The following is a 243,793-nucleotide window of genomic DNA, read 5'->3' on the forward strand; positions in this document are numbered from 1 at the left end:
CTGACCAGATTTAGAACACTTGACTGGGGAAATTGGTCTCTGAAACTCTCTACCTTGTACGTGAGAGGGGATCATTCATTCACTTGTTCAACCATTTCTTGAGCAACTCCTTTGTGCCAGTTTGTACCATCCCTTCTAGTGTTGGAGGGTCTCCTGCAGAGGCAGGGGGTGGCTCTGTCTCACCGTGAAGACAAGGACACGCGCAGCAGAAGTTCTGGGAAGTACTCCTTGGCATGAGCCCTCCTAGAGTCCACCATTAGCCCCATCAAAGAGCCAGGGTAGGCTCCAGTGTTGGGTCACCTCAGGCCAAACAACCTAATATATTCTATATCTTGATTGTGGTGATGGATACATGATGTACATTTGTCAAAAGTCATCAAGCTGCACACTTTTAAAAAGGTAGATTTTACGGTATTTAAATTATAAATCAATAATCTTGACTTTTAAAAAAGTAACATGAAGCCATCCAAGCTTTCAGGTCATTTTCAAACAGAGTACAATAAATCCATGTTAAACCAACTGCATTTTTCTAGGACAAATGCAAATACTCTTCAGTATGGAACAAAGAGAAGAAATCAGGCTATAAAAACATCAGAATTTACTCTGAATAAACAAATGCATGTACAAGTCACACTACTTCAGAGAAGCTTATAGAACTGGATATCATTATAATATATATGCTCAGGAAGAAAACTTAATGAGCTATTATAGGCAAAAATCTCTTTATTAAATGATCCTGTATATCATAGAAGGCAATGCAAGAAGCAATTATTATCGTCAGCTGGTGCTTTTAAATAGTTTGCTTCATAGATGGATGAAAGGATTGATATACAGAGAACTGATATCAACTGTTGGCATACTTGCAGTACATATTTGAAAAGGCTTAACCACTTTTTGTTCTTTTTCCTTACAGTTTTATTGAAATATAATTGATATACCCACTATATAAGTTTAAGGTGTACAGCATAATGATTTGACTTACACGCATCATGAAATGATTACTGCAATAAGTTTAGTGAACATCCATCATATTATAGATATAAAATTAGAGAAATAGAAAAAATATTTTTTCTTGTGATCATAATATTTACCCTCAACAACTTTCATATATAACATAAAGCAGTGTTGATTTATCATGTTGTATATCACAGCCCTAGTATTTATTTGTCTTGTACCTGGAAGTTTGTACCTTTGATTGCCTTCATCCAATTCTCCCTCCCCCCACATCCCGCTTCTGCTAACCACAAATCTGATTGCTTTTTCCATGAGTTTGTTTGTTTTTGAAGTATAATTGACCTATAACACTTTGTTACTTCCTGTTACACAACATAATGATTCAATACTTCTGTACATTTCAAAATGATCACAATAAGTCTAGTCACGATCTGTCAACATAGAAAGATACTACATAGTTATTTGCTATATTACTCACCCTGTACATTTCATACCCCTGACGCATTTATTTTACAACTGGAAATCTGTACTTCTTATCTCCCTCACCTATTTCTTTCCTCCCACCACCCTCATCCCCTCTGGCAACCACCTGAATGTATCTCTAATTCTGTTTCTGTTTTGTTTGTTCATTTGTGGTTTTTTTAGAGTCCACATATAAGTGAAATCAGATATTATTTGTCTTTCTCTGTCTGACTCAATCATTTAGCATAATATACTCTAGGTACATCCATGTTGTCACAACTGGCAAGATATTATTCTTTTTTATGGCTGAGAAATATTCCATTGTGTGTATATATACCACATCTTCTTTATCCATTCATTTATCAGTGGGCACTTAGGTTGCTTCCATATCTTGTCTATTGTAAATAATGCTACAGTGAACATAAGGGTACCTATATCTTTTCAAATTAGTGTTTTTGTTTTCTTCAGATAAATACCCAGAAGTAGAATTGCTGGATCCTATGGTAGTTCTACTTGTGATTTTTTTAATTTAATTTTTTTTTTTTTTTTGTCATGCCACATGTGGGCATGCCACATGGCATGTGGGATCTTAGTTCCCCAATCAGGGATTGAACCCATGCCCCCTGCAGTGGAAGCACAGAGTCTTAACCACTGGACCCTCCAGGGAAGTCCCCTACTTTAAATTTTTTGAGGACTGTCCATACTGTTATCCACAGTTGCTACACCAATTTACATTTCCACCATCAGAGGACCAGGGATCTCTTTTCTGTACATGCTCACCAACACTTATTATTTTTTGTATTTTTTATCATAGCCATTCTGACAGGTATGAGGTGATACTTCATTGTAGTTTTGGTTTGCTTTATCCTGATCATTAGTGATGTTGAGCATCTTTTCATGTGCCTGTTGACCATCTCTATGTCTTCTTTGGGAAGATGTCTACTCAGGTCCTCTGCCCATTTTTTAATCAGATACTTTGTTTGTTTGTTTGATGTTGAGTTGTATGAGTTCTTTGTATATTTTGGATATTAACCCCTTGTCAAATATATGGCTTGCAAATCTCTTCCCCTGGTCAGCAGGCAGCCTTTTCATTTTGTTAATAATTTCCTTTGCTGTGCAAAAGCTTTTTAGTTGGATGTAGTCACATTTGTTTATTTTTGCTTCTGTTTCCCTTGCCTGAGGAGACAGATCCCAAAAAATATTACTAAGACCAGTGTCAAAGAGCTTAGTGTCTGTGTTTTCTTCTAGAATTTTTATGATTTCGGGTTTTACCTGTAAGTCTTTAATCCATTTTGAGTTTATTTTTGGGCATGGTGTGAGAGAGTAGTCCAGTTTGATTCTTTTGCATGGAGATGTCCAATTTTTCCTAACACCATTTATTGAAGAAGCTGTCTTTTCTCCATTGTATATTCTTGCCTTCTTTGTCATAGATTAGTTGCCGATAAAAGTGTGAATTCACTTCTGGGCTCTCTATTCTGTTCCATTGATCTATGTGTCTGTTTTTGTGCTGGTACCATACTGTTTTGATTACCGTAGCTTTGTAGTATAGTGTGAAATCAGGGAGCATGAGACCTCTGAAGCTTTGTTCTTCTTTCTCAAGGTTGTTTTGACTATTCAAGGTCTTTTCTGTTTCCAAAACATTTTAGAATTATTTGTTCTTGTTCTGTGAAAAATGTCATTGGTATTTTGAAAGAGATTGCATTGAATCTGTAGATTGCCTTGAATTGTATGGTCATTTTAATAATATTAATTCTTCCAATTCGTGAACACAGTATATCTTTCCATTTGTTTGTGTCATCTTCAGTTTCTTTCATCAGTGCCTTATAGTTTCCAAGTCGAGATCTTTTACCTCTTTAGTTAGATTTACTCCTAGGTATTTTATTCTTTTTGATACAGTGGGATTGTTTTCTTAATTTTCTTTGTGATAGTTCATTGTTAGTATGTAGAAACCCAACAGATTTCTGTGTATTAATTTTGTATCCTGCAACATTACCAAATTCATTCATGAGTTGTAGTAGTTTTTTGGTGGCATCTTTAGGATTTCCTGTGTATAGTATCATCTTATCTTCAAAAAATGACACTTTAACTTTTTCCTTTCAAATTTAGATTCCTTTTATTTTTTTTTCTTGTATGATTGCTATGGCTAGGACTTCCAATAGTATGTTGTAAAAGTGGCAAGAGTGGATATCCTTGTCTTGTTCCTAATCTTAAAGGAAAAGCTTTCAGATTTTCACTATTCAGTATGACGTTAGCTGTGGGTTTGTCATATATGGCCTGTGTTATGTCGAGAAACATTCCCTCCATAACCACTTTGTTGAGAGTCTTTATCATAAATAGATCTTGAAATCTGTCAAAAAGTTTTTCTGTATCGAGATGATTATATGATTTTTATTCTTCCACTTGTTAATGTGGTGTATCACATTGATCGATTTGTGGGTATTGAATTATCCTTGCATCCCTTGGAAAATCCCACTTGATCATGGTGTATGATCTATCCTTTTAATGTATTGTTGAATTTGTTTTGCAATTACTTTGTTAAGGATTTTTGCTTGTATGTTCACTAGTGATATTGTCCTGTCATTTGGTGATGTCTTTCCGTGGTATTGGTATCAGGGTGATGCTGGCCTCATAAAATGAGTTCAGAAGCATTTCTTCCTCTGCAATTTTTTGGAATATTTTGAGAAGGATAAGCATTAACTCTTCTCAAAATATTTGATAGAATTCACCTGTGAAGCCATCTAATTCTACACTTTTGTTTATTGGGAGTATTTTTATTACTGTTACAATTTCATTATTGCTAATTGGTCTGTTCATGTATTCTATTTCTTCCTGATTCAGTCTTAAAAGATTATACATTTCTAGGAATTTGTCCATTTCTTCTAGGTTGTCCATTTTATTGGTGTATAATTGTTCATAGTAATCTCTTATAATCCTTTGTATTTCTGTGATATTGGTTGTAACTTTTCCTTTTTCATTTCTTATTTTATTGATTCGGGCCCTCTTTCTTTCTTTCTTTCTTTTTTTTTTTTTTTTGATGAGTCTGGCTGAAGGTTTGTCAATTTTGTTTATCTTTTCAAAGGACCAGCTCTATGGTTTTTTTTTTTTAATATCTTTATTGGAGTATAATTGCTTTACAATGGTGTGTTAGTTTCTGCTTTATAACAAAGTGAATCAGCTATACATATACATATATCCCCAAATCTCCTCCCTCTTGCATCTCCCTCCCACCCTCCCTATCCCACCCCTCTAGGTGTTTCTGTGTTTTTTTACATCTCTATTTCATTTATGATTTTATTTATGATTTCTTTCCTTGTACTAACTTTGGGTTTTATTTGATTTTTTTCTACAGTAAGTCCCCTACATACGAACCTTCAAATTGCAGACTTTCAAAGATGCGAACGTGCGTTCACATGTCCAATCACGTAAGTTAGTTCGTGTGTCTGGTGTACATTGTCACATGCATGCATCCTCTATAAGTGGTTGTGCTTTTGTGTACTTTAGTGTACAGTACTTTATAGAGTACAGTAGTACAGTATCTTTATTTCAAGCCCAGGATGTCTGGAAGCAAGAGTAAAAGCAGCGATGATGTAGCTGGTACTGTACTGTACTTTTCACGGTACTGTACTGTAAGATTAAAGTTTTTTTTTATTTTTTGAGTTCGTTTGTTATGTGTTATTTGTGTGAAAAGTATTATAAACCTATTACAGTACAGTACTATATAGCCTATTGTGTTAGTTGGGTACCTAGGCTAATTTTGTTGGACTTACAAACAAATTAGACTCACGAATGCACTCTCGGAACGGAACTCGTTCGTGTCTAGGGGACTTACTGTAGTTCCTTTAAGTGTAGGGTTAGGTTGTTTATTTGAGATTTCTCTTGTTTCCTGAGGTAGACTTGTATCACTATAAACTTCTCTCTTAGAACTGCTCTTGCTGCATCCCATAGATTAGGATCATTGTGTTTTCATTTTCATTTATCTCCAGGTATTTGTTTACTTCTTCTTTGATTTTTTTCAGTAATCTATTGGTTGTTTAGTAGCATATCATTTAGTCTCTACATGTTAGTGTTTTTTCTTTTTCTTTCTTTCTTTTTTTTTTTTTTGGCTGCGCGGCTTGTGGGATATTAGTTCCCCAACCAGGGATCAAACCCGGGCCCTCAGCAGTGAGAGCGCAGAGTCCTAACCATTTGACTGCCAGGGAATTCCCTACAGTTTTTTTCTTGTATTTGCATTGTGTCTGGAAAAGATGCTTGATATGATTTCAGCCTTCTTAAAGTTTACTGAGACTTGTTTTGTGGCTTAGCATATGATTTATCCTGGAGAATGTTCCATGTATGCTTTAAAAGAATGCATATACTACTGCTTTTGGACAGAATGTTCTATACATATCCATTAAGTTCATCTCATCTAATATGTCATTTAAGGACAGTATTTCCTTACTGATTTTCTGTCTAGATGATATGTCCATTCATGTAAGTGGGGTGTTAAAGTCCCCTACTATTATTGTGTTACTGTCAATTTCTCCCTTTATGTCTGTTAATATTTGCATTATGTATTTAAGTGCTCTGATGTTGGGTGCGTATATATTTACAATTTTTTTTTTGAAAGACTAAAATTGTCACTTGGAAATAAAGTGGGGGAGGGCACACAGAAATAGGTTGAGAACACAATGGTTGGAGAGGGAGGAGCTGTAAATACAGCAACCTACACACCACACATCTCAGAGGAACAGGCTCCGGCACACATGGACTTCATAATACCAGATGGTCTATTTGTTCACAATATTAAAGGGCATCTAGAATTAGCTACAGTAAAGGATAAAAATTTGTCTGAAGAATGGGCACAGAAAGGCTATGTCCGAAGATGGCCTGTCACTTGGGAGGGTGGAGCTGCTGGGCCTTCCTTTTGACCACTGTCTTGCAAAAAGTGCAGAAGGAGGAGGGGTGGCTTTAGTCATCTGCCATCATTCCTTTCACTGGGTCCTTTTGCCTTGTCTCATCCAGGTATCTCTTCATCTCTTCTTCCATCCTTTGAATGTTGTCCATAGTCAGGTCAACCCACTTATCAAACCAACAGAACAGCTGCCTGTGGAAGTTTGTAAACAGACACCTCTCTGACTTATGTATAAAGTTTTCCACTTTGTTCTGCAGGCCCCACCACTTGAACTTGACAGTAACCATTTTGTATGTATGAATGTATGGGTAGTCCTTCTGATTTACAAGTTCTTGCTTCCAGTTGGGGCCCAAGGGTTCTCAGCCTGTTTTGATAGATTTAAATTTTGCTGGGTCTTCCTCTACCTTGAAATCCTTGCTAAGTACTTGGTTTTGATCTGCAGTGTCTATATATATGGCTTCCACATGTTTCCGTGCCTCAGGTTCCAGTTTATGCACATTCTCCTGGGTGCCAAGATATGGTTTGTGCCAGGTTTCAATTTTAATCAGAAAGTCTGCTTTCTTGTACTCATTTGTAATAACAGTTCAGCAATAAGGGTAGGAGGGTAGGCATTCCATGCTTTTTCATGTATATTCATGGCTCCCTCTGGAGCCAGCATTTGAACAAACGTGGGCATTTTGCTCTGTAAGTGGTAGCTCTTGTGTGTTTACTGGCCTTTCTCACTGTCCTTCTCATAAGGCTCATTCACCAGTACCTCTATGCCTTTACCACCACCGGTTTCACTTTTGTTGACCTCAGCCACAGAATACAGCTACCCCACTTGATACTCTTCCACAGCCACAGGTAAGATGACTTGATACTCCTTGAGCAGCACCATGTCGCTTCACGGCTAGGCAGCTGCCCACCCAGCCTCCTGCCTGCTTCCCAGTGGCCACTCTCCCCATGTCCTGGCCCAGTCTGGCTGCCTGTGCGCCTTCCTTGTGGTCTGCTCTGTCCCTGCCACTCTTGCTGCAGTCACTGGTTGGCTTCTGCCATCCCAGCCTCGCTGCCTCCTATGCCACTGCTGGTGCTGCCCAGAGCTCCAGTTCTGCCTACAATTATTATATCTTCTTCTTGGACTGACACTTGATCATTATGTGGTATCCTTCTTTGTCTCTTGTCACAGTCTCTTTAAAACAGACTTTAAGTTTATTTTGTCTGATATAAATATCACTACCCCAGCTTTCTTTTCATTTCCATTTACGTGGAGAGCCTTTTCCCAATCTCTCACTTCCAGTCTGTGTATGTTTTAGATCTGAAATGAGTCTCTTGTAAGGAGCATATATATGGGCCTTGTTTTTGTATCATTCAGCCACTCTATATCTTTTGATTGGAGCACTTAGTTCCTTTACACTTAAAGTAATTGTTGATAGCTTTGTACTTATTGCCACTCTGTTAATTGTTTGGGGGTTGTTTTTGTACTTCTTTTTTGTTCCTTTCTTCTTCTTTTGTTCTCTTCCCTTGTGATTTGATGACTATTTTTAGTGTTATGTTTGGAATCCTTTCTTTTTGGTGTATCTATATAGATTTTTAGTTTGTACTTACCATAAGGTTTATATATAGAAATATATGTGAGTGTATGATTATTTTAAGTTGCTGATCTCTTAAGTCTGAACACATTTTAACAAGCCTGCATTTTTACTCTCCCCACCTTTACTGTTTTTGACATCATATTTTGCATCTTTTTGTTTTGTGTACCCCTTGACTACTTATTGAGAATGTAGATGATTTTACTACTTCTGTCTTTTGACCTTCCTACTAGCTTTATACATGGTTGATTTACTATCTTTATTGTATATTTGCTTTTATCGATGAGATTTTTCCTTCTGTAATTTTCATGTTCTAGTTGTGGCCTGTTTTTTTGTTTTGTTTTGTTTTGTTTTTTGCTTAGAGAGTTCCCTTTAACATTTCTTGTAAAGCTGGCTTGGTGGTGCTGAACTCTTTTAGCGTTTGCTTGTCTGTAAAACTTTTTATCTCTCCATCAAATCTGAATGAAAGCCTTGCTGGGTAGAGTATTTCTGATTGGAGGTTTTTCCTTTCATCACTTTAAAGTGGGTGGTTGTGCAGCTGGGGGTCCTGGATCTAGTGTCCACCTGCTGGTAGGCAGGACAGGTTCCTGACATGGCTGGCTGCAGGGTCTTGGGTGTCCCAAAGCTGGCGTTGGCCCGCTGATGAGTGGGGCTCAATCCCAAGGGTGGCTGGCTGAGGGGTCCAAGGTGTCTCAGAGCTGGTGTAAACCTGCTGGAGGGCAGGGCCAGGGCCCTTGGGGTCCCAGGGCTAGTGCTGGCCCACTGGTGGGTTGAGCCAGTTCCCAGGGATTCTGGCTGCAGAGCCCTGGGGGACCAGAGCTGGTGTCAGCCACTGGTGTGTGGGGCCAGATCTTGAGCAGCTGGTTCAGGGCTCCAGGGTTTCCCAGAGCTGGATTTGTCCTGCTGGTGGGTAGGGCCAGGGCCCAAGCGTCTCAGGGCTGGTGCTGGGTGCTTGTAGGTGGGCTGTGTCCTGACACAGCAAGGTGCAGGACTGCAGTGGTCCTGGGGCTCGTGTCTACCCACTGCTGGGAAGGGCTGGGTCCTGAGGCCTCTGGCTATAGGGCCCTGGGGGTCATGAAGCTGGTGCTGGCCTGCTGGTGGGTAGGCTGGGTTCTAACATGGCAAATTGTGGTACTTTAGTGGTCCTGGGGCTGATAGCCTGTTAGTGGGCAGGGCTAGGGTCTCTGGCTGCAGGGTCCTGGGGGGTCCCAGGGCTGGTGCCAGCCCTCTGGCAGGTGGAGTCTGGGCCCAGGCTGTCCTGGAGCTATTGCCTGCCCACTGGTGTGTAGAGTCGGGTCCTAAGGTCTCTGGCTGCAAGGCCCTGGGGGTACCAGAGTTGATGTTATGCCCACTGCTGAGCAAAGCCAGGTCTCAACAACTGGCTTTTGGGCCTTGGGGTTCCGAGGTTAGTTCTGGCGCACTGATGGGTGGGACCAGATCCTGGGCCCTCTGGTGGGCAGGGTCAGGTACCAGGGCAGCTGGGGGTTCAGGGGTTCCTAAGGCAGCCAATCTGCTGGTGGGTGAGGCTGTGCCCCTGCCTGGCTAACTGCTTGGCCTCAGGCATCCCAGTACTTGTGCCAACATGCTGGTGATAAGGGCTGGGTCCTGGCACTAATAAGCTAGGAGGACTCCAAAATGGCACTTGTCAGCACCAGTGTCCTCGTGGTAGAACACATTCCCCACAATGGCTGCTACCAGTGTCTGTGTCCCCAGAGTGAGCTCCAGTTGCTTCCTGTCTCTCTGGGAGGCTCTCCAAGATCAGCAGGTGGGTCTGACCCAGGCACCTTTCAAATTACTGCCTCTGCTCTGGGTCTTGGAGCATGTGAGATTTTGTGTGTACCCTTAAAGAGTGGACTCTCTATTTCCTACAGCCCTTTGGCTCTTCCAAAAGTAAGCACCACTGGCTTTCAAAGCCAAACATTCTGGGGGCTTATCTTCCTGGTGCAGGACCCCCAGGACCGAAGCTGGGGAGCCCAATGTGGGGTGGACCTCTCGCTCCTTGGGGAGAACCTCTGCAATTGTAATTATGCTCCCATTTGTGGGTCATAAGAGTATGAGTTTTGTATGTATGAGTTTTGACTATACTGCATTTCTGCCCCTCCTACCCATTTCACTGTGGTTCCTTCTTTATATCTTTAGTTGCAGAAGATCTTTTCTGCTAGTCTCCAGGTCTTTCTCATCAATAATTGCTCTGTAAATAGCTGTCATTTTGGTGTGCCTGTGAGAGGAGGTGAGCTCAGGGTCTTCCTACTCTGCCATCTGGGCCACTCTCCCCGCTTTTTGTTCTTTTTAACTAAAATTCATGCCATAATTTTTAAATTTTAGTTACTTATTATTTTGTAAGTCATAATATGAGTAGAAAAGATATGTTGTAGTCAGTGTAATAGGACCCTAGAAATGAGTGCAGTAAGAAAGGAGCTTTGACATGTATACACTGATGGGGATAAAATTGATGACTAATAAGAACCTGCTGTATAAAAAAATAAATAAAATTAAATTAAAAAATTTAAAAAAAAAAAAGGAGCTCTACCTGGAATTAAAATGGCACCCACTACTATTTTCTTTTAATTTTTATTGGAGTATAATTGATTTACAATGTGTTACTTTCAAGTGTAGAGCAAAGTGAATCAGTTATACATATACATATATCCCCTCTTTTTTAGCTTCTTTTCCCATATAGGCCATTACAGAGTATTGAGTAGAGTTCCCTGTGCTATACAGTAGGTCCTTATTAGTTATCTATTCTGTATATCGTAGTGTGTATGTGTCGATCCCAATCTTCCAATTTATCCCTCCCCCTCCTTACCCCCCAGTAACCATAAGTTTATATTTTACATCTGTAACTCTATTATTGTTTTGTAGATAAGTTCATTTGTAGCCTTTTTTTATATTCCATATATAAGCGGTGTCATATGATATTTGTCGTTCTCTGTCTGACTTACTTCACTCAGTATGACAATCTCTAGGTCCATCCATGTTGCTGCAAATGGCATTATTTTGTTCTTTTTTTATGGCCAAGTAATATTCCATCGTATATATATATACCACATCTTCTTTCTCCATTCCTCTATTGATAGACACTTAGGTTAGGTCCATGTCCTGGCTGTTGTGAATAGTGCTGCAGTGAACATTGTGGTACATGACTCTTTTTGAATTATGGTTTTCTCAGGGTATATGCCCAGTAGTGGGATTGCTGGGTCATATGGTAGTTCTATTTTTGGTTTTTTAAGGATCCTCCATACTATTCTCCATAGTGGCTGTATCAATTTACATCCCCACCAACAGTGTAGGAGGGTTCCCTTTTCTCCACACCCTCTCTAGCATTTATTGTTTGTAGATTTTTTGATGATGGCCATTCTGACTGGTGTGAGGTGATACCTCACTGTAGTTTTGATTTGCATTTCTCTAATAATTAGTGATGTTGAGCATCTCTTCATGTGCCTCTTGGCCATCTGCATGTCTTCCTTGGTGAAATGTCTATTTAGGTCTTCCACCCATTTTTTAACTGGATTGTTTGTTTTTCTGATATTGAGCTCCATGAGCTGTTTGTATATTTAGGAGATTAATCCTTTGTCTGTTGTTTCATTTGCAAATATTTTCTCCCATTCTGAGGGTTGTCTTTTTGTCTTGTTTAGGGTTTCCTTTGCTGTGCAAAAGCTTTTAAGTTTAATTAAGTCCCATTTGTTTATTTTTGTTTTTATTTCTGTTACTCTAGGAGGTGGGTCAAAAAAGATCTTGCTGTGATTTATGTCAGAGTGTTTTTCCTATGTTTTCCTCTAAAAGTTTTATAGTGTCTGGTCTTACATTTAAGTCCTTAATCCATTTGGAGTTTATTTTTGTGCATGGTGTTAGGGAGTGTTCTAATTTCATTCTTTTACATGTAGCTGTCCAGTTGTCCGAGCACCACTTATTGAAGAGGCTGTCTTTTCTCCATTGTATATTCTTGCCTCCTTTATCAAAAATAAGGTGACCATATGTGTGTGGGTTTATCTCTGGGCTTTCTATCCTGTTCCATTGATCTATATTTCGGTTTTTGTGCCAGTACCATACTGTATTGATTACTGTAGCTCTGTAGTATAGTCTGAAGTCTGGGAGCCTGATTCCTCCAGCTCCGTTTTTCTTTCTCAAGATTGCTTTGGCTATTCGGGGTCTTCTGTGTTTCCATACGAATTGTAAGATTTTTTTGTTCTAATTCTGTGAAGAATGCCATGGGTAGTTTGATAGGGATTGCATTGAATGTGTAGATTGCTTTGGGTAGTATAGTCATTTTCACAATATTGATTCTACCAATCCAAGAACATAGTGTATTTCTCCATCTGTTTATGTCATCTTTGATTTCTTTCATCAGTGTTTTATAGTTTTCTGAGTACAAGTCTTTCTCCTCCTTAGGCAGATTTATTCCTACGTATTTTATTCTTTTTGTTGCAGTAGTAAATGGGAGTGTTCCCTTAAGTTCTCTTTCTGATATTTCGTTGTTGGTGTATAGGAATGCCAGAGATTTCTGTGCATTAATTTTGTATCCTGCAACCTTACCAAATTCATTGATTGGTTCTAGTAGTTTTCTGGTGGCATCTTTAGGATTTTCTATGTATAGTATCATGTCATTGGCAAATAGTGACAGTTTTACTTCTTCTTTTCCAATTTGTATTCCTTTTATTTCTTTTTCTTCTCTGATTGCTGTGGCTAGGACTTCCAAATCTATGTTGAATAAGAGTGGCGAGAGTGAACATCCTTGTCTTGCTCCTGATCTTAGTGGAAATGCTTTCAGTTTTTCACTATTGAGTATGATGCTTTCTGTGGGTTTGTCATATATGGCCTTTATTATGTTGATGTAGGTTCCCTCTATGCCCATTTTCTGGAGAGTTTTTATCATAAATGGGTGTTGAATTTTGTCAAAAGCTTTTTCTGCATCTATTGAAATGATCATATGGTTTTCATTCCTTAATTTGTTAATGCGGTGTATCACATTGAGAAAAATAACATTTTTTAAAATGAAGGATAAAGGCCACTTTGATTTTCTTAGTAGCTTACTCAAGCAAATTATCTCAGTGATAAATTAAGACCCTTGAATGGTCTGAATCTATCACTTTTGGTCTAAACTTACAACATTTAATGTTAAAGGTAGGAGTCATTTCCCATTTAGCCTCCCTCTCAGTTCAGTTCTATCAAGCTGTGCTACAGAAACTGGCTTACACTCTGCTTATGAGCCCGACTGTTAACTCCAAGTTCTAACCCTGCTTACCCTGGCAGTCTCACCCTCCTAGGTAATGCAAAGGGCAGAACAATCAAATAGGCTGCTATGATAGTTAAAAACCCAAGCCACCTTATGCAGACAAGTAAGTTCCACCACTCCTGAATCATAGACCTTGTATTAATTATGGTAAATATTCCTAGCTGCTGTTTCCTAATCCCTGAAATCTCAGTGGCTTTGAAACCGTGTAACTCAGATTGGGACTTGAACGCAGCCAAAATCCAGATTGGGACTTGAACCCATGGGCCGGGACTAGAACCCAGCCAAAAACCGGATTGGGACTCAAACCCAGGGTCTTTTAACTGAGATCACACACCTGGTCTCAGGACTTAATGAAGCTCGGGTTCTTTTTTTTTTTTTTAATTTATTTATTTTGGGCTGCGTTGGATCTTCGTTGCTGCGCACGGGCTTTCTCTAGCTGTGGCGAGCAGGGGCTACTCTTCGTTGTGGTGCGCGGGCTTCTCATTGTGGTGGCTTCTCTTGTTGAGGAGCACGGGCTCTAGGCATGTGGGCTTCAGTAGTTGTGGCTCGTGGGCTCTAGAGTGCAGGCTCAGTAATTGTGGCGCATGGGCTTAGTTGCTCCGCGGCATGTGGGATCTTCCTGGACCAGGAATCGAACCTGTTTGCCCTGCATTGGCAGGCAGATTCTTATGCACTGTGCCACCAGGGAAGCCCAAAGCTTGGGTTCTTGTTGTCTCGTCACAGAAAGAATTCAGTGAGAGACAAAGTGATAGGTAAGAAGTGGATTTATTTAGAGAGAAACACACTCCACAGACAGAGCGTGGGCCATCTCAGAAGGCAAAAGTGGCCTCAGGGTATGGGGTTGTCAGTTTTTATAGGGGTGGGTAATTTCATAGGCTAATGAGTGGGAGGAGTATTCCAGCTATTTTGGAGAAGGGGTGGGGATTTCCAAAAATTAGGCCAGCACCTACTTTTTGACCTTTATGGTCAGCCTTGGAACTGTCATGGCACCTGTGAGTGTGTCATTTAGCTTGCTGATGTGTTACAATGAGCGTATCCTGAGGCTTAAGGTCTAGTGGACTTGTCCGCCTTCTTGGACCTATTGGTTCTAATCAGTTTATGTCGTGTCCTCGGGCTATGTCATTCTTTTAAAAGTTGTGCCCTGCCCCCTTCCCTGCTGTTTCAGCTTAACAAATTCTGATGTGGGTCAGGAATAATGAGAACTCTGCCCCATTCATTCAGGGATTCAAGCTCCTTCCATCAAACAGCTCATTGTCCTCTGCTGGATCCTTTCTGCATTTTGCCAAGACAAAGGAAAAAAGAAAGCATGGGGGATAGATAGCATGGGAGATTTTTCTGGGGCTTGAAATGGCATACATCAGTTCCTCACACATCTCACTGACCAGACTACAGGCACATGCCCCCACATAGCTGAAGGGATGCAGGGAAATGTAGTTTAGCTATATGCTAAGGAAAAGAGGATGTTTGTTATCTATTGCTATGTAACAAATTATCCCCAAACTTAGTGGCTTAAAACAATCCTTTGTTATCTCTTAATTTCTGTGGGGTAGGAATTTGGGAGATTAGTCAGGTGGTTCTGCCTTGGAGTCTCTCATGAGGTTGTGGTCATCTGAAGGCTTGACTGGAGCTGGAGGATCTACTTCCAGGGTGGTTTATTCATAGCTGACATGTTAATGCTGGCTGCTGGCAGGAGGCCTCAGTTCCTCCCAACATAGGCTTTCCCACTGGGCTGCTTGCGTGTCCTTGGCCATAGCAGCTGGCTTCCCCCAAAGTGAGCAATCCAAGAGAACAAGGTATATAAGCCACAAGCCCTTTGTGACCCACTACACGAGGGTGTGGATGCTAGGAGAAGATGTCTGTGGGCTATCTTGGAAACTGGCTACCACATGAGGTTTGGTGAATATCTGACACAAGTCTGTTTCAGGCAGTTTGATACTATGATTTATGGTAAGAAATACGTATTTGGTCTTCATCTCCCTTTCTGGCACAGAGCTCCTAAAACCCTTGTAATTATCCTAAGTGATAAGAGGGATAAAGGTATCTTTTGTTATGTTAATGAGGTGACTTTTGGACCACCCTTAGGTAACCTAAGGGAATCAACCCCTTGATTGGAACTTTCAGCCCTACCCAACAACCTCAGGGAGGGGGAAAAGGGCTGGAAGTTGAATTCATTACCAATGGCCAATGATTTAATCAATCGTGCCTAGGCAGTGAAGCCTCCATAAAACCCAAAAGAGCATTTTTCAGAGATTCCAGGTTGGTGAATACATGGAGATTTGGGGAGAGTGGTGCACTGAAAGAAAGCATGGAAGCTCCTGGCCCTTCCCCATACTTTGTGCTATGTATCTCTTATCTGGCTGCTTCTGAATTATATCCTTTTATAATAAATCACTGATCTAGTAAGTAAAATGTTTGAGCTCGGTGAGCCACTCTAGCAAATTAATTGAAGTCGAGGAAGAGTCTTGAGAACCTGTGATTTATAGCCAGCTGGTCAGTCAGAAGTACAGGTAACAACCCGAGCTTGTGAATGGCATCTGAAGTTGGAGGGATAGGGGGATGGCAGTCGTGTAGGGCTGAACCCTTAACCTGTGGAATCTGATGTTATGTCTGGGTAGTGTTAGAATTGAATTGAACTGTAGGACGCCCAGCTGGTATCTGGAGAATTACCTGGTGCTGTGTGGGATACTCACCCCCCCCACCGCCCCCCACCGCCCCCCACCCCCCTGCACACACTGAAAATTGAGTCTCAGAACGATTTTAGGCAGAAAGGTCGGACACAATCAGCAAGACAACTTAGCGGTTATCTACCTGATTTATTAGCACTAGTTTGATGAAATCAATGGGAAAGTTAATATGCCTAAGGAACTAGACTCAACCCTCTTATATATAATACAAATGCTTCTCTCATTATTACATTTTATACAGTGGCACAAATCCCTCCAAAACTCATCCCCCGCCCCAGAACTTCCCTCATAAAAAAGTCATAAAAATACGTAAAGCCATAAAGTATTAGGGGAATAATTTCTTTTATAAATCCTCCTAGGGTGGGAAAGGCTCTTAAAAATATGAACTAAATTAAAAATTGATACATTAACTATATAAATATTTTAAACAAACACCATAAACAAAGTAAAAAAATGACAGTTGGAAAAAACTCACTTGTAGGACATATACAGCCAATTTCCCTAATCCACCCCCTCTAAATTTTTTAAGTCACTAATAAAATTAAAAATTTAGAAGAAAAACAATTTGCAATAAAATGTGTCAAAATCTACTAAAATGGTCTTAGGGATTAAAAATGGAAGGAACCCATAAACACAAAGAGAATGAGAGAAGAGACAAAGCAGGCAAGAAGTATTAAATTTTAGAAGCTGGAAATGCCTACATGAAGGAAAGCAAAGAAGCAAACCTGTTTGCCCTGCACAAACTTAGAAAGGCTAGGGTGCATGGCAAGACCAAAAAAAAAAAAGTTTTGTTGTCAGCCTACATAAGAACTCAAACCCTGAGATTTCCCCCCAACTCTATATAGCCAGAGTCATGCATAACCTAAAAATTTTTGCTAGTGTGCACATACACATTCACAACAATGAGTTTTCAATTTGGAGAGTTAATTCTAAATAATATATTTTCAAGTCTTTATAATAAATAGCATTAGGTAACAAGGAAACATCATTGTATGGCTTCACATGGTCATCAAAGATTCTGTGACAAATCTACTTTCACCCCTTCCACACTACCCCAGTAGTCCAGGAGAAACACGTGAGCTGGACAAAAAGCATCTTTGCTAGACCCACAACTGTCATTTTCTGGATCAATCATATCACATACTCCTTTTTTCTTAGAAAATAAGAGAATTGGATTAGAAAATCTTCTCCTGGACTAATATTTTACCCTAAAAGGATATTTCAAAGCTAAAGCTAATTTTATGAAATTTTTAAATTTGTCTTCAAAGATCACTCACACCATTATAGCCATGTACATATGCTGAGTCCTCCGTGGGGAGAAAAAACAAAAACCTCCCAAATTATGAACTCTACCTTCAAACATTCCAACAAATATGTTTTTTAAAATAAGTCAAATACAGAATTCAGACCATGCAACAATGTCTTTTATTACGTATGGGTTTTTTAAATTATTTCTGCAATCTCTCCATACACAGGCAAAAAAAAGTATTGTTTTGCATATTGGAACTTGCAGACCTGATCACTGCATAGAGAAGGGAAAATGATCCCTACAACACACTTAACCAGGAGGCCAATTCATCTGCCGACCTCCAAGAACATGGAGATGAACATGATAGACAGACTGTCCCCCATCTGAACCTTCATTCACCACCATTCGATAACCCTTCTTCAGGCCCAGATCAGCAGCACATTTCTTGCCAACAATCATTAAATGTCCAAGAAGCTGGAAAAAAAAAAAAAGTTTCTTAAGCAATGGTAATTTACAACTTCTTGTCATCATGTAACAAACTACCAAGCTGAAATATTAAATTAAAAAACTGCCAAACTGAAACAGACTTTGGGCAAATATTTGGAAACACTTTTAATCCTAATATAATATAATCTACAATTAAAAACCCAGTAAGATTAGGTATTTATTAATTACTAATTTCAATAAACGAATTAGAGACAAAAATCTGCTCAATTAAAACAATTTTTAAATCATATTCCAAGTGGTACTTAAGTTTTCTTAATAAGGCAAGATACCTTGCTTGCTTGTTATGGGGGAGTGTATCAGTCGGGATAGAATTGGTTATGCTGTGGTTAACAAACCACCCCCAAATCTGGTTTACAACAAACATACATTTCTTGTGTTTACTACATCTTCATCACAAGTTGACCAGGCTCTATATTCTACATCTTTTTCACTTTGAAACCCAGGCTGATAGAACAGTCTCTGTATGATCACAGTGGCAGAGGCAAGAGAGAACATGGCAAACTGGGTGCTAGCTCTTAAAGTTTCTATTCAAAAGACATGTATCACTTCTGTTTGTACTCATTGGCCAAGTTAAGTCATACGACCAGGCCCAACATCAGTGAGGTCAGAAATATAATGTACCCCTAAATAAAATAGTATTTATGAACAATTATATAATCTACTACAAAGAGCACCAGGAAAAATTTTAATTGAGGCCAGTACCTCCTAGCAAAATCAAGTAATTATTTTTCTTTAACGGCATTAACAGAAGAGCCAATGAACCCTCTCCTGTACGATAACACTATTTCTTACTTAAGGAAAAATGAGTCTCACCAACTAATCCTTGCTTAGAACCCTTTTTTGTTTAAGAATTTGTGGTGATGACTTCTTTTGGGCATCATTCTGGGATTGTTGGTGGGAGTGTAGTTTTGACCCCAGAAGGCTAGGAAATGGGTAAGAAAATACACTCATCAGTCAACACTAAAGATACTCCATTTCAAAGGCTGAAAATTAATTTCCTATTTTCCATGCCAAACTATGTCCAATTACATTGCTCAACATAGCATATCAGAGGTTCTGCATAAGACAATGAAAATAGTAAGGTTCTCTAATTAAAAAAACTAAAAGCATGGAACTACATCTAATGTGAATATACATCTTTTCTCTTTATCAAATTCTCAGGGAGAAATGAAAGTCTAAAGATGAAATTTGTTTTGTAAATTTAAGCCCAGAGATCATTTGAATAAAGGAATTAAAATCCAAAAAAAAAAAGAATTTGTGGTGATGGATGTAAACAAGACTTACTGTGATCATTTTCTTTTTGAAAAAAAAAAAATTTATTTATTTATTTGGCTACGCCAGGTCTTGGTTGCAGCACTCGGGATCTTCGCTGAGGCATGTGGGATCTAGTTCCCTGACTGGGGATTGAACCCAGGCCCCCTGCATTGGGAGCGCAGAGTCTTACCCACTGGACCACCAGGGAAGTCCCACTGTGATCATTTTGTAGTATATGCATATATCAAATCATTATGTTATATACTTAAATCTAATATGTTATATGTCAGTTACATCTCATTAAAAAATCAAACTACTTATACATTGCATTGAACCCCTGATGATTTTCTGATTTTTCTCAGTAATGCCCTCAGGAAAATGAAAATGTGACATCACTTTAAAGTCAAAATTTAGTCTCCCAATTTAAAAAACAAGAAAATTAATGTTAGTAAATGTACTTACACCTTCATCGTCATCTTCTGCTGCAGAAATCTGGGATATATGTTTCTTGGGTATCACCAGAAAATGTGTTGGTGCTTGAGGGGAAACGTCATGGAAAGCAAGACACTGGAATAAGAGGGGGGAAAAATCAAGGTTTTCATATATAATCTTACAGCCTAAACTTATCATTCTTTCACACTAACCCCATGGGAAACACTGTAATAAATGCTAGGAAATCAGAATTGGACACAGTACGTGTGGTCCTCTGGTCCTTTTCATGGAACTACAGTCTAATGGTATCTTTTTGAATTATAGTTTTGTCCAGGTATATGCCCAGGAGTGAGATTGCTGGATCATATGGTAACTCTATTTTTAGTTTTCTGAGGAACGTCCATACTGTTCTCCATAGTGGCTGCACCAATTTACATTCCCACCAACAGTGTTGGAGGTTCCCTTTTCTCCACACCCTCTCCAGCATTTATTTGTAGACTTTTTTTTTTAAACTTTGGGTGGGTGGGTGGGTTTGTTTGTTTGTTTGTTTGTTTATTTATGGCTGTGTTGGGTCTTCGTTTCTGTGCGAGGGCTTTCTCTAGTTGCGGCAAAAGGGGGGCCACTCTTCATCGCGGTGCGCGGGCCTCTCATTATCGCGGCCTCTCTTGTTGCGGAGCACAGGCTCCAGACGCGCAGGCTCAGTAATTGTGGCTCATGGGCCTAGTTGCTCCGCGGCATGTGGGATCTTCCCAGACCAGGGCTCGAACCCGTGTCCCCTGCATTGGCAGGCAGATTCTCAACCACTGCGCCACCAGGGAAGCCCTGTAGACTTTTTAATGATGGCCATTCTGACCGGTGTGAGGTGGTATCTCATTGTAGTTTTGATTTGCATTTCTCTAATAATTAGTGATGTTGAGCATCTTTTCATGTGCCTGTGGCCATCTGTATGTCTTCTTTGGAGAAATGTCTCTTCTGCCCATTTTTCCATTGGGTTGTTTGTTTTTTTGTTGTTGAGTTGTATGAGCTGTTTGTATATTTTGGAAATTAAGCCCTTGTGGGTCATATCATTTGCAACTATTTTCTCCCATTCCGTATGTTGTCTTTTCGGTTTTCGTTTTTTTTTTTTTTATGGTTTCCTTTGCTGTGCAAAAGCCTGTAAGTTTGATTAGGTCCCATTTGTTTATTTTTGCTTTTATTTCTATTGCCTTGGGAGAATGACCTAAGAAAACATTGGTACAATTTATGTCAGAGAATGTTTTGCCTGTGTTCTCTTCTAGGAGTTTTATGGTGTCATGTCTTATGTTTAAGTCTTTAAACATAAGCCATTTAAGCCATTTTGAGTTTATTTTTGTGCATGGTGTGAGGGTGTGTTCTAACTTAATTGATTTATATGCAGCTATCCAACTTTCCCAGCGCCACTTAAAGGAAATCTTTTGATTCACGTCCCCACCTTCCCTAGGTCAGGAGTCCTGGTTGTGCAATTTGGGTTTTTTCCTTTATGGCGGTGATCACTTTTGTAATGAGAAATTTGCTGATATTTGACCAACACCGACTTCTTCCAACTTTACTCAATTACTTAATAAATATATCTATTCTCTTTTGTAGAAATGAAGAGCATAAGTAACATTTAGACAAATTCCATACCACTTGAATGGTTTTGAATCTCTTGTTCTCTACTGAAGGTGGAAGCTGTTTAATAGAACCTATCCCAGCTTAACTGTCTCAGGAGTTATTCTACTTGGTACTCTGTACAAAAATGCTGTATCATTTAGATTGCTTCATGCTGTTACACCTTGGAACTTTGATGGCTCAAAAGTCAGTATTTCAACGATCATTTATTAAAAGAAACTTAAAATGTTTTTAAAGAAATACACATTACCTACAACAAAAGAACTCCCCTAACGGACAAATAAAGATATTTAAATAAATTCACCTCGAGGAATTAAATCTTAGGTGTTCTGAATCTAAAAACGCTACTAGTAGCATAAAATGTTTCCTTATATTCCATATTTCATACAGCTAATTTATTAAAGTTCACAAACCTTGTATCTAAATCAGCCAACCTGTCCAGCTTTATGTGAGATCCATAAATATAACCGCCCACTAAATATTTTATACAAGATGTCTCGAAGTCAAATAAACTCGGCCTTTCTAAAACAGTTTCACCTAGAGTGAAGTCAACAAAAACGACATTCTTAATCCCTTGGTATAAAATTGCTTCCTGTAAAATATAAAAGGAACCATTCTTCCCGGGAGGGGCCAAAGGAAAGCAAATCCTAGATGCAGGCCCACTCTCATCTCAGGAGTCCTAGGCCCGAGAATGGGCGGCGGGGGTGGGTCCGGGTGGCGTTGGCGAGCGGCCCTCGCCCAGGCCCAGCGCGTCTGTGCCGCCCCCAGGCCGTTCGCCCCCGGCCCTCTAGCGCAAGGCGGCGGGGACAGGCGCCCGGGAGCTCCCGGGCAGGCCGGCTGTGCGCGGGAGATCGCGGAGATTGGGCCCGAGTTCAGGGTGCGATCGGGTTTCTGCCTGTCAGGCAGAGCGCGGGCGAGATTGTCAGATTCCTGACACAGGAGAGGTCTGAGGCAGTCGGGGAGCAGGCGGGCGCTCAGGCCGAGGACCCGGCGCGCGCACAACAAGCGCCCAGACCCCGCAGCGCGGGCCCGCGGGCGCCCGGCGGCCTGGCCAGCGCTCCGGGCTGATAACGCGTAACCGGAGCGCAGACACGCGCCGGCCGGCCGCCTCGGAGCGGCCGCGGCCCAGCCCGCTGGCTGCGGGCCCGAGGCAGAGGCCGCGCGAGGCGGCCCGCTGCCTTCCCTTCTCCGCGGCGCACCCTCACCCCGACTCTTCCCTTCCCTTCCCTTCCCACCACGGGAAACCCGCGTGTCCACAGGCGGCTGCCCCGCCTCAGCCCACGAGCGAGGCGGCGCCCGGTGCCTACCTGGTCATCCTCATAAATGATTTTGGCTGGGATTTCCTTGCGAATGATCTTCCCGAAGATCGTGTCGCCACCAGGCCGAGCGGCCTGAGCCTTAGAGATCTCATCTGCCATCTCAGCCTCCCTCCCGCGCGGCCGTCCGAGGAGAAGGTCGGGAGGAGGGAGGAACCGTGGGAGCTGGCAGAGGGCGGGAGCTGGTGGCCAAGCCTGCGGGGGGACCGCTGCTCTCTTTCCCGGCAGCTCGTGCGCGTGCGCACTGGCGAAGTGCGCTGGGCTGCTGCGGGCGCGCGGCAGCTGTAGGGGAATCGTTCGGCGCGACTAAGCTGGAGGGCGGTTCCTGATTGGAGGCCCGAGGGTTCCGCACCAAGGTCGTTTTTCTTTCTTTCTTGTCTCTCGGGGAGCGTTGTTACTGCAGTAAGCCCTTTACTTAACTTATGGACGCTTGTAGGAAAAATCGGATACTGTAACTGAAAAGATTTGATAACCTAAGCAGTACTGGCCGTTTTTGCTGGCAGAGACACCATGATAACTTCATTTGTCAGCTACATAGGTCTTAGCTCCAGCAAGTAAGCCCTCCTGCATCCGTTTTTTTTTCTCTAGCAGTGGTTCGCAACCTTGACTGCACGTTAAAATCACTTGGGGAGCATGTAAAAAGTCCCCGGGAACTTGGCCACACCCCAGGTCAGTTAAATCACTCTCTGGGGGTGAGAGACCCAGGCATCAGTAGTTTGTAAACCTCCCTAGACTGTTCTGCAAAGAATTATTCCCAGCATTAATCAGCATAATGTAAGATGCCCCACCTTAAAAGAACAACACCTTTCCTAACCCCACATACCCCTCCATGTCTTTGCTCCTTTTTAAGAGTTTTCTATACATTGTGTCCACTTTATCTTTCTTTTTTGAAACCATTTGCCTCTTGTCAAGGTCACTAAGGACCTCCACTTACAAAATCCTATAGGCAATTCCAGTTCTCATTATACTTGACCCCTTGGCAACATTTGCCACTGTTGACCATGCCCTCTTTTCAGCAAAAGCCTTCACTCTCCTACCTCTCTGGATGCTATTTCTCCTTCATAGTGAGCCTTCTGTTCCAGGCCTCTCAATGCATTCTATTCTTCACCCTCTTCTCTAGCTAACACTTAATCTCCAAGTGTCCTTATTATGAAAAATTATACCTTTACCACTTTGCCTTGGCAAAATTATTGATAGTGGTCCCCTTTAATCACAAAAGTGTCCCATTTAGTACTTTTAGTATTAAAGACCTTCCTGAGACAATTGGTGAAATCTAAATAATGCATACAAATTAGGAAATAGTTTTGAAAGTCTTGTTAATTTCCCCACATACATACAGCAAAATTATCAAAATCAGTTGATCTGGGGTGGGGCCCTATAATTTAGGTTTCTAACAGTTTCCAGGTGATGCAGTTGCTGCTAGCCTGGGAACTACACTTTGAGAACCACTGATGTAAGAGAATTTTTTTGTAGGAAAAAAACCTACTGAAGTGTTTAGGAGTATAGCGGTATTGTGTCTGCAACTCACTTTCAAACAGTAAAGAGATCCCCAAAAAAGAAAAGGATAAAGCAACTGTAGTAAAATGTTAACAGTAGGGGAAACTGAGTGAAAGGTATTTGCAAATTCTATCTATCATTCTTGCAACTTTTCTGTAAGACTGAAATTGTCAAAATTAAAAAATGAATATATACTGGGTTGGGTAGTAAATAATATGGTCATCTTTCACTAAGAGGCTTTGCTATCTACAGAGTAATGACTCCAGTATTTATCTCCCGACCCCTTAATTCCAGATTGGTGTATGATACATATTTCTGCCTACTCACCAGCTTCAGTAGGATGTCTACCAGGCACTTCAAATTTATTTTTACTCCCTCACAACAAACAATCTAAAAACCTCTTCCTGCAGCATTTTACATCTACTATAATGTCATTCACCAAATTGCACAAGCCAAAAGCCTTGCAATCATCAACTCTTCTTTGTGGATTTTCAACACATATGAATCTAATCACTTCTCACCTCCTCTACTCCACCACCCTAATCCAAGTCTCTATCATATCTTGCCTGGAGTACTTCAAGAGCCTCCTAGTTTGCCTATCTGCTTCTACTATAGTCCATTTGCTATACAGTAGCCAAGATGATTTTTATAAAATGTAAATCATGATGTCACTCTCCTGATGGTAAGGCATTTCATCATAGAATTAAATATAAAATCCTAAACTTGGCTTATAAGCTCTTAAGTGATCAGGCCCATGGCTGCTTCTCCTACTTCATTTCCTTCCATTTCATCCTTATTGACCAGCTTCACCCAAAGTGGGTATGATAGGCAGAAGATTTCCATCTCCTAATCCCTGGAGCCTGTGAATATGTTACTTTACATGGTAAAGGGGATGTGCAGATATGATTAAGTTAAGGGTCTTCAGGTGGGGAGATTCCTCAATTATCCAGGTGGGCCCAGTGTAGTCACATGGACCCCTTTAAATGAAAGAGGGATATGGGAGAGTGAGACTCAGACAAGGAGATATGATGATGGAAGCAGGGGTGAGAGTCAAAGACTGAAGATGCTCCACTGTTGACTTAGAAGATGGAAGGGGCCACAAGCAGATGACATTCTGGAAGTCAGAAGTCCAAATTGGGTTTCACTGGGCTAAAATCATGGTGTCAGCAGGGCTGCATTCCTTCTAAAGGCTCTAGGGGAGAACGGTTCCCTTGCCTTTTCTGTCTTCTAGAGGCCACCTGAGCCCCTGGGCTTCTGGCCCTTCCTCCATCTTCAAAGACCACAGAAGAGCATCTGCAAACCTCTCCCTGACTCTGCTTCCTTCTTCCACTTATAAAGATCCTTGTGTTGGGACTTCCCTGGTGGTCCAGTGGTAAAGCATCCGCCTTCCAATGCAGGGGATGCGGGTTCGATCCCTGGTCGGGGAACTAGGATCCCACGTGCTGCGGGGCAGCTAGGCCGGCGTGCCACAACTACTGAGCTCAAGCACCTCAACTAGAGAGCCCGCATGCCGCAAACTACAGAGCCCACTTGTTCTGGATCCTGTGTGCCACAACTACAGAGCCCACCCGCCCTGGAGCCTGAGTGCCACAACTAGAGAAGAGGAAAACCGCACGCCACAACTAGAGAGAAGCCCGCGTGCTGTAACGAAAGATCCCGCGTGCCTCAACGAAGATCCCGGGTGCCACAACTAAGACCCAACGCAGCCAAAAATAAATATAAATAAATAAATAATAAATAAATCTTAAAAAGAAAAAGATCCTGTGTTTACATTGGGCCCATCAGACAACCCAGGATAATCTTCCCATCTTAAAATCCTTAATTTAATCACATCTGCAAAGCCCCTTTTGTCATAAATGGTAATAATATATTCAAAAGTTCCTAGGATTTAAATAGGGACATGTTTTGTAAGCCATTAGTCAGCCTACCACATACTCCATGACCTTACATGATGAACATGTAGGAATTTCCTGTTCAGTTCTGGGTCCCACACTTTGAGATGCCAACAAACCAAGACATATTCCCAGAACAACCAGAATAGTCACCTCTTTTATGGAACAGCTCAAGGAACCATACAGATTTACTCAAGAGAAGAGAAGCTTCAGGACTGAATTGATTTTTGGGCACTATGGAAACTATACTTTGAAATATTGGCAGATAAGTGGCTTTGATTAACTGAATACAGGACCCTAATTAGCCAGAAATTATAAAAATAAATTATGAATGTTCAGGAGATTGGGCTGTGATTCTAAACTGAAAATGAAAATAGGCATCTTTGAATCATTCATTAGCAATCAGAAGGCACTACTATACAATGTCACAAGATCATCTAATTTATTGTTTCCTGGATAAAAGACAGTATCCAGTATATTTGGTTTAATTGCTTATGTTAAACATTCTTTTGCAAATCCAATGCATTTTAATTTTTAAAAAGTCGACTATTATCTTGCTATTCTCATGATGACTTGCAATATTCTTTAAAATGACATAAATCACAGAGAAGGAAAAGGGTCTTGGATATCCATTGGTCTAAATCTTTCATTCCTAATGAAAAGTCCATTTTACCTAAAAGTTAACCTGAGGGGTGGGTAGGGAAGACAAAACATGATTATGCGATGGGAGCCAGGTTGAGATTTTTTTCTTGATGCTTGCAAGGTCATAAGTTAAATGTACTTAAATGCTTTATGATTGTTTATGATCATGATGCTGCTAATAAACTATCTGTTTCCAACTTCTTGACCAGCAAAACCAAGGAGTAGGGCAAGTTGAGTAGGCAGGATGAGTAGAGGGTAAGACTGAGCTTTCAGGTTAATCATAGGCATTTATATCCCAGACCTCCATTTGCTAATCGTGTGGTCTTGAGCAAGTAACTCAACCTCACCTTCTAGAGGAATTTAGTGGGATAATGTACCAATAGCGCTTTTGGGAGTTAGCGTTCCAGTCAACGCCTACTATAGTTGTTAGGGCTTGGCTCTTATTTATGCACTTTTGCAAGGACACATTTGCAACCCGGAAACGTTAAAATAATGGTTCCTTAACAGAAAACCCCAACCCCCAAACAGGAGGAAAGGACATAAAGGTGCCGAAGCCATCAGTTAAGTGTCAATCCACACTCAGCCACCGGCGGTTGCCTCAGAAATGGCCGGAAGTGCCGCTGCCCTTAACTAACATGGCGTCCAGGTGATTTCCGTTCCCCTCTCGGCTGTAATTGAGCTCGGCTGCTCCTCGCGGTTTTCCCAGAGGGTACCGGCTTAGCAAACACCTCTCGCCTGTCCCTTCACGGGGGGCGGGGCTACGAAGGAGCTGCTGCGTGGTGATTGGCTGCGGCTCGTTAAGAACGTGGCTACGGGGTGTTGGACCGTCCACACCAGGCGGTGACTGGTTGCCGAGAGGCGGGGCGGCTCGACCGCTGGGGAAGTAGGCGCAGCTGTGAGGCGAGCCATGGGTCAGGCGGCCAAGGTGACTGGGTCCGGGGAGGGGTTGGGTACGATGCCGGCGGGGTGGGTAAGAGCGCGGCCTTGCGAACGTAGTCTGGAATCTCTGTAGCTGGGGTTCAGGACCCTCCACGGAGTATGTGGCCTTTACAGCTGAGGAGCCGGAGACCGACCCTGCAGGGCAGTCGAAGGTTTGTGCAGGTGCGGAGGAGAGAGGGCGACACAGGTGGTCCTGCTTCTTCGTCTACTGGGTACGGAATGTTTGTCCGTGATGCATGCCGGCGACTTGAGTTCTGCCCCCTTGCCATCTCCACACCGAGTGTTTGTGTGAGGGGCCCATTTCACATCGTTGGGAATTGTACGAGACCCCAAAGTCAGTCCTGCGCTGAAACCATCCGATGAGGTGAAAGGTTTTGTCAGTTAACCAGAAGGTGCACAGACGTCTAGGAACCAAGGAAACCGATTCCAGACAAAACCGTTTGCCAAAAGTAGCACTTAGCGAGACAGAGCAGAAACCTGTGATTCCTGAGTATTCTGAACGAGCTTGGGAAGTGATGGCCCTGCCGGGGTCGGGGGGTCACATCCCCGAGGACCTGGTCTCGGATTCATTTCTTGTCAAACTGATGCGCATTCCTGGCCAGTGTACAATTCTCTGGGACCAGCCATCCCTAACTTTAAGTATTATCAGCATGGCCGGCTGAGACCAGTCCCTGTCACTGGTTGAGATATGGAAAAGGGGAAACGGCCTGCTATAGTCTAGGGAGGAAAAGCAGTGCTTATAATGGTTGGTCAATAACAGGGAGCCACCAAGAGTGCCTCGTGTACTACTGAACTCTGTTCTTAGTACATTTCGATATACGTCACAGGACCAAGAGAAACAGAATTGTAAACGGTTATTCATTCAAAAAACTTACTGAGTGTCCATAATAGTTACTAGTAGCACCTAACAGCCAGCATTTAGCCTATACCGTCTAGGCATAGTGGAAGCAACAATAACTTCATACAGAAATCTGGCAGGTAGGGAGAGTTTAAACAATTACTTAATTACAAGTGTAGTAAGTGCTTTGAATTGAAAATAGAGGTTTTTTTTTTGTCATACAGCAGGTTCTTTTTGGTTATCTATTTTATACATATTAGTGTATACATGTCAATCCCAATCTCCCAGTTCATCTCCCCCCCCACCCCCCGCTTTCCCCCCTTGGTGTCCATACGTTTGTTCTCTACATCTGTGTCTCTATTTCTGCCCTGCAAACCGGTTCATCTGTACCATTTTTCTAGGTTCCACATATATGTGTTAATATACGATATTTGTTTTTCTCTTTCTGACTTACTTCACTCTGTAAGACAGTCTCTAGGTCCATCTGTGTCTCTACAAATGACCCAATTTCGTTCCTTTTTATGGTTGAGTAATATTCCATTGTATATATGTACCACATCTTCTCTTTCCATTCATCTGTCAGTGGACACTTAGGTTGCTTCCATGACCTGGCTGTTGTAAATAGTGCTGGAATGAACACTGGGGTGCATGTGTCTTTTTGAATTATGGTTTTCTCTGGGTATATGCCCAGTAGTGGGATTGCTGGGTCATATGGTAATTCTATTTTTAGTATTTTAAGGAACCTCCATACTGTTCTCCATAGTGGCTGTATCAATTTACATTCCCACTAACAGTGCAAGAGGGTTCCCTTTTCTCCATACCCTCTCCAGCATTTGTTGTTTGTAGATTTTCTGATGATGCCCATTCTGACTGGTGTGAGGTGATACCTCACTGTAGTTTTGATTTGCATTTCTCTAATAATTAGTGATGTTGAGCAGCTTTTCATGTGCCTCTTGGCCATCTGTATGTCTTCTTTGGAGAAATGTCTGTTTAGGTCTTCTGCCCATTTATTGACTGGGTTGTTTGTTTTTTTAATATTGAGCTGCATGAGCTGTTTATATATTTTGGAGATTAATCCTTTGTCTGTTGATTCATTTGCAAATATTTTCTCCCATTCTGAGGGTTGTCTTTTTGTCTTGTTTATGGTTTCCTTTGCTGTGCAAAAGCTTTAAAGTTTCATTAGGTCCCATTTGTTTATTTTTGTTTTTATTTCCATTACTCTAGGAGGTGAATCAAAAAAGATCTTGCTGTGATTTATGTCAAAGAGTGTTCTGCCTATGTTTTCCTCTAAGAGTTTTATAGTGTCTGGTCTTACATTTAGGTCTTTAATCCATTTTGAGTTTATTTTTGTGTATGGTGTTAGGTAGTGTTCTAATTTCACTCTTTTACATGTAGCTGTCCAGTTTTCCCAGCACCATTTATTGAAGAGACTGTGTTTTCTCCATTGTATATCCTTGCCTCCTTTGTCATAGATTAGTTGACCATAAGTATGTGGGTTTATCTCTGGGCTTTCTATCCTGTTCCATTGATCTATATTTCTTTTTTTTTTTTTTAATTTATTTATCTTTTATTTTCTTTATTTTTGGCTGCATTGGGTCTTCGTTGCTGCACGCGGGGTTTCTCTAGTTGTGGCGAGCGGGGGCTACTCTTCGTTACGGTGCGCGGGCTTCTCATTGCAGTGGCTTCTCTTGTTGCGGAGCACGGGCTCTAGAGCGCACCGGCTTCAGTAGTTTTGGCGTACGGGTATAGTTGCTCCGTGGCATGTGGGATCTTCCTGGACCAGGGCTCGAACCCATGTCCCCTGCATTGGCAGGTGGATTCTTAACCACTGCGCCACTAGGGAAGTTCCCTGATATATATTTCTGTTGAAAATACAGTGTGTTTTATGAGCACATAACTCAGATTTAACCTGTGTGGAGGGATGCAAAGAAAAAAAAAAAATCCCTCATAAAAGTATAAGTTGAGACCTGAAGTTTTGTTAGAACCTAGCTAGGAGAATAGAGAAAAGAGTATTCTATGAAGAAGAAATATCATATGGACCATCCTCGAAGTGGGAAGTTGCTTGGAAAACTTGAATACAAATGAAATTAAATAGAATTCATTCCAAAAACACTTTTGGTGAGAACTGCCGTGTGTAGAAGACACCTGTGCCATGTGGAAGATACAAAGATGACCGAGAAGCCTTTCAGGAAGTAGAGGACACAGCAAGTAATTGTAGTAAGTGCCCACTGCTGTGGATGTACTCAAGAGGGGCATATAACCCAGACTTAGAAGAGACAGATAAGTACTAACCAGCTAAAGTGAAACCTAGTACAGAAATTATATCATCCACCCTTAAAATTAGCCCATTATTCAAGAAAATTGAGGCAAAAAGGCTAAGTAATTTGACTTTCCATATATACTGCCAGAATTTGTCCAATCAATATAAGTAAATTAGAAAGAGAAGACAGTCTGTGACCTAGCTGTCTACATTTTAATGAAAGTTTATTAACTCCAAGGTGATATTAGCTCTAAGGCAGTAATGATGACATTTTCTTTTTCTTAATACTAATTCTTAAAGTAGGGATACTGGTTGTTGTACTAACGGAATCACTTTGTTTTTTCCCTGAATAGCATGTAAAACGATTAGGCTTACTTACTTCTCACTTTTTTCTTAATCCCATGCAACCTCTTCCACCGCTCTTGTAATATTAAACTCCCTGGGTTTCTATGATGTTCTACCACCTTTAATGTCCCTATTTCTACCAGCGATCTTTTCAAGACAATCTCGGCTTTTACTATCAAACATCTCACAATTTTTCTAGTCTCTACACATTACTCAATTCCAAAGCCAATTTCACATTTTTAGATGTTTGTTACAGCAGCATCCCACTTCCCAGTAGTAAAATCTGCATTAGTTTCCTATGGCTGCTCTAACAAATTACCACAAATTGGGTGGCTTAAAACAACAGAAATTTATTGTCTCACAGTTCTGGAGGCTAGAAGTCTGAAATCAAGGTGACAGCAGAGCCATGCTCCCTCTGAAACTCTGGGCAGAATCTTTACTTCTTCCTAAATTCTGATGGTGGCCATCAATCCTTAGTGTTCCTTGGCTTGCTGTTGCATCACTCCAATCTCTGCCTTCATCTTCACATGGTGGTCTTACACCTTTGTGTTTCTTTCTTCACCTGGCATTATCCTCTGCTTTTAAGGATACTAGTCATATTGGATTAGGGCCTACTCTAATGATTCATTTTAACTCAGTTATAGCTGTGAAGACCCTACTTCCAAACTAAGGTCACGTTTACATGTACTGAGGATTAGGACTTAAACATGTCTTTTGAGGGGACACACAATTCAAGCCATAACAATATAGATACACCACGTTTTATTTATCCATTCATGAGTTGGTAGACATTTGGGTTATTTCTACTTTTTGACTGTTTTGTATAATGCTAGTATGCACAGTCATGTACAAGTTTTTATATGAACATATGTTTTCATCTTGGTTGTATACGTAGGCATGGAATTGCTGGGTCATATGATAGATAACTCTATGTTTAATTTTTTGAACAACTGCTAAACTTTTCCAAAGCAGCTGCAGGATTTTACATTCCCACCAACAATGTATAAGAGTTTCCGTTTTTCCACATCTTACACATGTTATTGACTGTCTTTTTTTTTTGACTGTAGCCATACTATTGGGATGAAGTGGTACCTCACTGAAATTTAGATTTGTATTTCCCAGATGGCAAATTATGTTGAGCATCTTTTCATGGCCTTAATAGCCATTTGTTTGTCTTCTTTTGAGAAATGTCTATTCAAATCCTTTGCCTATTTTTAAATTAGTTTTTTATTTGAATTGTAGAAGTTCTTTATACATTCTAGATACTAGCCCATTATCAGGTATACGATTTATAAATATTTTCTTTCCTTCTGTGGGTTGTCTTTTCTCTTTCTTGATAGTGTCCTTTCCCTTTATCTTTTTAAACAATTTTTTTAGTTTTTATAAAGGGGATAAATGTGTAAAATTTAAGAAGTCAAATAGTGTTACACAGAAACCAGTAGGTGTCTACTTCCTTCTACATACTCCCAATTCCTGATCCCCAGATATAAGCACTTTTAATCATTTTACTTATTTTTTCTGATATTTACCTCCATGTTTCTAAATAACATGTTTAAACTACTATTGATTTTTTTTTTCCTCTTTGGGGATATTTATTGACCTTTGTCTATGAAAGTTGAGGACTAAGTTCCCCCTTACACCCTATTCCTCTCAATATACAGATTTTGGTGAAGCAGTTTTTCATCTTTGATATTAATATGACTATACAGAACTTGTCCACAGCTGAGCCCTCTAATATAAATATATGATTATGTTGCCTTTCTTTTCTAAGTCTTAGTTTTTCTTTCTTTCTGTCTTTTTTTTTTAATATGTATTTACTTAGCTGCACCAAGTCTTAGTTTCATCATGCAGGCTCTTAGTTGCGGCATGCGGGATCTAGTTCCCCGCCCGGCCAGGGATTGAACCCAGGCCCCCTGCATTGGGAGCATGGAGTCTTAACCACTGGACCACCAGGGAAGTCCCAGTTTTTCTTGAAGTTAATAACTGTCTTGTTTTTATTATCATTTTCCTACATAGCTATTTCCAAACTCTGAGCAAAACTGATGTCTACTAGTATCGTTTTTTCCTAGCAGCATCTTTTGTAGAGCAATATAGCCTTTTGCTATAGTCCAGACTAGTTGCTTTCTATGCTGGCTGCACAAATGCTGACCTATATTTGTCCTTCACCATCATCTCTGCCTCTCCTATGTTGGATCACCTGTGTCCCTCATTCCCATTTTTTTTCTTTTGTGATTCATCCCCTTATTTTGGTGGAGCACAATCTTCTATAGCTTTCCAAGAAAGGGCGTATGGCAAATAAGAGACTTTGCATTTCTGAAAATGTTTATTTGCCATTGAAGTTAGGTGATAGTTTGGATATGTATGGTGTTCTAAGCTGGACATTTTATACAAAACTTGAAGATTTTATACCATTGTCTTCTCACAGTGATGTTATTTAGAAATCACGTACCATTCTGATTTTCTATTTTTTATACGTGAACTGTTTTTTTCCCTCCAAGATTATTCATGGGTGTTGTGTTGAGCACTTGATGGAGGCTGTTTTCTTTGTTCTGTCTTGTTGGAGATCTGTGAATATAACTGTTGGGCCATCTAGACTACTCCTTTAATTTTCTTATCCTTTCTCTCCTTATTTTGTATCTCTGAATTCTTATTCAACTTTCGGGGTAGTTTTTCTCAACTTAATCTTTGCTGTCACTCTTTTGATACCCAAGAGTTTGGGGGCATTTTCTGAATGTTCCTTTTTAAATTTACTGTAACTTCTTTTTGTTGTTATTCCATGTTTGTAATAATTTATGTTTCTGAGAAGGTTCTTTGTGGTTGGTCAGTCTTTGTTTTGTTTTATTTTTATGTTTTCTGCTCCCTGTTTTCTGTTTCTGTTTTGGTATCTGCCTTTGATGTTTTAGGTTTTCTAGTATATGTAAAATGCTTAAAATAGTGCCTAGCGCACAGGATACACTTAGTAAAGTTTAGGTATTGTTATCTGGTGAATGGACTGGGGGAAAGGAGGGAATGGTGGCAGAGTGACAAATCTTTGTCAGTAGTCTAAGCAAGAGATAGGGAGAGGTCTGAACTTAAATTGTTTTGGGTGATGGAGAATATACAAAAGATTAGAGAAACATCCCTACAGTTTCTACATGAGGAGTAAGGTAGATTTAAAGAATGACCTAGAGATTTCTGGCTTGAGAAATCCATTGTTTTCCATAACTGAAATTGAGAAGACAGAAGAAAGAGCAATATTGGGGGGACAATATTGAATACCTTTTGGTTTGGTTTTTTTTAGCACAGTCTTAGAATATTCAGAAGTCTCAGCATTCCACTTCTTTTTTGAGAAAGCACAATTAAACCTGCCTAAATTATCTGAAACATCTTCCTCTGGGCTCTTCTAAGATGTAGTATATTCACGAGTTTGTGTGCATGTGTGTATGACTTTAAGAGCAGGTGAAGTTCTCAGGTTAAGCAAAATAAGAAGAAATACCAGACTGGTAAAGTTGGTTACCTTAGCAAACTAGTTTTGGCAGGGGGAATCATGAACTTTTTAACCATTCTCGTATTGTTTTGTTTCAAAGAATTTTGTATTGTTTTTGTAAATACATAAGGCTAATTTTTTTTTAATTTAAAGATAAATAATCAAGGGAAAGTTATTTTGGCCAACCTTTGTTTTCACCAGCTATTTCGAAAAATAGTCTAAAAAACAAACAGAAAATAAATACTGTTTAATCCATGTAATTATGTAAAATGTGAAATTTTTTCTTTTGAGGTCTGAATTCTAATTTTCTTTATAGGTTTTACAGCTCTTTAAAACACTGCACAGGACCAGACAACAAGTTTTTAAAAATGATGCTAGGGCACTAGAAGGTAAGTTTATATTTTGCCCCTGTGGAGCAAGTCCGTTCTTCAGGTGGCTGCTAATAATACAAGAGACCCTGTATGGTGGTCAAGACCTATCTTGGGGAATGACCTTCATGATCTCTCCCCTAATGTTTTTTTAAATAAAGATGAGTTTACCTTACACTTCTTTGAGAAGTATCTACAAAGAAAAAATTTTAAAGATCGAGTTTTCATAAAAAATCAGGAAAAAAAAAGGATCAGAATTTCAATGTGCTCCATTACTTGCCTTATGTTCAAGCCGTGAAACTCATTTATCTGCTATATAATCAAATTTTCACATCCTCTAGGACCAGATACTGCCATATTGTTAATGCCTTGTGTCTTTCTAGAAGTGACAGCAGCTATGAAAGAGAATCTATCACAAATGATTCCAAATTCAGTATTTCACTGTTTAAAGTGGTTTCTGTCTCTTATCCGGAACTCAGAGCTCTAAAGCTTAGGTTCTGTGTTGGTCATACTCAGTTTCTAAACCTCTTTAAGAGGGCACCTTGGGGGAGAGGTGGAGGGATAAATTGGGATATTGGGATTGACATATACACACTGCTATATATAAAATAGATAACTAATAAGGACCTACTGTATAGCACAGGGAACTCTTCTTAATACTCTGTAATGACCTATATGGGAAAAGAATCTAAAAAAGAGTGGATATATGTATAGGTATAACTGATTCACTTTGCTGTATAACAGAAACTAACACAACATTATAAATCAACTATACCCCAATAAAAATTAAAAAAAAAAAAAATTCAACCTCCATTTAAAAAAAAGAGGCCACCTACATAAAGTGTCCCCACTGTCCCTAGGAATTCAAGTTTTTGTAATTTACCGAAAAAAATTTCTTGAATATTAAAGTATATGCCTCATATTATATGTACTTTACACAAATTCCTCATTTAATTCTTATCACAGCCCTGTGAGGTAGTTACTATCATAATTTCTATTTTTTCAGATGAGAAAACTGACAAAATATGAAAGGATTTACCCCACATCATACTTAGTAAGAGATGGAGCTGGGGTTTAGCCTAAACATTCTGGCTCCAAAGCCTAAACTCTTACCCACCTTACATATTGAAATGTATCGAGCATAGAAGGAAGGTTTTATGGCTAATCTCCACCAGCATAACATAGTTTTAAATGTTTTAAATGTTTTTAAGTGAAATAATTATAAGAATAGCTAATACTGCATATTTACTAAGCACTGTACATGAATTGTTCCATTAAATGCTCACAGCACACTCTAAGGCAATTTATCAGTTATATTGAATTACGCTGCTGTAGTGATGCCAAAGTCTCAGTGGTATATGAACAAAAGTTTTATTTATCAGTCACTTTACTTGTCAGTCAAGGCACCCAAAATTATTTGTATATCCCCTTTGCTGCTATATCTTCATTTTAAGTGTGTGTTTGGCGGGGGGGTAGGGTTAACATGCTTGTATGTATTGAGTTTTGCCATTTTAAAAAAAAGCATGTTAATTCAAATCCTTAGATTTACAGAAACAAAGTATTAACTTGAATTTATTAGGATCTCATAGCTAGAGGTTCAAAATGAAATTAGAAATAAAAAGCAGGAAACAAAAGTATTAGAGTGCTAAAAATATGTATTAGGTTTAATTACAAATTTGCCAGCCTGTCAAAAGCTCTCCAAGGACTTTTTAAATAAATTTCTTATTTTTATGCTTTGTTTTACATGGAGCAAAATTATTTTTTCTACTAGAGAAGTAGTAGATATATGTATATAGTATATAGTATCATAGTATAATGGATAATATGTAAATTATTGGGACAGGAATTATAAATTAGAAAAGCAGCGACTTCACTGGTTGTCCAGTGGGTAAGACTCCATGCTCCCAATGCAGGGGCCCCCAGTTTGATCCCTGGTCGGGGGAACTAGATCCCACATGCATGCCACAACTAAGAGTCCGTATGCTGCAACTAAGAATTCCACATGCCGCAACTAAAGATCCCACATGCCGCAACAAAGGATCCCACATGCCGCAGTGAAGATCCTGCATGCTACAACTAAGACCTGGTGCAGCCAAAATAAATAAATAAATATTAAAAAAGAAAAAAGAAAAAAGAGAAAAGCAAATAACTATATACATGTTTTTTCTTTTTCTAGCAGCCAGAATAAAGATAAACGAAGAATTCAAATGTAATAAAAGTGAAACTTCTCCTAAGAAAATAGAAGAGGTACAGTAATTAAGTTTTTCAATTACAATAAAACTCAAATTTTAGCAACTAGAGGAAATGATAAAAATAGAGGGATTATATGAAATAAAAATCATTACTTGATAGTTAAAGCCATCACAACTATAGATAACCTTCACTTGTTTGGTTTGACTCACCTTCTCAGGGTCATCTGCCTACACCCTTAAGATAGCAAGTTGCCTGGTGAAAAGAACATGAGTGTAGCCATGATCAAAGCAAGAGCAGCTGAACCAACCCAGAAATTCACAGAAATGCTATCTTCATCTAAGGCAAGTGACTGAAACTAAGGAGAGTGAGTGTTGTGGTAACTCACTCAGAGTTACACAGAGGGAACGTCTACTCATTTAGCTCAACTAGACAGATTTCTTTTTTTAATTCATATCCTGGCTGTGGAAGTTAACCAGCCAGACTTTATGAACTATTCTTGCTTTGCTTTCTGTATTTGCATTTTAGTCACTTGCCGTAGTTGAAGACAATCTACTAACACTAGTCGGTGAGCTCCCTAGTATTCCCAGTACATGTTCATTGAAAAAGTGCACAATGATTCTTTTCCTGTATAAAATCATATGCATATATATACATTGTCTCTGTCTTAGGAAGGAACACTGCTTCCTAGGTGTTCCTGTATCTAACTTTGTATAAATGTAGGGAAAGGACCATTAGGAAGAAAATGAAAAATGGAAAATTATTTGCTGGGATAATTAAGATTCCAAGAATTGGTTTGATAAAGAGGAAGGTACAAATTAGAGAAATTCTTCCATGTTTAATAGAATTTCCACATGGTGAAAAAAAATTTTTTTATACAAATACTTTTCTACTTAGTAGAGAAAATGCTATTTTTGAAATAGTAAATATCTGTGATAAACTAATGAGACAAAATGAGATAGCCTAAGGATTTCTTTCCCTATAACATAAAGAAAAAAGGGGGAGATTTCACTTAAACGTATGATAGGGCAAACAGGGACTATGTAATTTTTATTCATGAAAGAAGTTAAAATTACATTCTAATCAGGTCATGACTTGAAGAGAAGTTAAAATGTATATACTGAAGTTTGTACTATTTTGCTATTTGGTAGACTGATTAATAACAATATGGTACAGGTATATCTCATTTTATTGTGCTTCGCTTTATTGCACTTCACAGAATCTGTGTTTTTTACGAATTGAAGGTTTGGGGCAACCCTGCATTGTCAGATGCTGGTTAGCATTTTTTAGTAATAAGGTGTTTTTAATTAAGGTACGAACATTGTTTTTTTAGACATAATGCTGTTGCACACTTAATAGACTACTGTATATTGTAAACATAACTTTTATATGCAGTTGGAAACCAAAAAATTCGTATGACTCACTTTATTATGATATTTGTTGTATTGTGGTGGTCTGGAACTGAACCCACAATATCTCTGAGGTATGCCTGTAAGTGTTTTTAAATTTTGAAGTCATGATTTAAAAAATTTTTAATTGAGGTCTGTTTATATTAACTAAACTGGAAAAATGAACTACCATCTCCCAAATTAATTTCACTTGTAGAGCACTAACATTAAGCACTCTTTTTTTTATATATATAAATTTATTTATTTTATTTATTTATTTTTGGTTGCGCGCGGGCTTTCTCTAGTTGTGGCGAGCGGGGGCTACTCTTCGTTGTGGTGCGTGGGCTTCTCATTGTGGTGGCTTCTCATGTTGCGGAGCATGAGCTGTAGGCACACAGGCTTCAGTAGTTGTGGCTCGTGGGCGCTAGAGCACAGGCTCAGTAGTTGTGGCGCACGGGCTTAGTTGCTCCGCGGCATGTGGGATCTTCCTGGACCAGAGCTCAAACGCATGTCCCCTGCATTGGCAGGCAGAGTCTTAATTAACTACTGCACCACCAGGGAAGCCCACATTAAGCACTCTTGAAATTAGATATTTGTTATATACAAGTATATATTTTGTACTTTCTGTAACTCTGCATATATTAAATACTTAGTAGATTTTAGATAATTACATGGTCATGTATTGTCATGAAGTCTTGGCACCAAAAGGAATCGTAGGCATCCTCTTGACCAGCAGTTCTCAAACTTTTTGGTTTCAAGACCACTTTACCTTCTGAAAAACTGAAGACCCCAAAAAGTGCTATTTATATGTTATACCTATCAATATTTACCATATTAGGATTTAAAACTGAGAAATTTTAAAAATATATGTTGATTAAATAATTTAAAAATAATAAGCTCATTACCTATTAAATACAATATTTATGAAAAATAACTATATTTTCAGAAAAATTTAGTAAGAAGAAAGGCATTATTTTATATTTTTGCAAATCTCTTTAATGTCTGGCTTAACAGGAGTCAGCTAAATTCTCATACCTGCTTCCTCATTCAGTCTGGCAATGTATGTTTTTTTAGATTGAATTATATGAAGAAAATTCAGCCTTATACAGATAGGTAGTTGGAAGAGGGTAGGTGTATATATTAGCCTTTTCAAATAATTGTGAATATTCTTTGATACCATACCTCAACAAGTGGTAAATTTCTTTAAAGGCTAGATGCAATGCGGAACTCTGTTATCTGTTAGACCAATGGATGTGTGTGGGTGTGTGTATTTATCCTTTGCGGGGGTGGTTCCTAGGACTCATACATACTACATCCTGCTCATCCCCTTTGATCTCCCATAATCCCTTGTTTCTCATCTAGCCTTGTTTCCAGCCTTAAACCTAAGACTCAGCTCAGTTTATGCACCTCCAGTGGGTGAGGAGGCGCATTGTTTTTCTTTCTCTCCCCTTCTAAGCCCCTTCTCAGCTCTGTTGGGAGGTGAGGCTTTGCTCTCCTACAGCCTTCTCCATGTCAATTAATGGCAGCTTCCTCCTTTTGATGCTCAGACCAAAACCCTCGGTGCACTCTTTTTCGACTGCTTTCCTTCTCTCACATTTACGTCCAATCTGGAAGCAAATCCTATTGACTTAACCTTCAGAATATACCCAGAATTCAACCACTTCTTATTCGCCCCATTATTATTTCCTGGTTCAAGCCATCATTATTTCTCACTGGGTTGTTACAACAGCCTCCTAGTGGGTCTTGTTGCTTCTGCCCTAACTCCCTGCAGCCTATTCTCAATACTTATAAAGGCAGTGAGCCTTTTAAAAAAAGGCATATCCCATCACTCCTCTACTCACAATCCCCATGGCTCCTCATCCCATTCAAATTAAAATCTAAAGTCTCTACCCACCATGACCTATAACACTGTATCATCTGACCCCTGTTAACTTCCTGCCTCAATTCACCACATACTTCTCACTCTTCCAATCTCAGTGCCTTCTTTGAGGGTGCTTCAGTTTACCAAGAACTTTCCTATCTCAGGCCATTTATGCTGTTGCTTCTTCCTAGGATATTCTTCTCCAATATGCCCTTCTCTAATATGGTAAATATTGATAGGTATAACATATAAATCTGTTGGTCATTTAGTAGACCAACAGATTTTAATCTATCTTTCCCTTTGAATGGATCTTTTAGTCATGCATGTTTTGTAACATCATGCACTGATGATTTGGAAAAAGTAGATTCACCAAGTAATGCAGATCTTCCAAATGTTGACATAGTTCAATATGTAATATTTTAAAATTACATCTTAATATCCATCTCATCAGAACAATCTTTAAGTATTGGGAAGCTGTCAAGCTTACAGTGACAGATACAGCTTCTCCAGAATTCTGATTTTTGCTTGAAAGCTTGAATTTTATCATTGCCATTAAATACTGTCAGTTGTTTTCTTAAAGTGACATACTCATTTCACCTATCTGCCAGTTACCCAAATCTGAATAAACAGAGTTTGTCTATAAAAGTAAAAATGGTATTCCAAAGAGAAAACTCTACTTGTGCTCACAACTCAAACAATGCAGACAGCTCTAGTATTATGAAAATAATTTTGACTTTATGGGTCCCCTCAAAGGGTCTCAATGTCCACAGCTTTGAGACTCACTGTTTTAGTTCAGTTCTTCATTTTGCAATGATGAGTTCTGAAACTTAGTGAGTAGGTATTAACCCAAGGCCATACACTTGATGACAGAGCCAGAGTTGGGAGTCCCAGTATTCTGCCTCCTGATCCAGTACTCTTTCTAGTGTTCAGAACATCCAACTCTACAGTGAAAGAAAGATTCAGCCACTCTCAAAAAAACAAAATGCACATTTTAAACACATTGTAGAATATATATTACAACAAAACATACTCCAAATCTGTTTTGGAACAAAATATGGAATGGATAGATAAAAGGTAAAAGTATACGCATGTCTGAGCTTTCTGTATGCTTGGAATGGTTACAAAAAGTTAAAGGCAAGGGAATTCCCTGGTGGTCCAGTGGTTAGGAATCTACGCTTCCACTGCTGAGAGCACGGGTTTGTTCCCTGGTTGGGAACTAAGATCCCGCATGCCGTGCAGTGCGGCCGAAAACAAAAATAAAAGTTAAAGGCAAGGGGCTTCCCTGGTGGCACGGTGGTTAAGAATCCGCCTGCCAATGCAGGGGACACGGGTTCGAGCCCTGGTCCAGGAAGGTTCCACATGCCACGGAGCAACTAAGCCCATGCACCACAACTACTGAGCCTGCGCTCTAGAGCCTGCCAGCCACAACTACTGAAGCCCACACTCCTAGAGCCCGTGCTCCGCAACAAGAGAAGCCACCGCAGTGAGAAGCCTGTGCGCTTGCCGCAACTAGAGAAAGCCCGTGCGCAGCAACGAAGACCCAATGCAGCCAATAAATAAATAAATATATTCTTTAAAAAAAAAAAAAGTTAAAGGCAAGTATCACCTAAAAAGAATTGTAGTAAACCTTTAGTTTTCAAAAACAGTACATTCATGTGAACCATTGAAAAAACAGAGGATTTAGTCTATTTATTTATTTTTTTTTTGGTTTTCTTAACAGCTAATAAAAATAGGTTCTGATGTTGAATTGATACTCAGAACATCTGTTATACAAGGTATTCACACAGACCACAATACGCTGAGTAAGTAATATTAAAGAAAAATGTTGCTTGCAATGTATTTTAAACTATTGAGCAATTACAGTGCTTTTAATGCTGATTACTAAACAACTTGATTTTGCCAGACAATGTGGTATATATTGTACACATTTATAAGGCTGTATTTAAAAATGCTGAATTATGAAAGTTTGTTTACCAGACTTTTTTTTCTTTTTTTTATTTTTTCTTCTTAATCTTAACCACTGGTTATACTGCAAAACTACAGTTACAAAGGCAGTATATGCATACCGCAATTTATTGCACTTTCCAGATAATGCATTTTTCACAAACTGAAGGTTTGTGGCAACCCTGCGTCAAGCAAGTCTATCGGTGCCATTTTTCTTACAGCATTTGCTCACTTGGTGTCTCGGTGCAACATTTTGGTAATTCTTGGAGTATTTCAAACTTTTTCATTATTACTATATTTGTTATAGTGATCTGTGGTCAGTGATCTTTGATGTTACTGCTACAACTTGCTGAAGGCTCAGATAATGGTTAGCATATTATAGCAATGAAGTATTTTTAAATTAATGTAAGTACATTTTTTTTTAGACATAATGCTGTTAGACATTAATAGACTATAGTATAGTGTAAACATAACTCTTATATGCTCTAGGAAACCAAAAATTGGTGTGATTTGCTGTATTGAGATACTCACTTTATTGTAGTGGTCTGGAACCGAACCTGCAATATCTCAGAAGTTTGCCTCCTGTGTGACTGTTTTTATAAAATTTATCTGGCATTCTTAATTTTCCTAGTATAATTTGTCACCTACCTAGACTATGTCTAGGTAGACTATGTCTAGAAATAGACTATGTCTATTTCTTTATCTTTTCTCCTATGATTCTACTATTTTAATTCAGAAGAATTGGGATTATACAAAATGGTTATATAGTTGAGAATCCTCCATTATACCTCCAAACTCCTGGTGGGGCTTCAGCAGACTCTCATTTCACATAATATTTGGTTTTCATTCCCTGAAGTATTTTGGGGGACAGAAACAACAGCAAAGATACAAACAACATACAAACAGAAAAGTACACAATTTATAATAGTATAGCCCAGTGAATTTTCACCAAGTGAAATATCATGTAACCAACATCCACATCAAGTTATATAATGTTACCACTTTCCCAAAAGCCCCCTCATGCCCTGATGTCCCTTCCCGTCAACCCCTCCCCATAAGTATAACCACTGTCCTTTTAACACTATCAATTTTAACCTAATATAATAAAGTGTTTGAACTTTATGTAAATGGAATCATACAGGATTTCTGTTTTGTCTGGCTTCTTTCTCTCAATATTATATTTGTGAGATTCATCTTTATCATTGTGTGTAGCAACATTTCTGTGAATATTGTATGAGTGAGACTTCTGTGTCATATGGTATGTGTTTACTCAGTTTTAATAGGTACTGCTAACCAGCTTTCCAAAGTAGTTAGACTGAGTTACACTTGGCAGCAGTGGTATCTGAGAACTCCAGTTGCTTTATATCCGCACCAGCTCTTTGATACTGTGCATCTCTTAATTTTAGAGTTTCTGGTGGTTATGTAATGGTATCACATTGTGATTTTAATTTGCATTTCTCTGGTAATTAATGAAGGACTAGCACCTTTTCAGTTGTTTAATGGCCATTTGGATATTCTCTTTTATGAAGTGGCTGTTCAAGTCTTTTGCCCATTTTTCTAAGAGGTTATCTGCCTTTTTATTATTGATTTGAAGAAATTCTTTGTATGTTCTGAATATAAATCCTTTGTTGGATATATGTATTATAAGAATCGTCTACTTTTTGTCTTGCTTTTTCGTTTTGGTGTTTTTATCTTTTGATGAGAAGGTCTTAATTTTAATGTAGTCCAGTTAATCCCTTTTTTCCTTTACGGTTAATATTTTTCTGAGTCTTGTTTAAGAAATCTTTTCCTGTCTCAAGCAAGGTCATGAAGAGATTATCCTATGCTTCTTCCAAAAGCTTTATTGTTTGGTCTTTTTCATTTGGTTGTTTATATGAACTAGAGTTGATTTTTGTATATGGTATGAGATAGGAGTCAAGATTTATTTTTTTACATCTGAATATTCAGTTGATCCAGCATCATTTATTGAAAAGACCACTCTTTCCCCGCTGCACTGTAGGGTCACCTTTATCATAAAATCAAATAACTGTATATGTGTGCATCTGTTTCTGGACTTTATAATCTCTTCAATTAGTTTGTTTTTCTGTCCTTGCATCACAAACCATAATGTCTTGATTACTACAGCCTTACAGTAAATCTGAATATCTAGTAGTATATGTCCTATAGGGCTTTTAAAGTTATTTTTAGTTCATGAGTATTTATCGGAAATTATCAGATCCAGTTATATTTCTAAGGGCAATAAACATGGTTAATCCTAAATTGAAAATTTGTAGTCATTGTCTTTAATCTTAATAATAATCTTTAGAGCTTCTGTGTACTATAGCCAAAATTTTATATGGGTAATCACAGCAAAATATTATCTTTATTATATGAATAAAAATTTAGGTTATTTCAGATAACTAAATTTGATAGCTACATTTCAGAAGCCTGGTTTTAAATATGATAATATTGGTTTAAATTTCTTTTTTTCTTTTGGTTTTCTGTATAGTTTAATTTTCCCACAAGATTGAAAATTTTGACTCTTACTTGATTATTAGTATCTGATGCTATATTGCCTTAATAAAGGCCTCATTCTTTCTGTTAAGTTATATATGGGTCTCTTTTTTCCTACTTTATTCCTATGGGTTTAAGATAGAACAAATTTGAGTCTTTAATCTCTGTTTTAAGAAGTTACTTTAAGTAAAATTCCTCCACATATTTTAGCAATGTCTGTACTGGCATACAGAAGTGAGAGGAATTAAAATTCTTCTTGGCTAGAAAATAGAGTTGTGACTGTGTATCTCTAAAAAAGATCAGATAAAGTCCCAACATGAAAAATAATAGAAACTGAAAATAATGAAATGAAACTTCATCTACAAAAGTAATTACCTGTATGCCTAAATTCTAAATCCATCTCTTTTTTTCTCCCTTCTAAATAATATCTGCAGTGGAAATTAAATACCGACTAGCAGAAAGAACTCTTTATCCTAAATAATTTCTCATTTTTTCCTTTTAAAAAAGAGTGCTTTCCTTATCCTTGAAGATAATTTCACTATTCTTTATTATAGATATAATAATTTCATCATTTGAGAAAAACTCCTTATTTTTAAAATCTTAAAAATATTGGGAAAACTATTTTCTTTCCAACTATTCCCTACTTTTTTTGTATTTTTATTTTTGGTATGATCACAGGTACATGAATTTGGATTAATCATAATTTTTAATTCATATCAGTCTCATCATTGGTCCATTCTAGCCTTCCTAGGTTTTCTGTAGAAAAGTAAAAACTAACTATGACTTAGAACAATGAGTTAATTTCAGTATTTTTCTATACTTGCTTTGTCATTGACTATTGACATTTTCAAAGCCCTCTTTCTAATATGGATATTGGTCAACTGGTTTCAGTGTTGGCCTTTATCAAACATATATTCTATAGACAGTAACCAAATATATGATTATAGATGGTACTAAGAAAACTCAAGACTTTAGGGCTATATATTTACTTAGTTTCTGAGTAGCATTATCCATGTTTTTTTAACTTCCTCTCTGGCATATATGTAAGACAAACAAAATAGGAACATGCTTCTGAACATGTGTGATACATTTTTTTTTAAAAAAGCATATACCCTTTCATATGCTCTCATGGTACCTTGTAATCTCCCTTCAGAGTATTTACCCAGCTTGCCATTGGGTATTATCTTTGTGATGTGTGTATGTGCTTTATTTCTCTCTCTGGTGCTAGATATTAGACTCCCTGAGGGCTGGAACTGTCTCACTCATTATTTTATCTATAGTTATTCATGAATATTTGTTAATTGTAGGAAAAAATACCCTTTCTGATCCAGAGTTTGCCTTTATTGTTCCATCATCATTTTTCTCCCTAGTGGTTCAATATACTTTGGACCTTTGGACAGTTGCTTTTCTTCCTTTTCTCTTATCCTTTTATAAGATTTTATGCAGCACACCATTTAGATAGGGTTTAGAGAACACGTAGCATGCTGTTTTTTGTTTGTTTTAAATTGATGAATAATCTCATACCATGGATTTGATGTACCACAATGCAACCATTTTAGCATTCATGCCACCTACAAAGGATCTCAAAGTCACCAGAGAGCAATATTATATTGCTGAGAATTAAAACAAACATGGGTGAGATGAATGATGAACTAGTAAAGATGGAGGATGATGGATAAACATTTCTGCCTATGGATGGAAGAAGTTTTTTGAGATATGTGCTTTAAGGTCAGAGGCTTTAAGAAGACGTATTTTCTGGCTAGTGTGCTTGTGCAGAAAAGCAGAGGATATCTGCATATTTAACAAGCTCCCCAGAATTTGAGCTCTTTGAGATCAGAGGCCTATATTGTGAGTCTTCTCCATATTTCACAGAGTGGATATTGCTGAAGAAAAAAAGGTTAAATATATTCTTTGTCTGCATTGTGTTACCTAAGTGATTGTAAAATAAGGTGTTTTTTGTTTTTGTTTTAATTGGAAAATAATAAAGAACAGTACTGAAAGAGAAAAAAAAAAGCTCTAGGAAGCTATTCTTTATTTCAGATGTGTTTTTAAACTTCTGTCCTTTGGTTTTTTATATTCATCTTTGCCCTAAACTATCTTTATAGTTTGTATTCTAAGGCAGGTAAATGTGATTCAACCACCATTTATTCAATACCTGTTGTGCTAGGCACTAAGAATAGAACAGTGGTCAGTCCTTAGGGAACTTAGAGCACCGTATTAGAAGATAAACAAAGTGTTCAGTCACAGTCCTTTGGCTGCCATATCAGGAGAGGTAGAGGGGCTGTTCAGACACATAGGCAGAGCTCCAAATCCCAAACTTGGTGGGTCAGGAAGAGGTTCTTAAAGAAAACAATTTTGAGCAACCTAAATGTCCATCAACAGAGGAACGGATAAAGAAGAACGTGATACCTATATACAACGGAATATTACTCAGCCATAAAAAGGAACAAAATTGGGTCATTTGTAGAGACGTGGATGGACCTAGAGACTGTCATACAGAGTGAAGTTGAAGTAAGTCAGAAAGAGAAAAACAAATATTGCATATTAACGCATATATGTGGAATCTAGAAAAAATGGTATAGATCATCTTATTTTCAAAACAGAAGTAGAGACACAGACATAGAGAACAAATGTATGGACACCAAGGGGGGATGGGGGAGGGTGGGATGAATTGGGAGATTGGGATTGACATATATACACTATTGATACTATGTATAAAATAGATAACTAATGAGAACCTGCCTTATAGCTCAGGGAACTCTACTCAGTGCTCTGCGGTGACCTAAATGGGAAGGAAATCCAAAAGGGGGGGATATATATATATACACACATATAGCTGATTCACTTTGCTGTACAGTAGAAACTAACAACATTGTAAAGCAACTATACTCCAATAAAAAATTAATTATAAAAAAAAATTTTGTATGCAAGTTCTCTATTTAAACTCATTTGTATTTGTGTGTTTTATATATTTAGAGACTTTTTATAACTGCAGAGTTAAATATTTTAATGTCCTATAAATTATTTATATCCTAAATGCCTCTATGATTTCCACACGCTTACAAACCATGCCATTGAAAGATTTTTTTAATTGACAAATAGTTAACATACAACATTGTATTAGTTTTAGGTGTACAACATAATGGTTATATATAATCATTTCACTATGTATACAACATATATGTGTATATAGTGAAATGGTTACCACAATAAGTTTTTAGTTAATATCCATGACCATACACAGTGACAGATATTTTTCTTGTGATGAGAACTTTTAAGATTTACTGTTAGCATCTTTCAAATATATAATACAGTATTTTTTTTAATAATTTTTTTTATTTTTTATTTTTCACACACACACGCACACACACTGTATTTTATTTTTACAAGAGATAAATAGACTGACACCAAGCATTGTACATGGATGACCACAACAAAAGCAACAATGATTGCAATTACCAAACATGAAACACACTCATACTATCTCATAATATTGACATTCAGTCCAGTAATCCTCCACTGTATATAATACAGTATTTTTAAAATTTATTTTATTGAAGTAGTTGATTTACAATGTTATGTTAATTTCTGCTATACAGCAAAGTGATTCAGTTATACATATATACATTCCTTTTTCATATTCTTTTCCATTATGGTTTATTACAGGATATTGAATACAGTTCCCTGTGCTATACAGTAGGACTTTGTTGTTTATCCAATAGAATTATTTATAATAGTTTGCATCTGCTAATCCCAAACTCCCAATCCATCCCTCCCATACCGGCCCTCCCCTTTGGCAACCACAAGTCTGTTCTCTATGTCCGTGAGTCTGTTTCTGTTTCTAGATAAGTTTATTTATGTCATATTTTAGATTCCACATGTAAGTGATATCATATGGTATTTGTCTTTCTCTTTCTGACTTACTTCACTTAGTATGATAATCTCTAGATCCATCTATGTTGCTGCAAATGGCATTATTTTATTCTTTTTTGTGTTTGAGTAGTATTCCACTGTGTATTTATACCACATCTTCTTTATGCATTCATCTGTTGATGAACATTTAGGTTGCTTCTATGTCTTGGTTATTGTGAATAGTGCTGCTATGAACATAGGGGTGCATGTATCTTTTCATATTATAGTTCCAAATATATGCCCAGGAGTAGGATTGCTGGATCATATGGCAACTCTATTTTTAGCTCCCCCCCCCGCATCTATATATACATTTATTTCCCTTTCCTGAAAAAACCTTAGTACAAACTAGTAGCATATGCTCCCTTTCAACTTTGAGTTATGTGCGTTTCCTTTGTTGTTTGGCTTGGTTTGGGGAAGAGAGAGGGTTAACCAAAGCATCTCAAAGCGCAGGGCGACCACCTCCCGGGACTGCCTGGGGCCACCACCAGCCATGCTCTCCACACGCCCATGGGCAAAGGCCACACCCGAGCCACGGGACTTCACAGAGCGCTCAGTAGTCAGTCAGTGGAGGGAAGCTACTCAGGGTCAGAGTTCTAAGGACATTCCAACCTTGCGGTGACTTCACAGTACAGCTGAATTATCAACCTGAGCGCAGGGACAGGTGACAACGGTGTCCCCACCTGCGTGCACTGTGGGACGGGGTGTGCCAGCTTGTGTGGGAACACTCCCAGAGGAAGGAGCCTGCTGGGTCCTCAGGGGTGGAGGCAGCACCAGCAGCCTCCCTTAAAGGTCCAGGCGGTGACTGCTGTAGTTTTCGTGGGCCATGGCATCTGTGACTTATCTTCTCCCTGCCACCGGCGTAGCCACAGAAGCAGCCACAGGCGTTGCGCAGTGCATGGTGGGGCTGTGTGCCGTTAAAACTTGATTCACGACAGCCAGTGGCTGAGCAGGTCCAGGCTTTGGGTGTGTGAGCCTCTGTCCACTTGGTGCTTCAGAGGGACGCTGCGGCCTGCGCTGAGCTCTCGGCCACTGGGGCGTGGACGTAGAGCAGCTTAGACAGGAGGCGATGCCGCTGGAGCTCCGCGTGCCTCTTCCTGACTGTAATTTTCATCGGCCTCAAACCTTAAGACTGAGGATATTCGAGGTGTAAAAATACTCCAGTATAAATATAGATCTCTTCCTATAATATTTTAAACTTAGGTAATTTGAATGTCAGTTTTGGTGAACTGACCACCACCTAGTTGCTTATCCTAGAGCATTAAATAGAAATAAATAAGTACTGTGGCGCGATCAGTGTTCTCAAACGCTCGCTCTGCTGTCCCGGCGCTCGGCGCAGTCAGCATGGTGCGCCCTGACCACGGGTCCCTGCTTCCTGGCGGGCTTGCTGTGCAGTTTCCTTCGTTCACAGAGAGACATGTAGTTTCTAGTTAACCGCAGTTGGTAGAAGCGAATGGGTATTGCATAGAACATGCAGTGAAGATGCACACCTGCCTGTGTGTCCACAGCGTCCGGAGCCTGAGGGAGGCACGTGTGTCTGTGCAGAGCTTGGAGCCCGAGCAATGTGCTGTGTTTGGGCTACACACAGATGCCGTGATAGAGCCGACGGGGAGGGGGCCACTGCTTCCTCCTGCCCTGAGCGGGAGATGTGCCCCCAGAGCTACACTTCGGGAAAGAAGCCTCAGGCGGGCTGGGGACACCTGAGACCCACCCAGACACCTCGGCCTCGGCAGCTCGGGAGCCCGCAAGTGCGGGGCTGAGGCAGGGATGGCCACGGGGGCAGCTGTGTGCACTTGACTTTCCTTAACCCAAGGAGGAGGTGCTGCTGTAACCATCGGGAAGATGGTTTCCTGCAGCGGGTGGTGTCGGCCCCGCAGGCCGGCCCCGGAGTGGGGGGCAGCGTGAGGAAGCGTCCCAGGACGCCACTGGCGTGGTTTCTTCTGCTCAGACCACCTCCCGTGTGCTCCCGGGCAGGCCAGCCCCTGACCGGCTGGGAGGGCTGGACTCCAGGGTCCTGCTGCGGGACGGCTGGGTGGGGGGGTGGGGTGCCGGGCTGTCGGGCAGGCAGAGACCTGCAGCGTCTGGGTAGAGGATGGGTCTGGGGAGGAGTCCTGTCCCGAGTCCACGGAGGGGAACCGGCCGGCCCTGGAACACGGGCTTTCCCATCTGTGATCAACTTAGCGCTCAGAAACACTCTGCACGTTCAGAGTTCTCTGCAGACGCGATTCCCCAGGTGACTCTTGCCTCTGGAGGGAGGAGAGGAGCCCAGGGCGGGGGTCGGTGTCCTGCCTGCTTTCCCCCAGCCCTCGGTCCTCAGTTTCCTGGTGGTGGATTGCGGGCCTGGCCGGGCAGCTTCGGATCCCCAAGTTTTAGGAACTTTCTAGACAGCAGCGATTCACATCCTTGCAGTGACCCCGGACACCTGTGCTCCATCACTTCCTGGGTGATAGTGTGGTGAGGTGCCAAGGTCTCAGGATGAAGCTGCCCGCAGAGGCCACTACCATCCCAGGGGGAGCCCCGTGCGAGTGGCCGTGTTGGCTGGGAGCGCTGGCCTGAGCCCCTTCGTGTGGGTGGGCGGGGTCTCCCAAGTCCAGCCGTGACCAACGTGCCTGCCATGGCAGTGCTGGCCTTTCTCACAGCCACCTGTGCCGTGGGCCAGGCCGTGTGTCCATGGAGGGGTGCCCCTAACCGGCCTGCTGCCCTGGACACAGGACAGATAGCGGCAGGGCAGTTGGATTCCTGGGGAGCATTCCCCAGGGGCTGCCATGGGCTTCCCCCAGGACCGAAACCAGGACCACAGAGCCCAGAAGGTTACCCGCCAGGCTGTGGCCATGTCCATGCAAAGGGACACATTGCCAAGGGCCCACTGTGACAGCAGGAGGCCCCACCTCTGGTCTCTCAGAGAAACCAAACCCCGCAGATGCTGCTGGCCTCTGGCCCTCCCCTGGCCTGGCCCTGCCCTGCGGTTTCTGCACTCCAGGGCGGGGAGGACAGGGAAGGCCGCTCACGGAGGCTCCAGAGAGGCCAGAGGAACCACAGCGGCCGGGGGAGCAAGGAGAGAGCCAGCGGGCCACCCGCAGCCTCTAGTCCAGGGCCCCCGGGGGTCTTCCCCGCTCGGGGCCGGGAGACAGGGGCCGCTGGGAGGGAGTCACAGAGACAGAATATTCTGAGCCTTCCCTGAGCCGTTCTGAGAATAAACATGCATCACTGTTTCCTATTTTTTCTCAGAGAAGCGAAATGAATTGCCCTTAGTTTCCATTTTGAAATCTTGTGACGTCACACTTCGAGTCACTTCGACAGAGGCTTCTTCCCTTGCACAGCAACCCTCAGCTCGGCGCCCGCCACCAGCGCAGACCTGGTCCTCGGTTTGTGTGCCTGAGCGCGTGTGGGTGCGTGCGTGGGTGCGTGCGTAGCTGCGTGTGTGCGTGTGCGTGCGTCGTGGGTGCTTAGTGCGTGTGGGTGCGTCTGTGCGTAGGTGCAGGCATGGGTGCATGTGTGTGCGTGCATGTGTGCGTGGGTGTGCAAGCGTGCACTGTGTGCCCTGCCTCTCATACCTGCGTGGTGCTCTCCGGGCACTGCGGCGCCGTGTCCGGGACTCTGCCTTATCGGTGCTGCTGGTTGGTGCCTTGGCGTTTGCGGGTCAGCACTCCCCAGACTGTGTCTGCCCACCAGCTCCTTTAAAACACTCCATTTGCTGCAAACCAGTGGCCGGTATGGTCTGGCCCTGGGAGACACTTTGGAAAGGGTCATCTGCCCACTTCCTGCAGGGACGAGGCAGTTGTGTTAGGAAAGGTGAGTCGGGGCCAAAGCTGGGGTCGAGGGGAGTGCGGGCCCGCGGGGGAGGGAGGCCTGGTGCCTCCGCGGCCGCCCAGGCCTGGGTCCGAGTTCTGCCTGCAAGCACAGGAATGTAACGAAGTGTGAGGCGGTGGGGGGGGGGGGGGGGCAGGGACCGGGCGACAGGAGAAGGCCCCGCCGGCTACTTGCCCCCCTGCACCTTCTGGTCGTAGGTGCCCACGTGCTTGTAGCCCGGCACGTAGCCCGACTCGTCCACCAGGTCCACGCGGCCCGCCCTGCCCTTGCCCCTTCCGGACGGGTCGAAGCGCTCCTTGTGGGAGCCCGTGAACTTGGTGGTGTCCGTGAGCCGCGACACGGTGAGCAAGGAGATGGCTTTTGTCACCCCCGAGATGATGGGGGCCTTGCCCTCAGTGAGCCTGTGCACCTCTCGGGCAGCCTCCTCACCGCTCTTGTCTTTGAATCTCTTCTTGGCCAGCTCCTCCAGAGCTTCCTTGAACTGGTCAAATGTGATGGTCCTGCAGGACTTGCCCTTGATCTTGCTGAAGACGATGTCTGTGTCGGTGACGGTCATGTTCCTGCCATCGATCACCTGGCAGTCCCTGCACAGCTTGGACCAGTTCTTGCCATGCATCTCCTTACAGGTGGCCCTGGTGTACCAGTGCACCGTAAACCTCCGGAAGGCCTCCTCCAGGGCGCTGGGCTCTGGGCCCGTAGTGGCTGCCCCTTCACTGGCGCCCTCCGACTCTAGTGACAGCCTCTTCTCTGCCTTGTCCTTCGTGGGGTCCCCTGGGGACTTGGGGGGCGTCTTGTTGGCGGGCTTGGGGGGCTTGGGCCTGCCGTCAGCCATGCTCAGAGATGCGGCGACTGCAGCAGGTGCCGCCGCAACTCTCAGGCGAGCGACCCAGTCTATTTTTAGTTTTTTGAGGCACCTTCATACTGTTTTCTGTAGTGGCTGCACCAATTTACATTCCTACCAACAAGTAGGAGGGTTCCCTTTTTTCCACACCCTCTCCAGCATTTGTTATTTGTAAATTTTTTCATGATGGCTCTTCTGACTGGTGTGAGGTGGTACCTCACTGTAGTTTTGATTTGCATTTCTCTAATAATTAGTGATGTTGAGTATCTTTTCATGTGCCTATTGGTCATCTGTATGTCTTCTTTGGAGAAATGTCTATTTAGGTCTTCTGCCCATTTTTCAATTGGGTTGTTTTTTTATTGTTGAGTTTTATGAACTGTTGGTATATTTTGGAAATTAAGCCCTTGTCAGTCATATCATTTGCAGATATTTTCTCCCGGTCTGTAGATTGTCTTTTCATTTTGTTTATGGTTTCCTTTGCTGTACAAAAGCTTGTAACTTTGATTAGGTCCCATTTGTTTATTTTTGCTTTTATTTCTATTGCCTTAGGAGGCTGACCTAAGAAAACATTGATATGATCTATGTCAGAGAATGTTTTGCCTCTGTTCTCTTTCAGGAGTTTTATGGTGTCATGTCTTATGTCTAAGTCTTTAAGACATTTGAAGTTTATTTTTTGTGTGTGGTGTGAGGGTGTGTTCTAACTTCATTGATTTACATGCACCTGTCCAACTTTCCCAGCACCACTTTCTGAAGAGACTGTTTTCCATTGTATATTCTTGCTTCTTTTGTCAAAGATTTGACCATAGATATATGGGTTTATTTCTGGGCTCTCTATTCTGTTCCATGGATCCATGTTTGTTTTTGTGCCAATACCACACTGTTTTGATTACTGTAGCTTTGTAGTGTACAATACAGTATTTTTAACTATAGTTACCATGCTGTACATTGCATCACCAGAGCTTATCTGTCTTATAACTGGAAGTTTGTACCTTTTGACCAGCCTCACCCGTTTCACACACACACCCCCATCCTACCTCTGACAACCACAAATCTTTTCTCTGTGTCTATGTGTTCCATTTTTGGTGGTTGTTGTGTGTTGTTTTTCTTTTATGCCAATACCATACTGTTTTGATTGTTATAGATTTGTAGTATAGTTTGAAATGAGGAAGTGTGATGTTGCCAGCCTTGTTCTTCTTTTTCAAGATTGTTTTGGCTATTCAGGGTCTTTCATGTTACAAATTTTAGGATTGTTTGTTCTGTTTCTGTGAAAAACGCCATTGAAATGTTGATAAGAATTGCATTGAATGTGTAGATTGCTTTTGGTAGTATGGACATTTTAATGATAATATTAATTCTTCCAATCCATGAGGACACAATATCTTTCCATTTATTTGTGTTTTCAGTTTCTTTCATCAGTGTCTTATAGTTTTCAGGGTACCAGTCTCTCCCTCCTTGGTTAAATATATTCCTAGATATTTTATTCATTTGTATGCAATTGTTAATAGGATTTTTTTCTTAATTTCTCTTTCTGATGTTTATTCCATTCATTATTAGTGTATAGAAATGCAACAGATTTTTTTGTATTGCTTTTGTATCCTACAACTTTACTGAATTTTTTTATTAGTTCTAACAGTTTCTTGGTGGAATCTTTAGGATTTTCTTTATATAATGTCATGTCATGTTCAAACAGTGACAGTTTTACTTCTTTCCAATTTGGATGCCTGTATTTCTTTTTCTTGCCTGGTTGCTCTGGCTAGGACTTGCAAAATTATATTGAATGAAAGTAGTGGGTAGGCATCCTTGTCTTGTTCCTGATCTTAGAGGGAAAGCTTTCAGGTTTTCACCATTGAGTATGATGTTAGCTGTAGGCTTCTCATATATGGCCTTCATTATGTTGAGGTATATTCCCTCTGTACTCACTTTGTTGAGAGGTTTTTGTCATAAACAGATGTTGAATTTTGTCAAATGCTTTTTTGGCATTTATTACATGATCATATGATTTTTATCCTTCATTTTATTGATGTGGTGTATCACATTTATTTGCTGATATTGAAAAATCCTTGCATCTCTGGAATAAATGCCACTTGATCATGGTATATGATCCTTCTAATGTATTGTTGAATTCAGTTTGCTACCATTTTGTTGAGGGTTTTTGCATCTATGTTCAACTGGGACATTGGCCTGTAATTTTCTTATAGTGTGCTTGTTTGGTTTTAGTATTAGGCTAATGCTAGACTCATAAAATGAGTTTGGACGTGTACCTTCCTCTTCTGTTCTTTTATTTATTTTTTTAAATCTTGACCTAAATTTTGATTTGGGGCCATAATTGAGTTAAAACATGTTTATTTTAAGAAATTAATTTTTAAATGATACATTTAATATGACCATAAGAGATCAGCTTTTTCAGGGGCCTAAAATACAGGAAATAAATCACGATCTTAGTATGGTTCCTTGTTGAGATTTGACAACTTCCTAAACTAATGTTGTTTTGGTACTTTGATATCTAATATAGAGAGCAAGGTTAGGAATTTTATAATCAATAAAATAATCACAGTGAAAAATAGTATACTGCATGTAAATATACCTGTAATATGTTTGGCGTAATTAAAGTATTAGCAATTAATGAATATAGAAAAATTCAATTGTAGGATGCCTTCTGATTTCAAAGATTGCATAATAAGATAAATTGTGTGAAGGGATAGAGTAATGAATATCTGACAGTTTTTCTGGTTATTTACCACTTTTTGAATGTCCTTGTCTTACTTCAGGAATTTCCATCTCTATGAGTTCTAAATTCCCAGGATAGGATCTAGAATATTCATTTCCTCAGTTTCCTTTGCAGCTCAGGCACATGTATTTAACATAGGTGCAGCACACTACCTGTACTGTATTCAGAAGTGAGCTTGAGAAAAGAGGCTTGGCACAGAACTCATTTTGCTGGCAAGAGTTAGCATCAGTGGTTGCAGAGTCAAGTTACTGATCCAGAAGTGTCATTGGTGTGGTAGCAGGAACAGATGTAGTAAAGTTGAGTTTCTGGCAACATCCGAAGTATAGCATGTTGTGCTCCATGAGGGTAGAAATAGTGATAGTTATTTCTAGTGCTCCATAGGCAGCAGCAGTTTTCGTCATCAGGCCAGTTCTATGGTATGTCTTTGGACATTGTTCCTGGAAGCTTAGCCTCAAGCCTGCCTGATTCTTAAGCCTTCACAATAATTCCTTGAGTTAGACCAATAAACTGTTAATGAATACCTTTTCTGCCTCATTAGCCAGAGTCAGCTTCTGTTACTTATAACTAAGAACAACAGAAGTTGTTGTCAGAAGTGAGATACTGAAAATTACACAACCTAGAATGTGAAATTAGTTGAATGGAAGACAGGGGTAGAGGGGAGTGTTGTTAACATGGACCTGACCATTACAGGCCTTAAGCTGGTGGCTCTTGTTATGTAGTAGTGAACGTAAGGTTAGTGCCACTTACTGTTTTTTGGGAGTACAGCTACAGCAATAAGGGATATAATTCGAATGTCAGTGTGTGCTCGTTATTTCTTCCTGCTTTCAGCAAAATATTGAAAAAGAGGATTAATGCAGGTTAAGCTAGTCAGTCTTCAAAGCAAAGATGGAAAGAAGTACTACTTTGTGAAGGGACACTTCTTGCTACAACCTGGAATCTGATTGAGGGTCCTATAATTTAGAGCCTTGCAGACCTAAAAATGCCAGCTGCTCCTATCCACTAAAACTAAAGCCAATACAAGCAGGGGGTCTCTTAGCTCTAATATAAGATCAGTGCCCCAAGCTTTCCCATTTGCCAGACAAAGAACAGATATATGATGCATTTACTCACTGGAGCCTATGGTTTTTCATTGTGTTAAGAAGTGTCCATTAAGCTAAGAGTTAAGGAGATGGGACAGCATAGAGACCATAACCAGAGAATGAAAATCTTCATGCTTAGTAACTGTGTCAAGATGTTTGCCTGTGGCTACTTGCACATGGAAATGACTGGAAAAGAATAGATTTGAAGTTATAAAATTTTTGAATAAATTGTATTGCCAAGAAACCCCAAGTTTGGCTAGCTCTCTTCCACTCTTAGGGCCATCCCTGGGTCCCTTAACTCGTATCAAGAGGAAGTGGATTATGAAAGCTTCAGAGCCTCAAAGAAGGGCATTTTTTGTAATATCCCCACATCTGGATCCCCCAGAGGACAGACCAGAAGCCTTGAAGGACAGTGGACAATAGAGGGTCTTTGGGTCTCCCAGAAAACAGGATTAGGTGTTGCCAGTTTGGCTGACTAGAGTTTATTACTCTGCCAAAAGCAAGGAGCTTTTGCTCCTCTGTCCAGAAGGATTTAGAATTTAGGATTTGCTGCAGAGCAGTAACTGCCATGTGTTTTCCATTCCAGGTTTTTATTGCTGTATCCTGTTTATTCTTTACTATGCTCCAGTAGGTATCTACCATGTGAGCCACAGCTGGACCTAATGGAAAGGCTAGCACATCAGCTAGAGATCCTTGATTTGAACATGGATGAGATCTTAGGGGTCAAGTAGTAAATGGATGTAGTATTCTATATATCGGAAGAAGGGTGCATATTCATGTTGTGTAGCTAAAAGGGTGGATGGGTTGTTACCTCTCCAATATCCTTTCTTTCTCACTAACTGAAAAATTGTGTTCAGAGTACAGTGTGATAGGGGAGACAAAAAAGTGATATCTCAGACCATGTGACACCTTTCTGGTCAGTGTAAGCAGCTGTCTACTGAATGTTGCTTCCAGTAAAGCTATTGTTTTCCTGTTAAAAGGCATAGACGGAGCTAGCACTCTCCTTTTCGCCCTTTTCCCCTCTTCCTGCCTGGAATGCAGATGTGATGTGACAGCAGCAGTGAAGACAGAAACCATACATGAAGAGTAGCAGAACAGGAAAAAAAAGAAGAGCCTGGGTCCTTGGTGGTACTAAGGACCTGCAGTAGCCTAGGGTTGCCTTAATCTATATTTCTTGATATGTGAGAAAATTAAATCTCTTACTTAAACCATTATTTGTTGGACTTTTGGTTAATCTGTCTTTTCCACTAGCTTGTGAACTGTTTGAAGCTGAGGAGACTTTTTTTTTAATTGAGGTATAGTTGACATATAACACTATACTAGTTTCAAGTATACAACATAATGATTCTATATTTATTTATATATATATATTTTTTGATCCTTTTAACTTGTTGTTGGATTCTGTTTGCTAGTATTTTGTTGAGGATTTTTGCATCTATATTCATCAGTGATATTGGTCAGTAATTTTCTTTTTTTTGTAGTATTTTTGTCTGGTTTTGGTGTCAGGGTGATGATGGCCTCATAGAATGAGTTTGGGAGTGTTCCTTCCTCTGCAATTTTTTGGAAGAGTTTGAGAAGAATGGGTGTTAGCTCTTCTCTAAATGTTTGATAGAATTCACCTGTGAAGCCATCTGGTCCTGGACTTTTGTTTGTTGGAAGATTTTTAATCACAGTTTCCATTTCATTACCTGTGATTGGTCTGTTCATATTTTCTATTTCTTCCTGGTTCAGTCTTGGAAGGTTATACCTTTCTAAGAATTTGTCCATTTCTTCCAGGTTGTCCATTTTATTGGCATAGAGTTGCTTGTAGTAGTCTCTTAGGATGCTTTGTATTTCTGCCGTGTCTGTTGTAACTTCTTCTTTTTCATTTCTAATTTTATTGATTTGAGTCCTATCCCTCTTTTTCTTGATGAGTCTGGCTAATGGTTTATCAATTTTGCTTACCTTCTCAGAACCAGTTTTTAGTTTTATTGATCTTTGCTATTGTTTTCTTTGTTTCTATTTCATTTATTTCTGCTCTGATCTTTATGATTTCTTTCCTTCTACTAACTGTGGGTTTTGTTTGTTTTCTTTCTCTAGTTCCTTTAGGTGTAAGGTTAGATGGTTTATTTGAGATTTTTCTTGTTTCTTGAGGTAGGCTTTATACTGCTATAAACTTCCCTCTTAGAACTGCTTTTGCTGCATCCCATAGGTTTTGAATCGTCGTGTTTTTGTTGTCATTTGTCTCTAAGTATTTTTTGATTTCCTGTGATTTCTTCAATGATCTCTTGGTTATTTAGTAACGTATTGTTTAGCCTCTATGTGTTTGTGTTTTTAACGTTTTTTTCCCTGTAATTGATTTCTGATCTCATAGTGTTGTGGTCAGAAAAGATGCTCGGTATGATTTCAGTTTTCTTAAATTTACTGAGGCTTGATTTGTGACCCAAGATGTGATCTGTCCTGGAGAATGTTCCATGTGCACTTGAGAAAAAAAGTGTAATCTGCTGTTTCTGGATGGAATGTCCTATAAATATCAATTAAATCTATCTGGTCTATTGTGTCATTTAAAGCTTGTGTTTCCTTACTAATTTTCTGTTTGGAGGATCTGTCCATTGGTGTAAGTGAGGTGTTAAAGTCCCCCACTATTACTGTGTTACTGTTGATTTCCCCTTTTATAGCTGTTAGCAGTTGCCTTATGTATTGAGGTGCTCCCATGTTGGGTGCATATATATTTATAATTGTTATATCTTCTTGGCTTGATCCCTTGATCACTACGTAGTGTCCTTCTTTGTCTCTTGTAACATTCTTTATTTTAAAGTCTATTTTATCTGGTATGAGTATTGCTACTCCAGCTTTCTTTTGATTTCCATTTGCATTGACTATCTTTTTCCATCCACTCACTTTCAGTGTGTATGTGTCCTTAGGTGTGAAGTGGGTCTCTTGTAGACAGCATATATATGGGTCTTGTTTTTGTATCCATTCAGCAAGCCTGTGTCTTTTGGTTGGAGCATTTAATCCATTCACATTTAAGGTAATTATCGATATGTGTGTTCCTATTACCATTTTCTTAATTGTTATGGGTTTGTTTTTGTAAGTCCTTTTCTTCTCTTGTGTTTCCCACTTAGAGTAGTTCCTTTAGCATTTGTTGTAAAGCTGGTTTGGTGGTGCTGAATTCTCTTAGCTTTTGCTTGTCTGTAAAGCTTTTGATTTCTCCATCGAATCTGAATGAGATCCTTGCCGGGTAGACTAATCTTGTTTGTAGGTTTTTCCCTTTCATCACTTTAAGTATATCATGCCACTCCCTTCTAGCTTGTAGAGTTTCTGCTGAGAAATCAGCTATTAACCTTATGGGAGTTCCCTTGTATGTTATTTGTCATTTTTCCCTTGTTGCTTTCAATACTTTGTCTTTAATTTTTGTCAGTTTGATTACTATGTGTCTTGGCATGTTTCTCCTTGGGTTTATCCTGCCTGGGACTGTCTGTGCTTCCTGGACTTGGGTGGCTATTTCCTTTCCCATGTTATGGAAGTTTTCGACTACAATCTATTCAAATATTTTCTCAGGTCCTTTCTCTCTCTCTTCCCCTTCTGGGACCCCTATAATGTGAATGTTGTTGTGTTTAACGTTGTCCCAGAGGTCTCTTAGGCTGTCTTCATTTCTTTTCATTCTTTTTTCTTTATTCTGTTCTGCAGCAGTGAATCCCACCATTCTGTCTTCCAGGTCACTTATCTGTTCTTCTGCCTCAGTTATCCTGCTGTTGATTTCTTCCAGTGTATTTTTCATTTCAGTTATTGTATTGTTCATCTCTGTTTGTTTGTTCTTTAATTCTTCTACATGTTTGTTCTTTAATTCTTGTATGTCTTTGTTAAACATTTCTTGAATCTTCTCAATCTTTGCCTCCATTCTTTTTCCAAGGTCCTGGATCATCTTTACTATCATTATTCTGAATTCCTTTTCTGGAAGGTTTCCTATCTCTACTTCATTTAGTTGTTTTTCTGGGGTTTTATCTTGTTCCTTCATCTGGTACATAGCCCTCTGCCTTTTCATCTTGTGTGTCTTTCTGTGAATGTGGTTTTTGTTCCACCGGCTGCAGGATTGTAGTTACTCTTGCTTCTGCTGTCTGTCCTCTCTATTTATATATATTTTTAAATGATCACCACAGTAAGTCTAGTTAATCTGTCCCCATACATAGTTAAAAAAATTTTTTTTCTTGTGATGAGGACTTTTAAGATTCTATTAGCAACTTTCAAGTATGCAGTACAGTATTATTAACTAAAGTCACCGTGCTGTACTTAAGAGACTATTATATATTTATCTCTGTAACTTCATTTCTTGATGTAATGTCTAGCAAAAAATAAGCACATGTATGTTTGATAAGTGAAACAATTTACTGCCATTGTTAATAAGTTAAAACCTAAACTATAATTTGCTCTCTGGTGAAACCTCCAAAGATTTGGTAACAGCAAGTGAGATATAAAAAATGGTTAAATAATACTTATTTAACTGGTTTTCATTTCAGTAAGCCAGATTTACCATGTGGCTCATAAGAGCATTATCTTTAGTCAGGTCACTTATTTTTTTGTTAGAAGTTCAGTTTTCCTTTTGAATTCGTTTTAGTAATATCTCTAAAACATTTTTTAATGATTCAAATTTACAGAAAAGGTGCAAGAAAAGTTGAAGAATATGCGAATTTCCTTTATCCAGATTCTACAAATGCTAACATTTTACCACATTTGCTTTATTATCTCTCCCTCATTTTTTTCTTGAACTTTCTGAAGGTAAATGCAGGCATAATGTACTTTTTCCCCCAAATGAGCATTTTTCAGATCATAACAGCCCACTTGGGTTTAGATCTGGAGAAATACTTCAGTGTGTATTTCTTAAAAATACTATATGGTGTATTTCCTAAATTTGCAAAGACCTTCTCTTATATAACAACAGTATAATTATCAAAATCAGTATATTAACATTGATTCAATTCTGTTATTCAAATTTTTCCGTTTGTCCTAAGAGTGCCCTTTATAGCAGAAGAAAAAAAAAATGGATTGGATCTCTGGTCTAGGGTCCAGTTGAGGGTCACACAGATCGCATTTGATCATCATGTTTTTGTGTGTGTGTGTGTGTGTGTGTTTGTGTTTCCAGCATCGTGATTTAATTAAGGGAACATATTCATTGTAGAGAATATATTGATGATTGTAAATGTGACTCCTCATTACAGCCTTAAAATTTTTGAAACACCAAAGCACAAAGATGTCAATTATATATCCAAACTACAGGTACAAAACAAGTACATGTATTTTCCACACTCCAAAATTGAGTACACACTGTACTGTCATAGGGAAGGGGTTTACCAATGATGACCTGACAATAAAGTACTCAAGATTGATATACCCAAATAAAATATAAAATAGGAGTTTATAAAAACAAGTTTGACAATAGCAGAGAGGACCCTTTTCATTTCTGAGCAAAAATGCATTTCATTATACATACTCTCTCCTAAAATGAATAAACCAGTCACTTGAGAATGTTCTATTTATTTCTTCTATTATACAACAACATTCTCCATGTCTTTTGAAAAAAAATATTGTGCGGGAACTGTGGGATAAGCAAGCACGTGGATGGAACAGCACAATTGCAGTGGTTCTTACAACTCACTTCTAGATAAGGAGAAAGTGTTATTCATTAGTATGGCCCAGTCTTAGCCAATATTCAGTTTGGAAAGACACTGGGTTAAGATCAGAATGATCTGAAATTCCAAGTTCTAGAATTGATGATTATATATGCCATTGTATTAGGCTTCTTTTTCTCCTTTTTATTGAAGTATAGTTCATCTACAATGTTGTGTTAGTTTCCACTGTACAGCAAAGTGAATTGGCCACACATACATATATATCCGCTCTTCTTTACATTCCCCTCCCATACATGTCATTATAGAGTATTGAGAAGAGCTCCCCGAGCTACACAGCAGGTCCCTATGAGCCATCTACCGTTACATGTAGTAGTATGTATATGTTTTTAGTCTTCCTTAATCTGGAGCAGTTCCTTAGTCTTTCTTTGTCTTTCATGACCTTGTTCTTTTTGAAGAATATAGGCAAGTTATTTCATAGAATTTGGTGTGAGCATTTTTTGATCAAGACAGTTCACCTGGATTCTGCTCTTCTAAAAACTTTGTTTTAAGAGCTTTACCTCAGTTGACTCCAGCAGGATGTCTTCCCTAGGACTCAGCATTTGTTGTTGTTGTTCTTGTTGTTGAACAGTGTTTCTCAGTGGGGCCCTATTGTCATTTTGAACAGATAGTCTGCACTACACAGACTATCCCACACATCCCTGGCTCCTCCTCTCTAAATTCCAGTAGCATTCTTAAGTTGGTGTGACCACCCAGAACACCTCCAGTTGAGAACCACTGTTCTGTAAAATTTGAAATCGCATGCAGGATCTTAGTTCCCCAACCAGGGATCGAACCCAGGCGCCCTGCAGTGGAAGCGCGGAGTCCTAACCACTGGACCGCCAGGGAAGTCACTGAAATCTTTAAATTAGGAAAGTGGTCTTGCTTTTTATATAGTTGGTAGCATGAACTAATTTTCCAGTTGATGGTTTTAATTAATTAATTAATTTATTTATTTATTTATTTTTGGCTCTGTTGGGTCTTTGTTGCTGTGCTCAGGCTTCCTCTAGTTGCGGAGAAGGGGGGCTGCTCTTCGTTGCAGTGCACAGGCTTCTCACTGCGGTGGCTTTTCTTGTTGCAGAGCACGGGCTCTAGGCGGGTGGGCTCAGTAGTTGTGGCTCGTGGGTTCTAGAACGAGCGCAGGCTCAGTAGTTGCGGTGCACGGACTTAATTGCTCCACGGCATGTGAGATCTTCCTGGACCAGGGCTCAAAGCCGTGTCCCCTGCATTGGCAGGCAGATTCTTAACCACTGCGCCACCAGGGAAGTCCCCAGTTGATGGTTTTAATTATCATTAATCTGTAATCTGCTACTGACAGTGTGCTTTAGCTGAATTCTAGTCAGTTATTTAGTTATATTTAATAAATCAATGGTAAATGGTTAAGTTGGTCATGTATGTTTTTGTATAATCTGAAATGAGAGTCCTATTAACTATCTCCATTTAAAATCAGGAATGCCACCTTAGAAGTTAACCGAAATAAAATATCACTGGGAAGATTTATTTTAAAACTAGATAATTTACTGTTACAAATTTTAGGGGGAAATGAGTGTATTTGCATTTAATTTTAATTTTAATGATGTTAAATATTCTTCTTGTTTTTCTTTCAGAATTGGTCCCTAGGAAAGACCTTCTTATAGAAAATGTGCCATATTGTGATGCACCAACTCAGAAGCAATGAATTTTTCTAGAATAAAATTGTCTTTATCATTTTTAATTTTAAAATATATAACTCTGGCTAAACTCCTGGAAATGCAAGTATTTTTCTCTGAAATGGCATATTGAAATTGAGTGCATTAAAGTATAGTTTCATAATTAAGTTTCACGTTGAAAGAACATTGCTGAAAACTGCAGAACATAGTTAAGTATTTCTAAAGAACATTAGGTAAGAAGACGTTTCATTTTCACTGAAAATCAAACTGTATAAAGTGAAATAAATGCTTAGGGAGGTATATCATATTCACTTCTGTTTGACCTTAATGAGTATTTTGGTTTTATCATAGCTATTTGAGAATGAAGTGTTTTAACAGGTTGGTGGGTTTTCTTCCCATGTGAAATGAAACTATTAGATTAAAATTATTAGATTAAGTTAACGTTTAGTCCCGAAAAGATTAAATTGGTCTAAAAATCACAGTGTGTGCCAGCTTTCCACAGAAGGCAGCCTTTGTTCCTAAAGCACTGAAATTATTCCTGTAGCTAACAAATAATTATACAGTTTCCTTTTAGAGATAGAGTATATCTCTGTTCCTAAAAGAAAATTTTTAATCGGTCTTCTGAAGATAGATGAATAAAATGTCAAAATCACGTAAGATAACTGTGGAATAAAGAAATTCTAATTTTTTAAGGAAATAGTGGCCCTTGATCAAACTATATAATATAGGCTTAGTAGAATTAGCTGTACTTAGACCACAGCTAGACCTTATTGTGAAAATGTAATATATGGCTGCATCCTCTTCATTTTAATCAGTAAGATCTAAATGGCTTTTTTTTTTTTTTTCCTCCAACATTTTTCATCCCTGACAAGATTGACAGTATCACAGAACAGCTTGGCATTCTACCATCTAATGGTAGGAACTATAAAACTGTGTTTAATATTCTTCTTGTTTCTCTTTTATCTGTGCATCTTTACCATTCTATTTTCTCCGTGAGCAGTGTGTTCTCTTCCATTCACTGGTCAGTTCTCCCATTTGATGATGACACAGGGTTTTTAATTTTTACAAGATTCTCAATGCAAGCTTTGTTTGTTGGCAAACATACTGGTATTGCCATGCTCAATATAAAATGTCATGTTTTAAAATAATTTAATTTTAGTAGATAAAAAAATTATCAAAATTGCTTAGACATAGTATACTTAACAGTAAACCAGAGACTACCCTTAATGCCTCCTAATACTTTGGAGATTAGTAGTCTGTGAAATGGATTACATAGGTCAAAAGATTTGCTACATAATTTTTTTTTTATCTCTCATGCCTGTTTCTTATTGTGTGTATGGAAATTATACCTACATAAGCGTTGTTTCAGATTTGAAATTTGCCCTTGTAAGAAAATGCTAAAGGTCGTCATGACACAATCACTGGTAAATAATCTGACTTACTATTATTTCAGTAAGTGTCTATATTATATCTTTTGAGGAAAGTTGGCTAAAATAGTTTAAATTTAATATATATTTTAATTGTTTTAATATTATTTAACATTTTTAGAAGTTTCTGGTTTTTTTTCTTTAACCTGAATTCCCTTGTTCCATTCTTCACTCATGTTAATTTAAATATCTCATCAAAAAATAGTTCTTTTTTTTTTACAATCTAGTTATCATTAGGAGCAATAGAGATTAATAACTAACATGTTACATAAAATAAAAAATAATCATTCAGATGTTTATTTTATTGAAGCTAGTACGTTAGACATTTTAAGATATATACTATATATGTATATGTATTACATATGTGTATATATATATAAGTATATATATATAGTGATTTTGTGCCTTAAGACTATGCAATACAGTTCCTATGTAATACACCAGGATATCAACAATAGGTTTCACTGTCATAAAATTTTGAAAGATTTGGCACCCTATCCTTAAAGAGCATATATTTATATTTCAAATTAATTTTAACAGTATTTAATAGTTTTATTAGATCAGTTAAAACAATTTATGAGTTCTTGGCCTGTTGTGAAACAAAGATTGTCAGTATTCTAGAGAGTAAATTTTGAGAATGATGATTATCTAAGTGCCTGACTTCTCTGTGGTACAATGTCAAATTTAATTAAATCTTTTTTAGTTAGTTAAAAAAAAGCTTCCCATGTTCCCAGAGGGAATTACCCACATCTAACATTTCACTTTGACTATTGAAACCCAGTGAAAGTGGGTGGGTGCAAATTCTAATTGCAGATATCTAGGCTCAGAGGCCCAGCAGGACTTTGTAAAACAGTCTTTTGGCAGAAGTCAGAAAGGGTGTATGCCAGGAGACTTAGATTTGGTAAGCATATGTGGGGAAGAATCCTTCACTAAAGATTTGAAGCTAAAGGAAATATGAGAGATAGTTTGCATAACATCTAATTCAGAACATTGAAATTAAGATTTGAGTATAATTGTATTTAAGTTGGTCCTCATTTTGCCTTCAGTTGCATATTTTTAATTAATTAATTAATTAATTTATTTTTGGTTGTGTTGGGTCTTTGTTTCTGTGCGAGGGCTTTCTCTAGTTGTGGCAAGCGGGGGCCACTCTTCATCACGGTGCACGGGCCTCTCACTATCGTGGCCTCTCTTGTTGCGGAGCACAGGCTCCAGACGCGCAGGCTCAGGAGTTGTGGCTCACGGGCCTAGTTGCTCCGCGGCATGTGGGATCTTCCCAGACCAGGGCTCGAACCCATGTCCCCTGCATTAGCAGGCAGATTCTCAACCACTGCACCACCAGGGAAGCCCGCCTTCAGTTGCATATTTTAACATCAGTACAATGTCCAAAAAGCACACAATAATAAGAATAGGTAGAATTTCTACACTCATTGACAAAACCAATCATTTCACTGTAAACACAAAGCCATAGGTCAACAAAGAAGTGAAAATTCCAGTCCTTAAGCAGAATTTTCTAAAGTGAAAGTAGATGAATACAAAATTAATGTAACTTTACTATATATCAGGAGTAACCTATCAAAAATGAAATGGAGAAAAGATCCTGTGTATAATAGCAAACGAAACTGTAAAATAGGAAGCAACTTTTTAAAAAAACTGTAAAACTTAAAAATGAAAGACATACTGTGTTCCTAGATGGGACAGTTGAAAATTGTAGAGATGACAGTTCTTTAAAATGTAATCTATCAAGATCCCAACAGATTCACAGATATGTGTACATAAAAATATAAAACTTCTGTATTCTGTGAAAGCTACTATAAATAAAGTTTAGAAAAATTTGCCACTGATGTAATAATTAAAATAGTTACGATATAAGATGTTCCTGTGACTCAGCAAAAGGCAACTCAATGGGAAAATGGGCAAATGATATAAATAAGAAATTCATAAAAGAAGAAATACTAACCCATTTAGTGATCAAAGAAATGTAGATTAAAACAAAGGAAACATTTTTCTTCATCAAAGTTGCAAAAGTTAAAGAAACTGGTCATATCCAGTATATGTAAAGGTGATACACATGTGAGAAAATGGGCACTCTCATATATTTCAGGAAGGAATGTAAGTTATAGGGCCTTTTTGAAAGGGAAATTGACATCAAAATTTAAAATAAACATACTATTCAGTCTGTATCCCAGTGGCTCACAAGAATAGTAATAAATGTACACCTCAGGTATATGTACAGAAATTTCTACAGTATTGTTTAAACAGCCTAAATTTCCAAATTTAGGGGAACAATGAAAGAAGATATGGCTCATTCATACTCTGGGATATTATGCAGAAGATGAAAAGTATGATGTAGAATATATATATATGTATATATATACATGTCAAGTGAAAGAAGCACGTCACAGAATATATATACTCTTTGAATCCACTTAGATACAAAACAACTATTTTTGTACACATATATGCATATGTGTATATAAATACATAGAAGTAATGCATGCTAAATGTTAATAATTAGTCTGGGAGAAAAATGAGATTTGGGGAAGGGGACTAGTAACTTGAGGACTTTTATTCTGATAACTCCTGCATGTTTAAATGTTTTATAATTTTTAAAGGACAATAATACCTAAGCTACTAGTGATTTTTATGTAAAATTTTAAATTATAAAATGTTTCAAATATCAGCAACTGGTACATCAGACACTCGTAAACCTAATTCCCACATTTGACAGATGTTACATTTTGCCATATTTGTTTAACAAAAATCTCCTTCCTTTTAAGTCATAAAATCCTGTAAAGCTGAAGTCCTACCTCCCTTTTTATTTTCTTGTCTCATTTCAGGGATAATCACTATTTTATAGTCAGTGGATATCACTCCCGTACTTGTTTTTATACTTTTATCAAACGTGTATGTGTTCCAAACAATATATTGTATTGTTCTGTGGCTTTAAAATGCAAGTGAATGGTGTTATGCTCCATATATTCTGCAACTTACTTTTCATCACACATTAGGTTCTGAGGTTTATCTATACTGTTGGATAAATATCTAGGTCTTTCACTTTTATGTCTTATTCCATTGTAAGAATAAGGTAGTTTATTTATCCATGTCTCTTGATAAATAATAGTATTGTTTCATTTTTTTGATATTGCACACGAATTTACTGAAAACACTAGCACATGGATTCTTGCACCCATGTAAAAGTTTATCTAGGTATATACCAAGAAGCAGAACTGTTGAGGCATAGGGTATGTACATATTCTAGTTTTCCAGGAATTTTTTACTTGTTCTTTAAAGTAACTGTACCAATTTATACCCCAATCAACCCTGTGTGAGAGGTCCCTTTTCACCATATCCTCACTGTTATTGTTATGTATAACTTTTCTCATTTTTGTCAAACTCATGGATATGAAAAGGTATCACATTGTTTTAATTTGCATTTCTGGATTACTGGTGAGGTAGATCATCTTGTCATGCTTATGGTCATTACAGTTTTCCATTATGAATGTGTATTGATATCCTTTGTTCACTTTTCTCTATTGGGTTGTCTGGTTTTTTCTTACTGATCCTTTATATACTCTTGATATTAATCCTGTGTTGGTTATCTGTGGTACAATTGCCTTTTTCCAATATGTGACTTGTCTTTCAATTCTGTTTATGATAAACCTGTAGTTTGGGACTTTATTTTTATCATATTCATTAAAAAAAACTTTTCCTTTATTAATTTTGCCTTTATAGCTTTTTAAGAAATTCTTTCTACTCCAAATCATAAAGATACTCTAGTACATTTTCCTCTGAATGTTGAAGTTTTGCTTTTTATGTTTGGGCCTTTACATAATCTAGAATTTATTTTTATTTATGACATGAGAGAGGGATCTAATTTTATTTTTTTTAATGAGTTAACAGTTTGCTTCACCATCATTTATTGAATGGCCCGTTCTTTTCCTGATAACATGTAAAGCTACTTTGATCATATCCCAAGTTACTATATATTGGAAGCAGTCTAACCCTCTTAGCTATTCAAAGACTTTGCTCCTACAGTTGTCCCCCTCCTCTGCCAAATATCTTTTTCCCTCTCTCCACTAGATTGTTCTCAACAGCATTCAACATTCTGAAATATTTCCCATCAAAAAAAAAAACTTTCTTGAACCCCAGCTCCCCCCCTTGAGCTTCAGCACCATTTTTCTGCTCTTCTTTGTTCTAAGAGGTTTCTATATTTACTGTCTCCACTTCTGTCCCCATTCTCTCTTATACAGACCCCAATCAGAATTTAATCCCAACCACTCCACTAAAACCCTTCTTGTCCCAGTTACTATTGACCTTTACTTGGTAAGTCCCAAGGTCAATTCTCATTTCTTACTTTATTCACCCTATCAGTAGCAATTGCATAATTGGTCATTCCCTCTTTTTTGAACAAAGACCTAGACACATGTTTATTATAGACCTACTACAAGTAGGATACAGCCATGAACCAAAGTAACAAAAATGCCTGCCTCATCTTCTGCTTGTGATTTTAGATACACTCTCAGCCCTTCTTGATGCTGCTCTCAGCCTTCTGTGGGAAGACTAACCTATATGAATCAGCTCAAGTGGCTCTTGTACCCTCTGACTTTTGGTTGGTTCGGCCAGTGGGGGACCCTGGCCGGAGATCAGAAGGAGGGAAGAGAGTGAAGGCAGGTATTTTTTTTCCTGGCTCTATCCCTGAGAGATTGCCTCATGCTGGCATTGTCCCTCAAAGTATCTCTCACGGTGACCTCTGTACAGTTCTTTCCTTCCAGTTTGGATAAGAGCTTCCCTCCCATCTTCAGATCTGGGGCAGCAACATCTCATCTGCTACTATCCATGTGAGTTCCTTTACATGCACAGTTTTGTAAAGAGACTCTTTATAAATAAATCTTCCTCAAACATGTATTTTAAGTACATCATCTATTTCCTTTTAGGATTCTCACTAATTCACTGCCCTGGGGGAACTTAACTTTCTGTAGGTGAGAGACAGATAATAAACAAAATTAAAAAGTAAATAAGAAGGTGATAAGTAATGTGGAGAAAGATAAGGTAGAAAAGGGAAATAGGAAAGCTAGGAAGAACAGGGTGTTGCAATTTTAAGTCCTGCGATCAGGGAAGGTCTCACTAAGGAAGTGATAGTTGAGCAAAGACGAAGGATCTGAGGGATCTAGCCATGCAGATACCTAAGGGAAGAGCTTTCCAAGCAGAGCAAACTGCTAATGCAGTGTTCCTGAGACAGGTTCTTGTCTGCTATGTTTGAGGAGAACCAAGTGACAGGAGCAAAGTGATTTTAGGGGGAGAGTAGTAGGAGACAGAGTCATAGAAATGAGGGATTTCCCTGGTGGCTTAGTGGATAAGGCTCCGCGCTCCCAAAGTAGGGGACCTGGATTTGATCCCTGCTCAGGGAACTAGATCCCACATGCATGCCACAACTAAGAGTTCACATGCCACAACTAAGGAGCCCGCCTGCTGCAACTAAGACTTGGTGCAACCAAATAAATAAATTTTTTTTTAAAAAAAGTCATGGAAATGATATGGTAGAAGGAGGCAGAGAGTAGATGCCAGGTTACGTAGGCTATTATAAGGACTGTGGTTTTTACTCTTAATAAAATGCAGAACCATTAGATGGTTTTGGGAAGAGGAGTGATATGATCTGATTTTAAGTTTTAAAGACATCATTCTGGCTGTTGTGTTGAGAATAGACCATGGTGGCAAGGATGAATGCAAGGATACTAACTAGAAGTTTCTTGCGTTATTCTAGGTAAGAGATGATAGTGGCTTATACCAGAGTGGCAGCAGTGATGGTGGTGAGAAGTGGCAAAATTATGGGTATATTTTGATACAGCTCCTGGGTTTCCTGATGGATTGAATCTGAGGTGAGAGGAAAAGAAAAGAGTCAGGGATGATTCCCAAGGGTTTTGGCCTATGCAGGTGGAAGGATATTGTTGCCATCAATTGTAATGGTGAAAACAGACTAGATTTGTGAAAAAAGATCAGGCATTTCGTTTTGGGCATGTATTAATTGAAATATCTAGAAGGTATCCAAGTGGAGATGTTAATAAGACACTGGACTAAGATCTGAAGTTCAGGAAGTGGTCTGGGCTGGAGATGTAAATTTGGGAGCCATTAATATAGATAAAATACTTATAGTCATGACATTGGATGAAATCACTAAGAAATTGACATAGAGAAGAAGAAAAGTCCATGATTGAGTCTTTTGTGGCACTCCAATGTTAAAAGTTAAAGAGATAAGAAACAACAAGCACAAGAGACAAAGAAGTTTCCGATAAGATAGAATGAAAACAAGGAGAATGTAGAACAGAAGTTGGCAAACTATGGCTCACAGGGGCCAAATCTGACCCACTGTCTTTTTTTGTAAATAAACTATTATTGGAACACTACCACACTTATTCATTTACATATTCTCTATGGCTGCTTTCATACTACAGTGGCATAGTTGAGTAATTTCAGCAGAAACTGTATGATCCACAAAGCCCAAAATTGCTATCTGGCCCCCTTGCAGAAAAAGCTTGTTGACCCCTGGTGTGTAGAGTCTTAGAAGCCAAGTAAAAAAAGTGTTTCGTTGAGAGGGAGTGACTGCATTGCGATCATAATTAAAATTCCACTAGGAAGGGCAACGTGGAGCTGACTTTGGTGACTTTGGCAAGACAGTTTCAGTGAAATAATTGGAGAAACATACTCTTGTTGATTATTCCCAGATCTTTAAATTTGTTGTAATCACAGTTAAAATTGCAGTAGGATTTTTATAAGGAACTGATAAAACTTACTCAAAAATTTATGAGGAATAATAAAGGTCCTTAAATAGCTAAATCAGCTATGACAAAAGAATAAAATTAGATATCCATATGCAAAAAAATGGAACTTTGGTCCATGCTTGACACCATATACAAAAATTATCTCAAAATCAATCATAGATCTAAATACAAAGCCTCAAACTGTAAAACTTCTTGAAGTAACAGGAGAAAATCTTTGTGACTTTGGGTTAGACAAAGATTTCTAAGATATGACACCAAAAGCACAATACATACAAGAAAAAATTAATAAACTGGACTTTGTCAAAATTAAAAACCTTTGCTCTTCTATAAAAGATAATTGTTAAGAGAATGAGAGGATGAGCCACAGACCGGGAGAATATATTAAAAATCATAAACTGATATTAAAAAAAAACTTGTTATCCAGAAAATATAAAGAACTTTTAATCATAAGAAAACAAAAAACAATTTTTTAATATTTGAGTAGATACTTTTTCAAAAAATATATAAATGGAAAAACTATATATGTACAAATGGAAAATAAGCACATAAAAAGATCTCAGCATCATTAGTCATTACAAATTAAAATCATAATGAGATACTACTACATACCTATTATAATAGCTAAGATTAGAATGACTGAACATACCAAGTCTTGGCAAGGATGTAAAGGAACTGAAATCCTCATTCATTACTGAGAGAAATGTAAAATGACAGAACAACTTTGGAAGACTATTCAGCCATTTCTTACAAAGTTAAACATATACTTCCTTTATAATCCAGACTTCCCACTCCTAGGTATTTACCTAAGGGAAGTGAAAGCACAAAGACTTACATGTTTATATTACACAGCAAAGGAAATCATCAACAAAATGAAAAGGCAACTTCCAGAAAGAGAGAAAATATTTGCAAATAATATATCTGATAAAGAGTTAATATCCAAGGTATATAAAGAACTCATATAACTGAATAGCAAAAAAAATCTAATTTTAAAAGGGGCAGAGGATCTGAATAGACATTTTTCCAAAGAAGACATTCAGATGGCCAACAGGTACATGAAAAGATGTTTTTTTTTTTTGGCCACGCCACACAGCTTGTGGGATCATAGTTCCTCAACCAGGGATCAAACCCGGGCCCTCAGCTGTGAAAGTGCGTTGTCCTAACGATTGGACCGCCAGGGAATTACCGAAAAGACGTTCAGCATCACTAATCATCAGGGTAATGCAAATCAAAACCACAGTGAGCTATCATCTCACACCTGTTAGAATGGCTGTTAGCAAAAAGACAAGAAATAGCAAGTGTTGGCTAGCATGTGGAGAAAAGGGAGCTCTTGTTCACTGTTAGTGGGAATGTAAATTGGTGGAACCACTATGGAAAACAGTATGGAGGATCCTCAAAAAATTAAAAATAGTACAACTGTATGACCCAACTACTCCACTTCTGGGTATTTATCTGAAGAACATGGGAACACTAATTTGAAAAGGTATATGCACCCCTATATTCACTGCACCATTATTTATAATAGCCAAGATATGGAAACAACCTAAGTGTCCATCAGTGGGTGAATGGATAAAGATGTGACATATATACACAATGGAATACTAAGCCATAGAAAAGTATGAAATCCTGCCATTTGAACAACATGGAAGGACCTTGAAGGTATTATGCTAATTGAAATAAGTCAGATGGAGAAAGACAAAACGCTTATAATTTCACTCATATGTGGAACCTTAAAAAAACAAAGAAAATAAAGCAAAATCAAATTCATAGATACAGAGATTAGATTAGTGGTTGCCAGAGGGGGAGGGGTTGCCAGTGGGTGAAATGGTGAACGGGCCAACTGTATGGTGATGGATGGTAACTAAATTTGTGGTAGTGCTCACTTTGTAGTGTATACAGATACAGCATTGAAGTATAATGCTGTATAATGTTGAAATGTATATAATTTTTTAAAAATCGGCCTAGCATGTCATCCAGCAATTCTTCTGGGTGTTTATCTGAAGGAAATGAAAATGCTAACTGGAAAAAATATATGCACCCCTATGTTCATTGCAGCATTATTTACCATAGCCAAGACATGGAAGCAACCAAAGTGTCTTTTAATGAATGACTGGATAAGGAAAATGTTGTATGTGTCTGTATATATGTATTTGTGTGTGTATGCATATAATACAATGCAATATCATTCAGCCATAAAAAAAGGAAATCTTGCCGTTTATGACAACATAGGTGGACCTTGTCTGCTAAGTCAAACGGAGAAAGACAAATAACAGATGCTCTCACTTAGACGTGGAATCTAAGAAGAAAACAAAACAAACAAAAAACCCAAACTCATAGTAATGGGTGTTTGCTGAAGGCAGGGTTTGAGGGGTGGGAGAAATGGGTGAAGGGAATCAAAAGGTACAAACTTCCAGTTGTAAAATAAATAAACCATGGGTTTGTAACGTACAGCATGGTGACTATAGTTAATAATATTGTATTATATATTTGAAAGTTGCTAAGAGAATATATCTTAAAAGTTCTCATCACAAGAAAAAAAGATTTGCAACTGTGTGTAGACTTAATATGGTGATCATTTGGCAATATATACAAACATCAAATCATTATGTTGTGTGCGTGATACTGGTATAATGTTGAATGTCAATTACATCTCAATTTTTGAAAAAAGACTTAGTTATAGCAGCTTTATTTGTAATGGCCGCAAACTGGAAACAACCCAAATATCCATCAGCAGATGAAGGAATAACCAAATTGGTATGTCTGTACAATGGAATACTTCTCATGAATAAAAAGAAATGAACTGTTGCTGCAAACAACAACATAGATGCATCTCAAGATACTTATCCTGAGTGAAAGAAACCAGACAAAGACAAGTACATATTTTATGATTCCTTTTCTATAAAGTTCTATAAAATACAAATTAATTCATAGTGACTGAAAGCAGATCAGTGGTTGCCAGGGGATGAGAGCAGGGAGATGGGTGGAGGGAGGGACTGAAAATGTGCATGAGGAAATTTTAAAGGGTGATGGATATTTTCATTATCTTGATTGTGGTGATGGTTTCATGGGTGTATGTATGTTTGTAATGTGTGTAGTTTACTATATTTCAATCATAACTCAATAAAGCTGTTTAAAAAATACTACAAAGCCATAATGATTTTTTTTAAAGTGTAGTATTGGTGAAAGAACTGAAGAATGGTTAGCAACTGACCAGAAGAGAGAGCTCAGGGCTAGAGGGGTAGACCCATATTCTCTCTCTCTGTCTCTCTGTCTCTCTCGTTCTCTCTCTGTTCCTTTTTCACAGTTTTGTGTTCTTTATATCTTTTATATCTTTCATCATTTAAAGTTAATTTTATACTCTTTCAGAATATTCTATTTGTTCATGACGTAGTCTTTCCTCATGTGTTCTGTAGTTTTTTATTGTAAGTATATCTTGAAGAGCAATTGTTAATTCACTGAGGATCCCATATGGAGTTGTGGATTGTGATATAGGTGCTAGAGAATCAAAGACAAGACAGTCTAGCAGGAAAGACTCTCAGAAAGTAGGCAATTATAGTGTAATTAGTGCTACACAGGAATTAGAGCTTTAAGAACATAAAGTAGGGCTTCCCTGGTGGTGCAGTGGTTGAGAATCTGCCTGCTAATGCAGGGGACACGGGTTCGAGCCCTGGTCTGGGAGGATCCCGCATGCCGCGGAGCGGCTAGGCCCGTGAGCCACAACTCCTGAGCCTGCGCGTCTGGAGCCTGTGCTCCGCAACAAGAGAGGCCACGATAGTGAGAGGCCCGCGCACCGCGATGAAGAGTGGCCCCCGCTTGCCGCAACTAGAGGAAGCCCTCGCACAGAGGCGAAGACCCAACACAGCCAAAATAAATAAATAAATAAATAAATAAATAAATAAGGTGCTAATAATTAAAAAAATATATATATAATTTATGAGAAAGTGGTTTGTAAAATATAATAAATATATAAGATAATGTGCTTTTAATCTCTTGAAAGAAGTAAACATATAAAATAACTCATACCTAACATCATTTAAAATATATAAATTGGAATAAAAAAGGATTTTGTGAGGCAGGAGAAGTTTGGGGAAATCTTAAGCTTTCTGCCACAAACTCCTTTTGTAGCATTTTTCTCTCCTGTTATCTTTTACTCTGGCAACAGAGTGAAAGGGTTACTGTTTTAGGTAAGATTTCCAGAGAAACGGACTTGGAGACAGAGATATGGTTGCAGGAGTGCAGTCAGGAATAACCTCTGTGAGGGAGTGAGAAGCGAGATTGGGCAGAGGGAGTTGTTGAACTGTGATGCAGCTGCAGAGGAGGCCTGGAGCTGAAATGGCTTTCAGAATTATTCTGAACTGCGGGAAGGGGACTGGACTTTTGTTCATTGATATCAACAGTCATTGAAGGTGGGGCAACCCCAGGGAAGAGACAAAACCTTAGTGAGGCAGCTTCCTTCAGTGCGACAACTCCTAGAAAGAACAGTAGCTGTGCACAGCCCCAGGAGCTAGGGAAATGAATGCCTCCTGAAGGGGACGTCTGGGTAGTTGCACAGAACCCACTACACCAAATAAGGCTCTTCTGTAATTAGCTCAAACTGCTTGAGCAAGAGAGGCAGAATTGTAAAGCTGGGTGTTTCTCTTCTGGGAAGTAAGTACCCCAGGGACAATTTGTTACCTATTCAGACCAAAAGAAGATAGCAAGTCCATTAGAAAAGAGCTAATTATGAGTTGAGATTTAAAGTGAGTTAATGTGTGGGGTCATTATTCATTCAATAAATGTCTAATGTCACCTGGAGATAAGGCTACCAAAGAGGGAACAGGGTCCTGGGTTCTAGTCATAGCTCTGTCAGTGAAAATTGGGCCTTTGAGCAAATCATTTATCATCCCTGGATTTTAGTTTTTGGAGGAATCTCCATACTATTTTTCATAGATGCTGTGCCAATTTACATCCTACCAACAGTGTATAAGGGTTCCCTTTTCTCCACATCCATGCGAACATGTTATTTGTCATCTTTTTGATGATAGCCATTTTTTTTTCCTTTTTTAAAAAAATATTTATTTATTTTATTTATTTGACTGCACCGGGTCTTAGTTTTGGTACACGGGATCTCCGTTGCTGCCTGCAGGATCTTCGTTGCAGCATGTGGGATCTTTAGTTGTGGCATGCGGGATCTTTTTAGTTGCAGCATGCAGGATCTTTAGTTGCGGCACGTGGGATCTCGTTCCCTGACCAGGGATCAAACCCTGGCCCCCTGCATTGGGAGTGTGGAGTGTTAGCCACTGGACCACCAGGGAAGTCCCTTGATGATAGCCATTCTGACAGGTGTGAAGTGATACCTCAATGTGGTTTTGATTTGCATTTCTCTGATGATTAATTATGTCAAGCACCTTTTCATGTGCCTGTTGGCCATTTGTATGTCTTCTTTGAAAAAAATCTATTCAGATCTTCTGCCCATTTTTTATTCCAGTTGTTTGTTTTTTTGATGTTGAGTTATATGAGCTGTTTCTATATTTTGGATATTAATTCCTTATAGGTCATATCATTTGCAAATATTTTCTCCCATTCAGTAGGTTGTCTTTTCGTTTTGTCGATGGTTTCCTTTGCTGTGCAAAAACTTTTAAATTTAATTAGGTCCCATTGGTTTATTTTTGCTTTTATTTCTTTTTCCTTAGGAGACAGATCCAAAAACATCTTGCTACAATTTATGTCAGTGTTCCACCTATGTTTTCTTCTATGAGTTTTATGGGTTTTGGTCTTACATATAAGTGTTTAATCCATTTTGAGTTTATTTTTGTATATGGTGTGAGAAAATGTCCTAATTTCATTATACTACATGTAGCTGTCCAGTTTTCCCAGCACTTCTTATTAAAGTGACTGTATTTTCTTCATTGTATATTCTTATCTCCTTTGCTGTAGATTAATTGACCATAAGTGCACGGGTTGATTTCTGAGCTCTCTATTCTGACCATTGATCTGTGTGTCTGTTTTTGTGTCAGTACCACACTGTTTTGATTATTGTAGCTTTGTAGTATAGTCTGAAGTCAATGGCTTGTAATTTTCTTTTTGTGATATCTTTGTCTAGTTTTGGTATCAGGGTGATGCTGGCCTTGTAGAATGAATTTGGAACTGTTCCTTCCTCTGCAATTTTTTGGAATAGTTTGAGAAGAATAGGTGTTAATACTAAATGTTTGGTAGAATTCACCTGTGAAGCCTTCTGGTTCTGAACTTTTGTTGATTGGGAGTTTTTCAATTACTGATTCAGTTTCATTACTGGTAATTGGTCTGTTCATATTTTCTATATCTTCCTGGTTCAGTCTTACAAGGTTGTACATTTCTAGGAATTTGTCCTAGGTTGTCCATTTTATTTATTTACTAACCTCTCACGATCCTTTGTATTTCTGTGGTGTCAATGTAACTTTTCCTTTTACATTTCTTATTCTATTGATTTGGGCCCTCTTTTTTTCTTAATGAGGCTGGCTAAAAGTTTATCAATTTTGTTTATCTTTTCAAAGAACCAACTTTTAGTTTCATTGATCTTTTCTATGTTTCTTTTTTTAGTCTCTTTCATTTATTTCTGCTCTGATCTTTATTATCTTTTTCCTTCTCTAACTTTGGGTTTTGTTTGTTCTTCTAGTTCCTTTAGGTATAAGGTTAGGTTGTTTATTTGAGATTTTTCTTGTTTCCTGAGGTGGGCTTGTGTCACTATAAACTTCCCTTTTAGAACTACACAAAACATAAACAAGTAGAAATGCATGAGACACTAAAAGGCCCATGGAGTTCTGGGGCTAGTGCTGGCTCAGTGGTGGGTGGACCCAGGCCCCTGGATCTCTGGCTTCAGGGTCCTGGGGGTCCTAGAGCTGGTTTTGGCCCACTGGTGGGCTGGGCAAGTTCCTGACACAGTTGGCTGCAGGGTCCAGGGTGTCCTGAAGTTTGTGTCACCGGCTGGTGAGTGATACCAGATCTTGGGGCAGCTGGGTGAGGGGCCCAAGGTGTCTCAGAGCTGATGTTGGCCTCTTGAGGGTGGGCTGGGTCCTGCCACAGAAGGCTGTGGGGCTGTGGCGTTCCTGGGGCTAGTGTCTGCCTGCTGGTGGATGGGGCCTGAGTCCAGGAAATCCTGGGGCTGGTGCCTGCCAGTAGTGGGTGGAGCTGGGTCCATGGCTGTCTGACTTCAGGGCCCACTGGTGGATGGAGCCGAGGCCCGGGGTTCCAGGGCTAATGCCCTGGTAGGCAGAGCTGGGCCCCAAGGTCTCTGGCTGCAGGGCCCTGGGGTTCCTGGGGCTTGTGCCTGTCCACTGGTGTGTAAGGCCAGGTCGTGGGCCCTCTGGTGGACAGGGCTGTGTCCCAGGCTTGTTGTGGGCTCAGGGAGTCTTAAAGCAACCTGCCTCATGGTGGGTGGGCCTGTGTCTAGTTGCTTGGCCTGAGGTGTTCCCATATGGTGTCCAGAGGCTGGTGGGCAGGGCCAGGTCCTGAAGCTAATAAGCTAGAGGGAAGATTCTAAAATGGCACTCACCAGCACCAGTGTCCACGTGGTAGAACAAGCTCCCCAAAATGGCTGCCACCAGTGTCTGTGACCTCAGGGTGAGCTCCAGTTGCCTCCTTGTCTCTCCGGGAGACTCTCCAAGATCAGCAGGTCAATCTGACCCAGTCTCCTTTCGAATTACTGCTTCTGCCCTGGCTCCCGGAGCTTGTGAGATTTTGTGTGCATCCTTTAAGAGTGCAGTCTCTAATCCCTGCAGCCCCTTGGGTGTCCTGAATGTAAGCCCCATTGACCTTCAAAGCCAAACGTTCTGGGGATCTGTCTTCCTGGTGCAGGACCTCTGGGCTGGGGAGCCCTATGTGTTTCTTGGACCACTCAATCCTTGAGGGAAACCTCTGCAATTGTAATTATCCTCCTATTTGTTGGTTGGCCACTCAGGGAATGGGTCTTGACTATACTGCATCTCTGCCCACCCCCGCCACATCTTGTTATGGTTCCTTCTTTATAACTTTAGATGTAGAAGATCTTTTCTGCTAGATTCCAGTCTTTCTCATCAATAGTTGCTCTGTGAATAGTTGTAATTTTGGTATGCCCATGAGAGGAGGTGAGCTCAGGGTCTTCCTACTCCACCATCTTGGCCAATGAAAGTTTTTATTTAAAAAAAAAATACAATATATGTTACATTGTTAGCCCTTGTGATCTTGGCATAGTGACTTGAACATAACATATTTGAAAAATAAAAGAAATTGTTGATATTAATAATGGTATACATTATACCAGTAAGTGGTAAGCTCATAATCCTGTTATATTTCAAGATTGTAAAATAATCCAATTACCATTTAATTCAGTCTGGTACCAGGAAGCTCCCTGATTGATAGCAGCTTATATTTGTTGCTAATTCTGAATGTACCTCAGTATCCCTTTCTGAAGAATGAAATTCTGACCCTTTACACTAAAAATAAAGTCTGACCATTTTTTCCAGGAACTGTAGAGCTTTATTACTTCCCTCCACAATAGTGAACCAATAAGGCTGAAAAATAGAATTCTTTGAGATGGGTCATTAACTACTGTATACAGAACTTGAGCTGCTGTAAATGTCATTTGCAAACACATCATGTTGTGGCTTTGATACACACACAATGCAGGAAAAGAAAAGTTGTGGGTGGCCACAGCAAATGTGATGTAGTTGTTTATTGGAATAAGGTCTTGATTAATTCTGTTTATGATCACTCTAATTTCTCTGCATTTTATATCAATATGGCTGAGTAATGGTTGGTACAGGAATTACTTTAAAGTATTGAATTTCTATAAATGTTATCTGTCAGCACATAATGCTCTGATCACACACTTGCACTTAATTATGTCATTTGTTTTAGGAATAACCTGTTTAAAAAATACTTTTGACTTTCAGAATATATTTCCAAGCAAGCAGCATGTAACACTTCATCTGCAATAGCACATTTAGCTAATGTGACTTTATGGCACCTTGATAGGACATCTTATTATAGATGTAGAAAATGAGGTAGAATGACAGAAGATAATAAATTATTTAAGATCACACAGTAAATCAGGACAGAACTGTTATTGATATTTTGCTCAGGACAAGCCATTCTTGAAGTGGCATTTTGTGAAACATGTGCTATGCCTGATTGCTAGAGCACAGTTCTACATTATCAGTGCCTATGTGTACTTGACTTTAATCTCCAAGTTATACACACTTGTTTGTGTGTCTCCAAGGTTGAAATGTTTCCAGGAGTACCTCACCTGAGACTAAATGTTTTGCTTATCTATTCTGTGTAAATTAGTTAGGGTATTCTGGAGAAACAGACCAATATCTATAAATCTTTATACTTAATATAGGAATTGGCTCGTGCCAGTTATGGAGGCCAAGTCCCACGATCTGCCATCTCCAAGCTGGAGAACCAGGAAAGCTGGTGACATGGAGTCAGTCCCAGTCCAAAGTCCTAAGAATAGGAGTGGGAGTGGCAGAGCCATGTGGTGTCAGCCCTGATCTGAGTCTGACAGCCTGAGGACCAGGAGCGCCCATGTCTGAGAGCAGGAGAAGATGGATGTCTCAGCTCAAACAGAGCAAATTCGTCATTCCTCCACTTTTTGTTCTGTTCATGCCCACCACATTGGTAAGGAAGATCTTCTTTACTCACTCTACTGATTCAAATGCTAATCTCTTCTGGAGACACCCTCACAGAAACACCCAGAAATAAGGTCTTACCAACTATCTGGGCATCCTTTTTTTAAAAAATTAATTTATTAATTTATTTATTTTTGGCTGCGTTGGGTCTTCGTTGCTGCACGCAGGCTTTTCTCTAGTTGTGGCGAGCGGGGGCTACTTTTCTTTGCGGTGCGCGGGTTTCTCATTGCGGTGGCTTCTCTTGTTGTGGAGCAGGGGCTCTAGGCACACGGGCTTCAGTAGTTGTGGCACGCAGGCTCTAGAGCGCAGGCTCAGTAGTTGTGGCACACGGCCTTAGTTGCTCCGCGGCATGTGGGATCTTCCCGGACCAGGGCTTGAAGCCGTGTTCCCTGCATTGGCAGGCGGGTTCTCAACCACTGCACCACCAGGGAAGCCCTGGGCATCCTTTAGCCAATCAGGTTGACACATAAAATTAATCATCATACCCAGCCAAATCAATATTTATTAATAACACCCTTTCCTATGCAAAGCACCGGATACTATGCAAATATACAGGAAGTGAGAAATGTGACCGTACCCTCAGAATTTACAGTGTAATATTCCCTTGTGTGAGCACACTATCTGTGGGAAAAACAACAACAAGAAGCAGTCCCAGAATACCCACTCTTTCTCCAGAGGATGAAGCTTTCATGAACTACTTCTGTTACAGGGTGGAAGAGCTTCATGCCTAACAGAATATCCTCTGACTTCTTTGTTTCATTTTTCCACCTCTACAATTTATAAAATAAAGAGGAAAATGTTTTTACTTACTTGCAAAAATGAACTATTCTTTCTCATTTTTTTCTCTACTAGCCCTCTTTTTTCCCACTTGCCATCAGCTGTTTTCCATAGGTGAATTGTGTAAATTTTAATATTTTATTAATTGGTAAATACGGGTACTGAAAAGAACATGGCAAGTTAGCATTGATTCATATGTATACATAAAGTCAGAAATAATTTGAATAACTAAACTGCACCTGAAGAATATTCACAATAAACATTGTGCAAATTCATAATTTTAGTGTGATAATTAGCAGTATAAATAATGTATCACTCCCCAAACCTTTCAAACAGCTCTGACTCATCATTACATAATGCTCACATGGATGAGTGCTCCCAGAAATTGTTTGGATTCATAAGAAAGAGGAGCTAAGTTTTTCTACTTTAAAATCTCTGTGAAGACAAGAAATTTCCACTCAATCAAATTTTAATATTGAAATAGATTCTCATAATGCAAAGATAAAACAGATTTTTTCACAAACACCCAAAGTCAGTAAGAAGTTCTTAGCAATCCAGAAGTCCCCAAGTCCTGAGATGAGACTATTCCAGAGTAGGTAGGAACATTGGCTTTTGTCACTAGACTGCCTGGATTGTCTCCCAACTTAGCCACTAGCTTTGTGTGCAGAGTCAGGTTATCTAACCTCTCTGTGCGTCAGCTTCCTCATTTGTAAAGGGAGAATAATAGTCCCTGCTTGAAATTAATTAAATACGTTTTTAAAAAATATTTATTTATTTATTTGGCTGCACCAGGTCTTTGTTGCAGCATGCGGGATCTTTAGTTGCGGCATGCAAACTCTTAGTTGTGGCATGTGGGATCTAGTTCCCTGACCAGGGATTGAACCCAGGCCCCCTGCATTGGGAGCGAGGAGTTTTAGCCACTGGACCACCAGGGGAGTCCCTAAATAAATACATTTTAACTACTTAGAACAGTGCCTGGCACATTGTAAGTTCTTAATATGTTAGCTATTATTGGCATTATTTGATAGCGACAGTGAATCAAAGAAAACAGAGCTACTGCTAAATGAAATTTTAAACAAAACGAATGCAGGTGAAGACTCACACATCACTGCACTTGTATTTGCATTTCTACTATTTGTTGTAGATGAGTACTCTGCAATCCTGTTTTGGTCTCAGATGATACACTATCTGCTTCTTGTCCAGATCTTGTACTTCAGCAGACTTCTTTAACAGAGTGACAAGTGACTGGCGTGGAAGCAGAGGAGGACATGAGTGTGGGACATGGCACCCTTAACTTCTCCATACCATTCTCAGCAGTTCCCTCAGAAAGACAAATCCAGATTGCAATGTCATTTTCTACCTTCATCCTACTGCTTATCCAGTCTTGGCTTCTTACTCTGCTTGCTGCCAAGCTTCTAGATTTGTCCAAGATTCAAGTCTTCAGGCCTCTCCCCCTGAAACGTACAATGAGCGCTGACTGGTTTCTTAGCTAATGTAATGAAATCATTGTCACTCCATCCATTTTCTTAAAATAGCAGATTATTTTCTCTCCTTCCTAGCACTGTTTCTTAGCTAATTTATTGACTCATCATCACCCTATCCGTTTACTTAAAATAGAAAACTGTTTCTTTTTTCTTCCTTTCTAGTCCTAAATGGAATTCAATTGACGGTAAAACATAAGTGTTTCTTTCCTCTATTCCCACCTGATGTTTTAATCAAATCAGGAGCATCTTCAAACCAGAATTGAATGTCAGTGACCACCATAAAGACCCCTTTCTTTGGCCTTCCCTAAATATGCCTGGGGCCTGGACCACCCCTTGGGATTGGGCATGTGTGTGCCGGATGACTACTGGGGGAGGATGTGTAGGGGCACAGCTGCCAACTTGGAAAGCTGACTTTCCATTGATCTGACAAACCCTCTGCTCTCTTATGACCAATATTATAAACCAGATTTTAAAATGCCATTTTCTACATAAAGCAAAATCTCCCCCACAGCGGCTTGTTACCATAGATGAGCTATTCGTGCTCTGTTTAAAGCCAGTCCCTCAACTTAGACACTGAGGTCCTATTCCCTCTCACCCAATAAAAGACATTGCTCCAGTAGTTCCTGTTCCCTAGGCCCTGTAATCAACTTTTCTAAACTCTCTACTAAATCATTTCCATCAGCCTACAAGGGCGCTATTATTTTTACTGTCTTTAATAAAATGAACAAAAAACTCCTTTTGACCTACTTTTCCCTCCCTCTACTGTCCAATTTCTTTACAGTTAAACTCCTTAATAGCCATTTGTAGATTCTAATTTTTCCCTTTCCACCTCTGTTGAACCAAATTCAGTGAAGCTTTTGCCTACACTACTCTACCAAAATTGTTCTTGTCAAGGCCATCAAGTGACCTCATATTGATCATTCCATTGGTCAATTTTCAGTCCTCATCTTGCCTGACCAGCAGCATTTTATGACATTGATCACTCCCTCCTCTTTGATGTACTTTTTAAAAAAATTAATTAATTAATTAATTAATTTATTTATGGCTGTGTTGGGTTTCTGTGTTTCTGTGCAAGGGCTTTCTCTAGTTGCAGAGAGCGGGGGCCACTCTTCATCGCGGTGCGCAGGCCTCTCGTTATCGCAGGCTCTCGTTGCGGAGCACAGGCTCCAGACGCGCAGGCTCAGTAATTGTGGCTCACGGGCCCAGCTGCTCCGCGGCATGTGGGATCTTCCCAGACCAGGGCTCGAACCCGCGTCCCCTGCATTGGCAGGCAGATTCTCAACCACTGCGCCACCAGGGAAGCCTGTACTTTCTTTTGACTTCCAGGATACCACACTCTTTTAGTTTTCCTCCTGTCTCCCTGGCTATTTCTTCTCAGTCTTTGACTGACTTGATGTCTTCTCTTTAACTTTTAATGTTGGAGTGCCCCAGGCTCAGCCTTGGGCCCTTTCTTCTCTATCCAAACTCACTACCTTGATGATCTCATCTGGTCTCTGGGCTGTAAATGTAAACCTCTTTTCTGACAACTCCCAAATGTCTCTCTTCAGCCCAGTTCTCCCTCTTGAATCCTGAGTTGAATATCCAACTGCCTATTGAACATCTCCTTGAATGTCTAATAGGCATCTCATACTTTACAGGTCTCCAGCAGAACTCCGGACCTTACTCTTTAAACTTGGCCCACCTGCAGTGTTCCCTATCTTGGCATCTTGAAAGTTCGTAACAGCTCCTTCCTTCCATCTGCTCAGGTAAAAAATCTTAGAGTTAGCTTTGACTCCTCTCTATCTCTCACATCCAATTTCTTGGGAAATCCTATGTGACTCTCCCTTCAAATATTACCAGAATCTGAGTACTCATCACCCCTTCAGTTACTACCTTGGTCTGAGCCACCATCCTCTCTCATTTGGACTAACCTCATAACCTCTTCACTGTCCCTCTTCCTCTAACCTAAACCTCATAGTTAGAAGCCAGAGCTTTAAAAAATGTAAGACAGGTCATATAATTTGTCTGCTCAAAGTCCTCCAAAAACTTCCCATTTTAGTCAGAGTTAAAGTGAAAACCTTTACAACAGGTTCAAGGTCCAACTTAACCTGGTATCCCATTATCTCTCTGACCTTGTCTCTTTTTACTCTCCCTTTCACTCAGCTTCAGTCCCCTTCAACAGCTTCCTTGCTGTTACTCCATTACACCATGCACACTCTTGGGTTAGGACTTTGCCCTGGCTGTGCCCTCTCCCTGAAATGTTCTTCTCCTTAGCTAACTTTCTTCCCTTCTTGTCTTCCCTCAGTGAGGGAACCTTCTCAATGAGACTTGCCCTAACCATCTGGTTTACTACTACAACTGTGCCCATGCATGCAGGCACACACTCACACACGTGCACACACATACCACTGACACTTCAGATTATCCTTACCCTGTTCTATTGTTACATTTTTTCTGCAGTCATCAGCTACTAGCACATATTATATTTGTTTATTGTATTTGTTATTTTTTTTCTGTCTTCCCACTAAATGTAAGCACTTTGAAGACAAAGGTCTTTGTTTTGCTCATAGATATACTTGGAGCATCTGTCACAATATATGTATCTGACAGATAATTGTTGATACATGTACACACAAACATACACACATATCCATGTATGAAATGAAGTTATTTCCCTCTGATAAAGCCAAATGAGAGTTTTTAAATCCTACAGTGGAGTGACTATCCTTTATATTCTAATGTGTAGTGAGGCCTTCACACATCACTGGATCTGTTTGTGTTCACTGGCATCTTCTAGGACAAGCATTTGAACTGTGTTCGTGATTGGAATTCAAACTGAGTAGAAAACTGGGTAAAAGAGAAGTAGATTATGCAGCTCCTGTAAGAAACCTGGCACAATCTCAAGGAAAGAAGCCTAGCACAATAAACTAAACTCAGTAATAAGACCTGAGATTTCAAGAGGATTTCTGGGTGTAGTGCAGTGCCTCTGACTCAACCTCCCCACAAGCTCTACTGCTGTCCTAATTGCCAGCATGAACCTATGAGGACAGGAGCATGTGTGGATAATACTGAAGACTCCTTAAACTATGTAACAGCTCAGGCCCCAAGCAGCTCTGAGGTGGAATTCTATAAGAGGACAGAACACAGAGAAGAGGAAACTGTTTCTCTACCCATTTTATAAAAGGTGAATGCTAGCAGCCTAAGGCAGATTGGTGATGACAGTGAGGGATGTTGACTGGCTGCAAAGGATAGGGTGACCACAGCAGAAGCAGGAGGCAAAGCAGAAGGTCTGGCAATGGAGTAGGACAGAGCAGCAAGGCACCCAGAAGTAGCATCCAGGTAGAGTGACAGCAGCTGAGCCAGCAGCAGCCCATGTGGAAAGGCCAAGAGAGTTACCTTGGGCAGCAGCGCCAGCATAAACAGCAGGCCTGAGGGAGAGGGAATGGGGGTCCAGGTGAAGCAGCTATGACAGGCATGGCAGGCACAGAGTGTAAAGTAGCAGCCCCTGTGTCAACAGTGGCTTAGGTGGAGCACAGAGCGGCAATTCAGAGTAGGGCTGTGGTGCCAGCTCCAGCAACAGTCTGCTGGGAGTATGGAGTGGTGGCCCAGAGCCAAGTGAAAGCAGTGCCACGCACAGTGGCCATGCATGCTTTGTGACACTATGTGACAACCTCCAAAAACACCAGAGATATGTCTGTAAGAGAGAAACCTCAAAAGAGGCCCAAGGTTTTAGTTATGTATGTGAGAGCTTTCAAACTAGTGGAATTCAGTCTTCAATATTAAGGTGACTTTATTTGTTTCCACAAGCCAGGGAATTCTAGGGACGTTCAGAATTACAAACTTGTTTATGACTGCCGTAAAAGAAACTCTATCTCATGCAGTAGCAAAGTTTCTGAAATTTTTCTGAAAAACAAACAAAAGGCTAATCCTGCGGGTGATTGAATTACAAGGCAAATTGAATTTACCATTCCATAAGGTCTTTTTTGTTCAAGTTAGGGCATTGATTGGGAAGAAGAGGGACTTTGAAAATTGATATGGGGACTTTATGGGCAGATGTGAATGAAGCTTGGCCCATGACCTTTAAATTTTGCTATTCCTTCTATTCCAGTAGAAGTAGCCCTTCTTTCTGCATGAGAAGGTCAGTCTCCCCTTGCCTGAAGAACCTGAGAGAGTGGCTTTGCAGGAGACAAAGCCTCTTCAGGACCTATCCCCACCATCCCTCATCGTTTCTCAAACTTGAAATAGACTTAAATCCTGGCAGGCCTCGGGAGGTCAGTTACAAAATGACCTACAAGAAGGAACCAAATGCACCAAAAGAATAGTGAGATTTTGCTAATTTTGACTGATAAAATATGTTTGGGATCCTAAGAGTGTTGGATCAGGGTGGAAAGAATGTAAAGTAGGATCAGGCTAAATGTATTGATTTGGGTGTACAAAGCAGAAATTCTGGATCTGATATGTTAGGCCAAGAAACTAAGAGTGGCTTTCCACTCTTGGAGTTGGCTTGGTTGTTCACTAAACCCTGGAACCAAAGGATCATAGGCTCCTGTGGTGAAAAGGACAAAATGGCAATGCTTAATTGCCAAAGACAAGGTGGGTTCGGTTAATGTAACAGACAGCAAAGCCAAAGTGGTAATCAGAACGAGTTGACCCATAGAGATCTTTGGTGTTGGCTAATTGCTTGTGGCCGTCCCTAGGTCAGAATTAGATAAGCAATGTACTGAAATCTTACTTTAGCATAGTAAGTTAGTATCATTTATATTTAATATGATTTGCATAAGCAGGAAACGCTAGGTCTGATGAGCCGAAGTCTGACTTGAATCACAGAATACAAAACTCTTGGCTCCTGAACCAATTACCAGACTTGAGCCAATTCACAGACCCAGAGCCTTTTAAATAAAGGGGAGACCAGGTTCCCCTGAGGAACAACCCTAATACACAGCCCAAAATATATACTGTAAATCTTGCTCCTAAACTTATGCTAAGTGACCTGCAGTCATTTACTAGGGTGGTATGCATTGAGGAAGGTGGAAAAACCAAACTCTGTGGAAATTGTGGGACGTTGGCTCTGAACTGGCACTAATTCCTAGAGAACCAAAGCACCATTATGGTCCATCAGTCAGAGTAGGGGCTTACAAAGGTCAGGTGTTTATTGGAATTTTGGCTCCAGTCCACTTCACTGCAAGTTCAGTAGGCTCTTGAATTCACCCGATGGTTATTTCTCCAGTTCTGGCTTGCACAGTTGGAATAGCCCCCACATTGGTTGCTTTACTCTTGGAAAAAAAACTATTGTAGTAGGAAAGGCCAAATGGAAGTCACCACAAGCTCACCTCTACCTACCAAATAGATATTCTTACTGGTTTGCTTGTCTAATCAAACCCTGACTGATACAGTTACGCAAACCACTTTAAAGCTACCTGGGATACTAACACTATTCTGGCTGCAAATAGAAAATCAGTCAGTTCAGGAGCTGGCCAATCGTAAGGGACACCATTACCATCAGTAACATTCATGGTATTTTTTTTTTTTTTTTTTAATTTTTGGCTGCGTTGGGTCTTCGTTGCTGCGCGTGGGCTGTCTCTAGTTACGGCAAGCGGGGGCTATTCTTCGTTGCGGTGCGCAGGCTTCTCATTGCGGTGGCTTCTCTTATTGCAGAGAAGAGGCTCTAGGCACACGGGCTTAGCTGCTCCGCAGCATGTGGGATCTTCCCGGGCCAGGGCTCGAACCCATGTCCCCTGCATTGGCAGGCGGATTCTTAACCACTGCGCCACCAGGGAAGCCCCATAGTATTTTTAAAGAAGATCCCTTTACAAGATGTGGTCTTAAAAAGAAGTAAGCCTTTATAGTTATGATATCTAACTTCTTTATTTGGTAGCTCATGACTCGTTGTCAGGTTGAATACATTTGCTTTGTAAAAACTAAAATTGAACATAAATTTATAGAATTTGATATTATTTTGTACTTTCGTATTTGTCTCCATTGGCAACTTTTCTTACCAAGTTTAAAAGTGAAAAATTCTGTTTATTTGGGTTATTAAAATCTCGTGTCTTTCAAATATGGTATAGTTCGCCAATTTCTAGAATCCTAGAATTAAAGGTGCTACAAAGAAGTTTGGAAAAGGAAATTTTAGAATTAACAATAGCAACCACTATTTTACTAATATAGTAAACGTATGGACGAGTGGAATATTTGTTAGAGGTACATAACCAACCTCATGGTTAATAACCATATTAGACATATCTTTTATTGTCTGCCTGACCTACAGCACCATATAAAGAATCTGCCCCATAGACTGTAAACATAGAGTGGCCTTGGTCCCTGGTGGCTTTCTAGTTCCCATGAAGTCCATTGGAATTTTGGCTTTGGTCTTTGGTTTCTGTGAGACTTACATCCTTTATCTGAGTTAATCAAAGGCTCTATTCCCTGCAATAAAGGACACTTGGCTCTAAAGGTAATTAAGAATACCTCAGATTTAGAGTGCAAACACAAACAGCCTAGCTCCTTGCCCTTTTTCAGGGTATATATCGTTGTTATGGACAGAATGTTTGTGTCCCCCCCTCAAATTCATATTGAGGCCCTAACCCCTGGTGTGGCTGTATTTAGAGAGGACCGTCTAAGGAAGTTATTGAGGTTGAATGAAGTTATAAGGGCGGGTCCCTGATCCTGTAAGATCAGTTTCCCATATAGGAAGAGACACCAGAGAGCGCTCACGCTCCCCCTCCTCCATCTCCCTCTCTCCTTCTTCCCTAATCATCACTGATAATGGTATTTGTTGCAGAGTCTGGTGGATACCTATATCAGTTACTAACCAGTTTGAAAAACACAAACCAATTAGGTATGTCAGAGGGAAGCTAACATAGGGAACTAATTACAAAATTGTTGGAAAGGTTAAGGAGCAAAAAGGTGAAAGTGCTGTTAACTCAGAGCCCAAGAATGCTGTGCTTCGGGGCAGCTGGGGTACAGCTGCTACAGCTGCTCCTGCTACTAGAGCCAGAAACAGAAGGAAACAAATGGCTTCTCTCCCTTTGCCACCTTTTAAATCCTCACCATTGTCTCCCATTGGCAGAATCTAACCAAACCACAGCAAGGGAGCACGGGAAATACAGTTGTCAGGCTTCCAGCCCCCTGTGATAGAGAAGAGAAAACGCAAGTGCAGGAATGAAGCTGACAGCTAAAAGTCAAAAAGCTGCACAATGTCCTTATTCAGATTAGGAAAGTTTCTGTCCATTTATATAGTCTTCTAAGAGTTTTCTTTTTCTGTACCTAATAAGATGATAAAATGGCTTTTCTTTTTTGAATCTTTTAATGAGGACAGTAATGAATTAATTAGGTTCAAGATTTTCTCATTGTTGAATCTGCTTTGCATTCTTGCTGTAATATCTACTTTGTCATGATAGTTTTATATGTGTATATATGTTATCTGTATATATATGCTAGATTTTATTTGATAATATTTTGTGTAGGACTTTTTCATCCATGTTTATCAGCAGGATTGACCTTTAATTTTTCTTTCTCCATACTCTTCTTGTATAATTTTATAGCAAAGTTACACCAGTTATACCAGGTTGTATCTTTTCCCTACTTTTTAATTCTCTGGAAATTAACTGTTACTGAAGTTTGGTTTTTTAAAAATCTAACGTAAACTCTAAACCTAGTGCTTTAAATGAGGGTATATTTTAGATTAATGGTTTATGTTTGTTCATAGTTTCACTCTCTTTTTGAATCTGTTTCTGGAGTTAATCTTTTTCAAAAAAGTTGTCTTTTTTACAGGTTTTCAAAATTTAATAGCATAAAACTGTTGCAAGTATTTTATTATAATTTTTGAAGTCCCAACTCTACCAATTAACTTTTGCTGCAAAACATAGTGGCTCAACATATATTATTGTTTTGATTCTGTGGGTTAGCTGGATGGTCTATTCTGGTCTGGGCTAATTTGGCTGGGATTGAATGATCTTAACATGACCTTTCTCACATCTTTGGTGATTGGCAGGCTGCTCAATCTAAAGGAGCCTATCTGAAGTTACCTTGTCCTTTTGCTTGTGAGTTTCATCAGCTCACACTCATTGTGATTTCTGATATATTTGAGTTCATTACTGCCAGTCCTATTTTGTGCCTTTTATTTGTTTCTTCCTTTTTGCCTTCTGCTGAATTAATTTTTTCTTTACCCTTATTCTATTTTAGAATTGTACATTTTATATCCATTCTTAGCAGTTACCTTAGAATTTTATCCTGCATACATGTCTTTAAATTATCTCAGGTTTAAAAAGGTGTCTACCCTCTTCCTGATTCATTCTCATAACTACCTTTCTTCCTAACTCCCATGATCTTTCATATTATTATTCTCTGATATTTTGGTATATTTTTAAGTATTTTATGTTTTGACTAGGTTGTACATAGTGAAAAAAAATTTTTTTGAAAGCTACAAAAAGCTGTACAGTGTAAGATTTATTCCCATCTCTGTCCGTTGTCTTCAAGGCCCCCTCCCCAGAGGCAACCATTAGTATCAGTTTATTGTATATCTGTCCAGAAGCAGTATATGCATATACAAGCATATAAGGTATGTACATATTTTTTCTTTCTCATGTAAATGGTAGCATATGACCCACACTGTTCTACATGTTGTTTTTTTAATCTAAAAGTATTTCTTTGAAATTACTTCATATCAGTACATATAGAGCTCCCTCACTCCTTGTAATAATTTATATAATTATAATATAAATATATATTTTATACTACATATATAAGTATATAATAGTATAATGGCTTTGTAATTCTTATAATAGCCATTAGATGCACGTATCATAATGTATTTAACCAATCACCTACTTTGGAAGTTTAGGTTGTTTAATGTTTTTGCTACTAAAAACAATATTGTGGTGAGCATATTTGTATAGACCTCATTTTGCACATGTGTATATCTGTAGTATAAATTCCTCAAAGGGCATGCAACAACAGGCATGTGTATTTTAATTTCAATAAATTCGTCTCCAAAGGCGTTTCATTGTCTTCCTATGATGCCCCATTAAAACGTCCTATTATGAACTGAATGTTTGTAAACACCCAAGATTCATATGTTGAAACCCTAGTCTCAATGCAGTGGTATTTGGAGGTGGAGCCTTTGGGAGGTGACTAGGTCATGAGGGTGGAGCCCTCATGAATGAGATTAATGCCCTTACAACAAGAGGCCAGAGAGCTAGCTCCTTCTTTTTCTGCCATACCAGAAGTAAGCCATTTGGAATCCAGAAGAGGGCTCTCATCAGAGCCCAACCATGTTGGCATCATCTTGATCTCAGACTTCCCAGCTTCTAGAACTATGAGAAAAAAAATTTTGCCGCCAAAGTCACCCAGTCTATAGTATTTTGTTAGAGTAGCACAAGTTGGCTGAGACATTTCCCATGCACTCTTCTCCATGTTCTTTCTGCTTTTTTTGGCTGGATGTCAGTACTCAGGGCAATTTGGAAAGCCACTTGCTGAAGAAACAGAATTACTGTCAACCTAGGTCCCTCAGTGACTTCATGGATTAGACCTCCATCCCTACACCTCCCTTTCTCCTCCCTTGCTCCCATCACTAGGAAATTCTGCACTGGACTATTTCATGTACAAAAATTACACTTCTGTGTGTTAAGTAAATGAAATTATGGGGTCTATTTGAAGCAGCAATCAACATTTCCTCATCAAATCACCTTCAGGTTCATTAAGTACATTTTAACCAGAAATAAATAAAGGAATGAATGAATGAATAAAATTTAAAAAAACATTTCTCTATGCCCTTGTTAACAATGTGTTAGAAACTCTTTTGTTGTTTACCAATCAAAAGGTAAACAATCCATCTTATTGGAGTTTCAAGTTGCATTTCTTTTATTATGACTCAAGTCAAAAGTCTTTTTGTATCTTTTCATATATTAAGATCCATTGGTATTTCCTTCTGTGTGAACTGTCAGTTCACATCCTATGCCCATTTTCCTGTAGAATTGTTGGGTTTTCTTTTGTTTATGATATGAATTGCAAGTATTTTTTCCCAGATCATCATTTGTCTTTTAACTTTGTTTAGGTTTTTTTTTTTTTTTAAAGAGCTATGGTCCCTGTACATTCACAGTAATTATTTTGGAATCTAGTCTTTGTTTTCAGATTCCTGGGGGATATTTTTCTTTTTTTTTTTTTTAATTTTTATTTATTTATTTATTTATGGCTGCATTGGGTCTTCGTTTCTGTGCGAGGGCTTTCTCTTGTTGCGGCAAGTGGGGGCCACTCTTCATCATGGTGCGCGGGCCTCTCACTATCGTGGCCTCTCTTGTTGTGGAGCACAGGCTCCAGACGCGCAGGCTCAATAATTGTGGCTCACGGGCCTAGTTGCTCCGCGGCATGTGGGATCTTCCCAGACCAGGGCTCGAACCCGTGTCCCCTGCATTGGCAGACAGATTCTCAACCACTGCGCCACCAGGGAAGCCCTAGGTATTTTTTTAAATCAGTATTTTCTTTTACAGTTTCTGGGTTTTTTGTCACTTAGAAAAGTCTCGTCTACTTCAAGATTTTTAATAAGTATTCTTCCATATTTTCGTATAGCATTTTTATAGTTTATTTATTTACATTTAAATCTTTGATTCAATTAAGTTTTATTTTTCTGTGGGGTTTTAGGTAGATAGATATTAAATTTATTTTTTTCCCCAATAGCTACCAGTTATTCTAACACACTAATTGCTTAATCTAGCTTTTCCACAAGACTTGAAGTGCTACCTTTGTCATGTACTAAAATCCAACATATGATACAATAGTTTCTGTGCTTTCTGTTCTGCTCCACTGACTTGTCAGTATCACATTATTCTGCTATCTCTATAACAACGTTTGAATGTCTTGTAGAGCGAGTTCCCACTCATTACTTTTCTATTTCATAATTTTACCAACTATTTTGGCTTATTTTTCCATATACACTTTCAAATAGGTTTATCTAGTTCTCAAAAAAATAACACCAGTTTTTTTTTGGGGGGGAGGGAGGGGTAATCACCTTATTTTAAACACCCAAATTAGTCATTTTTGTTGTTTTCTTAGGTCAGCATTTTCCAGTCCTGTGATAACTGTTATTTCTTGCATGTCACTCTTCCTTAGTTCAATTTTCTTTTTGTTAAGAAAGTTCTTTCTCTGAGGGTCTGTGAGAGGCACATTTCCTTAACTGGCTTGTCTAAAATGTCTTTATTTCTCTTTCATTTGTGAATAATAGTTTCACTTGATGTAGAATTCTCTTCTGACAGTTATTTATCTTCAAGACTTTGAAAGTATTATTCTTTGCTTTCTGGTTTCTGTAGTTGCTCCTGATATATCTTTTGTCAATGATACTGTTCTTCCATTGCCTTTCAGATTTTCTTTTTATCTGAGATATTTTGTAGTAACCATTTCTTCTCAAGATTGCCATAAAAGTTTCCTTTTAATGTATATGTTTTGTAATATCACTGTTATGTGTCTAGATATGGATTTACTTTTATTATTCTTCACCAGTCTCCTCTGATTTGGAAATTTATTTATTTCATCATTTCTGGAAAATCTCATCCACTATGTTTTCATGTATAGCCTCTCCTGTATTCCTTCTATTCTATCTAAAACACTTGTCAGACTATATTGGGCCTTTCAGTCTATCCTTCATGTGTCTTAATCTCCCATTCTTATTTTGCATTCTTTTATCACTGAATAATATATTTTGAATAATTTTCTCCATCATCCATTTTGCTATTTTGGTTCAGCTGTGTGTAATCTGTAATTTAATAACAGCAGTAATAGTAAATTGATTGAATTTTTCAATTCAAATGACTGTTTTTCATTTCTAGAAATTGTATTTTTTTAAATCAAAATTACCCATTCTTTTTCATATGTATTATCCTGTAATTTTGGTTCCTGTTTTTTCTTTAATCTTTATTCTTTAAAAATTCTTTACTATTATTATTAATTCTTTAAAAATTAATTTTATTTAATTTAAAAATACTTTGAAAGATAATTTTGCAGAAATATTTTTCTATAACTAAGTTCTTGAGGTTGCTTATCCTCCTGTTTATTATGTTTTTGTGAACTGTAATCTAACTGCATGTTTTTTGTCATTTTTTATTGTGAACGTTGAGTGCAAAATTCATGTGACCATTGTTGCAGAAGCATCCCTTAGAGTGGTTTGGGGTTTGCTACTGCCAGGCACCCTAGGTGTTTTTCACTGGGGTCCAGCTCCAGTGTTAATATTAATGTCTCAGCAGGGAGTTCCCTAACTATAAGGGTAGAATAAATTCAGATTCCATATCCAAGAGAGAGGCTTAGCTTTGTTTTGTTTTCTCAGCTGGGGAGTGGGATCTTTATCCCAGAGTCCTGCTCAGAGTAAACTTCCTTGACTCTTCTCTGATTTGACAGTGTTTCTGCTCAGAGGGGAAATCCTTCCACAGGTCATTGCTTTAGTTACAGATTTTAAACATTTCTCTACGTTTTATACAACATTTTTCTGAATTTCAAAATCCATGTTATGGATTTTTATTATGTCCTGTCTTCGCTCAGAATCTAAACTACTTTTTAATTTTATCCTTTCACTCATTCATTCATTCTTTCATAAACACAGCAGTAAAAGCGCCGAATCCTAACTACTAGGCCACCAGGGAACTCTCTGTTTTTCTTAAGATTATAAAATTATGGTCTTATTTTGCATGATGCTTCCTTTATAAGCTGTGATGTTAATAATTCATTAAACACTGTCTTTGCCTTTATTATCCTAAATAAGCTCATTTTTCCTTATTCTATACTTCAGCTCTCAAATTATATTCTTACATTTCTATCTTATGCACTTTCTTTTCTCTACTAATATCACCACTATTTCCTTGACCTTTGTCTTATGTCTCATAGGATTAAGGTTGATAATATCACCTTAACTCTGTACAAAAGTCAATAATTTACAATTCCCTTTTACTCTGAATTCATTTTTAGGTCACTTTCTCTGATCTCAGAAAATGAATTGTCTTTCCCTTTTCAGGGCCAATCCCTTAACCTATGTCCCTTGATCCCACCGCCTTATCACCTCCCAGACCATCTTCCATCATTTATCTCTTCTCCTTTATCTTCAGTCTCTTCATATCCACAAACACACTCAAAATTCTCATAATACCTGCATCTACTTCAAACATTTCCTCAAATGTCATCTTCCCAGTAAAATCTGCCTTGACCATCACCCCTTTAAAAATTCAACCCCTCTTTGCTTCCTATTCCTTTTAACCACTTTTTTTTTCTTATTATACTAATATCTGATACATACATTTACATACCTACATGTATATATGTATATATATATACAGTGTTTTTTTTTTTACTATTCTCTACTTGACATGTAGTAGGCACTCATTAAACAATTGTTGAATGAATGAATATACTATTGCTGTTCATTTTTCCAACCTAATGAAAGCATGATATCTTATTAGATATCCATATTGCAATGTAGCTTAATACCCTTCCATGTGTATATCACACAACTATTATTAACTCACTGGTATATACTTGTTTTCATCTAAGTTATTATTTCCACAGTGAAATCTAAAGGATGGGTGGTAGCTATGGGAAAATGTTTAGAAAACAGAATTGAATTCCGGAATATTTTTTCCTTCTGCCTCAGTACTACCTTCTACTAAGTGGTAATAGTTGTAGTAAATGAGCAAAAATGAGTCTCTTCACTTCTTTGACATTTCTGCTTGTTTATTATAATTAGAGTAAGTTGTCTTCTGAAAGCAATAGCTGAGAATTGTAAGAATTCACTTGTGTATTCTTTCTAGAGAAGTCTATGTATGTTTGCAAGAAGGTTATTGATTGCTCTCTAAAGTTTTATGACTCATTTCTTTCGATCAGCTTTCTTCTTTGAATTTCACTCAAGTCCAAATGGCACACATGGCTCCATTTGTGCAGAAAAGTAATAGATCAGCTCAACAAGCAGAGTCTATCTCACACAGTACCAGTTTCATGGGTGTGCAGCCTGTGCAGTCACACAGGCCCCGTGTTCAGAAGGACCCTAAACTTGGTTTAGTGTCCTGCTACCACTGTCTTGATGGTCTTAATAATTTTGGGGGAATTCCCTGGCAGTCCAGTGGTTAGGACTCTGTGCTTCCACTGAAGAGGTTCGATACCTCATTGAGGAATTAAGATCCCGCAAGCCGTGCAGCGTGTCCCAAATAAATAAATAAATGAAATAAATTTTTTAAATAATTTTTTAACAAAAAGTCCTGCATTTTCATTTTGCACAGAGCTGCACAAATTATGTGCCGATTCTGATCTCAGAACTTAGTCATTTCTACCATATTTGTTTTTCTGGTTTAGCTCAGCAGGCTTATAATTTCAGCCCATGAGAAAGTGGATTTTGATCTAGGAACAGTTGTTCTGAATTGTCTGCTGCCAAAGTTCACACCTGAAGTGTATAACCTTTACAGGAGCCACAGTTGGATCCCAACAACAACGGAAGTCAGAAAACAATGGAATGATGGATTCAATGTACTGACCCAAATAGCTATTAAATTAGAATTCAGTAGACTCCCATTGTTTTGAGCAGAGATCTTGTAGTTGAAAGCAAAAGAATGGGGAAAGTTAGATCATACAAATACTAACCAAATGAAAGCTGATGTAGCTTTAATATCAGGCTTTAAAACAAAAAGTACTACTAGAGATAGGGAAACACTGCATAATGATAAAAAGTCCAGGTCCAGTACACCAGGGAGTGGACCACGACATGATAAGGGACAGCCGGAGTTGTTCCTATAATACACAAAGAAAATGTAAAAGAAATTGACTACCGATGGCTCCAAATTGCAGCCAGCCTGATAGGCTGATACAAATATCTGGAATGGATTTTGCTACTTCTGTGGAGCAAAACCACAGACAAGCAAATAAGCTGATGGGAAAACCCGGAACGGAGTAAGAAAATTATGGGAACAGGAAAGAAAGGACAAGGATTAGTTAGTCCCCAACTCCTCTTCCTGCAAGAGGAGACCCCAAAGGCATTCTTAAATTTGCTGGATACCAGAGCTTACAGGTGGTTATCTCTGGGTTTTTGTTTGTTTGTTTTCTAATTTATTTTTTGGTCCTTACTGTGCTTACTATTCTTTTGTCAGTCTCCATGATTGATATGGATGTGCCAGGTACAGGGCATACTGATTGGATTTATTCATTGTAACTCTTGTTGGTGACTTCTATAACAATTGGCCAGATTCGTAGTCAAGAACAGCCTGTTCTTGCCAAGATTGTATACTAAAATAACATCTCACACCAAGAAGGAAAACAAAATAGTTTTCTCATACGAGATTTAATATACGGATTGTTACACACTGCTGTCTCCTTGTTCAGCAGCCCTGAGACTGGTAGAAATCAAGAGTGTTTGGTGTACTTACTGTGGACAATTGAGACTTGAAAAGGAGAGTAACTATCATTATTCCCATAGTACATAGTGGTTCCTAAATTTAGCTGCCTGTTAGAATCATCTGGATACATTTTTTAAAAAACCCCAATGCTAGATGAATTTTCTTAAATATATTGCTTGAGTCTTTACCTTTTTTCCTTCCTGTCCCAACTTTTGTTAGAAGTAGTATTCCTTTAACATCAGAATTTATGACATTTACATTTTGTTCTTTAACCACAAAGCTTTTATGTTCTATTCTCACCGTCAAATGAATTCAGTATTGCATACTTTGTCCTTTTGCCATGGTTTCATTTACTTCTCAGGTGACTGAAAGTAAATCCTCAAGTAGTTTGTTCAAGAAGAACATGGGTATTATATTCTCTAAATTCTTCCATATTCAGAATTGTACTTCTATTGCTTTTATACCTGAAAAGCAATTTACTGGGCATAAAATTCTTGACTCACACTTTCTTTCCATGAGGACTTTGAGTTCTTGAGGACATTATTTTACTGACTTGTAATCAGGGCTGTGGGGAAATCTGAGACACAGTTATTGTGCCTTAAACTTTTATCTGGCAAACCAAAGTTTTCTTTCTTTTTCTTTGATTCTCAATAACTTTTTTGCTAGGATATGTCTCATATTATTTGATTCATAATAGTCAAGTTAACTTTTATCTGGAGAAAAAGTTTTCTTGATTTATGTTTTTAAATAGTTAGGATGGTCATTTTGTGGGGGAAGGGTTTGTATCTTTGAGGATACCAATTATATATATGTTGGATCTACTTTCTCATCTTCCTTAACTTGATTAGAATACTATAGATAACCTAAAGCAAACATCATTCTAAGTGGGAAAATATTAGAAGCATTCCCTTTAAAAACAAGAATAAGACAAAGATTCCCCTATCATTTTTTCTATAAAACCTTACACTGGTGGTCCTCAGTAGCATGGAGGCATATGGATTGGCAAAGAGGAAACAAAACGGTCAATATTTGCAGTTGATATGATTGTTTACGTAGACAACCCAAAATAACCTAAAATTAACAAAATGTCCTATGTAAGACAAAAGTGAGTTGCATTCCTATATATCAATACTACTAGCAGCAAACAACTGGAAATATAATTAAAGAGAAGAAACTATTTATAGTAATATTAGAGAATATCAAGTGTCTAGGAGTAAATCTAACATAAGACATCCAAGAACTCTTTGGAGGAAAGTTTAAAACTTTGTTGAAAAAAATATCATTCATAACAATTATGCCACACTAATGCAAGTTGTTAATAATGGGGAAACTGGGGGGTGGGGGATGAGGGCTACATGGGAACTCTGTACTTTCCAGTCAATTTTTCTATAAACCTAAAACTACTAAAAAAAAGTCTGTTAATTTTAGAAATGCACTTTTAAAGAATATGTAGAGATGCCTAAAACTATGTAAAAACAAAGTGAAAAAATAATATTATAGCTGCTTATCAGAATTCTTAACAAATAGATGACTTATTTTAATATTCTGTATATCTTTCTTTTTTTTTAATAAATATATTTATTTATTTATTTATTTTTGGCTGTGTTGGGTCTTTGTTGCTGTGTGCAGGCTCTCTCTAGTTGCAGTGAGAGGGCGCTACTCTTCATTGTGCTGCGCGGGCTTCTCATTGTCGTGGCTTCTCTTGTTGTGGAGCATAGGCTCTAGGCGCATAGGCTTCAGTAGTTGTGGCACGTGAGCTCAGTAGTTGTGGCTTGCGGGCTCTAGAGCTCAGGCTCAGTAGTTGTGGCGCATGGGCTTAGTTTCTCCACGGCATGTGGGATCTTCCCAGGCCAGGGCTCGAACCTGTGTCCCTTCTTGCATTGGCAGGCACATTCTTAACCACTGCTGCACTAGGGAAGCCCTGTATATCTTTCTTATTGATTTAAAATTTATCAGTTAATGGAATATAAAAATAGAACTGAATAATTTTGGTGAGCAAAAGAATATGTTGGGCAGGTCTTGCCTGGAGCAGGAAGCTGTAATTAACCCCTTTGAGTTTCTTTCACTTTTCTAAACCAAGAAATCACAGCGGAGATCACTCTTTTTATTAAAGGTAACTATTTTTTTAAAAAAACTTACGGGACTTCCCTGGTGGCTCAGTGGATAAGACTCCGTACTCCCAATGCAGGGGGCCCAGGTTCAATCCCTGGTCAAGGAACCAGATCCCACATGCATGCCACAACTGAGAGTTTGCATGCCACAACTAAAGAGCCCATGTGCTGCAACTAAGGAGCCCTGGAGCCACAACTAAGGAGCCCTGGAGCCACAACTAAGACCCAGTGCAACCAAATAATAAAAAAAAAAAATTAGAAAAACTTTTAAAAAATTAAAAAAAAAACTTTCATGTTTCCCCCATTTAGGAAATTCCCATGAACTTGACAAATGGCTAAGAAGTTAACATTTCCCCCCACCCAAATAGGTTAATTTCCTTTCTCTTTCAAGGTACCATTCTCTTTTAAGAGATTCTCATACTTTTTCTATTTGTATTTAACCTACTTTTTAGTGGAATAGAATATGCAATTCTATATTGTGATAGAAGAGAAAAAAGAAAAAAACGTCTAGGAGATAATACACGAATAGCAGAGTGACTCATGGAATTGACATTGACCACTGAATTTCATGTGTGTGCAATTATTATTCATAAGGAGAGAAACATAGTTAATAGTAAAAGCTGTTCAGATTAATGGAAAATTAACCAGAAAGTAATCAACCTCCACAATACTGATGATTTATTATTAAAAGCAAACAGATAAGCTTGAAATAATCATGTAGGTACGGTAATTCCATTTCAGGTTTTCACATACTACCCTTTATGAGTGAATGCTACATGGAGCTTATCAAGGAAGTTACCAAAACAAGAATATCTTTTTTTTTTTTTAATTTTTATTTATTTATTTATTTATTTATGGCTGTGTTGGGTCTTCGTTTCTGTGCGAGGGCTTTCTCTAGTTGCAGCAGGCGGGGGCCACTCTTCATCGCGGTGCGCGGGCCTCTCTCACTATCACGGCCTCTCTTGTTGCGGAGCACAGGCTCCAGATGCGCAGGCTCAGTAATCGTGGCTCACGGGCCTAGCTGCTCTGCGGCATGTGGGATCTTCCCAAACCAGGGCTCGAACCCGTGTCCCCTGCATTAGCAGGCAGATTCTCAACCACTGCGCCACCAGGGAAGCCCAAAACAAGAATATCTTTAAGTTCAAAAGTTATGTATGATACATTGATGATATGTCCACATATATAAACTTTATTCTTTTAAAGCATCATCATTAATGCATTTTGTCTTTCTGCTCTACTTTTTATCATCTTCTAAATAAATCCAAACTCCTTAACATGATGTAGTCTCTTTCTGCAGGTCCAGAATCATTTCCTCTCCCTGCCCACAGGACCCTTCTCTGACTGGCACTCATTCTCTAGTTCCCTAAGAGCATCACACTCTCACCTCTTCCTGATTTCATACATGTGGTTCTTCTATGCCAAAAAATCTCATCCTTCCTTTCATTCTTGGATAATTCCTCTCAAGCATCTGCTCTTTTTGGAATCCTTTCTGGATCTTCACAGGCTGGGTCAAATGTTCTCCACTAGAACTATCTCTATGATAATACTTAGTAAACTGTGCCCAACTTCCTCTTTATACCAGAGTAATGCTGGAGCCTGAAGCTGTGGTGGCAGCTTCTTGATTCTGTAGCTTCCTGACTAAAGCTAGAGCTGGAACAGGGGGTGGGCAGAGTGTGCATGTGGCTGCAGGGTAGGGGTCAAAGAATGAAACCCTGATCCTACAACCAGGCTGATCTGAGAACGAGGTAAGACCAAGAGTCATATTCTAGATGAAAGGTCAGAAACAGAGAAGAGATAAGAAGTCATTTGTGGGTACAAGAGGCAGACCCTCAGAAGACTTCAGAGGCAGAGGGATGTCAGAGGTAACGTAAGGTGGAAAAAGTGGTTGGAATCCAGAAAGAGCTGTATTGCTGGTTTTACTTGTCTTTCACCATTCTTCACCCCCATCCACAGCTTAAGCGCAGACTTCCATTACTGAATCCCCACTGCCTACAATGGGGCCTGCTGCACAGTAGGTAGAAAACAAATATCTGTTGAATTGAGCCCTATTAACCATCATTTAAAGAACATTCTTTAAAACCTCTCACAAAGGATACTTTTCTAGGAAACCCTCCCTAATCCCCACCGAAACGAATTCTGTTCTTACAAATACTTGTGGTATGCTTTTTGGTATCTCTCATTCTCTTTCAGTGTTCTGCCTTGTGTTATACATGTTTGGATGTCTCCTATATTTTTCTGTATATCCACTCTATGGACAAGATCACTGTCTGAATCATCTTTGAAGATCCTAGTAGAAGTGTCACACATTTTGTGTGAGTCCTTAGTGGCTGCTGTGCATTGCTCCTATTTTCTATAGTTCTGATTTGCTTTAGCCCTCATTCTCACATAATGGAGATAATGACTTAGAAAGAGAAAAAACAAGCTTTTGTAGAATCCAAAAGTCTACTCCAATGTCTTCAAAGAGCAAGCAAAGGAAATAAATATATAATCTTTTCCTAAAGTTACTTTAAAAATCAATGAGTATTCTTTTGTGCGAGATAGGTTTTTGTTCTAACCTAGCTATCATGATTGTCCGGTATTACTTTAGTTTGACTGTGTAGCTCTGATGTGTGGTATGTTTTCGAATTTAAAATTAGAAACCCACGTACCACTTACACCCTGCTCCTCTGATTCAAGTGTGACTCATTGTAACTAAGAACTGATGGTAAAATAACAACAAAAACAAAACCCCAAATCATCTGGGTTTGGTATGTGCCAGAGGGTAATGTGTGTGCATGTGTGTTCTCATACATCTATAATTATATACTGATCACCTGTTTATTTTAGAATTAACGAAGAGTAAAGGAGAATTGATTGAAGTATTTATTTAGATAGAGGTCTAGTACTGAGCCATCTAACACTATAGTCACTAGCTACATGTTGCTATTGAGCACTTGAAACATGGTATACTGAATTGAAATGTGCTATTAGTTTCATATTTTTACTTCTTTTCATGTGACTACTAGAAAATTTTAAAGTACAAGTGTGGCATGCATTATATTTCTGTAGGATAGCATTGGTTTGCTATATGCTATAATTTAGTTACTTTTACCATAGAAACATTGCAAAGGTGTTGTGAAAAAATATTCCACTCTAGTAATGGAGATAAACTATCGATAGTCTACTGTGCTGCAGGCACTGAGATTTTACATGAACTATTTCATTTAATTCTCCCAAAATCTTATTAGATAGTTATTTTCCCTATTTTAAGACAGGTAGTCTGGCATTCATAAAGGATAAGAAAATTTCCTACAAGTCCATGATCAGACAGCTAGCAATCTGCAAAACACACTCATATCCACTTGTCACTAGAGATCATTCTCTTTTTGCTGAAGAACACTTTCTTTCCTCTGTCTTTCCTTTGCCTTATGCTACCTGAAATTTTTAAATTTTTATATCTATTTATTTGATTGTGTTGGGTCTTAGTTGTGGCAGGCAGGCTCCTTAGTTGTGGCATGTGAACTCTTAGTTGCGGCATGCATGTGGGATCTAGTTCCCAGACCAGGGATCGAACCCGGGCCCCCTGCATTTGGAGCGCGGAGTCTTCACCACTGTGCCACCAGAGAAGTCCCTGAAATTCTAATAACACCCACGATCATGAAGTCTCACCAGCCTGTTACTTCAAAATAGGCTCATATTTCCTTTTTTACCCAAATGAAAATAACGTAAGTCCCTCACAAGCCAAATTAACAGGAATTCCAATCTTTTCCCATGATTCCCCTCCTCCTATAATCATAAATGACCCAGACTTATTTACTAATGCCTGAGAATTGATCCATTTGTCTGTGGATTGACAATAGAGTGGCAGCTCATACACTCTTGAGGCTAGAGGCCTATCTAGAGAAGGGTTAATTCAGTGACAGGGTTGTGTTAGTTTTCTATTGCCTTGTAACAAATTACCATTGGTGGCTTAAAACAACACCCATTAACATATACCGTATGCTAACACATATATATGGAATCTAAAAAAAAAAAAGGTTCTGAAGAACCTAGGGGTAGGACAAGAATAAAGACGCAGACGTAGAGAATGGACTTGAGGACACGGGGAGGAGGAAGGATAAGCTGGGACGAAGTGAGAGAGTGGCATGGACATATATACACTACCAAATGTAAAATAGATAGCTAGTGGGAAGCAGCCACATAGCACAGGGAGATCAGCTCAGTGCTTTGTGACCACCTAGCGGGGTGGGAGGGAGACGCAAGCGGGAGGGGTATGGGGATATATGTATATGTATAGCTGATTCACTTTGTTGTACAGCAGAAACTAACACACCATTGTAAAGCAATTATACTCCAATAGAGATGTTAAAACAACAACAACAACAACACCCATTTATTAGCTCATATTATCCGTAGGTCAGAAGTCCAGCATGGCTTTGCTGAATTCTCTGCTCACAGTATCACATGGCTGAAATCAAGATGCCTGCAAGTTTGAGTTCTCATCTCGATACTTTGGGGGGGAAAAATCTGTTTCAAAGCACATTTTTGTTGTTGGCAGAATTCAGTTCCTTATGGGTATAGGACTTAGGTTTCTGCTTCCTTGCTGACTGACAGCCAGGGGCTACTCTCTGCTTCTAGAACCTGGATGTATTCCTTGTCACGTGCCCCATTTCCCATCTTCATGCCAGCAATGGCAAATTGAATCTGTTTCGTGCTTTGAATCTCTCTGGCTTCTCTTTCTGCCCCCATTTATAGAAAACTCTCTGCTTTTAAGGGCTCAGGTAATGGGATCAGGGGCACCCAGATAATCTTATTTTAAGGTCAGTTATGACATAACATAATTGTGGGAATGATATCTCATTCTGTTTACAGGTTCCAGGGTTTAGGGAATGGGATATTGGGGAGTGGGTGGTGCATTTTCAGCTCTCTGCCTGCTACAGTCCTGGGGATTATACAGGGCATGTACACCACCACAGAGACAGTGGCAGAAAGCAAGCTATCAGAGTCTTCCCAGCTGCTTAGCTTAGCTAGTCATAGGGACAAAAGCAAGAGCTGAATCATGATTAGACAGTAACACTTACTGGAGGAGAAGTGGAGGATGGATGTGAAGGTTCCTGACTTGCCACCTTCCCTTCAACTTTACCCCCCAATTTTAATCATCATATACTTTCTTTCTGAAAGCCATATGTAGATCTCTGTGCTAGGAGGAGGTGTAACGTATCTGTCCCACCTGTTTTAAGGGAAGCGATGTCCAGGCACTTTGAGGTATGTTGGAGCCTCCATGTCCTGTATTGCTGGAGCCCTGATAAACCATAGAGATGGGGGTCCCCCTGAATGGCTTCCTAACAGGCCACTGGGGCCAGTTCTGCTGGCTCCTCTGGGCCAAGGAGCTTCCTCAGTGTGCAAGAGCAGCGCCCTCCCCTGCCTGTAGCAGACTTCACTGCCTCTAGGTTACCTGCCTTTTGAACCCTTTCTTTCCCCACACTTGCATGCCAGTCTCCCAATACTCAGCTCAAAATCCATTGTGGCTCTTGCTCTCCCTGGGAATACACCTTTAATGTGCCAATTACCGAACCTTTGCTCACCAAGCTTTGTGTTCCCTAAAGTGCCACATCCCCTTTCTCTTTATTGCCTCTGTTGTTTACTTGAGAGATTTCTTTTAGCTGAATCATATTTTTAACCTTAACAAATGTATAAAGGAAACTTCTATCAATATCATATGTGGAAAATCTGAATTACCTGCCATATATAGGTGTTAACTGTAAAAGACAAAAAAAAAAAGGAAAGAAAAATTCTTAGTCACTTGTGGTCTCTAACCTGACATAGCAGAGTGATTCTCAGAAGGCTCCTTTCTTCCTCTCTGATTGTCCCCAGGGGCATTTTTATTACAATTCCTAACTCTTTTTCTGTTTGTTTTTGTGTATTGTGTTTTGAGCTAAGGGGCTACAATGCAATTATATTACAGGCCACGTGTTGAAGCTCGGCGAGCTGCATGTACCCCAAACTACTTTGCCTCTTCCTTCCCATCCCCACCCCTCTTCAGTGTGCTACCTAAAGTCATCCCCCATACCACCAGAGATGTGCAAGCCACAGTTCAGAAAACACAGACCCCACTTTCTTCTTCCCAGAGACCCACCTCAAATTCCTCTCCCTCTAAGAAACCAATACAGACCTCAGTGATCCCCTCAACTGCACTCATAAGGCTACTGTGTCTAATTATTTGAATGTTGCTGTGTGACATTTCATTAAGGACAAAGACCATGCTTTATACTAAGTTTTCCCACAGCATTTGGTATGCTACCTGGCAAACAGCAGGCATTCAATGAATATTTGTGGTTTGATGAGCAGCAAGGGTCAGCTCTGGGTAAGAGTGTAAAGCAGAGTTTGACTTAGGTTCCTCTCCTACCTTGGGCTGCTTCAGTCACAGAAGGGCCATGGACTGTGGTTCTCCTCTGAGGCATTTTCTCCTTTCTCAATAAGTTCCCTGTGTTTCCTGATTTTTCTCAGTCTCCCCAAATCACACTTTGTGTGCTGTGTCTGATTATCTTGTTGACTAATTAGCTAAGACATTTGTTGTTTGCTACTAGATCTTGCGTTGCTTAATTCTGTCTTGTAAATTTTTTTTGTATTCTCTATCACACCGAAGACAGACCACATATACATAGTAGATGCTCAATAGATATTTGTTGTATAAATAAATGAATTCATGTTGTATTGTTTGTGTCTTGGAGTGTCCCTGATATATCTTCAGGAAAAAATACAAAGTCCTCAAACTAATTCATATAACATTGGTCAAGGGGATTTACTAAGTTTGTTAACAAGTATGGAAAAGCTTTGTAGTTTTGACTCAGAACAGTAAAAATGAAATCTTCCCTCTGCCTTTCCTCCCTCTTTTGGTCCACTAGGCCAATTTAGATGTTCCTTTCAAAGAGCAATTTAAGTCTCTTTAGCTTTACACGAAGCTTAGTGTTCCTTCTCTGAACCCCAAGCAATTTACACATACTTATCATCCAAACCTGGACATACTGAGAACGAAAGTGGGCACAAATAACTATTAAGCCAGGACAAGAAGTGTCCCTGACAAACAAGGAAGTACGGTCATTCTACTTTGAGAGCAGCTATTTGCTAACTGTATGTCACTTTTCATTTAACTGTAAAGGCATTCTAGGTCTGGGCCTTATTTCTCTTAGCTTCCTTTGTTGCCTAGAACTGTGCCTGGCACATAGTGGTGGTAGAAGAAATGTTAGTGCTGTTTTAAAAATGTTCATTTAATTGCATATAATACTATCTTGATGTAGAATTCAAACAATCCCATTTGGGGCCTATTATGAGCCATTTTCTCAGTATTACAAATATAGGGCAATGAGCTTAATTATATGCTTGTGTAATGATAATAGCTAGCATTTACCAGCACTGAGCATGTGCCAGGCCCAGGGCTAAGAACTCTGCTTGAGTTCTCTCATTGATTTCTTCCAACAACTCTTGGAGATAAGTACTGCTATGGTCCCATTAAATGAAAAGAAAAGACAGATTTAGAAAGATTAAGAACCTTGGTCAGGGTCACCCAGCTAATTCTGCATCAGAGTTTGAACTCCAGACTCTGACCCTATACACCATCTCCCCTATATGTGATATGTAGCTGGTACTGAATTTTGGAAAGTAGTTAAAAAAATAATAGTATACTTTTAGGAAAAATCCATTTGCTGTAAACATTTTAAAGGAAAACTTAACTAAGTAAGAGATTGCATAATCAGGCAAGTGTGATAGCTGTGTGGGCTCATGAGTAGTGATAGCAGTTGGTTAGACCAACACATTGTTTGCTGTTGTCCTTGGTGTTAGTTAATGTTTCCATTTGTTAAGTTACAAATATACCATGTTAGTTTTGTTGAGATCGTTCTCTTGTTTATGGGCTAGTAAGGTGCAAGACATTTTATTTTGTACTGTAACAGTTGCATTTAACTTTAGCAGTATGTGGTTGAATTATGAACAGTGACTATTTTCTACTCTGTCCTTTTGAGATAAGTTTTTACTTGGTAACAATTTTAAGGACAGTACGGACACATCATAATATTGACTCCAGAAAAATTATTATGTGGTATTATTACAATTATTGTAATTATTAATTACAAACCGTATTTTTTATTCCTTTTTTTAGTTGTTAAATTTATTTATTTTTGGCTGTGTTGGGTCTTTGTTGCTGCGCGCGGGCTTTCTCTAGTTGTGGCGAGCGAGGGCTACTCTTTGTTGTGGTGCATGGGCTTTTCTCAATGCGGTGGCTTGTGTTGCTGCGGAGCACAGGCTCTAGGCGCACGGGCTTCAGTAGTTGTGGGATACGGGCTCAGTGGTTGTGGCTCGCAGGCTCTAGAGTGCAGGCTCAGTAGTTGTGGCGCACGGGCTTAGTTGCTCCGCGGCATGTGGGATCTTCCTGGACCAGGGCTCGAACCCATGTCCACTGCATTGGCAGGTGGATTCTTAACCACTGCACCACCAGGGAAGTCCCACAAACCATATTTTTACATTAATGAAATATATAGTTAATAGTTTTAAGAAATAAAAGCAGTCTATTGAATTTTATATAAAAATAATTTTATATAAAATTAAATAAAAGCAGTCTATTGAATTTTATATAAAAATAATCCAGATTGTAAGGGATCATCTGTAACCTTAAATAGTTTTAAATCAGAAAGGATAAATTAAGTATGTAAAGAGACTATGCTATAAATATTATACTGAACAAATAATTATATGCACACAGACTTTCATACAAAACGTATCATTGATTGAATGGAATTGTCTTCTTAATTGACTTTTTTTTTCCTACTGGCAAGAGGTATGTAGGAATAGCTATAGCAACTGAAATTAGATATTATTAAGGTATTCAATCACGTGATGTGTTATAAACAAAATATGAAAAATCTGGAAATAAATGTTTACGTAATGAATACTTTTATGAATAAATGATAGGAAATGTTATTACTTAAGGCATTCACACAAGATGACTACATTTGTAATTCAAAGGAAGGATTACAAATATATTTATCAAGTTCAGAAATTTTCTGGGGTTTTTTTGTCATAGGACTTTAAAAAAATTTTTTTTTCTTTTTATTGAAGTAGAGTTGATTTACAATGCTGTGCCAATCTTGACTGTGCAGCAAAGTGACTCAGTTATAGATATAGAGACATTCTTTTTTTTATATTCTTCCATTGTGGTTTATCATAGGATATGGACATTTTTAGCATTAAAATGCTTTTGAGTTTTACACCAGAAAGTTTTCTCTAATTTATCATGTTTGTCTTCTTCGGTGAAATAGAATACCATGATAGCAATGGTTAGAAAAACTGCAGTGAATGTCAAGTTATCACTATACTCAGAGTAACCAGAAAATCAAAATGCTTATGTTATGATGTAGATAGGGATCTTATGGTTAACTGATAGAAATTGGAACCAAGAGGAAGTTTAAAATAAAAAATTGGTCATTTTTTGTTGCTTTGCACTTTTTATTACCTAGGAGACTTAAAATTTTTTTCATTTACTCTAGGCAGTTGGGATACATCAGTTGAACAAAACACAAAATCCCATCTTCTATTGGGGAAGACAGACATTAAAAGATAAATATACAACAGATAAATTATAAAGATTTTTGCAAGGTTTTAAGTGTCATGGGAAGAAAAGAAAAAGCAAGTTAGGAAGGACTGAGAGTTGGGTTTGGGGTGGTTACAATTTTAAATAGCGTGGTCAGGCTGAGCATCATTGTCAAGGTAAGATTTGATCAAGGAGTTAAAAGAGGTGAAGGTGGACACCAGGGAAGAATGTTACCGGCAGAGAAAAAACTCTGACAAAGTCCCTGTCTGGAGTATACAAGCAACTGGAGTCAGGGAGTAAAGCAAAAGGCAAATCCAAGGGCTTTGTAGAAACTGTAAAGACCTTTTTTTTTTTTTTTAACATCTTTATTGGAGTATAATTGCTTTACAATGGTGTGTTAGTTTCTGCTGTATAACAAAGTGAATCAGCTATACGTATACATACATCCCCATATCTCCTCCCTCTTGTGTCTCCCTCCCACCCTCCCTATCCCACCCCTCTAGGTGGTCACAAAGCACCGAGCTGATCTCCCTGTGCTATGCGGCTGCTTCCCACTGGCTATCTATTTTACAACTGGTAGTGTATATATGTCCATGCCACTCTCTCACTTCGTCCCAGCTTGTCCTTCCCCCTCCCCATGTCCTCAAGTCCATTCTCTATGTCTGCGTCTTTATTCCTGTCCTGCCCCTAGGTTCTTCAGAACCACTTTTTTTTTTTTTTTTTAGATTCCATATATATGTGTTAGCATAAGGTATTTGTTTTTCTCTTTCTGACTTCCTTCATTCCGTATGACAGACTCTAAGGACCTTAGCTTTTACAGTTTAGGAAATGGGGAGGCAATGGAAGATTTTGACCGGATGAGACAGGAGCTGACTTTTTTTGTAGGAGGATATTCTGATTGTTGTTTTGATAATAGACTGCCTTAATGGTGGGCAGCTAGACCATTTAGTAGGCCACCGAAGTATACTCGAGGCCAGAGCAGATGAAAGTGATGCAGGTGAGAAGTGGTCTGATTCTGGTTTATTTTGAGGGCACAACCAACCGACGTGCTTGACAGATTGGAGGTGCAGAGGAGAGAATGAGAGCAGCCAAGGATGACTCCAAAGTTTTTGACCTGAGTAACTAACTAGAAGGACTGTGGCATGGTTTTGAGTTGCTTTTTGAGCAAGGGAGACCTAACTCTAAATTTAGGGGGAAAAGAAAGCTAATGTTGCACTAATATAATCAATCAAGACGGGGAAGACGTACTATATTATATTCCAAGTATTGTAGGCATTTTGGTGGAGGGTCGACTGCTAGATAAGGGCACTTTTAAGTGTTTCTGATTTCTGGGATATATAAAATATACAGGTAAGGGCTCAGAGATCCAGTAGACGAGTAATTTCACACATTTCAAATGCCAGGTGGGTGTTCTCAGCCTTAAGCCAGGTAATGACGGATTCAACAATTCTGATGTTTCCATTTAAAAAAAGGGGGAGGGTGGTTTGGTGATTTCAGGGCATCTATCTCTCAACTACTACTGAGAGACAGCCGGTCCCAGGGCTCAGCCACGACCCTCGCCCGCCTGGGAGCGTTCCCACTTCCAGCGCAGGCGCCGTCTGGGGAGGGGGCGCGAGCTTTTGCTGCCGGCTGCCGGGCTGAGAGTGGGGAGGGGCTCCCGAACGTTCCCACCCAGCCCCGATCGCCATCTTCCGGCGCGTTCTTTCCCGCGCGGACTCCAACCCCAGCTCTCTGCCTTCTTCTCGCCGGGGAAGGGGTTTCTAGCCCGCGGAGCTCGCGGGCAGTGCGCGTCGCTGAGGTGCGGGGCAGAGTCCATCCCCAAGGCAGGGTACGGGGCGGGGCCGGCGTGGCGGCAGCTGTGCGGCGGCGCGGCCCTCCCGCTGCTCCCGGAGCGCGCGCCGCCTCTTGCCCCGCCTGCGCGCGAGCCAGGGCGTGGAGGGAGGGGCCAGGAAGCGGCGAGCGCGCCGGGGAGCGCAGCTGCGGGCGTTGGGGGACAGCAGCCGCGGAGCCGGCCCCGAGAGCGGCCGCGGCTGCAGCGAGCGGCGGAGACAAAGACTATGGTGAGTGCATCTCCCGCCGGGGTCGCGCTCCAGGCCTCCCACCTTGCTCTCGGGGCCCCTTGGGCGGGGGCCCGAAGCCCCTAAACCCCGCCACCTAGGGCTTCGGGGCGAGTGCGGCCCTGCCCTGCCCGCTGCGCGCTGCGGTCTGTGGGCTGAGCCTGCGGCTCCATTTTCAGGTCTGGGCGAGGTCCTCATGCGGACCCTGCCTTTGGTTTTCCTTCCATTCCTTCTGGAAAATGGTTACATACTCTGTTCCGGATTCAAGACAGGCGGGCGGCTGAGAGAGCCCACCGCCCCCCCGTTGTAAAATGGAAATGAAGAGCCCCCTCCCCCCCAACTTTGCCCGTCTGGAAGTCGGGAGGGTGGCGCTAGGGGCAGGCGGAGAGGGCCCGGGTCCTCCAGGTGAGTTTCGGAGGGGCGGGGACCGCCGGCTCGGGAGCCGGACTCTTGCCTGGGGCGTCCGGCGCGTTCCGCACGCGGGTCTCGCCGCGGTACTTTGGGCCCCGGAGAGAAAGCCCTGACCACCTCGGAGGAGGAACTCGTCCTACTCTTACAGGTTGTTTTACCCAGCGCTTGCTGCTTTAGTTGTGATTTTTGGTAACGGGTGTGGTAGTTAGCGGCTCGCTGATGCCGCATTAATAGGTGAAAAGGAGCCTCGATGGGCTGACTTCATGTGTACATGAAACAACACTGAGATTCCTCTTTAGCTGCTCTTATTTTGAGTGATAAGCTTTTGAAGGGGAATTTGATGCTAATGTTCAGTTTGCAAAATTAACGTTTTGTTAAAGGGCCTGACGTATAGTAGATGCTCAATAAAATACTTGAATGAAAAAATGAATCTTGAAACGTCAGAGAAAGCTGATCTCATATCTAGTACAATTTAGGCACGTACCCTCTCGATTCAAGTTAAAGAAAAAATTGGCAAACACGTTATTTTGGCTTATATGCTTGATTTTTGTTTTCACACAACATACACATACTGTTGAAAAATCAGTTATTTTCAATATTAGGAGCATAGAAAATGCATTTGGAATTTCTCATTTTGAGGAAAGTTGGTAGACATTTTGATGTTTCTTAAAAATCAACCATATTGATCTAATTTTCTTTTGAAAGAATGGAGAAGATAAAGAAGAGGTGCTTGTATTCTGTTTGGTTCTTTTGAGACCCTGCTTTCCATTTCATTATGAATAAAGAAGTTTATGTGCTTTTGAGGGACTCTGGCATGGTCTTGAGTTGCTTTTTGAGCAAGGGGGAACTTTAAGGGAAAAAGGAAAGCTAATGTTGCAGTGATATAATTAAACCTCACCACTTACTCAGCAGATATTCATTAAGCACCTATTATATGCTGGCACTTGTGCTGGCTGCTGATTTCCTAGGGGCAAACAAAACCCACAATTATCTTTTTCTTAACCTGAGCGTGAGGTTCTTTCCTCATTATGGATGTTGCAAGGACAGACTGTCTTATACCCCTAGTGCCTATTTAAAATTGGGAAAGATGGCAGGTGAACAGCAGGAAGTGTAGATCCATAACAGTCTATTTAAAGGTTAATAAGTAACTTTATAGGGCTAAGATCATTGGGTTACATTTTCATATTGTCGGTTTAATAAAATCTTTTATTTTTAATGAAGAGAGGAAGAAGTTTAACAAACTAGTATTTTTATTCTCTCTCCCATATTAGATGTTTTTGGTACAGTGTATTTATTCAAAAGTAATGTACTTCTGGTTCTGTTTTCTGTAAATAATCTTTGCTGTACAACATGTTCTGTTGTTAAAAATCTAGGAGAAACAGTGGATTCCTTTTCTATAAGAAGTGTTTTTAAATAAAGCACCTTTTCAGAAATTTTATTTTGGCCTTTTATTCATCATTTACAAATAGAATATTGACTTGATAGTACTGAGAAGTGAAGAACTGTTAGTAATGATTTGTAGTTCCATATTTGAATTTTACCTCTAGTATTAAAACTGTGGTAAAACTGCTTACTAAAAAGAGGATGATTTGTAGTATTGCACTTATTAATTCTGAACCTAAGGTTGTGTTGTCTGTTTTTATCTTATTTACATATGATAAAAAGTACTTATTTGGATTCTTCAGAAGTCCAAATTAATGCGCTCCAAAGTCAGTCTTGATCATTACAGAATAATGTATTGTTAGATTAATAATTTTTGTACAGATAACTTTTGAATGTATAAATTTATTTATTTAATTTATTTTTGGCTGCATTGGGTCTTTGTTGCTGCGCACGGGCTTTCTCTAGTTGTGGCGAGTGGGGGCTACTCTTCATTGCAGTGCGCGGGCTTCTCATTGTCGTGGCTTCTCTTGTTGCGGAGCACGGACTCCAGGCACGCGGGCTTCAGTAGTTGTAGCACGCAGGCTCAGTAGTTGTGGCGCACAGGCTTAGTTGCTCCATGGCATGTGGGATCTTCCCGGACCAGGGCTTGAACCTGTGTCCCCTGCATTGGCAGGTGGATTCCTAACCACTGTGTAACCAGGGAAGCCCCTAACTTTTGAATTTAGGTGGACACTTTTGACCTGTTAACAGCTTATGCATTGTTGAAGATGATGTGTGCATTCAAATAGAACTTTAAGATTTTTAGGGCTTCCTGGGTGGTGCAGTGGTTAAGAATCTGTCTGCCAATTCAGGAGACACGGGTTTGAGCCATGGTCCGGGAAGATCCCACATGCCGCGGGCAACTAAGCCCGTGCGCCACAACTACTGAGCCTGCACTCTAGAGCCCGGGAGCCACAACTACTGAGCCCACGTGCCGCAGCGACTGAAGCCCGTGCCCTAGATCCCGGGCTCCGCAGCAAAAGAAGCCGCTGCATTGAGAAGCCCGCGCACCACAACGAAGAGTAGCCCCCCACCCCCCGGCTCCTCGCAACTAGAGAAAGCCTGCGTGCAGCAACGAAGACCCAACACAGCCAAAGATAAATAAATAAAATAAAAATAAACTGCAAAATGTCATTAAAAAAAGAAAGATTTTTACACTTACTGGCTAATAGTTTTTTATGGTTCCTATGAATAAGGAAAGTAATCCCTTAAATTTTAGTAGTAGAGAGTTGTGATAGTTTTTCTTTAAATATATATTTCTTGTAGGAAGAGTGATTTGATAGTGTACACCTGTGTGTTCCTTGTAGTCTGTTGTTGATGAGAAAGCTAATAACATGTAATAGTGATGATTAGAACAATGTAAGCCTTATATGTTGAATAAAAAGTGCTTGGCATATTTTATTTGGGTAAGAATTTCATCAGGGTTTTTGACAGTCAACAGCGTCAAGACATGTTAAAGTAATTTTTCCAAGAAATTAGAACCTGTAATGACTTTTTTTTTTTTGTACTTTAAAAAAATACCGTGTTTTTAAGGCATTATTCCTACCTTGGAGTAGTTCATAATGTTTTAAGGCTGAATAAATTCGAGGATCATTCCATTTTATAATTGTGGGAATATTCGAAGTGTGTTTATGCTTTCTTCATCAGGGTATGTGTGTTTATTGTTGGGGCTGGTTGTCTTTTTTTGTTGTAATATCCTTTAGAATAATTTAGAAAGTGTGTCCTTTATCAGATGTAATTAATAAAGTGATTAAGAATGATACTGGTATGACATATTGTAGCTGTGCCCATATTGCCTGTATAGATTGTGAAAGACTGTTAATTAACATTTGTAAAATGCTTTAAACTGATTTCTCACATTTACTCAGTAAGATAGGTTTCTATTATGTTTTTATGTCCCAGTTATCTCTCTTTATCATGAAAGTGTTTAGATTTCTCATCTGCTTTAGGATGAGTCTGGGATATTTTGTTAAGGCTTCATAAGACTTTTCTCTCAGTTGCAAATGCATATTAGTTTTCATCTATTTCAGTGTTCTTAATCTGAGTTCTCATGAAAGTAATATTTTAACATTTATTGAATGTTAAATGTTAATAAATAAAGTTTTAGATCTGTCTCAGAGGGAGACGTGTACTTACCCTTAATAGTTAGGTGAGGGCATTTATTCTGATTTTTTTTTCATACTACCTGGAAAAACTTGGAATTTAGCTTATTAATTATTAACTTTATGCATTCTGCTACCTCAGTTCAAAGCTTAAGTATACTTGAACCTTTCTATAATACTAACAAATAATGAATAGAGGAAGACTTAGCTGAAACTGCTCTGGGACCCCATCCAAAGGGAGTTTTTGAACTGAAAGCCAAAAAATTTGGTAATGAGTTTTCTTTATCATGACACTGTAAAATACCTGCAAACCTATTTTAGTCAAAATGGATTATAGTAAAACAAACTCCCTCTTTTTCCTAGAAAGCATTAGATAACTCTATGTTAAATTTAGGTGTGTTTGAAAATGACGGAATGATGAGCACTATTTCCATTTTGTAGCTTACTCACTTAGAAGTTCATGATAAGACTTTTTATTTAGTCTTATAATTTATTAACAAATAAGTATTGATTTTAAATGTGTTTAAGCTTGTAATTCACAAAGTTAGAAAAATACGAAAACAATTCCAAGAAAAGGAGAAAACTAAGATTTCTTATTAAATCTTTAGGATTGAATTTTTGTAAGCATCTCGTACTAAACCAAAATCATTTTGTTTCATTCGACTTAATCTACTTTCACTTTTTTGCTCAATAAAGCAAAAATGAATTTTTTGTATATTCAGCATTGTGTATATTTAGCACCTAATAGATAGTGGGAGCCCATGGATGTTTGTGGAACTGAAATGGATGGGACTTGATAAGGGTTTAAGGGGAAGACAGCTTGCTTTCTCTCAGTGTACCTTCAAAGCCTCCCTGTAGATTGTCTTTCCCTGACTTTCCAGCTCTTAGGAAGACCAGATAACTTTTCTAGGGGTAAAAAGTCTTCTGCTCTTTTGTCAGTAATAGTCTTATTTTAGTCATTAGAAGGTGCAGTTCAGAATAATAATGTGTTCAAACTCGTACACAATATAGAACTTTTTTTTCGTAGCTCAGAACTGCTTCAGAGCAAGAAGCCTACTTTGGAGGAAGAGTCCTGAGAGGCTTTCTTTTTACTTTGCCAGCTCCTCTTTAGTATGCTGTCAGATTCACCTGTCCAGGGTCCAGTTCAGTGGGGAAAGAGGATTGGGGGAAAAGGTATGGTTTTAATGTGGCTCCTCCTATTGTGATCTGGCAGCTGTGCCTTCTGAGTTGGACAGGTTGTTTAAAGCTGACTCTGGAGGAACGCTGGAAATGGTTTTCTTGGGGATTCCATGTCTGGGAACCTCCAGCTGTAATTCCTGTGATATAATTCTTCTCCAGTCCCTTAGCCTTCTAGTTGCCCTCATGTGCAGGCTCAGTGTGCCTGGCAGAGGTTTTGCTTTACTCTTTAAGGTAGTTCTGTTACATTTTAACCAGACCTGCCTGTACTTTATTAAGATTATTTCACAGAACACAGTTTCAAGCATTCCATCAGGGTTTCAGTTTCCTATCTTTCCAGTTCCTTCTGTCAGGCACCCCACCTGAACTGTACTTCTGTGTCTGGGACCTGTTGTACTATCCGTTGCTGCTACTCCCTTTTTTAGCGTCCCAACACCCCCTTCCTCCATTTCCTCGCTTGATTATCCTGCTTTGAATCCATAGTCCACTGTTAAAATTTCTCCCTTTTATAAAGCCTCAGTTTAGCACCTCTCCCTTCATGTACTTACTTGGTAACCACCAACCCCCCGAATCCAGTTCTTCATCCAATCTAGCCAATACCTGGCAGTTGAGCGTGAATTGAGGAAGACACACCTGTGCTGACCTGTTCTCCTTTCGTGTCGGCCAAGGAGGGTCCTTCGTGCTGTCCACAGTCCTTTAATCATAGTATCAATCAGTCCCTGGTTGAATCACTCTGCCAGTCCCCTAAATGACAATTTTACACCTCTCCTCAAACTTCTAGTGCCTCTTCTCTTTTCTTCATTTTCAGCTGATGACCTTGTTTCCTGTATATTAAAAATGAAAGCAATCAGGAGAAAACTTCTGTATGTCTCCTCGCATCTGTACCCAGACTCTATGCATTTCCTACTGTGCTATGACCATCACCTCTCTCACCCTTGGTTCTGTCCCCCTCCTGTCAGGGACTTTGCTTTGCCTCAGGATTCATCCCATTCTCCTGCCTTCCAATGAACTGCCTCATCAGTGTTTCCCATTTGTATTGGATTATTCCTATCAGCATATAGATATGCTGAAATATCTTCCATCTTTTTTTTTTTTAATATTTATTTATTTTATTTATTTTTTGGCTGCATCAGGTCTTAGTTGCGGCCTGCGGGATCTTTCGTTGTGGCGCGTGGGCTCATCATTGTGACACGCGGGCTTCTCTCTGGTTGTGGCGTGTGGGTTTTCTCTTCTCTAGTCGTGATGCGCAGGCTCCAGGGCACGTGGGCTCTAGTGGGTGTAGTTTGCGGCAAGAGGGCTCTAGTTGAGGCGCGCGAGCTCAGTAGTTGTGGTGCGTGGGCTTATTTGCCCTGCGGCAGGTGGGATCTTAGTTCCCTGACCAGGGATCGAACCCGCGTCCCCTGCATTGGAAGGTGGGTTCTTTACCACTGCACTGAAGCTGCACTTCAGCTACTGTTCTTCATGAGTTGTTATTTGTGGTCACCAGTACTCCCTCTCTGCCTTGGATCCACTGCAATTGGTTTCTTTTCTCCTCCATGCTACATTAACAGCTCTTGTGAGATTGCTTACTAGTGACCTCCTTGGTGACAAATTCCCCAGCCAGTTCTCAATCCTCATCTCACTGGATGTAGCAGCAGAAGCATTTGAAGTGGTTGGTAATTTTCTTTTCTTTGAAACCTTTCTTTCCTTTGTTTCTGGGGCACTTCTGCTTATTTTCAGTTTCTTTTGCTGGTTCCTTTTTGTTGCCCCAGCTTCTGAAAAGTAAGGCAGTGTCCTGAGCTCTATGTTTAGACCTCTTCTGTATTTATACATAGTCTCCTGTGATCTCATCCTATTCTCTAGCTAGAATTATCATATATTTCAAACTAAAAATGTTATCTCTCTCCTGGATCTCTTTCCTAACCTTCAGACTTATATACCCAGCTGCCTAGTCAACATTTTCAATTAGACATCCCAAATTTAACCTGCCAGCACTGAACTCCTCATCTTCCTTCCTCCTTCCCCCACCCCAAGGATTGTTCCTATTCCAGTTTGCCTCATTTTATTAAATGTCAACTCCATCTTTGTTTCTCTGACTGTAACTTTTTAGACACTCTTGATTCCTCTTTCTCACACATTCACATGTAATTCAAAATAATGTATCATGAAAGTATGTCCTTTATTTACCTTAAAATCTACTTTAAGAATAAATATGACCACAGCTTGCTGTCTTCAACTGCTGCCCCCCCGCCCCCGCTGTGCAGCCATCCTCTCTTGCCTGTTGTTATTTTAGTCATCTCCTTTCTGGTCTCCGTCTTGCTTCTGCTCTTCTCTGTTCTCAGCACAGGAACCAGGGCAGTCCTTTTGAAATGAAAGTCCGATTATTTTACTCCTGTGTTCAAAACTCTTTGGTGGTTTTTCGTATCATTTTGAGTAAATGCCAGAATATAACAGTGCCTACCAGGCCCTCCATCATCTGTGTGGCTGGCCTCTCTGATTACATGTCCTACTCGTTTCTCCTTGGCTTATCCCATACCAGGCACGTACCTTGTACCTGCTGGGTACAGTCTTGCTTTAATGTCCCTAGGGAAAGAGCTTTGTTGTTTTCACTTCAAAATCCCCAGTATTCTGCACATGGTGAGTGCTCACATTTGCTAAATAAATGGCTGCTTGTTATTCATGTCTTTGATAACAGCTTATGTGTATGTTTTTGTAACTAAAAGTATTTCAGTTAAAAGTATTTCACCTAAAACCATATAGTCCCATAAGAAGTAAAAACAAATTTAGATACAAGAGAAAATGGTAAGTTTGAAATCAATTTTTGTGTATAGAAAGTGAGAATACACAGAAAAATGGTAAAGGACAGAGGAGGTGAGAAAGGAATGAAGAGAGGTAAGGTAAATGGAATAAAGAAAAGGAAAGCCTGATTTGGAAGTAGGGTGCCACTTAAAAAAATTTTTTTTTTTGTCTTGCCCCATATTTCTCTTTAGGCTTTGTTTCTTGAGTTCTAAGTCTTGTTGATTTACATGGGTGTAGACACTGCAAGTTGGACTGCACTTACCTTTTTTTATCAGGGGTGTGGGTTCAAATGAGATTCAAAACCAAAACTTAATTGCTTTTCAATTGCCAAACTCCTTTCATTAAAGAAAGGCAGTTGCCATTACCAAGAAAGTAGTGTACCTGGCGATATTCTTAGCATTTTTTGTTTTTTTGTAGAACGCTCAAACAGAAATCTCATAGTTTGAGGGAGGGATGTTTAGGGTACAAAAATTTGTTACTGTACCTTGTCCTTTCAGTACTGCACTGCCTGTTTATTCCTCCCTCAAAAGAGAGGGGGGCCTATATCAGCACAATTATTGTAGTTCTGTGGTAAAGTAGCAGCTAGCTACATTAATGTATACAAGTCTATTGAGTAATATTTATTATATGCATATTTGTGCTCTTAAATGAAAAAAATGGAATATATTTGAACTTCAGCTTAACTGGTATTTAGGTAGGAAATGAAAGTGCAAGAGAAATTAATAATATGCAGACTTTAAGTATTTCATTCTGCTGAGACAAGATTTAAAAAAAAATTTTTTTTTTTCTGAGTTATAGGTCTCATTTCGTGTTGGTTGAAAGATATCCTTTAAATAAATTATTGAAATAGGTGGCTTAGAAGTTCCTGAATGAATAATTTTTTATGTGCAAGCATAAATTATTCTCCATAAACCAGTCTAAACATTTCCCTGTTTTTTTTTTTCAAATGACATTAAAAATTTTTTTTCTTTGTGTTTTTTTTTTTTTTTTTGGCTGCGTCAGGTCTTAGTTGCAGCATGCGGAATCTTTCATTGTGGCAAGCAGGCTTCTCTCTAGTTGTGGCATGCGGATTTTTCTCTCTGTAGCTGTGGCGCAGGCTCCAGAGTGTGTGTGCTCGTGTAGGCACGCTGGCTCTCCTGTTGAGGTGTGCAAGCTCAGTAGTTGTGGCGCATGGGCTTAGTTGTCCCACGGCGTGTGGGATCTTAGTTCCCCAACCAGGGATTGAACCTGCGTACCCTGCATTGGAAGGCGGATTCTTCACCACTGGACCACCAGGGAAGTCCCTTCCCTGTTTTTGTGTAATATGTAGTAATTTTTTTTTAAAATTTATTTATTTATGGCTGTGTTGGGTCTTCGTTTCTGTGCGAGGGCTTTCTCTAGTTGCGGCAAGTGGGGGCCACACTTCGTCGCGGTGCGCGGGCCTCTCACTATCGCAGCCTCTCTTGTTGCGGAGCACAGGCTCCAGACGCGCAGGCTCAGTAATTGTGGCTCACGGGCCTAGTTGCTCCGCGGCATGTGGGATCCTCCCAGACCAGGGCTCGAACCTGTGTCCCCTGCATTGGCAGGCAGATTCTCAACCACTGCGCCACCAGGGAAGCCCCAATATGTAGTAATTTATATCTTGATTGTCTTGTCTGATGGACCTTTATGTGGCCATAATGTGGGCTTAATTTTCATGATCACAGAGGTGTGGACATGTATGTGTTTGTATGTATCTTCTCAGTTTTTGTAATATGTAAATATAAGTTAACTTGTATATGCTTGTTACTATAACTCCTAAACAATAATATCTATAAATCAGACTTGATATTTTATTTTTCTTTCACGTTAAAGTATGAAATTAAAATATAATTTTTAATATGAAAACAGATGGCTATTATAATTTTTTAAAAGTTTACTTACATACTATGTAGTGTCGTTTCAGATGACATGCAAGCAAATGTTTTCCTACAGTATTGAATTTATCATTCTACACTTTGTAGACTAATTAGGTCATCTTCATTAGAATTTGACATTGACCTACCTGAATTCATATGTTAGCATTTCATGTATGAAATAACCATCTTGGATTAATAAGATAATATTTCTGAACTGATGTGTGGTCCTGCCACTACATTTATTTCCGCTATATTCATAGTTTGAGACCTATCATACTTACTCTTCCTTAATTTCATAATGTTCTACATAGATTGTGAAGTAACCAGAGCGATTATATTGAGAAAAGTTAATAAAATTAATAGGCTTTGACTTAAGTCTCATAAGGGGTCATTAAAATAATGCTTTAAAGTATGCATTCATTCATTTAACATTTATCAGACTACTATATGAAATTGTTTCCAATCCACTCAGAGTAAAATACAGACTAAGTCCACTCAGTAAAATACAAACTGTACTCATCCAGAAAATACAGTCTCACACTCTGTGTATATGATATGGCCCTGACAGCCTCTCAGGAGTATTTCATCTTTGCTCACTAAGTTCTAGCCACATTAGCATTCATTTTCTCAAACATGCCATGCTTGTTCTTGCCCTGTTAAGGCTTTTACACTCGTTGTTTCCTCTGTCTGAAATAGTCTTCCCCAAATCTTAGCAAGGTTGGCCTCTTATCTTTCAGATCTCAGCTTAAATATCGACTCATTTCTTTACTGCTCAGTTTAAAATAGCCCCCGCCCCCCACTGCTGTTTTGCTTTCTTAGCAGCATAAGTAGGAAACTGGATAATTCGGGCGAAAGCTTGTTTTAGAAAGGATGAGATCAGACTATTAGGTGGAACCAGTGGTGTGTTGGAGCTGGTGAACTGATTGTGTGCATCTCTCCAGCTCCACGTTCAGTGATGGTGTGTTGACAGCTTGAAACTGGCTACAATGGGCCTATTTACAACATGGGAATTGGCAAAAGCTACAAACCAGGGCCTTTTTTCCAGAGAGGTGGTTGTTAAATATTGATCATCAGACCACAGAGTGGGACCATATGAAGTTGCTGCTTTTATAGATTAAAAAATGCTTGAATATTGGCAATTTCTTATGGTTTAACTTAGTGGAGTTACTTATTTTGGTTTAAAGATAATTTCTTCGTGGGAGTCCATAAAATTACCTCAGTGCTTTTTTACCTTGTGTGTTTTTCTAGATTGATTTAATATGTAAAGATTGTCTATTTATATGTTTGTATATTAATTGCTTAGCGATATACCGAATTTTTAACTAGTTCATTTCAAAGCAGACACATCTGCTTGAGACATCTTTAAGGGTGTTCTTGGCTCTGCAATTAAGTGCTAAGCCCATTGAAAGATGTTCTTTTTCTGGTGAAGAAACCAGAGCTGATTGAATTTGAGTTATAAATTGTTAGATAATTTTTTTTGATATGCTTTTCAGAATGATTTACATAGATACATGTGTGTTCAGTTTTTTCTTGGCTTTTTCTTTTTTTCCTTTGGCCATTTATCATCCTTTAAGTGTTTACTTACTATCTGATTATTTACTTGCTGCTCCGTGATTTCTTCTATAAATCAGTATCTCCAAATCAATGAAATGATTTGTCTTGTTTCTCAGGTGTTAGTATCATTAGTTTTTCCCTATGGTCTTCCCTATCTATGGTCACCTGGGCATTCCAAGCCATTTTCCACCCTTACACCTCAGTTTTAAAAACAGACATGAAGTTACTTCTTTCTTAGAAGCACCATTTTCCTGTCTGAGGGAATTTATTGTTTAAAAACTGAACCTTGTTGGCTGAGGAGATTTCACTAACATTTCTTGAGCAACATTTGCATCATGTTAACTCTGAATATGTGAATTTGAATTGGTAATATTGAATAAAATATGGCACACAGGTTTCTTTAACTCAGATTGTCCTGTGTCTTATGCACAAGCACTAAAAAATGAATAAGTTGTGTTTAATTCAGAACATCAGAATACACATATAAGCTAAAGAAAAAAGCACTTCCATAATCCTAAGATAACCACTAGTAATTTTTGATGTGTCCTTCCAGATAAATCTGAACATTTTTCCACAAAAGCAAGATCTTAGTACACATACTATTCTACAACATCTCACTTTACCAAATACTGTGATCATAAAAGCATTATTTTATTATTTCAGTTTGAAAGGATCTTACAAAGTGGAAATTTTGTTGATACATTGTAAAGCTGTAAGCAAAGTTGTGATTAAAAACAGTGGTGTTTATGGAGAGTAGAATGTGGAAAGTTACCTCGACAAGAATTACTTCAGCAGTAATTTTTTTCTTAAGAACACTCTTACTATTGTACAATAGCCTGATTGTATTATACCTGCTAAGGAAAACAGTACATGATTCTGTGTACAGTAGAATTATTTTAATAATAGCCCTAGAGTAAATTAGGGGGCTGTAGGTAAGTTCCTATTTTTTGGTCTGCCCCAAGTCCTATTGATGCTTTAATATTAAAATAATTTTAAAAGAAAAATGTATTTTATTGAAGGGCTCCATCTATCTAAATTATGTTAGTTTTATTAGATAATGCTGCCCTTTTTATATGAAAAGTGTGGGAGTTCTTGGAAAAAGAAAATTTTAGTATAAGTATTCTTGTTTTAATATTTGAGTTTTTTTTTGTTTCATGAATTTGAAAATCCTTGTGGAATTGTTACTGGTGTATAGTATCCTTTGGAAATCAGTCCCAATCTTGTCAACTAGATGTTTGGGTCTTAAAGTAGCAGTTTTTTAAGCTAATCAAGGGTCCTGTAAGAGTTGTGTAATTTAACTGACTTTTCCTTGACCACAGTGGTATCCGTTACCTAGGGTAAACGATTTCTTGCTTTGTTTTTATTCTTCTTGACCTTGTCCTGTTCTGTGTTGTATTACTGCTTGCTCACCAGGTCCTGCAGTCATTATCTCTTAGGTAGGTAGCGAAAGTAGCCATTTCTGTTACCCCGCAGTGCTACTTCCTGGATGGTGCATATATTGCCGAAAACATTTCTCATGTGGTACAGGAGAATAAAAAGCAGTGTAGTTGATGTGGCTTTTTTCTACTGAGAAATGATGCATTCGTTTGGCTAAAGTGGAGACTGGCAGTCAGCCCCTAAAAAATGTTTTTCACCGAGTGATCACATGTTTGTAAATGGATATGCAAGAGCTTCTGCTTGTTGGAAGGTGTAGTGAATCTTGATATAAATTCAAGAAAAGTGTTTAGAATTATTCCATACATCTTGCTCTTTAAAAAACTGGTATTTTAAAGAACAGTTTCATTTTACAGTGAATTTTTAAGCCTCCCATTTGTATATTTATTTTTTGAATAATGACTCTGTTTTTGTAAAAATGGTACATACACACTAAAGAAGCTTAGAAATAGTCACATCATAAATGGCAGAACTAGTGTTCAAAGTCTTGTCTGACATTCAGAGTCAGTGAGCTTCGGAAGCACTGTAAAGTGGTGGAAAGAATGTGGACTTTAGAATTAGGTGTACCTTAGTTGATCCCTAATTTTGCTGTGTATCTGCTGTATGGCAGGATCTTACCCTTGATGACTTTTATTTTCTTTTTAGATTAACTGAGGGTAATAGGTTTGTTATGAAGCACACATTAAGTACTTGGCCTGTAGAAGGTGTTAATAACTGTTTTTCCTTTTTACTGCGCCATATTGTTTGAAAATATCTCTGCAAGTCATTTGGGGCAATTAGCTTAAAAGTGAATTGCAGTCAGGAAACTGGAAATATATGTAACCCAGGTGGACTAATATTGTAGTGTCCTTTTAATCTGCCTGTTTGAGGGGGAGAGTGGTTATTGCAGCTTTTTAAAAAAGTATTTTGACCTCAAGGAAAGTTTTAAAGTTAAAAGTTGAAGTAGAACTCAGGATGAGTTCATTACTGCTGGCCAGAATGGTAAGAAAGTAGTTTCTCTGTTTAATGAGAAATAGAAGCATTTGTGTGTTAACAACTGCAGGCATAAAGATGTTTATGTTAAAGGCTAACAGCTGACCAGCTGGCCCTTTGCAAAAGAAAAATATGACTAGAATAGGGAAAAAGTGTTCAACTTTAATAATAATCAATAGCAAGTTTCTCTTATCAGATTTAAGATTTAGGAAATGGTGCTCTTTCACCTGAGTACAGCGACATAGGTACTAAATATCAATACATTACTGGAGAGAGTATAACTCTGTAGAACCCTTTGTGAAAGCAGTTTGGCATATATCAAAGAGTAGTATTTCTGCCTGCAGGAGTATTCCTTAAAGAAGTAACCTTCCCCCCCAACCCCCCACTTTATTTTTTTTTTTGAGGGAGGATGTTATTTTCCTTTTTTTGTAACAGCTTTATTGAGATAGTGTGACTTGTAATAAGAAATATTTATTTGGTTTTAGTCCCTGTTTCTGGCACAGAGCTCCCAAAACCCTTGGGATTTTATCAGTGAGAGCAGTAAAGGTGTCTTTTGTTATGTTAATGAACGACTTTGGAAAGCTTGTATGGTTGGGGGCTGGTTGCCAGGAAACCAAAAGAGTGGTTAGAGGGTTAGAACTTTCAGCCTCACCCCTCTGACCTGAAGAGGAAAGATGGGCTGGAGGTTGAATCACCAACGCCATGATTTAATCAATCAATTCCCATGTAATGAAACCTCCACAAAAACCTAAAAAGATAGGGTTTGGAGAGCATCTTGGGTGGTGAACATGTGGAGGTGCTGGGTGAGTGGAGTGCTCAGAGCATGGAAACCCTGTGTCCCTTTCCCCATTACTTGCCCTGTGCATCACGTGACTGTTCTTGAATTATGTCCTTTTATAAATAAACTAGTAGTCTAGTAAGTGAAATGTTTCTCAGAATTTTGTGAGTCGATCTGGCAAATTAATCGAACCTGAGAAGAGCTTCGTGGGACCCTCAGAAGCACAGGTGACAACCTGGGTTTATGATTGACTTCTGAAAGGGGTAGGGGAGAAGTCTTGTAGGACTGAGCCCTTAACTTATGGGATGTGATGTTATCTCTAGGTACATATTGTCAGAATTGAGTTGAATTATAAGACCCCCAGTTGGTGTTGGAGAATTGCTTGGTGTTGGTGTGTTCTGCATGTCACAGTTGGTGTCAGAATTGTAATTCATAAATCATAATTCACCTTTTTAAAGCATATAATCAGTTCTGTGCAAGTATCACCACTATTTAATTTTAGAATATTTTCATCATCCCCAAAAGAAATTAGCAGTCATTCCCCATTCCTCCTTTCCTCCCAGTGCCTGGCAACCACTAATCAGTTTTCTGTCTTTCTGGGTTTGCCTCATTTGGACATTTTATATAAATGAGATCATACAATATGTGGCCTTTTGTGAGTGGCTTTTTTCACTTAGCATAATGTTTCCAGGTTCATCTCTTGTACCATTTATCAGGACTTCATTTTCTGTTACGGCTGAATGTTATTCATTTGTCTGGATATATACCACATTTTGTTAATCCATTCATCAATTAATGGATATTTGGGTTGTTTCCACATTTTGGCTATTATGAATAATGGCGCCATGAACATTTATATACAACTTTGTGTCGATGTATGTTTTGATTTAGGTATATACTTAGGAGTAGAATTGCTGGGTTACAAGATAACTTGATGTTTAACATTTTGAGGTATTGCTAAACTGTTTTTCAAAGTGATTGCACCATTTTACATTTCCACCAACAGTATAGGAAATATGTAGCCTTTTATAACTGGCTTCTTTCATTTAGTGTGTCAAGGTTCAGCCATGTTTTAACATGTGTAAGTACTCCTTCCTTTTTGTAGCTGAATAGTATTCCTTTGTATGGATTGACCATGTATCTTTTCTCGTGAAAAAAAGCTTTCTATCCAAAAATGTTCACTGAAGCATTATTTATATTGAAGAAAAATTGAAAATTACTTAATTTTTTAGTAAAGAGGAAGGGTTAAATTAAGTACATCTCATGTACTATCTATTAGTAATTTATTTTGGAGAGTTTCAGGGGGAAGTGATTGTCAGAGTGCTAAAGTAGGTACAAGGTTGTACATGTACAGCTGTTATTCAGTGTATGTAGCTTTGGGAGATGGTGATTATCAAATTTTTAAAAATTTTCTGTATTTTTCATACTTTTCACAAGCGTATATTTCTTTTATTATCAGAGTAAAAGAAACATTAGAAAAAATGACCATAGCTATAGCTGTGTATGTTAACTGATGTAAGTTTATTCAGCCAAGAAAATCAATGTCATTCACTGTTAGGAATGTTGCTATTTTATGTTGAGCCAATAATTATGTTATAAATAGCATTTCCGACTACTGTTACAAGAACTTTTAATGCTTCATAATTACATCAAATTTTTAATTCATAACTGTAGTGTGGAATAACTCTGATTCTTGTGAATTTTACTTCTAAAATGGAGAGGGGAAAGATAATTATAGGCACTGCATTAAAAATTATTTTCTGTTGGAGTATAGTTGATTCACATTGTGTTAGTTTTTTCTGTGCAGCAAAGTGAATCAGTTATACACATATCCACTCTTTTTTAAATTCTTTTTCTATATTGGTCATTACAGGGTATTGAGAAGAGTTCCCTGTGCTATACAGTAGGTCCTTATTAGCTATCCATTTTATATATAGTAGTGTGTATATGTCAATCCCAATCTCCCAATTTATCCCCCACCCCCCACTTCCCCCCCCCCCCCCGGTAATCATAAGTTTGTTTTCTACATCTGCGACTCGATTTCCATTTTGTAAATAAGTTCATTTGTACCATTTTTTAAGATTCCACATACAAGCACTATTATACGGTATTTGTCCTTCTCTGTCTGACTTAGTTCACTCATTATGACAATCTCTGGGTTCATCCATGTTGCTGGAAATGACATTATTTCATTCTTTTTTATGGCTGAGTAATATTCCATTGTGTATATATACCACATCTTCTTTGTTCCTCTGTGAAAGGACATTTAGCTTGCTTTCATTTCCTGGATATTGTAAATAGTGCTGCAAGGAACATTGGGGTGCACGTGTCTTTTTGAATTATGGTTTTCTCTGGGTATATGCCCAGTAGTGGGATTGCTAGATCATATGGTAATTCTATTTTTAGTTTTTTAAGGAACCTCCATACTGTTCTCCATAGTGGCTATATCAATTTACATTCCCACCAACAGTGCAAGAGGGTTCCCTTTTCTCCACACCCTCTCCAGCATTTGTTGTTTGTGGATTTTCTGATGATGCCCATTCTAACTGGTGTGAGGTGATAGATACCTCATTGTAGTTTTGATTTGCATTTCTCTAATAGTGATGTTGAGCAGCTTTTCATGTGCTCCTTGGCCATCTGTATGTCTTCTTTGGAGAAATGTATGTTTAGGTCTTCTGCCCATTTCTGGATTGGGTTGTTTCTTTAATATTGAGCTGAATGAGCTGTTTATATATTTTGGAGATTAATCCTTTGTCCGTTGATTCGTTTGCAAATATTTTCACCCATTCGCAGGGTTGTCTTTTCGTCTTGTTTATGGTTTCCTTTGCTGTGCAAAAGCTTTGAAGTTTCATTAGGTCCCATTTGTTTATTTTTGTTTTTATTTCCATTACTCTAGGAAGTGGATCAAAAAAGATCTTGCTGTGATTTATGTCAAAGAGTGTTCTTCCTATGTTTTCCTCCAAGAGTTTTATAGTGTCCAGTCTTACATTTAGGTCTCTAATCCATTTTGAGTTTATTTTTGTGTATGGTGTTAGGGAGTGTTCGAATTTCATTCTTTTACATGTAGCTGTCCAGTTTTCACAGCACCGCTTATTGAAGAGACTGTGTTTTCTCCATTGTATATCCTTGCCTCCTTTGTCCTAGATTAGTTGACCATAGGTGCGTGGGTTTATCTCTGGGCTTTCTATCTTGTTCCATTGATCTGTGCTTCTGTTTTTGTGCCAGTACCATATTGTCTTGATTACTGTAGCTTTGTAGTAGAGTCTGAAGTCAGGGAGTCTAATTCCTCCAGCTCTGTTTTTTTCCCTCAAGACTGCTTTGGCTATTCGGGGTCTTTTGTGTCTCCATACAAATTTTAAGATTTTCCGTAAAAAATGCCATTGGTAATTTGAAAGGGATTGCATTGAATCTGTACATTGCTTTGGGTAGTACAGTCATTTTCACAGTATTGATTCTTCCAATCCAAGAACATGGTATATCTCTGCATCTGTTGGTATCATCTTTAATTTCTTTCATCAGTGTCTTACAGTTTTTTGCATACAGGTCTTTTGTCTCCCTAGGTATTTTATTCTTTTTGTTGCAATGGTAAATGGGAGTGTTTCCTTAATTTCTCTTTTGGATTTTTCATCATTAGTGTATAGGAAAGCAAGAGATTTCTGTGCATTAATTTGTATCCTGCAACTTTACCAAATTCATTGATTAGCTCTAGTAGTTTTCTGGTGGCATTTTTAGGGTTCTCTATGTATAGTATCATGTCGTCTGCAGTGACAGTTTTACTTCTTTTCCAATTTGTATTCCTTTTGTTTCTTTTTGTTCTCTGATTGCCATGGCTAGGACTTCCAAAACTATGTTGAATAATAGTGGTGAGAGTGGACATCCTTGTCTTGTTCCTGATCTTAGAGGAAATGCTTTCAGTTTTTCACCATTGAGAATGATCTTTGCTGTGGGTTTGTTGTATATGGCCTTTATTATATTGAGATAGGTTCCCTCTATGCCCACTCTCTGAAGTGTTTTTTTTTTTTTTTTTAGGGATTTTAATTATTTATTTATTTTTAGCTGTGTTGGGTCTTCGTTTCTGTGCGAGGGCCCTCTCCAGCCGCGGCAAGCGGGGGCCACTCTTCATCGCGGTGCGCAGGCCTCTCACTATCGCGGCCTCCCGTTGCGGAGCACAGGCTCCAGACGCGCAGGCTCAGCAGTTGTGGCTCACGGGCCCAGTTGCTCCGCGGCATGTGGGATCCTCCCAGACCAGGGCTCGAACCCGTGTCCCCTGCATTGGCAGGCAGATTCTCAACCACTGCGCCACCAGGGAAGCCCTGAAGTGTTTTTATCAGAAATGAGTGCTGAATTTTGTCAAAAGCTTTTTCTGCATCTATTGAGATGATCATATGGTTTTTTTTCTTCAATTTGTTAATATGGTGTATCACATTGATTGATTTGCGTATATTGAAGAATCCTTGCATCCCTGGGATAAATCCCACTTGATCGTGGTTTATGATCCTTTTAATGTGTTGTTGGATTCTGTTTGCTAGTATTTTGTTGAGGATTTTTGCATCTATATTCATCAGTGATATTGGTCTGTAATTTTCTTTTTTTGTAGTATCTTTGGTTTTGGTATCAGGGTGATGGTGGCCTCACAGAATGAGTTTGGGAGTGTTCCTTCCTCTGCAATTTTTTGGAAGAGTTTGAGAAGGATGGGTGTTAGCTATTCTCTAACTGTTTGATAGAATTCACCTGTGAAGCCATCTGGTCCTGGACTTCTGTTTGTTGGAAGATTTTTAATCACAGTTTCAATTTCATTACTTGTGATTGGTCTGTTCATATTTTCTTTTTCTTCCTGCCTCAGTCTTGGAAGGTTGTACCTTTCTAAGAATTTGTCCATTTGTTCCAGGTTGTCCATTTTATTGGCATAGGGTTGCTTGTAGTAGTCTCTTAGGATGCTTTGTATTTCTCCGGTGTCTGTTGTAACTTCTCCTTTTTCATTTCTAATTTTATTGATTTGAGTCCTAACCCTCTTTTTCTTGATGAGTCTGGCTAATGGTTTATCAATTTTGTTTATGTTCTCAAAGAACCAGCTTTTAGTTTTATTGATCTTTGCTATTGTTTTCTTTGTTTCTATTTCATTTATTTCTGCTGTGATCTTTATGGTTTCTTTCCTACTACTAACTTTGGGTTTTGTTTGTTCTTCTTTCTCTAGTTCCTTTAGGTGTAAGGTTAGATTGTTTATTTGAGATTTTTCTTGTTTCTTTAGGTAGGCTTGTATAGCTATAAACTTTCCTCTTAAAACTTCTTTTGCTGCATTCCATAGGTTTTGGATCTTCGTGTTTTCATTGTCATTTGTCTCTAGGTATTTTTTGATTTCCTCTTTGATTTCTTCAGTGATCTCTTGGTTATTTAGCAACGTATTGTTTAGCCTCCATGTGTTTGTGTTTTTTACGTTTTTTTCCCTGCAGTTCATTTCTAATCTCATAGTGTTGTGGTCAGAAAAGATGCTTGATATGATTTCAATTTTCTTAAATTTACTGAGGCTTGATTTGTGACCTAAGATATGATCTATCCTGGAGAATGTTCCGTTTGCATTTGAGAAGAAAGTGTAATCTGCTGTTTTTGGATGGAATGTCCTATAAATATCAACTAAATTTATCTGGTCTTTTGTGTCATTTAAAGCTTCTGTTTCCTTATTTATTTTCATTTTGGAGGATTTGTCCATTGGTGTAAGTGAGGTGTTAAAGGCCCCCACTATTATTGTGTTACTGTCGGTTTCCTCTTTTATAGCTGTTAGCAGTTGCCTTTTGTATTGAGGCGCTCCTATGTTGGGTGCATATATATTTATAATTGTTATATCTTTTTTTTGGATTGATCCCTTGATCATTATGTAGTGTCCTTCCTTGTCTCTTGTAACATTCTTTATTTTAAAGTCTATTTTATCTGATATTAGTATTGCTACTCCAGCTTTCTTTTGATTTCCATTTGCACGGAATATCTTTTTCCATCCACTCACTTTCAGTGTGTATGTGTCCCTAGGTGTGAAGTGGGTTTTTTGTAGATAGCATATATATGGATCTTGTTTTTGTATCCATTCAGTGAGCTGGTGTCTTTTGGTTGGAGCATTTAATCCATTCACATTTAAGATAATTATCGATATGTATGTTCCTATGACCATTTTCTTAATTGTTTTGGGTTTGTCTTTGTAAGTCCTTTTCTTCTCTTGTGTTTCCCACTTAGAGAAGTTCCTTTAGCATTTGTTGTAGAGCTGGTTTGGTGGTGCTGAGTTCTCTTAGCTTTTGCTTGTCTGTAAAGCTTTTGATTTCTCCATCGAATCTGAATGAGATCTTTGCCGGGTAGAGTAATCTTGGTTGTAGGTTCTTCCCTTTCATCTCTTTAAATATATCGTGCCACTGCTTTCTGGCTTGTAGAGTTTCTGCTGGTAAATCAGCTGTTAACCTTTTGGGAGTTCCCTTGTATGTTATTTGTCATTTTTCCTTTGTTGCTTTTAATAATTTTTCTTTGTCTTTATTTTTGTTAATTTGATTACTATGTGTCTCGGCGTGTTTCTCCTTGGGTTTATCCTGCCTGGGACTCTCTGCGCTTCCTGGACTTCGGTTGCTATTTCCTTTCCCATGTTAGGGAAGTTTTTGACTGCAATCTCTTCAAATATTTTCTCAGGTCCTTTCTCTCTCTTTTCTCCTTCTGGGACCCCTGTAATGCGAATTTTGTTGCGTTTAACGTTGTCCCACCGGTCTCTTAGGTTGTCTTCATGTCTTTTCATTCTTTTTTCTTTATTCTGTTCCGCAGCAGTGAATTCCGCCATTCTGTTTTCCAGGTCACTTATCCATTCTTCTGCCTCAGTTATTCTGCTGTTGATTCCTTCTAGTGTAGTTTTCATTTCAGTTATCGTTCGTCTCTTTTTTTGTTTTTTAATAATAAATTTATTTATTTATTTTTGGCTGTGTTGGGTCTTCATTTCTGAGTGTGGGCTTTCTCTAGTTGTGGCGAGTGGGGGCTATTCTTCGTTGCGGTGCACAGGCTTCTTATTGCGGTGGCTTCTCTTTGTTGCGGAGTACGGGCTCTAGGCGCGCAGGCTTCAGTAGTTGTGGCATGTGGGCTCAGTAGTTGTGGCTCACGGGCTCTAGAGCGCAGGCTCAGTAGTTGTGGCACACGGCTTATTTGCTCCACAGCATGTGGGATCTTCCCGGACTAGGGCTTGAACCCATGTGCCCTGCATTGGCAGGCGGATTCTTAACCACTATGCCACCAGGGAAGTCCCCATCTCCGTTTGTTTGTTCTTTAATTCTTTAGGTCTTTGTTAAACATTTCTTGCATCTTCTTGATCTTTGCCTCCATTCTTTTTCCGAGGTCCTGGATCATCTTCACTATCATTATTCTGAATTCTTTTTCTGGAAGGTTGCCTATCTCCACTTCATTTAGTTGTTTTTCTGGGGTTTTATCTTATTCCTTCATCTGGTACATAGTCCTCTGCCTTTTCATCTTGTCTATCTGTGAATGTGGTTTTTGTTCCACAGGCTGCAAGATTGTAGTTCTTCTTGCTTCTGCTGTCTGCTCTCTATTTTTAGTTTTTTAAGAAATCTCCATACTGTTCTCTATAGTGGCTATACTAATTTACATTCCCACCAACAGTGTAGGAGGGTTCCCTTTTCTCCACACCCTCTCCAGCACTTGTTGTTTGTAGATATTTTGATGAGGGCCATTCTGACCTGTGTGAGGTGGTACCTCATTGTAGTTTTGATTTGCATTTCTTTAATAATTAGTGATGTTGAACATCTTTTCATGTGCTTTTTGGCCATCTGTATGTCTTCTATGGAGGAATGTCTATTTAGATCTTCTGCCATTTTGTTTGTTTGTTTGTTTATTCTCAAAGCTTTCCCTGCATCCCATCCTTATCTTTTTTTTTTTTTTAATATTTTTTGGAGTATAGTTGCTTTACAATGTTGTGTTAGTTTCTGTTGAGTATCTTTTCATGTGCTTTTTGGCCATCTCTATGTCTTCTTTGGAGAAATGTCTGTTTAGATCTTCTGCCTCTTTTTTTGTTTGTTCATTTGTTTATTCTCAAAGCCTTCCCTGCATCCCATCCTTATTTTCTTTTTTAATCTTTTTTGAAGTATAATTGCTTTACAACGTCATGTTAGTTTCTGGTGTACAGCACAGTGAATCGGTATAAGTATACATATATCCCCATATTCTCTCCTCCTTTTTTTAGAAATTTATTTATTTATTTATTTATTTTTGGTTGCATTGCGTCTTTGTTGCTGTGCGCGAGCTTTCTCTAGTTGCAGTGAGCGGGGGCTACTCTTTGCTGCGGTGTGTGGGCTTCTCATTTTGGTGGCTTCTCTTGTTGTGGAGCACGGGCTCTAGGTGCGCAGGCTTCAGTGGTTATGGCATGCAGGCTCAGTAGTTGCAGCTCACGGGCTCTAGAGCACAGGCTCAGTAGTTGTGGCGCATGGGCTTAGTTGCTCCGTGGCATGTGGGATCTTCCTGGACCAGGGCCTGAACCCATGTCCCCTGCATTGGTAGGTGGATTCTTAACCACTGTGCCACCAGGGAAGTTGCCCCCTCCCTCTTGAGCCTTCCTCCCATCCTCCCTATCCCACCCCTCTAGGTGGTCACAAAGCACTGAGCTGATCTCCTTGTGCTATGCACCAACTTCCCACTAGCCATCCATTTTACATCTGGTAGTTATGTATGTGAATGCTACTCTCTCAGTTCGTCCCAACTTCCCCTTCCCCCACTGTGTCCTCAAGTCTGTGGTCTACATCTGCGTCTTTATTCCTGCCTTCCCACTAGGTTCATCAGTACTGGTTTTTTAGATTCCATATATGTGTGTTAGTATTCGGTATTTGTTTTTCTGTTTCTGATTCACTTCACTCTGTATGACAGATTCTAGGTCCATCCACCTCACTGCAAATAACTCAATTTCGTTCCTTTTTATGGTTGAGTAATATTCCGTTATATATATATGTGCTGCATCTTCTTTATGCATTTATCTTTGGACATTTCTGCCCATTTTTTGATTGGGTTGTTTGTTTTTTTCATATTGAGCTGCATGAGCTCTTTGTATATTTTGGAGATTAATCCCTTATCGGTTACTTCATTTGCAAATATTTTCTCCCATTCTGTGGGTTGTCTTTTTGTTTTGTTTATGGTTTCCTTTGCTGTGCAAAAGCTTTTAAGTTTAATTAGGTCCCATTTGTTTATTTTTGTTTTTATTTTCATTACTTTAGGAGATGGATCAAAAAAGATCTTGCTGTGGTTTATGTCAGAGTATTCTGCGTATGTTTTCCTCTCAACAGGTTCATAGTATCCGGCCTTATATTTAGGTCTTTAATCCACTTCGAGTTTATTTTTGTGTACGGTATTAAGGAGTGTTGTAATTTCATTCTTTTACATGTAGCTGTCCAGTTTTCCCAGCACCACTTATTGAAGAGACTTTCTTTTCTCCATTGTGTATTCTTGCCTCCTTTGTCGTAGATTAGGTGACCATAGGTGCTTGGGCTTATTTCTGGAGTTTCTATCCTGTTCTGTTGATCTATATTTTGTCTTTATACTGGTACCATACTGTTTTGATTTCTGTAGCTTTGTAGTATAGTCTGAAGTCAGGGAGCCTGATTCCTCCAGCGCCGTTTTTCTTTCTCAAGATTGTTTTGGCTACTTGGGGTCTTTTGTGTTTCCATACAAATTGTAAAAATTTTTGTTCCAATTCTGTGAAGAAATTAGGCAGTGCATATTTTGAACTTGAAATACTGTATGTGTCAGAGTTCATTGCAAGAAATAAACACTACTTGCCAAAAACCCTGACCCTGTGGGTTCTGCTTATTCACTTTACAGGAAAATGTTGCTATAGAACTTGTTAGTTCTCATTGTCAACCAGCTAGATTCGGTATGTTTTCTTGTCAGAAATGATCTTTCTTCTTTTTCAGGTTTTTCTTTTTTTTTTTTTTTTTTTTGTGGCTGCGTTGGGTCTTCGTTGCTGCGCGTGGGCTTTCTCTAGCTGTGGCGAGGGGGGGCTACTCTTTTTTGTGGTGCGTGGGCTTTTCGTGGCTTCTCTTGTTGCGGAGCACAGGCTTTAGTAGTTTTGGTGCACGGGCTCAGTAGTTGTGGCGCACAGGTGTAGTTGCTCTGAGGCATGTGGGATCTTCCTGAACCAGGGATCAAACCCATGTCCCCTGCATTGGTAGGCGGATTCTTAATCACCGCACCACCAGGCAAGTCCCTTTTTTTTTAATTCTAAAATGACAACGTCTGCATTGAACAACCACTGGACTAACTACTTTCACTTCGGAATTCAAACATTAATTGGTTCATTAGGTAAGGAGTCTTGCCATGAGTTAGTTTCAGTATTTCGTGCTTTGCTTACATGAGATTCCTCCTCATCCTCCCAGTTATCCCTTTGGTGCACTGGAGATTTCTTGAAGCCAAGTACCTTACTAAGCTTTGAGATGAGTTAGAAGTATGACTTTCTTCTATAATGTATAAGAGCTATTGTGAAAGGGAAGGTAGAAAAAGAGAATGAATGATGCCCATCAGTTTTAGAAAAGAGTACAGGAGGAAGTTAGAGATCTGGAAGTTGATTTCCTGAAACTGTCCAGACCCAAGTACCTCCTGCAAAATATCAAACCTTACACTGGGTTGAAGACCCTTGAGTTAGGGGAGCAGCATATCTTCTGCTTTAATTGGTATTGTGCATTTATCCTTCAAAGTAAATTATGTCATTTACTTTTTTTTTTTTTAAATAAATTTATTTATTTATTTTTGGCTGCATTGGGTCTTCATTGCTGTGCGCGGGCTTTCTCTAGTTGCGGCGAGCGGGGGCTACTCTTCGTTGTGGTGCGCGGGCTTCTCATTGCGGTGGCTTCTCTTGTTGTGGAGCACGGGCTCTAGGCACACGGGCTCAGTAGTTGTGGCACACGGGCTTAGTTGCTCCGCAGCATGTGGGATCTTCCCAGACCAGGGCTCGAACCCATGTCCCTTGCATCGGCAGGCGGATTCTTAACCACAGCACCACCAGGGAAGTCCCTATCTCATTTACTTTTAAATTTTGCCTTGAAAGCTTTGTTTGACAAATTTATAACTGACTTTATGATGAAACAGAGTGGTTTTTACAGTAGTCCATGAACCAGTGAACGTAGTAATCAGAGCCTTATGGAAGTGATTATTAAAATAGAAGAATTAGAAAAAAAAGGAAAATGATCTTTACCTCATACTTGACACCAAGATGAATTTTTGGTTTTCCAGAGTCGAGTATAATAAAGAAAACCTTAAACATGTTAGAAGGAAACATGGATCAATATAAAGACTTTTGGGTGTGGGGAAAGCCTTCATAAGCAGTCCAGCACACTTATTTTTTCATTTAAAAAGTCTCCAAATTATTGTTATATGCCCATAACTGTTTTAAAAAAATGTGAAGTATTATCTTTTTCAGTAATCCAATTTCGAAATGCATGTAAGATCAAGATTGTCATTTACATCTAAGTTATCTTGCAGTTTCTTTTTTAACAGAATTTAACATTTTTAAAAATTATTTTTTTATCTATGTATCTGTGTACCTATCTATCTATCTATCTATGCCGGGTCTTATTTGTGGCATGCAGGATCTTCATTGCTGTGTGCGGGATCTTTAGTTGCGGCATGTTTTAGTTATGGCATGTTTTAGTTGTGGCATGCAAACCCTTAGTTGGGACATGTGGGATCTAGTTCCCTGACCAGGGATTGAACCTGGGCGCCCTGCATTGGGAGTGCAGAGTCCTAGCCACTGGGCCACCAGGGAAGTCCCATCTTGCAGTTTCACATATCATCTTTTCCCTTCTGCTCTTAAGCACAAAGAACCCTACAAAGTGCTCTTGTAATAAACATGACCTAGTACCCATGAATCTTGCTAATGATTCCTTTGCTAAGTTTAGGGGTTATTTGGCTTTTGGTCGCAGACATGGTTGGTTGTACTTGTGCAGAAATGGGTAGAATTAAAGTTGTTAGGAAATCAGTCTGCCATGTTCTCTTGGAACAAACTATTGACTATCAAGCTTCTTTAAAATGGAGATCTTCATACTGAATAATAATAATATATATACTTATAAATTTGAATGTTGAATAGTTGAACACATAGAGATTTTTATAGTACAAGTTGCAGACTTGTCAGTTTCTTTTTTTTAAGTATTTATTTTTTTGGCTGTATTGGGTCTCAGTTGCGGCACGCGGATCTTTCGTTGCGGTGTGCGGGCTCTTCGTTGTGGCACGCAGGCTTCTCTGTAGTTGTGGTGCGGACTTCAGAGCGTGTGGGCTCTGTAGTTGCGGCACGTGGGCTCCAGAGTACGTGGGCTCTGTAGTTGCGGCACGTGGGCTCCAGAGTACGTGGGCTCTGTGGTTGCGGCATGCGGGCTTAGTTGCCCCGCGGTACGTGGAATCCCAGTTCCCCGACCAGGGATTGAACCCATGTCTCCCGCATCGGAAGGCAGATTCTTAACCGCTGGACCACCAGGGAAGTCCCCAGACTTGTCAGATTTTAATAATCTAAAAATGAGTAAGAACCTATTTTCCTTTTCTTATTTTTCTTTAAAGTATTCCCACCTGCCCATCCCCAATGAACAATTTGTCAGTGACTGTTTTACTTTTAGGCCCTAGTGTGCCAGGGCCCAGTTGAAATGCAGACTGATTTCTCTGCAAGAGAATTACACAATTTACCACATCTTAATTCCTTATGAAGGCAGTTGGGACAAATGAAACATGTACTTTCTCAAGGTAAGTTGAAATTTCAGCCCCCTCTGTATTTATCAGAAATAATACCATACTGAGTCACTCTCTCATGACTGAAAAAGCACAGCTGGTAGGAGAAATTGCATGTTAATGACATTGTCAGTGTAGGAGGGCCACTACGTATAAGGAAGCAGAGACTCAGTTAAGTACCTGCTATTTGGGTTAATATTCTGAAGGACCAGGAAACATTATCCTTGGTCAAATAGGCTAAATTAAATTGAGGCACTCGAGGGTTCACAGGGTATATCAAATCTGGATCAAACTAAAATGTAACAATCTCATTTGACACAATATAGAAAATTAATACAAAATAAAAAGGACAAATTACTGATCAGTTTGGGAAATATGGCTTATGTTGCCTTGAAGGGGAAGATGTATTGTACTTTTTAGTTATCATGTATATTTTTCTTTTGTGGGATTAAATAAAGGCGTTGAGTTATTCAATAAATACTTAACTGCTCTCACTATATGCCAGGCACTCAGGAATTAGGCGTTCGGCTGCAAACGAAAACAAAAATCTGTCTCTTCATAAAACCCTATGTTCTTACTGGTGAAGAAAAGTAATAAGTGAGTAATGTATATATAGAATGCCAAAAAAATTTAAAGCACTGTGAGGAAAAATAAAGCATGGGAGCAAGATGGGGACTGCCAGGCTAGGGAACAGGGGATTGCAGTTTTAAATAGGATGGCAAAGAAAGGACTCAATGAAGACGATAAAAAGCCGTTACAGCATCATTTGTGATAAAGATAAATACTGGCAGCAACCTAGATATCCATCTCTGTGAGATTGGTTGAATATATTATGCATCTATATAGTGAAATGCTGTACAACAAATAAGTCCTACATATACAGAATGATCTCCAAAGATTGGTGAAGTGATAGAAACAAGGTGCAGAATGATACACAGAATATGTTACCATTGATGTCTATCACATATATGATATATTTTCCTAAATGCATGGAATCTCAGTGGAAAGATACATTAAAAAAACTGTTAATAATGGTTGTCTTCGGAGTGAAGGGTGATTTGTGGACAGGGAGTGAGGATGAAACACTTTATATCCCATTTTACTATGTGTTACGACATAGTCAAAATAAGTAAGTAAGATGTAAAATAACGTGGAAAACTGTCCAATTAGAAAATGATGGAAAAGCACATACATTTATAAAACCTAGTGGCCTAGATAGCCGTCTAGCCTAGGTAGTGAATAAATGGGATAGTTAATAGAAACATGGACTCACTTCTGATGAGCTGGAGACCTTGTTGACAGTGACTGTTCCAGAGCAAGGCCAAAATCCTGTTTTGTTTGGGTAGTGGGTTGTAGTGATCATGACTGTAGCATTTAGATTTGTCTGACTTTTTTCACTCTTCTAATCAAATGGAAGCTGTATTCATTTCGTAGGGCTTCTATAATGAAGTACCACAGAAACTTGCCTCATAGTTCTGGAGGCTAGAAGTCCAAAATCAGGGTGTCAGCAGGGCCATGTTCCTCCTGAAACCTGTAGCAGAATCCTTCCTTGCCTCTCCCTAGCTTCTGGTGGTTTGCTGGCAATCCTCGGCATTCCTAGGCTTGCAGGTGCATAATCCAATCTCTGATTTGTCATAATGTGGTTTTCTCTGTTTGTCTCTCTGTCTTCTTCACAATGCCAGCTTCTCATAACGACACTGATCATATTGGATTTAGGGGCCCACCCTACTCCAGTATGACCTCATTTTAACTAATAAATGCAACAACCCTATTTCCAAATAAGGTCACATTCAGATGTCCTGGGGGGTTAGGACTTCAACATATCTTTTCTTGGGGGGTGGGAGAGAGAATGGGACACAATTCAACCCATAACAGGCTTTCCAGTTTAAGCTGCTTCCCTGTTACAGCGTTTCATATATGTAGAAGTGTTTTGGAAAGTTGTATAGAAAGATACAAGTTTAGTTTATTTTTAAAAACTCTTACTATAAAAGTTTTTCTTATGGGGAGAAAAAACCATCCCATCTCCCTGAATAAAATCATACTGAAGAGTGCAACATATTTATTAAAGCGGATGTTTTAGTGAAAATAATTTTTTTTCTCTCTAAATATTGTAAAATGGGAGTATGGGCATTGTAAGTAGTAATGAGTTAAACATGACAGTGAGTTACTAATTTAGACATTTTATGTGCTTTTTAAAAAATAAGAATACCTTATATTCTTTTTGCAGTTTTATTCTCACTCCTGAGAAAATAGCTTCCTTTCCAGATCAGTTTAACCTCAAGGTACAGCAGAGAGGACAGTCTTTTTTTTCACCCCATTGTTCTCAGTAGTTTTTCTTCTTGTACTCATAGCCATTACAATTCTGTGAAACATTAGGAAACTTTAAAACTTTAAAATTCTCCCTTGCCTTTCCCTTTTCCTTATGTATAAATCAGAAACCAAATATTTGTTAGTCTTCAAAGTCGTTTTAAAAGTTATTATATCCTAAACTTTTTCGTTGCAGCGCGCGGGCTTCCCTTTAGTTGTGGCATGTGGGTTTTCTCTTCTCTAGTTGTGGCGCACGGGTTTTCTCTTCTCCAGTTGTGACGCACAGGCTCCAGGGCACGTGGGCTCTGTAGTTGAGGCACGTGGGCTCTGTAGTTGGTGGCACTTGGGCTCTCTAGTTGAGGTGCGTGAGCTCAGTAGTTGTGGCATGCGGGCTTAGTTGCCCCGTGGCATGTGGGATATTAGTTCCCTGACCAGGGATTGAACCCGCATCCCCTGCATTGTAAGGTGGATTCTTTACCACTGGACCATCAGGGAAGTCCCTGTATATGTATTTTAAAATGTCCTCTGACTTGCTGAGAAAATTAGTCTCATAATGTTATATCGTATTTTAAACCCCATTCCCCTTCTGATGTTCACACTCCTGATGGCTTACTCTGTGCCAGACCATGTTTCAGGCATTTTACATGTATTAACCTAATTTAAACCTCAAAATAGCCTTAGGAATTATACCCATTTTACAGCTTAGGAAAGTGAAGCATGGTGAATAAGTTGCCTAAAGTCAACACATCTAACAAGTGGCAGAGCCAGTATTCAAACTTAGACAGTTTGATTCCAGAGCCTATTTTCTTTCTTGCTTGCTTTCTTGCTTGCTTCCTTCCTTCACTTAACCTAAGAGAATGGTCATATGCATTTGTTTACAGTGTACTTACAGAGGAAATAAATGGCAGTGATTTATTGCAGTGCTAATAGGCATTATACTGATCAGTTATGAGATTTGGGGCAAATTTCTTTACCTTTCTGAGTCTGTAAAATGAGGACATTGAACTAGATTTCTTACAGATCTTTATCCCTGTTAGATGTATATTTCTTTGGGAAGAAAAAGGAATTGGTATTTGACATTAAATGAGCAAGGAAATGGGACACGTATTTAGCACATTTTTCTTTCTAAATTAGAGTAATAAAAAGTTTAAAAAAATTAGAGTAATTTAGCTTCTTATTAGTTTGATCAGCTTAAACTGCAGACTTTCGAATTGCAGTGGATTTGGGCATTTAAGAATAGATTTTACTTTTAAGTTCATAAGGTGATCTGAGGATTGGAAGAAATCATAAACTTGAACTAAAGCAACTGTCCGTGGGACTTTTTTTTTAAGCGTTTAAAACTTTATTTTATTTATTTTATTTTATTGTCTTTGGGACTTTTGAATCACTGTCTTAATATCCCAGCCTCTGATGATAGGTATCCCAAGGCAGGACATTCCACCTTTAGGCAGCAGTGCCTCAGATAGAACATATAGCCCCTACTCATTCACTCTAGTTCTGCCATTTGGGATGATGCAGAACTAATATGATTTTTCTCTGTGACAGCCGTTAAAGGTATTGAAAGGTAGCACTGTTAACTCATTTCTTTGAAGATTCAGCCTTTTTTTTCATAGCAGTACAGTGGAACTGAGACTGGTTAACTTGGAGAATAGAAATCTCTGGGTGGAGATGGGAGTACGCAGTTTTGATGCTGTCTGAAATTTAATGGTTAAGTTCAGCTCAGGAAGTAATGCAGTTTGCTCTGTCTCTTCAATACAAATAACGGGTGGATGGGGTTAGAGGTGGCATTTAATATGGTACAAAAGCACCAAGCCATGCCAGCATTTAACAAGTAAATTGAATCTTATTTCATGACTTCATTAATTCTAAGCAGAATCTGAAGTACATTTTAGTAGTGATACCCAGATGAATGCCAATATATCAAATGATATATTAAAATGTCTTTTGGGTTGACAGTGAAATGCCTTGATATCTTTTAATCTAATTGCTACCAATGTGATGAAAGACTGACGTGCTTTGTGGACTACAATTGAATGAATAACGTTGAAATTTACCACTTTTCCTTTTTGCCCATGCCATATTATACTAGGTTAGTTAGAGTGCTATTTTTGACGCATATTTTCTTTGTGATCAGTAATTATGTTTTTGATCTTTAGCATTGAGATATTATACTTTTAAACAAAAATTTAGTGAAGTATAGTTGATTTATAATGTGTTAATTTCTACTGTACAGTAGTGATTTAGTTACACACATATATCTATTCTTTTTCATATTCTTTTCCATTATGGTTTATCACAGGATATTGACTACAGTTCCCTGTGCTGTACAGTAGGACCTTGTTGTTTATCCATCCTATGTATAATAGTTTGCATCTGCTAATCCCAAACTCCCAGTATTTCCCTCCCCCACCCTCCCGCCCCATTGGCAACCACAAGTCTGTTCTCTGTATCTGCGAGTCTCTTTCTTTTTTGTAGATATGTTCATTTGTGTTGTATTTTAGATTGCACATATAAGTGATATCATGGTATTTGTCTTTCTCGTTCTGACTTTGTTTAGTATGGTAATCTCTGGGTCCATCCATGTTGCTGCAAATGGCATTATTTCATTCTTTTTTATGGCTAATATCCCATTATATATATACATACACCACATCTTCTTTTAACCATTCATTCATTCATTCATTCATTCATTTATTTATTTATGGCTGTGTTGGGTCTTCGTTTCTGTGCGAGGGCTTTCTCTAGTTGTGGCAAGCGGGGGCTACTCTTCATTGCAGTGCACGGGCCTCTCACTATCGCGGCCTCTCTTGTTGCAGAGCACAGGCTCCAGACGCGCAGGCTCAGTAATTGTGGCTCATGGGCCCAGCTGCTCCGCGGCATGTGGCATCTTCCCAGACCAGGGCTCGAACCTGTGTCCCCTGCATTGGCAGGCAGATTCTCAACCACTGCGCCACCAGGGAAGCCCCACCACATCTTCTTTATCCATTGATCTGTTGATGGACATTTAGGTTGTTTCCATGTCTTGACTATTGTAAATAGTGCTGCTATGAACATAGGGGTGCATGTATCTTTTCGCATTATAGTTTTGTCTGGGTATATGCCCAGGAGTGGGATTGCTGGATCATGTGGCAGCTCTATTTTTAGTTTTTTGAGGCACCTTCATACTCTTTTCCATAGTGGCTGCACCAATTTATATTCCCACCAACAGTGTAGGAGGGCTCCCTTTTCTCCAAACGCTTTCCAGCATTTGTTATTTGTAGACTTTTTAATGATGGCCATTCTGACCTGTGTGAGGTGGTACCTCGTTGTAGTTTTGATTTGCATTTCTCTAATAATGAGCGATGTTGAGCATCTTTTCATGTGCTTTTTGCCCATCTGTATGTCTTCTTTGGAGAAATGTCTATTTAGGTCTTCTACCCATTTTTCGATTGGGTTGCTTTTTTGTTATTGAGTTGTATGAGCTGTTGGTATATTTTGGAAATTAAGCCCTTATTACTCACATCATTTGCAAATATTTTCTCCCAGTCTGCAGGTTGTCTTTTTGTTTTGTTTATGGTTTCCTTTGCTGTGCAAAAGCTTATAAGCTTGGTTAGGTCCCATTTGTTTATTTTTGCTTTTATTTCTATTGCCTTGGGAGCCTGACCTAAGAACACCTTGGTATGATTTATGTCAGAATGTTTTGCCTATGTTCTCTTCTAGGAGTTTTTGGTGTCTTGTCTTATATTTAAGTCTTTAAGCCATTTTGAGTTTATTTTTGTTTATAGTGTGAGGATGTGTTCTAACTTAATTGATTTACACGCATGAGACATACTTTTGAAAGAGTTATTTTCTGAAGAGAGAAAGATTGTGGCCATAATTTTCTTTCTTTTTTTTAAAATCTTCTTTTAAAGAATTTAAATTTTATACTGGAGAATAGCTGATTAACAATGTTATGTTAGTTTTAGGTGTACATGTGGCCATGATTTTCAAAACTTAACGCATTAAAGGGGTTCTGCTTTTCATATTAATCAGTCTTGCTACCAGTTATTAATATGCAGTGAATTACTTTGTTTTAAACTTAAAATTAACTGCACATACTGAAAGTGAGTAGGTTGATAAATTGTGACATATATATGCCTGTGATACTATCACCACATTTAATGTAATGAAAATATCTGTCACCCCCAGAAGTTGCTTTTTAGCCATTTATAGGCTCTTCCTCTTCTCTTGGCCACTTACCCTGTTCCCAGGCAATCAGCTGAACTGCTTTCCATCACTCAAGATTCTAGAATTTAAGTAAATGGATTCTACAGTGTATACTCTTGATATGGCTTCTCAGCATAATGATTTTGAGATTCATCCATGTTAATGAGTGTATAATATTATTATTTTTTAAAAATGTGTATTTATTTTTGCTGCCCCGGGTCTTGGTTGTGGCATGTGGGCTTGTAGTTGCAGCATGTGGACTTCTTAGTTGTGGCTTGCATGCAGGATCTAGTTCCCCGACCAGGGATTGAACCCGGCCCCCTGCATTGGGAGCGTGGAGTCTTACCCACTGGACCACCAAGGAAGTCCCAGTATTATTTTTTGTTGCAAGTAGTAATGCATTGAATGGCTTTACCACATTTTGTGTATCCACTCATCTGTTGGTGGACAGTTGAGTTGTTTCTAGTTTTTGGCTCTTACAAAAATAAAGCTGCTTTTGTGGACATAAACTTTCATTTTTCTTAGGTAAACACCTAGGAATGGAATGGCTGGGTTGTAGGGTAAGTGAACAAGTGTTCTATAGAAAAAGAATTGATTTTTGAGTATTGATTTTTGTATCCTGCAACCTTCCTAAACTCACTCATTAGTTTTGGTCATCCTTCAGTTTTCTTAATTACATTTTCGGATTAAGCATAACGTCCTAGTTCATTGTCAGCTTAGATGTGAAGAAATGTGTAAGCTTACAAAATGTAATGCATCACTTTGATATGTGGCATCCCCAATGTTTTCTTTTTATGAAATACTAGTATTCCTTCTAATATGGAACTTTGAAATTTCAAACTGTCATTATTTAAATAGTTGAATTTATAGGCAGTTTCAGGAAGGTAATTCTGAGGGAGGAATTGCTGTTTGTTTTTATGGTTTTTATGGGATTCTAAGAATCAGTTCACATTATATATTTAGAGAATCAACCACTTCGGTGATGTTTTCGGGAGGATGAGGGAGCGTGTATGATAAGGACTTAGAGGTTTCAGCACAAACTGCATGGATCCCAGTCCAATTTACTGAAATGAGGAAGACTGAGAAAGCAATGGATTTGGGATCATCAGTTCAGCCTTGACATGTTGGGTTTTAGGCCTGTTGTTTGTTGGCTTTGTTAAGTGCTTATATGTTTATTCGAAGGATTGTAAGTGAAGAAATACATCTTAGGTTAAAAATAGGCCTAAGATCACACAACTAGTTATTTGCAGAATTAGATCTCAAACCTAGGGCCCTGTGACTCCAAAGCCAGTGTGGTTATTCCTATGCTATATTATATCCATAAGGCAGAAAAACAGGCTTGGCTTTGACAGTAATAAATGTTTCCCATGAGCTATTATAAATATATAGCAGAGTTTGCAAGCTGAGATGCAAACAGACTCCAGACAGATAACTGCGAGTTGGGTTTATAATGTAAGAGAGTGATGACATCTGTGGAGAACTGCAAAGCCCATATCCCATCTGAAGGATTAGCTGCTGGTCAATCCAACAGATTGTTACCAGGTGGGAAGGTGGGTCCAGTATTGCCAGATCTTCTGTTTTTTTTTAAGAGAGGTCAGATATTTTGATTTTTATGTTAAGTCTTCTAATTTGTAACTGTAGGCAGCTCTCCTTTAACACGCTGTGCAGACCAGTCCTGTGTGCTGCCACCAAACATAAATGTGTGTTGGATTTTGCTCGGTGCGTAAGAGTTGCACCTGGTATACTGTGGACACGACAATAAATTTACATGCTGGGAAACGGGTGGTGACTGTGTAATGAGCACATTACAACCTTTGAAATGCGAGTTGCTTAGTTTGAACATGGGGCTTGGTGAATCTGGTGTTTTAAGTTCAGTTTTCATGCGGATCAGTTAATTATAGGTGGGTGGGGGAGGAAGGAATTGCTCCCTGCAGCATTTTGCCTCCTAATTGCATGCTTTCATTTGCAGATAGGGCCAGTTGTGAGTGTGTGGATTTTTGAGTAAAACCTCGGACCCAAATGAGAAGAAACCTTCAAGGAACAACTTATACTGACAGTGAGTCTACAGGCATCTGTATTATGGAATGTTCTCAACCCAGAGATAGCTCTATAGACAAGGAGTGAGTGGTGAGTCTGACTATCCCCACTGGTAATTATCCTAAATCCTTCCCTTAAAGAGAGGACAGCAACTCCTGCATGCTTAGCATTTACCGACTGTTGAATAGTAAGTTAATTTTTGTGTTAACAGAAGATGACTCCAGCACAGTTTAAAAGAATTCTTTATCCCTAAAAGTGTGTTTAATGTGTGATTGCAGTTCGACTTTCTTCAGTTAGACACATCCCTTCCTTTGCCTATGTGTTTCTATCTTTTTTTTTACCCTAGTCCAAGTAATACCATCCTCCAAGGCCTGTCTTCCTTGATATATTCAACCATCACTAAAGTGATGGTCATGATAGTTACTAGCATCCATTCTAATCTTGGTTATGGTAGGTCTCATTGCCATTGGAAGTGATTGTTTTAGGAATGGGCATGAGATCCAGTTTCGGCCAATGGGAAATAAAAGGAAAGTCTGCAAGAGGCTCTTGGGAAAAGTTTTCTTGCTTTTGAGAAAGAAGAAAAGAGATGGTCCTTCCCGTAGAGCTTGTTTTATCTGGATGTGACATCTGGAACTGCTATAGCTATCTTGCTACCAGCCTGAAGGTGATTCCCTTACCTAAAGGTGGGCAGAGGGAAGAGAATTCCAGAGAAGTAGAACTGGAGCCACATTCACTATTCCTAGAACCACCTTCACTGTAGATTCCTTATTATGTGAGATAATAAATTTTCTTATTGTTTAGGCAGTTTTGCCTTTAGATTTTCTGTTACTTGTTGTGGAAATCATCCCAGTTCACTTGATCCTCCTCTCTCTGATTACCCACTGGCATTTGTACTTCATTATGTTTTGAGCTGTCCAGTAATGTTTGTGTATATTGCCTTTGTAGCCCATTATAAACTTTGTGATGTCAAGGGCTATGTTTATATCCCTGCTATGTCTACTAGTTCTGTCTTCTTAAAAAGCCATCATTGCCCATTTAGTGAATTGAATTATTTGAACAGTAGAGGATTTGAAAAATCAATTCATAGATTTGAAAAATTATAGAGATTCTTTTAATGCACATTCCTTTCTTTGACCACACTGCTTTCCTCTAGGATTATGAATGAAGTTTGGCTTTTGATTTAAGATGACTTGTGTGTAACACATTTTCAATTGGTTAATTCTACGATTTGCTATTTGTTTTTATTCAACTTTACCATGAAAATCAGCTCCTCTCCTGTATATTTGAGTATTGGCTTTTAATCTCATAGATTTTGTTGCCTTCTCTGTTATAAAAATGGAATCATTTACCTTCTCTTTTTTGTGCTAGTTATAGGAATGAGGGACATGGATAGTAGGAACATAATAATCGAGAAATAATTTGTATTTGGCTTTGGAATGCACACTGACAAAAAGACTCCCTAAAGTGTGCATCTCTGTTTTGTTCTTAGGACCTAGTGTTGTGTACGGGGGTAGGGGAGAGAGGGTTGGTGATGAATCTAATGTCTTTGAGGAGTCTTGAGTCGCAGGATGGATTATTTAGTTGATTCTATTTTAAAGCTCTGTAACACCACCCTTCCCCACCCCCCCAACTCAAGACGTCCATGTACTTGTCCATCTTTTCTTTAGATTCTGCTATTATAATCTTGAAAAAGTGGGATAAGAACTTTGTTTTCTTCCTGAAAATTTATAATGTTGCTTTCAGTTTTGTTAAGGAATATCATAAACCTTTATTGTAATCTGGTAATACATTCTGAATCCTTCAAAATGATTTACATTCAGGGAAGAATTTACTTTTTTATTTTTTCATGTTGGGTTGTGATTAAATGGGGGGAATAACTTTTTAAGAAGATAGGGAAAGTTGTATGATTTGCTTGATCCATTAGTTTGAATTCAATAATGCCGTTATTTAGTAATATAAGAAGTTCAAATCACCAAGGTCAGCTTTAATGTATTTTATTTCATGTATATTATGAAGAGTTTGTAGGAATGAAGCATGTGTCTTAACCTAAGACAGCCATGGCAGACATATGATCTAAGCCAAATCAATCAGAATGATCTTAGGACATTACTAGAAATGCCAGGATAAAGGTACTTTTTTTTCTGCTGAATTTCAACCTGGCAGCCATCTTCCGACCATGAAAGGAAAGTCAGTTGAGTAAGAAGCCAACAGGGAAGGAGTAGAGCAGAGCAAAAACACACCCTGATCACCTCTTGAGATGCTGGATCACGTCTTCCCTGAAGATAGTATACCTGGACTTTTCAGTTACCTGAGCCAGTAAATTCCAAAACATCATAACTGATACATCCTTATCATCACCCATTCTATACCATGTAATGATAACTGAAGGGACTTGCTAAGACTAGAATTGCGAATTAGGCAAGTATGTCTCTGATACAGGTGTGCAAGGTGGCAGATAATGCAGTCCTTTCATTGATTTATTTAAGGTTCAGGTATTAAGTACAAGAGTTAAGGTGGTAAACAAATACGTAGTCTGTGCCATTACTAATGGAGCTTAATGTTAATTGGAAGAGGGTAACAGTACGTGAACAACCCTAATGAATAGGTTTGTATTAACTGAGGTTTGGTTCTAGAAGAAAAGGAGTATCTGTCATCGATACTGATTTGACTCTTTGGTGGAGATGCCTACTGAACCCTTGGCACCCTGGAACTGTAAAACAAATAGTTGTGCGGAACCTGGGTTCTGGCTGACTTTCTAAAAAAGTAGTATAAGTTATTATTGTTTTTTCCGTAAGAAGCCATTAGAAAGGTACAGGACCACAATCCCTTGTTCCAAATCTTGGGGCCAGATATATTTTGGAATTTCACCCTTCTCTGGATTTCAGAAAGGTTTACATGGTATGTGTATGCTTAACGTAATACCTCTTTTTACTTAGGGAAGGGACGAGAGGCTTTCTATTATTAATAATGCAAATAATAATGCCTTATATTAGTTCAATTACTAAATGGCAGGCTCTGTATACTTTTCAGCATCATCTTAACTGTTTAATAAATTATATTCATTTTTACACTTGAGAAAATTAAAGACATTAGGTGACTTTATCAAGGTTCATACAGCTAGGAAGTAGTAGAAATTGAGATTTCAACCCATATCTGTTTGAATCTGAGGTCAGTGCCCTTAACCACTGCTCTGCTGCCTCTTCATTGTGCTCTTACAGCTTAAACTCCTGTTTATTGCTAACATTAGGAAGGTTATTACTTTCTGTTAAGTTTAATCAGTTAACTTAATTAAATTCACTTAGTATTTCTTATAGTCTTGCATTTGATTCACTTAGCTTTTCTGGGAATGCAGTCCTTATTTGTAACTAAATGTAATTTTGCTTTATCCTTTCCAGATTTTATACCTTGTATTGGTTCACTTACCAGCTGCATTGGCTAGAGCTTGTAGAACATTGTGATTACAATGAGCATCTTGTCTTGTTCATTAATTTAATGCCTCTAATGTTTCACAAAATGCTTACATAATTGGAGTGGGTATAATGTTTTACCACTGAGCATGAAGCCAGCCTTTTGGTTTTTCTTAAAATCAAATGTAAAAGAGATCAGGACTTCCCTGGTGGCGCACTGGTTAAGAATCTGCCTGCCAGTGCACGGGACACAGGTTCGATCCCTAGTCCAGGAAGATCCGACATGTTGCAGAGCAACTAAGCCCATGCACCACAACTACTGAGCCTGCGCTCTAAAGCCTGCGAGCCACAACTACTGAGCCCCTGAGCCTCAACTACTGAAGCCCGCATGCTCTAGGGCCCGCGTGCTGCAACTGCTGAGCCTGTGTGCGGCAACTACTGAGCCTGTGTGCGGCAACTACTGAAGCCTGTGCGCGGCAACTACTGAAGCCTGTGCACCGCAACTACTGAAGCTTGTGCACCTAGAGCAAGCCACCACAATGAGAAGCCCATGCACCACAACGAAGAGTAGCCCCCACATGCCACAACTAGAGGAAGCCCGCGTGCAGCAACGAAGACCCAACGCAGCTGAAAAAAACAAAAGGCAAGCTCACTAAAAAAAAATAAAAGAGATCAATTTACTTGTTTTATTAAGAATTTTTTAAAATTCTGTTTTAACATGTGAGGACCAGATTTTAAAGTGTTAATTGTTGCCATGTCATAACTGCTCAGAATTAAAAATTGATCAATTAGTTCTATCTACTTATACTGTATTACAATTTAAAAAAAAATTATTTATTTATTGGCTGCGTTGGGTGTTAGTTGTGGCACGCAGTATCTTCGTTGAGGTGCGCAGGCTTCTCTTTAGTTGTGTGTGGGCTCAGAGCGCATGGGCTCTGTAGCTGTGGCATGCAGGCTCTCTAGTTGTGGCACTTGGGCTTAGTTTCCCCACAGCATGTGGGATCTTAGTTCCCCGACCAGCGATCGAACTGGTGTCCCCTGCATTGCAAGATGGATTCTTAACCACTGGACCACCAGGGAAGTCCCTGTATTTCAATTTTAATCTCTGGTAGTCTTTAAACTTCTTACATCTTTGGTAAATTCATTTTTATACCTTTAAAAATATGTTTATTTTACTTCATAATTCGCTGACTTACATTTATATACTATTTTTTAGATGTTTAATTTATGTGGGCCTAGCATATAATAGGAGCTCAATGAATATATGTTGAATAAGTTAATTTTTATGATTATCTGATTAGTGAGGCATCTTGATAGCATATGTTTTGACTAGTGATAGGAAAATGTTATATCAATTTTATGGAGGGAAAAAAATCCAGAAAATATATGTTCAGTATTAAAAAGTTGTAGTTTCCTGATTTTTTGTTCATGTGGCTGATTGCTAATCCTACCATTTTCATTCTGATTTGATAGCATCTTGCTGTAGGTACCAGCCTACTTAAAACTGTCAGGTGGGTTTAGGTATTAAACACATACACACACACACACACACACACACTCATGAGGAATAATTTGTTCATCAAATGTGAAAGAAAGAGGAAATGTGCACATTATAGAAAATTATTAAACTGCAGAGGTTGAATGGAATAGTCATTTAAACGATGACCCTGAATGGCTCTGAGTTTCTCCTATTCTAACTTGTAAATATTGATAAAGAGGGAGCTTGGGTGATTTTGAGGGATTAGATTAATAGCATTAGCTCTTCAGTTTTGGCAATAGGATCCAAAAGATTTGTCTTTATCGATAGCTAGAAAATATTGTTGAAAGTCTGATTAATTTTTTTAGTGTAAGGGAATGGAACTTGATATTAAATCTCCAGTTTTTTGGTTGCTGGTGGCCTTAATGTTGGGCCATTTAGCTGCTAGTATAGTATAATAAGTCTTGCCACAGCAGCTGGAATTTATTGTAGCTGTTGCTCTGTGTCCTTACTATAAAGGCCATGATTTCCATGAGGAAATTATAAAAGCAGCCATCCTTTGGTTTTGATTAAGAAGTATTTTCTGGCAGCATGGGAAAATGCACTATTTGTTTTGTGCTTTATGAACAGAAGACATCCTTTTATAAAAGAAGCCATTTCTTCTTTGAAAAGTAGTCACATGCAGGATGCCTATTTTCATTTATTATTACTGTCTATTAATATCTGTGAATGCCTTTAGTACACATGTTCGCTGAAAAATGCTTATAGGAAATGATATTAAATTAAATGAAATGTGTTGATCTTAAGGTAGATATAGACATTTTCTGTCCAAGACCATATTCCTGTGGTTCTCTATTTCTGTAGTTCTCTTAAAAAACGGTTGACCTAAAAAAAAAGTTGATCTGTACAACTCACTAAAAAAGTTCAGTGCTGTCTATATTGTCATTGGGTTTTAATGCCCGATAGGGAAGAGTAAATACTACTTCTTAAATATTGACCAACACTTTCATGCCTAATTATTTAACATCCTTAGACATTCTAACTTAAAGTTACTTTTCTCTGATTCCCGCAAATACTTCAAGCAGTTAACAAGGCAGATTACCAGTAGAGCAAACAAATCTTTCTAAAACTTAAATAATTCTTAAAAGTTTAATAAATTAAACTTATAAATTTAGTATATTAAATTTTCTTGTCTTTCAAATATCTTAGTAGAGCATAGAGTACCATAATGTTATTATAAATATATTAAATAGCACATAAGTATTAATACTGATTGATTTCTATACTTTCCCAGAATTAGAGATTTATCCACCTAAATGGAAACAATTACTGTCTCAGGCCAGTTAAGGTAATTTGGTTAAAAATCGTAACTGTGGTGCTGATATGAGTAAAGCTATTTGGGTCAAAAACTATAGAATAAGAATGGGTTTCTGGGCAAAGAAATTTGAGACTGGTAGAGGCCTAGGTCCATAGTGCGCCTGCCAAGACTGAGCTGGCCATTGCTAGGATGAGTGCTTTTCTTAGGCTACAGTTCATTTCTTGCAGCTGGGACTTACTCAAACTCGTAGGTTTTAATTTTATGCAACTCAGTATATTTACATGAAATGGTGGGGTTTTTTAATGCTCTACTTCAGGGAAGGAAGATAGTTTTTTTTCCCTTTAAATTTCTGGAGTTAGGGAAGCTTTTTAGGATTGGTAATACAGATATTCTAGTGCGTTGTTAGTGGGAGTGTAAGTGTGTACATTCTCTTAGAAGAAGATTTGGAAAATACCTGTCGAAACTTAAAATGCCTACCAAAAATTAAAATGTATAAACCCTTTGATCCATCAGTTTCACTTCTTGGAATTTATCCTACAGATAAATCCTGCTTCATCATATCCCACATTTGTGAATTTACAAGATTATTCCTTGTGGCATGTTTGTAGTAGTAAAAGATTACAAGCAACCCAACTTCCCACTTATTGGTGATGAGTTATACCCATATGGTAAAATACAGCCTTTCAAATTGAGGGAAGTAGTTTTTAAAAAGTTACTGATAGTGCCTGATTTCCAAGATAAAGTGTTAAGTGAAAAAGCAAGGTGCCAAAACATGTATGTGGTCACGTGAAAATATTTTAAAAAGAAAAAAATACATACTTACATTCTCATATATTATTAGAATTCCTGTGAAAGGCTATACCAGAAGCTAATATTGGTGGCTGTGTCTTCGGAGGAGAATTGGGTGGCTAAGGATAATGATGACAAGAAGATTTACTTGTGATTTACTCTTGTTTCTTTTGAGTTTTACACCATGGTGGTATATTACCTACCTGTCTGAGCAAAACAAACAAATAAAAAACCCAAATTAATATGTGGTACTTGGAGATGGAGAGATATACCATGTTCTTGGATTGGAAGAATCAACATTGTGAAAATGACTATACTACCCAAAGCAATCTACAGATTCAATGCAATCCCTATCAAATTACCAATGGCATTTTTTACGGAGCTAGAAAAAATCATCTTAAAATTTGTATGGAGACACAAAAGACCCCGAATAGCCAAAGCAGTCTTGAGGGAAAAAAACGGAGCTGGAGGAATCAGACTCCCTGACTTCAGACTATACTACAAAGCTACAGTAATCAAGACAATATGGTACTGGCACAAAAACAGAAACATAGATCAATGGAACAAGATAGAAAGCCCAGAGATAAACCCACGCACCTATGGTCAACTAATCTATGACAAAGGAGGCAAAGATATACGATGGAGAAAAGACAGTCTCTTCAATAAGTGGTGCTGGGAAAACTGGACAGCTACATGTAAAAGAATGAAATTAGAATACTCCCTAACACCATACACAAAAATAAACTCAAAATGGATTACAGACCTAAATGTAAGACTGGACACTATAAAACTCTTAGAGGAAAACATAGGAAGAACACTCTTTGACATAAATCACAGCAAGATCTTTTTTGATCCACCTCCTACAGTAATGGAAATAAAAACAAAAATAAACAAATGGGACCTAATGAAACTTCAAAGCTTTTGCACAGCAAAGGAAACCATAAACAAGACGAAAAGACAACCCTCAGAATGGGAGAAAATATTTGCAAACGAATCAACGGACAAAGGATTAATCTCCAAAATATATAAACAGCTCATTCAGCTCAATATTAAAGAAACAAACACCCCAATCCAAAAATGGGCAGAAGACCTAAATAGACATTTCTCCAAAGAAGACATACAGACGGCCAAGAAGCACATGAAAAGATGCTCAACATCACTAATTATTAGAGAAATGCAAATCAAAACTACAATGAGGTATCACCTCACACCAATTAGAATGGGCATCATCAGAAAATCTACAAACAACAAATGCTGGAGAGGGTGTGGAGAAAAGGGAACCCTCTTGCACTGTTGGTGGGAATGTAAATTGATACAGCCACTATGGAGAACAATATGGAGGTTCCTTAAAAAACTAAAAATAGAATTACCATATGACCCAGCAATCCTACTACTGGGCATATACCCAGAGAAAACCGTAATTCAAAAAGACACATGCACCCGAATGTTCATTGCAGCACTATTTACAATAGCCAGGTCATGGAAGCAACCTAAATGCCCATCAACAGACGAATGGATAAAGAAGAAGTGGTACATATATACAATGGAATATTACTCAGCCATAAAAAGGAACGAAATTGAGTCATTTGTTGAGACGTGGATGAATCTAGAGACTGTCATACAGAGTGAAGTAAGTCAGAAAGAGAAAAACAAATATTGTATATTAACGCATGTATGTGGAACCTAGAAAAATGGTACAGATGAGCCGGTTTGCAGGGCAGAAGTTGAGACACAGATGTAGAGAACAGACATGTGGACACCAAGGGGGGAAAACTGCGGTGGGGTGGGGATAGTGGTGTGCTGAATTGGGCAATTGGGATTGACATGTATACACTGATGTGTATAAAATTGATGACTAATAAGAACCTGCAGTATAAACAAACAAACAAAACAACTAATACTAAACTTTCATTCGGTTATTTGTATGGAAATATGTTAATATAAATGTTTCAGACATTACATGAAATTTCTAAAAATCTTATATGTTCTGGTATAATGTTATAAGTCATAATCCTAGTTATTACTTTAAAATGTATATCTCAGAAATAACTAATTTTCTTGTCAACTGCATTATTATGAACTTTCATCAAATCTTTAACCGTGGTCATTTTTAAGTCTTTTGTCATTTACAGACAGTTCTGGGTGTACTCTGATGCTTTTGTTAATATGTTCCTATAAAAGGGTTTCATCTTCAGGAAATTCATCGAAAAGACTCTGACAAGTACAGGTTTCTGGTACCTGACTGTACTGCTGAACTGAATGAATAAGCATTTTCAGAACTCTAATGAAAAACTGATGAACTCATAAAAGTGCTAACAAAAGATCAAGATGAAAAAAAAAAATTAATTACATGGGACTGAGTGAACTGATGAGGATGAGTATAATTTTTGTGACTTTCTGGTTGAATTTAAAAAAAGAAAAAATCCCACAAGAACTCAGAGGCAAAGAATATACAAATCAATTTTCACTGCAAAGTAAAGGAGCTGTTGCAGTGGAGGATTACTGGACTGAATGTCAATATTATGACATAGTATGAGTGTGTTTCATGTTTGGTAATTGCAATCATTGTTGCTTTTGTTGTGGTCATCCATGTACAATGCTTGGTGTCAGTCTATTTATCTCTTGTAAAAATAAAATACAGTGTGTGTGAAAAAAAAAAATATGTGGTACTTGGTTTAAAAAAAAACAAAAACAGATTCATTCTGTTTTTCATCTTTACTAACTCATGGAATCTCTAAGGATGAGACCTCTAATTACATTTAAAAATTTTTTTTTATTGTAGTAAACATGTAACATAGAACTTGCCATCTTAACCAGTTTTAAGTATGTAGTTCAGTAGTGCTAAGTATATTCACATTGTTGTGAAACAGATCTCCATAACTTTTTCATCTTGCAAAACTGAAAACTCTATACCCATTAAAGAACAACTCCCTTTTTTCTCCTATTGCCAGCCCCTGGTAACTACCATTCTACTTTGTTTCCTGTGAATTTGACTACTTTAGGTTGGGACTCCACGCTTTCACTGCTGAGGGCCCGGGTTCAATTCCTGGTCTGAGAACTAAGATCCTGCAAGCCACGTGGTGTGTCCAAAAAAAAAAAAAAAAATAGACTTTGACTACTTTACACTTCTTATAAGTGGAATCATACAGTATTTGTCTTTCTGTGACTGGTTTATTTTACCTAGCATAATGTCCTCAAGGTTCATCTATGTTAATAGCATGTGATAGGATTTCCTTCCTTTGAGAGACTCCATCGTACATATATATCACAATAATACTGCTTTGTATGTGTATATCACATTTTGTTTATCTGCTCATTGCCTCATGGACATTTGGCTTGATCTACCTCTTGGCTTATGTGAATAGTGCTGCTAGCAACATGGGTGTACAAATATTCTTCCAGACCCTGCCTTCAATTCTACTGGATATATGGCCAGAAGTGAGAGTGCTAGATCATATGATAGAATTATTTTTAAATTTTTGAGGAACCTCCATGTTGTTTACCATAGGAGTTGCACTATTTTACAGTTTTACCAACAGTGCACAAGGGTTCCAATTTCTTCACATCCTCATCAACATTGTTACTGTTTTGTTTTAAATTAATTAATTAATTAATTTATATTTTTGGCTGTGTTGGGTCTTCGTTTCTGTGCGAGGGCTTTCTCTAGTTGCGGCAAGTGAGGGCCACACTTAATCGCGGTGCACGGGCCTCTCACTATCGCGGCCTCGCTTGTTGCGGAGCACAGGCTCCAGACGCGCAGGCTCAGTAGTTGTGGCTCACGGGCCTAGTTGCTCTGCGGCATGTGGGATCTTCCCAGACCAGGGCTCGAACCCGTGTCCCCTGCATTAGCAGGCAGATTCTCAACCACTGTGCCACCAGGGAAGCCCCTGTTTTATTTTTTTGGTAGTAGCTATGATAACTGATGTGAGGTGATCTCAATCGACATTTTTAACAAGCTTTATAATCATTATAATGTACTTCTTGTATACTTAAAAAAGTTTATCTGGTACATTTAACTTAATTATTTCAGTTCAATCATTAAAAATGCAACAAGTGGTCACTTTTTAGAACTATTTATCAGTATGATTTGTTGCTATAACTTCAGGTGTGTGTGGTATAATGAGATCCTCAAGGGTTAGTATCCTTCACTCTGCCTCCCCTATTTTTTTCTTCTATTTAACCATGAATGAATCACCCAGGGAACAGACTAGGCTATACTTAATTAACCCCAGTGAATTTTACTAACTTTAATTCTTTTCTCTAACATAGTTAAAATTTGAAGATTCTGCATGTTACAAGAATTCCAATGATGTATCAGCATTAAAAATACTACGTTTTAATAAAAAAAAAACTTGTCATTTTTACTTTGCAACAGACTATTTGACCACTCTTTATTCTTTTAATTGAAAATAGTTTTACCTTCATGATCTTGACAGTTTTGTGTTAACTTTTCTCCTAAGATGAATTCAGTCATAGAGTACAGTCAAGCAATGTTTAAGCAGGGGATTTTGTCCAGAGAACGAAAGTACATGAGATTCTAGTAAGAAATGGAAAAGGAGTGTAAACTGTCCTTCAGTTTTTTTCTCCTTTTACAAGAAAATTTTAGAGGTATGAGTAGTTGTACAACAAAATTAATAGCTTGTAAAGTATTTTACATTTTGAGTAAATTACTTACAGTTTTTTTCTTAACTTGAAATTTCTGAAATTATCACATAAGTGTGTATTGTCTTGCAAATGTTTATTCTTTAGAAGTATTTAGTAGTAGTGCTTAGAAGTGTTATTACTCTCATTGTATGAGTGTCCGCCTATGATTACATCATATGCACTAGAAGTCATTTTGAAATAATTACATCATAGGTATTAGAAGTCATTCTAAAATAATTTTTGCTAGACATTATGTTGGTTATTATGCAGTTTTACTCCTTTATGACTTGTTATTTGAGTATTTAAGACGGAGCTGCTGCATTTATTATATGTGGTGTGTGAGTTGATGGAGAAGGGTGCTAAGTGGTGGTGTGCCTGGGGAAGGGTGGGGGTATAATCCTCATTGTGAGTTTTGAGAAAAGATAACGAAATCCTTTATGTCCCTTTCCATAGACCTGCATTTCAAAGACTTATATTTTAGTAAGAATTGGTTGTGCAGCTGCAACCCTGGCAACAGGGCCTGGGAGAGAAGAATTGGGGCAGCCTTCCAGAAATCAAGGGAGACAGTGGTCTCATGTGGAGCTGAGCTAATGAAAATGATAAAAATATAAAGCACTTAGTAGAAATAAGACCAGTACTTTCTTTGGCATAGTGGATGCTGAAATTTTCCATACCATATTTTATTATTTATAAAGTCCGAAAGCTGCCATAAGCTGCTCACTCAATAAAGAGTAGCTACGTTATATTTTCCTTTAGTATAAAAATACCATAAATACTCTTGGAAGCTAATGTTTCTGTAAATTATATCTAAAACATAATTGTCGTTGGCTATTTCTTGATGAAGTCTAGACTTACAAAAACACAAGCTACCGAGTTTGTCAGATTTTTAAAAACAAACTTTTAAGTTTTAATAATTAAAAAATTAAATGCTCGTAGGAGTTTTAGTGTAAATTTCTCATGTTGGTTGGATTTTTTTAGATCCCCTCAAATCATAAAATTTGTTAAACATACTCTCTTTTCAACACTATGTCAATGGCTCTATAATAATAATATTAAACCGTTAATTATTACTTGGTTGTTAGATATTTAGGTTGTGTCTGGGGTTTTCCCTCTTACCATAATAAGTATTGCAATAAAACATTTTTGCGCATATAGGTATTTTGTTTTCTTCTGGATTACTCAGGATTACTTTCGATTTCCAAAAGTGATACTACTGCATTACATGTAAAAATTTTGAAAACTTTCTAAAAGTAGTATCAATTTACACAGTATTCTTAATATTTCTAGGAATGAGGTTTTTTTCTTATATGTTTGGCTCTTGGAGCACTTAAATCTTGATTTCTTCCCTCTGTAATTCTGGGAAATTTATTCTCATTATTAATATGTTTATTTTTTCTTGAAATGTTTTATTATTTTTTTCCCTCTTCTTTTTATACTCAGTATTTCCACTTGATTCTTTTTCACAGTTTCTTGTTGTGATTTTGTAGTACTAATATCTCCCCTTGGTCCCTGGGTGTACATTCTTGGATCATCTAATTCACTAATTCTGTATCAGACGGCGTGGGTTGTTTGATGTGTTGCCTGTCTTTTATAGTAGTTTTATGCTCCAGATGTTTCTTTATTTTAGCTAACGAGCTAATGATTCTTTGAGAGGGGGTATTAATCCACTTAGTCTAATAATGTGGATTAGGGAATGGCCAACAGCCAGATCTTAGTTTGTGTGGGTCCAGGTGAGTTTAAGAGAGGGAGGGCTTGAGTCTCAGGTCAAACAGCTCCCTGGCACTGAATTGCTGTTATGTTCTTCTGTTGGCTTCTACTGCATCAGGCAACTTCTGATCAGGGTTTGTTTTTTTAAACTCTTAGAAATAAGTAATACTAATTTTAAGAGGTAGTTTCCTTGTATTATAATTTACCACCAGCTCTGTAGGTTTATTTTGAGGGGAGAAGGACTGGGAAGAGTAAATGACCACAGGGTAGTCAGTTTGTACCTGTTTTCATGAACTTTCCCCTCCCAGGCCTTTTGTGCTGTCCTGATTTTATCCTGCTGACAAAGATCTGAGCTGTTCTGCTAATTTCTGATAAAGGGGTAGTCAAGGGAAAGATAAGGGCAGACTAAAAAAAGCTTTTAGGCAATCTGTCTTTTGACTCCTGCCGCCCTTTGCTCCTGACTGAAGGTTACCAGTGTCTATTCACACAAATTCAGTGCAGATTTATCCCCATCAGTTTTTGATTCTTTTTGTTGTTCCTGGAATCTAGACTTACTTCTTTTTTCCTCAGGGCTTTATTTTGGTGGATGGGACCAGTAGCCCATGATAGTTTATCACTTGATAGGAATTAGATGACCTCATTTGAGCCAATAAAGATAGTTATACAAAGATTTTCATTAAAACACATGAAAATCTTTAATCGAAAAGTGTATGCATACAAATTATGTGAAAACAAACTACCTAAAACCTTAGTGGTTTAAAATGACAACTATTTTAATTAAATCTCTCAATTTTGAGGATCAGGAATTTGAGCAGGTCTTGGCAAGTTTTCTCTTACATGAGGCATGGACAAAGGTCATTGTTTAGTCTTAGCTAGCAGGTGGTCTGGACTGGAGAATCCTAGGCAGCTTTATTCGCATGTCTGTCGCTCTGGTTAAGGAGGCTGGAAGGCCAGGCTCAGCTGGGACTGTTAACCTGTGTGCCTACACTTGTGGTCTTTCCAGCATGGCAGTCTTGGGTAGTTGGGCTTCTGAGCACAAGGTACAGGGGTTTTTGTCACCTCATCAGTTCCAGATCATGACTTCAGCTTCATTCTTTTGGTTAAAGAAGTCATCAAAGTCATCTGAATTTAAGGTAGAGGATTTCTTTCTCATTTGGAGGAATAACGAAGAATTTGTGGCCATCTTTACTAGACCACGTAAGGTTATTAGAATTTTGTGCTGCTGATTGTTGCTTTTAGGAGTATTATCATTAGAGGCTTGGCTCAGGAAATCTTGCCCTTCTTCCATCTCAAGGGGATTTTCTAGAGTAGAGGAAATGACATAGTTCTTTTTCAATTCATTCTTATAATGCTCTTACCTAGAGCAGTGGTTCTTGTATACCCTGATCTCCAGGAGTATTTGACACATCATTTTGACAGGAGACACTTCTGGTTGTCACAGCTGGTGGGGAGGGGTGCTACTGGCATTTACTAGATAGCAGCTAGAGATGTTGCTAAATATCCTACAGTGCACAGGACAGTATCCATCCCCCCCCGCACCCCCCCCCAAAAAGAATTACCTGGCCCAAAAAGACAGTAGTGTGGAGGTAGAGAAACCAACCGTACCTTACAGTAATCCTGCAATGTTGGTAAAATCCTTATAAGAGAAAACTTTAATTCAGAAAGGTTATAGACTAATGCCACTTAGCTAATAAATGGTAGAATCTAGTTTTAATTCATTGTTTTCTTTTTCTTTCTTTTTTTTTTTTTTTTTTTTTTGCAAATACTGGGACAAGTTACCATGTTAAGTGCTATAAGAGATATAATAATTTGGATGGAGTCTGCCTTGATGGAGCTTACAAGAAACAGTATGTCATAAATAATTGTAATTTAAGGTAACATTGAACTAGACCTTAAAAAAAGAATATAGAGAAAATGGTCTGCCGTTAAGTTATTAATATGTCTGAGCTGTGGTTTCTTTATTTCCAAAGTAAGGATAGTGCTTACCTCTTAGGATTGTAGAAATCAGATAGTATTTGTCAAAGTATGTAGAGTAATATGTGACTAGTGCTCAAATTTTTTTTTCCCTTATCAGGGGTTTACAATTTAGGGAAGTTTTCTGTCATCACTGATTTTTTTTTTAATATATAAAACAAAAATAGACTGGAAAATCCAAAATACTGAATTTCTCATGTGACCTGCTATGATTTAAGTTTATGCACCAGAAATAGTCCATGTTCTTTTATTTTTTAAAAAATTGAAGTACAGTTGATTGACGATCTTTTTTTTTTTTGGCCGAGCCGCACAGCTTGTGGGATCTCAGTTCCCCGACCAGGGATTAAACCTGGGCCATGGCAGTGAAAGCCCGGAATCATATCCACTAGGGCACCAGGGAACTCCCTCTTAATTAACAATATTATGTTAGTTTCCGGTGTACAAAATAGTGATTCAGTATTTTTATAGCTTATACTTCATTTAAAGTTATTACAAAATAAAGTTGTATTTCCCTGTGCTGTACAGTATATCCTTGTTGCTTGTCTAGTTCACGTTCTTTGTTGAGTGGTTAGTATTTTCTGTTTCTGTTAGTATTTTCATCATCATAACATCATTATCAAAATTTTCCATTATTACAAGCTTTCCTTTGAATATGAAAATGAAGATCCTGTTTTAAACCACATTTAAAAACTTTTTCCCCCATTATTGTTTAAGATTCTTACTTTATAAGGTGATTCAAAAAGGTTTGAACATTTAAAAAATCTATTATTTAGTTACCTACATTATACTTAAATAAGTAGTCACATTTGTACTAAAGAACAACCATAGTTATTTCTGTAATGCCTGGTAGGTACCTCCTGTGTAATACAGCACATGGCTATCTTATGGTCTGATTCATCTCAGGCGTTTTGTAGGTGGCACACAATCTTGGATGGTTGAAATGGTAGCCAGGTTGAATGCCTTCAGTTCCTCAAGTCTGTAAGGAATATGTGGTCCCAACTCTAGTTTTCTTTTTACATATCCCTGCTAAAAATAGCATGGTGTAACAGTTGTGATTTGGGTGGCTACTATTTCAGAGGCAGTCCAAATTTTGGAACATAATGGCCTGTCTAGCATGGTGATGGGTATTCATAAAAGAGCATCTGGACTGTGTGATAGAAGTGAGGCAGAGCCCCATCCTGTTGGAAGATGAAGTTGTGGAGACTTACACAGTTGTAGGAAAAAATGTTCCATCAGCGTGTCCAAATAGGAGATTTTTGTCACTGTATTTTTCTCTGTAAAGAATTACTGAAAACCCAGTGTGTGATACAGCACAAAAATGTTAACTTTTTGGTGAATTCCTGTGTTCAATTGCATTCTATTTGCTTTCATTGCCACATATGCAGGCATTCTGGTGATTCACTTTTCCTCTTAAATAGAGCTTAGCTTTCTCATTGAACCTTGAGCAATCTACAGTTAATCATCTGTATAACTGAGATTTTTTTAATCTTATCTGACTCCATCAGGGGCTGAAACATACGGGAATAGTAAGATTTCTACATCAGGACCTTAGTGAATATGCCCCAACTGTGGACTACTTGGATGCCTAGCTCTCCTTGTCAGAGTCCTGGGACTTAACTGAATGAAATCCAAAAGTGAATTACCTCTTGAAGTAGAAGGTGACCCTGCATTTTGGTGCTTATTACATATTTATATTTAGCCTAGTTAGTGAGTAATAAATTTTTTAAAGCGTTCAGTTTTGTTTGAACCACTCTCTCTTGATCATTATCATATTCACAGGGCCTAGTGCATAGTGATTGCTCAACAATATCTGTCAAATACATACATGTGTACAGTTGACCCTTGAACATCATGGGTTTAAATAGCTTGGGTCCACTTATATGCGGATATTTTTTCCCAATAAATATGTCCTACACAATCCATGGTTGATTGAATCTGTAAATGTGGAACTGTGTATACAGAGGGCCGACTCTAAGGTTATACCCGGATATTCTACCATAGGAAGGGTCTCAACCCCCTAACCCACTGCACTGTTCAGTGGTCAGCTGTATATAATACATGTATCCCTGTATGGTGAAATCTTGCATTCAGGTATATGCTGAAGTTTGTTCCTTTTATCCAGTTAAGAGGTAGTATCAGAAAGGATTATTGATTTCCTGATTTAATTTGAGGAAAGAAATACCAAAAAGGAAGCTAAATGTGGATGTACTTTTTAATTTCCTAATTGATACACTGCACTTAAAGTTTAATATAGCAATAGAAGACTCTTTTTCAATAGATAAGACACAAGTATTATATATTTTCTTTGTGTTGAGGTGTTGTGTTGTCCCCAAGTTGAATTTATTTGACTGTTATCTTTGAGATTAGCATACTATAAGATAACCTATTTTAAAACATTGCTGTATTTATGTTTACATGTAAATTGTTAACACTTTTTATAGAAATACATTAAATTTCATTCTGGAGCTGGAAGATAAAAGATGATAGAGAAGTATTTTTTCCTTACATTATTTTCTCTAAGCAACCAAAAAAGCTATTTAAACCACCAACTGGAATCCCACGTAGATACATTTTTTAACTTTTTCTTTAACAGTTGTCACAGCACTAACTGGTCCATAGTCAAGTCTATGAATGCTTTCAAGGCCTTTCAAGTCTTATTTATATAATCTGGATACTCTGTATTGGTTCATTTAAATTCTAAGTCAATTTTTAAAATTTTAGTTAAAAATACATCTTATTCTTTAAAAGTTTATGTGTGGGCTAAGCAAGGAGAATCGCAGATTTATTTAAATAATTTTCTCAAGATATTTTGAAGATCATTTAAAATATGAAACTACCTCATTTTATTTTATTTTTTAATTTTTTAATAGATCTTTATTGGAGTATAATTACTTCATGATACCATGTTAGTTTCTGTTGCATAACAAAGCAAATCAGCCATGTGCATACATACGTCCCCATATCCCCTCCCTCTTGAGCCTCCCTCCCATCCTCCCTATCCCACCCCTCTAGGTCATCGCAAAGCACTGAACCGATCTCCCTGTGCTATGCTGCTGCTTCCCACCAGCCAACTATTTTACATTCAGTAGTGTATATATGTCGATGCTACTCTCAACGTCGCCCCAGCTTCGCCCTCCCACCCCATGTCATCAAGTCCATTCTCTATGTCTACCTCTTTATTTCTGCCCTGCAGCTAGGTTCGTCAGTACCATTTGTTTTTGTTTTTGTTTTTGTTTTTAGATTCCATATATATGCGTTAGCATACGGTATTTGTTTTTCTTTTACTGACTTCACTCTGTAGGACAGACTCTAGGTCCGTCTACCTCACTACAAATAACTCAGTTTCGTTTCTTTTTATGGCTGAGTAATATTCCATTGTATGTATGTGCCACATCTTCTTTATCCATTCATCTGTCGATGACACTTAGGTTGCTTCCATGTCCTGGCTATTGTAAGTAGTGCTGTACTGAACATTGTAGTGCATGTCTCTTTTTGAATTATGGTTTTCTCAGGGTATATGCCCAGTAGTGGGATTGCTGGGTCATACGGTAGTTCTATTTTTAGTTTTCTAAGGAACCTCCATACTGTTCTCCATAGAGGCTGTATCAATTTACATTCCCACCAGCAGTGCAGGAGGGTTCCCTTTTCACCACACCCTCTCCAGCATTTATTGTTTCTAGCTTTTTTCATAATGGCCATTCTGAGTGGTGTGAGGTGATACCTCATTGTGGTTTTGATTTGCATTTAGTGATGTTGAGCATCTTTTCATGTCCCTCTTGGCCATCTGTATGTCTTCCTTTGTGAAATGTCTATTTAGGTCTTCCGCCCATTTTTTAACTGGATTGTTTGTTTTTTTGATATTGAGCTCCATGAGCTGTTTGTATATTTTAGAGATTAATCCTTTGTCTGTTGTTTCATTTGCAAATATTTTCTCCCATTCTGAGTGTTGTCTTTTTGTCTTGTTTATGGTTTCCTTTGCTGTCAAAAACTTTAAAGTTTAAGTCCCATTTGTTTATTTTTGTTTTTATTTCTGTTACTCTAGGAAGTGGGTCAAAAAAGATCTTGCTGTGGTTTATGTCAAGGAGTGTTTTTCCTGTGTTTTCCTCTAAAAGTTTTATAGTGTCTGGTCTTACATTTAAGTCTTTAATCCAGTTGGAGTTTATTTTTGTGTATGGTGTTAGGGAGTGTTCTAATTTCATTCTTTTACACGTAGCTGTCCAGTTTTCCCAGCAGCACTTACTGAAGAGGCTGTCTTTTCTCCATTGTATGTTCTTGCCTCCTTTGTCGCAAATTAGGTGCCCGTATGTGTGTGGGTTTATCTCTGTGCATTGTATCCTGTACCATTGATCTATATTTCTGTTTTTGTGCCAGTACCATACTGTCTTGATTACTGTAGCTTTGTGGTATAATAGTTAGAAGTCAGGGAGCCTGATTCCTCCAACTCCATTTTTCTTTCTCAAGATTGTTTTGACTATTCGGGGTCTTTTGTGTTTCCATATGAGTTGTAAGATATTTTGTTCTAATTCTGTGAAGAATGCCACTGGTAGTTTGATAGGGATTGCATCGAATCTCTAGGTTGCTTTGGGTAGTATAGTCATTTTCACAATATTGATTCTTCCAATCCAAAAACATGGTATATTTCTCCATCTGTTTATGTTATGTTTGATTTCTTTCATCAGTGTTTTATAGTTTTCTGAGTACAAGTTTTTCACCTCCTTAGGCAGGTTTATTCCTAGGTATTTTATTCTTTTTGTTGCGGTGGTAAATGGGAGTGTTTCCTTAATTTCTCTTTCTGATTTTTCATTGTTGGTGAATAGGAATGCCAGAGATTTCAGTGTATTAATTTTGTATCCTGAAACCTTACCAAATTCATTGATTAGTTTTAGTAGTTTTCTGGTGGCATCTTTAGGATAGTATCATGTCATTGACAAATAGTGACAGTTTTACTTCTTCTTTTCCAATTTGTATTCCTTTTATTTCTTTTTATTGTCTGCTGTGGCTAGGACTTCCAAAACTATGTTGAATAAGATTGGAGAGAGTGGACATCCTTGTCTTGTTCCTGATCCTACTGGAAATGCTTTCAGCTTTTCACCATTGGGTGTGCCCATTTTCTGGAGAGTTTTTATCATAAATGGGTGTTGAATTTTGTCAAAAGCTTTTTCTGCATCTATTGAGATGATCATATGGTTTTTATTCCTTAATTTGTTAATGTTGTGTATCACATTGATTGATTTGCATATATTGAAGAATCCTTGCAACCCTGGGGTAAATCCCACTTGATCATGGTGTATGACCCTTTTAATGTGCTGTTAGATTCTGTTTGCTAGTATTTTGTTCAGGATTTTTGCGTCTGTGTTCAGCAGTGATATTGGTCTATAATTTTCCTTTTTGTGAAATCTTTTTCTGGTTTTGGTATCAGGGTGACGGTGGCCTCGTAGAATGAATTTGGGAGTGTTTCTCCTTCTGCAGTTTTTTGGAAGAGTTTGAGAACGTTGGGTGTTAGCTCTTCTCTAAATGTTTGATAGAATTCACCTGTGAAGCCATCTGGTCCTGGACTTTTGTTTGTTGGAAGATTTTTAATCACAGTTTCAATTTCATTACTTGTGATAGGTCTGTTCATATTTTCTGTTTCTTCCTGGTTCAGTCTTGGAAGGTTGTACCTTTGTCCATTTCTTCCAGGTTGTCCATTTTATTGGCATAGAGTTGCTTGTAGTAGTCTCTTAGGATGCTTTGTATTTCTGCCGTGTCTGTTGTAACTTCTCCTTTTTCATTTCTAGTTTTATTGATTTGAGTCCTCTCCCTGTTTTTCTTGATGAGTCTGGCTAATGGTTTATCAATTTTGTTCATCCTCTCAAAGAACCAGCTTTTAGTTTTATTGATCTTTGCTTCTTTGTTTCTATTTTATTTTTTTCTGCTCTGATCTTTATGATTTCTTTCCTTCTGCTAACTTTGGGTTTTGTTTGTTCTTCTTTCTCTAGTTCCTTTAGGTGTAAGGTTAGATTGTTTACTTGAGATTTTTCTTGTTTCTTGAGGTAGGCTTGTACTGCTATCAACTTCCCTCTTAGAACTGCTTTTGCTGCATCCCATAGGTTTTGGATCTTCGTATTTTCATTGTCATTTGTCTCTAGGTATTTTTTGATTTCCTCTTTGATTTCTTCAGTGATCTTTTGGTTATTTAGTAACGTATTGTTTAGCCTCCATGTGTTTGTGTTTTTTACGGTTTTTTCCCTGTAATTGATTTCCAGTCTCATAGCGTTGTGGTCAGAAGAGATGCTTGATATGATTTCAATTTTCTTAAATTTACTGAGGCTTGATTTGTGACCCAAGATGTGATATATCCTGGAGAATGTTCCATGCGCACTTGAGAAGAAAGTGTAATCTGCTGTTTTTGGATGGAATGTCCTATAAATATCAAATCTATCTGGTCTATTGTGTTATTTAAAGCTTCTGTTTCCTTATTTATTTTCATTTTGGATGATCTGTCCATTGGTGTAAGTGAGGTGTTAAAGTCCCCCACTGTTATTGTGTTAGTGTCGATTTCCTCTTTTATAGCTGTTAGCAGTTGCCTTATGTATTGAGGTGCTCCTATGTTGGGAGCATATATATTTATAATTGTTATGTCTTATTCTTGGATTGATCCCTTGATCATTATGTAGTGTCCTTTCTTGTCTCTTGTAACATTCTTTATTTTAAAGTCTATTTTATCTGATATGAGTATAGCTACTCCAGCTTTCTTTTGATTTCCATTTGCATTGACTATCTTTTTCCATCCCCTCACTTTCAGTCTGTATGTGTCCTAGGTCTGAAGTGGGTCTCTTGTAGACAGTATATATATGGGTCTTGTTTTTGTATCCATTCAGCAAGCCTGCGTCTTTTGGTTGGAGCATTTAATCCATTCACGTTTAAGGTAATTATCAATATGTATGTTCCTATGACCATTTTCTTACTTGTTTTGGGTTTGTTTTTGTGGGTCCTTTTCTTTTGTGTTTCCCACTTAGAGAAGTTCCTTTAGCATTTGTTGTACAGCTGGTTTGGTGGTGCTGAATTCTCTTGGCTTTTGCTTGTCTGTAAAGCTTTTGATTTCTCCATCGAATCTGAATGAGATCCTTGCCGGGTAGAGTAATCTTGGTTATAGGTTCTTCCCTTTCATCACTTTAAGTATATCATGCCACTCCCTTCTGGCTTGTAGAGTTTCTGCTGAGAAATCAGCTGTTAACCTTATGGGAGTTCCCTTGTATGTTGTTGGTCGTTTTTCCCTTGCTGCTTTCAATAATTTTTCTTTGTCTTTAATTTTTACCAGTTTGATTACTATGTGTCTCGGCGTGTTTCTCCTTGGGTTTATCCTGTATGGGACGTGCTGCGCTTCCTGGACTTGGGTGGCTATTTCCTTTCCCATGTTAGGGAAGTTTTCAACTATAATCTCTTCAAATATTTTCTCGGGTCCTTTCTCTCTCTCTTCTCCTTCTGGGACCGCTATAAAGCAAATGTTGTAGCATTTAATATTGTCCCCGAGGTCTCTTAGGCTGTCTTCATTTCTTTTCATTCTTTTTTCTTTGTTCTGTTCCGCAGCAGTGAATTCCACCATTCTGTCTTCCAGGTCACTTACTGTTCTTCTTCCTCAGTTATTCTGCTATTGATTCCTTCTAGTGTAGTTTTCATTTCAGTTATTGTATTGTTCATCTCTGTTTGTTTGTTCTTTAATTCTTCCAGGCCTTTGTTAAACATTTCTTGCATCTTCTCGATCTTTGCCTCCATTGTTTTTCCGAGGTCCTGGATCATCTTCACTATCATTATTATGAATTGTTTTTCTGGAAGGTTGCCTGTCTCCACTTCATTTAGTTGTTTTTCTGGGGTTTTATCGTGTTTCTTCATCTAGTACATAGCCCTCTGCCTTTTCATCTTGTCTGTCTTTCTGTGAATGTGGTTTTTGTCCCACAGGCTGCAGGATTGTAGTTCTTCTTGCTTATGCTCTCTGCCCTCTGGTGGATGAGGCTATCTAATAGGCTTGATGGGAGGGACTGGTGGTGGGTAGAGCTGACTGTTGCTCTGGTGTGCCGAGTTCAGTAAAACTGTAATCCGCTTGACTGTTGATGGGTGGGGCTGGGTTCCCTCCCTGTTGGTTGTTTGGCCTGAGGCAACCCAACACTGGAGCCTACCTGGGCTCTTTGGTGGGGCTAATGACAGAGTCTGGGAGGGCTCATGCCAAGGAGTACCTCCCAGAACTTCTGCTGCCAGTGTCCTTGTCCCCACGGTGAGCCACACACCCACCTGGCTCCCCACCCCCCCCAGCCTCTGCAGGAGACCCTCCAACACTAGCAGGTAGGTCTGGTTAGGTCTCCCCTGGGGTCACTGGTCCTTCCCCTGAGTCCCGATGCTCACACTACATTGTGTGTGCCCTCCCAAGAGTGGAGGCTCTGTTTCCCCCAGTCCCGTCGAAATCCTGCAATCAATTCCCACTAGGTTTCAAAGTCTGATTCTCTAGGAATTCCTCCTCCTGTTGCCGGACCCCCAGGTTGGGAAGCCTGACGTGGAGCTCAGAACCTTCACTTCAGTGGGTGGACTTCTCTGGTATAAGTGTTCTCCAGTCTGTGAGTCACCCACCCAGCAGTTATGGGATTTGATTTTACTGTGATTGCGCCCCTCCTACCGTCTCATCGTGGCTTTTCCTTTGTCTTTGGATGTGGGGTATCTTTTTTGGTGAGTTCCAGTGTCTTCCTATCGATTATTGTCCAGCAGCTAGTTGTGATTCTGGTGTTCTCCCAAGAGGGAGTGAGAGCACGTTCTTCTACTCCGTGGTTCCTCCTCCTGTTGGAAGATTTTTAATTATGGTTTCAATTTCATTACTTGTGATAGGTCTGTTTATATTTTCTAATTCTTCCTGGTTCAGTCTTGGAAAATTGTACCTTTTGAAGAATTTGTCCATTTCCTCCAGGTTGTCCATTTTATTGGCATATAATTGCTTGAGGTAGTCTCTTATAATCCGTTGTATTTCTGCAGCGTCAGTTGTGATTTCTCCTTTTTCATTTCTAATTTTATTGTTTTGCGTCCTCTCCCTTTTTTTCTTGATGAGTCTGGCTAAGAGTTTATCAATTTTGTTTATCTTCTCAAAGAACCAGCTTTTAGTTTTATTGATCTTTGCTATTGTTTTCTTCATTTCTATTTCATTTATTTCTGCTCTGATCTTTATGATTTCTTTCCTTCTAGTGACTTTGGGTTTTCTTTGTTCTTCTTTCTCTAGTTGTTTTAAGTGTAGGGTTAGTTTGTTTACTTGAGATTTTTCTTGTTTCTTCAGGTGGGATTGAATTGCTATAAACTTCATTCTTAGAACTGCTTTTGCTGTGTCTCATAGGTTTTGGGTCGTCGTGTTTTCATTGTCATTTGTTTCTGTGTATTTTTTTATTTCTTCTTGATTTCTTCAGTCATCTCTTGGTTATTTAGTAGTGCACTGTTTAGCCTCCATGTTTTTGTGTTTTTTACCGTTTTTTTCCTGTAATTGATTTCCAGTCTCACAGCGTTGTGGTTCAGAAAAGATGCTTGATACGATTTCAGTTTTCTTAAATTTTCTGAGGCTTGATTTGTGACCCAAGATGTGATCTTATCCTGGAGAATGTTCCTTGTGCACTTGAGAAGAAAGTGTATTCTGCCACGTTTGGGTGGCATGTTCTATAAATATCAATTAAATCTATCTGGTCTATTGTTTCATGTAAAGCTTGTGTTTCCTTTTTTATTTTCTGTTTGGATGATCTGTCCATTGGTGTAAGTGTGGTGTTAAAGTCCCCTACTATTATTGTGTTACTGTCAATTTCTCCTTTCATGGTTGTTAGCATTTACCTTATATATTGAGGTGCTCCTATGTTGGGTGCATAAACATTTATAATTGTTATATCTTTTTCTTGGATTGATCTTCTGATCATTATGTAGTATCCCTCCTTATCTCTTGTAACAATCTTTATTTTAAAGTCTGTTTTATCTGATACGAGTATTGCTACACCAGCTTTCTTTTGATTTCCATTTGTATGGAATATCTTTTTCCATCCCTTCGCTTTCAGTCTGTATGTGTCCCTAGGTCTGAAGTGGGTGTCTTGTAGACAGCATATATATGGGTCTTGACTTTGTATCCATTTATCCAGTCTCTGTCTTTTGGTTGGGGCATTTAATCCATTTACATTCAAAGTATTATTGATATGTATATTCCTATTACCATTTTCTTAATTGTTTTGGGTTTGTTTTTGCGTGTCTTTTTCTTCTCTTGTGTTTTCCGCTTAGACAAGTTTCTTTAGCATTTGTTGTAAAGCTGGTTTTGTGGTGCTGAATTCTCTTAGCTTTTGTTTGTCTGAAAAGCTTTGGACTTCCCCATCGAATCTGAATGAGATCCTTGCTGGATAGAGTAATCTTGGTTGTAGGTGTTTCTCTTTCATCACTGTAAGTATATCCTGCCATTCTTTTCTGGCCTGCAGAGATTCCAATGTAAAATCAGCTGATAACCTTAGGGGATTCCTTTGTATGTTATTTTTTGTTTTTCCCTTGCTGCTTTTAATATTTTTTGTTTGAATTTAATTTTTGTTAGTTTGATTAATATGTGTCTTGGTGTGTTTTTCGTAGGGTTTATCCTGTATGGGACTCTGTGCTTCCTGAACTTGGGTGACTGTTTCCTTTCCCATATTAGGGAAGTTTTCCACTATAATCTCTTCAAATATTTTCTCAGATCCTTTCTTTTTCTCTTCTTCTTCTGGGACCCGTATAATTCGAATGTTGGTGCGTTTAGTGTTGTCCCAGAGGTCTCTGAGATTGTCTTCAATTCTTTTCATTCTTTTTTCTTTATTCTGATTCTCGGCAGTTATTTCCACCATTTTGTCTTCCAGCTCACTTATTTGTTCTTCTGCCTCCATTATTCTGTTATTGATTCCTTCTAGTGTGTTTTTCATTTCAGTTATTGTGTTGTTCATATCTGTTTGTTTGATCTTTAGTTCTTCTAGATGTTTGTTAAACATTTCTTGTATTTTCTCAATCCGCGCTTCCATTCTATTTGCAAGATTCTGGATTATCTTTACTGTCATTACTCTGAATTCTTTTTCAGGTAGATTCCCTATTTACTCTTCATTTTCTGGTCTTGTAGGTTTTTACCTTGCTCCTTCATGTGTGACATATTTTTTTGCCCTCTCGTTTTTTTTTTTTCTTTATGAGTGGGATTGTGTTCCTGTTTTTTTTACTGGTTTTTTGGCCTGAGGCTTCCAACACTGGAGTTTGTAAGCTATTGGGTATAGCTGGGTCTTGGTGCTAAGATGAGGAACTCTGTGAGACCTCACTCCAATGAATATTCCCTGGGGTCTGAGGTTCTCTGTTAGTCCAGTGGTTCGGACTCGGAGCTCCCACCGCAGGAGCTTCCGCCTGACCCTGGGCTTGCAAATCAAGATCCTGCAAAGTAAAAAATACAGTAAGACTAGGAAACTAACAGATATGTTAGAAAGAATGTAAAAATAAAAATATAGATGAATTAACAACTGGAAGGTACATCAATACCACAATAGTAAAAAAAGAGGAAGGAAAAGGAAAAAAAAAACTTGGAGGGGAAGACCTTGACTGTGGAGGGCGGGGCCTAAGCAAGGGCTAAGTTTGGGCGCTGGGCGGGCCCAGTGCTCATGACCCACAGGGCTGGAAAAGGCCCTGAGGGCTGTGGGGAATGGGGCTTAGGCTCAAGGAACAGAAGGCGCCCAGGCGTGACCCCCACCCCTGGTCTCAGAGGGAAGGGGACCTCACCTGGGAGCCCAGAAGGTTTCCTGGGCTCGAGTGGGCAGGGCAGATGCCCTCCTCTCCTCTCCTGCTCTCTGGTCTGGGGTCTGGCAGGGCCCCTGCCGCCTGCCTCTCTTGATCTCCCTGGCCTCCCTCCTATGCCCCCAAGACTAATGTGCGCAGGGTGGGGTGAACGGGGTGAGGGGGCAGCGGGGGGATCCTTGGAGGGCAGGGCATCGGCCTTGGAGCTCAGCCAGCTCCCTGGGCCTGGGTGGACAGGGAAGTTGCCCTCTGTTCCTCTCCTGCTCCTCGTGGAGGGCCCCTCTCGCCTGCTTCTCCTGGTCTCCCTGGCCTCAGGGGCGCCGATCTTGCCTGGCCTCCACTTCTCCTCCACCTTGGTCCACTTACATCCTACCGGTTCACTCTGGGGTTCCTCCCATCTCCTTGGAGGTTAGAGTTCCTCACCAGCGGCCGGCAGGCGCCCTAGTTGTGGGGAGACGCTAACTCTGCCTCTTCCCACACCACCATCTTGACTCCTAAAGTCAGTATCCAAAATACCTCATTTTAACTTTTTGGAATGTCATTGTACCCTGTTTTTAAAAATAATTATAGAGGGGCTTCCCTGGTGGCGCAGTGGTTGAGAATCTGCCTGCCAATGCAGGGGACACGGGTTCAAGCCCTGATCTGGGAAGATCCCACATGCCGCGGAGCAACTAGGCCCGTGAGCCACAATTACTGAGCCTGCGCGTCTGGAGCCTGTGCTCCGCAACGAGAGGCCGCGACAGTGAGAGGCCCGTGCACCGCGATGAAGAGTGGCCCCCGCTCGCCGCAACTAGAGAAAGCCTTCGCACAGAAACGAGGACCCAACACAGCCATAAATAAATAAATAAATAAATAAAATTAAAAAAAAAAAAGATTAAAAAAAATAATAATAATTATAGAACTGCACTTAAGGTATTCCTAAGGACACTGTTTTAAAATATAAAATAACAGCAAGTTTTCCCGTTTGACACTTGCATTTTTCTATTATTTTAAGAGTCCATGAGTTCAATCTGCCTGTAGTATGTTTCACTAAAGAGCTTAGTGATTCTTCTTTTGGAGAAACACAGACTCATTCTGACTAAGGGCAGCATATTTCTCCTGTGTGCGCCTTAGAACACAGGTCAAAATATCATGTACCTATTTGTAATTGATAGCATTGATGTAATTTTGTTCTTGTTTTCTCTGAAAAATTCTCAAAGGTTTTCAGTATGATATTTTCTAGAATTTTTTTTTAAACCTGTGGAAACAGTTTTGTACGTCTGTAGATTTTTTTTTTAAATCTTTTTGGCTCTTTTAAAATGTAAATTTTATCTTAGTACCTGAAGCAATAGTCCAGTTACCATTATTGATTTTCTTAGGGTTCCAGTGGTTTGTATTTGTAATGAGTTTGATTTAGTTTGATAGGTTTTATTTGTAGTAAATTTAATGACAGTGTATTTGTTGAAATCTTTCAGAATTTTTCCAACTTGTCACTCCACTCTCATGTAACTTTATTTAGGGTTTGTTTTTTCTGCGTTAGTTTCCTTTACTCCTCTACCCTAAGAATAGGGAAACCTGTTTAGTCTTAAGGATAAGCATACGGACACCAAAACAGCTGTGGAAAGAAACAATAATTTACGGTAAGTTTGAGAGCTCCAAAGCTGTACATAAATTGGTACTCTGACTAGTCTTTAGTGGTGGACGTACATTTGTCACAGGTATTGTATTGTCATTGCTCATTTTTAATTTGCCAATGGTAATAAATATATAAGTATTATGCATTGTATGTGGCTTTTTTGTTTGTGCTAGGTGTTTGGCTTGAGAAAAAACTTGATAACCTAATAACGTAAGTCATCTCTTGTGAAGGTATGATAGACACTTGGATAACACAATTTGATGTTAATTTTTGTGGCAGTGTTGGGGCGGAGGAATTTGAAACAACTAAGAGAACTCTTTTTTTTTTTTAATTTGTTTATTTTATTTATTTTTGGCTGCGTTGGGTCTTCGTTGCTGGGTGTGGGCTTTCTGTAGTTGTGGCGAGCGGGGGCTACTCTTTGTTGTGGTGCACGGGCTTCTCATTGCGGTGGCTTCTCTTGTTGCGGAGCACAGGCTCTAGGCACGCGAGCTTCAGTAGTTGTGGCTCCCGGGCTCTAGAGCGCAGGCTCAGTAGTTGTGGTGCACGGGCTTAGTTGCTCCGCAGCATGTGGGATCTTCCCGGACCAGGGCTCGAACCCGTGTCCCCTGCATTGGCAGGCGGATTCTTAACCACTGCGCCACCAGGGAAGCTCCTAAAAGAACTCTTTGGCATGACATAGTTCTGTTGCCATAGCAAATTAATCTTGTAAAAGTTTCTCCCAGCCAAAAAAATCATTGGCTGCCGAAAATATATCATTTTTTTCCGAGGAAAATATCAAGTTAACAAAAAGTCCTAAGGCAATAGTCACAAAGCAAGTAGCAATCAAATGTAAATCACTGTCATATTCTTCCTCTTGGGGGATGAATCTGAAACACAGTATCAAAGCTTGTTCTCCTCCTCACCTTGTTCCACACCCAGATTGTACTTTGTACTAATCAACTGTCATATTCCCAGGTGATGGTTTGGGATTCCATGCTGGACCAGGAAGCATGGATTACACATACTTCTCATTCTTTAAGCCTTTTAGTTACCTCCCCTCCTCCTTTTGCAAAACAGACCAGGCAGCCTGTTCAGGCAGTAAATAGGTATGGTACGCATTCCCTTCTAAAAGTTTAATCCTTTGATATACATAGCCTTCTATATACTAAGAGAAAAACCTGACTACAGTTTATTATATGAATGTATTTTTTCTTTTACAATTAATAAGTAAGCTAGAATTACTTTTCCAACTATCTACTGAAAACCCTCTGTTGTTAGTCTTACCGTGTGTCATAGACTACCTTATACTGCTCCTGCTTCACTTGCCCTCTTAAATAAATATACATTATAATAAACAGACTCATGTGGTTTTGTATGTGTGCTACTTCGTTTAAGAAAGGAAGACTGACTAGAAGAATCTTTGTCCACCTGCCTAGGTAAGCATCAAGGAGACTTGTCTCTGCTCAGTTCTCTGGGTGGAGAGAAAAAAAAAATTGATGTAATAGTGAAGATGATGATGATGATGATACTAACAAGAAAAACTTATTTATTTATTTATATTTTTAAACTTACTGTGTACTAAGCACTATTCTAAGCAATTTAAGTTTACTCATTTAATCCTCACATACACCTTTGAGGTAGATAGTTATAAACTCCATTTTATAGAATTGCAATCTGAGACACACAGAGGTTAAGTAATTTGCTCAAGGTCATCCATCCAGTGAGTGGAGGAATGCAGGTTTCGAACTTAGGCTCTCTAGTTTCAGAGTCTAGGTTCTAAATCACTGCATTATTACTGTCTTTCCAAGCTTGCATCTAGATACCAGGGTGTATTATGAATGTGTACTATCCATGTGATATAAGAATCCCAAGCCAAGAAAATAAATTAAAACATATACTTGAACTTGTATACTTCATCTTATGGGTTTCTAAGCACTAGAAAGTGCATACTGCTCTTCAGGGATTGCTCCTCAACCAGGGAGCACTGGGCTTTACCAGAATAGTCAGAAAAACACTATAAAATAAGTCTATTTGAAGTGTCTAAATGAAAAACTAAGACACTGAAGTAAATAAATTTTGAAAAGAACCAAATAAAATTAATTAAAAGGAAAATTGTGATTATTGAAATGAAAGTCATCATTTGGGGGAAAATATTAATAGCAAAAGTTAAATAGTAGAAACAGGTGAAAGAATCATACGTAAATAAAAACGAATCTGAAGCTAGAGAGTCAGTGAAATTGGAGGCAAATGCAAAGACAGTCTTCAAAGCATCCATAGAGAAAAAACAAATTTACATTCAAAGGACCGAAAATTAGATTGACAGTTGACTTCTCATCAGCAGCAGTAGTGGTCAGAATAACATCTGTAAAGGAGTGAAGGAGGGACTTCCCTGGGAGTCCAGTGGTTAAGACTTCGCCTTCCGCCCTGGTCAAGGAGCTAAGATCCCACATGCCTCGTCGGGCCAAAAAAACCAGAAACATAAAACAGAAGCAATATTGTAACAAATTCAATAAAAACTTTAAAAAATGGTCCACATCAAAAAAAAAAAAAGGACTGAAGGAAAACACTGTCAACCAAGAATTCTGTACTTAGCTAAACTGTCATGCAAAGCAACTATATCCCAATAAAAATTAATTTAAAAAAAGAAGAAAAACCTGTCATGCAAGACTAAGGGCAAAATACAGACCTTGTGTTAATAGTTAGTGTATCTGAGTGAAGGGTACATGGGACATTTCTATTCTGTTTTACCAACTCTTCTATAAGTTATTTCAAAATTAAATTGAAAAAAACCCCCACAATTTTAGAGAAACAACTGTGAAGCTAACTACTTGTAGCTCAATATTAAAAAGGATGTACTATTAAGAAAAACTCTTAAAGTAAGCACTTTATGAAGAAGGAAACGGAACTTTAAAGGAAGAATTGAGAGGCAAGAAAAAATGGTGATCAAAGGAATTGGTAAATGTGAGTAAATATTAGTAATCATCAACATTATTTACACTTACATATGCTAAGTATAAGTATTTTGTGTAATTCTCACAACAACCATGTGGTATAGGTACTAATATTTTTCTTCAGTTTGAAAGAGCTCATCCAGTCCCCAGCACAATGAATGAAAAAGGACCAAACCAAGTTATGTCTCTGTGAAATTTGAGAATTCCAAAAGTAAAGAGAAAAATCTTTAAACCTTTCAGAGAAGGGAGAAATACATCACCAGAAAGGAAACAAAAATAAAATGCCACCAGACTTCTCAGCAGCAACTCTTGAAGGTAGTAAACAGTGAAACAATGCCTTTAAAATCCTGAGGAAAAGATCTTTAACTTGGTATTCTATATTTAACCAAATGGTCAATCAAATGTCAAATGCAAGCATTTAAAACATTTTTCTTCCGTGTACCCTTTCTTAATAAGCTAGTGGAATGTGTGATTTTACAAAATAAGCTGAGGAGGATGAAAAAAGGAAGAGGTGATCCTCAGAAACAGGACATCAATGTAGGAAAGGAACCGAAGGAGCATGCCTTGAGAGCAGCTAGTAAAGATTGAAGTAAGAGGCTAGGAAGTTCTGTGAAGAAACCAAAAGAAAATTTGAGTCAGTACATTTACTGACATGTTCGGGTATTTGGAAATTACAGGTCTTTTACAGGTCTAATTAAAGTGTTTTGCAGTTCTGGTATAGGTACATAGAAAAACTAAGCAAACACAAATTCTCGGGTGCTATTAACCTCAGGAAAACAAAAGATTATTCAAGAAAGGATAGCTAATTCAAATAGGTTACTTGTTTCATCAGTGGCAATTATAATAACAAACATTGAGTATTGATCCAACCAAAAATTAATTATCACTGATGACGATAGTGAAAGGGAGTTTGAGGGTAGGCAGTGATTAAAAAAAAGACGTATCCTTATCTGTTTTAACAGAACATCAGTTTAAATTATCTAAAAATAACAAGAAATAGCAATTGTCATTTTACTCATAAATATCAAAAGAAATACCTTGATAAGTTAAAAATGACTGCCACTAACAGATGGAGAGGGATAGGTGTGATTTGCCATTTTAAATAGCTTTTTATTATGTATCAATTTTTAAAAATCTTTGTGCTTGTATTAATTTTTGAATAACAGTAAAGGCTCGTTTACATATAAGAAAACATTTTACAGTATGGTTTTATTCACAGAACTGCAGGTAGTGGGTTAGAATTTGAGTATGTGTTGCTTGGTAAACATTGCATGGTGGTGCCACCCACCAAGAAAGGTAACGCAGACACAGATATGTAAATTTAGTGTTAAAAATAATGTGTTTAAATGAACAAGGAGACCACATGAGATGTTCATTAGCAGGTGGGTGTAAATATCTACCTAGAAGCAGGAGAAAAGTTCAGAGTATTAAGATAACTTTCAATCCATGAACTAATAAATTGAGAATCTACTATGTGTCACAAAATTGTTTCTAACTCTACATAACTAACAAAGGGTTTAAGGAGAGTGGATGAAGACATGGAAAAGGGAGAAAGAAAAAGGGAGAGAGAGAAACTGGAAAAAAGAAAGAAGGAAAGTAGCAGGAAAGGAAAAGGAGGATTTATTGTTAAAGAGAGGAAATATGGTATTCAGTCTCATACAGGGGGGAGAAGTGTGGGCATTAGAGAAGGGGACAGTAGTTTTCTTATGTTATTACTTTGCTCCGTGTTGCAAACTCTTTCAGGTTTGAGCCAATATAAGAATCTCTCCCCTACATATGTATATGTTTGGCATTAAGTACTTGAGTTTTTAATTAAGGCGAAAAGGAGGATGTTAGAAAGAAAAAGCCTGAGTAGACCGTGAAAATGTTACCTAACTATACCCATAAAATAGTAATGTCCAAGTTAATTTATAAAGTAAACCTAAATGAAACTATGTGGGATGATAGGTTTATAATCCTGGGATAAGTAAAAGAAACCCCCGGTCCATGATGAAAATTTGTCCAAAGTAAGATAAACCACCTAATCTGTAATGGAAATTGATGTTTGACTACATAAGACTTTAAAGCTTTCATATGGGAAGTTCCCTGGCAGTCTAGTGGGTAGGACTCGGCGCTTTCACTGCCATAGCCCCAGGTTCCATCCCTGGTCGGGGAACTGAGATCCTGCAAGCCACGCAGCACAGCCAAAAAAAAAAAAAAAAAGCTTTCATATGAAAGCTGTAAACAAAGTTAAAAAACAAAAACGATGCAACAAAATACATAGAAAACCTGTACACTGAGAACTACAGACTATTGGATGTGCCATGTTAATGGGTTAGATACTCTATTGTTAAAATGTAAATCTCCAAATAATTGTCAAAATAAATGGAATCCTAATCAGATTCAGAGGAGGCTTTTTTGTAGAAACTGACAAATTGATTCTCAAATGCATATGGAAATGCAAAGCATCTAGACAATCCAAAGTAACCTTGGAAAAGAATAATTTGGAAGACTTATCACTACCTGACTTCAAGTCTTAGTATAAAAGTATAGCAGTCAAGGGACTTCCCTGGTGGTCCAGTGGTTAAGAATCCGCCTTCCAGTGTAGGAGACGCGGGTTTGATCCCTGGTCTGGGAACTAAGATCCCACATGCTGCGCAGGGCAGCTAAGCCCGCACGCCGCAACTACTGAGCCTGCACGCTCTGGAGCCCATGCACCACAACTAGAGAGAAGCCTGCATGCCACGACAAAGAGCCCGTGCACCCCAATGAAAGATCCCGCATGCCGCAACGAAGATCCCCGCATGCCACAACTAAGACCCAACACAGCCAAAAAAAAAAGTAAAATAGTAATAATAAAAAAAGTATAGCAGTCAAGATAGTCTGGTTCTAGTATAGGCATAAACCAGTGTAATAATCAGCCCAGAAATGGACACAAACCTACAGTTACATGATTTTCAGTGAAAAGTGCCAAATCAAGTCAATAGGCAAAGAGATATCCTTCAGCAGATGAGCTGGAACAATGGGCTATCCATGTAAAAAAGGAATCTTTGACCTTTACTTTATACCACCAGAAATAACTAAAAATTGATTATAGACTGAAAAGTAAAAACTAAAAGTTCTAGAAGAAAAAATAATCCAAGGAAAGCTATGTTTGGAGGATATGCAGAAATTTCTTAGAACACAAAACACAAATCATAAAAGATGAAATAGATAAACTAGATTTTGTTAAATTAAAAAACTTAAACTCTTTGAAAGATGCTATTTTTTAAAATAGTTATTTATTTGGCTGTGTCGGGTCTTAGTTGCCGCACGAAGGATCTTCGTTGAGGCATGTGGGATCTTTTGTTCCAGTGCGCAGGCATCTTTCTAGTTGTGGCACACGGGTTTTCTCTCTAGTTGTGACACGCAGACTCCAGGGCGTGTGGGCTCTGTAGTTGTAGTGCACGGGCTTAGTTGCCCTGTGGCATGTGGGGTCTTAGTTCCCTGACCAGGGATCAAACCCACGTCCCCTGCATTGAAAGGCGGATTCTCTACCAATGGACCACCAGGGAAGTTCCGAAAGGTGCTATTTTTTAAAAAATGGAAAGACAAAGACCAGGAAAAAATCTTCACAATACACTTACAAGACAAAGGGCCTGCTCCAGAATATGTAAGGAACACAACTGAATAAGGCAACTAAATTAAAAAATGGGCAAAAGATGTGAATATACTTAACCAAAGAAGATAATACGAATGGCTAGCAAGCACATGAAAAGACTAAATACCATTAGTTATCAGGAAAGTGCAAATTAAAACCACAGCAAGGTAGTACTTCATACCCACTAGAATGACTAAAAGTAACAAGATTGACGATACAAAGTGTTGGTAGGATGTGGAACAGCTGGAACTCTCATACATTGCTGGTACAAATGCAAAATGGCACAACTGATTTGGAAAACTGGTAAACAGTTTCTTATAAAGTTAAAATTATACTTAAAATATGACTCAGCATTTCTCTTTCTAAATATTTACTCAGGAGAAATGAAAATTTCTGTTTACATGGATATTTGTATACACTAATTCATAGCAGCATTATTTTTAACAGCCAAAAACTGGAAATACTAAATATGAAGTTAAATTGTGCTGTGTCTACACAATGGAAATCTATGTGAATTAGCTAATAGAGGCATCATGGTAAATCTCAAAAACATGCTGAATTTAAAAAGCCAGATCTTAAAAAAAAAAGTACCATGTGATTACATTAACACGAAACTGTGGGAAAGACTAACACATAAGCAGTCATTCTAAGAAAAAAAACTAACCCTCTTATTTCAGTAGTTGCATGTGCCCCTGTCTGTGCCTTTTATAACTGAGTTCAGGGAACAGTGGCTTGACTGAACTTTGATTAGCCACAGAAAAGTAGGTCTGTGATAAGTATGTAGTTTGAAAGCTCTTTTCAGAATGGGTTGGTTTTTGTATTTTTGTTTTTTCTTTTCCAATAGGATCTTGTACCACAAGTCAATATCAAAGAATGATTTTAACTAGGTTGGGACAGATTTAGTGCTGGTGCAGCTATGAATAAGCTTTACTGAGAATTCAGACTTGGTCATTGATTAGTAATTTTTGCATTTCTGTTGGAAATCTCTTTGGCATCTTGTAGAACTTCAGACCTCATCACCCCTTTCCCCACTCAAACCTCCCAAATTTTACCAGGTCTTTCAAAGTCTCTAGCAAAGGGTGTTCATTTTTACTTGACATTGTATTTTGCATTTCCATCACTCTGTTACAAACAACTTGAAATTGTTAGTATTTGCTTCTTTTACTTATATATTATTTAAATTGTTATTATTTAAAGATATATAAAAAATTGCATAGACCATAAATGTACTATTTAATACAAAATTATAAAGCAAGTACCTGTGTAACTAACTACCACTTAAGTCAAGAGGCAGAATATTGTCAGTGTTCCAGGAGCTCTTACGCATCTCTTCCTAATTCTTAATTCCTGCCCTCAGCCCTAACAACTTTCCTGACTTCTGTTATAATTTTCTTGCTTTACTTTTATACTTCTATATGCATCTCTAAACAAAATAGTTTAGTTGAACTTGTTTTTGAAATTCGTATAAAGGAAATCATTCCATGTATATTGTTTTGTGCCTTCTTTCCCTCAATAACATGGCACTGAGAATTGTCCAGTGTGTTGGATGAAACTACCATTCATTTTCATTTTGTATAGTGTTCTTTTGTATGAATGGAGCACCATTCATTTTTTTTCAGTTTAAAATGCTATCTGTTTACTCTTTTTTTTATATATATATATATTTATTTGGTTGTGCCGGGTCTTAGTTGCGGCACGTGTGCTCCTTAGTTGTGGCGTGCGAACTCTTAGTTGCAACATGCATGTGGGATCTAGTTCCCTGCATTGGGAGTGTGGAGTCTTAACCACTGCACCACCAGGGAAGTCCCTATTTGTTTATTCTTTTTTTTAAAAAAATTTTTAATTGAAGTATGGTTGATTTATAATGTGTTAATTTCTGCTGTATAGCGAAGTGACTCAGTTACAGACATACACATTCGTTTTCATATTCTTTTCCATTATGGTTTATCATAGGATATTGAATATAGTTCTCTGTGCTATACAGTAGGACCTTGTTGTTTATCCATTCTATATGTAATAGTTTGCATCTACTAACCCCAAATACCAGTTCATCCCCCTCCTGCCCCCCACCCCCTTGGCAACCACAGTCTATTCTCTATGTCCATGATTCTGTTTCATAGGTAAGTTCATTTGTGTCATATGTTAGATTCCACATATAAATGATATCATATGGTATTTGTCTTGCTCTTTCTGACTTACTTCACTTACTATGATAATCGTTACTTGCATCCATGTTGTTGCAGATGGCATTATTTTGTTCTTTTTTATGGCTGAGTAGTATTCCATTGTATATATATACCACATCTTCTTTATCCATTCATTTGTTGATGGACATTTAGGTTGTTTCCAAGTGTTGGCTATTGTAAATAGTGCTGCTATGAACATAGGGGTGCATGTATCTTTTTGAATTATAGTTTTGTCTGGGTATATGCCCAGGAGTCGGATTGCTGGATCATACGGTAATTGTATTTTTAGTTTTCTGAGGACCCTCCATACTGTTTTCCATAGTGTCTGTACCAATTTACATTCCCACCCACAGTGTAGGAGGGTTCCCTTTTCTCCACACCCTCTCCAGCCTTTGTTCTTTGTAGACTTTTTAGTTCTTTGTAGACCATTCTGACCCGTGTGAGGTGGTACCTCATTGTAGTTTTGATTTGCATTTCTCTAATAATGAGCGATGTTGAGCATCTTTTCATGTGCTTATTGACCACCTGTATTTCTTCTTTGGAGAAATGTCTCTTTAGGTCCTCTGCCCATTTTTCAATTGAGTTGTTTGTTTTTTTTTTGTTGTTGAGTTGTATGAGCTGTTTGTATATTTTGGCAATTAAGCCCTTGTGGGTTGCAGTGTTTGCAAATATTTTCTCCCATTCCGTAGGTTGTCTCAGTTCATTTTTAAAAATTTTTATTCTTTTTTTTTTTTTTTTTTTTTGAATAGACTTTTAGGCTGTTTCCTAAAAATTTACAGCTATTACAAATTAATTATTTTTGCTACTTCATTCTGCTATTAGCTACTTTAATTTTGATAACAAATAAAAGAGCATCTTGTATCAGTATAGCTCTTTATGATATATGCAGTGCCCTTATGTATATCCTAATTTAGCCCTCATTTCAGACCTGTGACATTGGCAGTGAAGCATTCCATTTTTTATAACTAATGATAGAGCTTGTCACTTGCCCAAGTTAACATTGCTAAAAATTAGTGTAGTACTAACAACTGCCACACATCTCTTATATCAAAGTCTAAATTCTAAACATCTGATTCTGTTTCACACAAACTGAGCATGCTCAATACCTCAACTGAGTTAAAGTATTCCACATTAAAAAAAAAAAGGGAAGAAATTATTTGTCTTAAAAGGTATGCCTCATTGCCTTGTTTTTCAAATCATGGCTTTATTGTTGTTTCTTTGGAAGTTGACCTAAACAAGTTTATTAATTTGTGGGTACGATGTTGGGACATAAATTTTTCATATTGTCAGCAGCAAAACTGTTCCCACAAGTATAAAGCTTATATCTGCAGCATTTGTAGGTGTGGGAAGTGAGGAGGAGGGGAGGGGACTGAGGAGGTTATACTTTTGACCAGAGAATACTACTACACTTTTTTACTCATGCCAATCTCTTTAAAAGTCAAGAGACTGAACTTTTAATGCAAGGAATCTCTGCCAGTCACTAAGTGGCCTGACAGTTCACTTAAGCTTTTCTAAAATCTTATGTCTAATGAAACTATGAGTTCGTGAAATACTCTCTGGTGCTGTAGCCCAGTTTGACCCCTCATTTATGTGTGGAATGTGCTGAGCTGTGTTTAAAGCCAAGTTTAGTTGTTGATGTTGTTGCAAAGTGACACTTCTTTTGTTATCTTAAGATTTTTTTTTTTAAAGTAAGGTTTTCAAAATGGACATGATTTAAGCAACTTTGAGCTCAAGAAGTGAAAGTACCTGTTAATATATTTATTATTAGTGGTAGTGTTGAAACTTTTTGTGACAGATTCAGTACTTCTCTATAACGTGTTTATGTATAAATGTGTTTTAAGTATATATACATTTGAAAAAAATTCTAAAAAGGAATTTTGTTTAGAAAAGCAAGAAAATGGAAAAAGTGTATTGGTATGATATTCCAAGGCATGTTTGAAACATTTTTAGATTTATATGTTTACTTAACAAATAAAAACCTGTGGAGTTGCAAACATCCCCTTGGTTTGAAAATGTATTTCATCATATCTATTACCTAGGTCGATATTCTTAAGTATCCTTTCTGTCTTATCTCCACAAATAGAAGCACAAATTATTGTACTTTAAAGAGTCATTCTTCAACTAAATATTAAGAAAGAGGAAATATTGTGAATGTCATTTTCAGAGTAGTACATGGGAATGGGAAAATGTATATTTTGAAATTTGTAAAATAAGGAACAGCTTTACTCTAAATAGGAAGGAAATTTGAATCTGCAAAAATGTTGATTGTAAATACGGAAGTCATCTACTGCTTTTAAGTGTTAAACAGAAGGAATGTATACTCAGTTAAAAATAGAAGAAAATAAAACACTTTAGCATGTAAAATTAGTATTTGAAGGTGGTTTCTGGCAAAGGTAAATTACAAATAAAAAGGAAATTGCCTAGCTCTATATGTAGATGAGAAAATATGATGATGGAGTAAATCAAATAATAGATTTTAAAACCTCAGATTTCAAATCCAGTAGATTTGAAACAGAGTAATTCACGTTTGTATGTGCTGCATCAGCAGTGATGAGCATAAGGAATTTTCAGTTTCAAACAAAGGCATATTTGTTTTCATAAAATTGGTTAAAAGAGATTTCACAATGATATTTTAATGGCCATGGTCTTTGATTCAGGGAGGAATTAAGCTTGTTAAGTAAATAGCCCTGAAATAATATTCATGATGTTGTGAATTTAACCCTTTGCTCTTACATTCTCGCTAAGGAAGTAAATGAAACATACAATTCTTTTGAGCTTACAAACCTTCATAGTATTTACCCAATTCATTGGACAGAGCCAATTGCAAGACTGCTACTTCTTTGTTTAAGAGTTTGGGTGACATAAGAAATGTTCACCTCTCCTTGAAAATAAGCATTCCAGGTTCTGAATTTTACTGTGGCAAGAATGTACATTTTCTTCCTTCTTATCTTCCTCTTTGAACATATGTTTAGATCTTAACATGTCATTGTCCTCTAGTATGTTGGAGGACATGTCCTCTGGACTGTGTAGAATCAGGGTCCTAAATTCATGCCTTATTACCCATATTTGTGACATTGAACATATATGCATTAATCTTCACTGAAGATCTTCTATACAAATATAAAAATAACTGTCATTTATGTCTTACAAGGTTTAGAGTCATGGCTTTGGGGAAAGCTTTTACAGTCATAAAATAGAGTGCTCTATGAAGGCAAGGATTACTGTCTCCTTTCAACTGCTGTATTCCTAATACCTGACACTGAGAAAGTACTCAAATATTTTTTTATTGAATGAATATCAGTTTATTAAAATCTTGTTTTTTTTTTTTCAGTGTTTACTTTTTGGGGAAATAGTCTTAATTTTATCACAGATTTAAGAAATAAAAGCTTCTAAGGGTAAGATAAGTAAAGTAACTTCTTTTCTTTTCTTCTTTTTTTCTAGACTACCTGTTAAGGTCCTGAGTCAAGACAACAATTTTTATACCTTTCCTGGTGGTTCAGAAACGAGTCTCTGTAGAATCAGAAGCAAAGAAAGGAAACAGTCTGACCTTTTCTTTGTTAGATTGACTATATAAGATACTTGACTTCCAGGAACAAAAACACAGAGAAGTAATAAAGTTATTATTTTGGCATCTTTGGACATTTATCATATTGAGAAGCCTGCTTTGTGAAGCTTCCTGAGTTGAGATTTGGAAACTTCATTGGTGCTCATTTATAACTTGGACTGTAAGCATGAGTGAATTCTGGTTGTGTTTCAACTGCTGTATTGCAGAACAGCCTCAACCTGTAAGTATGAAGTAATACATGTACAGAGTGGGTGGGGTGCTTATTAAACATAATGCTGGTTCTCAAGTTGAGAATCAGGACCCCAGCAGTGATTGCAGGGCAGTTCTAAGGCCTGTCAGTGGAATTCTGAACATCTGGTTAAAGAAAGGAGGAAGAAAAAAAAAAAAGTAAATGTGTTTTGAGTAAATGCCATGTGTGAGGAACTGTGCTAGACCATTGTATATGATTGAGAAGGTTATGCTCTTCTACCAAGTAGACCAGCTTCTGGAGGAGCCATGAGAGGAGAGGGAGACAATCTGAGGTAGAACAGCCAAGTCAGCTTTGGAAATCAGTGGTGGAAGATGTCATAGCTAGGTTGCCTCACATCCTTCTCGATTTACCATCTCATTTGCCTCACAGCAGCTCTCTGAGGAAGATACCGTTATCCTTATTTTTCAGTTGAAATAGGTTCAGTTTTTTGCCCAAAGTCATATGCATAGTAAGTAGTCTTGGCTGACTTCTTCTTGGTACCTGCCCCACTTTTATCCCTTCTAACCTGTGCACATTTTGTTACCTCTGTGAAAATTCTGCCCTCCACGTCCAATTTTCTCTTCATCCTTTAAGATGCCTAGATCAAATGTCAACTCTATGAAATCTTCGCCAGCTTTCCCCTGACTTAGATAATACCTCATGTGTATTTCCACCGGCTCTTTTAGTTCATTTTTCTGTGATAGGATGGAACTTCTTGCATAGTAACTTAACTGTACTATAGTCTTTCCCACCATGTTTTGAATTCTTTAGGGGCCCTGAGTATATTTACTTTGTATCTTCAGGATCAAATCTAATACCTTGGAGAATGTAGCTATACATGCTAGCTGGTTTGCTGTCTGACTGGCAGAATAAATGAATTTCTATTTTATTCTGTTTTGCTTACATTTGTAACAACATAAAAGGAAGAATGAGGTGTAATCCTAAGGTCTCTTCAGATCTTTTCTGAGCCTTTCCCTGGTCATACATGGTCACTTTGTAATTGCCCTTGTTGTATATGCAATTGTTTTTGAATGTCCTAGTCTTTAATGTCTGGCTCTGGAAAGGGGAAAAAATGAAAAATTGGGGCGGGGAGGAAAAGCAAGGGCGTGGCTTTTTAAATCCTCTGGAAGTCACTTCAGCCAGAGAGGGAGGAGCTTGCAACAGTCGCTGCCCACCTCCTTGTCCATTGCTCCTCTGTGATCAGAAGCAGAGATATTTGGAGGACATGGTCCTTTTTGCTCATCGTGGCTCCCACAAGCTGTGTATAGTATATGCGAAGAACACAGCTACGGGGCTGGGCAGGTAGTTACTACTGTGCTAAGAGCTAATGCTGACTGAAATTAACTGCAGTTTACCTTCCACATTTTCCCCTGGAAGTTGCAATCCTTGAATAGACTCTAGTTTCAGAATAGATAACAGCAGACAGATTCTGCCAGTACAATTGTTGTGGTGGGGATACAGATTCCTGCTGATATCTGCTCCACCATCTTCCCTTTTACTACTTTTATAATATTGTTTTTTACATTTAGCTCTTTGATCTGTGAGGCATGAGGTAGGAGTCTAACTTTTCTTTCATGTTAATCAGCTATTTAAAAACAGTTTATTAAATAGCCAGTCTTTTTATTAGTGATATGAAATGTCACCTTTATTATATACTACATTTTCATATATTTAAAGAGACTGTTCCTGAAATCTGTCCTGTTCTTTTGGTTACATATGTTTACACCTGTGCAGTTACTGTACTGTTTTAATTGCTGCAGTTACTTAGTACATAGTTCTTCTTTTTAAACTGTATTGGTAATGTCTTATTTTTAAGCTGGATTGTTGTAACATGGGTCTTTATTATGTTATTTTTTATATTTTTTCTTTGAGATATTTCATAATGCATCTTTTAAATCCTGTAGGTGTTTACTTTAGGATTGCATTGAATCTAGAATGTAATTGGATGAGAATTGACATCTATAAAATTTTGAGTAATGCCATTGAGAAACATGGCATACATCTTCATTTATACAGACCTTTTCATGTTCTTTTAGTAAGCTTAAAATTTTCATCATGTAGGTTCTGCACATTTTTTGCTAGGTTTTTTCTAGATTTTTTATGGATTTTTGTTGCTATTCTGAATTATATTGTTTTGCTGTTACATTTCCTAGTTCGATTTTTTTTTTAACTAGCGTATAGGCAACTAATAATTTTTATATACTAATTTTTATCCAGACACCATACTGAACATTTTATATTTCCTAAATTTCTCCATATAGTGACATTTTTTTTCAGTCTTAATTCTGATACATATACTTTTTTCCCTATTAATATCTTACTGCACTGACTAAGACCTCCAGTATAATGCTGAATAGTGTCAGTGATGGCTAAACATTCTTGCTTCTCCTGACTTTAATGGGAAAGGTTCAAATTTACTTAAGCATAAAATGAATGTTTATTTTAGTGAACACGTTTACCTGTGCATTTAAGTTATTGTGTATAATTTATCATCTATGATATATATTATCAATGATTACATTTTCAACAGTTTTTAAAGATTATAGAATACTTGAATCCTGTCGCCATATTGTTTTTAGTATGCCTTGTAATTTTTGTTGAAAGTCATATGTGATAATACTCTGGGTAAAAGGAACTGAGGGAAATAGGCCTGTAGTATGAATTTTTATGTTTATCTGAGTGGGGGTTAGGCTTTATTTACTGTTTGCTGTAGTTGTAGGTGTCACAGGATAAAATTTCCTTTGGTGTCCTTGTTTTTGTGCCCTGTTGTCTTTGGTTTCCCTAGAGACTTCTCCTTAAGTAAGGTCTGAGATGTCCAGTTCTTTCAGTTATATTTCCCTGTTGCACAGGAGCCCTGTTGATGTATTGGTAAGATGTTGGGCGTGGGGAAGCATTATATACTGCTGTGGTTAGGTTTCAGTCTTTCAGTGAGCCTGTGCCCCTGGGCTGTGACCTATATAAGTGCTTCTCAGTTTTGGTTTTTACTCCTCAGTTGAGACAGAAAGGCTAGAGGAGGCTGGAGTTGGATATTTCCCTTCCCCAAAGTTGGTTAGTTTCTGGTAAAACCCTAGTCAGTTAGGCTCTGGTAAAATAGTTTCTTTTGAGGGTAGGCTTTGTTAAGAAGAACAGGCCAGGCAAATTTCCATACCGCCAAATTGCAGAAAGGCATTGTAAATCACCGAGAGAACCCCAACCAGGGCCTAGCTTCTGGTCTGTTCTGAGTCTCAAGAGTTCAGGCAAGGTATCAAACCTCTCCTGATTTCCATTAGCTCACTGAGAATACAGAGATTGGATTGGATGAAGTATTAGTTACCTAAGATGATGCAAGTTCATCTAAGTCATAGTGGCTTAAAACAGATTTTTATTATCTCACAGATTCTGTGGTCAGGAATCCAAGCACTGACTTAGGATCTTTCTAAGGCTACAGTTAAGATGTCAGCTGGGGCTGTAATTATCTCGGGGTTCAATACGGAGAGGACCAGCTTTCTATCTCACTAAAGTGGTTGTTGGAAGGGTTCAGTTCCTCTCTGAATCCTAACAAGAGTCTTAGTTGGAAAAAGTGCCTCAGTTCCTTGCTGGCTGTTGGCTGGAGGCCTCCCTGTTTCTTGCTCCACAGGTCTCTCCATAGCACAGCTCACAATGTGGCGACTGGCTTTCATTAGTATGAGCAAGAGGGCAAGCAGGATGGAAGTCAGAATCTTTGTGATATCCCATCACTTTTGCTATGTTCCGTCCTGTGGAATTAACTGACTAAATCTAGTTCACACCTTCCTAAGACTGGGCACCCCTGGAGTTTTTTAACTCTCCAGCTGTCTACACTCATCCTCCAGCAATTCACCAATTACAGTTTGTTTTCCTACATTGGTCCTGCACTGACTGGAGGTTTCTGCTCTAGGACATTGTGATTTTCTGTATTTGCCTATGTCTCCAATCCTGGAGGCAACAGTTTGCTCTGTGATCTCAGTTCTCTAAAGGATCTAAGAACAGTTGTTGGTTTTCAGTTTGTTCAACTTTTTGATTGTGTGGATGGGCATGACATCTTCTAAGCTCCTTACGTGTCAGACAGGAAACCAGAAGTCATATTTCCATATTTTTTAAGGTGGATTTGTTTATTGCCAGCATGCATAATGTTTGTAATAAAAATGTATCCTGTTCCAGTATGTGATACAGGTATACTCAAACTAGAATGGCAGAGGTTAGGAATTTAAAGAGTGGGAGCATAAGGCTTTAGAATTATGAGACGTTAGAACTACATTTTCTGATACACAAAGGATTTGCAGTTTGAGTTTTTTGTGCACATATAACATGTCTGTATGGTGTTATTGTTTAATAATACATAATTGTATGAAATATTCCACAAGAATAGCATTTTGACTTGCTGAGAAAAATGACACAAAACTTAACAGGGCTGTGTGGTTACTATCGTAGAAGAACAGCTTGCTTGTTGGCATGAGGAAAAAACATTTAAAGGATGCACTAATAATTGTATGTGTGTTTACAGTCTACAAAAACATATCCTTGCAGCTCTATTAGACAGTATCAAGAGTGTCTTATTTGAAAGCTGCTTGGTCATCTCTAAAGTTTTCTAAAAGTATGTACCAAAATTGAGTGCTGTGTGCCAACTCTCCCACTCTTTCTTTACCACCCCCTGCTCTTGCACATTCCATGTGTGGAAAAGGAACAACCCAATATTGGGAAGAACTTAGAATGCATTTTTCTGAGTAGTAGCATAAGAATCATATTTTTTCTTCCTACTCTTTCGTTTTAGCACAGTATATAATACAGAGTAAAATAGAGTCCCAATTTTTGGAGCCATAGTAATCTAAACCTTTTAAGTTGACTGTAGTGTAAATGCTGCGGTTGTTGTTGCTAGGTAGTGCTAAGGTTGGAATTTTTAAATTGGATTGTAGCTGTCTTGCAACTTAATTTTTTAAAAAATGAAAAGATTTATCAGCTGTTTACAGGACTGTAGTGAATTCTTTACCTACTTAACTGTTGTGCATTAGCGTGCTGGTGGACATTTTTTCCCCCAGCTTTATTGAGTTATAATTGGTATACCAAAAAATTGAACATAATTAATGTATACAAACTGGTGAGTTTGGACATACATATACAATCTGGCGAGTTTGGACATACGTATACACTCGTTGCCATCACCACAATTAAGGTAAGAAACTTCTAAGGTATCCTCAAAAACAATGCATATTGATTTACAACCTCCCCCTTTTCTAGTCATATTACATACTTTCCCCATATAGTGTTTCCCCACATGGTACTGATGTTTTGTAATGCTGTTTGTCTCTGAAATGTGTTATTTTAATTAGACACCTATGCCCAGTTGTCATGTATTAACACTCTGGTATTTCCACAGTGAGCCAGGTACTGATGAAATAACAGTGAGCAAAACAGACACTGTTTCTGCTTCATGGCTCTCATTCTAGTGGAGGAGATATTTAGTGAATAAATAGGTGTCTGTGATATCAGGTGATGGTAACTGCTCTAAGGAAAAAGAAAGTAGAAAAAAGAGGAGGAGAAATGGGAATATGAAGGGTGTACAGGAAACGCCTCTCTGATGAAGTGATATTTAAGCTAAGATTTAAGGAAGTAAGGCACATGCTTATGTAGAAGGACTTGCGAGTAGAAGAGTTCTGGAAGTGCAAAGGTTGTATGTGTACGAGGAATGTCAAAGAGGGCAGAGTGGCTGTGAGCCAGGGCTACAGTGGTGGGAAATGAGGTCAGACATAGTTAAGGTCCAGGTCATGTATGGCCTTCCAGGCTGGGGAAAGACTGATTTTTACACTTTGTGAAATGGGAAATCATTGAATGGTTTTGTTCTTTCAAGTGAAGAACATATCCTTTTCCCAGTAGTTTGAATGTTGAATGTTACTGTATGCCCAGACTGAGAGTTAGCACTGCCTCACCAGACTGCATCCTGTAGGCCAGTGAGTTACCTTCTCCTTCCTACACTCCCAGCCAGTGAGTCCTCCTCAGCAGTCTGCAATCATGTGTGTAGTGTGTTCTGCAATAAGATTGTTGATTTCCTGCAGTGACTTTTCTTCATTTTTGTTGTTGTTCTGATGTGCAGTTCTAATCCATAATAGTAGGGGTGTGTGTCTTTAAGTGATGATGTGGTAACTGCCATATAAAAAAAACAAAGGAAGGGCACTGTGCTCCATGTTTTAGAGAGTCTAAGGTTTCTTCGAGGGAAATGGGTGAAGAATTGGAAGGGGATGGAATGGGTCAGTAGACAGGGGTTGCTAGAAGACCTTAGACCTTAGACATGAAAAGCATGAAAGCTATTACTGCAGCCTGAGAGTATGAACCAACAGTTCTATGAAAGGTGGCTAGAGGAAACTCTAGGTGAGGGCATTCTATAATTTCAGGGGATTTATGTCAAACAAGAGTGTTTGCTCAAGTGTGGTGCATTTCCATCAGTACCATGCGATAAGGACCTCAGATGGCATAGATTCATGTAGAACTTCCTTTTTTTAGGAATCACATTTCCACACACCCTAAATGAGGTGTGAGTATGATAGATACGTTGTCATTTTTCCTTTTTCTGGAAACGTAAATGTGCATGCTCTTGATTTGTTTAATTACACAGAAAAACACATTATGTAACCACAATCATCTCAAAACATTTAGTAGATGAATTTATGTAATAGAAATAGAAAATTACCCTTATCAGTGGAGAAATGAAAAATATCCCTACTTTGTAGAAAGGCAGTGTAGAGGACTGATTCAAATGTCTTAACTGTATTGCTAAACCTAGAAATTACCAAGATTATCTTATTCACTGGAACTGCCTGTCCTGCCTCAGGAGTGGCTACTGGATTTCTTCATAGAGACAGTAAGCTGCTTATACCTGAGGAGAAAGTTTCAATTTGTATACATGAGCTTGAAGACAAACTAGAAAGGCTCTTGGCATAAGGATTTTGGTGTTCCTACCCTGTTTTGTGCTGATAGCACAGTCAGGAAGTGCTGGTAAGTTAGTGTCCATAGCATTCTGTATGAGTTCAAGCTGGGGGAGGGGGTGAGATGGCAGTAGAAAGCCATTTATCTTCAGAAACTAGAATGCTTTTATAAGTTTGTAAATGTCAGAGAGGAAATTGTTTTCTTTAATGCTTTTATTAAATTGATCTTTATTCAGTTTAGATTGGAGTTTTTAAATATATACGTCAAAATAAAACAAGCTATTTCTTAGCAAGCCATGTGGTGGCTGCCATTTATAGCTACTTAAAAAGTGACATCAGCAAAAATAATAATTCAAAAGTAGACAGTTGTATACTGAACCTCATACACTCAGCTTCAACAATATCAGTTCTTATCTGATCTTGTTCATCTCAGTGCATCTACTTTGCTCTTTTCTGTATTATTTTGAAGCCAAATTCCAAGCATTATTTCATTTTATACATAAATATGGCAGTATTTATCTCTAAGAGATAATGATTCATGTTTAACATAACCACAATACCATTATCATACCAAAAAAGTACTTTAAAAGTTTGTTTTATATATAAATGTACTATATGATAAATAGTTATGAAACATATTATGAAGCAAATATTACCCAAGTTAAGACATGGAGCATTGCCAACACCCCAGAAGCCCCCTAGCATTCTTTACATTTACATCCCTGCTCCAACACCTGGAGGAGCCACTGCCCTGCTTTTTTATGGTGATCACTTCCTTATTGTGTTTTATGATTTTGCCATTTGTATATGCCCTGAGCAGTATAGGTTAATTTACCTGTTTTAACTTTGAGTGGAGTTCCAGTGGATATAATTGTGTTTTCTTCTTTAATTCAATGCTAAATTTATAAGATTAATCCGTATTGAGGCAGGTAACTGAACTTCATTTCCACTTTTCTTGAACGTTTTGTTGTATGACTACACCATGTACATCCATATAGTCCTTTTGAAATTCTGAGTTGTTCCCAGTATGGGACTATTACGAATGATGCTCTTTCGTGCCTTTGTGTATGTGTTGCCTGGTGAACACATGCTTGAGGTTCTCTAGGGTATATACCTAGGAGTGAAATGATTGGTTCTAAAGGCTAAGGACATTAGCTTTTACCATGCAAGACAACATTGTTTTAAATTTGGTGTTACCAGTTTGTGTTCCTACCAGCAGTTTGAGTTACCAACCGTTGTTACATAGCCTCATCAAATGCATGATGTTTTCAGACTCAGTTTTTATCAGTCCGAGAGGAAATGTTTACCCTTGCATTTTAATTTAATGAGAGTGAAAAGTAACCTGATTTTTTTAAACTTCCAGGTTGTGAGCTTCAGGATTGTACACAAGTCAGAGATTTCTTGAAATAAAATTCTCCAATTCAGCTCCTCCACACTTTTGTTCATCAGCGCATTCCGTTTGTATTATACCATAAGACGAGTTCTTTGAGAGTACAGAAAAACACATTTAGATAAATTGAAGCCCATGAAGTTAAGACATTATACTATAGCAGCTTTCATTCTTGTATTTAGTTTCAAGTATGATTAAGCATTAATCTAATTCAGTGCTTTTTGTTTACTCTGTTTCTGGTAACTATTATAGAAATAAATGCATTCAGAAGCCACCAGGCATCTATGTCATCCTATACACAAAGTATTAGTAGAACTTAATTTAAGAAAAGATGAAAAGTAAAAATAGAAGGTCTAGTATTTTCCTCTCACATTCCAGCAGATCATTTTGAACACCCCCCAGGTGAGCATTTCCCACATTGGAGACCATTGAATACAGAACAAGTCAGAGCATGGAGCTCTGGAGTTGAGAAACAGGATTATCTTATCTTTATTGTGATAAAAATAATTACCACTGGGAAAAAAAGGGACAGAAACGCAGGGAAAATTGTTTTTGATGAGCAGGAAGAGAAAAAAACATTGTGGTCAAATAGTTTTTAAAAATATATATTTATATGGCAGATAAGTCCTAACTTAATTTTTTTTCTATATGCTCATTAGAAAATACTGTCTATATCTTCCTAAAGAAAATGTTCCTCATTTATGAGGTCATGTTAAGTAGCCAGTGTGAGCTCCTATTAACTGACAGCTTACATGAATCCTGAAACATTTCTTAAAAGAGCTTTTGTTTTCAAGTCATCTCACCTATGCATCTGGGAGATTGTCATGTTTATTTAGAAAACACTTTCTTCATTTACATGTTCTGTTATTTGTGTAAATGATGTGAAAGTCTGCATCTTTTCATAAGGCATTGAATTCTTAAAATGGCTAAAATTAAGGTGCTTCTGAAATACCAATAGCATGAACCTTTGCATTGTTTTGTTTTACTGATTCTTGGGTTTTATAAACATAGAAACAGCAAGGATAAAGAGGATTAAGCCTTTATTTGTCCAGAGTTAGTGGTTTGGGTCCTGATTCTCACATGGCCTTGGTATATACAAATAGGAGGGAAAGTTAAGGATCTCAATTTTATTATTTTAAAAATCAGAAGGCAAAAGAAAGAAAGGAAATCAGTACCAGGCAGGTAAAGTCTAGTTAATAAACTATTCACGGTTGTAGAAGAATAAAATGTTTATGTAAACTTTATGTAATCTGTGATTAAAGAGCAGTTAGAATTTAGATAATTTCTGGGACCTAATACTATAGTAGTATTTTAATAATTATGAAGTCAATACTATATAGGACATTTTTAGAGGCACTTCAGAGTCTGTTCATCTGTGATATAAACACATGATAAAAACCATTCTGTTCTTCCATCTTTCTCTGCCTTAAACATGTTTATAATGGGTAGAAAATATTACAGATCAATTTTGTTAGCTTGCATATGCAAGACAGATTCTAAGATCTCAGCTCTATCTCCTTTAAGTACTGAGTAAAGCTTGGTCTCTTATCACATCTGTACATAGTAAAAATTCTTCTGATTTTTTAGATATTTCTAGTGCTCATGTTCCAATTACTTTTGTAGATTGACCTTTCTTTTAGTTCCTTGAAGAGCTATTTTTTATGCTTATACTCCTCTATTTTAGCAGGTGAGACATCATTTGTTCTGCTTTGTTTTGGTTTGTCATTTGTTAGCTGTTTTCATTTGTGAACTGAAAATAATTTTCATACAATAATAAAATTATAGTCTTAAAGGCATCTAAGCAAACATCTAGTCAGATGCATCACTCACACACAGATTTGGAAACTATTAAGTGAACTAGTAAACTAAGTTAAGGCTAGTAAGTTAATAGCAAAGCCTTGGCATTTTAAGACTAGTTTTCTCTAGTATGTGTTTCAATAAATTTTACCCAAATGGACATGTATACACACATTGGATATGCAATTGAATTATAAGACTATGCAAAAATACATCACTAGTTTTGATAAGTTATGGTGAAACCAGCAGTGTTTCAACATTTTAAAAGGTTCTTGGGAATTCCCTGGCGGTCCAGTGGTTAGAACTCGGCGCCTTCACTGCTCAGGGAACTAAGATCCTACAAGCTGCGAGGCACAGCCAAATTAAAAAAAAAAAAAATTCTTGCCAGTAAATGTTAATTATTATCTGCCATTTTTACAGATCTTAGTTTGAATGCTTTCATACATATTAACTTAATGATATAAATGCCTGCCATTCTAACACACACACACACCCCCATCACTCTGTTTTTTGTGGTTTTGATTTTGGTTTTGTTTTATTTGTTCTTGGAGTGTCTACCTGAGTAGCAGTTGGGTGATGTCCTCACTGGAATCTTAACATGCACAAATCCTTCTGCATGTCTCCGTTATGCACATATGCATGGATTCAAAAATCATTAAGATACTGGAAATAGTATTAGCTGTCAGTCATGCATATAGGATAATTAAACAGAATCTCCCATACATTAAATAAAGAAGTTACTAGATGTCATTTCTCACTGACCTTAAGAACAGATAAAGTATGTATAGCTGATTCACTTTGTTATAAAGCAGAAACTAACACACCATTGTAAAGCAATTATACTCCAATAAAGATGTTAAAAAAAAAAAAAAAGATAAAGTTACTAAGAAACATAAGACAAATGTGGCTTTCAGTAGTGCTTAGCTGTCGGAAATTGATCTCATTTTTTTTTTTTTTTAATTTTATTTATTTATTTATTTATTTATTTTTGGCTGTGTTGGGTCTTCGTTTCTGTGTGAGGGCTTTCTCTAGTTGCGGCAAGCGGGGGCCACTCTTCATCGCGGTGCGCGGGCCTCTCACTATCGTGGCCTCTCTTGTTGCGGAGCACAGGCTCCAGACGCGCAGGCTCAGCAATTGTGGCTCACGGGCCTAGTCGCTCCGCGGCATGTGGGATCTTCCCAGACCATGGCTCGAACCCGTGTCCCCTGCATTGGCAGGCAGACTCTCAACCACTGCGCCACCAGGGAAGCCCTGATCTCATTTTTATGAGCCCCAGAGTTATGGGTAGTTATGAAAAACCAAACAAGTTTTTCCCTTTTTTCTACCCTCTTCATAGGAGATCTGGTTTTCTATGAGCTTAAGAGTTGTTCAAATAAGGGTTTGAATTGCAATGCCAATGCTTATTTACTATGTGACCTTGAGCAGATTAATTAAACCTCTGCAAATAGGAATAATGACACCTATCTAATAGGCTTAAATATATTAAAGTAGATAATAAAGTATATTAAATAAGGTAATTTATGTTAAGCCCTTAGCATAGTGCCTGGCATGCAGTAAGTGCTCTTATGAATGTTTAGTTGACAAATTGCAGTTTCCTCTCATTTTAAATAATGGTTGATTTTATTTTGTTTTGTTGTGTTTTAAATCTCCGTTGGTTATTTTCAAGCACATTCTATTTGAAATGAACTGGACCTTCAAAGCTTGAAAAATTGGTTTCTTACCAGAAGTATTTTGGTTTGGTTTGGTTTGGTTTTCAATTACCAGGAAGAGAGATCCAGGTGTGTAACGTAGAGAGGATGTTGGACTGAGCACACATGTACAGTCTCCTCCCTCCTGAAACCCCACTTTGCATGACATTAAAGGAGTTTAAAAAACAAAAAGGGGTAAAACCCACAAAGGAAAAGAATGCAGAGAAAACATAAGCATGGATGAAAGATAATAAAACACAGATGATAGATTTGGAATTTGCAGAACATAGCCACACCCAGTTGCCTGCACAGGGGCATACTGACCAGAAGCAAACCAGAGTCTTAACTGCCTTGCTCTTGGAAGGCCTGCAACTAGGCTTGAACTGCTCAGGCTGGCCTGCAGCAGATCGTTCTCTAGAGAGCTGACCGGCTATGCAGAGACCTGGTGATTTCTGTGGTTGTGGGCTCCCCAAGGAAAAAGCCAGTTTCACCATCTTCTCACCTGTCCTTGAACCCACCATTCAGCATGCCTGACCCATGTGTACTAAGCCTCATTTGGATGGTCGGTGATCATCAGGCATGAGGAAAGCTAAAAGAAATTAACCGAATGAAAGAACTCAGAGGAAATAGATGATACAGGGAATAGAAAAGAACTAAAATAAAGCAATAAAAACTGTAAATATTCCTCAGATGATTAAGATATTGGACCCATTAAATAAGAAAAGTGTGCCTACACAGGAAGGGAGACAGAAAGAACAAATTGAGAAGAAGAAATAGTGTTTGGAAATGATATAGCTGAGATACAGAAGTCCAGTGGAAGGGCTGGAAGATAAATCTGTAAACAAAGTAAAACAAAGAAATAGAGAGTAAAAACAAAGTAAAACAAAGAAATAGATGGAAAGTAGAAGGGGAAAGCTAAGAAAATTAGATGATCAATCCTGAAGGTTCAAAATCCGCCTAATTAGAGTTTCACAAAGTAGAAGAAAGAGGCATTGGAGGAGAATAAATTATCAAAGTGTTTGCCAAAAAGTTAGGGGTTTTTGTAACATCTTACAGAAAAACCCAAACAAACTTTTTGGACAACCCAATAATAATACAGGAACATTTCCCTGAACTAAAAAACAGCGTTAAGTGTTTTGGTTGAAGGCCAGTTGAGTGAAAAATACCTATTCCATTTAGTGACATTTCAGACTATATGGATTAGTTGTTTAGCTGTTTAACCAGTTGTACCTCAAGAAATTTGTGGATGGTGTTGCAACAATTAATGTTAGTTTCATAGGCAGTTAAGCAAACAAAAAGAAGCAATTCAACACAAAATGTAGTACAAGAAAAATTAACTGTAGAACATTGCTTGGCTTGATTGTGAACAATATTTACAAAAAGTTAATATAAGCATTTGATTTTTCTCTTTCTATTTTATGTATTAAATGTTAGGGGGAATTATGTAACTCTTTTTGAAACACAAAGGTATCTATTTTAGAATAACTGTATATATGGTGGTGTAAAGGAAAGACAGTGGACAAGGAAGACTCCCAGACCTGCTTTAGTTAGCTGTGGGACCTTGGCAAGTAATATGCTTTCCCTAGGTACATTAGTGTCCTGTGGCTGCCAGTGACAGATTTTCCAAGTTTAGTGCCTTAAACAACACAAATTTATTGTCTTTAGTTCCAGAGGTGAGAAGTCCAATTTAGGTCTCACTGCAATAATATCAGTGTAGACCATTGTATTATACCACATTTTCTTTGTTCAGTATACAGTGATTTCCTGAAGTTAGCTCACACACATATGCATGTATATACAGGGTACAGAAACAATCTCAAGTGGACGTGTGGTAGCAGAAATCTCTAGTGTGAAGGGTTTAACATGCAAAAGCATTGAAAAATATATCATTAGTACTTAGAGAAGCTATTTCAGGTTAGTTTTAAGCCTATTTTGTATTTCAGTTTTCATACTTGCAATATGTGACTTAAACAAGATACTAACTTTAAATAGAGAAAAGGAAATCCCTGTGTTCACTTCAGGTTTCTCACTGAGAGATGAGAATGGCTAGTTCCTTCAGTTTTGCATTTGGCAATTTTGCCCTTGAAAAGATCACTATAAACTTGCTTAGAGATTCCTTATAAAAAACAAATGTTGGGGCCTCCTGTGAACTTCTCATCTGTTACCAACTTTGAAACTTATACTAAGTGGGAAAAGGCTACTTATCTACTAAACTCTAAAGGGCAAAATAAAGACAGCACTGCACTTAGGATTGAATTTTAAGTGTGTTACCAGCAACCCACCTATTTATAAATATTTCCAGTATGAAATGCCTTGCCTTTCTGTACTTTGACTTAGATCTAAGTCCCTGCTTGTAACTCTGCTTGGGTGTTTGGATTTCTCTGTGGTGATCTATGATGTGGCTCTCATCTTTTATAGAATTGCCTCCTTATATAAGCCTTTTCACCTGAGGGCCACTGCTGGCATTCCAGTGAGTGCACCACACTCTAGAAACCAGAGAAGTAGAATTATCACTTATTGTTCCCAGAGTGTATCTTCATACAGTACAAGTTGGCATACTGAAAAGGTTTATTATTTTCTGAAGTTTGACCTAAATATGAGAATTTGGAATCCAAAGTAGGCTACTCAGTTATTGAAGGGCAGATTTTTTTTTCTTAGATCTTTGCAGTCTACTCCTTGTTTCTCTTCCATTTGTCTTACTATTCAATGATTAATATTAATCCTGACATATTAATCATAGATTTTTGGTTAAGATCTTAGAAACCAGACTTCCATAGGTGGTATTATCAGCTCATATTACTACCCATGGGAAAGCTGGATCTGGCTTCTTCTACATCTGTATCCAGGACCTGGGACACTGTAAAGATTCTCAACTCTGTCTCTTTCTTGATTCTTTGCACTTTCTGACTAGAGGTGGGTATTTTTTCCATGATTGACCTCAGCTCCAGGTTCATCATCTCAGTTTAACCACCATGAGGAAGAAAGGACATCTCCCTTAGTCCTTCCCAGGGAAGGATTCTGGGCCCAGTTTGTGTCATGTGCACACCCCATGGTCAGGGTTGTCGACTACTGTGGTTGGCAACCTATCAAAATCATATGGTTGGGGTCAGGAAGAGGTGATTTCCCCAAAGGAAAGGAAGTGGGTTGCTGCTTCTAGAACAAAGTATGTAGAAAGAAATGGTGTATGTCCACAATAAAGATTTATGCCTATTTATACAGAAGGATAGAAATAAAATGTCACTTAGCCTGAATATATATTGACTACTCTGGTAAAAATGTTATAAAGCTGCTTCAAAGCCTTTAAGAACAATTTTAAAAGATTACTTGTTGTCGGTCTAGAATATCCTAAGCTACTGTTTAGGTGTTAAAAAAAAAAAAAAGTTAATCCAAATCAGTAAAATAAATTGAAAACTAAGGATATGTGAATTACACAAACCTTCACCTTTTGGGAAATGATAAGATTTGAATGTCAGAAACTTGAATCTCTTTAGCAAATGCTGAAGTAAACATTGATAGAATAACCAAAGTGAAAAAAGTGAAAGAAGGCTTAAGACTTAATGCTAGTTATATACACCTTTAGCAGAATTCCAGTGAAGCTAGGGTCTATAAGCAGTTAGCTTCAGTTATCTTTTGACTTTTGTGCCATAGTAAGTAAACTTTGTATAAAGATAATGAGTGAAAGGTAGAGGCCTCCTGTATTATGCAGTCTATTCATATGGTTTTCATCCTCCCCCCCAAATTATAAGTGCTATGTATCATTTTGAGCACTATATCATAACTCATTAAATATTAATAGTTCATAAAATCCTCTGAATCATTTTTGTATAAAGTCATGGTAATAATATCTTTTTCCCACAGTTACCTTATTATGTCTAATGGTTTTTTTTTAAGTTTTGTTGCTCTATTTTAATGTTTTGCTTACTATTTGTAGAGTATAAGATAATGTAATTTATATAATATTACCTCCAAAGTTGGTCAGACTCAGCAGTAAAGGAGTTCATGGACACAGATAGGAGATAGTGAATTTAGTAGCTCAAATCATCACTGATACCTGTAAATAGATATATGACCTCTGTGTAATCATCCTGGTATGCTTAGGATTTATCCAGTCATTACTGGAATAAAACCATGACTCACACTTGTGATTTGTTATATTGAATAGAAATCTTGGTAGAGCCCAGAGGTAAGGAATGAAAATGGTGAGAAGTAGATCATATGAGGGAATGAGGGACCTGAAATTTATTTCACTAACTCCAGTCTGTAAGTAGGAGTAGGTTTTCCCTCCCACCTCAGTTTTATTGAGATATAATTAACATATAGCATTGTGTTAGTTTAAGGAGTACAACATAATGATCTGATATATGAATATACTGTGAAATGCTTACCACAGTAAGTTTAGTTAACTCATCACCCCATATGGTTAAAAAATTTTTTTCTTCTCATGACAACTTTTAAGATTTACTCTTGGCAATAATCAAATATACAAGACTGTATTGCTAACAGTAGTCACCATGCTGTACCTTATATCCCCAGAACTTACTTACCTTATAATTGGAAGTATGTACCTTTTGATCCCCTTTACCCATTTCTACCACCTCCACCCCCTACCCCTCACCCCCTGCCTCTGGCTGCCACTAGTCTGTTCTCTGTTTCTGTGAGTTAGGTTTTTTCAGATTTCAGATAAAAGTGAGATGGTACAGTATTTGTCTTTTCTTTTCTAACTTATTTCACTTAGCATAATGCCCTCCACGTTCATCAGTGTTGTCACGGATGGCAGTATTTCCATCTTTTTTTTTATGGCTGAATAAAATTCTATTGTGTATATATAGATACACACACATCTATCTGTGTATGCATATATCTGTCTATATATACTTATGTGGACACACACACACACATCACATTTTCATTATCTATTCAGCCATTGATGGACACTTAGGTGGTTTCCATGTCTTGGCTATTGTAAATGTGCTGCAAGAACAGGAGGATGCATGTTTCTCTGAGATAGCAATTTCATTTCCTTTGACTGTATACCCAGAAGAGGAATTGCTAGATCATATGGTAGTTCTGTTTTTAATTTTTTGATGGACCTCTGTACTGTTATTCATAACAACTGCACCAATTTATATTCCCACCAGCAGTGCACAAGGGTTTCCTTTTCTCCACATTCTGACCAACATATGCTATCTCTTGTCTTTTTGATAATAGCTATTCTAACAGGTCTGAGGTGATATCTCATTTTGGTTTTGTTTTGCATTTCTCTGCTAATTAGTGATATCGAGCATCTTTACATGTACTTGTTGGTCATCCATATGTCACCTTTGGGAAAATATCTATTCAGTTGTGCCCATTTTTAATTGGGTTGTTTTGTTTTTGTTTTTAACTACTGAGTTGTATAAGTTCTTTATATATTTTGGATATTAACTCCTTATCAAATATATTATTTGCAAATATTTTCTCCCATTCTGTAGCTGTAGGTTGCCTTTTCACTGCATTAGTTTTCTTTGCTGTGCAAAAAATTTTTATTTCATGTAGTCCAACTTACTGATTTTTGCTTTGCCTTTGCTTTTGGTATCAAATCCAAAAAATCATTGCCAAGAGTGATATCAAGGAGCTTATCCCTGCGTTTTCTTCTAGAGTTTTATGGCTTGAAGTCTTGCATTCAAGTCTTTAATCCATTTTGAATTGATTTTGGGGTATGGTGTAAGATTTTGGTCCAGTTGCATTCTTTTGCATGTGGCTGTTCAGTTTTCCCAACACCATTTATTGAAGAGACTGTCTTTTCCATTGTTCCATTCCACCATTCAATTTCATTCTTGAATTTCAATTTGCTTATTAGTTCTAACAGTTTTTTGGTGGAGTCTTTAGGATTTTCTATATGTAATATCATGTCATCTGCAAATAGAGACCGTTTTACATTTTCCTTCCCAGTTTGGATGCCTTTTTTTTTTTTTTTCTTGCCTGATTGCTCTGGCTAGGATTTTCAATATATTGAAAAGAAGTGGTGAGAGTGGGCATCTTTGTCTTGTTTCTGATCTTAGAGGAAAAGCTTTCAGCTTATCAGCATTGAGTTCATGTTAGCTGTGGACTTGTCATATACAGGCATACCTTGGAGATATTGTGGGTCCAGTTACAGACCACCACACTAAAGCAAATATTGCAATAGAGAGTCAAGTGAATTTTATGGTTTCCCAATATATATAAAAGTTATATTAATATTATACTGTAGTCTGTTAAGTGTGCAATAGCATTATGTCTAAGGAAAAATACGTATCTTAATTTTAAAATGCTTTACTGATAAAAAAAATGCTAACCATCATCTGAGCCTTCAGCAAGTCGTGATGTTTTTGCAATAGTCATATCAAAGATCACCATAACAAGTATGATAATAGTGGAAAAAATTGAAATATTGTGAGAATTATCAAAATATGACAGAAACACAAAGTGAGCAAATATTGTTGGCAAAATGGTGCCAATGGATTTGCTCAATGCACAGTTGCCACAAACCTTCAATTTGTAAAAAAACGCAATATCTGTGGGGTACAGTAAAGCAAAGCGCAATGAAATGAGATATATCTGTGCAGTCTTTTATGTTGAAGTACGATCTCCCTATACCCACTTTGTTGAGAGTTTTTATCAAATGGATGTTGAATTTTGCCAAATGCTTTTTCTGCTTCTTTGAGATCATGTGACTTTTATCCTTCATTTTGTTAATGTGGTATACCATCCTTCTATCTCTGTAATAAATCCCACTTGATCATGGTGTATGATCCTTTTATTGTACTGTTGAATTCAATTTCTTAAGATTTTCTTGAGAATTTTTGCATCTTTGTTCATCAGGATTATTGGCCTGTAATTTCTTTCCTTTACTGACCTTGTATGGTTCTCGTATCAGGGTTATGCTGGCCTCGTAAAATGAGTTTGGAAGTGTACTCTTTGATTTTTTTGGAAGAATTTGAGAAGGATTGGTATTAATTCTTTTTAAATGTTTGGTAGAATTCACCAGTGAAGCCATGTGGTCCTATAGTTTGTTGAGAGGTTTTTGATCACTGATTCAGTCTCCTTACTTGTTATTGGTCTGTTTAGATTTTCTATTTCTTCATGGTTTAGTCTTGGTAGGTTTGTATATTTCTAGGAAGTTATCTGTTTCTTCTAGGTTGTCCAGTTTTTTGGCATGTAACTGTTCATAGTAGTCTTTGTGATTCTTTGTATTTCTGTAGTATCACTTGTAATGTCTCCTCTTTTCTAATTTAATTTGAATTCTCTTTTTTTGGTAAGTCTAAAGGTTTTTCTGTTTTATCTTTTAAAAAAGTAGCTCTCTGTTTTGTTAATCTTTTCTATTGTCTTTTAGTTTCTTTTTCATTTATTTCCACTTTGATCTTTGTTATTTTCTTCCTTCTACTAACTTTGGGTTTAGTTCACTCCTTTTCTAATTCCTTGAGGTAAAAAGTTACATTATTTATTTGAGCTCTTTGTTGTTGTTAATGTAGTTGGTTATTGCTATGAACTTCCCTCTTAGTACTGCCTTTGCTGCATCCCATAAGATTGGTATGTAATATATCCATTTTTACTTTTCTCAAAATGTTTTTTTGATTTCCCTTGTAATTTCTTCTGTGACCTATTGGTTATTTAGTAGCATGTTTTTTAAGTGGGTTTTCCACTTTTTTTTCTTGTAATTGATTTCTCATTTCATACCATTGTGGTCAGAAAAGATGCTTGATATGACCTCAGTCTTTTTAAATTTATTAAGACTTAAACTGTGGCTTAACATATGATCTATCCTCCATTTTATTAAGGTCTATTTTTGGAGTTTTATTTTGTTCTTTTGTTTGGAACATGTTCCTCTGTTTCTTCATTTTCCTGGGCTCTCTGTGCTGGTTTCTGTGCATTATATAAAACAGCCACCTCTGCCAGGTGTGACATACTGGTCATGTGTAGGAGTTGAACCTTATCATTCAGCCTGGCCCAAGGTCTTGGTTGTCTCTGAAACCTTGTGATTGTCCAAAGCCACCTCTTTGTTGTTGAGGGTGTGCCAAAACCTATCAGTGTCCAAAGGGGAGGATCTCATTCAGCACCTAGATGCAGGCTGACTGGAAGTCAGACCCTCAGGCAGCATCTTTTAAACTATGCAAGTAGACCCCTTTCACCGAAATGCTGGGAGCTAGGTATATCTCTCTTTTCTCTCTGCACTGAGCTGTTGGGGGGTAGCTAGTTAAGAACTGGTTGATTGTTTTTGTGCTGTGGGACCTGTGACCTGAAGCCCTGCTGGCCACCAAAGCCAGGCAGTCAAAAAGTGTCACCCCTGGGAGGCAGCTGCAAAAGCAGTATGCTGGGTAGCCTGGAATGGGCAAGAGGAAAAACGTGGAGATGGTGCCCAGTGGCCTCCTTTCTGGGCAGTATCTTAGTCTGTCTCTGTGTGTGTGCTAAATTAGAAGCTTGACCCTCAGGAAGTAGCTTTTAAAATGTGCAAATAGACCTCTTCCAGGGAAAGACATGGGGAGATAGGCATGTCTGACTACTGTCTGTGCACTGAGCCCTGGGGTGATAGCTGGTTGAGAAGTATTTCTTTGTTTGCTACAGTGAATAGGCTCTTCTTTTTGATGAAAACTATTGATTAAAAAACATTCTTTGGTGGCCTGGTTGTTGTAGAGTTGTTTGTTCTTAATGAGAAAAACCATTCAGCCTAATGGCTCTCCAAATAATTTAAAAACACACACAAAAGGTGTAAAATATTATTCAGGGAGTTCAAGAGATTAACAAATGTGAATATAAGGTAGGAACGTGAGCAATAGTCAAGAGAATCCAAGTGAGAGTTTGCCAGAGTTTCTTAGATTCGAAGGGAATATTAAAACGTCACACACTGCTTTTCAAGGTATTATCAAATGTGTTCCTGTATTTAAAGTGATTGGAAATATGCCTGGAATGTAGTAAGACTCTTAAGAATTACCCATTGTTTTAAAATATTCAGCTGTAAATCTTCAGCACCAGTATTTCTAAACCATTGAGCTATCATTATCACTTGGTGTCCTGTTAGCCATGAACATTCCTGGACCTGCCCCAAACCTGGTGGATTTGAAATTCTGCAAGAAGGTCAGCAGCCTGTGTTCTAACAAACCCCTGCAGTGATTCTGATATACAGTAAAGCTTGCTCTTGAGATGTCACCCCGTATAAAAGCTAGAACAATGATGACAGTAGAACTACTCTATGGTAGATAGCATTACTGTAAAGCAGAAAAATAAAACAAGTAAGTAATTTTTTTTTTGCAGAAATATGAAATCCACTAGAATTGACATCATATATATATACATTTTTTTTACATCTTCCATATGTAATAGGTCCTTGAGAAATATTTGGTCATAATATTGGATAAGACAAACAGTTTTTAGAGGACTGAGCTGGCATTGTTTCTTTAAAATCCTTTTATTCATTCAGCAGCCATTTATTGTCCAATGTGTCAGGCACAGCTGTGGTCATAGAAGAACTCTTAGCATGGTAGGAAAATCAAACTGTGGGCAGATAAATTATAATACAGTATTTTTAAGTGTTATAATTGAAATAATGAGCCTTGTGCTCTAAATGCCTAAACCAAGGAATACCCAGCAGCCTCAACTCAGAAGGTTATGTTTGAGGTGAGTCTTAAGGGATGAATAGGCAGTGCCACGTGGGAAGGGGTTTGGGTGACGGCATTTCACGTAGTTTGTTGACATTGCAGCCATAACTATTGCTTTCATTTTTTGTGTAAGACTCACTAGGAAAATCCTTTTCCTTTACTATAAAAAAAAATCAAATCTATTTTTATGTTATTACAGCTTTTGTTAGTCATTTTTCCCCCCCTGTTGTATGAACTGGATGGATGATAGGATGCAGTTTGAAAGCAGCTCATGTACTTAGGGGAACACTGTCAGTGGCATAGTATAGAAAGTTAGTTTTTTTAAGAAATGCCCAGTGCCTAGTTATACTCTCAGTATTTCAAAAAATTAGCGTATTTCAGAGACTCCCAAACTTCTGTGTTTGTTGCCCTTAACACTTCAGTAATTTTTTTCATGGTGTTCCCAGGCCAAGAGAAATGCTTTAAAGATTTATTTATTAACTAGTTTGGTCTAAACAACTTAGTATTTATGTTCTAAAAACTGAGTCACCATTTGAAAAAATAATACACATATATAGAAAGAAAAAATAAATTTTTATTTCTGTCCCAAATAACCTCGATTACCTATGGGATATGTGTGCCTATTAGGCTTTACACAACTCCTCAAACTGTAGGATCAGACTGAACACCACCAGCCTCTTCTCCAGTTCTGTACTGACTTTTGTACAATACTTGGGCTTTTTACACAGCAGGCACTGAAAAACTGTGCTTTGCAAAGATATGTTGTTGAAAAGAGTGTGTTCTCTAAGATTGAAATTTTGAATTATCTTGAGTTAGTTCACACAGTATTGTACGTATGTTTGTTACCGACCAGGGTTCTTGGCCTTCTTAATCAATAGAAATTGACCAGGGGCCAGACAAATTCAGGCAAGGCTTTATTGGAACCCCAGCTGTAGCGGGGAGGTGAGGGGGAACAAACAACAGGTACCCTTGCTTGCTCACTCCCTGAGGCAGGGCAAGCTTGTTCCTTATATGGCATGAAGGTAGGGGTTGGGCTGGAGGGCCGGCTTAGGTGGTTTGCCCACCCCTTAGGTGGTGTTGTGTGCAGGGGGCATGCGCAGTACCCTGCTTTTGCTCCTGACCCCCTGCTTTTTTATAAATTAATTAACTTATTTATCTATGTGTGTATGTATGTATGGCTGCATTGGGTCTTTGTTTCTGCACACGGGCTTTCTCTAGTTGCAGCGAGCGGGGGCTACTATTCGCTGCGGTGCGTGGGCTTCTCATTGTGGTGGCCTCTCCCATTGCAGAGCATGGGCTCCAGGCGCGTCGGCGTCAGCAGTCGTGGCTTGTGGGCTCTAGAGCGCAGGCTCAGAAGTTGTGGCGCACGGGCTTAGTTGCTCCGCGGCATGTGGGATCTCCCCGGACCAGGGATCAAACCCGTGTCCCCTGCATTGGCAGGCTGCACCACCAGGGAAGTTCTGACCCCCTGCTTTTGCTCTGGGCTCTTCGAAAGAGGTGGCAGTTGGGTGTTCTGGTCTCTTTTTATCTTTTGTTTGGAATTTGCCCCAACTGGGCATGCAGGCAGTTATTTTTAGTCCCATACAGTTTCTTTGTATTCTGTTGCTTGAGAAGAGGTGTGTCCAGGTGCAAGCACTGCAGCAAAGGGGCCCGGGTCCCAGTCTACTTCATGTTGAGTATCATTGTGTTTCCCTCAAATTGAAAATACCACATGGGGTCCCTTGATGTTTGCCAGCTACTTGACACAGTCTGGGAATTGTGGGTTTATTTGATATATTCATAAGTAGGGGATGTGGTTATACTCTCTCAGCTTTCTCTCTCCAGGTCACAAAGTTAAGTCAGTAGTATATCACTCTCTTTCAACCTTTCAAATACTTAGTCCACATTGGCATAAGTGATTGCTGTCTTGTAGCCCGAAAGCACTAGCTTTTTTCCCCTGCTCCGGATGGCAGACCATTTTGTTCTTTATTTACATTTTACCTCCATTTCTAGAAGGACCTGAGGCTGTTCCACCTGTGCTTTTACCTTAGGCCTCCTGTTACCCTGTGGGATCTGGCCTTAAATTGCTCCTCGGTGGCATGTGTTTGCACACGAAGGTGCCCAGAGAAAGTCTTAGAGGAAGTTTCAACTTTTAAGTGATTAAGTAATCACTGTTTTCCTAGAAGCTATATTTGATCAATATTGTAGAAATGTGAGGGAGATGGAACATTTATATTGCTACAAAAAATGTTTAAAAAGTTAAGCCTTAAAAACAATGTGACTGTAATGTTTATATATTCATAAATGTATTCATTTAAAAAACGTGTGTTGATGAATTGCTTTGTGCTCTGTATGGCGCTGGTCCTTGTGAGCTAACATTTTTATGCCCTCTCCATATAGGAGCACATGTGCCATCCAGTGGACAGTTTCAGTTTGGTGTGAGATGTAAATTTTACTTTGGTGGAGGTGAACACAAGGTTCTCTGGGAGCAGAGAGGAGGGGCATCTAACCTCAGAGCAGAGGGTATGAGGCTTGAGTTAGTCAAGAGCAGTAGGAAGGATCCTTTTCAGGTCAAGGGCAGAGAAGTGAGAGAGAGCGAGATCATAGCATATTTAGGGAATTTCAAGTAGCAGATGAAAGCTTAGAATGCAAGAAAGTATTAAAAGAGGAGGCTAGAGAGAGAAACAGGATTTCATAGGCTTTGGGATTTTGAATTTAGCCTGCAAGTTTTGGAAAGCTGTTGAGGGATTTTAAAGTGGTGATTAACATCAGTTTTGTACTTTAGAAAGGTATATCTAAATCCAGGGCAAAGAATATTGGGAGGGGAAGGAATGTTGTAAAGCTCGAAGCAAATTAGTTAGGAGGCTACTACAGTGATGTAGGTGGAAGGCGGTAGGGACTGCAAGTACGGCTATGGCAGTGACTTGGGGATGGAGAGAGTGAAAGGGTAGAATCCACAGGATGTGATGCTGATGTGCTGTGATAGTATGAGGAAGGAGGAGGAGTGAGGGACAGTCCTCAAACCTGGCTTGAAGTACTGGTGGAAGTGTTGTTCACCAAAATGGGGCACGAAGAGAAAGAATAGATTACAGAAATAAGATTATATGTTCAGTTGTGGACATAGGAAATTTGAGTATCCTCTCAACATTCACATGGACATGTCCGGTAAGCAGTTGGATGTGTAGTCTAATGCCCAGAAAGGAGAAAATAGACTTACTAGTCAATCAGCATAGAGTTAATAAGGTGAAGACATGGGAGAGGAAAGAAAGGGAACCTAGGATGTATTGGAGAAGGCCACCATACACGAGATACACAGAAGCAGAGGGATGGAGGTGGTAGCCAGATATGAGTGTGAAACCAGAGAAGAGGGGTCTTTTGGAAGAATAATCTCAGAATAATCCTTTCTGTAAATTTTACATTCCAGGTTTTTAAAATAAATATTTGCCTAGTAATTTTTATTTTCAAAGAAGGAACATGTGATGGGACTGCATGAATGAAGCATATAAAGAGCAGTGTTAAACTAAATGGATACTGTAGCTAGCCTTATACTGATGAGGTAGCTCTGCAGTGTATTTCTGAAAAACTTCGCATGTATCTTCTATAGTTTGGGGAGGAAGACAGGAAGTGGGTAGAGAATTTTAGAATTGTAAAGCATCTGAAAGAATGAGGACAAGATTACATTCTGATGGAAATCAGACATGAAAGTAAATGTTTATTCATATTTGTGTCACGGCATTTTTACTAGTACACAGTGCATAAGTTTTTATGTAAAGTTGTAAGACTAGGAGGAAAATAAATGAATTAGCATATCTTTTTTAAAACTTATTTTTAAAAACTTATTAGGGAAAGAAGAGGACCCCCTCCCACCTTGGCCCGCCACCTGCCCGTGTGTGTAGTCCCCAGCTTCAGTAGGTATTGATGGGGGGACCATCTTGTTTCACCTATTAACCCCCCCCCTCCACTGGATAATTAAAAGCAAATTCTGGATATCACATTTCATTGAACAAGTTTTTAGTATGTAACGCTAAGATTTAAACAGCTTCAGTGAGGCATAATTTGACATACATTAAATGGGAAGAGACATTTTCCCTAATCCCCTTCACTGTAATACAACTGCTCATTTTTGTGTACCTCTAGTCTTTGGCCTTATGCAGAATAACAGTTAATATTTTAAGGATGGCAAGAATTATTCAGATGGTCAACAGTTTTAGTAAAGTTCCCTATAAGGAATCAAGAAGAATAAAGTATGTTTCCAGGAAAAACTGTGACTGTGCTACTGACAGCAGTTAATACGTATCAGAGTGGAGTGCACCGTTTCCTGTTTTTCTCTGCAGAGGCCTGACTCTGGAATTCCCCTTGTTTGCCCACGATTTAAATCTCGTCTGTACCCTGTGCTCTCAGTACAGCATACCAGAAAAGTGGGCTGTTCTTTAAGTGTCTACCTTGTGTCTGAAAAATATTACATTTTTGTATCTTAAAATATTTAATTATACTTAGAATCCAGGTTTTTGATTAAGAAAGTTATAACAGAAGTCTAAAGGAGACCTCGGCCTGTGTCTGGATCCTATCCCTCCTACCTTCTCTGGAAGGCTTGTAATATTGATAATCTTTATTTTTCTTTACCTTCTGTCTCTGTCTTTTCTGATTTGCCTCATCAGAAATTAAGCGTAGTCAAGTCTTTCTCATCTTTAAGGGAAAAAATTCAATCTGTCCTCATTTCCTCTTCTCCCTTGAGCTACAGCTGTCTGTCTTCTCCTGTTCAGAGGCCATACTTTGTCCACGTGTCTGTGTTGGAGTTCTCCATTTCCCCACCTCCTGGATGCCCCTCACTCCCCCGCTGATGTCTGGAACTCCTGTCACTGTGCTGGCACAGCATCACCAAGGTGCTCACTTCATGTTGCTGAATCCAGGAAACATGTTTCTCTTCACCTGACCTCCCACCAGCTTGCAGATTATTGCCTAACCCCTCCTTCACACTTTGAAGGAGTCACATCTGACTTTCCTCCTAACTTTTAGGCTGTTCCTTTTTGGCCTCCTTTAATGGCTTGTTTTCCTGACCAACCTTATATAGAGTTCCTCTGTGCACTTTTCTTCCTAGGAAGTCTCATTAACTCGGACAGCTTTATTCTGGTGACTCTCAATTTCCTATCTCTAGTTTAGCCCTTTTCAGAATCCTATATCTGTGTATTCAACTTGCCCTCTTGATAACCTCACTTGAATGTCTCATAGATGTCTCAGATTCGGTGTGTCTTGAACAACAGAATCTTTCATCTTCTTCCTAAAGACTGACCCTCTTCCAGTATTATCTAATCCAGTAAATCGAGTACACTCTATTCAGATCTGAAATCTGTGCATCTTTCTTTTTTTTTTTTAAACATTAAGTTTTTTTTTTTTTTTTTTTGGCTGTGTTGGGTCTTCGTTTCTGTGCGAGGGCTTTCTCTAGTTGCGGCAAGCGGGGGCCACTCTTCATTGTGGTGCACGGGCCTCTCACTATCGCGGCCTCTCTTGTTGCGGAGCACAGGCTTCAGACGCGCAGGCTCAGTAGTTGTGGCTCACGGGCCTAGTTGCTCCGCGGCATGTGGGATCTTCCCAGACCAGGGCTCGAACCCGTGTCCCCTGCATTGGCAGGCAGATTCTCAACCACTGCGCCACCATGGAAGCCCCTGTGCATCTTTCTTAACTGTTACCTCTCAATTCTCAAATCCAGTCAACAACCAGATGCTTTTGATTTTACCCACTGAACACAGCTTGAATCTGTACACGTTCCATTTATGCTGCTGTTAGTTGAATGCAAGTAATCTCCTTTCACCAACATTACTATAATAACTTTTCTTTTGGACCCCTCCAACCTGCTTTCCATCTGTAGCTATTATGCCTTTTAAAAACCATTTTGATCACGTTATTCCCCTGCTTTAAAAGTTGTGCTCCTTCTAGCCTCAAAGAAGGAAAGACAGAAAACTTCTACTTTCTTACCCTACAATCAAGGTTAGAGTAGATGGCATGAAGAACCCTTTCAGTACTAAAGGAAAAGTCTCATTCCCAACTCAGTAAAGTTTAAGTTGAAAAGTAGTCATTATTTTCAGATTATAAATTAATTACCTAACACAATTGCGATGATGGAAGGAAGTCGGTGTCTTCCTGTCCTTTGCTTCTCACTGGGAGAGTAGTCTCTTCTGAACCAGTTTAGTTGTCTCCTTTTGAACATCCTCCCTCATTATTCAGTGTTATGTTTATAAGTGTATATTAATATGCCTCTTTCAGAAGCATATCGACCTACAAGCACATCCATTCATTAATCTTTCAAGAAACATTTCTGGGTGAGATGGCTGGTGGCCTGAGTGCTCCATGGTGACTCCTCTCTCCCAGCATCTTCCTGCAATAATTCAACTGTTAGAATAAATCCCTTAATGTGGATTCGTGGGCCAGGTGTAGCCATCTGCTAAGCCCCAGACACACCCTTCCAGAGGAAATGATGTGGATTCAGAACTGTTAGAAGTCCTGTGTGTTCACAGGGCAAGGGACGATCTGGAAGTAGATCCAGAGGCCTGGAAGTAGATCTTATTCTCTGAAATAGGCCAGTCCATCACCTGCTTCAGCAGACCCTCTGGCTGAGCCAGGTGGCACCATCTGTACCTCGGGAGCTGTTGCCCCTGCAAGCTAGCCTCACAAGGCCTTCGGGGAAGTCTGCAGTCCGGCAGACGCCATGAGACCATGGAACATAACTGCCGTCCTTTGTCTTCATCTGTAGACGTCTACCCTTTTCTGCTCAGTCTGGGGTGTGCCAAGACCCTGGAAGCCTCCTTCTCCTTCAGTACATCAGGGGGCGTACTGTGGAAGAAACCCCAACAATTTGTCCTACTCAGGTGTCAAGAAAATTCATGTCCTCTGCTGGTGAAGATACACTTGGATGTGCTTTGAGAAACATAGTTTTCTAACAAGACAAATTTAATGGTAATGTAACAGTGTGTTACCAAGAAGAAAACAGGCACAGAACTACTGTTAGCATCGTCTTTTCCCTACCTTAATCCTAGAAAAGAGAAGGTAGCATTGCTTCTCAAGGCTCATTTAGGGACTTGGGCTGTATCATCGCAGATGAGAATAGTATGAAGGGAAGTATTTTGAATGGGGTGGGTAGAAATAGACAAACTCAAGAGTCTTGGGAAAAAAATGGGAAACAGGGTGGAAGAGACTATCCTGCATTGGTGGCACTTGGCCTCCCACATCAAAGGGTGGCTGTGGGTGACAAGTCTGTGGTTAGGGGCAGGGAATCTGTGTGAGCCTCCTTAAGTAGCACCATGTAAGGAAAAGAGAGCAGGAAATTGGCGTGTTGTGCTAAGAAACAGAAAATTGAAGAGCATAGACAAAGGATCTAGACCCTTCCTTGGCTTACTGACACCATTTTAACCTGAAATTTTTATACAACACTATGGGACACTGCCCCAAAGGACGGATTGAATTTCTTAACCCTTCAAAAAGGAGCTTGAAGTAACTAAATTTGGAGGAGTACAGGAATGAATATTTTACTCCTGGGTGTTATAGACTATAATTCATTCAGTCAAGCGTCTTTGATAGGAAAAAAAGGAAAACATGTAATACAAATTCTCAAAGAGATTAAAAATATTGCGTAGCAAAGAGCTTCCAAAACATAATCATAATTGGAGAAAAATAATAATGTATCTACCACTGAAAAAAAATTACTGATCTAGAGCTGGGGTCAGCAAACCAGAACTTATGGGCCATGATGTCACCTGCCACCCTTTTTTGTGCATAAATGTTTACTGGAACACAGCTATACTCATTTGTTCTCACGTTGTCTGTGGCTGCTTACACACTGTGATGACAGAGTGGAGCCAGAGCTTTGACAGAGACTGTATGGCCTGCAGGCTTAAAATATTTCCTCTCTGGACTGTACGAAAACAGTTGTGATTCCTAAAGAGGATGAAGTGGCATTATCTTCTAATTCAGTGAAACTATAAAGAGGAAACAAATAATGGAAGAAACTAGGAAGATTATACACACACACTATACACACACACATGCATACACACAGACACACACACGCTCTCCCTCCCTCCGTCCCCTCCCCCCCACCCCCCTTAGACACACAAAGACACATTCAGATGTCCACATAACAGAAGCTCTGGAAATAGCAAAAAAGAACACAAGGAGCAATATCAAAGAAATAATACAAGAAAACTTTACTAAGCTATAGTAAAACCCGTGTTCAGATAGAGAGGGACCTCCATATGCCATACAGAACACTGGAAGGGAAAACCAACAAACTTGGAGATAGTCCAGAGTCACTGTTCAACTCTGAGGATGAACATAAATAATACTTCAAGGGAAAACAACAGGCTTCTTTTGGGATTCTAATCCGTGGCAATAAAAGCTAGAGGGCAGTAAAACAATATATACTAGCTTCTAAAATTAATGTATGAACTCCACTTTTGTGGCTTTGTAGAAAATCATGTTCTAATCCTGAGGAGCTGTCACCTGGGTCTGTCTGGATAAGTTTTTAGGATTTATCAGGAGCATAGCAACATTTCAGTAGATGGAGACATAAAATACTATGTTCAGAGGCAACCTAACCTAATCCAACAACTTTGTAACTTGCCTTAGTTTTGATGCAGATGGCAATTTCAGGAGAAGTATTCTGTTGAAAGGGAAGAAAATGGGGATACGCAGAGATGGTATTAGGACAGTAAGCCAGCTGTGCCCGTGGCCCCTCTCAGTTGATCACAGTATCTAAGGAGCCATGGAACACTCGGGTCTGATGATAACCTTCTTCTGTGGAAAAATCTCAGATGGTCAGTTTAACACAGCAGCAGGGTAAGGAAGTGTCTAGTGAGGCGGAGGGCACATTGGTAGAACAAGGATTGCAGCCTGTGGCTGAAGTTCCTGGGAAGCTGCTGGGAAGTGGGCGTCAGAAATGAGGAAGAGGCAGTAAGCTGCAGCCTGGGTGGCTGCTTGGACAGGGTTTCGTTCGCGGCCAGAATAGGCCAGAAATCAGTGAATGGGCTAGAGCCAAACCTCCCCTGCACAGACAGCTGACAGATTCCTTCCGGGTGAAGGGTAGTTGGGTATAATCTCAGTAACAACCATCAAAATAGCATCAGTCTGTTAATGATGCGAGCTAGAATATTTTGTTTAAAACTGGAATGCTGCACTTAAGTCACACTGTCTTCTTTGCTAAGAATGATGGTTACAGATGATAATTTTACATTTGTCTCACTTTTTAAAAGAATAAAACTTAAATGGTTATTATACAAATATGTGGATGGCCGAAGTCAGACCAAATAAATCTATTTTAAGTTCTAAATAATAACCTATTATTTTACTTTACCAATCATTTTTTTGTGCATATATTTCTCTGGGGGATCTCATCATAAGAGGTGATTGTGGTGATACCAAGATTTAGGTATTTTTGTGTCCTGGGCAAAAATATTATTATACGAAGTCATTTGTGCATAGTATCTAAATCTACCAGAATAAGTTTTTGTTAACAAGATCATTTTCTCAACACGTTATTCCTTATATTTTAGAAAAGGCGCCGGCGGATTGACCGAAGTATGATTGGAGAGCCCACAAACTTTGTGCACACGGCTCACGTGGGGTCAGGAGACCTGTTCAGTGGGGTGAATTCTGTAAGTACGTGGGTGGAACATACAGGTGGGGCCTCCAGGCATAGTCATGTGTACCTGTGTAACAGGTACATACATTCTTAATGACGGCACTGTGCCCAGTGAATTATAGACATTGAACATACACACTTAATGTGAGCATCAAAGAGAAGAAAATGAACAATGAAAAATTAATCTCTTAGGTAGTTTGCCAAGTCATCTGTTTTTCTATTTGTACTAAACTCTTTGTAGCTACCTTTCTTCCGAATAAGTACTTTAAAACTTTTAAAGGATTTGAATTCAGAAAGGAAGGTACTATCCCATGGATTGTCATGCCCCCTGCCACCAAAGCGACTTGGAGGTCAGCTTTTTAGTAATATTTAATCTCTTAAGTTCAGTTAGTTGCCTTTTACAGATGTATTTATTGCATTTCCCTTATAAAATATTAGGCTTTACCTGATATTAGAATGCTTGTTATTTATTTATTACTGTAACATAAGTTCTCACACACTTAGCAGAGGATTAGAATTTGTATATATTTGCTGCCTTTTATAGAGGTTTCGGTGAATTTCAGGAGACACTTTAAATTTACTCAGCTGAACTCTTACTCCTTAATTTTCATCTAAGGGAAAATAGAGAGCAGTATAATAGAAACCAGTAGAGGGTTTTTATCAGGGCTCTGCCACTATGTTATCCCCCAAATCTAAAGTACACTGAGTTGTCTAAATGATCCCTCAAGTGTTTAGAACCAGAAAGTCAATAAAGCTTTTATAAACACAAAATTATGCTGCATTGTATGCTCACTTATTGGACAGCGTTAACAGAAGACTTAACAAAAGAACAGAGACTTATAAAGTAGGTAGATGAGTATCCTGGATACAGCAAACAAGTTTGTCACTACAGTTACTAGGTAAGCAAAGGGATGACATTTGTAGCTTCCTGGAAAGGAAACAGCTTGTTTGTTTTAAATCTGTAGGAAAAGTACACTGAACTGCTTTTGTGGAAATGTAAGAGGTGTCAGATTTCTGTTAAAATACAATTCAGTAGCTTTGTTTCCTGGATTAATGTGGAGTGAAGAGACCAAATGGGACCCTATGACTTTTGTTAATATTAAGGTCATTGTGGCATATATAAATAGAATGAATGGTTTCAAATTTATTATATCTGATTAATTTTAATTTCTTTCTCATCAACACATCTTCTTCCCCACTTCCGTTCTTAAAAATTTAACTGTATAGGACAAATTAAGTTCTTAGTTCATAGTACTTAGTTAACGTTTAAAATCTCGTTTATGCACATTTCAGAATTTCCTTCAAGATTTCTATCTGGTATTTTGTCTCTATGAAAAGCCTGTCATTGATGTACATGACTCTTGTTTGCCATCAAGTTAGGTAGAGTTTGAGGACTGTCCCCTGCAGGGCTGACTGAGCTGCAGCATCAAGACGGGCCCTCAGCTGTTGTAGAGGTTCTGCCCTGCAGTCTCCAGACAGCCTCCTCTGGTTACTGAAGTAGATTTCTTATGAGGTGTTCTGGCTCTTCAGAACCAAACCTGTCTTCCAAAGGCTGTTTGTACTCATTGCCTATATTACGTATTAGTTTGTTGTCTCTACAAAGAAATAGTTTCTCTTTCTGAGCAACAGTAATAGGAACATGGCTCGATGCATATGAAAGAGGCAGAGGCCACGCTGGACTACTGAATGGTCAGATGACTGGTTTCTTTTTTCCTGTAAATACACTGTTCTTCCCAAGACTACTTTTCATACTAACTTATTGCTGGAAAAGGTTCTATGACTCTTTTAATAATATAACTTTATTGTGTTAAAATAATGCATATCCACAGTCACAATAATACATGTCATCTCAATGCTGAGGGTTACTTACTAGAAAATCCAAGTCCTTTTGTTTGAAATTGAAGAATTGACTTTTGGAAGAAAAACAGATTTTTATTTTTCTTAGAATTTGTATGGCGTTATGAAAGTACCATGTAAAAATATAAAGATGTCGTTGTAAATAGGCCTAAGATACCTATAAAACCTAACATGTCGTGTTAGGTGGGAAATTATTTGGTACCAGGGTAAAATCAAGTTTGTGCCACAAAACAGTGTTACCACAGAGGAGCAGAAAATGAACTGATAGCTTATGGCCATAAGCTTCGCAGACTGAGCAAGTTTGCTTAAATAGACCTATAGGTTTTAGTTTTATTTATTTACTTATTAAAATTTTTAAATTTTATTTATTTATTTTTGGCTGTGTTGGGTCTTTGTTGCTGCGTGTGGGCTTTCTCTAGTTGCGGCGAGCGGGGGCTACTCTTCGTTGTGGTGCGCAGGCTTCTCATTGCGGTGGCTTCTCTTGTTGTGGAGCACGGGCTCTAGGCACAGGGGCTTCAGTAGTTGTGGTGCATGGGCTTAGTTGCTCCGCGGCATGTGGGATCTTCCCGGACCAGGGCTCAAACCCAGGTCCCCTGCATGGGCAGGCGGATTCTTAACCACTGCGCCACCAGGGAAGTCCCTCTTTTTTTTTTTTATATTCTTACCTAAAGTAGCCATTTGAGTAATGTGAATATAGATATTACAGTACATCATTATGTGATATCATTGGAGTTAGTTCCACATACATGAATTTTTCAGTAAATGAGTAAAAATTTACCCATTTAAGAGCCAATCACATGTTCTCACTTTAACCATATTGGACCTAAATAAGCCATGCATTTTATATTTTGCTATTCTCTTCAATTAGAATACATTTAAACCTGTCTTACTCCAAAAATAACTTAGACCAGTCTTATTACTTTCTTTAAACAAACTGACTGAGGATCATCTATGAAAAGACACCTTGTATCGATACATCATGTTTTCTGTGATTAAGTATTTGATAAGTAGATTAATGAATGGATGGTGCTCCCACCCCCCTCTCACCTCCCGGGGTCCTAGAAATGTGAAGGGCCCTTTGAGCTGTTTCTGTGCATTACACCAGACTGCCAGTGCTCTCACCCTTGACTGTTAGGCTGTCATATCCCAAACCTTCCTGTTGCCCCTTTTTTTAGCAGTCTAGCTTGATTCGCTCGTTCTCTGCTTCCAAAATGCTTCTAATTGCTATGAACTAAGATAGGATACACTAAGAACTCTTCACAGTTCGCAGGTAACTTTGTGACTTTGTTTTGGCAAAGTAAGAAAACATCCCAGCGGGACTTCCCTGGCCGTCCAGTGGTTAACACTCTGTGCTTCCACTGCACGGGTCACAGGTTCGATCCCTGATCCGGGAACTAAGATTCTGCATGCCATGCATCACGGCCAGGAAAAAAGAGAAAATACCCGAGCATTTATATATCTCACAGTCTACTAGAAAGTAGCCCTGTAATGTGGTTAGGAAAGGTTATCATCTTTAATCATTTTACAGATAAGAAGCCTGATATGCACGGAGGATAAATAGTTCACCCAGAGTTACAATATTAATAAAGAAGTTTGGATTTCAATCCAAGTCTTTGGATTCTTTTGTTGTTGGAACATAGTTGATTTACAATGTGGTGTTTCAGGTGTACAGCAGATACACAAACACATGTATTCATTCTTTTTTAGATTTTTTTCTCATATAGGTTATCACAAAATATTGAGTAGAGTTCCCTGGGCTATATATTAGGTCCTTTTTGGTTATCTGTCTTATATATAGTAGTGTGTGTGTTCATCCCAAACTACTGATTTATCCCTCCCCCCACCATGTTTCCCCTTTGGTAACCATAAGTTTGTTTTCGATATCTGTAAGTCTGTTTCTGTTTTGTAAATAAGTTCATTTGTTTCTTTCTTTTTTTAAAATTAGATTCTACATGAGTGATAGCATATGATATCTGTCTTTGTCTGACTTACTTCACTTAGTATGATAATCTCTAGGTCCATCCATGTTGCTGTGAATGGCGTTATTTCATTCTTTTTTATTTTATTAAAAAATTTATTTTATCTTATTTTTATTGGAGTATAGTTGATTTACACTGTTGTGTTAGTTTCAGGTGTACAGCAAAATGAATCAGTTATATATATATATACATATATCCACTCTTTTAGACTCTGTTCCTGTATTGGCCATTACAGAGTATTGAGTTCCCTGTGCTATGCAGTAGGTCCTTATTAGTTATCTATTTTATATATACTAGTGTATATGTCGAGCCCAGTCTCCCAATTTATCCCTCGTACCACCCCATCCTCCCTGGTAATCATAAGATTGTTTTCTACATCTGTGACTCTTTCTGTTTTGTAAATAATTTGGGATGACATTTAGGTTGCTTCCATGTCTTGGCTATTGTAAATAGTGCTGCTATGAACATAGGGGTGCATGTATTCTTTTGTAAATATTATAGTTTTCTTCAGATGTATGCCCAGGAGTGGGATTGCTGGATATGGTAGTTCTGTTTTTAGTTTTTTAAGGAACCTCATACTGTTCTCCATAGTGGTTGTACCAATTTACATTCCCACCAACAGTGTAGGAGGGTTCCCTTTTTCCCACACCCTCTCCAGCATTTACTGTTTGTAGAAGTTTTGATGATGGCCATTCTGACCGGTGTGAGGTGATACCTCATTGTAATTTTGATTTGCTTTTCTCTGATAATTAGTGATGTTGAGCATCTTTCTTGTGCTTTTTGGCCATCTGTATGTCTTCTTTGGAGAAATGTCTATTTAGATCTTTTGCCCATTTTATTTTATTTTTTTTATTCAAACAGAAAGTCACAAAAATTATAATCATCTTCATCAGTTCACTCAGTCCCATGTAATTAATTTTTTTTTTCATCTTGATCTTTTGTTAGCACTTTGATGAATTCATCAGTTTTCCATTAGAGTTCTGAAAATGCTTATTCATTCAGTTCAGCAGTATAGTCAGTTACCAGAAACCTGTACTTGTCAGAGTCTTTTCCATGAATTCCTTGAAGATGAAACCCTTTTATAGGAACATTTTTGCGAAAGCATCAGAGTACACCCAGAACTGTCTGTAAATGACAAAAGACTTAAAAATGACCACGGTTAAAGATTTGATGAAAGTTCATAATAATGCAGTTGACAAGGAAATTTATTTATTTCTGAGATATACATTTTAAAGTAATAACTAGAATTATGACTTATAACATTATACCGGAACATATAAGATTTTTAGAAATTTCATGTAATGTGTGAAACATTTATATTAACATATTTCCATACAAATAACCCAAAGAAAGTTTAGTATTAGTTGTTTTTTTTTGTTTGTTTGTTTTTTTATACTGCAGGTTCTTATTAGTCATCAATTTTATACACATCAGTGTATACATGTCAATCCCAATCGCCCAATTCAGCACACCACCATCCCCACCCCACCACAGTTTTCCCCCCTTGGTGTCCATACGTTTGTTCTCTACATCTGTGTATCTATTTCTGCCCTGCAGACCGGTTCGTCTGTACCATTTTTCTAGGTTCCACATACATGCGTTAATATACGATATTTGTTTTTCTCTTTCTGACTTACTTCACTCTGTATGACAGTCTCTAGATCCATCCATGTCTCAACAAATGACTCAATTTCGTTCTTTTTTATGGCTGAGTAATATTCCATTGTATATATGTACTACAACTTCTTTATCCATTCGTCTGTCGATGGGCATTTAGGTTGCTTCCATGACCTGGCTATTGTAAATAGTGCTGCAGTGAACATTGGGGTGCATGTGTCTTTTAGAATTATGGTTTTCTCAGGGTATATGCCCAGTAGTGGGATTGCTGGGTCGTATGGTAGTTCTATTTTTAGTTTTTTAAGGAACCTCCATACTGTTCTCCATAGTGGCTGTATCAATTTACATTCCCACCAACAGTGCAAGAGGGTTCCGTTTTCTCCACACCCTCTCCAGTATTTGTTGTTTGTAGATTTTCTGATGCCCATTCTAACTGGTGTGAGGTGATACCTCATTGTAGTTTTGATTTGCATTTCTCTAATAATTAGTGATGTTGAGCAGCTTTTCATGTGCTTCTTGGCCATCTGTATGTCTTCTTTGGAGAAATGTCTGTTTAGGTCTTCTGCCCATTTTTGGATTGCGTTGTTTGTTTTTTTGATATTGAGCTGCATGAGCTGCTTGTAAATTTTGGAGATTAATCCTTTGTCAGTTGCTTCATTTGCAAATATTTTCTCCCTTTCTGAGGGTTGTCTTTTGGTCTTGTTTATGGTTTCCTTTGCTGTGCAAAAGCTTTTAAGTTTCATTAGGTCCCATTTGTTTATTTTTGTTTTTATTTCCATTTCTCTAGGAGGTGGATCAAAGAAGATCTTGCTGTGATTTATGTCAAAGAGTGTTCTTCCTGTGTTTTCCTCTAAGAATTTTATAGTGTCCAGTCTTACATTTAGGTCTCTAATCCATTTTGAGTTTATTTTTGTGTATGGTGTTAGGGAGTGTTCTAATTTCATTCTCTTACATGTAGCCGTACAGTTTTGCCAGCACCACTTATTGAAGAGACTGTCTTTTCTCCATTATATATCTTTGCCTCCTTTGTCATAGATTAGTTGACCATAGGTGCGTGGGTTTATCTCTGGGCTTTCTATCTTGTTCCATTGATCTGTGTTTCTGTTTTTGTGCCAGTACCATATTGTCTTGATTACTGTAGCTTTGTAGTATAGTCTGAAGTCAGGGAGTCTGATTCCTCCAGCTCCGTTTTTTTCCCTCAAGACTGCTTTGGCTATTCGGGGTCTTTTGTGTCTCCATACAAATTTTAAGATGATTTGTTCTAGTTCCGTAAAAAATGCCATTGGTAATTTGATAGGGATTGCATTAAATCTGTAGATTGCTTTGGGTAGTATAGTCATTTTCACAATATTGATTCTTCTAATCCAAGAGCATGGTATATCTCTCCATCTGTTGGTATCATCTTTAATTTCTTTCATCAGTGTCTTATAGTTTTCTGCATACAGGTCTTTTGTTTCCCTAGGTAGGTTTATTCCTAGGTATTTTATTCTTTTTCTTGGAATGGTAAATGGGAGTGTTTCCATAATTTCTCTTTCAGATTTTTCATCATTAGTGTATAGGAATGCAAGAGATTTCTGTGTATTAATTTTGTATCCTGCAAATTTACCAAATTCATTGATTAGCTCAAATAGTTTTCTGGTGGCATTTTTAGGGTTCTCTATGTATAGTATCATGTCATGTGCAAACAGTGACAGTTTTACTTCTTCTTTTCCAATTTGTATTCCTTTTATTTCTTTTTCTTCTCTGATTGCCGTGGCTAGGACTTCCAAAACTATGTTGAATAATAGTGGTGAGAGTGGACATCCGTGTCTCATTCGTGATCTTAGAGGAAATGCTTTCAGTTTTTCACCATTGAGAATGATGTTTGCTGTGGGTTTGTCATATATGGCCTTTATTATGTTGAGGTAGGTTCCCTCTGTGCCCACTTTCTGGAGAGTTTTTATCATAAATGGGTGATGAATTGTCAAAAGCTTTTTCTGCATCTATTGAGATGATCATATGGTTTTTATTCTTCAATTTGTTAATATGGTGTAAACATTGATTGATTTGCGTATATTGAAGAATCCTTGCATCCCTGGGATAAATCCCACTTGATCGTGGTGTACGATCCTTTTAATGTGTTGTTGGATTCTGTTTGCTAGTATTTTGTTGAGGATTTTTGCATCTATATTCATCAGTGATATTGGTCTGTAATTTTCTTTTTTTGTAGTATCTTTGTCTGGTTTTGGTATCAGGGTGACGGTGGCCTCATAGAATGAGTTTGGGAGTGTTCCTTCCTCTGCAATTTTTTGGAAGAGTTTGAGAAGGATGGGTGTTAGCTCTTCTCTAAACTTTTGATAGAATTCACCTGTGAAGCCATCTGGTCCTGGACTTTTGTTTGTTGGAAGATTTTTAATCACAGTTTCCATTTCATTACTTGTGATTGGTCTGTTCATATTTTCTTTTTCTTCCTGGTTCAGTCTTGGAAGGTTATACCTTTCTAAGAATTTGTCCATTTCTTCCAGGTTGTCCATTTTATTGGCATAGAGTTGCTTGTAGTAGTCTCTTAGGATGCTTTGTATTCTGTGGTGTCTGTTGTAACTTCTCCTTTTTCATTTCTAATTTTATTGATTTGAGTTCTCTCCCTCTTTTTCTTGATGAGTCTGGCTAATGGTTTATCAAATTTGCTTATCTTCTCAGAACCAGTTTTTAGTTTTATTGATCTTTGCTATTGTTTTCTTTGTTTCTATTTCATTTATTTCTGCTCTGATCTTTATGATTTCTTTCCTTCTACTAACTGTGGGTTTTGTTTGTTTTCTTTCTCTAGTTCCTTTAGGTGTAACGTTAGATTGTTTACTTGAGATTTTTCTTGTTTCCTTAGGTAGGCTTGTATAGCTATCAACTTCCCTCTTAGAACTGCTTTTGCTGCATCCCATAGGTTTTGGATCATCGTGTTTTCATTGTCATTTGTCTCTAGGTATTTTTTGATTTCCTCTTTGATTTCTTCAGTGACACTTGGTTATTTAGTAACGTATTGTTTAGCCTCCATGTGTTTGTGTTTTTTACGTTTTTTTCCCTGTAATTCATTTCTAATCTCATAAGGTTGTGGTCAGAAAAGATGCTTGATATGATTTCAATTTTCTTAAATTTACTGAGGCTTAATTTGTGACCCAAGATGTGATCTATCCTGGAGAATGTTCCATGCGCACTTGAGAAGAAAGTGTAATCTGCTGTGTTTGGATGGAATGTCCTATAGATATCAATTAAATCTATCTGGTCGATTGTGTCATTTAAAGCTTTTGTTTCCTTATTTATTTTCATTTTGGATGATTTGTCCATTAGTGTAAGTGAGGTGTAAAGTCCCCCACTATTATTGTGTTACTGTCGATTTCCTCTTTTATAGGTGTTAGCAGTTGCCTTATGTATTGAGGTGCTCTTATGTTGGGAGCATATATATTTATAATTGTTATGTCTTATTCTTGGATTGATCCCTTGATCATTATGTAGTGTCCTTTCTTGTCTCTTGTAACATTCTTTATTTTAAAGTCTTATTTTATCTGATATGAGTATAGCTTCTCCAACTTTCTCTGAATTTCCATTTGCATGGAATATCTTTTTCCATCCCCTCACTTTTAGTCTGTATGTGTCCCTAGGTCTGAAGTGGGTCTCTTGTAGATAGCATATAGATGGGTCTTGTTTTTGTATCCATTCAGCAAGCCTGTGTCTTTTGGTTGGAGCATTTAATCCACTCATGTTTAAGGTAATTATCGATACGTATGTTCCTATGACCATTTTCTTAATTGTTTTGGGTTTGTTTTTGTAGATCCTTTTCTTCTCTTGTGTTTCCCACTTAGAGAAGTTCCTTTAGCATTTGTTGTAGAGCTGGTTTGGTGGTGCTGAATTCTCTTAGCTTTTTCTTGTCTGTAGAGCTTTTGATTTTTGCATCGAATCTGAATGAGATCCTTGCCGGGTAGAATAATCTTGGTTGTAGGTTCTTCCCTTTCATCACTTTAAGTATATCATGCCACTCCCTTCTGGCTTGTAGAGTTTCTGCTGAGAAATCAGTTGTTAACCTTATGGGAGTTCCCTTGTATGTTATTTGTCGTTTCTCCCTTGCTGCTTTCAATAATTTTTCTTTGTCTTTAATTTTTGCCAATTTGATTACTGTGTGTCTCGGCGTGTTTCTCCTTGGGTTTATCCTGTATGGGACGCGCTGCGCTTCCTGGACTTGGGTGGCTATTTCCTTTCCCATGTTAGGGAAGTTTTCGACTATAATCTCTTCAGATATTTTCTCTGGTCCTTTCTCTGTCTCTTCTCCTTCTGGGACCTCTATAATGCGAATGTTGTTGCGTTTAATGTTGTCCCAGAGGTCTCTCAGGCTGTCTTCATTTCTTTTCATTCTTTTTTCTTTAGTCTGTTCCACAGCAGTGAATTCCACCATTCTGTCTTCCAGGTCACTTATCCGTTCTTCTGCCTCAGTTATTCTGCTATTGATTCCTTCTAGTGTAGTTTTCATTTCAGTTATTGTATTGTTCATCTCTGTTTGTTTGTTCTTTAATTCTTCTAGGCCTTTGTTAAACATTTCTTGCATCTTCTCGATCTTTGCCTCCATTGTTTTTCTGAGGTCCTGGATCATCTTCACTATCATTCTGAATTCTTTTTCTGGAAGGTTGCCTATCTCCACTTCATTTAGTTGTTTTTCTGGGGTTTTATCTTGTTCCTTCATCTGGTACATAGCCCTCTGCCTTTTCATCTTGTCTCTCTTTCTGTGAATGTGGTTTTTTGTTCCACAGGCTGCAGGATTGTAGTTCTTCTTGCTTCCTTGCCCATTGTTTGAATGGGTTTTTGGTTTTTTGATATTCAGCTGTATGAGCCGTTTGTATATTTTGAAAATTAATCCCTTGTTGGTCGCTTCATTTGCAAATATTTTCTCTCATTGTGTGGGTTGTCTTTTTGTTTTGTTTATGGTTTCTTTTGCTGTGCAGAAGCTTTTAAGTGTCCTTAGGTCCCATTTGTTTATTTTTGTTTTAATTATCATTACTCTAGAAGGTGGATCCAAAAAGATATTGCTGCAATTTATGTCAGGGAGTGTTCTGCCTATGTTTTCTTCTCAGAGTTTTATAGTGTCAGGCCTTGCATTTAGGTCTTTGATCCATTTCGTGTTGATTTTCGTGTAAGGTGTTAGAGAGTGTTCTAATTTACTTCTGTTACATGTAGCTCTCCGTTTTTCCCAGCATTGCTTATTGAAGAGACTGTCTTTTCTCCATTGTGTATTCTTTTTTTTTTTAATAGATCTTTATTGGAATATAATTGCTTCACAGTACTGTGTTAGTTCCTCTTGTACACCAAAGTGAATTAGCCATATGCATACCTATGTCCCCATAGCCCCTCCCTCTTGCATCTCCCTCCCATCCTCCCTATCCCACCCCTCTAGGTCATTGCAGAGCACCAAGCTTATCTCCCTGTGCTATGCTGCTGCATCCCACTAGCTAACTGTTTTACATTTGGTAGTGTATATATGTCGATGCTACTCTCACTTCGCCCCAGCTTCCCCCTCCCACCCCGTGTCCTCAAGTCCATTCTCTGTGTCTACTCTTTATTCCTGCCCTGCAACTAGGTTCATCAGTACCATCTTTTGTTTTTTTTAGATTCCATATATATGAGTCAGGATACAGTATTTGTTTTTCTCTTTCTGACTTATCTTTTGTCTGTATGACAGACTTCAGGTCCATCCACCTCACTACAAATAACTCAGTTTCATTTCTTTTTCTGGCTGAGTAATATTCCATTGTATATATGTGCCACATCTTCTTTATCCATTCATCTGTCGATGGACATTTAGGTTGGTTCCATGTCTTGGCTATTGTAAATAGTGCTTCAGTGAACATTGTGGTACATGTCTCTTTGAATTATGGTTTTCTCAGGGTATATGCCCAGTAGTGGGATTCCTGGGTCATATGGTAGTTCTATTTTTAGTTTTTTAAGGAACCTCCATACTGTTTTCCATAGTGGTTGTATCAATTTACATTTCCACCAATAGTGCAGGAGGGTTTCCTTTTCACCACACCCTTTCCAGCATTTATTCCTTCTAGCTTTTTTTTTTTTTTTTTAATTAATAGCTACTTTATTTATTTATTTATTTATTTTTTAGCTGTGTTGGGTCTTCATTTCGTGCGAGGGCTTTCTCTAGTTGCGGCAGGCGGGGGCCACTCTTCATCGTGGTGTGGGGGCCTCTCACTATCGTGGCCCCTCCCGTTGCGGGGCACAGGCTCCAGACGTGCAGGCTCAGCAGTTGTGGCTCACAGGCCCAGTTGCTCCGCGGCATGTGGGATCTTCCCAGACCAGGGCTCGAACCCGTGTCCCCTGCATTAGCAGGCAGATTCTCAACCACTGCGCCACCAGGGAAGCCCCCTTCTAGCTTTTTTGATAATGGCCATTCTGACCAGTATGAGGTGATACCTAATTGTAGTTTTGATTTGCATTTCTCTAATAATTAGTGATGTTGAGCATCTTTTCATGTGCCTCTTTGCCATCTGTATGTCTTCCTTGGTGAAATGTCTTTTTAGGTCTTCCACCCATTTTTTAACTGAATTGTTTGTTTTTTTGATATTGAGCTCCATGAGCTGTTTGTATATTTTGGAGATTAATCCTTTGTTGTTTCATTTGCAAATATTTTCTCCCATTCTGAGGGTTGGCTTTTCATCTTGTTTATCGTTTCCTTTGCTGTGCAAAAGCTTTTAAGTTCAATTAAGTCCCATTTATGTATTTTGGTTTTTATTTCTGTTAATTAACTCTAGGAGGTGAGTCAAAAAAGTTCTTGCTGTGGTTTATGTCAAAGAGTGTTTTTGCTATGTTTTCCTCTAAGAGTTTTATAGTGTCTGGTCTTACATTTAGGTCTTTAATCCATTTGGAGTTTATTTTTGTGTATGGTGTTAGGGAGTGTTCTAATTTCATTCTTTTACATGTAGTTGTCCAGTTTTTGCAGCACCAGTTATTGAAGAGGCTGTCCTTTCTCCATTGTATGTTCTTGCCTCCCTTGTCGTAAATTAAGTGACCATATGTGCTTGGGTTTATTTCTGGGCATTCTATCCTGTACCATTGATCTATACTGGCTTTTGTGCCAGTACCATACTGTCTTGATTACTGTAGCTTTCTTGCCTCCTTTGTTATAGATTAGGTGACCATAGATTTGTGAGTTTATTTCTGGGCTTTCTATCCTGTTCCACTGATCTCTATTTCTGTTTCTGTGCCATTACCATACTATTTTGATTACTGTTACTTTGTAGTTAGTCTCAAGTCAGGGAGCCTGATTTCTCCAGCTCCATTTTTCTTTCTCAGGATTGCTTTGATTACTTGGGGTCTTGTGTGTCTTTAATAATTTTTTGTTCTAGTTCTCTGAAAAACGCCATTGGTAATTTGATAGGGATTGCATTGAATCTGTAGATTGCCTTGGGTAGTATGGTCATTTTCACAATATTGATTCTTCCAATCCAAGCACATGGTATCTCTCCATCTGTTTGTATCATCTTTACTTTCTTTCATCAGTGTCTTATAGTTTTCTGCATACAGGTCTTTTGTCTCCTTAGGTAGATTTATTCCTAGGTATTTTATTCTTTTTGTTGCAATGGTAAATGGGAGTGTTTCCTTAATTTCTCTTCCAGATTTTTTATCATTAGTGTATAGGAATGCAAGAGATTTCTGTGCATTAATTTGGTATCCTGCTACTTTACCAAATTCATTTATGAGCTCAAATAGTTTTCTGGTAGCATCTTTAGGATTCTCTATGTATAGTATCATGTCATCTGCAAACAGTGACAGTTTTACTTCTTCTTTTCCAGTTTGGATTCCTTTTATTTCTTTTTCTTCTCTGATTGCTGTGGGCTAGGACTTCCAAAACTGTGTTGAATGAAAGTGGTGACAGTGGACATCCTTGTCTTGTTCCTGATCTTAGAGGGAACGCTTTCAGGTTTTCACTGTTGAGAATGATGTTAGCTGTGGGTGTGTCATATATGTCCTGTATTATGTTGAGGTAGGTTCCCTCTATTCCCACTTGCTGAAGAGCTTTTATCATAAATCGGTGTTGAATTTTCTCAGAAGCTTTTTCTGTATCTATTGAGATGATCACTTGGTTTTCATTCTTCAGTTTATTACTGTGGTGTAGCACACTGATTGATTTGAAGATATTGAAGAATTCTTGCATCCCTGGGATAAATCCCACTTGATCATCATGTATGATCCTTTTAATATATTGTTGGATTCAGGTTGCTAGTACTTTGAGTATCTTTGCATCTCTGTTCATCGGTGATATTGGACTGTAATTTTCTTTTTTGTGTGTGGTGTCTTTGTCTAGTTTCAGTATCAGGGTAATGTTGGTCTCATAGAAGGAGCTTGGGAGTGTTCCTTTCTCTGTAATTTTTTGGAAGAGTTTCAGGAGAGTAGGTGTTAATTCTTCTCTATATGTTTGATAGCATTCGCCTGTGAAGCCATCTGGTCCTGGACTTTTTGCTTGTTGGAAGTTTTTAATCAGTGTTTCAATTTCAGTACTTGTGATTGGTCTATTCATATTTTCTGTTTCTTCCTGGTTCAGTCTTGGAAGATTGTACCTTTGTAAGAGTTTGTCCATTTCTTCTAGCTTGTCCATTTTATTGGCATATAGTTGTTTGTAGTCAACTTATGATCCTTTGTATTTCTGTGGTGTCTGTTGTAACTCTCCTTTTTCATTTCTAATTTTATTGATTTGAGTCCTCTCCCTTTTTTCTTGGTGAGTCTGGCCAAAGGTTTATTAATTTTGTTTATCTTTCCAAAGAACCAGCTTTTAGTTTTATTGATCTTTGCTATTGTTTTGTTTGTCTCTGTTTCATTTATTTCTGCTCTGATCTTTATGATTTCTTTCCTTCTACTAACCTTGGGTTTTGTTTGTTGTTCTTTCTCTAGTTGTTTTAGGTGTAAGGTTGGGTTGTTTATTTGAGATTTTTCTTGCTTCCTGAGGTACGATTGTACTGCTATAAACTTTCCTCTTGGAAGTGCTTTTGCTGCATGCCCAAAACTTTGGACCATCGTGTTTTCATTGTCATTTGTCTTGAGGTATTTTTTGATTTCTTCTTTGATTTTTTTCAGTGATCCATTGGTTGTTTAGTACCATTGTTTAGCCTCCATGTGTTTGTGGGGTTTTGTTTTTTTTTACAGTTTTTTCCCTGTAGTTTCTAATCCCATAGCGCTGTGGTCAGAGATGATGCTTGGTATGATCTCAATTTTCAGAAATTTACCGAGGCTTGATTTTTGACTCAAGATGTGATCTATCCTGGAGAATGCTCTGTGTGCCTTTGAGAAGAAAGTATATCTGCTGTTTTTGGATGGAATGTCCTATAAATATCAATGAAATCTATCTGGCCTATTGTGTCATTTAAAGCTTTTGTTTCCTTATTAATTTTCTGTCTGGATGATCTGTCCATTGGTGTAAGTGAGGTGTTAAAGTTCCCCACTATTATGGTGCTACTGTCGATTTCCTCTTTTATAGCTGTTAGCATTTGCCTTATGTATTGAGGTGCTCCTATGTTGGGTGTATATATGTTTATAATTGTTATATCTTCTTGTATTGATCCCTTGATCATTATGTAGTGTCCTTCTTTGTCTTGTAACAATCCTTATTTTAAAGTTTATTGTGCCTGATAGGAGTATTGCTACTCCAGTTTTCTTTTGATTTCCATTTGTATGGAATACCTTTTTCCATCCTCTCACTTTTACTCTGCATGTGTCGCTAGATCTGAAGTGTGTCTCTTGTAGACAGGAAATATATGGGTCTTGTTTTCGTTTCAGCCAGTCTATGTCTTTTGGTTGGAGCATTTAATCCGTTAACATTAAGGTAATTATTGATATGTATGTTCTTGCTATTTTTTTCATCTGGATTTATTTCTTAAGGTCATTTTTCTTCCCTTCCTCTTTTATTCTCTTGTGATTTGATGTCTATTTTTTTTTCTTTCTCTCTCTCTCTTTTTTTTTTTTTTTTTTTGGTGGGGGGGGTCCATGCTGAGCAACACACGCAGGATCTTAGTTCCCAGACCAGGGATTGAACTTGTGCCCCCTGCAATGGAAGTGCAGAGTCTTAACCACTGGTCCACCAGGGGAGTCCCTTGATGTCTTATCTTTAGTGATGTGTTTGGATTGCTTTTTTGTGTGTGTGGGTAGCTATTCTAGATTCTTCGTTTGTGGTTCCCATGAGGTTTTGCTATAGTAGTCTATGTATGTACAAGATTGTTTTAAGTTGTTGATATCTTCATTTCAAATGCATTTCTAATATCCTGCATCTGTACTCTGCTTATGATTGCTGGTTTTGATATTATATTTGTGTGTGGAAGATTTCCTACCTTTACTTTATGTTTGCTTCTGCCAGTGAACTTCCCCGAGTCTAGTTGTGGCCTCTTATTTTCCACCTAGAGATGTTCTTTTCAGATTTGTTGTAATGCTGGTTTGGTGGTGCTAAATTCTCTTAGTTTTTGCTTGTGTGTAAAGCCTTTTTTTTTTGGCTGTGTTGGGTCTTCGTTGCCACGCGCTGTGTTTCTCTAGTTGTGGCAAGCAGGGGCTACTCTTGGTTGCAGTGTGCGGGCTTCTCGTTGCAGTGGCTTCTCTTGTTGTGGAGCACGGGCTCTAGGCATGTGGGCTTCAGTAGTTGTGGCACACAGGCTTAGTTGCTCCGTGGCATGTGGGATCGAACCCATGTCCCCTGCATTGGCAGGCAGATTCTTAACCACTGTGCCACCAGGGAGGCCCCTGTAAAGCTTTTGATTTCTCCATCAAATCTAAATGAGAGCCTTGGTGCGTAGAGTATTCTTGGTTGTAGGTTTTTCCCTTTCATCACTTTAAATATATTTGTGCCACTTCCTTCTGGCCTGCAGAGTTTATACTGAAAAATCACCTGATAACCTTATGGGGGTTCCCTTGTATGTTATTTGTTGCTTTTCCCTTGGTGCTTTTAAAATTTTTTCTTTGTCTTTAATTTTTATCAGTTTGATTAATATGCATGTTGGTGCGTTCCTCCTTGGGGTCATCTTTTATGGGACTCTCTGTGCTTCCTGGACTTGAGTGAGTATTTCCTTTCTCGTGTTAGGGAAGTTTTCGGGTATAATCTCTTCAGATATTATCTTGGGCCCTTTCTCTCTTCTTGCACCCTTATAATGCCAATGTTGGTGTGTTTTAATGTTTCCCAGAGGTCTCTGAGACTGTCCTCATTTCTTTTCATTCTTTTTTCTTTGTTCTGTTCCGTTGCAGTGATTTCCAACATTCTGTCTTCCAGCTCACTTATTTTTCTCCCTCAGTCATTCTGCTGTTGATTCCTTCTAGTGTATTTTTTATTGCAGTTATTGTATTGTTCATCTTTATTTGTTCATTATATCATCTAGCTCTTTGTTAAACATTTCTTGTAACTTCTCAGTCTGTGTCTCCATTCTTTTTCCAAGATTTTGGGTCATCTTTACTATCATTACTCTAAATTCTTTTTCAGGTAGGCTGCTTACCTCCTCTTCATTTAGTTGTTCTTGTGGGTTTTTATCTTGTTCCTTCGTCTGAAACATATTTCTCTGCCATCTCATTTTGTCTTTCTTTGTCGACTCCTTTATGCCGGCTGGAGGATCATAGCTCCTCTTGCTTCTGGTGTCTGCCCTCTGGTGGGTGAGAGTGGTCCTCAGGCTTCTGGAGGTTTCCTGGTGGGAGGGACTGGTGCCTTCCTGCTGGTGGGTAGAGCTGGGTCTTATCCTTCTGGTGGGCAGGGCTGTGTCAAGGGGTGTGTTTATAGGTGGCTGTGAGCTCAGTATGACTTTAGGCACCGTGTCTGCTGACGGGTGGATCTGTGTTTCTCTCTTGCTGGTTGCTTGGCAATTGCTTGCTTTTAACTGCACCAGTTTTATGTCCTATTCCAAGGAAACTTCATTGGTACATGTAAAATTATGGTTTGTTTTTTTTTTTAGAAGGTTGATTAATGAAGTCCTGGAGAGTATATGGCACTCCTGGGGCCACTCAGCAAGGTTGCAGGTAGAGAAGATGAGTGCACAGGCCTGGAGTTCTGCCTTTATCAGGGTTGAGGATAGGATGCCTCGCGTTTCACAGGTTCACTCTTTACTGCTTCCTCCTGGCGTTGTTGTGAGGGTTACATGATGTCATATTTTGAAGCCATCCTGTAAACCTGAGACCAGCCTGTTCTCTGAGGGCTGTTAAGGGCTGTTTGCAGGCTCAGGTAGAAGATGAGTCAAAGTTCAGGGGCTCTAACCATGTGATAAAAGCTGGAGAGAATGATGATTCCACCCTGGGCTCATATGAGAAAAGGGTGTACTACTCACAATCTTTAAATATGCAAACTTGTCTCCTCAGGTGTGGCCTCTGGCTAAGCTTGCTTTGAATATTCCAAGTCTTTGGATTCTTATACTCCTTTCCACTTTATCAGACTATACTAAGACTGTATTAAGTATGTAAATTTTACCACATGGACTTTTTTTTTTTTATTTATTCATTTATGTATTTTTGGCTGCGTTGGGTCTTCGTTGCTGCACGTGGGCTTTCTCTAGTTGTGGCGAGTGGGGGCTACTCTTCATTGCAGTACACAGGCTTCTCATTGCGGTGGCTTCTCTTGTTGCAGCATGGGCTCCAGTAGTTGTGGCACGCAGGCTCAGTAGTTGTGGCGCATGGGCTTAGTTGCTCCGCGGCATGTGGGATCTTCCCGGACCAGGGCTTGAACCTGTGTCCCCTGCACTGGCAGGCAGATTCTTAATCACTGTGCCACCAGTGAAGTCCCACATGCACTTTTAAAGTTTATCTTTGGTTCAGTTTGATTCATATTTATTTTTGAATCTGATTCTAATCCAGGTAATTGAGGTGATTATATATGTGAGGTGTTCGTAAATTAAGGTGGTTGAGGAACAAAGTTGAGTTCATCTGTATCCTTTTAACTGCTTTTGAAATGTAGCCAAGTGCCTTGTGAATTACAAAACTTGTTTTTTGTAATTGCCAAGTGGAGAAAGTTGCAGGAGTGGGGGGATGGGTGGAGAGGGAGTTGTGGCAAAAAAAAAAATGCTTTGGTCACTAGCTTCAGCATTTTGCCTTAATGAGAACAAGTTTAAGTCTATAAAAGGTATTTTTTCTTCTATAAAAGGTACCCTTTTGGGAAAAGCAGCCCAGCTAAAATATTAGGCAAGAGTTGCTTACTTGCAGTGGCCCTAGTTCCTGACTGGTTCTGTTCTTGTCTTGTTGCAGGTTAGCTCCATTCAGAACCAGATGCAGTCCAAGGGAGGCTACGGAGGTGGCATGGCTGCCAATGTGCAGATGCAGCTTGTGGACACGAAGGCAGGATAGCCCCGGATCCCTCCTCCAGTGAGTACCTCAGAACACAGGCTGGAAGTTCAGATCATACATGGCCACTAACAGCTGATGACATAGACAGCCTTAGTTTCATCCTTGGGGTTAAAAAATAAATATCTTGTTCTTTTTAAAAAATTGTGAACTTACTAGAAAAGGTGAAAATACCTTAGTTGGGCAAGTGATGACCTTAGGCAGTTACTGCATTTTGAATATTAGTTTCAGGTGGTTGTTTTCCTTATGAGAAACTTTAAATGCTTTAAGACATCTTGTTTTGGGGGAGGCTTTGACTGAGATTCTAGTGACAAGATGTATCTTATGTGTCCTTTAAACATGAGTGAAGTTACTGAGTATTGATACTGCACGAAATCCCATGTGTAGTGATTTTATATTTAATACCATTATGGATAAACCTTTCATTATAAACTTTTCAAATTAAAAAGACAACTATTAAGAGGCATGAACCCCTAAAGGGTAAAAATCATTTGGATTATTCTTTGGTTTTATAGGTTGTGAATTTCTATGTTTTGTTTCCACTGTTGTTTAATTTTTTTTATTGTGATTGCTTTTCTTTTCAATTGCAAAAAAGTGTGATGGCGTCTTGTTCACCCTGTTGTGATTACTCCAGTGACACGTTACTGTTCTGCTCTGAAGAAACTATTGTCAGAAGAATCCTGCATTTCCTTCAGCTGGCATGCATGCCTTTGGACTCATGGACAGAGTTCTTTGGATTGTGGCTTAATGATTGATTTTTATGAATATGGATGTGATTTTAGCATGATCTTTTTTGTGAATGCTAGCACTGTTTTGCATTTTTTCCCGCATTTTTAACAATTTTCTCTTTCCACCTCCAACCCCTCTGCCTTATGATTTTATTGGTAAGCAAAGAACTGCTATTTTAATTTGTCACCATTTATGTATATTTATTTTGGAAGGTATGAGACCCATAAGCACAATGATGATTTCTATTCATTTGAAACTTCAGCAGAGTAGTATGTGCATGTTTTATGAAGTTGCTTGTATGGGAGCCCATGGGATGCCAGAAATGAACATTTCCTTGCTGCCATGGGCTGATGATACTGCTGCTATTAGAGAGAGGTTAGCTGTGGCACCAAGTCACATCAGTTTCACAAAAAAAGGCAATTTGTAGCTTATTTTAGAAGTATGACTTTTATTTAGAGTTATAAAAGAAAAGCTTGCATTCATAAGGCATTCATTCTGTTGTAAATGTTCAATATATTTATTTGAGAGCAAGGGCCTGGGATTGTAAAGAGGTATGGTTATGTATCTGTGTGTGTGTGTGGGAATACCCTCATTGGGTCTGACTCTGAGCATCATGATCTTTGTTCATTTCTTTGTGTGCTCAGTCTGTTTTCACTTGTTTATGTTTAATATTATGGTATCCAGTTGCTTCCAGTAGCAGTTTGTTGAGCTTTTGGCCTGTGTTCCTAACTGTGGATTTCAGTCATTGGCCTCTCCATCTTCCACATATTTTGGGGCAATGGAAGTTGCCAGGAGCAACAGTTGACCTGGCTGTGTTGTTGCCTGTGAAAACAACCTGCATGGTGACTTATTAAGGTATTGGTGAGAAACCTTTGGCTCAGGTTCCAAAATATGTTTATTTATTCTTCACAAATTGTATTTCTGTAAATGCTTCTCCTTCCCCATAAGCCAAATTAGTGGTTTGTTTTTTCATGAAAATGTTTAAATTATGTCCAGTTCAGCCCTATGTAACAGTTTTACATTTGGTAGGAATAACAGTTCATGTAGGAAATAGGGCTTAATTGAAAACTGACTTAGAAAGCTATAAGGAATTAGGTAATTGCATAAATAAGGAATTAGGTAATTGCATAAAGGAAGAGAGATCATTTCTCTTCACAAGTTCTTGTTAAACAAACAGGTAACGAAATAAATATTGGGTTTATATAGGCAAAACATGGAAGCATTTCTTCCCCCAGTTCTTTTGGATTTAATTTACCCAGTACAGCAGGCACTAGAATACTCAGTCCTTATATTTCTGCAATTTGAGTCTTCATAGGTGTCAATCCCAGAGACTCTGTCAAGGAAAAACATTTATGCTTAACAGTCAAAATAGGCATTTTTCAGTTTAATAACTTCTGAACTTGAATTCATCTGATGTCATTAATTGTGTTGATGATACTGCATTCTGGATTTTGCCTGAGTACCACTGTCTTTCTGTTCATCCAGAGACAGGGCACTGCAGTGTGCAAGCTCTTTAAGGGATGGATTTTGTTTGGCCTTGTCAGTGCTGGATGCTATGTAGTCTACTTCTAGTCTGACTTTAAAAATTAGTACAGATTTTATAACTAACTAACTGTGTAACTCCTGGAACAATACAGGGAGCCATGGTCCCTTTTTCCCAATCTCTCACTTTCCTGATTCTCCAAGGACCAAATACTCCAGTGAGCACTGGAGCATGTCTCCATGGTAAGCCAAAGGCTGCACTCTTCAGCCTCTAACTAACTGTTCTGCAGCTGCCACTGACTTGACAGGCACAAGTAGCCACACTGTGTGCAAGAACACATGCCCAGGAAGGTGCCAGTAATTATTCAAAAGAAGTAAAATTACCACCAATTTTAAGATGCTAACCTTGGACACAGATTTTTTTTTTTTTTTAGGGAGTTAGTTAGTTAGCAGGTCCCACCTGGATAAGTGGGTTTGTAAATCTTGGGAGGTCATTTGCTCCCCATAACAATGTGTGAAAATTGAAGCTAACTAAATATGATTGACTGTTAATACTTTGCTGAAATACATGCTAACAACTGTTAACTAATGACATGCATTCTGTAAAAAAGTGGTGCCCGTGAGCGTAGGTTGGAAATGTGAACTGTGGTGACTGGGTTCAGCTTTCCAATGCAGCATTATCAGTGGGCCTTTAAAGAAAGATACTTTGTGAGTATATATTAGCTTTCACTTTTGTTATTAAATTATAGCAGTTCTATTATAGAGAGCAAGTTTGCCTTTTGTTTAAAATGACTTCTGCTCAGCACCCAGGAGATAAAATTGACATATTTTTATAATATAAGCATACTTTTTTTGTACATTGTGTTCATTCTTGAATAAAGTAAGTTCAGTGTTTGTTGGCTTGTAGATAATAAAAAGAAAGTAAGTAAGTATTTGATTTTGTTTCAATAAATGTTTTTCAATCCTGGTTTGGTTAATTCCTTTCTTTCAAGGAGATATTTAATATCACCTTTTTAGCCTTTCTTTCTTAGATTTTGAGTTATATGTTTTGAAAATTTCTAAACTTGTAATCACCTTATAATTTAATTAATAAATGCCTAGACAGAATGAACCTAAAAAGTCCTACTTCCAAACATTTAAAAGTAGGAAGAAACTAAAAATATATAAATATCCCCAATTTTTTTAACAAAGGTATCCAACCCCAATTCATTCAATTCTCCTTGCAGAAGCAATTTGTCCTTACAGTGTATGTAGGATTTAAATAAGTAAATAAAAGTAAGAATTCTGTTCCTCAGTCAGTCATAGAATATGTCCATCATCACAGAATGTATGGGCAGTTTGCTCCTAAAATAGGACATCATTGGTTCCCATCAGGGGCAGTTTTGTTCCCCAGGGAACATTTGAAAAATGTCTGGAGATATTTTTGGTGTCGTCTGTCAGTCAGTCAGTCAGAAACTAAGGAAGGGGTGCTGTTAACACCCCTGGGAGGCCACTAAATATCAGCCCTCACAAGAGAGAGATGTCACAGTGCCACAGCTGGGAAACAAACACTGATTTAGAACAAAGATCTATGTACTCACCAGATCCTGTTTGTTTGTTAGAGAATCTTTCTTTCTTTCTTTAATGCATTGGTCAGGTACTGAGAATAGGTCAGTTAGTTAGGTTTGGCTGTATCATGAGAATTGCCACACAGTATTCT

At 38.4% G+C, this 243,793-nt stretch overlaps 4 protein-coding genes, 1 non-coding gene and 1 pseudogene across 8 annotated transcripts; 2 read left to right on the top strand and 4 right to left on the bottom strand.

The window, feature by feature from the left end:
• Positions 1 to 6,363: 6,363 nt before the first annotated feature.
• On the bottom strand, positions 6,364 to 7,184 carry LOC133089923 (phosphatidylinositol transfer protein alpha isoform-like; annotated as a pseudogene).
• Positions 7,185 to 17,194: 10,010 nt separating this feature from the next.
• HINT1 (histidine triad nucleotide binding protein 1) lies at positions 17,195 to 22,432 on the bottom strand. Its single transcript, XM_061188134.1, has 3 exons — positions 22,171 to 22,432; positions 19,265 to 19,369; positions 17,195 to 17,515 (listed from the first exon to the last, which is right to left on the bottom strand). The coding sequence occupies exons 1-3, from the start codon at positions 22,279 to 22,281 to the stop codon at positions 17,351 to 17,353; spliced, it is 381 nt and encodes a 126-aa protein (XP_061044117.1). The 5' UTR covers positions 22,282 to 22,432; the 3' UTR covers positions 17,195 to 17,350.
• On the bottom strand, positions 18,938 to 19,010 carry TRNAG-CCC (transfer RNA glycine (anticodon CCC)). The gene has a single exon. It is a non-coding gene; the product is annotated as a tRNA-Gly (tRNA).
• Positions 22,433 to 27,047: 4,615 nt separating the features above from the next.
• Positions 27,048 to 64,081, top strand: LYRM7 (LYR motif containing 7). Its single transcript, XM_061188133.1, has 5 exons — positions 27,048 to 27,135; positions 34,375 to 34,447; positions 36,603 to 36,673; positions 41,586 to 41,667; positions 63,919 to 64,081. The coding sequence occupies exons 1-5, from the start codon at positions 27,118 to 27,120 to the stop codon at positions 63,987 to 63,989; spliced, it is 315 nt and encodes a 104-aa protein (XP_061044116.1). The 5' UTR covers positions 27,048 to 27,117; the 3' UTR covers positions 63,990 to 64,081.
• On the bottom strand, positions 52,188 to 52,871 carry LOC133089924 (tubulin polymerization-promoting protein-like). The gene has a single exon (XM_061188132.1). The coding sequence runs from the start codon at positions 52,851 to 52,853 to the stop codon at positions 52,188 to 52,190; it is 666 nt and encodes a 221-aa protein (XP_061044115.1). The 5' UTR covers positions 52,854 to 52,871.
• A 48,919-nt stretch (positions 64,082 to 113,000) lies between the features above and the next one.
• On the top strand, positions 113,001 to 243,010 carry CDC42SE2 (CDC42 small effector 2). 4 transcript variants are annotated; one of them, XM_061188135.1, is made up of 6 exons: positions 113,001 to 113,112; positions 148,807 to 148,964; positions 189,754 to 190,097; positions 221,028 to 221,129; positions 239,788 to 239,904; positions 240,479 to 243,010. In XM_061188135.1, the coding sequence occupies exons 3-5, from the start codon at positions 190,044 to 190,046 to the stop codon at positions 239,884 to 239,886; spliced, it is 255 nt and encodes an 84-aa protein (XP_061044118.1). In that variant the 5' UTR covers positions 113,001 to 113,112; positions 148,807 to 148,964; positions 189,754 to 190,043; the 3' UTR covers positions 239,887 to 239,904; positions 240,479 to 243,010. The 4 variants fall into 4 exon arrangements, 3 of the variants coding, with proteins under 3 accessions (XP_061044118.1, XP_061044119.1, XP_061044120.1); XM_061188136.1 differs by having other exon boundaries at positions 148,807 to 148,893; XM_061188137.1 differs by lacking the exon at positions 148,807 to 148,964.
• The last annotated feature ends 783 nt before the right edge of the window (positions 243,011 to 243,793 follow it).

This window comes from Eubalaena glacialis, chromosome 4 (genome assembly GCF_028564815.1).
Source record: "Eubalaena glacialis isolate mEubGla1 chromosome 4, mEubGla1.1.hap2.+ XY, whole genome shotgun sequence".
Taxonomy (NCBI): Eukaryota; Metazoa; Chordata; class Mammalia; order Artiodactyla; family Balaenidae; genus Eubalaena; species Eubalaena glacialis.

Bases quoted from the DNA above. Each gene is read 5' to 3' on its own strand.
- HINT1 (XM_061188134.1), bottom strand. From the start codon at position 22,281: ATGGCAGATGAGATCTCTAAGGCTCAGGCCGCTCGGCCTGGTGGCGAC. The intron at 19,370-22,170 runs GTAGGCACCGGG...CTCTTATTCCAG, and splicing joins TCATTTATGAGGATGACCAG to TGTCTTGCTTTCCATGACGT. The intron at 17,516-19,264 runs GTAAGTACATTT...TTTTTTTTCCAG, and splicing joins CAGAAGATGACGATGAAGGT to CTTCTTGGACATTTAATGAT.
- CDC42SE2 (XM_061188135.1), top strand. From the start codon at position 190,044: ATGAGTGAATTCTGGTTGTGTTTCAACTGCTGTATTGCAGAACAGCCT. The intron at 190,098-221,027 runs GTAAGTATGAAG...CTTATATTTTAG, and splicing joins TTGCAGAACAGCCTCAACCT to AAAAGGCGCCGGCGGATTGA. The intron at 221,130-239,787 runs GTAAGTACGTGG...GTCTTGTTGCAG, and splicing joins TGTTCAGTGGGGTGAATTCT to GTTAGCTCCATTCAGAACCA.
- LYRM7 (XM_061188133.1), top strand. The intron at 36,674-41,585 runs GTACAGTAATTA...TTTTCTTAACAG, and splicing joins CTCCTAAGAAAATAGAAGAG to CTAATAAAAATAGGTTCTGA. The intron at 41,668-63,918 runs GTAAGTAATATT...TTTTTCTTTCAG, and splicing joins CACAGACCACAATACGCTGA to AATTGGTCCCTAGGAAAGAC.
- LOC133089924 (XM_061188132.1), bottom strand. From the start codon at position 52,853: ATGGCTGACGGCAGGCCCAAGCCCCCCAAGCCCGCCAACAAGACGCCC.